The sequence below is a fragment of the Petromyzon marinus genome, chromosome 41 (assembly GCF_048934315.1).
Source record: "Petromyzon marinus isolate PM22_M1 ecotype Great Lakes invasive population chromosome 41, UKy_Petmar_22M1.pri1.0, whole genome shotgun sequence".
Taxonomy (NCBI): Eukaryota; Metazoa; Chordata; class Hyperoartia; order Petromyzontiformes; family Petromyzontidae; genus Petromyzon; species Petromyzon marinus.
Window position 1 is genome coordinate 7,549,656 of NC_133707.1, and position 288,358 is coordinate 7,838,013.

Here is a 288,358-nt window from a genome sequence, read left to right on the forward strand (position 1 = left end):
ACAAGGATTTGCCCCAACGTTGACAACGATTTGGCCCAACGTCGGCTCAACGTTGACAAGGATTTACCCCAACTTTGACCCAACGTTGACAAAGATTTGGCCCAACGTTGACACGCGGTTGGTCCAACGTTGACCCAACGTTGACAAGGATTTGGCCCAACGTTGACCCAACGTTGGCATGCGGTTGATTTTCCAAACGTTGATCCAACGTAGGGAATTGCGTTTGTAGCCCAACGTCCCACGTTTGTGCTGGCTACAATCCTCGTGTCAGACAGAGACAGAGAGAGGGAGCGAGCAACACGTTCTATTATTTTATTTTTTTACTTGCTAATGTTTGACGGGACACGCCCTGCCGACCCCGGCCAATATAAACCCCCACAAAGGCAGGCCCCACAGCATCCTGCCACGGCCCTCGGTACTTTTTGACTTGTTAAGAAGTGCGTGGTTTTAATCTCGGGGTGAAGAAGGCAAAATCTAGAAGTTTATTTTCTTCATCGCAGGTGAGAGAGACGGCGTCATTGTCGTGTGTGTTGTATGTGTGCCCGATTGTGTGTTGTGTGAGCGCCCGATTGTGTGTGGTTTTTTTGTTAAATTAATATTTAATAGTTTGTCGCGCGTTAAAAATGCTTTTGTCGCGCGTCTGTTTTCGGTTACGGAATGTTTGTCTGTGTATTTATTTAAACGAATTGTGTTGATTAAATTCCCACATAGTGAGTTTGACGAGACGAGGGGGGGGGGGGGGTTTGCGGGGAGCGGTGGCGCAGTGGTTAGCTCGCTGCGAGTTCCACGCCAAGCCACGCGGCTGACATCAGTGGCGAGCGATCCCTTCGCCGGGTCCTCACCGTGCGTGACCAACACGCTCCGTGACCAGCCTGATATGAAGTATGATCGGCCTGGCCTGGTGGTGGTGGTGGTGATGGGGAAGGCCTTCAACCAGCGGTGGAGCGACGGCGAGAAAAGGATTTATAATAATCGCGGTATTTTACTCGCATCGCACGAGGTTTTGTCAGCGTAAAATGGAGGCGTTTGTTACGGTCGTGTTTGGCTTGTGGCCAACAGGCGATTAGTTGACAACTTGTGCTCGGTGTTTTTAAAAATGCGTTCATTGTTGGGGAGGTTTTGTTGTTGTTGCTGCCGCCTCGAGGTGTACCTAGCCTGGCACACGCACCGCGGTGACGTCACCCCCCCCCCCACATACCGAGTGTTATTATTTATAGGTGTTCGCTAACAAGGCAACATCGTTAAAGATTAACTGTGTCCTTTAATTGTCTCGTCTTAGATCATTCATCGACAACAACTCACCTCGAACATGGCAGTAAGTCCAGCATCTCAAGGTCTACATACTGACACGCAAGGAGGGGAAGGGGGGAAAGAGCTTTATAGCTCATCGGATTTCTCCGGTGTAAATACATATTCTGAGATGAGAGACGATTTCAACATTATTTTGTACGGTATTCTCCCGATTATGTGGTCACACACACGCACAGCTGCCGAATTATATACGACGAACCCACAGTAAATGGTTTCTGCGTGGTTTAATAAATACGTAATTACGAACCACAAACATAAATTTATTTTTTACACATTCTCCATTCTGCCCGATGTACCAAATTACCTGGAATGTATCGAATCTCGGACGCTAAGCACGACGTTTCGAACCCCTTGCATTGCGATCGAAACGTGATATTTTTATTCACTTTATTTCTTCTATCAATGTGATTTTTTTACCGAAAGAACCATACAATGTTAATTCCTGCAGTCACGAAAGTTTAAAGTCAACATTTTATGGATTCGCTGTTGTACCTTCATGCAATCGCCCTTGCGGGCTTCGCGGACTTAAAGCGACAACGATGAGAAACCAGTTTGACAAGTCAAACCTGTTAATTCATAAACAATATACAGAATGCAGTGGCCACCGATGCATTCTACATCCTTCCACTGAATGGGGTGGGCTGTTTTATGATGTTGGTTGACCATGCATGCAGCATGCCTCTTGCCACTGATGTTGGCCATGCTCGGGTATTTAACTCAGCCCTCTAGGTTCATAGCCAGTGCACTATCTCACCATTGATTGGTTCCACTCTTAATTACATATCTACCTTTGGGTATTAACCATTGCATGTTAACTTACCTTTCTTGCCGTCTAATTTGCACATTGCCTTCTTGAGTAGTCCACTATTCAGCAGGTTATGTTTTTAATGCAGCCAATTATTTCATAGTTTTGTATTGCTTTTCGGTTCTTTCGGTAAAGTCACGTAAAAGGGAAATAATAAAAGAAATAAAATAAAACAATAAAATGATCGCGACGTTTCGATTGCAACACAAGCAATCATCATCATGTGTGAAAACCACAACAATACATTTTTTGAAAAAAAGTGGCGTTTTTTTCTTAATTTTTATTTTTATATACTATTTTTATTTCCCTTCAACGTGACTTTACCGAAAGAACCAATAATATGAATCCCTGCAGTCACGAAAGCTTTAAAACGAAATCTTATATTTTGTGCTTGTGTACCACTCACAACACGGCATTTACCAAATAATTGGTATCACATTTTTAAATCTGACATGCTAGCTGCGTGGTATATGGGAAGGTATCGGCCCCGTTTGTTGACCCGTGGCTAACTGGGCAGCAGCAGGGGTTATTCTGGCCTCCACGTGTCATCCTTTATTCATCTCTTTGCTCTGCTGCCCTTTTCTGGCTTAGATCGGAACGAGATTCTCCTCCGAATCCACGCACTTGCACTGCGCACAGTGGCGATCTAGACCAGTGTGTGTGTCCTGGTTCTGTTTTCTCGATGCTGGCTTTGTTGAGTATTAAAAGTTAAATAATAAATAGCTATCCTGTTGGCAAAGCAAAGGCCTAGATTTTTTTTTCAAGTAACTACTGCTTATCCAGTAAAGTTTTCCTGGATGGATAATTACAAATCTACTGTATACCGTAAAACTACATATCTGGTGATTCTGCTGCTGCGTTAGCAGTGGTGCATAATTAGCAAATAGAGTGATCTCGGCACGTTCGTCTATAACACCGAGGCCTTAATAGGAAATCTAATAGGTGATTTCACATAATGGCCAATTGCATCTTGCATTCTTATATACAATACCGGATGAGTTACTTGAAGCAAGCTCATCGGTCAATGTAGGTGCTTCTCCCACAATATTAAAATATAGTTTAAAAGTCCGTGAAATTACTGCCCATTTAAATACTGTAGTCATGCCCGATTGCATTGGCATCGGGTTAGGTTTGGCAGTACAGTAAATCTTCTCAAGACAGTTGTTTATGATTTATAAATATAATATTAACACAGACCATATGCTGAGGGATAATGATGATGATTGCTTGTGTTGCAGTCGAAACGTCGTGAGAATTTTATTGTTTTATATTTTTATTATTTTATTGTTTCCCTTCTACGTGACTTTACCGAAAGAACCAAGAATATGAATCCTTGCAGTCACGAAAGCTTTAAATCAAAATGATCCCTGAGTTGAGGCTAATTTTGTAAAATTATGGAATAGCTTTGAAATCAAATGTCCTTGGTGTATACGTTTCCTATTTTCTTTTGACCTTAAAGGTGCTCTCTTAAGTTACACTACATTAAAACGTAAATATACATAACTCCATTCTACTTCTCCACATATCATCACGAATATGTTTTAGTCCATCTGTCTGTTGGCTTTCCCCAGACCCTTGCTATCAAGAAGCGTCAATTTAAGCAAGCGAACTCTGGACTAGTTTTACCTCTTGGGTTTCGTCAGCAGAGTCTGCCTTGTTGAGCAAATGCTGCTGGATTATTAGATGTTGTTGGGTAAGAGTACTCGGTTTAAATATGGGAATCCATTGAACGCATTCACCTTCGGAAATTGTGCTGCCATAGACAAAGCATAAATAGTTAATGAGTAACCCACGGTAATGAGTTAACAACGCTGCTCCAGGGCAATGCTAATGAGTTCGTGTCCAGTCACATGGGTTGTTAAGGCACAGCTGATCAAATATTTTGTGAGTGGTAAATACAAGCTGGTGTGCCATTGGGAAATTTGATCTAGGGAGCAGTGGTGCCAGTGTTCCGAGTGATAAAATAGGGTTCACAGAACACTAATTGAGGTGACCATGCACCTGGCTCCGTTGTCCGTTTACCCTACCACCGGACCTCGTGAGTGCGATGCAGTCAAATTGCATTTTCTGGCTTGTTGCGCTTTCTTAGCACTGCACCACATGTAGGTTGCAAGCGGCAGTTTTGTGTAATATTCAACCACGTGTTCCTCTTTTATTTGCTATAGCTATATTTATAGCGTAACTGTGTGCGCTTTGCATCTGCTGTTAATGTTGTCGAGTTGGCTTCTTTTGTGGGTTTTTTGTGCCAAACATTCCAGGCGATTAGCCAGAATTAGCGTTTGCGTGCTGAGGATGTATGCCAGGACATAGATTATGCAACTTTGTTAGTACTTTAATAAACAATGGGTCTCGAGCGATGGAGCATGAGAGAAGCAGCTGATAATTGAGCCCAGCGTCTGTAAAAGCCAGTATGGATTTTCTACTTTTACTATTCCTTCATTTCACAAGCACGGTTAATCCACTACCCGACTAATCGCCCATAGACACTAAATTGTTAACTGTACATTATTTGTTAATATTATACAGGGCAATCCATGTAAATATACAGTGAGGGAAAAAAGTAATTGATCCCCTGCTGATTTTGTACGTTTGCCCACTGACAAAGAAATTATCAGTCTATATTTTTTATTGTAGGTTTATTTGAATAGTGAGAGACAGAATAACAACAATAAAATCCAGAAAAGCACATGTCAAAAATGTTATAAATTGATTTGCATTTTAATGAGGGAAATAAGTATTTGACCTCTCAATCAGAAAGATTTCTGGCTCCCAGGTGTCTTTTATACAGGTAACGAGCTGCGATTAGGAGCACACTCTTAAAGGGAGTGCTTCTAATCTCAGATTGTTACCTGTATAAAAGACACCTGTCCACAGAAGCAATCAATCAATCAGATTCCAAACTCTCCACCATGGCCAAGACCAAAGAGCTCTCCAAGGATGTCAGGGACAAGATTGTAGACCTACACAAGGCTGGAATGGGCTACAAGACCATTGCCAAGCAGCTTGGTGAGAAGGTGACAACATTTGGTGCGATTATTCGCAAATGGAAGAAACACAAAAAACTGTCAATCTCCCTCGGCGTGGGGCTCCATGCAAGATCTCACCTCGTGGAGTTGCAATGATCATGAGAATGGTGATGAATCAGCCCAGAACTACACGGGAGGATCTTGTCAATGATCTCAAGGCAGCTGGGACCATAGTCACCAAGAAAACAATTGGTAACACACTACGCCGTGAAGGACTGAAATCCTGCAGCGCCCGCAAGGTCCCCCTGCTCAAGAAAGCACATATACATGCCCGTCTGAAGTTTGCCAATAAACATCTGAATGAATCGGAGCACAACTGGGTGAAAGTGTTGTGGTCAGATGAGACCAAAATGGAGCTCTTTGGCATCAACTCAACTCGCCGTGTTTGGAGGAGGAGGAATGCTGCCTATGCCCCCAAGAACACCATCCCCACCATCAAACATGGAGGTGGAAACATGCTTTGGGGGTGTTTTTCTGCTAAGGGGACAGGACAACTTCACTGCATCAATGGGACGATGGACGGGGCCATGTACCGTGAAATCTTGGGTGAGAACCTCCTTCCCTCAGCCAGGGCATTGAAAATGGGTCGTGGATGGGTATTCCAGCATGACAATGACCCAAAACACACGGCCAAGGCAACAAAGGAGTGGCTCAAGAAAAAGCACATTAAGGTCCTTCAGTGGCATAGCCAGTCTCCAGACCTTAATCCCATAGAAAATCTGTGGAGGGAGCTGAAGGTTCGAGTTGCCAAACGTCAGCCTCGAAACCTTAATGACTTGGCGAAGATCTGCAAAGAGGAGTGGGACAAAATCCCTCCTGAGATGTGTGCAAACCTGGTGGCCATCTACAAGAAACGTCTGAACTCTGTGATTGCCAACAAGGGTTTTGCCACCAAGTACTAAGTCATGTTTTGCAGAGGGGTCAAATACTTATTTCCCTCATTAAAATGCACATCAATTTATAACATTTTTAACATGCGTTATTCTGGATTTTGTTGTTATTCTGTTTCTCACTGTTCAAATAAGCCTACCATTAAAATTATAGACTGATCATTTCTTTGTCAGTGGGCAAACGTACAAAATCAGCAGGGGATCAAATACTTTTTTCCCTCACTATATCCAACGAACGAATGACCCCCTTTGCTTTGCACTCAATAGGTGATGTGAATCTTATGTCATCAAAGTGATAACAACCATCAATTACAGAGAAGGGAAGTGTTAATTCATTTGATTCATGTGTATTGAGATGGCTGGGAGTCGGAAGGACTATTTGTTGGTTTGTCTATAATTTCCACCCCATATTTAAATTTCCACCCCTATTACTGTTTATGCATGACCTTGTATATGGTTTCCCCATAGTACGTGGCTGGTCATGTGCTGCTTGCTGATGAGCCTCGGGAGAGCACAGCTAATCTGTCACCGAGTTTATAATGAGCTATTTTAAATTTAAATCAAGAAACATATTCTTGGTTCTTTTGGTAAAGTCACGTAGATGGGAAACAAAATAATAAAAATATAAAACGATAAAATTCTCACGACGTTTCGACTGCAACACAAGCAATCATCATCAGATGTCAAAACCACAGCAAGAAAATTTTAAAAAAGTGGCGGTTTTTTTAACGTTAGCACCACGGAGAGCGATTTGACAGTTTGTTCAGATGGACGAATCCATCTATGTTCGGAAAAGAGGAGGGGGGAGACGAAAATAATGGATGCGGTCTGAAAGCCACCTTACGTGCGATCAATCAAGACCCGAAATGGTTATTGTTTTATATTTTTATTCTTTTATTGTTTCCCTTCTACGTGACTTTACCGAAAGAACCAAGAATATGAATCCCTGCAGTCACGAAAGCTTTAAATCAAAATTGAAGAAACATTGTTTTGCTCTGCTCCGAAGAAGGGCTGTTGTTTGTACGTTGAACTTCTTTCGCACCGTACGTAGCCAACCGTGCCAATCGGAGGTGCCTGAAACGTCGGCATATTACATGTGTAGATATGTAGGGAGGCTTTGAAATAAAATGTAGTTTTCTCTATAATTTATCTCTATTTAGTGTGGTGTCTATAAACGGAACCACCCTATAGAACGGTCAATTATTTGGTGCTGCTGTGTTGGCAGTGGTGCAGAAGCATAATTAACAAACATAAACCCCAACAAATTTGTCAATAACACTGGCCTTAAAAGGGGAAAATATACAATGGGTGACGTTTCGGTCAATGGCCCTTCGTCATCGCACATAGAGAGGCCGTAGAGATAGGGTGGATAATCCAGAAGATTTGGAGACGAACTTTATGTCATAGTTTATTTATTTATTTTTCAGTTGATTTGTTTTGGTATAGCCCTGTGAGCCATTCGGCTCTTGAATCGGGTGCAACCACAACAAAAAAAAAACACGAACAAGAAAACATCTTAAAGTGACTATGTGACTGCGCAAACAGAAAATCCATGAAAAAACCCAGCAAAATATTCCTGAAAAAAGCACCGGACACCAACGCTGTGTGCAAAAAAAAAATCCCAGTGGGATGCAAGTCAAACAACAACAACAAAAACCACAAGAAAACTTCGATTAAGGTCATCAGTCTAACTCCGTACTACAACAAAACAAACATGTCCAAACCAAAAAACGTTTTCGAAATCACCAAAAAAGAAAGCCATAATTGCAACGTAACAGTGATCATAGGGACGAGATTAAAGTACAGTGGTACCTCGGTATACGTCGTTAATTCGTTCCACAAGGTAGGAGGACTTACACCGAAAACGACGTTTACCAAACGAATTTTTCCCATAAGAAATGAAGGGAAAGGAAATAATCCGTTCCAGAGTATAAGAAATGATATTTTATATGGCATATTATACATTAATGTGGTTGTGTAACATAATGTAGACACTACTTAGTACTAAAATGCATACATACATTAAAATAAATGCATAAATAAAAATAAAATGTAACATCACTTAACCTTGCTGAGAGGAGTTGATAGCCTACGAGGATGGTGGCGAGGAAGAGGAGGAGGAGACTGAGGAGCGGCGCTTTGTTTCAGTCGTGAACGGGGGTACACGCGGGTACGCGGCGACTCATCCCGACCCATACAAGTTCTAGCAAGCGCGTCCTATCCCAAGCAAGACGTCGTATCCCAACACATTTTTTTTCCCTCGTCAAAACACGACATACCAAATTCGACGTTTTCCAAAGCGGTCGTATACCGAGGTATGACTGTATTAAAATGTTTGATTTAAAGCTTTCGTGACTGCAGGGATTCATATTCATGGTTCTTTCGGTAAAGTCACATGTCTTTACCGAAACAAGCAATAATATGTATTAAAAATGTTTTCCCGGTGACAGTTTTTTAAACTGACGAATGCGCCCAGTCTTCATTAATAACGGTGGAAAGGTACGTTCAGCGGTGCCGTTCTGAGCTGTGTTCACGGTGTGGCGATCAGGCAAGGGGCACTGTGCGCGAGGCGTCTGGCTTCAATGCCCTGCAAGACGCGGAAAAGCTTCGCAAGGCCATGAAGGGCATTGGTAAGTAATTCTACGCCTTGCACACTTCAGCGATGCTATGCTTGTCGCAAGGTGGAGGGGAGGGTGCACTCATTTCAGCCAGTGTTTTGGAGAAGAGATTGGTGGCTGGTAGAGTAAGTACATCTACAAGTCGATGTACGTGTGTTTACGATAGGCTCACACTGATGATATTACCTCGACGACTGTATTTAAGGCTGGAACAGAAAGACTTCTTTGGTTCTTTCGGTAAAGTCACGTAGAATGAGAATAAAATAATAAATTGATAAAATAAAATAACACAATAATAATTATTTTATCAATTTATTATTTTATTCTCATTCTACGTAACTTTACCGAAAGAACCAAAGAAGATGAATCCTTGCAGTCACGAAAGCTTTAAATCGAAACGGAAAGACTTCTTCACAGTTCTGGCTAATCGCCTGATGAAGCTAGTTGTAATCACCAGCGACACGTCGTACTCGAATCGTAAATGTAGTGGCTTTACTCTCCAGCACACCAGTGTGCTGAAGTATATAACAAACCTTACTAACTAGCGTTCTGCCCGTCCTAGGACGGAAGCTGTAATATTTACAAAAAGAAATGAGCAGAGTAATAATTGTATCTCGTGTAAATTTAATGGCAGTGACTCTTGCACGAAAGTATGTCATCAAACACTTCACTGAATTTAATTGTACTGTATTAATGGCAGTGATGCACAAACTACGTCATGAAACACCTAACTTAATGTCACTGTAGCACTGTTTAACTGACCTTCAGTTAGCCTTTTGCCCATCCTAGAACGGAAGCTGTAACATTCAAGATGAACATTTACGTTTTCTTGTGTGATTGTATATTCTTTTAGGAATTGTTGCACGTAAATACATTTTTCTTAACTTCCGGAACGAATTATGCTCAAAATCCAAGGTTTTACTGTATTTGATTAACTTTAAATAAAGAAACGTCGAATTGAAAGTGGATTTTGCTCCACTGCCTTCTGATGCCAACCACATAGCCCTGAGAGGAGGATTATAAAGTGCCCAGTAAATGTAAGTAAAGCTCGTATGTTGCTGATCTACATGTATCGATTTTTGTTCGTTATCCCAACTTTGCTTCAGGTTTTCTCAGGAAATGTCGTATCCTCTCACGTGCGAGAAGCTCGTTGATTAATTTACAAATCATCTCCAGCTCATGGTTGGGTGTTTGTCTCCTTAATATGGTCTTAAAGATTCTCTGGGCAAATTAACTTTTCAGTCGTTCCATCCCCGGGACCCTTTGATCAGCGCCGACATGGTTGCTTCGCTTTGAATTTGACTGAGTGATTGGTTGTATTTTTAACCAAATGAAAGCGTTGACTTAAAAAAATTCGAACAGGGTTGCTCTATGTTCAGTTGGCAAGCAGAGATCGTTGCAATGTGACACCAGTGGCTGTAGGGAAGTCTACAAGTTACAAGTGGGACATCTGTGTTGCTGCTAGGAGGGGCAGCGGTAGTGTTGCAAGCTGTGGTTGGCAGAGCGATGGCAGATGTGGGAGCAGCCAGTAGGTTGAATTGAGCAAGGGCTGTGTTTTGTTTCAAAAGTCTTTTGTATACTGTAGTTGTACACGCATGGACATGGCATACACTTGAATCGCACTGACCATAGGGAATTTCTACTATCGGCATTTACAGTTTTGTTGTATAGCTGTGTACAGCTCTGTGTTGTATGTTTGGCACGATGTCCAATGATTTGCTGCACCTTGCTGGGAGCTTCTGCAGGAACTGAATTCAGGATCTGACAGTGGCAGACTTCTTCATTTGTAATCTTCCCTACAGCCCATGTCACATTGCAACACCTTCCTTGACAAATAGAGAGAACTTTACTAGATCTTTCAAGTAAATGTTTTCAGCTGATTTAAAAACAAGTTAAAATCTGAATCGTGAATTTATGATTTGGTATAGGAGATGAATTTCATTCCTGGAGAAGTTCCCGGCATGTGTCGGGAACTGTGTCGCGAAACGTCGGACATCAGGGAGAACAATCTGCAGTACAACTCGAAAATGCATCAGAGAGTCATACAGCACAACCCTGAACCTCCACAGTAGAACCCCTCCTAACGTCCAGCGTGATTCATGCCATTTGCACGCGCATTTGTGTGCGTGTATATAAATACACACAAGACTGTTACGTGTGAAGGTGTGTCCTGCACAGAGTGATCATGCCTCCAGGCTCGGACTCCCATGAGAATCTCGTCTGAGCAACGAGTCCAACTGGATATACAGCCTGAAACGGATGTGGTTACCCACATAGTTTGCCAGTGAGTAGATGGAAATGTGTCCAAAATAATCAATTACTATGGCTAATAGGATTCTAACTTGAGCTGCCAAATATGAGTGTATCTGTTTAATCCCTGAAATGAAATAACAACAACCAGATTATGGGCATTTCATGCTATTTAGGCACGTAACAAGGCATCGATTAATTTAATATTAATGAAGACAATATGGCATCGGATCGCATGTGTGTCTATATATTTATGTTGTTTGACCATACTTCACCAGCATGGTGGTTTATGGTCAAACAACCCCCATGACCAACATGGCATTGGGAGACTTGCATTCTTCGGGGGATGCCGGAGGGCTGTGATGGTAGAGCCTGTGCTCCATTTATTGCACACCCATTGCGAGCTTGTTTCTTGAGAGCGGTAATCGCGATGGATGCTCTCTGTGCGCGTGTGAGCGCAGGCACGGACGAGCAGGCCGTTATCGACGTGCTGGCCTGTCGCAGCAACGCTCAGCGCCAGCAGATCGCCCTCAACTTCAAGTCGGCGTATGGGAAGGTGCATACCCCACCCCCCCACCTCCTTTAGTCCTCTACCGGGTGGCAACCTCTATCCCCTCCCGATTTTTTTGAATTTCACTTCTTCATTTCACTCATTCGTTCTATTTAAACTAAAACTATTGAAACTATTTTTTATTTTACCAGGTAAGGCCCACTGAGCTATAAAGCTCTCGGACGCGACCTGGCCACAAGTGATATCTTTACGAAGTGGCCTATCGTGTGGAAGTTTATGACAGGCAAATACTCTTAAACGCATGTTTCTAAAGTCGTCAAGCAGCATCTTAATTGTTATGCCCCTTAGCTGCTTGCCCAACGTCCTTCCAGAACTTACTCTTGGGCTCTCTTATAAAATCCTTCCTTCCAGAACTTCATTCATCAAGCAGTCGCCTCTAAGAATATTCCTAATTCACATCTATTATCCAATTACGAATTGTTATAATAAGGTTTGTCTCAACCTTAACCTGATCGAGGACTTCCTTCACACTGATTTTCTCTATTTAACGCCATACCCACATCTCAAGACTCTCAAGTCTTCTTACGTCACACCACATGGGTTTACATGGAAATACATACATTAAAGGATTGCATTGTCATTGGTTGCACAAGCACATCTCAAGAAAGATGTGCCGTGTTTGTCATGATCACCACCTTAAAACCGAAAACCCTTCAAACCCACATTTACCAGCGTGGTGAAGTATGGTCAAACAACTCTCATGACCTGCATTGCGTGGGGGGGGGGGGTCCTTCATCAAACAGAGGATTAATAAATGGCTACAAATAATTAATGGTACGCGCAGCCCTGCTTTCTTATGCCACTGCTGGCAGCCTTCACTGGGGGGTATTTGGCCTACTCTTCCACACTGGCCAGACATGTTGGAAGAGCTGGGAGTGCCCACACCCTGCCCCACCGCACACAACCTGCCGCTATACGAACGGTATTGTACCCATTTACACTGCTGAGTGGACAGCGGTGGGTGATCGTTAAGGAGAGAGCCCATCGTTTCGACTGCCGTACCAAGAGATCGAACCAAGGACCTCTGGATCGCACGTCCAGCGTGCTCACTGTTACACTGCGGCAGCATCCCCGCTTGTTATTGAACTGTTCAGTCTCAAATCGACTGGACAGGATCGGTGTGGTCGCATTGACAGGTGGGCGATGTCAGACGCCCAGTTTGGCGTCGGAAACTTTGCCTACCTTCGCCATCACGCGCTTCAATTTGCGCAATGCGCGACGCGTAGCCACCACTACTCACCCGCACTTCCCGGGTCCCCTCCGCAGGACTTGACCGACGAACTCAAGTCCGAGCTGTCGGGAAAGTTCGAGACGGTCATCCTGGGTCTGCTCATGCCGCCCATCAAGTACGACGTGACTCAGCTGAGAGAAGCCATCCAGGTATGGGTGCGGGGGGGGGGGGGCCACTGGGCAACCCCAGAGGCTGGGGTTGGTGGGTCATGCAGAGGTTGTGCGGGGCCGATGAACATGGTACAGACTTAATATAGGGGGGGGGTTTTTGGGATGGATCGCGTAGATATAGAAAGTCCTATTTCAGGAAGACTTCACAATTCTGGCTATCGCCTGATGAAGCTGGTTGTTGTAATCCCCAGGGAAACGAATTGTAAATGTTGTGGGTTTACTCTTCCAACACACCGGTGTGCTGAAGTAGTAACTAATTGACACATTTTGTTTACGTGACAAACCTTACTAATTGGCTGTGCCGCGTGGTGGCAGGTTTAACGGCACGCTTATATTTATGCGATTTGGCCCAAAAAAAACTTTATGGATGATATTGGTCGCGAAAGCCTACGTGTTCAATAGTACAGACTCCTGTTAACCCTCTATTTTTACAGTTGGGACGATAAGTCGGCTGATTATTCAGGTGATTACTTTTCTTGTGGTCTCTTACTCTTGACCGTCAAAAGTGGTAGTCACTCCTCCGCGTCCTGCCCCTCCTGAAGGCGAGAAACCTCCTCCTACAAGCCCCTCCCAGTGTGATGCCGCCGATGACGACGCTCAGCCCCCCCCATGACCTCTCGTCCAGTGGAAACACGTTTCATATTTTGGGAGATTGGTTTACCCTGAATCTGGCATTTGTGAGAACCGCCGGTTTTGGAGCTCGCGTCTGTTCATGTTTTCCACCCTTTGGTCTGATGGCTAGCGCCAGGGCACGCAGTGTGAATGCCCGGAGCCATTCACCAACAATTTTTTAAGAATGAGCGCATCGCGGAAATCGCATTAAACACGCTCTCTGTTTTTAACATGCAGTTCTGTACAGCTAGCTCGAACTCCTCGTAAACAAACTATTGGCAACATAGTACTGCTGTTTCAGTACAAAAGGAACCAAAGACATTTTAATTTACAAAATGTAATAGATAACGTGTGTCGAAATAGATTGTTGGGGACTGTCTATGTACTGGTGTTTTCTGAAACAGAAAAATATTTTACCAACATTTTCTTGAATTAAGCACTGGGTTTAAAATAAACTTTGTTCCAATGAAATTGCATTGTTCTTCTAATCAAGTTGATAGCAAAATTGCCAGATCAAATGTGTAAAATCTTTCAAAAAAAAGGAATCCTCATGCAAACAAGATAAAAAAATGTGTCTTTTATATTTTTTTCAAAGAAATACATTTCAAGTTTATTTTTTTGTTTAACCAGGTGAGACAACAGCTGGTTTGGGGGGGGTGATGCTGTGTCGCAGTGGTTCGCACACACTTCGCTATGAACCCAGCGACCAGAGTTCGATTCCCGGCCACGGCTGATATCTGAACTTGTCCTGACCCTTCCTGTCACCAACCCGCACTGTCCCACATGGAGTACTATGTTCTTTGGGTCTTTCGGTAAAGTCACGTAGATAGGTTCAAAGAAAATAACAAAAACTACGACGTTTCGATCGCAACACAAGCGGTCGTCTTCAGGAAAAGGAGGGTTGGCTTCCAAAGGCAAACTATTTATAAGGGTTTGAAATGGGCGTAGCCCAAATGTCAGCAGCCAATGTTAATGCAAGTGGTGGGCAGCCAACCCGACGGTGGTTGGTTTTCCACCAATCAAAGGGCTACCCGGATTTACCATTACATGCTGATCTCTCATTAACATGCTAATTTTCACCTGGCAGCCCTTTGATTGGTGGAAATGCAGACGTAATGCCTTGCAAAAGGTATCTATTTGGTTTTTGAACATCGTAACGCCTATTTTATTTCCAGAAAGTTTGAAGTCTATTATTTATTTCTTATCGCGATCCATTTTTGTTAATTGTGTTTGTGCACCGCTGCTAACGCAGAATGACAAATAGTTGCTACAATCGATTTCCAAATCCACAAATCTTCCCGTGCCTGCCTTTCCCCCCACCCCACCTCTTCCTGGAACGATCGATGCAGGGTGCTGGCACGAATGAGCGATGCATCATCGAGATCATGGCATCACGTGGAAACCGAGACATTCTAGAGATCGTAAAGCTCTACAAAACCCGTGAGTGCCGACCTCGCGACCAGCCAGCACGCTACCACCATCGGAAGCAAAAAAATCCGTTCAAGTTGCTCGACAATAAAATACTTATCCGTGACCCCCAACCCACCTCAATTGATCTGCAGAAACTATTCCCAGGAACTCTTATGAACAAACGGATTTGTATCATTGTTGAGTGATCTCCCAGTAGTGCCAAATTCGCCCTATCTTGCGAGTCTTTTGTGCAGATAAGAGGAAGCAAATACATTTTGTTATCTACAGATAACCGCACAGATAAGAGCGATTTCCTTGGATAATAGAATCTCCAGATAGTTCTACTCAAATCAGAACCTGTGGTGCAGCCAAAGACAAATGATCATGAAAACAAACAAGTGTGCAAAAATAATCAAGCACGGGGGAAAAAATCATCTCTCAGCAAAATGAATATGCGGTTCCTTTTGTAGTCTTTGAGCCGATGAAGGAAATGTTTTGTGTGTGTGTGTGTTCATGTGTACACTGCGTGCTATGAGGGAGCTATAGCGCAGCGATTTGTGCACTCGCTGCTAAGAAAAAGGCAACTTGAGTTCGATTGCCAACCACGGCTAACATCAGTGGCAAGCAATATTAGAACTGGTCCTGGGTCGACCTGGCCTTAAATGAGTGTCTTATGCAGTGTTTTAAGCATGAGCACTTGGAAGACAACAGTGGCAGTGCTGGCACGCAACACCTCCTTCATCGGTGCCCGCTAACAGCACTCACTCCCAACGGCCTTTGTGAGGATTGCACCGTGGGTGTTTATTTGCCATCCTCTGTGCGCTCTGCGCAGAGTACCATCGCTCTCTGGAGGATGACCTCGTGTCGGATACTTCGGGATACTTTGAGCGAGTCCTCGTTTCATTGTCAACAGTAAGTGCACACCACGTGTACTCGGAGCGTTGCCCCCTCGTGCACTTGTGGGTTTACTCCGGGTGCTGCGGTTTCCTCCCACTCATTAATTGACTGAAAACTTTTTTAAAGAAATGTAAAAAAAACCCAATATAGGACACTCCTTCAAGTATATTTTTTTATTTGATTACACATTTACCAAGGAACGCCTCATTTGAGTCTGAAGAATATTTTATCGGGAGGGTCCTGATATGTTGTAACGTGGTCTGATCCAAATTCCATGCCTCGGGTACTGTATTTTCAAGATCATAAGGCACACTTTTTCCCTGTCGTTTAAAGCAAAGTTGGGCGTTCGTCTTATCATCCCGTGTATGTGTGTGTGATTGACCAGATTTGTTTAAGTTTATTGACACTGGGCACCAGTTTGGAGCGCATCCTCTTTTAATCCGCGGTGGTGAGATGTTAACTACCTTGCCTGGTATACAGAAGGTCGTGGATTCGATTCCGACCCTGACGTCTGTATATTTGGAGTTTGCGTTTCTCTCTACCCATGGTCGTGTGGATTTTTCTCCGGGTCCTCTGGTTTTTCCCTTCACATTTAAAATCGATATCACGTGTGTAAATATTTGGCCGCTATAAATGTCCACACGATGATAAGCCACTTCGTTGAGCTATCATTTGTGGCCAGTTCGGTCCTGATAAAGAGCTCAGTGGGCCTTACCTGATAAAATACTAAAATAGTTCATAGTTTAGCTTAATTCTGGAGACTCCCATGAACAGTGACAAAGGATGTTCTCTTTCTCGACTCGCCAAGGGCAACCGTGACGAGGGGACGTCCATTGACGACGCTCTTGTGAAGAAGGACGCGGAGGTGAGCGGTCCCGCACCGGCACCAGGGCTTTATCTCTCGAGGTTTTTGTTGCAATGGAAGTGGCCGGGTGTCTCGGGGGTTCGCAGCGCAGAGACGGCAGCGCCGAATCCCTTGGTTGGGGATACGAGTTTCAAGCCGCCTGTGGTTTAAGACCTTGTTACCAACGTTTTGTTTATTTTTGTGAAAATGCATCCCTGCGAATTAACAATATCAGTTTCTATTTATTAGTACAGTAGCGGAACATTTCTCAGTAGCAGCTCACGTGGGAGAGTTCTCTTCTCGTGTGGTTGAGAGGTCACTTGAAGGCGTCTCAGAAGTAGTTTTGTGATGTCTCCTTCTGCGAGCCTTGCTAAAACAAATGGGGTGGACTGGTTTTGCAAGAGATACAAACGGTAAACTTAGTCTCATGGCGCCACGTTGATATCACAGTCGGAGTAAAATTGTCGGAAAACCTCTTTTCGATGCAAACAAGACCATCCCCCCCCACCCTAACACCCGCGGGTCACCCACCTTCTATATGTCCCCTACCACCACGGTGGCTGGTGTTCCGTGCGGCCTCCAGACGCTCTACCAGGCCGGCGAGAAGAAGACCGGGACGGACGAGACGGCGTTCGTGATGATCCTGTGCAGCCGCAGTGTGCCCCACCTTCACAAAGGTCCGTCGCGCACGGAGAGTGAGGCCCTCTAACACTTAGTCCTGCTGCTTCCAGGCCAGGTAATGAGGCCGGTAACTTCGATTTGTACCGCCCACGACCACTTTGAATCGGCCTGCACACGTGTATCCGTCGCTGCAAGCTTCTTAGCTGCAGTCGTTGGGTACTAGAGGGGGCAATATTTTTGGCCCGACAACAACACTTTGTATCTAATGTTAGTGTGCTCGGTCACTTCCATGACTGAATGAGCCTTTTGTAGTGACTGAGGTGGGTGGGTGTGTTTTTAATGTGTGACCTGCCAAGGGTAAAGTCCAATTCGGCCCTCGATAAGAAGAAAAATAATACCACACCGCTGTTATAGACTCAATGTAATCGCATGCAGATTATGTATACATATGATTGCTTTGTATTGTTCTTGACCATTGCAACTGGCTGCTTAACGGAGTGACTTTTTGTGAACATTTTCAGAATGGGGCATGACCCTGGTTCCCTGTATTCGGTATCTTTCGTCTCCGGATTTTGCCACTTGGTGGCAGCAGACGCATCATGTGCGTGATCCCAAACAAATCCTAAATTCGCTCGCGTGAAATATTGTAACTGGTTGAGAATAGATGGAACCGGCTGTAAGAACTATGATACACTAGGGCCGAGATGTACATGTAAAACCCCGTTGACAATCTACTGCTGGGCGAGGGGTCTCCCCTGCACACAAGAAGGTGTCTGGTACGGAGCTGCAGAGATGAGATAGGCTCGTGTGCAGGGCCTGGGTGGATTTTTTTTTGTATCGTGGGACCATGAGAGATACTGACTGCTTGGTGGAGGACTTCATCCATCAGCGGATTCATCATGGCCGGTGATGATTATGATGAGTGATTGATGATCATTACGATTAATCGGTGGTGTTGTGATGTTTACGGGACAGTGTTTGAGGAATACCAGCGAATTTCCGGCAAGGACATTGAGCAGAGCATTAAGAGCGAGATGTCTGGAAGCGTGGAGGATGCGCTGCTGGCTGTGGGTAAGTCGCACCGTGCACACGGCACACTGTGCCATGTGTGTGTGTCACACCACAAGACGTCACAACGAGGTCAACAACACTATCCACACCAAGCTACAACACCACAATGTTGTGCTTGCATGACACCTCTTTTGCACCACACAACATTATCCCAAACCACGTTGTGCTCTGCGCCACACCATATCCAAGGCACTCTGCGCCCATACCAAGGCATGCCATGTCATACCACAGCATCTATGCCACGTCATATCATACCAACACCAACCTGCACTGTCATCAATGCTCTTCATTCCACCCAACAAACACGGCGCCACACTGTCACACTGTATACAATGCCCTGGTTTTATTTTTTTAACACTTTCCTACGAAGATTGATAACGTAAACACATGAGCTCTGTCTGTCCGTCCTTATGTCTGCCATATGGAGGCAGGATGACTCTGGTGAAGTTGATCCAATATGAATACAACTTTTGTGTAAAGTTCTGTTGCTATTAGGGACTTTCCCGATATAAAACATACTCAATCGATCAAAGGCTTGTCTAAATTTTGAAGACAAAAACCAGAACTAAAAGGGCTCTCTATTCCCCGGCCTTACCGGCTATGGCACGCCTCCCTGGCACAGCTGCTAAGCGAACCCCGAGGCCTCGCTGTGGCCTACAGACATACTACTTCCTGCATGCCTGGCGCTAGCGTAACTGTTATAACTGCTGATTAAATACCTGCTAATGACGAACACATGTTGCAAAGTGTTATATAATCCATGCATGCGCATGGTGTTGCTTCTCTTGTTGTTGTAGATGTGTCTCGTTAATGGGTTTGTTTGTCCCCACCATAGTGAAGTGCGTGAAAAACAAGCCTGCTTTCTTTGCCGAGAGCCTCTATAAATCTATGAAGGTGAAGAGTCCTACACGCTGCCTTTCACTCCCTAGCCTCATGCACACAATCCATATACATTGTCCTTTGGTGAGACTGGTCTCTGCCAAAAAGAACGCGGAATTTCCACGTTAACACCAACCTACGTCCTAGCCATTCGAGTTTACTTTCTTTCATGGGTACGTATCTTGCCTTTTTCGTTGCCTCTTCATTTTTAATCCTATCCCTGATAATTGGTTAGCAGTTTTATTCTAATTATTATTATTCAAGTAGTGGCACTTTGTTGATTTGCGCAACCGTTTCTGATGCAGGGCGCCGGCACGGATGACGCAACGCTAATGCGCATCATGGTGTCGCGCTGCGAGGTGGACATGCTGGACATCCGAGCCGAGTTCAAGCGCCTCTACGGGAAGTCCCTCTACTCCTTCATCAAGGTTTGCTGGAGCGAGGTGGCGCGTGGGGGGCGGGTGCGAGTGTGGGTGCTGTGAGGGGACATAAAGGGGTGCGAGGAGGGGGGGGTGGGATGGTGTGCGAAAATGGGTGGCGAGATGTTATCTGCCTCGCCTGATATACACGAGGTCGTGGGTTCGATCCCGACCCTGACACCTGTACATTTAATTTTTTACGCGTTTCTCTCTCCCCCTGGTCGTATGGATTTTTATCCCGGGTCCCTCGGTTTTTTCCCCTCAAATTGAGAATCAACATCGTTGCGTTTAGAGTATTTTGCTGCTATACATTTCCACACGATAAGCCACTTCGTTGAGCTATCATTTGTGGCCAGGTTGCCTCTGAAAAAGAGCTAATACCTCGGTGAGCTTTACCTGGTCAAATAAAATAGTTTGTTGTTGGGTGCTGTGGAAGCCAAGTGCTGACTCGTAAAAACGCTCCCAACGTTCGTCGGGAAATCGTTGAAACGATTATATTGGTGAACTTGGCGGTTCCTTTTATTCACGCAGGGTGACTCATCGGGTGACTACAGGAAGGTGCTGCTGCAGCTGTGCGGAGGGGATGACTGAGCGTCACTCCAATCCGAGACGACGCCAAACAACACGGGGAGCCAACTAGGGAACCACTGTTCGCGAGTGCCTTATTGTGCAACGTGCTGACATTGTCGTGATGCTTCCACGGTCACTGTTTAGCCATTAATTGCATTTGATTCGCAGTTCTAAAATAATAGGGATGTAACGATTCCACATGTTGATCATTTGTTATGTTTTTATAAACCGATAGATTACATTTTTCAAGCACCTACAGTGAGTTTCAATATTCGAAATTTGTTGGGAGATTTAAAGTGTTTTTAATCAAATTGTGCCATGGCAATGCTATCTTGATTTGGCCTGTGCACGGTTTTCCCCACTCATTGATGATACTCGTCACTGACTGGGACTGGACTGAAGGTTTTCAGCCTGTGATGAAATGGTGTCAAGTCTATAGAGAGTGTCAGTGCAACATGTACAGATTCATCTCCACCTGCGCAACATGGGGCGTACCTTTTGACATCTCATTATCGTGTTACTCGGTGCTTATATTGTACGTTGCAACATTTCTTTTATCTGCTCTATCGTACTTGTAGGAAAAAAAACAGTAAAGTAAAATTATCGTTATGCCTTGGTCTATTAAATGATTTCAATTGGAGACTAACGTTTGCTCCAATTTTTTTGCTTGCTGCATCTTATTAAAACCACTCATGTTCATCCCCATAACCTTCAGAACACTGCACCACCACATCGCACCACCCCACACATAAACCCACCAAACGCCCTAGTTTGGCCAGCATGGTTCCAGGTGCGTTGTTTGGCCCTGAACAGGACCGTTTGTCGTGGCTTGTGTTGCTCTGGATGATGACATTTCGTCGCGATTTCTGACTTAGAAGCCTTCACATCTTCCACTCCACCTACCAAACATCCTAGGTTTGGCCAGAATGATAACTTTTCACGACCACCTGAAAAAGGTAGCTGCCAAGACCAAACGGGTGAACATGGTCCAGAAACTGGGAAGCATCAGCACCCACAGTGCTGCGGACATCAGCGATGGTCCATGTGTACTCTGTAGCCGAGTGAACCAGAAGTAGTCGCCATTTGACTTGTTGATATCCAACTGAACACTGCAATGCGGCGTATCACTGGAACCCTCAAGTCGACCCCAGCACCCTGGCTGCCCGTACTATCACATATCTCCCCCCACCCATTCGCCACAACGCTGCAACCCTCCGGGAATTCGTGTGAATCCAGTAATAGGGTCTCTTTCCCATTCACCAGGACCTCAATAACGTCCTTCGAACATCCCTTGAAGCCGCGCAAGATCCATGCACTTAACCTTAAGAAATGCGAGTTCAACCCCAATGAGGTTTGGAGAGCCGAATGGAGTTAAAACCAACTCGCAAAACAAACACTGCCTTGTGAAAGACCCAATGCATAAAATCCATTGTTTTTGATCTACCAAGAAGCTCATGGTCCACCATAAACCGTATCCACTGCACAAACCATGGCAGCAGATGTGGATACCTGATGCACAAATGGAAAGTGAAAAACTTTCCATTAGTGTGCGACTGTGGTCATCAAGGGTGGGAAAAACCCGATTTTTTTTGCCCGACAAATCGGGTTATTGGTTTTAATGGAATTAAACCCGATTTTGCCGATTAAAACCTGGCTTTATTATCGGCGTCTCGTGCACACTTCAATCCTGCTCGTCGTCTTCGTCGTCGCTCTCGCTGCTGGACTCGGCGTTGTTTGTCGCCGGCGTCGGGTAGTCGTAGAACGCGTTGAGGTTCCACTTAACGAAGACGAGCTTCTCGACTGTGTTGGGCGCCAGGCTGTTCCTCAACTTGGAATGGATAAATCCCATCGTCGAGAGGTTTCGCTCGGACGCAGCAGCAGCGGTCCACGTGGCCATGCCGCCGTGCGCGTGACCCACGCGCACGTCGGCTGAGCCCTGGCCCCGGCCAGAACGCCGCCAATGGGTGGGTGCATGCGACTGAAATCCCGACTTCACTTTAATAAAACCGGATTTGTGCAGGGTCCAGGTGCTCCGGTTTTATATAAAAACCGATTAAAACCCGAATGAATAAAACCGGGCCGTGCCAGCCTTGGCGGTCATCCAGAACAGACCGTAACAACGTATAACGACGCAATGCCCTATCAACAAACATACGAAGGAGACATCAGCGATGCAGTTCGGTGCTTCTGATGCGATTGTCTGGCTTGGCCACCTGGACGTGAAATTGTAATCGTTGGTCTCCATCGACATCAGCAGCCATACGACAGAAGAAGAAGCGAGGTGATTTTATGATCGCTGTCTCGGCTATACCGTAGACATCGTGTCAATCGGGACTTTGTCCCCACTAGAATATGTTCTGCCTCTTCATACTCTCTTTCTACTCGTGGTACCAGCACTGTATCAAGTATACGTCCTTGTATATTATTCGCCTATTGACGTCCTGGAGTCTTTAAAATCGTACCAATAAAATTACGTTATTGTTTTATTCTCAAAACATTGTAACAATTGAACGTGATGTAATTTTTTATGGAATGTATTTGCACACGCTGTAACGGGCAATAAAACATTTTAGTATCTCAGTGTAAGCATAAGAGCTGAACACTGGCTCATTCATGGTTTGGGGCCACGTAATGGCCCGTAGGGCTCCATTGATTCGAGCATCAATTTCGTATGTAAAGCTGATTGCAAACTATATAAGAATTCAAGAAAAGTTTAACTTTTATATTTGGAGCGTGGTGCGATGATGGGTGGTAACACTGGCAGGAGTTCGGTCTATCGGCTTGGCAGGTGAAACTCTGGCGAAAGTGTCCTTAAAATTCGCGTCGCAAAATACAATACCGTACAACAAAAATCGATTCTTGAACCGAATACAAAAACCCTGATTGGTGACGGTGAACTCATCTGCAGCGGTAGCAGCCAATGTTCTCACAACTTCCAGAAGATTAAGACATCCCCTTTGCAAGGGGCCGTCCTTAAATGACGTCACGCGATTTTGGACGATTTTTGACCCCCCCCCCTCATCACAGACCCCCCTCAGACCCCCCCTCAAATATGACGTCACAAAGCTCTGCCCCCCCCCCCCAAAATATATATAAAACATGCTTCAAATCGCTTTAAACTATTGTGATTGTAGTGCGTATTTAATGTGGCGCTGCACACTGATGTTGTAGGAGAAAACATTTATTAAAACGTCTATTTAAGTAAGTAGAACGTGTTGTCCATATTTATTTAAAGTTGCGCGTTTTGATGTGACGTCACATTTCTCAAACTCCCCCCCCCCCCCCTCCTCGTCACAAATGTCTGACCCCCCCCGCCCCACCGTCATTTATGGACGACTCCAACGCTGGCGAAAGTATCCTTAAAATTCGCGTCGCAAAACGCAATACCGTACAACAACAAAATCGATCCTTGAACCGAATATAAAAAAAACCCTGATTGGTGATGGTGAACTCATCTGCAGCGGTAGCAGCCAATGTTCTCACAACTTCCAGAAGATGAAGACATCCCCGTTGCAAGTCGCCCATTCGTAATAGAACGCATCATTTTTTCCCGTCCAGCTGATGTCGCTGTTTAATCAAAAAGACCTGCGCCGCAACGTCTCTCGCCTCTTCAGTTGGAAGAGGTGGCGGGTGGGGGGGAGTCAGACGACCGGCCATGAGCAAGTGTTGGAAATTCCACGTTACTATGGCCGGAGGACTACATAGCTCCGAGAACTCGCGCCGCATGTTTTAGAGGCATCAGTTTTACTGTGAATGAAAGGGGCCGTTCATAAATTACGTCACGCACCTAGGGGGGGGGAGGGGGTCAGACATTTGTGACGATGTGTGACGATGAGGGGGGGGGGTTTGAGAAATGTGACGTCACATAAAAATGCGCAACTTTAAATAAATATAGACAACACGTTCTACTTAATTTTAATGTTTTCTCCTACAACATCAGAGTGCAGCGCCACATTAAATACGCACTACAATGACAATAGTTTAAAGCGATTTGAAGCATGTTTTTTTTGGGGGGGGGGGCAGAGCTTTGTGACGTCATATTTGAGGGGGGGTCTGACTTTTTGTGACGTCGTGTGACTAGGGGGGGGGGGGGATAAAAAATCGTCCAAAATCGCGTGACGTCATTTATGGACGGCCCCTAAGACGCAGTTCCCGGCAGCCACGATGAGCGCGGTTGGCTTCGTACGAAATAAGTTCAACACACATACCGTACGTACAAACATTAATATAGTGATTTGGTTATATGAAAAACATACATTTGTATACAATTTACATGGGTTTTAAAATCATGAATTCTTAATCTGTGTGGTTGTTAAACGCAGTAACCGGAGAAACCCCACCACGCATGAGAATGTCACAATACTCCGCACAGATGGATTTAATAATTAATTCAAGAATGGATTGAGGTGGGTGAGCGGGGGTTAGGAGACAGGAGAGAGAGGGAGGGACGAGAGTGAGGGAGTGGAAGTTGTAGACACACGAAACGCCGCACAGATGGGTTTAATCATCCATCCAATACAGGATTGATGGCATGGTGGAGGTGAGGGAGAGACGACAAAGGGAGTGGAGAGACGTGGGAGGAGGGACACGTGGGAGGGTGGAGACGTGGGGTGGTGGGGAGACGTGGGGTGGGGGGGGAGACGTGGGGTGGGGGGGAGACGTGGGGTGGGGGGCTCTGCCACAGATGGATGGAGGAGGGGTTGGTGGAGTTGAGGATGGAGGAGGGAGGGGGGGTGACAAGGCGAGATATGCAGGGAGGAGAGTGAGGTGGGGGTATAGGGCAGGTAGGATATGAAGGTGTGGTTGAAGGAAGGCTGTCCAGAGGACCAGGTGGGTGGGTTGCCACGTACATAAGCGAGGGCGGGTGGAAGCTGAAGTGAGCTGCTCTCTACCTGGAGTCGCCTTCACGTCCACTGAAATCGACTTCGTCCCGAACCTTTAACGGGAAGACTGTTGCCGAGGCTCGAAGGGAATTTTCACCAGGTACGCAGCACACGCAGAGCACGCCCGTGTGTGTGTGTTGGTGGGTTCGTGTTGCATGTTGTTGTTGTTGTCGCTGAGAGGTTGTTGTTGTTGTTGTCGTTTTGTGTCCCGGCGTTTGTGTGCGCGCTTGTGGCGCGGTATTTCGTGCGGTGCGCTGCCGCGGTCCCGGCAATAATCGCGAGTTCTGTTCCAGACCGAGTGGTATCTGAACCGGTCCTGCGCGGCCACCTTAGGTCAACTCGACCTTAAACGAGTACCGTCAGTGATGCACTATGAGAACGTCAGCGCTGGCCAGAATATTTTTTTTTGTATTTTATTTTACCAGGTATGGTGCACTGAGCTATAGAGCTATTTTTTTTGTAAAGCGATCTGGCCACAAAAGATGACTCAACGAAGTGGCTTGTAATGTGTGAGATTTATAGCAGTCGCCAAATACTCTGAACGCGTGATGTTGATTCTAAATGATGTGGAGGGAAAACCCGGAGGACTTCGGGGGGGGGGGGGGGGATCCACGCGTCCACGTGGAGAGAAAGAACACGAAAATTCCAAATATACATGCATCAAGATCGGAATCGAGCCCACGACCTCTTGTAAACTTGGCGAGGTAGTTAACATCTTGGCACCGAGGCGCGCCCAACAAAGACTTGCCACAGGCGCAGTGGCGTCTACAAACCAACTTGCCCCTACCGTGTGGCGTGCGGGGCTTTACAACATTATGTGTAGCCTCTACGGGAGATCCTTGTCTTAAAGGCGTTCAACGCTTTTAACGCGTGGGATTCAAGCGAACGTATGGGGGGTGTTTTTTTTGTAATGTGGTGGGCACATTTTCATCGAGAGGAGGACGAGCATGACACTGTGTGTGAATCTTGGCAACCCAGTTTTTTTAGCGAGTGTAAAAAAAAATAGACTGGCTCGTTTAGCCGCCAGACAACTAGCCTAGCCTGTTTGTCAGCGTCATTTAATGTTGTCGACGATTATTCCGTCTGCCCCTTACGAACTTTTTCCGCCATATCGTGCAACCGTGCCTCCCCACCTGGGCCTTCACATCTATTCCGAGGTCCTCTTTTTTTGTTTTCCGTTTGCCGGTTTCCGTTGCATCAGTTTTTTTGTGTGGATAACCCCTTTGCGTTTTCCATCCTTCGTCGATGTCAAGGCCATTGCAGGCTCTTCATCTTGTTCTTCCTGATTTAAAATGCCGACCGTCTCTTATCCAATTCTCGTTCTGACTTCTGCATTGCCCGTCTTAATTTGCCACTTTGTTCACAGGATGTTGTATAAGGCGATGCCGATCTAACGCATTTTCATATCGGACGATCTCCCGTAGAGTCTTCGGTTGTTAAGCGTGACAATTTTTTGCTCGTGGTTATCCTGAGCTCAGTTTTGCAGCCTCCTTGATTCAATTCTAACCTCCCCTGCAGGTCACATGTTCATTGGACGTCATCAAAACTGTGGTGTTGGCAAAAACAAGTTTTTACCATTATGTATCCGATCATGTTTTCGGGAAAAAACTTCTAATTTTCCTGCGAAAAACCTTGGCAAAAGTGTGTCCGCCACGTACGTTGGCACCTTCATGTGATCTTCTTTACGCCCGCTTCCTTTTTGTAAATATATTGTATTACTTCTAAATATACTTCAGTTACACCTCCAATTTGTGGGAGCTTGGATGACAGGATTAACTTCAATCGAGTCGAAAAGCTTTTCACGCTCCACAAAGGCCAGGCACAATGTTAATCGAGTATAATGGGTCCTTTCAAGCACCTGAATCACAGTATAAATGTAGATACAACTTTCCTAAACCCTGCTCTAATTGTATAAAAATGATATTCCCAATGATCCTTGCGAACAAGTTGTATTATATTTGAGCCATGAGGGGCTCACGGATCTGTCGTTTTTTTCCCCCCCTTTTTGAATGTAAGAAAGATTGAGGAATTTATTGTTTTTGTAAACATAATCAAGTAAATGTCTTTTAATTTCACAACTTCGCCTCGTCAGTGGCGTAGTAAGGACATTATTAGCTCAGGGGGTGCGGCAATCCGTCGTGTGGAGTCACAATATGCGGTTTATCTCCAACGGCCGCACCTAGGCTGCATTATAAATCGCGGCTCCTCTTGCCCGAACACATCGTTACGCTCTCGGTCTCGAATATTTAATGCTGTAGGGGTGCTCTGTTTTAAATAAGTTGTTGTTCTTTTTACACTCTAGTTGAAAACAAATCTCATGGTGGTTGTCAATGAGGGCCCCAACTCGTAAATTTAGCCACCAGGGGGGTGGCGGGGGGGGCGCGACAAGGCACCCCCCTGTGTGCTCCACGCTCGTTACGCTTCTGACCCTCGTGTATCCCAAAACGAGGCGATGCCACGGTGAACACGTTACAGTTCCGAGGGGGTGAGATGGGCACGATGAAATATGTTCACGCTATCAAGCGTGTGTGCAGCTCTTGCAGCCTTTTCTCACTTTGTAAATGTTCTTACAGAACAGGTTGGGTGCGCACACGTGATCCATAAACGAGGCCATTTCATCCGCCGCATCTTGTTTGCACGCATTGATTTTTAAATTCCATTACATACTTAAACATTTGAAGTTGTACTATGTATGTATGTTAAAATTATTTCGCACTATACGAAGCCAACCGCACTAATAGGAGGTGCGGGGGAAGGACAAGTGTAATGCTTAAAACAATTAGTTATTGTTCTTTTTTGTAATACACAAACGAAGGCAATGGTGTACCATGGTCGACATGGACACTGGTACAGGGAATGATGGGAGCCCCCCCTCCCCTGTCCAGTTTTCCTCCCTCATACTGTGGCGCCTCCACCCCTGCGGCCCGTGGGCCCTTGTGCAGCTGCACTCCCTGCACACTCCCCGTAGCTATGCCACTGTTTATCGGGTTGTTGTGTAAATATTCGACTGAATCGTCGCACCGCGCTTTGAGGACTCAATTCGAAAGCCGTGAGGCTCAATTCCCGTTGGGATGATTCACTGGGTCACTCATTTTCCTGGGGTCTGTGACCAAAAATGTACAACGGGTTTTGCCCTGTGGACAGACTGACCCTGCCATAGGAATGTGGAATTTTCACCACGAGGCTGATTTGCACGCCCAGTCCATTACTGAATGAGGCGACGATTCGATTCTGCAGTAGCGAACCCGCATCGTGAAGGGCCGAACAAAGCGCACGTGGTCAATGGTTACGTGTGGGGTACATCGTTACATCCGATTATTAACTCTCGCATCAAAACAAGTGTGAAGTGTAGATGTTATCAGTCATGTGGAGGTCACCACTCCCAACGTTGTGCAATCCGAGGAAGCCTCAACTGCTCGCCGACAACCTTAAGTGCCCTGCATCGTAGGTCCCGTGACTTGGACGAGCACGGGCGTCGTGACTTGGACGAGCACGGGCGTGTTGTGAGGAAGCTCCCCTTGAGCGGTTGCCCTCCACAGAGGGCTTCAACTCAGCCGGAACAGTCCGGAAAGCTGTTCCAAATAATTATTATGGCACATCACATCCATCTTGCCGTATTTCGTCCTGATTTTACGTACATAAAATCCTCTTCAGAAGAATATGGGGTCCAATAACATAGGTTTATTATGGACAGGTGTACTTTGCACTTGAGTGGTAGTGCCTTGCGCCGATAGTCCCACTCAAAGGCGGACTAGAAACGTTCCAGAAAATATCAGGGGAGATATTCAGTCCTGCTTGTACAGTAATCGATAATAATTTACATTACAACCTCTTTGTTAATACACTGCCGAACGAATGGTCCCCCCCCCCACCCCCGCGCAGTGTCAGATGTGCGGGTTCTTTAACCATACTTCACCACACTGGTCGGTGCATCATGAGTCCTCTTTGCCAGTACAAAAATATAATAATAGTTTTTTCTCCCTTTTTTTCTGGCAACAAAACTGAAACCTTTTTCTTTTTACAAGGAATCATGTCTACATTAACCACAATACCTGCGATCAGAATGCAAACAAAAAACACAGATAATAGCAGTTTGGTAAAAGGTGAGGGCCAGGACCAGTTTGGATATCAACCGCCTCTCATGTCAGCCGTGGCCTGCCTCGTCCTCTGGCCTTTTGGGCCACTGCAGCGTGACCTTTTCCTTCACCAATATCTCCTTGCAGTGACCCCTCACCACTTTTATTTCTCTCTCTCTCTCCTCTGTACGTTGCTGCATCTGCCAGCTGAGACGGCTTCCATCCTGTGTAGTGTTCCATGTGTGACGTGGCACAGGTGAAACCCACTGGGCGATTTTAAATTCTCATTTTCGATGGGGCCCTGGTTGCAGAAAACTGGTTACACTAGAAATAAAAATATCAGGGCTGCACCTGTAACCTTCACCTGTAAATAGTTAAGAGTGCAGAGTTGAACCTTCGTTGTTTATAGAAACAGACATGATAAGCTTTATTTTTCTTTTCAATAAACACACGTATGTTGAGTGGCTTTGGAGACAGCTTGAGGGTGTTTTTTGGCAGCCGTGTTTATACCAGTGGTGAAGAACACCTTGGGATCATCATAAGCATCATTCTGTTTCGTAAATATATGAAGGAGGCTCTCCTTCACATATCTGTCCCTCCCAGATAAATAACAAATAATCATACAAGCATTTTGTACACAAGTGCGTAATTAAGCTTCTCGATTCTGTTTCCGTAAGAAGCTGCCAGCCGCGTGGAGCAGAACGTCTGACATCATGTTGCCGAACGACATGTGTTGGTACGACCCGAATGACAAATAAACTAATACAACTAATACTATATTTATTTTACCAGGTAAGGCCGACTGAGAGCTATATAGCTATTTTTCAGAAGCGACCTGGCCACACAAATGATAGCTCAACAAAGTGGCTTATGTGGAATTTTATAGCGGCGTGATGTTCATTCTAATTGTGGAGGGGGGAAAAACCGGAGGACCCGGATAAAGTCCACGTGACCACAGGGAGAACATGCAAACTCCCAATTGTACAGGTATTGCGATCGAACCCACGACCTCTTGTATACCAGGCGAGGTAGTTAACATCTCACCACCGTGGCACCCGAAAACAACATCGCAAAAAGAGCTGTATGGCACAACCGTGAAAAACGTATGCGGTTAATCCAAATTTTACAATTGTTTCTACGTAGGCGTTCGCAGCAAATATTACGTTTCGTCGTACAGTGTATTGTGACTTTTTAACTAGAGCCCTCCACGACCCAGCGACAGAACCAATCAAAGGAAGGTGTGACTTAGTGGTCAATTGATTTGGGTTATCAGCAAGAGGACTGTTGAAAAGTAATACATTTTTTACGAAACTTTGTTCCCTATTTTACTAGTGCAGAGTCGTTAGTTTACTTCTGTAATATTGTTTTGTGCCGATTTAAGTGGATTGCACATTTTTGATTGGGTGCTGTGGTGTGTGTGTGCGCGTGCGCGAGATAAGGTTGTGAGGACGTGCGTATTTGGTGTGAATTTAATTTGGCCGCCTTTGCAAGAGGGAGGTGACCTTGCCGTGAGCGCGGTTAATGCCCCCCAATTTTCTCCATTAATTATCCGAGCGTGTAATGTCCTTAAGCGGGGCTATTATGGAACTCTTTGTAGCGTTTGAGTAATTTTTCTATCGTTTAAAATTTGCACACAAATCCACCTGCTGCTACTTTTTACCTTGCTGTCGCATTTTTGTGTGGGGGTGGTGGTGGTAGGAGGTGAAAGAGTAATTTTTTTTAATGAGTTTAGATTTTCCATCAATTATTTGGCCATTTTGAATGTGCACACTTTTAATTACTTAAGTACGATTCTCTTTCAGGTGTAATTTCTCTGCTTGATGTTTCCCAGCGACAAACAAATCTTCACCATTAACCCAAAAACCAAAGACTTATTTTCAAAGCAACCTAAATCCAACATTCACACCTTTTTTTAAAATATTGATCATTCGCACCTTTTTAAAATATTGATCATTCGCAAAATGGAAGGGGGGGGGGGAAAAACCGCCCCCCATGCCCTTTGGTATTTCACTGTAGCGTCCGTCACGTGATGATTACGTGCGGGCACCGACTGTTTGCCCACCCTTGACCTCGTTGACTCTGCGCTTAGTCGCCCTGTGCGTGATGGCGAAATGGCAGTGGCCAAATTTGTCACGTGGAAAGTAAAGTCGGAGCCCGTGCCTCGTGCGGCGGTGTTAGGAAGCCGCTGCACGTTAATTCCGGTTTGAAAACTAACTTCTTTCGAACTGCTCTTTGTGTTTAGTTTGCTGTCTTTCACTCGCACCTCCCAATCTTACCATGGTTGTCTATGTACGGTGCGAAAAAAGTTCAACATACTCTTTGGTTCTTTCGGTAAAGTCACGGAGAACCAAAGAGTATGGATCATTGCAGTCACGAAAACTTCAAATCTAGAAGTTCAACATACATATACGTACATTTGTGCATAGCGTAACTGCCATTGTCTGCAGTTTCGTTTATCCGAGCGTTTCACGCATCTGCTTTTCTTTGTAGTCCAACGAGTCGGGCGTGCAATGCAACCTGTGCCATCGAATGGCTCTATCTTGTCCTTCCTCATTCCCGTGAAGTAAACAACAAAAAAACCCAACTCTGAAGGGCGATGACATGACGCAACGCGATAAATGACTTCGGCTTTTGTACGGCTGATGATATAGATGCAGTGCAACGAGGACAATCTCACGTTAAGGTGGTCAAGCCAGACAACCGTCCTCGGTAGCAGCGGAGTTGTATCGCTGTCAATGATCAACATTAGCTCGCCCATGTCGGTATTGCCATTATAATCAGGGGGTGCATTTGTACGCGCGCACACACACACACGTATATATTATAATCCCACCGGAGCATCGCTGTCTGCGCCACTCAGTAATGAGGGATGCAAATGAAGATGCACTGTAAGGATCTCATAGATTACAGCTCATTAAGGCCCCTCTCTACATTGTCATATTTCAGTCTTGTCAGCCGGGGGGGGGGGGTGATACTTCCGCCGCTTGTGGTGTAATGCTTAACAGCAGTGGTGTGATGCTTAACAGCAGTGGTGTGATGCTTAACGGGTGTGATGGCAAATGGCACCGCTGGACTTGCCATCAAGAGGTCACCGGTTCAATCCACTTTTTCCAGCGCGGCAGTTGAAACAACGGCGTGTAGCGGTAGCGTAGAGGTTAGCGCGCCGTACTACGAACCTCGCCACCCGAGTTAGTTTCCCGCTCACGGCCACCGACACCAGTAACGATTATCTGAACCGGTCCCCAGCCTCCCCTAGGTCAACTCCGCCTGAAATGAGTACCTGGTGCGGTGCGTAAACATTGCCACTAGGGAGACAAAGACGTCTGGGCGTGGTGCTGGCCAACCAAACCCCTCGTGTGCCGTTCCCAGCCTTCATGGGTGCTCTCTAACAGCACTTGCCCCAACGGTATGTTAAGGCTATATGGGGGATCTTTGTTCTTTGTTTGCTTACGTGAGTGTGGGGAGTGGTGGTGCGGCGGTTAGCGTCCTGCGCAACGAACCCGGCAACCCGAATTCGATTCGCGCTCCTGACCACCATGATTAGATCTGAACCTGTCCTGGTCCTCCCCTAGGTCGACTCGGCCATCTAGTGTAAATGGGTTCTTCGCCACAGTTGGCTGATCGGCAGGTGACGTGCGGCAGAGTAAATTGGGGGCAACTCCCACCTCGTCCAGTATGGATGAGGAGGTCAAAACGTTCTCAAGAATGGCTCAAGAAATCTCTCCTGGTGGAGGTCCTTCTGTCAGCAGTTGCAGGGCTGCTCCTTTACCTTTAGGGGGAAATCGGTAATATTTAGAAGCAACAGTTATGCCCTTTGCCAAAATGCCAAATGTTTTGTATATTATATACGGGCGTTCTTAAGAGTTTCTTTGTGTGAGTGTGTGTAAATAGGTATAACAATATTTTCAAGGAGATCTGAACACCTGGCCAGGTAGAGGCGGCTTAGGACACCAAGAACAAAGGGAAGTAAAGTAGCGACACTCATCACAACCGGCCGAGTGCTAGGTGGCTGTCACAGGTGAGGGCTGCAGGTGGTGCATTTGCCAGCAACCCGGGTCACTTGATCCATTCGTTGCTCATCATCACGTCAATGTTAAATCGAAATGCATATCAGCCTTGGCAAATAAACTAAACTATAAACAATTTTTATTTTACCCGGTAAGGCCCACTGAGCTATATAGATCTTTTTCAGAAGCAAACTGGCCACACGATAGCTCAACAAAGTGGCTTATCGCGTGGAAATTTATAGCAGCAAAATACTCTAAACACATGTTTCTAAATGTGGAGGGAAAAACCGAATGACCTGGAGAAAAATCCACGCGGCCACGGGGAGAGAGAGACACGCAAACTCCAAATATACAGCGGGCGTCAGGGTCGAGAACGAACCCACGACCTCCTGCATACCAGGCGAGGTAGTTAACACCTCGCAAGATATTCACGACACGAGCACGGTCAATGGTGCTGCTGTGTGACGGTCAGCCAGATGGACTTGCCATCCATAGGGGCAGTTGGAAACGTGGGGCAAGTTTCTGAAATAATGCCCCACACTTCCTACCCCGCCCACCTCTCTACAGAATAAGTATACACACGCGTCCATGTTGTACAAAAAGCGTCCTCCCCACGGCCGCCTTGGAGTGCATCATTTCAGCAGCAACCGGTTTGGAGAGTTTTGCTTTGACTGAAGCAGTTCTGCTGAAAATATCCACGAGGTAGTCCTACTCCTGCACGCAGTCTGCGCAATGCAGTGCTCTCCCAAGAGGTGTATATGGGAGTTTTGTTCTGACCACCGTTTGCGCTGGCTTTTACCCAAGCACTTTATTTGTGGTTATAGCCGCATATTTTTTTTCGAAGGGCAGCTCACCGGCCCTTCTCTAATGGCTTCTTTGTCATCTTAGCGCTCGCTAGTAACGCATGAATAATCGTTTTTTTCCCCTCCAAGAAACGATGGACTTTGAGGCCATGCCTTCATTTTGCATGACCCATTTATGCGCACAATACACAGGGCGCCTGACAATTTGTCGACAAACAAATATTGCAAACACTCATGATGTTTGCACAACCGACCTGGGCCTGGCACCAGTTGCAACAAAAAAATTTAAACAGCTGCCGAGCACAGCTCCACCGGCCAGCCCCGAGGGCCCACAATATCAAACTGCCAGCAACAAACAGCACCACCAGAAGTTTGTAAAGGACAAGTGCGAACACGTTTCTTGATTGAGCAAGGTCATTGTAAAGAGCTTGAGGGGGAAGAGATGATGATGATGATGATGGGAGGAGGGAATTATAAAGCGGAGCAGTTGCGAGGGAAGAAGCGGAATGAGAAGTGGTGTGACCTCTAGTGTGGTTGAGTGGATGAGTGGACGACTCAGTCGGAGAGGTGAGCGAGTGGATGAATGTTTTGTGACCTGCGGTGAGCGAGTTGGTGAAGTTTGTGAGCGAATGAGTGGGTGACTGGGCATGTTGTGACATGCAAGTGTGGTTTTCGAACACGGTGTGATGGGTGTGATGAAATAGCCAGTGTCCGGTGATAGACAGTCCTCAACATGTGAAGAGGAACCAACGAGTGAAGGTCACCGCAACAGAAACCATGGCAGTCGTGATCGACGAGTGATGTGGAGGCGTGTGACCACCATTTTGAGTGAGTGACCTGAAGTGAATCGGTGAAGCATGTGTTGGCCTTATGGAGAGAGAAATATGGGGAGGAGGCATTGTCTGCTTATTGATTCAACTGCTTATATTCTCAACAGCGGCGTTCAATTAATGTCACGTGTCATGTACGTATTTGATCATTTTGTGTCAAACTGCGACCATTTTTTAAAATAGAAAGTGGCCATGTCCTTTAAAGATTAAGCAGTTCAGCAGCCATTTGTTTAAACAAGCCTGACTGCTTATGACAAATTGAAGATGTGGAACCGGACCAGAGTTTTATTTTTTTTTAAGAACACCAATGCCGCCGAAAATATGCGCTGCCAGAAATCTCGTGTGTGGCTGATTGAATGTGTCAAAAAACATGTATATGATTTTTTTTTGGAGAGAACATTTTGAGGAGATGGAAGCGTTATGCCATCTTGATAATTATGTTGGACTCCCCTTCTGTGCTGCCCCCCTCTGACCCACTGTCTCCCCATAGCCACCAAAAGCGGGTTTGCTGCGCACGACCTGCTGCGTACGGCTTTTAAAAGAGAACCAAGATTCATATTTACATAATCCTCGTATAATATTAACCTGGCAGCCCCATTCAGTGGCAAAGCCGGGTCTGTTCTTGCTTTTAAAACAACATTTTCTTTTCCGCACCGTGATTTAAAGCGGCCACGAAAGAACGGGCGTTGCGTAAAGGCGCAGCCACGCAATTTCTTTCCCACGCCACTGCTGGCAGAAGGGCCTACTTCTCTCGAGGCTATTTTTGGTCTACGCTTGCATGCTGGCCAGACGTATCTCATGCGAGTAGCCACGCTTTATCCCACCACACGTGTGACGGACATGTCGATCCACAAAATGTGCCATACCCATTTATGCAGCTCGGTACGCACAGGTGGGATGATATAAGAAACTTGCCTCATTGCGTCAATTGCCGCGTGAGGCAATTGAACCGAGGCTGCGACCTCGGGTGTGCTGACCATTGACACTGCGAGAGAATCGGCCACCCATTGTCGCATACGTAAACGCTCTGCACAGAGAAAGTTTAAAAAAATCTCACCGATTCGCGCAATTAGACTGCCAGAGTAAGCCCTGTTCTTCCGTTGGATTTCATTTGCCGAAGGGCAGGTCCCTGGCTCTCAAACTCTGTGCCACGGTGGTGAGATGTTAACTACCTCACCTGGTATTCATGAGGTCGTGGGTTCGATCCCGAACCGACGGTGTATTTAGAGTTTGCATGCTCTCCCCATAGTCTTGTGGATTTTTCTTCCGGTCCTCCGGTCCCACCCCCCCCCCCCATTTAGAGTATTTGGCTGCGATACATTTCCACATGATGATAAGCAACTTCGTTGAGCTATTATTTGTGGCCAGGTCGCTTCTGAAAAAAAGAGCTTTACAGCTCAGTGGGCCCTACCTGGTAATAATAAAATAAAAATAGGTTTGTTTAGAGTTTTTATTCCATTCTATCTCACTAGCCCTGTTTACCTCCCATCATCACGCGCTGCTGTGGTGTAATTGGTTACACTGGACTCGTAATCTCCTTGTGGTTGCCGGTTTTATCTCCACGCATGTCAGTTGAAATAATGTGGTGGGTTTCGCAAATGAAACGGGAGCATAACGACAGTGGACCGCGTTTAGTTTGATTGGCAGGTCGCGTATGGTGGGGGTGAAGTGTGGGTACTTCCACCTCCTTCCATCGCACTCGCCCGTGTAACAAAGACAACGATCCACGGTAAAGCCTTAACAGACTGTTGGGGCAAGTGCTGTTCGCGAGCACCTTATGAAGGTAGTAGGCACGGTACACGAGGGGGTGGGTGGCCAGCACCACGCCCCGGGGCGCCTGTGTCTTTCCCTCGTAGCGATGTTTACACACCCGCACCAGGGTACTCATTTGAGGCTGAGTCAACCTAGGGAAAGCCCAGGACCGGTTCAGATAATCGTTGCTGGTGTTGGTGGCCATGGGTGGGAATCGAACCTGGTTGTACGGGTTTGCTGCGCGGCGCTAACTGCACCGCACGTCAACGCACTCGCAAAGCATTTCCAGCCGGAGCCGACTTCCCCGAAACACTTGCATAACGGCCCATACATATCAAGTCACTTTGAAAACGTACACCCCCACCCCCGCCTGTCTCATTAACATTTAGATTTTTTCCATTGGCCTCCCAACAACTTAATTGGCAAGAGGGGCGGGAGGCGAAAACTGGAGATCGTTTCTTCTGAACCCTTGAGAGCGTGGAGCGTGACCAGATGTAGCTGCAGGGAAATTACACTGGCACACCTTTTTAATGGCGAAACCAAATACGAGGTAGAAAAACCCCCTCTTATCTTGCCTCCACACACGAGTAACAAACATTATGGTGTAGCTCGTCAGTCTCTTGGCTTTCCACAACTAAATTATCCGGCAACATTTTTTTTGTTTGCGGGCCAGTTCTCATCTAAATTGAAAACGAATTTCTTTAGAACTGCGTCTTGTGTTTAGTTTGGCCTTCCCCCCCCCCCCAATGCCGCCCGCTCCCACGATTTAGCACGGTTGGCTACGTACGGTGTGAAAGAAGTTCAACATGTACACACACGTGATGAACTGCCTCTTGCGAGGGTTTCGAACGGTCTCTTGACACGACAGCGATAGCCAAGATCACGGGTGAGGAATTACTAATATAATGAGCCAAGAATGCGTGTGTCCCGCGCGTGACGGCACTCCACATGAGGCCCCCCCCCCACCCCCCCTCATTAATATTCATGCCCGCGTGGAAATTTACACGAACGCACAAGAAGGTCGCGCACTCCACAAGCCGCACCCCCTCCCCTCATTAATAATCATGAGCGGGTGACGTCACTCCACATGCCGCACCCCCTCCACAATAACCATGAGCGGGCGACGTCACTCCACATGCCGCACCCCTCCACAATAACCATGAGCGGGTGACGTCACTCCACATGCCGCACCCCTCCACAATAACCATGAGCGGGCGACGTCACTCCACATGCCGCACCCCCTCCACAATAACCATGAGCGGGTGACGTCACTCCACATGCCGCACCCCTCCACAATAACCATGAGCGGGTGACGTCACTCCACATGCCGCACCCCTCCACAATAACCATGAGCGGGCGACATCACTCCACATGCCGCACCCCTCCACAATAACCATGAGCGGGTGACATCACTCCACATGCCGCACCCCTCCACAATAACCATGAGCGGGTGACGTCACTCCACATGCCGCACCCCTCCACAATAACCATGAGCGGGTGACGTCACTCCACATGGGGCAACAACCTCCCGCTCATTAATAATCATGAACTGAACAATTTTTCTATTGACTATTTAAGATTTACTGCAGTATACACCAGTCCTCGGACGGGAAAACAAGCTCGTGATAAATAATAATGTCTCCAGCTCGGCAAGCGAGAGGTGGCTTATTTGCGCCGTTACGGACGCTTCTGCCGAGCCCAGGTTGTGTGAAGGTCAATGAACTCTGAGCATGTTTTATTGATAGTGTGCCGTCATAAACGAGAGTAAAATAGCAAAGGTTGCTCTGTCAATGTGGTGGCCGTGGTGCAAGGAGGAGATGTATCTTGCCGGTTGTATATATTTTTTTACGACCCATGTAATATTTGTGTTTATGCTTTGGTTGCACCGAAGATGATTGGTAATGTAGCGATTAGCACGCTGCGCTACCAACCTAGCTGCCCGAGTTTGATTCACGCTCACAGCCACCAACACCAGTGATGATTATTTGAAACGGTCCTGGTCGACTCGGTCTCAAATTAGTTACTTGGAGCGAAGTTTAAAACATCCCTACGAGGTAGGCGAAGGCAGTCGGGCGTGGTGCTGGCCACCCACCCACTCATGCGTAGTGCCGGCCACCCACCCACTCGTGTGTAGTGCCGGCCACCCACCCACCCACCCACTCGTGTGTCGTGCCGGCCACCCACCCACCCACCCACTCGTGTGCCGTGCCGGCCTTCACAGGTGCTGCTGCTCCCAAGCAGCACCCGCCCCAACAGTCTCAAGACTATACGGGGGATCTTTATCCTGGTCACACTTCTCCGGGTGTGTGGCAAGCTTGTGTGTTTGGCCACAAACATGCCACTTAAGAAAGGAATCACCTTGATGTTAAGAATGCAACTCAAACGATTTTCCGCTATTTTGTCAATAAACAGGATGGTACGGCCGTTTGGTTTAAAACGTCCCTTCGGCTGGTCACCTGTTTGTTTTTCCTTTGCCGTTCATTAGACTGGCAACACGAATTGCAATTGTCAAAATACACATACCGTGTGTTTACTTAAAACAAAATTATAATGTTCAGCATTTTGTCAACGCAGTGCTGGATGAAGTCCTTCCCACGTCACGTCGGTCAAGGGGTGGGGGGGGGGGGTGCCCATACTTCACGCTGGTTGTTGAAGAAGTGGAACCCAGGACCGTGTGGGCACTGCGGTAGTGAGATGTTAACTACCCCGCCTAGTATACAGGAGGTCGTGGATTCAATTCTGACGCCGACGCCTGCTGTGTCTCTCCCCGTGGTCACGTGGATTTTTCTCCAGGTCCTCAGATTTTTGCCTCCACGTAGAAACAGTCGTTTAGAGTATTTGTTGCTGCTATACATTTCCATATGTTAAGCCATTTAATTGGGTTATCATTTTTGGCCAGGTCACTTCTTAAAAAGAGCTAATGTAGCTCAGTGGGCCTTACTTGGTATGAATGAAACTCGTTTAGGATGGGGTCGCCATCTCTGATGGACTAAAAATCGGGACGAATTATGAGAAGAAGAAATTCAATCTCACGAGACTAGAAAGTCAGCATCCTAAATGCATCGTCTTGAGTGATGTATTACATCTTGACTAAAAGCTTTCGTGACTGCAGGAATTCATATTCTTTGGGTCTTTCAGTAAAGTCACGTAGATAGGTTCAAAGACTTTACCAAAAGACCCAAAGAATACGGTGTATGTATTCATACTCTTTGGTTCTCTCGGTAAAATCACGTCGGTATAAAATAAAATAAATCACGACGTTTCGGGCGCAACACAAGCGTCCATCATCAGGTGGACGCTTGTGTTGCACCAGAAACGTCGCGATTCCTGCAGTCACGAAAGCTTCAAATCAAGATTAATGTATGTATTGTTATTATCTCGCAACAAACACAATCCGGGGCCATGAATGTCTCTGGAAGACTTGCAGATATCCCAAGCAAGTTGCCTGGGATATTAAATCGTGAAGTGATCTTCACGATTTAAAATCTACAAGAAAGGTGCCAACCCTAGATATTTATTTTTTTACCTCCCGCTGGTGTTAGACATCGTCAGGAATGAAACCCAGGTAGGCTAGGTTAATGTCCACCGCTGCTACCCCCTGTGCCACCAACCGTCCCTGTTTATAATCGATATCCGTGGAAAAATACACTGATAAGAACTCCGTTACTTTTACAAAAACGCAACCTTTAACCCCAAAAAAGTTGACATACTCTTAACGTGTACTTCCAAAGATGAACTGTAAAGCCCCGGTTGTAAATCAACTACATTATAAAGTCCATGTTTTGCTACATTCACTCCAGAGTTAAATTGAGAATATGTGGCCTTAGGTGGACACGCAATCCTGCATGTAGGTGATTCGTGAAATTTCCCGGGATTGTGGGGGTATGAATAAGTCAACGCTGTTACACGTGATCGTCAGCTGAGGTGAAATCTAACTTGCTCACAGCGACTGTGGATTGTTATAAGTACAGTGGTCGTAATTTAAGGGTTATTTTATAACTGCGCCTGCTCTAAATATAATGACGTGACGTAACCCCCCCCCCCCATTTCGTTTCGGGCTTGTAGTGGAGAAGGCAATACCACGGTTATTTGTCTGCACGACCGTCGGTTTAACACGTAGGCTTTCGCGACCAATATTATCCATATTCTTGGTTCTTTCGGGAAAAGTCACGTAGAAGGGAAACAATAAAATAATAAAAATATAAAACAATATATTTATTATAATTTTATTGTTTCCCTTCTATGTGACTTTACCGAAAGCACCAAGAATATGAATCCCTGCAGTCACGAAAGCTTTAAATCAAAAATATTCTTCATGAATGAAGAGGTTTTTTTCTGGCTGCCTGTACTCACTCCGTGTCCTGTGAACCGGTCTTGGGCAGTGCTCGCCTGGTCTCTAGCGGGAGCGATCCCCGCTCGTTGCAGAGGTTCACGGTACCATTCGAGCGTCCACTCTGGTTGGTACAGGAATCCCACCCCCCCCGCCCCGCTATAGGTAGCAGCATTGCACGTTGTTTGGCATATACGTTGCTGATTAATCGGATAACATATATCCTTCATAAGTGTAATATTTTGGCATTTGCGTTTATTTTAAGCAAATTGCGGCAAAAAAAATGTTTGCGCAACTTTTTTTTAAATTCGGAACGCACTGTTAAAATGGACTTTTTTTTTGCAATATATAATCCAGTACCGTGCGTGCATGGCGAGTGCCAGCGAAAATCGCTCCACCACGCGTCCAGCCTCCATCGGCCAGCCCGCAGTCTCTTGTGGTCATTGCACACATGTTCGATAGAAACATCACATTCGGTGATGGTTTAAAAACGAAAGAGTACAAATGGCTTAGAGGCGTAAAAAAATCCATAGTGAATGATGATTGTGCCTCTGCCAAGAAAAGGCAGAGTAAGTATTACTCTAGTACAGGGGTCGGCAACCAAAACAATCAACATTTGATCAAATAAACTTAATATTTCAAGAACCACAATGTACGTGATTACGAGACGGTGGTCCTTAATAAATGAAGTTACGAAGCGGTCCTTGAATGAGCTGCATGCGGCTCTGTAGCCGCAGGTTTTTGACCCCTGATCAAGAGTTTAAATTCGAGGTTTTGAAAAGTTTTGAAGCCGGTGATTAGGCAGTACATTATTTACAGAATGCATGGTTTACCGACGACCTCGGTAACAACCATTTTAGTCGATGCGGAATAAATTTTACAATGTGCTCAAAGTGTGGCACCCTTAACGTCCACTAAAATAACGTGGAGTAGTTGTGGAATTATAGAAAATATGGAAAGATCATCTTTTTTTTTAAGTAAAAAAATCCGCATAGCTCTTCAACTATCTCTAGCAAGTAAAGAAAACAATTATATATTTATTTACTACATTTATACACTTCATGACTTTTAGTCATGCTTTTCTTTTCCAGAAATGTCGACTAAGAACGCAACCCCTGAATGGAAATCAGAGTTTGCTTTTTTGTAATTCCGAGTTAAGTAGCATTTCCCAGGAACGCATCCCTCGCGTATAGCGGGGGATTTCTGCACGACGGGTGTAAGAACAGTGACATGACTATCACGGTGGAGATTAAAGATCCCCGTGACGTCCTTCGCAAGAGTAGGCCATTGTGTACCGGCGTCAGGGTCCAAATCTGCAAAAAAATTACACCGCAAATGACCCAATTGGGATTGCACACAGCGGCAGTCACCCCCCCCTCCCACACACAGTCACCGCCCCCCCCCCCACACAGACTAATGCCCAAGGTCACTCCAGCTAATGAGACTTTTTTTTGGAGTGGTGAGAGGGCGCTGCGGTGGCGAGATGTCAACTCCCTCGCCTGGTATACAGGAGATTTGTGGGTTCAATCCCGACCCTGACGCCTGCTGCTGCTGCTGTATATTTGGAGTCTGCGTGCCTCTCTCCCCGTGGTCGCGTGGAGTTTTCTTCAGGTCCTCCGGTCCCCCCCCCACCCCACATTTAGAAACATGCATGTAGAGTATTTGCCTGCTATACATTTCCACGTCATGACGATAAGCCACTTTGTTGAGCTATCATTGGTGGCCAGGTCAATGTATAGCTCGGTGGGCCTTACGTGGTGAAAAAAAAATATTTAAGTTTTAAACAAAACCATCGTAAGACTTTAAACTCCCCCCTCCCCCCCCACTCTCTCCTTCACCAGCCCACACTGGGCCAGCTGAGAGACGTTTGGTCAAACAACCACGACAAGGGTGGTGGCCTAACAAAGGGCTTTAACTGCCTCCATTATTAGCACCGCTATTCATTTTGTTTGTTGTCTTTTTAAAGTTGGTGCCATGGCCAGGCCCAAGAGGCGTCGCAAAACCATCGTAAGACTTTAAACTCCCCCCTCCCCCCCCACTCTCTCCTTCACCAGCCCACACTGGGCCAGCTGAGAGACGTTTGGTCAAACAACCACGACAAGGGTGGTGGCCTAACAAAGGGCTTTAACTGCCTCCATTATTAGCACCGCTATTCATTTTGTTTGCTGTCTTTTTAAAGTTGGTGCCATGGCCAGGCCCAAGAGGCGTCGCAACAACGGAGGCACTGCAGAGAAGCACCTGGGCTCTTGCGACCTTAGAACACGGCTCGTGTTTAACCTCATCTCACCACCGCGCATTCCTCACTGCCCAAAAGAGCCGAAAGAACGCGACATACGCAGCGCCTCTGGCTATCACGGCACATTTGCTTCGCCCGCTCCCTTTCTTGAAATGCAGCTTTGCTGGCGGGCGAGGGCAATTTGGGCGTTTGGGATATTTTTGTTCAACTCGTACCGCACCTACCACCCCCGTACGTAGAAGGTACAGGGTACGGCGTCTTGTGCTGCGGGAGAAAGAAGGAATTGGATTAGTGTGTGTGGTTTTTTTTGGGGGAGGGAGGAAAGAGTTGCAGGGCAAGAGAATCGTGGAGTGAATGAGACGAAGATGTCTGGCCAGAATAGGCGCACACAGTACACGGTTATTTAACTCGGTCGGTGTCTGTATAGCGAATTTCAAAATACCTTTTGGTGGTGAGCCACACGTTAACACGCCTTGTCGTTACCCAACTATCAAGCGAAAACATACTTTACGTGTCGACCAAAGTATAAAGGGCCCATGCAGTGACAGAAGTGACTTGGGCGGTATTTAACATCTCACCTTGGTGGTGAGATGTTAAATACCTTGTCTGGTATACAGGAGGCCATGGGTTCAATCCCGACCTTGATGTTTGTACATTTGGAGTTTACGTCTCTCTCCCGATGGTCGTGCAGATTTTTCTGTATGCCCTCCGAATTTTCCCTCCTACATTTAGAAACATGCGTTTCGAGTACTGTATTTGGCTGCTATACATGTGCACACGATAAGCCACTTCGTTGAGCTTTCCTGTTAAAATAAAAAAATAGCTGTAATAGTAGTTTGAGAATTGGCGTGCTAACATCAAACACCGCATTATTGCCAGGTTAAAATACCCCCTCCCCCCCTCTCTCTCTGGTACATGATTAGTGCGGCTACGATGGTTAGGAGTGACGGACAACTCCTTTTGTGTGCGGCCGTGGACCTTTCAGCCACCCTCATTAATTGCCTACATTGTAAACCACAATATCATGAGATGTCAGTGGGTAAAGCACCGTATGGTTTCCATGTATCAGTTGAAGGCGGAGCCAGTGGGGGGGGGTGGCACGTCCCTAATTTCGATCCGATCATTGGGGTTTATTAGTAACTAGCTTTACCACGCCCGGCCGCCTTTGTCTCCCCAGTGGCGATGTTCACACACCGCAGCAGTTACTCGTTTGAGGCTGAGTGGACCTAGGGGAGGCCCAGGAGCGATTGAAATAATCGTCACCGGTGGTGGCGGTGAGCGGGAATCGAACTCGGGTCGCCGGGTTCGTAGCGCAACGTAGCGCTAACCACTACACTACAATGCGTTACGCTGCACACACACACAGACACACACAGACAGACAAACACACACAGACACATACACAGCGCGCTAACCACTACACTACAATGCGTTACGCTTCCACATGCGCGGGTCACGTGACAGATTTGACGTCACAGCTCATTTGCATTGCAAAAAATAAATACATTGTTGAGCTCCCCCCCCCCCCCCAAAAAAAGTGTATTTTAATATTTTTTCATGGTGTACAGTCTGGAAAGTACCCACAAGGCAAATTTAAAGTTTGTTGCATGTCGGGAAGTACGCTAAACATTTTGAACAGACACACAATCACAACTTTGCCTTTTATATATATGGAGAAGATAAATCGGCATTTTGCGACCCCCCCCCCACTGCCACTGTGTAGCATATTATCACGTGCCATATAATGATAACAGGACAATAGTCCGAGTCCATAATTGGCGATAAGTAACGACAAAGCAGTTATGAGTGACTCGCATAATTGTGCGCAGATGCGTATACAGAGTCCACGACTTCCCTGAAGGCATCAACACCTTGAGCGAGCGCGATTCCGATCACACAACGCGGTTCGAACTCGACCCTCGATCGATGGCTGTGCCATCGCCGCACACGCGTCGGATAAAAGGCAAGGGACAAGTCCCTGCTTACTGACAACTCCTCTATCATTTTTTTTTATCTGACACGCTTTCTATTAACTCACTCTGTCTGTTGTTGTAATTGTATCCTCAAATCTTGTAACTCAATTTTAACCCACTTCCCAATGTGGTATCGACTGCAAACTTGGTATACTTATGTCAAACTGATGACAATAATATATTCTATCATAAAAAAATATTTTAAACAATCTTTTTTTATATGTTATGTTTCGTTTTGGGTCTAATTGTCCACGGTCAACCTCGTTATGGCAAGCTTCGGGGCCACTTCCTGGAGTCGTGGAGTTCTGCCATTAACTAGTAGGGTACATTTTGATTTAAAGCTTTCGTGACTGCAGTAATTCATATTCTTAGCTCTTTCGGTAAAGTCACGTTGAAGGGAAACAATAAAATAATAAAATATATTGCTTTAAAATAAAATATTGTTTTATATATTGTATTATTTTATTGTTTCCTTTCAACGTGACTTTACCGAAAGAGCTAAGAATATAGTAGGGTACATTTCATTAAAGCGTGTTTTTTAAAAAGTTTTTTAAAAAATATTACTTTCATTGCTGGAGGGGTTGCCCCCACCTGAAAATCCTGGCTCCGCCATTGCGTGCATATAAATGTGTTCCTAGTTTGCCTACAAAGATGACCAAACAACCTGTGTAATACGGAGAAGAGAGGACAGCATGTTTAAACAAGATTTAAATACTGTAAGTCTATTTGACGATGCACGTATATGTTTATCCGTCGACCTGTGTGTTTGTGTGTGTAAAATGTATAGTGGTTGGCACAGTCATTCCAGCTCCGCGCACACTGCCAATCCTGTGAACTCGAGATCGATTCCCGGCCACGGCACTAAGGGGAAGTCCATAAATGACGTCACGCACCTAGAGGGGGGGGGGGGTCAGACATTTGTGACGATTTGTGACGATGTGTGACGAGGAGGGGGGGGTTGAGAAATGTGACGTCACATCAAAATGCGCAACTTTAAAAAAATAGACAACACGTTCTACTTAATTAAATATACTTTTTAATAAATGTTTTCTCCTACAACATCAGAGTGCAGGGGCCCATTAAATACGCACTACTACAATGACAAAAGTTTAAAGCGATTTGAAACATGTTTTATTTTCAAAATGGAAATATGGTTTTGGGGGGGGGAGAGCTTTGTGACATCATATTTGAAGGGGGGGGATCTGACTTTTTGTGACGCCATGTGACGAGGGGGGGGGGTCAAAAATCGTCCAAAATCGCGTGACGTCATTTATGGACGGCCCCTAATCAAAAACCCGGTGCGAGGTGTGATTGGGTGCCACGGTGCCGCCCGTAATCGGTGCTCGCTAAAAGTCCACACATTCAACGTCTGCACCCCCATTCTATGCCGGTAAACAACAAATACATCTTCTTTGGTTCTTTCGGTAAAGTCACGTAGAATGAGAATAAAATAATAAAATAAGACAATAAAATTCTCACTATAGTGAGAATAAAATAGTGAGAATTTTATTGTCTTATTTTATTTTATTATTTTATTCTCATTCTACGTGACTTTACCGAAAGAACCAAAGAAGATGAATCCTTGCAGTCACGAAAGCTTTAAAATCGAAAGAAATACATGTTTATTGCCTAGTTTATATGTTTTGCGTTACGGTACCCTCATTCGTGTTTTATGCGGGTCGCTCCTCCATTCCCTTGGATAATTGACAGGGAAAGAGCAGTGCTTTTCATACGGCGATCCACCCCTTACCACGTGCCGTGAGACGATGCCGTGGCTCCATCTCGCCAGTGGATCTTGTCTTGGCAAAGTGACGATTCTAAACCGTCCATAATACAGGGTTTTTTTTGTTAAATGGCGTAAATATAAAAGTGTCCATACTCTTTTTGGTTCTTTCGGTAAAGGCACGTAGGTAGAAAAAAAAAATAGATCTATTTTTTCTTTACCTACGTGACTTTACCGAAGTAACCAAAGAGTATGGATTCCTGCATGCATGAAAGCTTCAAATCCAGATATAAAAGTGTCGTTAGACCCGCCACCATCCGACACAGGCAATGAGGTAAGGTTTGTCACGTAAAGAGAACGTGCCAATTCGTTACGCGTACAGCACACCGGTGTGTTGGAGAGCAAATCCACAACATTTACAATCTGAGTACGACGTTTCGCCAGTAATCGGATTGGGCTCTCCGCCTGATGATGCTAGTTGTAGAGGGGAAACCTGTACAGTAAATTCATCCAGCACATGTGCCACATAAGAGACGTACGTGTAGTACATGTTTACACACCGTGACCTTTATAACCGGGTGAGATTTCGATTTAAAGCTTTCGTGACTGCAGGGATTCATCTTCTTGGTTATTTCGGTAAAGTCACCACGTAGAAGGGAAATAATAAAAATAAGACGTAATAAAATAAAATTATCACGACGTTTTGGCCACAACGCAAGCAGCCGTCCTCAGGTAAAGAACACAGAGCTGTCATTTGTAGCGCTGTCCTTCCGACAGTTCTGTTTCTTCACCTGATGACGGCTGCTTGCGTTGTGGCCGAAACGTCGTGAGAATTATATTATGTTTTATTTTTATTATTTTACTATTTCCCTTCTACGTGACTTTACCGAAAGAACCAAGAATATGAACCAGGTGAGAGTTTACTGCAGTCAAGGTCTCTCTGTTACTCAGAGAGACTTGGAGTGCAATTAAAGGAAATACCATACAGAAATATTTCATTGGCGAAAAGTACCCCAAAACAAATGTCATAAATACAAGGATTAGACGCAAAACGAATGTATGAATGGCACACAAAACCGTACCAACTACCATCAGTGGTATTTGGTGGTTTCATTTGAGAGACTTGGACTTGAGTTATAGCTCATTCAGTCGCCCAAATTGGACCATTGGCTCATGGTGGGAAGTGAAGGGCATTTAAGACGGGGGGGGGGGCCGTGACATGAACGCTGAAGCCAATGCCCCCACCCACTTGTGGTATATGAACTCATCGCGAGACGACGGACAATACTGGCGAGATGTTATTATTTGTTTATTGTCGCTTGGCATGCAGGAGGTCGTGGGTTTGATTCCGACCGTGACGACTGTATATTTGGAATTTGCACATCTCTCTCCCTGCGGTCGTGTGGATTTTTATCTGGGCCCTCCAGTTTTTCACTCCACATTGAAAAACATCACGCGCTTAGAGTAATTTGTCTGCCATAAATTTCCACGTTTATACGCCACTTCGTTGGGCTATCGTTTGTGGCCAGGTCGCTTCTGAAAAAGAGCTTTATAGCTCAGTGGGCCTTACCTTACGTTTTTTTTTGTTTTGGCCATGTTATTTGTTTATTGTAGTACGGAGTTAGACTGATGGCCTTAATCTTAGTTGTCTTGTGGGTGTTGTTGTTATTTGACTTGCATCCCACTGGGATTTTTGCACTCAGCGTTGGTGTACGGTGCTATTTCAGGAATATTTTGATATTTTTTTCCTGTATTTTCTGTTTGCACAGTCACATAATCACTTGAAGATGTTTTCTTGTTCATGTTTTTTGTTTGTTGCGGTTGCACCCGATTCAAGAGCCGAATGGCTCACAGGGCTATACCAAATAAATGAACTATGAACTATGAACGTGGTGAAATAAAAAATAATTGTTCAGTTTAGTAGTTATAGTAATTATTACTGGCAAAGACTAATTAGAGAATCCATTGAAATTGAGAGGAATAGAAATAACTTTAATCACTCTGACAGCTACAGGCTTAGTGCGGCTTGGAAGCGTATTATTAAATGATACATATTACAATTCCTTATAGGGGAAACACAGACTAATTAACGGATTACTAACGTAGCATAAAATCACAATAACACACATTACAACTAATTACTAATCTACAACTCATTACTAATCATAACCATTGACTGATTACCAATCGATTATATAATTACAATACCTCCCCCTCCGCCTCATATCACGGCACCTGAAATGAGTTAAATGATGACGTCACCCTGCTACTATATTTAAGACCGGGAGCAAGTGAGGGCTTTACCATTCTGGCGAATTGCCCGATGATGCTGGATGTAATTACCAGCGAAACGGTGTACTCAAACTGTAAATGTTGTGGATTCACTCTTCAACACACCGGTGGGCTAAAGTAGTGAACTATTTGTCTTTTGTCAACGTGACACTTTTTTTGCTGATTGGCCGTGTCGGGTGGTGGAGGGTTACGACACATTTATAAATAACGCGATCTAACCCAAAAACCTTTTTATAATGAATAATATTGGTCGCGAAAGCCTACTACGTGTTAAACTGATGGATAAAGGGAGACGATGAAGCATGAGTGCCAAGGACAAGATGGAGATGAGACGGATTAATTGCCTTCCATAACCATTGGTTTGCAATGTATATCAGAATCTGAATATGAAACGATAATTAGTGGATAGCTTATTTAAACTCTGGTCATCATTGCAGCATTTGGCTAACCATCGAACAAAGAAGCATCGTGCACTTTCAGCTGCACTTATGTGGCCGTCTGGAACGCTCTTCCTTTCGATATTAGAAAGCCGCTGGAGCTATACACTTTCAAATCTAGAACTGCGTTTTGTGTTTAGTTTGTCCTTCCTCCACACCTGATGAGTATGGTCAAATACGTACATGCAATGCATCTCTGCACATTGCATTTACTATGTAGATTTCCCTTGCTTGATGCAACAGTAATAGTAGATGCATTCCTAAATAAGGAGCACACAAAGCAAAACCGCATGAGGATATAGCTACCTGCCAAGTACAGTGAGGGAAAATAAATACACACAAGACTGTTACGTGTTAAGGTGTGTCCTGCACAGAGTGATCATGCCTCCAGGCTCGGACTCCCATGAGAATCTCGTCTGAGCAACGAGTCCAACTGGATATACAGCCTGAAACGGATGTGGTTACCCACATATGTAGCTCACACATACACGGTACACACACAACGTTGTCCCACGTCCGATTGCATAGCTGCATGTAGAGTGAATTCAAACCACCTCGATGAGCGAATTTTGGGTAGAAATCGTTTAGCAGTGTATACAGTGCGAAATCGCATAAAATGAACTCCCATCTAGCCAGGGAGGCCTGTAATCATTCGTCTCATAAATCCGGGTCCCCTCGATCTGAGCACTAACCATCTCCGTCGTCCGCTCTGCTGCCCTTCCCAACCCGCGCAGGAACGACAGCCGACGATGACGACGATGACGAAGCACGCGGGAGCCGTCCGCTTTCCTCCGCTGTCCCTCCTGCTGCCCGCGCTGCTGCTGCTGCTGCTGCCGTTGTCACCGGGACGGGGGGGCGCTGCGACGGCGGCGAAGGTTGCCGTCATCCCACCCATCATGTTCGAGAGCCACCTGTACATCTTCCAGCGGCTGGCAGGCGAGCTGCACGCGCGCGGCCACGACGTCGTCTTTGTGGTCTCGGAGGGCCGCGAGCTGCCGCCCTCCCCGCACGTGCGGCTCCACCGCTACCGGGGCCTCTTCTCGTCGCGCCAAGCCGACGAATTCCTCCAGGAGAAGGTCGGCTTCTGCCCTCTCTGCCCTCTGCTGCCCCCTAACAATAACCCCTAGCCACCCTTACCCCCCCCCCCCCCTCTTCCCCCCACCTCCCTCCCTCTCCCTCTTGTGTTAATGTCTTTCAAAGTAACTTCTCAAATGTGCATCGAGGCATTTGCTCATCTCCGTTTCACAGCTCTGAGCCAGTGTTGCCGAGTCGCACGTATATGGCCAAGTCATAATTCAGGTGGTGATGGCTCGTCCGTGCGGTTCTACCCATGGATGTGGTAGCGACTGCCATGTAGGGCATCCAAGACGTGAGTTTCTTGGATCGTCGGGACATCAAGGTTATGGGTTTTTAAGTGGTGCCATGTTCCGCTTGCTTACGGTCGGGTGCAAGTGTGACCATAGGATAGCCGCTGTTAAAGTGGTCCTGGTTATATCGACCCATGGGGTGAGGGGGGGAGGGATTATTGGCTTAGTTGAACCCCCTCCCCCAACCAGGATTTGAACTCTGGTAACATTGCCATTGTGAGCCGCTCCCTCTACCACTGGGTCACCTGAACGTGAGACATCAGAGGGGCAAAACGATTTTAAGCTCAGGGTTAAAACGTTCAGGGGCTACCCTGAAATTTCAGGCAACAGCTGGTGGAAGGGCCTCCACCAGAGGGAGTTCTAGAGAGCGCCTCCCCAGATGGTACTTGGCCTACTCTTACACGCTGGCTGGACGCCTTGGAAGAGGTTGGAGTAGCCACACAATTTACCCCGTCATATCGGACAGATCGATCGATTTTATGCTGCTAGGTGAACAGAGGTGTAGAGGAATTTGTTCATTCTTTTCACCGTCATGCTGGGAGAATCAATTGCAGTGGCTTTTGGCAGCTGTCTGGAATGCTCTTCCTTCCGATATTAGGAAGCCATTTCTTCAGAACTGCTTTTTGTGTTTAGTTTGTCCTTCCCCACACCTCCGATGAGCATGGTTTGCTACATACAGTGCGACAAGAAGCTCAACATGCGTATGTACATACAGTTAAAACTGGCAACCTTTTTAGGTTTGAGTTAAAATCTATTTGTAACTCTCCACCACGAATTTTTCAATGAGGGCTGATCATGGGCCGTGGTTGAGATGCACAGCGGAATGGCAGCCAAAGCAGGGCACACGCCCTTGAAGACTGAGCAATGAAATCTGCTCCTGTGGATTGTGACATCGCAATACCACGAGAGATGGTGACGGTTTTGGGAGGCCTTCATCCAGGAGTGGTTTGATGAAGTCTACCGCTGATAAACTAAACTATTTTTTTTATTTTACCAGCTAAGGTCGGCCCACTGAGCTATGTAGCTCTTTTTCAGATGCGACCTGGCCACAAATGATCGCTCAACGAAGCGGCCTATCACGTGGAAATCTATAGCAGCCGAATTACCCTAAACACATGTTTTTAAAATGTAGAGGGAAAAACTGGAGGACCCGGTGAATAATCCACACGACTATTGGGAGAAAAAGAGAGACGCAAACTCCAAATATAAAGGCATCAGGCTTGGGATCAAACCTTACTACCTCATGCATATCAGGCGAGTTAGTTAACATCTCGCAAAATACCAACTGGGGGGAATCCGTTTTTTGTGGGTTTGAATCGAGCCTTAGTGTTGGCAGTAAAGCGATCCCTTAACTCGAGCCTAGTAGTAGCGGCGGCGTTAAGATTTCGGCGTGTCTTGTCTTTGTCCAACACAATATCTTCGTTGGGCGAGGGAAAGTGAGGATTTTGAACAGAATGATGCGGTGCCAAGGCTTAGAGAGAGTTATTATCAATGGCTCTTAAGTGTCACATTGTGGAGATGTTTGGGTTGATAGCTGGGTTATTTGCACAGGAGCTGTCAATAAAAAAATAACGTATTGGTGGTGGTACACCAGTGGTGCGCGGTATAAAAAAAAGCTAATTTTTCACTATACTGTAATGAATTTTCCCACGATTCGCAAACAGGGGCGGAGCCAGGGGGGATGACAGGGGTGACATTCTGCGTAAAAGTGTACGACACTCGGTCTGGCGGACTCCGTGCAACTGCATTGTCAGAGTGTGTCGCCAACCGATGGCGTCTAGTTCAACAGCCTGACTCTCTAATCATTCTTGAAATTAAAATTTGTTGAATTCACCCCGGCCTGAAATCCTGGCTCCGCCCCTGTTCGCAACCCCGGTCAGAAAATATTGTGGGGTGCGTCAAAATCGGTTCTCGTGATGTCGAAGCAGTCGGAAGACAAACGTTACGAGCGGCTGAACAACAAGAAGAAGCTTCAGTCTGTTGCCGTATAGCAGCACCCAGCCCGATGACGATCGGTTGCTCCGTGTTCCAAAGACGGATTTGACTCCTTGTGCCCTAGACTTGGTCGGACGGTTCCTCGATTAATTTCCGGTCAGATACGTACAGTTTTATTTTTTTTTAGTGGACAGTGGCATCAAAAGATTATGACTCGTGTCGCATGTTGAATCTAGGGCAACTTGTGATGGAGAGTCTGCAGCTCACTCAAGGGCAACAGCGACATTGTCAGTTCGGGCCTCATCTTTACCTGGGTAATGTACTGTATACGTACAATCTGCTGCTGTATGAAGGCCTCCCCACACCGCACTGGCTGAGCGCGGTTATTTTACCATATTTCACCTTGCTGCTTAGTCTGGGTTAGCGATGACGGGGAGCGTGGAGAGTACAATAAGATTGCATTTTTCTGCACTTCCTGTATTCATGGTGGTCACCAATCAAGGCACCATCCATTCTGCAAGCCTGCCGAGTTTCTGAGATCTGACCTTGATCGGTGGTGATGGTGTTGTCGTGAGGTCATTGTTTAATTTGCCCATTGTTTACATTGTTAATCGACCGTATCGTGGACCATATCTGTCCCACTCGTATATTTCTCCAGTCCAGCCGGCGTAATGCAGTCGGCAAGTCAAACGAGAACCGGTCTCATTCCTTAAACACAAAAAGTACTCGCCACAAATGAACCACAATACCTTGCTGATCTCGTCAAGGAGCATAAACCATCACTACGTGAACTCCGGCCATCCTTGCAGTAGCGCTTTTTGGCTAACCATCGAACAAAAGATGCACTTCTGTTGCCGTCTGGAACGCTCTTCCTGCCGACATTATGAAGCCACTGTAGCTGTGCACTTTTAAATCTAGATTGAAAACTAATTTCTTGAACCACTTTTCGTGTTTAGTTTGCCCCCCCCCCCCCACACCTCCGATTAGCATGGTCAGCAACGACCTATGCGAAATAAATTCTGCATACGTGCGGCAAAACCGACGCAACACGGGCAACGAACAAAAAAACGATGACGCCGACCGGCCCGGTTTTGCCGCGCAGGTGCAGAACATCTTCTCCGGCCGGCTGACGTCGCTGCAGCTGCTCTCCATCCTGGAGCAGTACGAGCGCAACTGTGACGTCATGGTGGGCGACCGTGACCTGCGGCGGCGCCTCGAGGCCGAGCGCTTCGACCTGCTGCTCATTGACCCCAACGAGATGTGCGGCTTCGTGTGGGCCCACCTGCTGGGCGTGCGCTACGCCGTCCTCTCCACGGGACTCTGGTTCCCGGCCGAGATCGGCGCGCCGGCCCCGCTCGCGTACGTCCCCGAGTTCAACTCGGAGCTCACCGACGACATGGGCCCGCTGGAGCGGGCTCGCAACGCCGTCGTCTACGCCATGAGCCGCTTGGGCACGCACTGGCTCATCCTGCCGCGCTTCGACGCCGTCATCCGCAGGCACTGGCGAAGCGGCGGCGAGCGGAGGCCGGAGAAGGGGGAGGCGGCGGCGGCGGTGGCGCCGATGCCGATGGCGCAGATTATCGCCGGGACGGACTTCTGGATGCTGTGCACGGACGCGGCGCTGGAGTTCCCGAGGCCGACGCTCCCGCACGTGGCCTATGTCGGGGGAGTGCTCACGAAACCTGCGGGGCCGCTGCCCACGGTGAGCCGTCGGTTGAAGTTTTTTTTGTATGGGTGACAGCCGATTTTGAGAGGCGGCGTCGCTTTTTTGTGTGCAAGGGGAGGAAGCTGCTGGGTGAGTTTGAGAGTCGTCGCACGCATGTGTGCGTGTTATTGTGGGTGGTGCAGCGGATAGCACACTCCGCTACGAACCCGGTGACCGGCGTTTGTTTCCCCGTCATGGGCAACAACGGTGACGATCATCTGAACCGGTCCTGGGCCTCCCCTAAGTTGACTCGGCCTCAAACGCGTACCTGGTATGGTGTGTAGACATCACCACTCTGGAGACAAAGGTGAAATGGCGTGGTGCTGGCCACCCACCCCCTCGTGTACCATGCCAGCCTTCATAGGTGCTCGCTAACAGCACTTGCCCCAACAGTCTGTTAAGACTACAGTGGTGGGGGATATTCGATGTCTCTTTGTGCATGTGCACACATGTGGACACGTGTGTACCTGTGTGCACACATGTGCCTAATGTGCACGTGTCTTGCAAATGTGTGCTTATATCTGTATGTGTGTGCGTGTGCGCATTCAGGACCTGGCGAGCTGGGCAGACGCCGCAGGTGACGTGGGATTCGTGATCGTCTCGTTCGGAGCGGGAGTCAAGTACCTGTCGGAGGAGCTGTCGCTCAAGCTGGCCGGAGCTTTCGCTCGCCTGCCCCACAAGGTGCTCTGGAGGTAAATTCCATCCCCTCCCCCACCGAGACCACTACCAACATCTCTACCGCTATCACCGTCACTTCCTCCGGTATCACGACTGACACTACCATAATTTCTACTGCTATCACCATCACTACCATCAGTATCACTATCGATGCTACTTTTGTCTCTACCATTGTCACTAAGACTGCCACCACCACAACCAGCGCCACTACCAACACTAACATCGTTTTATTTGTTTTATGAATATGTACTGCTGTGTGCTACATGAATACGTGGCTTAGTTCATTATTAATGCATTCGTAGAGTGATATTTTATTGCATATTCTGGACCCAACTGGATATCGTTACGGAGGATGTGTGTGTGTGTGTCTAAGCAAGCGATTGAAGGTCGACCAGAATTAAAATTGTAAGCTAAAAATGCGGACGAAAGTAGGTTGGAATGTCTTCTTGGTTCTTTCGGTAAAGTCACGTAGAAGGGAAATAATAAAATGATGAAAATAAAATTCTCACGACGTTTCGGCCACAACACAAGCAGCCGTCCTCAGGTGAAGAAACAAAGCTGTCGGAAAGACAGCGCTCCAATGAACACTCCTAAGCTTGGCAGCGTATTTTAAGCTGGATGGGAGGAGCAGAGCGCCTTGACAAAGGAGTTTACATATCAATATGTAAATGATCTAAGCGTGGCTTCTTCCACTCCAGCGCTGTCCTCCAGACAGTCTCGTCCCTTCACCTGATGAAGGCCGCTTGTGTTGTGGCCAAAACCTCGTGATTTTTTGTTATTTTATTTTCACCTTCGTGACTTTACCCAATAGAACCAAAGAGTATGTAAACTCCTTTTATTATTTCCCTTCTACGTGACTTTACCGAAAGAACCAAGAAGATGAATCCCTGCAGTCACGAAAGCTTTAAAATCGAAATTTAGGTTGGAGTGTTTGTGGAAATCTGAATTTAATATTGAAGAGCAACTTGCCAATGTGCCTAAAGCCAAATTTAATTATCAATGTGTACTCCCTGCCATGACACGAATCAGAAAACCCGGTAATTGACAACAACATTGAAAAGTGAGCAATGGAGGATGGCGAAATGCATGCTCGGCGTTGCATTTGAGAGACGGAAAGACTTAATTCAAACCGTGAAGAGAAGTAAAGTGTACTTGGCAGTACACATCCTTAGAAAGAACGATTTTGTTTAACTGGTTGAGAACTCAAGAGATCAGGAGAGCAACTTGCGTTCGTCTGTTAGTTGCTATGTGTATAATCCCAGTGGAGTAATTTGCGGTGTACTCTAATTATCGTATTTGTTTAATTTGGCCTCTGATGCCAGCTCGCAAAATTCCCCACTCTTGCAAAAGACATGACACAGATCAGAGTTCCCCACTCTTGCAAAAGACATCGGTAGATCTTTAATGGCCACTGAAGCAGACTGTGTGCGGCATTATGATGGTTATTACTCCCGCAGTAATAACCAAGACAGGAATACATCTTTTTGGTTCTTTCGGTAAAGTCACGTTATCTCCATTCTACGTGACTTTACCGAAACAAACCAAGAAGATGAATCCCCGCAGTCACGAAAGCTTTAAATCGACATTTAAGACAGAAATAATTACCAAGTGGAAGCCAAGAAATAGAATGCGTTAGGGAGGATGTCTACCGAGTAAATGGCGCAATGGAATTGGCTCTCGTGTGCAGGTGCTTGGTGGATTATTACATCGCAGGATCGTGAGAGGTGGCATCAGCCTAGAGAAGCATTTATTCAGCAGTGGATTGACCATGGCTGCTGGTGTTGATGATGATGAAGAGCCGTAAAATTGACTGCGTGGCCAAAAACCGTTCGAATAAATGCTGCGAATTAGAAACCGATGCAGTGTTATTGTGTTTTAAGGCTGCAATGTGTCAAAGCGGTGGGCGCATGTGTGACTGTTCGTTCGTGCGTGTTCGTGCAGATATTTTGGGGAGAAGCCGCACAACCTGGGCAACAACACGCGCCTTGTGGAGTGGCTGCCGCAGAACGACTTGCTCGGTGAGTCGCGTATCGAGGCTGTGTTTGTGGACTGGCTGGCGACGGTTCGCATTTAAAAAACCCAACGTGTTTTACGTTGCTCCGTGTGCTGCTTCTTTTCCTTCAAGCGCAGGGGTCGGCAACCTTTCGAAGAAGAAGAAGAGACATTTTTTTTGTTTGTCTTTGACCAAAATAGTTCGAGACCCACATCACACGCACAGCTACTAGTACAGTCACAGCAGGTATACAACAGATGACAAATTCTGACATAGATGAACAAAATAGTTGATGGAATAAACTGCGTCTTTAGTTTTTGCCCCCAACTAGTTATTCTTCAACAATGCTGTTTGACTGTTTCTACATTTTGTCATCACCAAGGCATTCTATAGTAACCCATTCCCTGCCATATTCAATACATTGCTAATTATCTTTAGGTTTAAAATAATGTTTAAGATTTAAGGTTTCTTTTAAAAAAAAAAACGGCTGCCCACAATGGGGCAGCCAAAGAGGGCACCGCGCGCGGCTCCAGAGCCGAAGTTTGCCGACCCCTGCTCTAGCGTGTGGCAGCTACGTGTGATTTTTATGTCCCAGGTTTAATTTTGTGAGCCATGCGACGATGGCTTTGGGAGGAGCGAGACTAACGCTATTCGGTCCGCCGTCGAGCAGGCCCAGTAGAACGATGTGGCCCATCGCGTGGTTCGGGTGGCCGCAGTCGCCGGTCTGTGGGTCTCCCATCTCTAACGTCCCACATGTGGGAGAGCTGCGCCACCCTATAGCGAGCGGTCAATGGAGGAGCCGCCACAGTGGCGAGAAGTGTTAACTGCATCGCCCGCTGTACAGAATGTCGTGGGTTCTGTCCTGTATATTTGGAGTTGGCATGTTCTCTCTGTGGTCGCGTGGATTTTTCCACTGGGTCTTCCGGTTTTCCCCTCCATTTAGAAACAAGCGTTTAGGGTATTTGGCTGATATAAATGTCCACCTGATAAGCCAATTCACTGAGCCATTATTTGTGGTCAGGTAGCTACTGAAAAAGGGCTATATAGTTTAGTGAGCTTTGCCTGGTAAAATAAAAAAAATGTTTGGTCAGTTTTCTTGGAAGAACAGAGCCATACGGCGCAGTGGTGGGGCCCTCAATGAGACTTTGACGAGGAGCCTTGGCAGAACTCCATGGTAGAGTTTACCAGCGGACTTCAGTTGACCCCGGATGCTGTCACGGTCTGTGACAGTGAAGTGGCATTGCCATCTTTGATCTGATGCAAACATTTACACATCTCATTACAGGAAGATGGCCTATACACGTGTTTAAGATGTAGATTTATTTTTTTACAAACAGAACTATTTGTGGCATTACAATTTGTTTGAATCTTCATTCTGTACACAACATCATATCATGTGGCCGTCAGAAAACTGGTTGTACGTTTTGAGTGCTAGATTCCTGTTTTTTTAAAATATATCAGTTGCCAGGCCCAGAATGCCAAACGGCACAATTTGAAGAAGTAATAATAGTCGTTGATAGGTGTCTTGCATTGAGCGAGGGTTATAAAAAAACGTTGCATGGTCACCGTACGTAGGACAGTGAACTAAACACAAAGAGCAGTTCTAAATAAACGAGTTTTCAATCAAGATTTAAAAGTGCATAGCGTGGGTGGGTCGCTAGGACTGGAGTTTGGGCAACCCTGCTAGAGTCATCCCTGCTAGAGTCATCCCATGTAATCTGTTACCCTGGCGCTGCATTCCTATGAATAAACACCACAGCCAACATATTTATTTTTTAGGAGGAAGATGGCATTTGCTGCTGCCTCTCCCATTGTATCTCAGCAGAGTGTACACCTCTCGTGCAGTACGTGTGTGTGTTCCCAGGTTGTTTTTAGGCATAATTCAGTAAAAGCATTAGTGTTGCAACTGAGCAGCATCGTGAGAAACGGGTGTTTACGGGCTTGCGTTTTGTTTGTCCGTATAAACTCCACGCGCACACCACGACAACCATGTGTCGTGCGTGCCCTGGTGCAACAGCGCCGCTCAAATAGGCGGCCCAAAAAAGCTGGCAGTTATGTCACCGAGTAAACCATGCATCACCACTTGTTGACTTGTTACTGCAAGGGATAGAATTCTGCAAACATTTGCTTCATTCACGTTTACAACGTACGTTAAAAGTTCCAACAATAAGCATGCGGTCCGGCGGCGTAGGTTGGGGCTGATCTCCCCCTCCCCACTCCCCGCGAGCCGGTGGGGTGTAACGTCTGCCCCCTCCACCCCCACTCGCGCGTCCTAACCGCGCGGATTACGTAATATTGTTTGACTCACCGTTGTGTGGGGTTTAATTAATAATTTCCACTAAGCCCTTGTGTCAACAAGGCGACCACTCCCGCGCGGTCTGGATATTAATAAATAAATCGTCGCTCGCGCGGCCCCCCCCACACCCAACCACGTGTGTCTCACCGTTAACACCGCGGTGCACACACAGACACTAGTGACACTCACGTGTGTCTCACCGTGAACACTGTGGTGCACACACAGACACAAGTGACACTCACGTGTGTCTCACCGTGAACACTGTGGTGCACGCACAGACACTAGTGACACTCACGTGTGTCTCACCGTTAACACTGTGGTGCACACACAGACACTAGTGACACTCGTGTGTGTCTCACCGTTAACACTGTGGTGCACACATAGACACTAGTGACACTCGTGTGTGTCTCACCGTTAAAACTGCGGTGCACACACAGACACTAGTGACACTCACGTGTGTCTCACCGTTAACACTGTGGTGCACGCACAGACACTAGTGACACTCACGTGTGTCTCACCGTTAACACTGTGGTGCACGCATAGACACTAGTGACACTCGTGTGTGTCTCACCGTTAACACTGTGGTGCACACACAGACACTAGTGACACTCACGTGTGTCTCACCGTTAACACTGTGGTGCACGCATAGACACTAGTGACACTCACGTGTGTCTCACCGTTAACACTGTGGTGCACGCATAGACACTAGTGACACTCGTGTGTGTCTCACCGTTAAAACTGCGGTGCACACACAGACACTAGTGACACTCACGTGTGTCTCACCGTTAACACTGCGGTGCACGCATAGACACTAGTGACACTCACGTGTGTCTCACCGTTAACACTGCGGTGCACACACAGACACTAGTGACACGTGTGTCTCACCGTTAACACTGCGGTGCACGCACAGACACGCGCGACACTCATTTTTTTCATTTATTTGGTATAGCCCTGTGAGCCATTCGGCTCTTGAATCGGGTGCAACCGCAACAAACAAAAAAAACAAAAACATGAACAAGAAAACATCTTAAAGTGACTTTGTGCATGTGCAAACAAAAAATCCAGGAAAAAACATGAACATATTCCTGAAATAGCACCGTACACCAACGCTGTGTGCAAAAATCCCAGTCAAACAACAACAACAACAAGAAAACTTAGATTATGGCCATCAGTCTAACTCCGTACTACAATAAACAAAAACATAGCCAAAACAACATTTTTTTAAAAATCACCAAAATAGTGCCATAAATGCAATGTAACAGTGATCATTGGAACTGTGACCGAATTTTTAACAATAAACTACATAAATAACATGTAACACCAAACCCTAGAGCCACAGCTGGCTGCATGAGTCACGCCACAAACAACAGGAGCATCAGTCGGAGTATCACATTTTTCAATGCACCTTTTAAGATCTGCACACTAAATCAAAATACAGATAATACTCTGGAGCGGTCATCCAGAGCGAAACATTTTATTTTATTTTAGGCCACTGAATAGCAGTGGCAGCTAGGGGTGTACAACTCCTCTAGGGCAGTTTTGAGTGAAGATCTCATAGGTAGTGATTCAAGTTGCAGTTTATTGGCAATAGCATTCCAGACGCTGGGGGCATCAATAGCAAAGGCCCTTCCGGTTTTTGTACGGCAATAGGGAATGTGAAGCTGGTAGATGAGCGAAGACCTGAGGTCAAATTTGTTCTTTGAAACAGAGAGGATATCCAGCAGGTAGTCTGCGGATTTTTTTGTAAGTACATCGTGAATAAATAAGATCTGGTGTACAAGCCGTCGAACATGAAGAGATGTTAAGTTTGACCCAATGTAGAGATCACACTGGTGAGTCCTATATGGGCAGTTCAATGCAAATTTTAAGGCCGAGTGATAGATGGAATCAAGCTTCTTCAGTACAGTACTTGGGGCTGATTTATACACGATATCACAGTAATCAAGTAGAGGCAGTATGGTAGCTTTTATCAATTCCAAACGGAACATAGGGGGGAAGCAGTGCTTGTGTCGATACAGAAAACCAATTTTTATTTTTGTCTTTTTACCAATATAATCAATGTGATCTTCAAAATTCAGTTTTGAATCCAGGATGACCCCAAGATACTTATAGAACTTGACTTGCTCTATTTGATAATTATTTAAGGAATGTAACACTCGCGCGTGTCTCACCGTTAACACTGCGGTGCGCACACAGACACTAGTTAGTTCATAGTTCATTTATTTGGTATAGCCCTGTGAGCCATTCGGCTCTTGAATCGGGTGCAACCGCAACAAACAAAAAACATGAACAAGAAAACATCTTCAAGTGATTATGTGACTGTGCAAACAGAAAATACAGGAAAAAAATATCAAAATATTCCTGAAATAGCACCGTACACCAACGCTGTGTGCAAAAATCCCAGTGGGATGCAAGTCAAAATAACAACAACCACAAGACAACTAAGATTAAGGCCATCAGTCAACTCCGTACTACAATAAACAAAAACATGACCAAAACAAAAAAACTTTTCGAAATCACCAAGATAAAAGCCATAAATCCAATGTAACAGTGATCATAGGGACTGTGACCGAATTTTTTACAATAAACTACATAAATGAATTATAACACCAAAATCTAGAGCCATATTTTAGGCCACTGAATAGCAGTGGCAGCTAGGGTTGTACAACTCCTCTAGAGCAGTTTTGAGTGAAGATCTCATAGGTAGTGACACTCGCGCGTGTCTCACCGTTAACACCGCGGTGCGCCCATAGACACGCGCCGGCGCGGGCAACCGTTGATATTTTAATATGCGCGCGCGTCACACCCACGCTGATTTATAGTCACCCACACACCGTCGCACGCCAATCACTGTCCCACCGCTCTTCACACACACACACACATGCACCACGTGTCAGGATTTTTTTGTAGTTTCTCATTAGGAATTCCCCCCCTTTCTCTTTGTGTTGGGTTTATTACTTTTTATTGCTTATCTCCGGCGGCCTGTTGTGTGTGAGGAGAGGGGGGCTGTATCACCCCCCCCCCCTTTGCCCCAAGTGACTCCACGATTGATAAAAAAATATATATCGTCAAAATCATTATTTATATCAATTTTGGAAAAAGGCCTATATATACAACACCCCCTCCAGCCAGCACCCTTCGGACAGCGCCTGCCCTCCTATCACCTGGCCGTCGCAGAGTGCGTCTATCCCCCAAGCTCCAGCTGACTGTGAGCTGGACTGAATTGGCCCCCCTTCCCGTACCTACTCACTTCTTCAGCTGCCCGATGGGGCTGGGGAAGATGCTCGCCTTGGGGACTTTTTCTGGCCAAACGTTTCCAGCTCCACCCTGCAGGCGTCGCGCGGACGCTGAGGACGGCTGGTCTCTTCCGCTGCTCCAGAAGAACTCTGATTCAATCCGCCCCTCCGCCCCCTTATGTCCTCAAAGCCCCTTAACCCCCGGGTCATATGACGTCATCCTGCGCATCCAATGAATCCTCTTTTCGGCCGTTTTGAGTGCTCTGGCCGTTGGGGGAGGGGGGTCGCGTCATCCCCCCCTTCCCATTGTCTCTGTATCTGCGTTCCTCGCCGTTGACTCATCGATAATCCCCTCGCTCCCTCCAACTTAAATCAACTCTTATCTGCCTAGGGGCTTTTCCCTCCCACCCCACTGTTTACCCTGCTGCTGGGTACTGGCTGAAGGTCCCATCCCCCCGTGTTGTGTATGCTTCATCGCGGCCGGCCTGTAAAGCTCTATACCCCCTTTTTGGGGGGGGCCGCCATGTAATCCGGTCTGGGGGGCTCAGCCAATTTCCTGGTCCGGGGAAAACCATGAACCGTCCCTGCTAGTGGGGTCCTCGGGTGAAAACCCATCGTACCAGGTGATCCCTCCTCCAGACCCTACGGGGGTGCATGTGAGTGTTTAGTGGGGCGTGTGTTCGTGGGGGGGGGGGGGTGCAAGGAGAGGGTAGCGTTGGCCGAGCTGCTCCGCTGCGGTGGCACCACACACGTCCTTATTTACCGAGCCTATTGTTGGGATTTTTCTGGGTTGCCCATTCTTTTCTTAAAATAAACTTGCGATTGTGGGGGGGGGGGGAGAGGATTGCACGTAGCTTCCCACGCACCTCTCATAAGCATGGTTGGCTATGTACGGTGCGAAAGAAGTTCTACATACATATGGTCGTAGGCCCGAACGCCATCACGAAACCCTGCAAGCACTCGCACTGCATCTTTGCTTGCGCCGTCTGACCGTGACTAGCGTCTCGTCGCTGTTCCCCTCTCGCTTGCGCTCTCTCTCTCTCGCTTCCAGGCCACGTGGGCGTACGAGCCTTCGTGACCCATGGCGGCCTGAACGGCGTGTACGAGGCGGTGTACCACGGCGTGCCCGTCGTCGGCATGCCGCTGTTCGGCGACCACTACGACACCATGACACGTGTGCACGCCAAGGGAATGGGGCTCAAGATGCACTGGGACCGCATGACGCAGGACGACCTCTACAACGCGATCGTTGACGTCACCTCGGTGCCCAGGTGAGGGTGGAATCTGAGTTTTTGAGCGAGGGGGCAGGAAGTAGGGAGGGAAGGAGGGACAGGAGAGAGGTTGACGACCGGGGCAAGTTCGCTCAACTGTGGCAAACCCATGCGTTGCCTTTCGGGGGGGGGGGAGGGGGGTGCAAGCTGTGGCTTTGATACCATGCTGGAAGAAAAACTAAAATTAAAAGTTGTTTTTATCGGTACTGAGACGTGTGGCACAGAATGGCGCCAGCTATCATAGTACAGTCGTGTCGCTATAGTTCTCTGAGGTAAGTACATTGCCTTTTAAAACAACGGTGCTACTACACCTCTCTAAATAAAATTAACACTGATCCGCTTGCGTGTTCCGAGATTCAGCGATGAATGGGACACCCACCCTGCAACTTGCAGTTGTCTTGGAATGGGAAGGTGTCTTGATTCGTGGCTCCCTGTACCAAAGATCTTGAGAACCACCAGATTGGCCAGGAGTTTTTCATCAGTGCATATTGAGAATGGCTGCAATTTGTTTTGGCTTTGTGTTTTGAATTCCGTGTGATTTGCTCATTCAAACAAAAACACGGCTCGATAACGAACATATGAACATCATCGTAACGCAGTTTGAGCCCAGCGGCTGCCCTGATTTAATACTGCTGGTGTATTAACCTTACAATGGGCGCTGTCTGCTTCAGAGTAGGGACGTTAAAATTGTGTTATATTATTCGAAGATGAGTAAGCCATGTCTGCCGTGTCGCGGTCCAAATTTGGCTAATTACTTAATCGTGAAGCCGTGGAGCAATGTCGCCTCCTTCTGGCAGAGCGATGCCCACTCACATGCCGGGGCTGACTTTGCCTTGTGTGTCACCTAGGACAGCTGTCACTTTGGGGCGGGGGGGTGGGGTTCCCCTGCTGCAGAGCGCCACGAAATACACTGACATGGGTAGTGTGGTATCAAGATTAAGCGGCGGTGATGATGTAGCTTACATCTCTCTCTCTCTCCCTCCCACACCGCCGCAGTTACCGTGAGCGTGCACAGGTGCTCTCCCACATCCACCGCGACTACCCGGAGCACCCGGTGAACCGCACAGTCTACTGGGTGGAGTATGTGATCCGGCACGGCGGGGCGCCGCACCTGCGCGCGCGCCTCTACGCGTTCTCGACGCCCACCTACTGGCTGCTGGACGTCGCGCTGCTGTTTGCCGTCGCCGTCTACGCCTGCTACCGTCTCGGCTCGTGGGCCCTCTCCGTTTGCTGTCGGCGGCGGTGGCGGCAGCAGGCACAGCGGTCGCACGCGGCGCCTGGACAACGTGCGGCCAACGGGGCGCGTCACACTAACGGCGTCGCCTACACCAACGGAGTCCCGGCCAACGGGGTCTGTGGGCCCGCCGCCTCCTCCTCGTCGCGGTGCAAGAAGGCGGACTAAGGCAGCGGAGGGCCCGCCGGGCGGGGCTCTGCGTCCCGGCAAAGGGCTTAATTTCTTCCAACTGTTATTGTCGAGCAGGCGGCGCGTGGCTATACGCAGTGTAGCCACGGCCATGGCGAGAGATGTTACTGGATGTTGTCGTTGCCGGCCGCGGAAATATTTTCCAGGTCACCGATAGACTTTGACGGACCCGGCTGAAATGAAGCCCTGGGGCTGTGCGAGCCCTCTGTGTCACCAGAGTCGGAACGATGTGGTAAATGAAATTGAAGGGGGAGGTGTCGGAACGAACGTCGTTCGCTCTGGACTGACCGCGGGTTGTGGAGACCGAGCAGCGAATTAAAGTTGGGTTACCGGAGTGTGATGGGCATTAAGTTTTTATTTACTCGGCAGACTTCAATTCAGAATGAGCACGCCTTGAAATGTTGGTGGCAATTTCCTTCTTCCACCGCAGGCCCCCTTCCACCCAGCAGTAGACGTAAGCACACATAGATACCACTTTTTGTGGGGTAAATTGTAGGTTACTTATCACCTACAAACTCCTCTTGCCAGCGAGTGCGAAAGCTTTTCTTCAGTAATAATAATGTCGTATTATTCGTATTGTAAGATTCACACCCAACTCTTGTTTTTTTAGTATTCAGGTGAAATGCACGCATCTTATAATCTAGAGCAGAGGTGGGGAACCTTTATTCTGCCAAGGGCCATTTGGACATTTATAACATCATTCGTGGGTCATACGAAATTATCAGCTTAAAAATGAGTGTTATATTTGGTCAAACATTGAATTAACTCACCCCTAATGCGATTGCTGGAACTGCTTCTCTTTGGTGAGGCCTGTGATGTTAGCTGGTATTGAAGATGTTGCTACTCGCAACTGCTTTTCCAGGTTTGTTCCTAGATTTTTTTGAATTTCGAGTCACGCCTCTGCGGTTGCCTTGGCAGGGCCAGAGATCAAATAATTTCGCGGGCCTCATACGGCCCGCGGGCCGGATGTTCCCCACCCCTGATCTAGAGGATACGGTTTGAATGCCCTTTAATGAACGAGGAAAGCCTTGCTAAGTCTCTTTTTCGGCGGGGTCCAACTTTAGGATGTTTGGCCAATTTCATCATTCAGCGTTTAGCATTCATTTGATTTTTTTTTGCGTGGAATCACTGATGAAGGCACTCGTGGCAGGGACAGATGGATAATCTGTATTATAAATTTACATACTTATTTGAATTGGGTTTTTTTTAAACGCCACATTCGGGTGCATGTACTGCTCGAATGCAACATTTAAAAGAGACGTGGTGTGGAAAACTAACTTCTATTTCAGATTCTTTCCAAAATACCTTTACAAAAATATCACCTATGCAAACCATTTAAAGTTCGTCATCAAAGACTGATCAACTGGCAGTATTAACATCAAAACCATTTGACATTTAAACGTGATGCCTTACAGTGTTGATATCCCTGCTCCTGAGTTGTCTGATGGGTCGCGTGTGGTTCAATCACCTTTCACACCTCGTTTACTGCATGGTGATGGTATACACCTGTGATCCAGTGACTTGGGGGGGTTGGTGGATCAAGCATAGATCATTAAGTGTGTGGTGCCTGTAAGAGGAAGGACATCAAGTATGTTTTGACAGGATGATGTATGTAGAGAGGAGGGGTTTTTTTTAATTTTGTCTCACTCATTATACACGGCATTTCTTAGGGTATTGCAGGTTCTTCCCATCACCTGATGAAGCATGTGAATAATACTGAAAAACATTTAACATTTTAAACTTGGGTGTGATATTGATTTTTAAACAATTACTGTATATAGTGATTCAACGTATGTATTTTGAACTTCTTTCGCACCGTACGTAGCCAACCGTGCTCATCGGAGGTGTGGGGAAAGGACAACGAATTAATTCCTTAATTATAGCTGTCAATGCAACGTTCCCAAAATCGGTGTACGGATGTGACATGCATTTTATTGCACGCCGAATTGACCTAGGAATGTAACGATTCACTACCCCCTAGGAATTTGACGACTCGTCATGATTCGGGGTAAAGCTTCAGGAAACCATTCTCTCTCTTTTTCAACATCGTGTTGAATGCAGCAGCCATCCGTGGCTAGACAAGCCGCGTCAACTCGTGACGTGATCGTATACGCGTCGACAGCCAAGGGGCCGTCCATAAATGACGTCACGCACCTGGGGGGGGGGGGGTCAGACATTTGTGACGATGTGTGACGAGGAGGGGGGGGTTGAGAAATGTGACGTCACTTCAAAATGCGCAACTTTAAATAAATATAAACACGTTCTACTTAAATAGACTTTTTAATAAATGTTTTCTCCTACAACATCAGAGTGCAGCGCCACATTAAATCCGCACTGGCAATAGTTTAAAGCGATTTGAAACATGTTTTATATATTTTTTTTGGGGGGGGGGAGGGGGGCAGAGTTTTGACGTCATATTTGAGAGGGTGTCTGACTTTTTGTGATGCTGTGTGACGAGGGGGGGGGGGTCAAAAATTGTCCAAAATCGCGTGACGTCATTTATGGACGGCCCCCAACGATTCCTACTGCCGCCGAAGTTTTGCTCCCTCCTGCTGTACGGCACTCTGATGCATTCGCCGATTGTACGACCGCGCGTTGTTCAGCACGACCTCCGACGTTTCGCCCCACGTGCTGGGAGAAGCTCCCAAACGCATCGGGAGGGCGAGAACAACATCGATTACTCTCGACGGTGATTCGATACACGTAAGTGCGTGTTTTAAGCATCGCTGTAAATCGATGCATCGTGTTATGCCTCCAGCTGTAACCCCAAATGGCTCGACCACTGTGAATGTTCCCAAGTGTTAATGCCCCCCCTCCCTCCCCCTTGGATCATCGTCGCTCCGTCATGAATGCCCGATGTGCCATTCCGCACACTTCGGCATGATATGGAGTCGACCGTCTTCCCATGCAACTCTCTCGCTCGAATGCTGTGCTTTTGAATGCACAAAAAGCAATGATCGTTTTAGCCACACTCCTGAATTCCCTGAGTATTGCATGGGTCGGTTATAAACGCACAGTGTGGAATTATCTAGTGGTGGTTTTTTTTTGTACTTGTATCGCACATTGTCGACCTGCATACCGAATGCATTGAGCAATGGAAACGCCACCTAACCTGTACTGCAGCATTTGTGAGCTGGGGCAGTTTCCCAGAATGGAAGTGGTGGCGAGGTGGTGGGTGGGGGCAGTAAAAGGGGAGATTTTCCCCAAGCCTCACAACAAAACCTGGATGATTACCTCCGTTCGTGAAGACAAATCATATGTCGGTCTGCAAAAAAAAAGACCCGGCGATGTTACAATCGCAAGTTAAAGATCACTTTGCCACCACCGCCACTGTCATTTAACAATAACCAACGCTTTGTAACTGGAACGTGAAATAGAGAGGTCCGGTTTTAGGACGAGGGTGGATAAACCCTCATCCTCAACGGAGCGTACCAAATACGACAAACACACGCGGACACTTACGCCGATCACGAATGTCGCTGCAAGAGGCCCTCGCAGTGACGGAAGGGACTGTGCACGTAAAAAAATACCAAATTAATTTGCCAGGTCGAACAATTTCCATTTGTGCCTCCACCACCTCCCTCTAATACCCGATTAGAGTGGTGTCTAAGACGGTTGCAGTGGTGGATAAGTGTTTGCTAGCAGTTCTGCAGTGGTTCGCCTAATTTAGCCACTAGCCATATGAAATGAAATGGCAGGCTCTATATTACAGTGATACCCAGATTTACCTATCTCCCCCCCCCCCCTCCTTTTACGTCGTATTGCAAAAACGTTATCCCTTTAATAATAGCACTACCTGATTTGAACCCACACTCACGTTGACTTTTCGATATTCGTCGTCGCACCTTTCAGGAACGCATCTCCGATGTAAACCGGGGTTGCTACTCTATCTGCAGGCCATACACATCCCGTCCTTGGCATATGGTAACCATCGAGTTGAATAAGTGTTTGTTGTTAATGCAAACACCAGAGCATTTAACTCCCAGAGCATTGTCCCGCGTTGATGCAACTGTTTTAAGGTCATGTTAGGATTTGTTCAAGGTGTGTGGTGGGGGTTTCTATTTAGCGATAGCCGTCTTAAAACAATAAAGTATATATAATGTTTTTTTTTATGTATTTAAGAAATGTAAAGCAAACGTTTCAAAATCTGATGCTATTTTAAAGTGGTTGTAAAATGTTCCAATATTGGCAAGATACGTTCACACTTTTTAATCCTCTTTTACCAATTGAGTACAACAAAAGCGCTCACTCTCTCACCATGGAGATGACGATCAGGTTAAAAATGCCACATTTTATCTTGAGTTTTTTTCACTTTTTCCTTAATTCCTCACACATACTTTGCTTTTAAAGTGTGCAATGATGGCTGACAATCTATTTTTGGTCGGTCGGTAAAACCTATCCATGCCTGAGTACACATTTATGTAGACACTTTTCTGGTTTTTAGCTGTGGCCTGTTGTAAATGTGGCGTTATGTGCCAGCTCCATATCGCTGTGGCTAGAGGAGGCTGTTTTTTACAATACAGTACATACATTTTGAGGGTAAGAACTCAATGGACGATTGACAAATGTAAGTCAAATCGTTGTTCACCTTGGTTGAGCGATTAACATTTGTTGACGTTTATGTTTTGCATTGACTGTGTTGTGCTCACCGCCCCTCCCTGAGTGTTTTTATAGCCCCCCGCCCTCTCGACAAGGTCACGGTGCAGGGCTTTTATCGGCTCATGCCACTGGCGCTGCAAAGCCGACACCTGTGAAACCATGCCACGGAGTCTTTCAATGTCCACTACTCTACAGGGTGGTCCAGGTGCCTTGTCATTTCATTCTCTAAAGCGTCATTTCTGTATTACCAATGGGTGTGGAAACTAAACAATAAATGAGCGAAGGGGAAAAAAAGTTAGGGGCCAATTTAATTTGGGGGGGGGGGGTCAAAAGACATTTGGACCACGCTCTACCGCAATGCATCGATGATTTCCGAGTTGTGTACGAATCAAAGCATTGCGCTTTGTCATTGAAGAGGACTGCATTTCACCAGTTGAGGCCTCATTTCATGTTTTAATGTAAAGACATTTTTTTTCCATTGCAAAATATTGGATCCATGAACCCAGATGAAATATTGTACGTATTGGTATAACCTGAGATGGCAAAGTTTGAGTTGTACCGATACCTTTTAAATTGCCACTAAAGTTAAGTACGTGAATCTTATACTCTTTTGTTTTTTCGGTAAAGTTACGTAGGTAAAATAATATAAAAACAATTAAATCACGACGTTTCGGAGGCAACACAAGCTTCCGTCTTCAGGTGGAACAGTCACAGCAAGATCGCTGCATCAAGTGATGCACCGATCTTGCATCAAGTGATGCAGCGATCTTGCTGTGACTGTTCCACCTGAAGACGGAAGCTTGTGTTGCCTCCGAAACGTCGTGATTTAATTGTTTTATTTTATTTTACCTACGTGACTTTACCGAAAAAACCAAAGAGTATGAATCCTTGCAGTCACGAAAGCTTCAAATCTAGAATACGTGACTCTTATTTAATAAGCACGTTATCACAATCGTCTTTTTATGAGCCCTGTACGGAAATTGGTATCACCGCATTGTGTCACCACTTGTGGCACAACATCCTCCTCTGCCCCACCACGGATGTTAAAGGCAGATTCTGCTGTGCTGTTTTACAAGAAGTGCTTTTGCAAATTGTACAAAATGTGACTCGAAATAAATAAAGTCAGATACGGAATGTCAAAGACGGTGCTTGTTGGAATCGCGCAGCAATTTACTTTGCGTAAGAGTCCACGGGAAAATAAATATATTAAAAGAGTGAGACCATTTTCCCAGCAGCGAGGGTTGGGGATTGTGTTTGTGTATTTTTCTGTATAAGTGGGGAGCGGTTGTGTAGCGGTTAGCGCGCTGCGCTACGAACCCGACATCCCGAGTTCGATTCCTGTTCGGGGCCACCAACACCAGGTGATAATTATCTGAACCGGTCCTGGGCTTCCCCTAGGTCGACTCCGCCTCAAATGAGTACCTGGTGCGGTGTGTAGTCAACATCGCCACTGGGCAGACAAAGGCGGCCGGGTGTGGTGCTGGCCACCCACCCCCTCGTGTACCGTGCCGACCTTCAAAGGTGCTCGCTAACAGCACTTGCCCTAAAGTCTGTTAAGGCTATGTGGGGGATCTTTGTATAAAGGGAAGGGTTGGGGAGGGAATGCGTTCCTGGACGTACATCGACACGACTCAAATCAAGACGATTGACAGGGTAGATGAAGGCGAAGGCTGATTCGACGGATACAAGAATGCACGGATGCTATCGGCGACGTCGGTGTGGGTTGAGGCAACGAAAATCGGGTCGTGGCATTAATAAAGTGACGATGTATTTGCGAATCGACGTAAAAACGTGACGCATGCACCGACACACAGTGTGTTGGTCACCAGACGGCTGTGAAAAAAGCCATCTGTGCTTTCCATTGGATTCCGTTTTCTTTTGGGGGTGAATTCAAATTCATTTGTAAATTTTTTTAAAAAAATCAACACGTTCATCATTGCCCGAGGACGGGGGCGCCCAAAATAACAAGAAGAGCAATTTGTTTCGAATTCGATAAGCAAAGATTCGATATTTACCGAGCCGCAATGAACCTGAACACGAGACGGTGGTCCTGAATAAATAACGTCACGAAGCGGTCCCTTTGAAGAGCCGCATGCGGGTACATTATAGCAGTTAAACTAGCGTTGCAGGCGATGGTCTTCCTGCAACGTTCCTTTTGAAGCCTGTCCGACAGAGCTCCTCTGTTGCGTCATTGCTTGATAACATCAGCACGGTGACCTGGTCGCCTCGAGCACCGACATCAAGGCGCGGCCCTCCGCATGTTTGCGGTGTCCGACCCATCTACGTGACAATTACATGTCAATCTTGATCGGAAGCTTTCGTGACTGCAGGAATCCATACTCTCTGTTTCTTTCGGTAAAGTCACTTAGGTAGCAGAAAAATAATAATAAAAGTAATTTAAAAAAAGAACACGACGTTTCGGTCGCAACACAAGCGGTCCGTCAACTCCTCCTCGGTTCGTGTTCACCAATTGTCTCACACGCAACCAGTTCTGCAGCCGTAGACGCTCCCAGTTTATTCGCACGTGTAAAAGGGTTTGTATTTTTACCCAAGTCAGCACGTGTGTGTGTGTGCTTTGGTAATAATTACAAAGTGTGGACGTTCGTGTTGAGGACGTTGAAACGTTGTCAAATCGTGTGCACGTCTTGAGTTTTGGTTAGGGCTCGCTTAATATTTTAGACAGTTTTGAAGGTTGGCTTTGTGCGTTGTGTTAAACTTTAAACCATAGAAAAACCAGTTAGGTTTGTTTCTAGAGAAAAAAATCTACGCAGGAGATTTATTTCTATTGTTATGAAGATTAGACGTCACGTGCATGTAAAAATGTTTTTTTAAGCACAGTTGAAGAGCATTAAGACTTGTTTTATTGTGAAGAGGGAGATTATTACGTGGTCCGAATAGGGTATGCTTTCATAAGCACACCAGTATCCAAAACTAGAGGTCAATTAAATACATTTAAATACTGTGTTCAGTTATAATCTACGCAATGGTATAGAAACAAATTAAGTACGTTCACAATGCACACTGTCACACTGATGTTTAATTTGATAATTGCAATGGCTTTGGATTGTTTCAGTTTAATCTGGCTACACAATAATTTGTAAACAAGTGATATCACAATCATAAATCTACATAATATTAAATGTCATATAACCATCAAGTTAATACAGTACCTGTATACGTCTATCATATATACATACTCCATCATTGTGCGTGTACGAGGTACGTGGGCGCATATTTAGTGCGATTGTGCATTTGTATGTATGTGTGGTCGGGGTGTGTGATTGTGTGGTTACTGCCGATCCAGTGAAACGGGAGCTGTTCATCCCTTGAAGCGGCTCGTCTCTCAGCGCTCGGCTACAGTGGCTCTCACAGTTTCTTTGGCCGAGGACGAGCGGCTTCCATTGTTGCAGTCACGTGTACATAATGGATGAACCCAATTCTCACTCTCCACGTCAATGCCTCCTCCTCATCCTCGCAGCATCAGACCAACCTGCAGGGCTTTCTTAACATTACAACTCAAGACATTCATCGATAAAACTGCCGCCAAATAAATAATAGGCGAAAACTGAATCGGCCAATGAACTTTCATTAAAAAACAGTTAAGGGTTAATTGCTAACTTTTCCTGTGCACCACTGCCAACGCATTATCACCAAGTACTTTGTGTTTATCAACATCGGCCAAATGCTAGGGTGCTTAAAATCCTCGACAACTAATATCGCATTACATCACATATCCTAACCATTTTAATGCCCTGCTGTAGTCTAGCTAAGGAGATGTCCAGTGGCAGCAGTCCTTGTGTGACACGTGGTGAACTCAGCACCTTCCTGAAAATTGTCATGTCTGCCAGCATGGGGCAATATTGCCATGTCTTTTCCCAATTGATTAACTTGTGAATGTGAGTACTTTATAAATGTTGTACCAAAGCCAACATCGATGATAAAATGTCTCCACTGAAATGAGCATGAAGGCCGAGCTAATATTCATTGGTGGTCCTCAGTAGCGAAAATTCCACATTACCTCTGGCATCAGCTCGTTTGATATACCTGAATACACGTAGCATTCATGCATGGCCACTTGCATACATAATGCTTACCATTTTCCACCTGCCCTCGTTTCCCCAGTCAACCTTTTTTTATGTCATTGTCCTCGGAAATGTGTAAATCTTCCATTCCGAGTTGTTGTTAGTTGTGCAATAATAGCCCATTCAAGACAATTCATTTCCATGGTCGTTCTCTCCTCTCAAGTATTGTGAAATATTCTTCTCCCCATTATATAGTCCAGTTTTTTGTACCACGAGGTGGTAACCCTAATACATACGTGGAATGCACATTCCTAGCATAGCAGGTTCAATCAATGCATTGTGCAACTGTCTAAGCAGACGTTTGTGCATGTGCTCCTAGTTATTTCTTGTTCAATGAAAGAGGATCCTGCCGCGACTGTGTGGGAGTGTAATCAAGAAAGGGCCCCCGGTAACACAAAAAACTCCCACCAGTCAGCCCTGGTAACCCGAACTTTTGGAAGGGATTGCAAGTTTAAATAGAACAAGCAGTATGCCGTTATATGCCCGTGCATAATTCATGACATCTGTTGCGATGGAAGTTGCAATTTCAGCCCTGAGATGTAGAGAAGCTTACGAAAAAATACACCTTCAGTGATAATGTCCCTTTAACTTATACCGACGTTCATGGGATACGGAGGAACAAAACAATTGTAGGCTCATGACTTTTTATACAAGGCGGTAATTATAATATATATGGGGGGGGGGGGGCATATTCCGCCCCAATATATATCCCCCCCAATATTCAAATATGCTAAAATAGATTTCTGTTTATATGATTGTGGTTATGGTAGTACTTTATTAATCCCGAGTCTCTGCCATTACATACAATGAAACAAGGTAAAAACAAAACAGAGCAATGGAATACGATACACTAGGAGACATTATTGTAAAACATAAATAAAAAGTCCATCCTTTGTGTTAGTGATTTTTTTAAAATATATATTTTAGGCAGGAAATGGCAGGAAATTCCTTTTCAAATTTAGATTTTTTTCGGGGGGGGGGACTCCCAGACCCCCTGGAAGATTTGGTCCCCCCCAATGTTGACTGGATGGCTACGGGCTTGCTTTTATACCAGAGCCCATTACGGTAATGCCACCGCTGGATGCTGTTGTCTTGTTGCGTCATGATTGCAACACCGGACGAAGTCCAAGGCAGGAGGACGCCAGTCCTGGTTCTGTTGTGTTACATTAATCCTCCCACCCTCCCATTGTTTCTATTTCCCTATAGAGAACGGAATGGGCGGGGCAGGAATGCTCTATCCACTGCTGACCTAGACTCTTGTGCCCCGCCCACTCCGTTCTGACACTTGGGGGCTACGCCCACTTTTAAATCTTTATAAACAGTTGCATATTAAAGGCTTACCCCCCTTTTCCCTACGCCTGATGACGACCGCTTGTTTTGTGATCGAAACGTAGTTTTTGGTTTATTTTGATTAATTTGAACCTATGTACGTAACTTTACCGAAAGACCCAATGAATATTACATAGCTATACCGTTTCATCACTGATCTTTATGGCAATTCATTGTTAAAAGTTGTACCCAAATGTAACACTTTAAGCCGTGACATTAATAGGGATGATGACCCGGAGTAAATGGTATTTAAATTTTAAAGCACTGAACTGCCGTTGGGTTTACGACAGTTGTGCAACCTTCACATTTTACGACAGTGCCGTCGATACGGAGTTGCCGTACATGAGAGTTTCATGGAGGCTTGTGCTCGTGTTTTTTTGTGTCACATTGTCGTACAGTGCTGGAGTTACTGTTATTTATTCTTTTTTCTGTTGTTTGTTGCTGCTGTTTATTTTTAGGTTTCTTTTTCGTATTCGGAAGTTCACGAGTGAATTGGAATTGCTTGTTTAGAGTGTGCATTTTGAATCAATTAAAAACTCAATTTTGCTTGTGTGTAATGCTCTCGGCCACTCTTACAAACGAGACTTATCCACGTTTCTTGAGTTATAACCTCGTTAAACAATATAAACGTGACCTAATACCATTCTATTCAACCCGTCTTTAACAATTGTTTTGGCTTTTTTATTTAACAATTCCATTAATTTTACCTTGTTTATGCAATCCCAACTTCTGCACTGCTTTTTTCCAATTCTATTAACTATTGATCTTTAATAATTTCCCTTTTTAAACATTCCCCGTAAATAACAGTTGTCTTGATAGAATCGTTATCCTCTTTGGGCAATGGGATTTATTTGGTAATCCATAAAGTCTATAGATAGATAGACTACTAAATAAATCTCACAACCACCAGCCACTGAGCTCAACATGGAATCATCATTGGTCGAGGGATTTCTTGCCTGGACGAAACCCTCAAAGCAAATGAACGGCGTGTACTGGGACAGCTGTCAACAATAACTTTTAGAGTCAGATTCCCCCAGCATAAATCAATATTCTGACTCTTAACGAACAATCGATGATGAGATTAAACGTTTCGCAAGCCCTGTGTTAGAACGGGTACAGCAAATGTCAATTGTAGCAAGCAATACTAAAAATACAATGCATTTAATAAACGCTGAAAATACAAGCACGGTTAAAACAAACGTCCGTATATCGTCGGAATTACTGCTAAAATAGCTCAGTTCTTAGAAACGCAACAAATTAAGGTGAGATTTGGAGCTAAATAAAATATACTTTGCGTGAACGTCAAGGAAACATAAATGACCGAACTTATGATCAGAAGGTGTATATCACATTGTGTACATGCGGTAAATGTTACATTTGCCAAACATGTTGCAAAATTAATGTACACGACATAAAGTAGAGGAAAGAAATGTTAAATCTAAACAGTTATCTGCGGTAGAAAAACGCGCGTTAGGAAGTAAAATCAATAGACTTGGTGAGAAAATACAAAATAACTTCAACCGAGCCGATAGCTATAAAATGAGTGCGGCCTGGAAACGATTAATAAATAATGATTTTTAATGATGCTATATTTTGATTGTATTAAATAACCACCAACTTATGCAATCAACTCCTATGATTAAAATCTGCACGTTAACGCTGAACGAGAAGCAGTGGCATTAACATTTCTTCAATCCTAACACAATACACCTGAACAATCAACTCGTAATCAACTAATTATTGTGCCGGTGACGTTATATCTACCTGACCCAGATCAGGAAGCGGCTTCATTCGAGATCCGAGCTCCTGTAAACAATCTCACGATGCTGGAGGTACCCTCCAGCGAAACGTCGTTGCCCGTTTAAATGTCCTGAGATGAGACGACTCCAACAAAACCCGGCGGTGCGACGAAACTTGTAGGCCAAGGTAAGGTAAAAGGTAAAAACGAGCTTACTTTTACCCTACCTTTTGCCGTACCACAATACAACCACTCTACCCTTGCCTTTTACCCTTAGGCAAGGTAAGGTAAAAGGTCAAAAGCAACGAGCCTACCTTTATCCTACCTTTTACCCTTACCCCATACAAATTACCAGATTATAGGGTAATTACTGGGGGTACTACACATGAAGAATGTTTATGACAGGTAAATGCTAGGCAGAGCGCTTTATTCATATAGAATACTCCCGATTATTCCAATTTTAAATGGAGGCCACAGACTGCGCCACGGAGCTTTTAGCGAGCGGTAAACAAGGTATTTACCGGGTAATACTTCGTGCAACCTTTACCCTACCCTTTACCTTAACCTTACCCCTTCGCATGTCGACACCTTTACACTTTTACCCGGTAAAAAGGGTAAATTACCTTACCTTGCCGAGGCCTAGGCGAAAGCAGTAATACATTTGGTACGTTTGATTCACGTGACATTTGTATACATTGGCTGTGTTGGGTGGAGGGTTTACGATACATTTTTTTACACGACTAAACCAAAAATAGACCAATTATGAATAAACCTGTTTTTATGTTGATTTATACTTAATTGCCCTAATTTATTTTTCTTAGGTCATTGTGGTGACCCAGGGTCACCTTAACAAATGAGACTATCCTGGTCTCTTTGAGTCTTCATCTGGTTAAACAAAATAAAACTCGAATCCACGAGTGGGTGACCTCCTCCCCACACTCTCCGTTGTCGCCCAATAGAATAGTATTTGCAGCACCAATCGACTAAAGCGTTGACAAACTCCAGTCCTCGCGACCCACCACCGCACGACGTCTTTCCGCGATTACTATTTGGCTCCCCACTCAAATTAAATCGTTACACACTGCACGCGCCCGATGATAATTAAACTACTCCGTGCGTGCACACGGACGATGTTAGGTATTGATTATTATACTAGTTTACATTATTATATTATTTTAGATTGTTATATGTTTTTAGATTATTATATGCTTCGAGTATTTATGCGTAATTGAGTGAATCCTTTTAGATTATGGAATTACACGTTATCAAATTCCATTCTTCGTATAAGGTACAACGTATGGGTTGTAGAATTATAAATACTATTTTGAACATGTAGAGTTCTATTTGGTAATCGACTGCTGGGGTGAGGTTTCCCCGAGTTATTTGACCGTACTTCACCACCCTGGTCAGTGCGGGGATGGATACGATGGGGAGTGCATATTGGAGCATCGCACATCGAACAATTACTTTCTCTGCACTGCCATCTGCTGACAAACTCGCCTTGGTAATTTTTGTTACCTACATTATTTGAATTACTTGTGCTGGATTTTTTTTTATTTCAATGCAAAGTTAATTAATGTGTTTGGACCAAATGAGACCCACTGTGATGGCGTGGACATTTGATGCAATATCAGGCACGTGCGTGAGGATCTCTAAATACTGTACTGCATGTCCGAATGCCTGTGTGCAGGAATTGTTTATATAATTTACACCCCTCTGTAAAGAGTCACTTTTTTTATAACAAGCATTCTTTCATGCGACTTTGGTCAAAACAACGCACCACAATATTCTGAAAATGTTTAGTCATTTATTGACAACACTCCGATATCGTGAACTTTAGTTGGCACTGAGCTCCCACTAGGTGACTAGGCGAACATCCTCTTGAATCCCCGAGCTCCGCTTTACCACGTGTTTCTGCCCTCGTCTATCATAATATTCCCACCTCCGATCAGCATGGCTGGCTACGTAGGGCGCGAAAGAAGTTGAACATGCATACATATGGTGACGTCCTATGCTGAGGTTTACACGCGCTATGTTAATTATGAAGTAAATGTGGCGAAGCAGCAATCTCTTGATGTTCTGATGCGGTCGATGGTTCCACAAGTGTCTTCGAGGAATGTTTGGGTCTCGAATGATGAGGTGTTTGTATTCTGGAAATCCCATGTTGAGCCACTCTGTTCACCAGCGGTCTGTCAGATCTGGGTGAGATTCTCGGATGGCGAGAGCACGATCCTAGAAAGGGGATCGGGACTTGAGGTTTTGGTTGATGGTTAGTAGGTTGTCGTTGGCAAGAAAACGTGTCCACTCCCTTGCAGTTTGCATGTCTCTGCAGATGGTGGCAAAATGTTCGCCAGAACGGAGCCAGAGGGATTGGTGTCTGTTTAGGTTATGACGCACAATGCATTACACTCCGTAACATAATTTTTGTTCCTTGGTAGTAAGTGTTATTTCGTAATTGCTTATGCTTAAAAAAGTATAGAAAATGGCTATTATTCCCCACAAACTTTGCTTTTGTGACCAGGACAGTGATATTTTGAAATGTATCTATTTTCAATGAGAAAACGGGCAAATGTGTCTTTTAGTTAACATAAAGTCAGAAAAAAACAACATGAATCAAAATTAACATGTATTTATACTAAAATAATACAAAAAATACTACAAAAATTTTAGAAGTGAGTAGATTTTCGAGATTTACGATTATACTGTAAATCACTTTCACGAATCAGCCCCCAAATGCCTCCCATCATGTTTTCGTTGTACTGTCCTTGGTATCGGCGTTCAAAGTCCAGTATATCCTGGTGGAAGCGCTCGCCTTGCTCCTCCGAGTATGCTCCCATGTTCTCCTTGAATTTATCAAGATGAGCATCAAGGATATGGTCTTTGAGGGACACCCTACAGCCCATTGTGCTGTAGTTCTTGACCAGAGTCTCAACCAGCTCCACATAGTTTTAGACCTTGTGATTGCCCAGGAAGCCACGAACCACTGCGACAAAGCTGTCCCAAGCCACTTTCTCCTTCCTAGTGAGCGTCTTGGGGAATTCACTGCACTCCAGGATCTTCTTTATCTGTGGTTCGACGAAGACACCGGCTTTTACCTTTGCCTCAGACAGCTTAGGTAAGAAGTCTTGAAGGTACTTGAAGGCTGCCGACTCCTTATCTACAGCTCTGACAAATTGTTTAATAAGGCCCAATTTTACGTGCAGTGGTGGCATCAGCACCTTCCGGCGGTCCACCAGTGGCTCCCACTTGACGTTGTTCCTCCTCACAGAGAACTCGGTCCGCATGTGGCCAGCCCCACCTGTGGTAGTGCGCCTTGGTGTCCCTGCTATCCCAAAGGCAAAGATGGCAGGGAAACTTGGTAAAACCGCCTTGGAGACCCATCAGGAATGACACCATTTTAAAGTCTCCGATTACCTCTCAGCCGTACTCATTATACTTTAAGGCGTTCAGCGAGGTCTTGATGCTGTTGTAATCCTCTTTGAGGTGCACCGAGTGAGCCAGGGGAAGAGACGGGTACTTGTTACCATTATGGAGCAGCATGGCTTTGAGGCTCCTGGATGAGCTGTCAATGAAGAGGCGCCACTCATTCTGGTTACAGGCGATTTCGATTGCCTTGAACAGACTGGTCACATTGTGGCAGAAGCAGAACCCAGAAGCTGCAAAAAGATTGGTGACGCTTCCTCTGATCTGCGACTTGCACACATTCATCCAACAAGTTCCACTGCTTGAGCCTAGACGTCAAAAGCTCGGCATTGGACTTGGTGGGACCAAGATCTCTGATCAAGTCGTTGAGGTTTTTTTGGTTGGGGTAGTATGGGTTTCTCTCCTCAGCTCCACCTCTTAAATTGTCATCTGGATCTACAACGTCTTCCTTGCTCTCTGACTTGCTGCTCTCTTCTAAAGACGGCTGCTCTCCGGAGGAGTGGGTACGGGGAGCTCATGGCAGTGTGGCACCGGGGTGATGGATGGAGGAAGGTCCGGATAGGTGATAGCAGGTGCATTCTTGCCAGTCCGACGTTTGGAAGGGTCCACCATGCAGAAGTATAAGTTGCTTGAGTGGTCAGTGGGTTCCCACCAAATTTTTGAGATAGCGAACTTCATGGCTCCCTTTTCCCCTCTGTACCATCCTACAAAAATACATTAATTTCACCCAAGAATGTAAGAGATTATTGCAACATTTTTCATATATGATATATATTTTTTCAATAACATTGAAAATTGTCAAACATTTAAAAATAAAAACACTTTTACAATTTTTTATATTTTAAATTTTATAACGTAAAATTCTGAGCAACAATTGTCCATCTTACCTTCCAGAGTTTTTTTTTATCATTGCTCGCAGGTGAAATGAGGTGCCCAGGGTTTGTCTTGATCCCCGACAGGCATGCCGAAATATGTCTTGTTGTAGGCCTCGCACATCTTAGCAGATGCTTCTGCAGAGTACTTTTTCACTTTTGTCTTGATAAATTGGCCGCAGACATAGCAAAATGCGTCTGCCGGATGCTTGCAGCCTCTTGATGCCATCTCAGAAAAATGCAGATATGTATCCACTTAGGCAGCTGGAACTAAACTGAACTGGTGGGCTTAAGGCCCCTGTATTTATACTACTATTTACATTACTGGAAAGTTCTAGAATGTTCTAGAAGTTACTCCAAGTTTACTCGGCAACTGAATCTACCTGGAATATACTCTTTGGTTCTATTCGGTAAAGTCACGTAGGTAAAAAAATAAAACAACAAAAATCACGACGTTTCGGCCACAACACAAGCGGCCTTCATCAGGTGAAGGGATCAGGCTGTCTCGAGGACAGCGCTGGAGTGAAACACAGCCATGCTCAGACCGCGACCTTTAAGCTGTGTGCGAGGAAACAAGGTGCCTTGACAAAGGAATTAGCATAAAAATAGCATTTGATTGGCCGACTTAGCATAGAGGTGGTGTACTTGCGGGTGCACTTTCCGTTTGGCGCTGGGGGGGTGGGGGAGTTTACCTATTGATGGTGTGAAAAGGGAATTTTTAAGAGCTGCGAAAGTTTGGGGTACCACTACTTGAAAAATATACTGTACCATTGAAAATTAGTATAATGACTGGTTCGATTTAGAACATCTTTCCAATGGTTGCTTAATTTGAAACAACCTTCTCGGTTGAAATTGTGTCTGTGTTTGTAGATCTCAATTGCCTCGTGAACAAATCTCTGATAAAAACCCGTGGGTTTGCAAAGAACCTTGGTATCGGAGAAAATTATATCGTGATCACCCACAGCGTTGTAACAGTGATCAGCTACGGCAGAAGAATTCGTTTTGCCGTGTTTCAAATCTGATTTGTGCTCGCGAATTCGGTCAGAGACATGTCGCTTTGTCTTTTTGATATAGCAATCACCGCAGGTACAACTCAATTTGTAAACCCCGGGGTACTGTAAGTCAGGAATGACATCCTTCACGGATGGGATCAGATCACGAATTTTGTGTACTGTATTGAACCGGACCTGGATCTTGTGTTTGTTTAGAATTTTGGAAATCTTTTTAGTAACGCCTGCTATATATGGTAGTGTGATGGTTTTGACCGGAGTATCAAGTGGTTGTTTCTGTATGGAGGGAGAAACAGCTTGGCGGATGGTACGGTCAGAGTATCCATTCCTTTTGAGGGCCAGGTGTACATGTTTTAATTCACTGGTCAGGTGGTGTTGGTCCGAAATGCAATGAGCCCTATGGTGTAAAGTTTTGATGAGATAATTCTTTTGGGCTGGGTGGTGGTGGGAATCAGGTTTCAAGTAGGAATCTGTGTGGGTGGGTTTCCTGTAGACAGAATGCCCCAATGAGCCATCAGGTCTCCTCTCAAACAGAACTTCTAAGAATGGTAGCTTGCCATCTTTCTCCACTTCCATGGTGAAATTGATGGCGGGATGTCTGGAATTGATGTGGTGTAGGAAAAGGTTCAGAGCTGGGAGGCCATGTGGCCAAATGACGAAAGTGTCATCCATATATCTCTTCCACAGGGAAGGACTGAGGATGGAAGTCGGGATGGCGTCTGATTCAAATTTTCCATGAAAATATTGGCTAAACTCCCCCCCCCCCCCCCCCGCGCCAACCGGCATGTGCACCCGCAAGTACACCACCTTTACGCTAAGTCGGCCAATCAAATGCTATTTTTTATGCTAATTCATTTGTCAAGGCACCTTGTTTCCTCGCACACAGCTTAAAGGTCGCGAACTGAGCGTGGCTGTGTTTCACTCCAGCGCTGTCCTCGAGACAGCCTGATCCCTTCACCTGATGAAGGCCGCTTGTGTTGTGGCCGAAACGTCGTGATTTTTGTTGTTTTATTTTTTTACCTACGTGACTTTACCGAATAGAACCAAAGAGTATGGATCCTTGCAGTCACGAAAGCTTTAAATCTAGAATTTATAACCTCTACGGGGAGGGCTTTCACCTATCTTTTAGAGCTTTTAACAGACAACGGGACAAGAAGTCACAGCTCATCGAGACGCTGACCTTCCTCAAAAGATGCTGCGATCACAAGTTAATACCCATCGCTTTCACACTCACTTCTGCTGCTGTATCTTCTCCGAATTCTAAACAGATTCTGTTTAAGGCCAGCCTATCTTTAATCTCAGAGAGGATAAGGCTACTCCGATTTGAACTCGATACTTTAGACAGGACTCTCCTACAAGCTCATTTAATGTTAACACAAAAAATGTCACCTTCTGATTGGAATCACGTAGACAACATGACTGCTTCTTATGCTGATTCACTGTCAGTCAAATGTACAGTTAACCTGATTTCTAAATTCAACCACCTATCAAAGAAGAACCCAGTTCCATATATAACAAAACTAGACGTTAACAAAATCGTCATTAACCAGAGTAGCACCCCAATTTCGGACAATCTGAAAACAGTACTGGCTAGGGGACTGAATTTTGCTGTCACCCCAAAACACATACCAGTAGATGATATCATCTCTCAGGTCGATGTAGACCTCAAAGGCGTAGGCCACATCCAAGCAGACATTGCGAGAGCTGAAATAGCCACTATTCTTAAGAATGCTAAGAAACCCATTAGTAACATCAGCAAAAATGAACGCTCTGAACTCGCGAATTAAAAAAAAAACAAGTCATCCTCTCAGCCGATAAAGGCAACGCTACTGTAATTATGGATAAAGATTCATACAACAACAAAATCCAGAATCTGCTCAACGATGGAAGTTACTCAAACATTAAAAATGACCCTACCAATAGCCTAGCGATAAAAACCAACAAGATCATCACAAGTTCGACCTCCCTAATCGACCCAACTAAACGTCCCTCCCTAAAACCTTCTGCTGCAAGACCCCCTAGATTCTATGGTCTTCCCAAGATTCATAAAGAAGGCACCCCACTACGACCCATCGTATCCACGACCAACTCCCCTACCTATTGACTAGCCCGTTTTCTGTCAGATACCTTGCTGCCTTTCACTGGCAAGACCGCCTCAGCAGTACTTAACTCAGCCCAATTGGTCTCTTGGTCAAAGACGTTGTACTGTCCCCTGACGATATCCTTGTCAGCTTCGATGTGGTCTCTTTGTTCACCAAGGTCCCAGTACCTGATACCATTGAAATAATTGAAAATTTGGTCCAACATGGACTAGACCCCGATACACCTGCACTGGTTAGGCACTGCCACAACAATACCTACTTTACTTGGAATGGCTCCTTCTATAAACAAAATGATACCCCCATGGGATCCCGCTTGTCACCAGTGATAGCCAATATTTTCATGGAGAAATTTGAATCAGACGCCATCCAGACTTCCACCCTCAGACCTTCCCTGTGGAAGAGATATGTGGATGACACTTTCGTCATTTGGCCACATGGCCTCCCAGCTCTGAACCTTTTCCTACACCACATCAATTCCAGACATCCCGCGATCAAATTCACCATGGAAGTGGATAAAGATGGCAAGCTACCATTCTTAGATGTTCTGTTTGAGAGGAGACCTGATGGCTCATTGGGGCATTCTGTCTACAGGAAACCCACCCACACAGATTCCTACTTGAAACCTGATTCCCACCACCAACCAGCCCAAAATAATTCTCTCATCAAAACTTTATACCATAGGGCTCATTGCATTTCGGACCAACACCACCTGACCAGTGAATTAAAACATGTACACCTGGCCCTCAAAAGGAATGGATACTCTGACCGTACCATCCGCCAAGCTGTTTCTCCCTCCATACAGAAACAACCACTTGATACTCCGGTCAAAACCATCACACTACCATATATAGCAGGCGTTACTAAAAAGATTTCCAAAATTCTAAACAAACACAAGATCCAGGTCTGGTTCAATACAGTACACAAAATTCGTGATCTGATCCCATCCGTGAAGGATGTCATTCCTGACTTACAGTACCCCGGGGTTTACAAATTGAGTTGTACCTGCGGTTATTGCTATATCGGGGAGACAAAGCGACATGTCTCTGACCGAATTCGCGAGCACAAATCAGATTTGAAACACGGCAAAACGAATTCTTCTGCCGTAGCTGATCACTGTTACAACGCTGTGGGTGATCACGATATAATTTTCTCCGATACCAAGGTTCTTTGCAAACCCACGGGTTTTTATCAGAGATTTGTTCACGAGGCAATTCAGATCTACAAACACAGACACAATTTCAACCGAGAAGATGGTTTCAAATTAAGCAACCATTGGAAAGATGTTCTAAATCGAACCAAACATTAAACTAATTTTCAATGGTGGTACCCCAAACTTTCGCAGCTCTTAAAAATTCCCCTTTCACACCACCAATAGGTAAACTCCCCCCCCCCCGCGCCAACCGGCATGTGCACCCGCACGTACACCACCTCTATGCTAAGTCGGCCAATTAAATGCTAATTTTTATGCTAATTCCTTTGTCAAGGCACCTTGTTTCCTCGCACACAGCTTAAAGGTCCGCGGTCTGAGCGTGCCTGTGTTTCACTCCAGCGCTGTCCTCGAGACAGCCTGATCCCTTCACCTGATGAAGGCCGCTTGTGTTGTGGCCGAAACGTCGTGATTTTTGTTGTTTTATTTTTTTACCTACGTGACTTTACCGAATAGAACCAAAGAGTATGGATCCTTGCAGTCACGAAAGCTTTAAATCTATAATCTATCTGGAATGTTCTGGAAAATAGGTAAATGTCAAAATATTACTGTCCTGGTCACAAAAGCAAAGTTTGTGGGGAATAATAGCCATTTACTCTACTTTCAAGGCATAAGCAATTAGGAAATAACACTTACTACCCAGGAACAAAATAGAAAAAAATGTTACACAGTGTTATTTGTGCATCTTGCGGTTTGGTGTACAAGCTCCCATACCAGGCTGGAGCGCAGCAACTGTGCCACACAGTAGATCCGTGAGAGGGAGGCAGTTGGCGGCACTCAGTTTTTTGCAGCGGACGATTCATGATTTGATCTTTTAATAGATCTGTAACCTGTATAAATAATAATCGATGCCTCGGATTTCATGGCTGCTGGCTGGGCTCCTGTCCACCCCAACAGTGCAACTCTGTTATTCGTGGTTGCGAGCCGTTGCCACTGCAACTTGCTGTATAACTGGCGACACGGGATTTTCCGTGCAATGAACATACATTGAATTGAGACGGCAGAAGAAATTCGCAATACATTACTGTACTTTGATAGCGACACCTGAAGAGGGGGTGGGAGTAATGAATGAAAACTGACGAGGTTAATATCAAAGTGGCTAACATTTCAATTTGCGCTGTTGGAATTCTTTTGCCAGAATATTATTGTCAGAAGAGTGTGACAATTACAGCTGCCTCATTTTGCGTTGCAGAGCAACGGGTTCGCTGCTACTGTAATTAAAACTGTTTCTTCTTTTAAGGATAGCATTTTGGCTCGGGGAGGACTGAACCGTGACATTTCCTGAGCGATGTGAATGTCGTCACTTAATGACGGACACTGGACGCCCTTGAGTTATTCAATTTCAAGGTTTTAACCCAGAAATACTGTACTGTATAATAATGCGATCAAGTAATGACACATACTGAGCTCTTGTGGGTTTCTTTTCCATCACGTTTTATTTGTTTGCGTACACTGGCTTTAATAACATTCAGTGCCGACGCTCACTGCACAGCATGGTGGGGGGGGGGTCTTATTTTGTTTTTATACCTAACACCTGATTGGCCTCGTGCAGTCAAACTCATGGCACGTACACACATACACACAAACATACACACACACACGGTGATGTGTGCGACTTTTTGCATCATCGCACTTCTGGCAACGTGTGGTGGGAAAATCGAATTCCCGGACACAATTTTCATGCAAACCACCAACCTGCAGCTCAATGAACGAATGGGATGATGTTAATGATCCCCCCCCCCCCCTCCAAAATCAAATTTAAATTATTATCGTAATTGCCATCAATGGCCTGACATCCTCCCCCCACCCGACACTTCCTCTGGATGGATCGCGTTACATGGGGCTTTATTGACGTTTTCAAGCACTTAATGAGTGAATGCAGGAAGGACATTTAATATTTTACAAAAGAGATCATGACATGCTGAGATAATGTGCACTACAACTACATACTCAATCTGCATACGTTTTTTAAAGTTTAAGTCTTAGAAGGTACGCTAGTGAAGTCCGTTTCCTTTATGCCCCTCGCGATAAAATATCCTTTGTTTGCGTGTCGTTTCTTTTTTAAATGAGCAGTGTATGGGGGCAGAAACATTAGGAATCGTAACACGCCACTAAATCCTTTAAAATGTGGTCACACATCAATCCTATAAAATGTTACTCAGTGTCTTGACTTGTTGTGTTATCCTAAGTTTCAACTTTGTTTACTTTGTTTCAAAACCACAAATGGAGTTGTTCACCTCATTAAATTATTCTGTCGAAGCAGTCGGCCACTTGTGGCATATACATGATTAGCACATTTGTTCGCATACATATAATAGTTAATAACAGTTACATCAGTAGTCTTAATATATATTAGTGCCTTTTGAACATTCCATACATTAGTACCTTAGCTTACACACACTACACGAAGGCTATGTCTTGTCATTTCTCCTGCTCTCGCTCTAATCTTTGCTCGAGTGACTGTTGGCATTTTCTGCTGCTGTAATTGTGGCTACCACCTGAGGTACAAAACAAAATTCTGGACAGGTAATCGGCATCATAAAAAAACTCCACAAAGCATACGGACACAGCTGTCACTTTTGCGGTTCAACTTTTGTGGAGCAACAATTCCACCATAAGTTTTTTTTTTTAATCAGCCTCGGGTCATGTGTACAGGTGGATTGAGTAACTGGAATATGGAGGCAGTGGCTCCATCAGAGCATCCTTTGCCAGACGACAAAATTGTAGTCTATGCAGCACTGATGCATTCGTAATGCATTTCCTGCACTATTGACACATGGTCACATAATTCCACTTAATCCCCTGCACGTCACCTGGAGCTGGGAAAGATTTAGGTGGCATCATTTGCTTATCACAAATTAGAGCCGCAAGTCGCACAAATAAATTAACAGTAATGTGATTATTATTTTTGTTTAAGCAAGAACCATTTCACAGGAATAAGCTTAATTCCGGGAATGGCCGATTTTTAAAACAAACAAAACAGGATGGTCGGTGGGAAAACTTGGGACAGGTGGCCACCCCTGGTGACCATGGTCATCCATCGTTCAATCGTGTGAGACCTGGCTATTGAGGGTTCAGCAATTTTAGTAACAGCTCACGCTAGCAATTGGGGCCGCGCGTTTTGTCTTTGGTGGCTAGAGTGAATGAATCGCAAGCCTTGCTTGTAACCGCAGCTCACCCGGACATGTGTCAACTGCGCAAAGAAAATATATAGGCAGAAAAGTAAACGTGACAAGTTATGAGACTGCGCGCATGCGCACGTAATCTGGTGTCGATGACAACGACAACATACACCTTGCAGTAAAGTGTTTTCGAACGCCGTGGCAGCCAAAAGACCTACGAGACAGATGGGTGGGTAGGCTCGTGTTAGTGGTGCACCATAGGCTGGCCTCGCAGTGTTCAGACATGGGCACACACATAGGGTGGACTTCCAAAAACAGTTTTTGGTCAAGAATGGTGGGGCCACGTGATTTCACAATGCGCCCCCCTGGTAGGTAAAGGTGGCGTAGTCAATGTTTAACGTCCCCTTTCTCTGACACGGGCACCTACGCGCACACGTGTGTAGAGTAGAGTCGGGTTCAGTAGTGCATCGTTTGTCAGTTCTGATTGACTTGGGTAAGAGTCTTATGTTGAGTAATTTCCCATAGAATGGAGTAAGGTCAAAGTTGGTTTGCATTGGATCAGGCCTAAGTAAGGCCAGACAAAGATGCGCCGGGTGACACAGCACACTTTGAGTTTAGGTAAGCTCTGGTCTGGTTGAGTTGGATTAGGTCAGTCAGGCCAATATAGGTCAGCTAGGGGTTGTGCAAGGCTGTGGTAAGGTTAGTAGGGTTAGTATGGACATGAGCACAAAGTGGGATCAGGTAGGGTTGAGTTGGGTAATGTGAGGGTTAGATAATGTGAGGGTTGGATAAGGTGAGAGACAATGTTACACTGGAGTTGGTGGGGTAGTATATTGGTAGCATCGGGGAGTTGTTGGCCTTTGTTTTGGAAGTTCATGTTGAGGTTGTGGTGACGGTGGTAGAGGAGTGGAGTTTGAAGGTCAGCGTTGCTCCCTGCGTGCCTCGACCCGGGTGGGGCAATCACATCCCTGTACACAGACATGTTCTCCGTTAAGTGCCTGTCCCTGAAAGTGTGCATTTAAACCAAGTTCACAACCCAAGTAATTACGATGCATGTGACTTGGTTGTACCCGACTGAATTGCTTAAGATGTTGGTGGTCTCTGCAACGAGTTGAGCAGTTGCACATCCGGTTTCTCGCAGTAGAGACCAACTCAATGGATTTCCTCAACGATTTGTAGCAACGCATCTCGTTGCGCGCTGGACATTTGCGACATACAGTTCGTTCTTATAATCCTGAATATGCTGTTTAATTTCCTTGCTGTGCAACTACGAACTCGGATGTAGGCAAAGCATTTGCAGGCGATTTTTTTTTTTTAATTTCGCGAATTCGAGGGAGAATTGATTTCACAACTGATTGCTCAGGTATGGACTTAACTATATATTCGGAATAGGTTTTACCCTTTTAACTGGCACAAAAACTGACACCTTCACTCAAGGCATCATGTTTGCAATAACCACAACACAAGCAGTCAAAATGCAAACAAAGAAGACAACTCTCATAATATATATATTCGTTTCGCAATTGGCCTGGTCTGTCACACCGCCGGCAAACTAAGAACACAGCTCACGCCCGTGCCACTCGTAAATCGCCGAAAGGCATCGCACCTCCCTGCGCCCCATCAGAGCCGTCGTGGGAGCCACCGCGAGAGCCACCGCTTGACCCTGCTGGCTCCGAGGGCGGCTCAGCAGGCCGATCCTCCACCCGGCTCCATCCCGAGCCAATCCACTCCTCCACTTTGTCCTGCTCCCGCCAGAGATGGCACAGCTGTTTATTTTCGCTCTCGCACAAAGGACTACATTGTTTCGATCACTATCTTCCAGGTCACTTGTACAATGAAGCAGGCACTCGAATAGTAGCCACGTAGAGGGGGTATACTGGAGATGGCGTGCCAGGTGCTGAAATAATTACCAGGGAACAAACTCGCACCCAGCTGAACTTAAGCCTCGGGTGTATAGCAAGCAAATTTTTACAGGTTATCTATACAACGGAGTGATTTCCCCTGATATGTGGCTCTGGTCACTTTAAATCCATTATGGATTTAGCCTATGACCAGATGACCCGAAAATGTACCTGACTTCGTAACATTTCAAACACTATAAGCAGGTTTAAGCCTGGTTAGTACTTGGATGGGAGACTGCCTGGGAATCGCAGGGGCTGTAGGCTGGCGCTGTGAGGCATCATCAGGGTGACGGCAGTACAAGCATTAATTATTGAATCCATCTGTACAGTGCTTTGAGAGTTAGCATATTGCTTAGGTGTTCTCTGGGTACTCTGGTTTCCTCCCACGTACCGAAAAATCATGAATGGGAATTGGCCAAACATCCCTTTGCAGGGCCCACCAGATGAATTGTCTTGGCTGTATAAATAAACGGCATGATTATTATAAAATAAGTACCTACATAAATAAGCCTCCTTCACACATCTGTCTCTCCACATGCAAATTAAAGGTATTTCTTCCAAACCTGACACTGCTGATGAGATACTGTCGAAACCAGTCCAGAGTTTGCTTGTCTTGAAACAACGCTGCTGAAATATGCACCTTCAGAAATATTTGCGGTCGATAGTTTGTGTAAGAAATACTTGTGTTTATGTGGAGATATGGATTTGTAAAGGAGATCTATCTGCTTAGTTTGTTATTTATATTCTCATTTTGAGTTATTTAAAATAATAATTGTCTTAAATCTGTCGAAGCATTGTTGGCGTTGTATAAACAGCTCATGTTTGCGAGTTGTGTTGTAATGGCAGCGTGCTCGGCTGTCAGAAGGGTCGGGGTGAGGGGGTTACCTCATCGCCCTGGCCCGCCCGTGCCTGATCCACCTCTTCAGGTGACAGTACGCGGTGGATGATTTTGCGTGTCACCTGAAACGACAAGATAAATCGTTTTTTAAAACCACGTTGCCAGGTTTATTGATCTCGCAGTTTTTTTACAGACTTAAACATTTATCACAAATTTGGGGTAAAAAAACAACAACTTTTTTTACAAGACACCATTAGTGCATGTCAAGACATGTTAATTGGAAGAAGTTCATCAAACCGCATAGTTAGCTGCCATGTGAATGACAGAAGAGATGTGATGTCATAATGATGATGAACTCATAACGTTGATGACATTGTAAGTATAGTGACGATGCCACTGAAGAGGGCTCATCCAGTGCGACTCGTGAGGCAAACAGAAGGGAAAGTAAGAAATGTCCCCGTAGCACCTGTCTACCTGAGCATCTCTCATACTCTAGTCCTGGCGACTCTTGTGTGTGAAAATGTGGTAATCGGAGAAGGCTGTGTGAATACTCTTTGGTTCTTTCGGTAAAGTCACGTAGGTGAAAAAAAAAGAAAAAAACATTTATTTCTATTTTGTTATTTGTATTTTTTTTCACCTACGTGACTTTACCGAAAGAACCAAAGAGTATGGATCCTTGCAGTCACGAAAACTTAATCTAGAATGAAGGCTGTGTGACGTATAAAAAACCCCCAGTAAATTGGGGTTTTGAAAGTACTGGCCCACATCAACTATTTCATTCAATGAGAGTATTATATATTAAGTTATTGATACTTAAATAAACCACAGTCAGTCCATACACATTCTAATTTCTGGAATGCACTCGTAGGTTTTAACGCGAATGACTGCACCGCAATTAGTCCAACACCTAACATCACTCGCCACCAAACCTCACCGGACTATTTAACCTCTATTTCCTGAAGATCACCAGACGGACAAAACATCAAGATCTTCGTTTCTGTTCAACGACTGTACAACAGCGAAAACACCTGCTCTTTTTAATTGACCAGTCCTAATATTAATTGATCACATTGTAGCAAATTACAACTTGTATATAACTTTTTTTTTAACCACTCACCCGACCTGCAAGTCAAAATATCGCGACTACTGCCGGCAGATAAATTGTCAGTCCTCTACGACAGTGCGTGAAACTCGAACACGAACTAATTCCCGCGGCAGATGCGGCTCGCCACGACCCGGCGTGAAGCCGAGGCGAGAGACTTGCCCCTTACCTTTCGAGTGACAAGGTTTCCGAACTCGTCCGTGTACTGGTCCTCATGCACAGTCTCCCCGCCCAGCTGCTGCAAGTCTCCTCCCTGCAACCGCACGCACGCAAGGGTGCTGTTAGGTAGCGCTAGGGTAGGCAGTCACATGGCAATAATACGTCATAAGATCCACGAAAGTTGCACAATATATCCACGATGATTGTGTATTCTCTTTTGGAAATATATGTTAACGTCTTGATTAGCATTGCTTATATTATATTCATTGGTGTTTTTGTTTCCTACCAAAAACATTTTAAAAAATAAAGCACAATAATTTATGTTCTAGATAAACAGCTATAACCCGTTTTAAAATTGGTGCTTTGCAAAATGTTCTCTGGAGTAATTGATGGCATGGTGGTTATATGACATCCTAATTTGTGGAGTGCGTGTAATCATTTGTTTGTGTGTACTTGACACCATGTGCTTCATAAGCATTACAAAATGTAATTCGTAATGATTAGAAAAAGCGTATGGTGGGCTTGTTGGGTGAACAGTATCGGGAGGCCTTCATCCATAAGGAAATCGGCACAGGGCTGCAAAAAACACTTTGAATTTACGAGGAATTGGCAAGTGCCACACTTGCTCATAATTAATCTCAAATGCAATATTATAGACGAGATTTACAGACTGCTGAAGGGAATCCAGTAAGCATAGGGGCATGCATGTACACGCACACACAAAACCCACACACGATTTAACGGCAGGTCCTGCAACTTCTGGCTTGGGTTAGCTGCCAGTGGAAGGGCCTCCATTAGAGGGAGCTCTTGCGAGCCCTACGAGAGGATATTTGTTTTTCTTTACCTGTATTATGACTCTGCGACGAATCACTCGTGTAGTCACCTTCTCCCCCCCTTCATCATCATCATCATCATCATATTCATCATCATCATCACCATCATCATCACCAACATCCTCTTCATCAACAGCACTGCCAAATTCATCTGTTTCTTTTAAGACCTGTAAGTATAATTATAACACTATTTAACAAACATTTAAGATGCCACAATTCTCCATAATAGTAATTCACATGATCGATCAATTTGCACAGCAATGTAGTTTAAACAGAAACATGCTAGAAATAAAATAAAACAAATCACGATGTTTCGATCGCAACACAAGCGGTGTTTTGTTAGCTAGCGCTAGGGTAGGCAGTCACATGGCAATAATACGTCATAAGATGATTTTATTTTATTTCTAACTACGTGACTTTCCCTAAAGAACCAAAGAGTATGGATTCCTGCAGTCACGAAAGCTTCAAATCAAGATAGAAACATGCTAGTTATAGACTTTCGTTGTAGTGTTGTTGGACAACTAAAAATGTAAGGATGTAATATTTCCTAGGCACAGCAAAACATAGCCTATTGGCTGTCTTTAAAAATTAAACTTCTGAATATTTTTTTTTTAAATCTCAAAACCACCTTTTTGTTGTCAAGCCTTTTATCAATCCACTGTCGAATGGTCTCCCCATGCCTTGTGGTCAAGGGGGTTGTTTCACAATACTTTCCCAAGCTGGTCAAGTTTAGCTCTGTGTGGATATCACTCCGCACTGACGTTAGGCCTAGCCAGGAATGAAACTCGGGTCGCAGGGTTAATAGCGCATTGCACATATCACTGCTCCCACCACTGCTTCCAAAAACAACTTTTAAGTATTTTTTGCCCCATAACTTAAATTGATTTATTACAGCCAAGATGATTGTATACAGCCAGCTATATGTGCTTCAGTTTAAAATTAGACCAGAGTGGCACTTATAGCTCTGAGCTAGCCACATTCACTCAAAGTGCTTGCACATAATAATTGCTTTAGCTCACCTCTTCCGCGAGGTCAGTTTCACTCTTTGCCTTTGCTACGTCCTCTTCCTCCACCAGCTCCTCCTCCCTCTCCTCCTCTTCTGGCATCATCTTCTCTAGTTCAGTTTGCACATCTGACAGTCCCCACTGCGCGAATCCGACCTCTTGCATGACTTCAAGTCGTTCTGTCTCGAGTCGTCCATTTTTGGTGGTAGTGCTGTGAGAACTGGGTTGCATCAGGTCGTCGCCTGTGGCAGTGACTGTTTCATCATGAGAGCCATCGAGAATCAGGAATGTCTGTTCCATCTCTGTGCTGGTGGTGGAGCTATGGTGCTTGGTGGTGGTATGCTGCCGCCTCTCCATCCTGCTCTCCGACTTGCTGTGAAAGTAGCGATTTTCCAGAACGAGCCAACCTTCATCATCGTCCCATTGTCCACGTCGCTCTTTGTCCAGGCTTGCTGTCGCTCTACCACATTCCTCCTCCCTTCCTGCACCTGAAAATCCATTGCCACCATCAGCTGCCTGGGCGCGTTCCTTCGGAGACATGGGCGACTGCGCTTCCTTTCCCACATTTGGCAGCTCACCACCTGTATCATCGTCTGACAACGCTGGCTGTCCACGACCATCCGATTCCACTGGTGAATAGACATCATATGGCGGCCGTGTCTCCAGTCCGTGAGATGATGAGGCATGGTGTTCAACCTCAAGTTCCCCAGCAGCGCTATCCGGAGTCTCGGTCTTTGCTTGCAAATCTTCACCCTGTGGCGGCAGCAGCTGCTTATCCGGTGACTTCAAAGTGGGTGACGACTTTGGGATTCCCACCAACGCAAGGGCATGTTCCTCAAGCTTTTCCGCGTCCACCGTGGGTGGAGCACGATGCTGGTGGATGACCTCGTGCGCGAGGATGTCTTCTTCCACGAGCTGTTCTTCATCATCGCTGGCTATTACCGCCGCCTCCTCAGGCATGGATTCGGGTGAGGAGGCAACTTGTAGTGGAGCTGCATACGAGTGTGGGGAAGGCAGGCACTCCGTAGAAGGAGATTCCTCAGAGTGGCCGATGGATGAGAAGTCGGGTGCTTGCTCCGTCGCTTCAGGCTGAGGTTGCATCTTATGTGTTAGAGAATATTCGGAGTCCAAGGCCAAAGTGTCGACTTCAAGTCGATGCTTGTCAGGTGATGCAACCTCCTCCAGCTGTGGTGACGCAACCTCCTCCAGCTGGGGTGATGCAACCTCCTCCAGCTGTGGTGATGCAACCTCTAGCTGTGGTGACGCAACCTCCTCCAGCTGCGGTGACGCAACCTCCTCCAGCTGTGGTGACGCAACCTCCTCCAGCTGTGGTGACGCAACCTCCAGCTGTGGTGACACAACCTCTAGCTGTGGTGACGCAACCTCCTCCAGCTGCGGTGACGCAACCTCCTCCAGCTGTGGTGACGCAACCTCCTCCAGCTGTGGTGACGCAACCTCCTCCAGCTGTGGTGACGCAACCTCCTCCAGCTGTGGTGACGCAACCTCCTCCAGCTGTGGTGACGCAACCTCCAGCTGTGGTGACGCAACCTCCTCTAGCTGTGGTGACGCAACCTCCTCCAGCTGGGGTGACGCAACCTCCAGCTGTGGTGACGCAACCTCCTCTAGCTGTGGTGACGCAACCTCCTCCAGCTGGGGTGACGCAACCTCCTCCAGCTGTGGTGACGCAACCTCCAGCTGTGGTGACGCAACCTCCAGCTGTGGTGACGCAACCTCCTCCAGCTGTGGTGACGCAACCTTCTCCAGCTGGGGTGACGCAACCTCCAGCTGCGGTGATGCAACCTCCTCCAGCTGCGGTGACGCAACCTCCTCCAGCTGGGGTGATGCAACCTCCTCCAGCTGCGGTGACGCAACCTCCTCCAGCTGCGGTGATGCAACCTCCTCCAGCTGCGGTGATGCAACCTCCTCCAGCTGCGGTGATGCAACCTCCTCCAGCTGCGGTGATGCAACCTCCTCCAGCTGCGGTGATGCAACCTCCTCCAGCTGTGGTGATGCAACCTCCTCCAGCTGTGGTGATGCAACCTGTGGTGACGCAACCTCCTCCAGCTGTGGTGATGCAACCTCCAGCTGTGGTGACGCAACCTCCTCCAGCTGTGGTGATGCAACCTCCTCCAGCTGTGGTGACACAACCTCCAGCTGCGGTGACGCAACCTCCAGCTGCGGTGACGCAACCTCCAGCTGCGGTGACGCAACCTCCTCCAGCTGTGGTGATGCAACCTCCTCCAGCTGTGGTGACGCAACCTCCTCCAGGTGTGGTGACGCAACCTCCTGCTGTGGTGACGCAACCTCCTCCAGCTGTGGTGACGCAACCTCCTCCAGCTGTGGTGACGCAACCTCCAGCTGTGGTGACGCAACCTCCTCCAGCTGTGGTGACGCAACCTCCAGCTGTGGTGACGCAACCTCCAGCTGCGGTGATGCAACCTCCTCCAGCTGCGGTGATGCAACCTCCTCCAGCTGTGGTGATGCAACCTCCTCCAGCTGTGGTGATGCAACCTCCTCCAGCTGTGGTGGTGACGCAACCTCCAGCTGCGGTGATGCAACCTCCTCCAGCTGCGGTGACGCAACATCCTCCAGCTGCGGTGACGCAACCTCCTCCAGCTGTGGTGACGCAACCTCCAGCTGTGGTGACGCAACCTCCTCCAGCTGTGGTGACGCAACCTCCTCCAGCTGTGGTGACGCAACCTCCAGCTGTGGTGACGCAACCTCCAGCTGCGGTGATGCAACCTCCTCCAGCTGCGGTGATGCAACCTCCTCCAGCTGTGGTGATGCAACCTCCTCCAGCTGTGGTGGTGACGCAACCTCCAGCTGCGGTGATGCAACCTCCTCCAGCTGCGGTGACGCAACATCCTCCAGCTGCGGTGACGCAACCTCCTCCAGCTGTGGTGACGCAACCTCCAGCTGTGGTGACGCAACCTCCTCCAGCTGTGGTGACGCAACCTCCTCCAGCTGTGGTGACGCAACCTCCAGCTGTGGTGACGCAACCTCCAGCTGCGGTGATGCAACCTCCTCCAGCTGCGGTGATGCAACCTCCTCCAGCTGTGGTGATGCAACCTCCTCCAGCTGTGGTGGTGACGCAACCTCCAGCTGCGGTGATGCAACCTCCTCCAGCTGCGGTGACGCAACATCCTCCAGCTGCGGTGACGCAACCTCCTCCAGCTGCGGTGACGCAACCTCCTCCAGCTGTGGTGACGCAACCTCCTCCAGCTGTGGTGACGCAACCTCCTCCAGCTGTGGTGACGCAACCTCCTCCAGCTGTGGTGACGCAACCTCCTCCAGCTGGGGTGACGCAACCTCCTCCAGCTGTGGTGACGCAACCTCCTCCAGCTGTGGTGACGCAACCTCCTCCAGCTGTGGTGACGCAACCTCCAGCTGTGGTGACGCAACCTCCAGCTGTGGTGACGCAACCTCCTCCAGCTGTGGTGATGCAACCTCCTCCAGCTGTGGTGACGCAACCTCCTCCAGCTGTGGTGATGCAAACTTCTCGAACGGTGGTGATGCAACCTTCTCCAGATGTGGTGATTTGTCCTCGACTGGAGACTCGGTCGCTCGGTCGAACTGTGATGACAGTTTCGCCTCTTCGGCTCCGTCGCTGGGCGTGGGGCTCGTGAAGCCAGGCGGCTCCAGCGGAGACTCCACTTCCTCCTCATGCGTTGAAGCAGCGGCCGCCTCGGTTTCCTGCCTGTGCCGTGGTGGAGCGGTCCACAGCTCCTCAAAAGTGCGAGAGGACGAAGATGATTCGATCACAACCCCCTCCGTCACCTCTTGGCGGCGATGCTGCTGCTGCCGCAGCACGAAGCCGCCTCCGCCCCTCATCAGCTCGGGTTCCTCATCCTCGCCTTCGTCGCTGCTGGCCTGGAAACCGTTATCGTGGAGACCCTGGCTCAGCTCGCTGTAGAACGTGGTCTCCGTGCGGCTCTGTTGCTCGTGGTGCTCAAAGCGTTGGTGCTGGGCGGCAAGCGCGTGGGCCGCCTCGCCGAGGTGCGGCCGCCCGTGCACGAGACTGTCCAGATCTACGCTCTCCCGTGGCTCCTCCACATCCGCCAGGTCCGAGCCGGTCTCGCACTCATCTCGCTGGACGCTGCTGCTCGACAGCCACTCCTCGGACGTCTCCGACGTACCGAAGGCAACCTGCTGCGCGCCGTCATCGCCCTCGCTTGCCGCACGCTCCCGTGACGTTGCCGCCACCGATTCGTCTTGGATGATGACCTCCACTGACCTCACCTCCGAGGTTGGTGATACTGCATCGGTCTCGCTCGTGATGTCGCAATGTTGCTGTGAATTGTCCAGCGATGCCGGTGAAATGGGCGAGTGTTGCTGGTCCGAGACGGGTGACTCCTCTGCTGGATTGTCCTCATCCTCGTCCTCCTCGAACACGGGCGACTCGGCATCCAAGCTGTCGTCCGGGTCAGGAGTAACCGCATCTCGGTCCGCCTCGTCGCCAGCACCACCATCGACATTGAGAGAGCGGCCACGTGGGCTAATGTCCACAGGGGAGCCCAGGTCTGTCGAGTCGAGATGACTCGACCGGAAGGGTGTCTCCGCCTGGGCCATGCCGGCACACTGGACGAGTGACGGTGGGGTGTGGCCAGAGGGCATAGGGCTCTCACGGCCCCCAACATCATCATCATCATCGCCGCCCGGTGACATCGGGGAGATTTCCTCCAGGAATTCGGTGAAACCTGTGGCGGAGCGGGGGCCAGCGCGTGTTTCCGGGCGGAAGGGAGCGCGGTGGGGGGTTGGGGTGGGAGGGATGCGGCGAGACGTGTGGGCGTTGGAACAACTACTACACGGACAGGTGAGGCTGAGAGCGTTTCTGAAAGTCGATAATCCCCTCCCCGAGGTACGTCAGTTTAACGGAACGCCAGCAGTGAGAGCCGTGCGCGCCATTCGTACGGCTTGTTGCAAGATTCCACATTTGCTTATCGGGGGAGGGTCATTCTTTTTCAGAAACCTTCTCGGGAATGTAACCACCGTGGCACCAGCACCAAGGAGCAAATACAAGGCACAGCACTGACACTTATACGATCACTACTGCACGGGATGGACGCCGTGGAGACAGAGGTTCAGGGTCAAGCGAGAAAACGTCGGTGATACGACACCACCACCACCACTTGACACCACCACCACACCGTGTCGTACCCCTTCACTGGAGCACAGTGGCTGCTGACGGGTCTTTTAAAAGTATTACCCCATTGATGTGGGATGTCTTGGAGGTACTGGTTGGCATGTACGACCAATTCAAGTGAATTTGCCCAATCCAGATTATAGATGCTAAAGCAGAGCTGAGCCTGGTGAGTAGTTGAATGGGAGACTGTGGAAATGCTCAAGCTGCGATTTGACCAGGAAATGGCAGTACAGCAATGGGTTCCTGAATCTATACAAGGAAGCTTTTGAGGGCTGCCCCCTGGTATCTTTTTGGAACTGGACAAAAAATACAATGCAGAGGGCCCATCTGAAAATGAAGTAGTGAGATTCAATTAGGTGTTTCTTGAGTAAATAAAGGTAATTATCACGTGTGTGTGTATATATATATAAACTTGCCTGCAATTAATTAACATTCTAGTTCAAACGTGCAATGTCAATCAGTGGGTGAAATGTGGATAAGTCACTTGCACTGCCACATGAAAGAGTTTGCTAATCTTCCCTTACACCTGTAGTCATGGTCTGCTATCAGACCGCACACTCATGGCTGAGTGTGCGGTCCCATGTCATTCATGAGCTACGTTTTTGTGTTGGCCCAATGATGCACCCTGCATTTCAGGAAAGGCTGCGGTCTATGGTGCTGAACCAGGTAATAACTTAAATCCATGGATAGAATATATAGCCATAAATTAACTTGTAATTTTAATACATGTATTTCAATGTTATTAAGCATTCTTATTTTCATAATCACGTTTGTCATGACTTATCTTTTCTTAAAATGTTACCTGTTTGTCAGAATATTAATTGATCATTATTTAAAGTGGTATTCGAATTATAGGAATTTGTATTTTGAGGAATTTAATACCTAATTTTTTACTTGTAAAACATTATTTTAATTGTTGATAAAAGCTAAGGTATTTAGATTAGAATAGTAATGTTCTGATGCGGGGTGCTTCTGTGGGTACTCCCGCCACTTGAAAGATGCTGCCAGGTGTGAAAGAGTATCCCAGATACCCTCTATAGAGTGCTCGCGTACTCCCTCTAGTGGAGGCCCTTCCACCAGACCTGCAATGGCAGGTCTGCATCTTCACCACCTATTAATTATTATTGCACTGACTCGTGGATTGTGCTTCTCATGGCAGCTTTCCTCTGGCCTCACGCACTCCTGTCCCATGAGCGCATGTGGTTTTCGATGGGGTCTGCTTTACAAGAGGCCGAACCGAGCAACGGGTGACCGAGTTGGCAGGAGGCCTAGGGGGGTGTTGTTGGATGATGGAGAGAGGATAGGAAGGGAATGAGGGAAGGAGATAAAGGGAGGAGGAGGGGGGGGGATGTGGCGCACTGGTGTGGGGAAAGGCAGGAGGGAGGCCTGGAAGCAGCCCTCCTTATGAAACGCAACTTCCTCTCCCCCTGCAGTGTGCCACGGTAATCTCTACACCGCACCGCACGACGTGTGGGGGCAGTGACTTATACCAGTGATAGGGGTCTGGTGTGAACACACACTACGCACTCACACACACACACACACCCGCACGCTCCTAGATCATTACCAGGTTTCCCGGCAACCAGAAATGTAACCCCAGAGTCTTGGAGCAGTTATCTACACTTTTGCATATTCGCATATTTTGTTTTTATTTATGTATATCTATGGTTTGCTTTGGATGGGGGGGGGGGGGTTAATGTTATCAAGTTGCCTGGGGTGAGCTTTCTATGGAAACCGGAATCCCTGCAACGTCAAGGAGGCACGGAACTCGCAACGAGGGACCGAGCCGCGCATCAAAAGACGCACGGCCCTAATTTTGCATATTTGAATTTAAAACACATTATTACTATTACAGTACGGTGTTATGTTTTAAATCAATAGAAGATTAGTGAAATGCTACGTTGCCATAGAAAGAACGTTTAAAAAATATAGCGTAAAATTATTAAAAAATAAAAGTGACTCGTAAGGGAGACGGGAATGTAAGTTCAAAGCAACCGACTTACATTTTTGCTTTGCATGCACTGTGCTCTTAAAATAAAAATACTTTTAAAAATAAATGCCACCGTTACATTTGCCAAGCCGTTAAATAGCAAACGCAAATAATTTGTTTTTGTCATTTTTAAGCAAAAAACAAAAATTTGGGAAACGAAACATTAGTCGTTATTATTAGTCGTAATTATTAGTCATAATTCACGGGAGCCAAAGAAACCAAAGAGGAGGCGACTCAAACACAAAACGGACACCGAGGGTGGAGACATAGGCATGGCGCCGGGCGTGAAACATGAGAGAAGCAACATCGATGCGGTGCAGGATGGCGTGCGCTGTTAATGTGGCCCGACTGAGGGTTCCCGTCGGAAGGAAGGAAGCAGGAAGGAAAACAGAAAAGAAAACAAACAACAGTAAGGTTAATAATCAAAGTGAACAAGTGAGAGAAGGCTTTTTCTAACCAAGGATCTTTTTTTTTATATATACCGTAACCTTTTCCTTTGATGCTTCCGCCAAAAATAACGAATTGCCAGGTGAGGCAGTGGTCGTAGGTGTTGTACGATTAGGATTATTACCGTTGTCTGCATTGCTACAATTTCAGGGGGTTACGCAGTACTTGTCTGTGGCCCCCTCGTCCATGCGGCATGGCTCCATAACTCTAAAAGGTGTTTTGCCTGTTGTACTGCGGTGTTTTGCCTGTTGTACTGCGGTGGTTTGCCTGTTGTACTGCGGTGTTTTGCCTGTTGTCCCAAATTGCGCTCCCACGTGAAAAAGCGACGTGGTACATCGTGCTGAACAAACGCACCGTACAATTAGAAATCGCGTTGGGAGAGCTATGCTCACTCGATGGCAGTCGTATAGCTGACCATGGTTCACTGGTTTAGACCCTAGTGGTGATGATGAGTTGCTTCGTGATCCAGAGCTTTGAAAGCGAGGGTTGGGTTGGTGGATCACGTGAAACTCCCAAACTCGCTGGGGCTGCTAGATGGCCAGGAGACACGGGTTCAGAATGTGGGTTCATGAACACATCTGTGTGGCTACTTTTCATATGCCTACTGGCTTTTCTTTGGGTTTTCAGGTTTTTTTCTTACATGCAAAATGTGATTTCAAAAGGAATTAGCCATATATACCAATTGGCCACTTATCTAAATTCTCCTGAAGAAGTGACAGTACCTAGGATAAATGATACAAATATATTATATATTTGGAAGTCAGTAGTTGGGCTGATGAACCATTAAAAGGGTAAAACGTTCAGCACCTCCAACATTAAAAACTGTTAACACCTTTCCAGAAGGCCTGGTAGTTGAAATGCGGAGTTATATTTGTTATCAAGTAACACTTACCTTTCTCACTCTATAAAACAATTTGTTTTTTTTAACTTGGCAGTAATGTCAATTCAGGTTGGTGGTTTATACGCGGATGATGATCCATATTACTCCCAAATCAAAATACCATACTACAAAAACATGGATCAACCACTCCAAATCAGGGCTCTCCTGATGTCAACCTGGAGCTGAGCAAACTTGCGCCAGGTCATACCAGCAATGTCAGCATCAGCCTGTGTGTGGAAGTGGCTCGTGAACGAAGTGACTGGGCGGCTGAGAGCACTCCCTTCAACAGCAACATGAGAGTGACATTCACAATAACATGGCATTGTTTAGTGGTTATACAAGGGGGTCTTGTGAGGATACAGAGAAGCTCTGCTAACAACATTGTTCCATCACTCAAGCAAGCTTCCCAAAATCATCTTGACCTTCAATAAAAAATAGAAAATACTGTCAAAGTGCACCTAGAGTGGTAGAGACATCACTGTGACATTATCACCACTAATTATTTAAAGACGTTTTCACTGTCTGTGGTTGTTAGTGCTCGTGTGTGTGTTTTTGCTCGGTGCTTTTAATGTCGTGCAGATTGGATGGTGTGGGGGTGTGGAGTGATGCAGTGTGTGTGGCATGATCTGTTTGTTCTGGTCTGTATAGTGCAATGTAATGTGTTACGCAGTTGTGTGGTGTGCGTGAATTAGTGTGGTTTTTTATGTTATGCTGCGTACGATTAGCTATTTGTGTTACCCTCCGAGATGTGTAGTCTGTACATTCGAGTCATCCGTGTTACACTTTGCGTTGTTCCGAGTTGTGTGGCCCGTACGACGGAGTCTTGTTTTCTGTGTGGTTGTGTGGTTTCTACAGTCGGAGTCATCCATGGTGCAACCCTGTGCGCGTGTGGCTCTGTGCCCCCACCGGCGGATGTGTCGAGCTGCATGGTCTGCTCGAGCTCGCCGTAGGAGAAGGATGCCTCGGCAGCGCTCTCGCGCTGCCCGCTCTGTCCGCTCTGCACCAACCCCACGAGGTCAGCGCGGTTCACGCGCACCAGCGCCGGGATGAGTCTCCCCGCTGAGTGCACAATACACACGGGGGGGGGGGATACACGCGTTGGTACGGCCTTGCAGCTTACCCCGTGTGTAAGGCGGTGCAACTGTGCCAGGGCCCATGGGTTGTGGGGAGGGGGGGCAGGCACAGCAGGTTATGAGTAGGATGCAATAATATGGACCAGTGGCACAGCACGGCTGGCGTGGGTCCTGGTGTAAGAAGTTTCTTTGTGTTTATAGTTGTGGTGAGCTTGTTGGCCCAAAAATATTTTATGGGTACGACCCAGAGTGGCTAATGGTACCGATGATTTTCTTTCAAGGAACATTTTTCTCGATTACAAATATGTATGATAACAAGGTCAGCGTAGTACCATTTTAAAAAAAATGGCATTAGATTATGGCAAAGGTGCATTTGGTAGAGAGAAAAAAAAACCTGAAATGAAACATCTACAGAATACGAAAAATACTGGTGTGCGTGTATATATTAAGCCTTCTGTAGATGGTGGATACTGCCCATAGCATTTGCCATCCCAGGTGTTACCAGACAACCTCTCCCCCTTTGGCTCATGGGCTATTATAATAAACAGCCCCTATCGCCAAGATGTGACCAGGACGGTTGTGCACATTAGTCGATCACGTGGAGGGGGTTTAGTAGCGCGGGAGAGGACGGACGTACGTGTGGCGGTGGTGCCCTCCCTCTCGGCCCACAGCTTGAGGAGGCTCGCCGCCTGGTCCACCAGAGACTCGGGGTTGTCCTCACGAAGCTGTCGGATCTGCTCGGCCGAGAAGCCCAGCTCCCTTGCCAGCTCTGCTTGGCACAGCGGATTTATTGTTTGTTTGATGTGGTTATTTAATCTGCGATCAGAATCTCTTTATTTATCCTGGAGGAATCCAATGGACTATGAAACTCTTTTTCACGGATGTCCAGTAGGGGCGGGTCGGCGAGTTACAACTCAGGCCAGTGTTTTGCAGGTCGTTTTTTCACGATACTTTTGTGTAATGCATAAAAAATTCGGATATAAGCATGTACACTGTTCTATGCCTCCCACACGTAAATGTTTTTAGCCCATCGGCCTATTTATTTGGCTGTTCAGACCAATATTATCAAGCAATATTTGTTTAAGCAAATAAACTCTGGATCGGTCTCAATGTCCTGGGTCTCCTAAACAGAGTCGAGTTTTGTTCAATGTTGCTGGGTTGCATATATAGTTTGGTGGTCAGATATGTTGATCTGTTAATAGCATTCTTTTGCCGTTTTAGCGTGACCTAAGTAATTTGTTATTACCTCAACTGCCGTGGGCTCTACCTGTGGATTCACCAGCTTGGCGTTCCAGGGTAGGCTATAGACCTGTTCAAGTAAACATGCCAATGCTGGGTTAACGTTGGCATATTGGTTAGCCAATTGTTCCATGTTTGCTGGGATAGCTACGAGGTGACCATCAGAGGGTATGTATGATAATCAGGTGTCCCTAGCAAAGCAATTACCAGTCACTCCATTAAATGGTTTGTACTCCCTCTGCAGGTCTGGTAATGCCTTCTCTGCAGTAGACTTAAGTTGTAAAATGTCCTGTAGAATTTCCAAGACAATCATTGTTCCTTCATCGAATTTGTGCTACAAGAATGGTGCCATATCGACATCGTACTTAATTAACTTGCAGATTGTTGGTGCATTGCTCGCCCTTTTTTAACGAATTTTGGTTTTCCAGTTATACGTGAAAAAATAAAATGTATACTTCAATAAATCCGTCGCACTATGACGATGACCATGAGGTACTATCAGCCTGTACCTCATCACGTAACCCTCATCACCTCCTCACTTCATCCCAAAACAACTTACCCTCTCAACCTCATCTCACTCTCACCATCTGACCCCCCCCATCAACCTTCACAGTCCCTCATCCACCGCCACTGCCGCCAATGTGCGGGATGGTGCCAGTGACCCCTTGTGGGAAAATTCAGCACTGACCTTGCCAGCTGAGGCCAAGGCTCTCGGCGAGCGCTGGAACTCCGCCATCACCGCTTGGACCTGCACGACCAGCGGCCATCGTGAGTGGCATTGACACTACTGCCGCCACTGTCGTCATTTCAGTGGGCACTAAACGGCAGCACCATTTCCAAATTCATAAACAGCAGCAGCAACACTTGCATCGACATAATTCTTATTATAATCATAATTGTAAGCAATATTATTAGTGCCACCACATCACAACATTCACAAACAGCATCATCATCAGCAGCAGCACCACCACCACTGCCATCATTATTGCAAAAGTGATCAACCAGCAGGAAACACCACCAAAGGTCATGATGATCGTCATCATCATTAACGACAATGGAATGACGCATGCAGCACATGGGACGTGAGACACGGGTACACATGGGGAGGGTCAATTTGAAGGCAGAAAAACACGGGACAAGACGCACAAGGCATGGGGATGCAGTGGGAAGCACACGACACATTTGCTACGGCCTACCATACATTAGCTTTGCAAAGCCTACATTCAAGTTCTGTGTATTAAAAAAAAAGATTGAATGAAAATAGTGCATCTAATTATATTCGTTATTGCGTTTTTTTTTAAGCTCTGGGGTTTCTGTGCATACTCGTAAAACCTCGTTATTTTTCACCCACCGTACCACCAAGTTGCACGTGACAGGACAAGTCGGTCCGGTCGGGCACGGGACAACCGCTCGTGACAACAACAACAACATGACAGGCACGGGTAGAGCGGTAGGCGGAAGGCACACGACGTGACGACGTCACACATCACGCACACAAACACACAGGATGTGAACAAGAGGACGCCGCTGGACGTTGTATGAAAGCCAATCAAGGCACAACATGGTGCCAGAGAGGGCATGATCAGGTGTGAGGTTGGGAAAAGGGCAGGACATCAAGGAATGAGCACAGTACGACTACGTCATTGGCAGGACAAGACGGCACAGGGGAGGCGAATGATTGCGTTTTGAGAACAGAGCATCCAGGACTCCCGTTTCAGAAACGTGCTGCTCAAATTAAGACGTGTAATTGGGGGTGGGGGGGGGGACGGGGGGGTTTGGGGGCACTTGCGTACCCACATTTGGTGCCATAACCCCCAGGGGTGGTGCCTAATTGCGCCGAGGGTCATTTTTTTAAGGTAAATGCAGTGTGCAGATGTGCCCGTGGCAGACTTAACACGGTTATCTTGATTAATGTTTCAGTTTCAAGAGCGGGATAATTTTATCAGCACAGTGCTCGTGATTGCATTCACGAAGTAAATTAAGCAAAGGCCGTAACATGGCCAAAAGGGAATTGAAATCGAGCTAATTTAATTAACCTTTAGTTTCTTGTGAAATGATTAGCAGCTTGTTTCATTTACATATCACTGTTTAAAAAGGCATTCTGCTCAAGTGCTGATTATTTTAAGAATATATAAATAGGCGAGTGACGTTTATTTCAAATATTTGTTTATTTCCCCAGTAAGGAGACTAAGATGCCTGTCTAAGGCATGCCAGATCAGTATAGATCAGAATTGATCTCATGGCAAAGATTTGTTTTAATTATGCTGTTACGCCTGTTATCTCTTGTCATAAAGGCCACGTAACCCCCCCCTCCCCATCTCCAATGGGCTCCAGTAACGGAACTTAATCGAATTCTTGTGGCTGTCACCTGCTTATTATAATTACTTTTGAATATAGGCAGACAGGAGCAGCACCCTGTGCAAGTGGCAACTGTTGTTATCTGCCAGCACTGGATGCGCTGCCCTGACACACAATAATTCGCTGCTGCGGATGGGGGGAGAGAGAGAGGGCTGTACAAACTAGGCTCATGTGTGGTGACGGGAGCGATGGACTGGGTATCGCCAGGCTCCCCGGCTCCATAAATCCTCTGCATCTGCGTCTCGACGGCCTCCTCCCACACGGGTCGCGTTTCTGCTCGCTCCCCGGCCTCGTGGGCCTGAGTGACCACTGATGGTGGTGGTGGGAAGGCAGCGCCCCCTCCTCCTCCCACTGCCGGGATCTCTTCCCTCACTGTGCGGTCATCGTCGTCGTCGTCGTCGTCATCGTCGTCGGTGCCGGCCGAGTCGTCCTCGCAGCCGTCGTCTTCCGTGAGCCGCTCGGCGAGCTTCTGCGCTTCGTCGCTGATCTCCTCGAAGTACTCGAGCGAGTGCTGGTACAGGTCGTGGAAGCGGGGATCTCCGCCGCCAAACATAAATCCTCCTGCGGCCGCTCCCACTCCTCCTCCCGGCTGCTGGGATGCCGGCGCTCCCCTCGTCGTGCCTGCCGCTGCTTTCACCGGGATCCTCGACTGCGGTTTGGTCACCTTGGACGCACTCTCCGTCAGCTCAAAGTTCAACTCCTGTTCCGTTAACTCCCTGAGGAGGTCCCGCTCCGCGTATCCTCGCTGCTCGGGAACCACCGGCTGTGTCGGCCTGCTGTGACCGAGCTGCTGCTGCTGTTGCTGTTCAAATATCTCTTGGTCCCTGGACGCTGCGCTGTCTTCGTGTTTCTTTGGAAATTTCAACGTCCTCGTCACTCGCTGCTGTTGTTGCTGTGGCTCATCTTTCTGCTTGTCGGCCCGTTCGTCGTGCGCGTCCCTCGGCATGGCACTCACCACGGCGGTGCTGCGCACAGGGATCTTGGAGCGGTGGTCGATGGGAGCGGCCTCCGCCGTTGGGATTTCCACGATCAGCTGAGAATCAACTTCGTGGTCTTCGTGATAAACAGACCCCGCTACTGCCGCCTCTCTGTGCCTTGGCGACAAAGGGAGGACGTCCTGTTGCTTGACGATCTCCGAGAGCTCCGCCCAGGATTCTCGCACGTACGGCTTCACCTCGGCAACCTCGGGAGCTGGCGCCTCCTTGCGTGTGGTCTTCGCTGAGGCAGAGACGCCCATTTTGATGGGGATTCTGGACTTGGGCTCCGTCTTGGCCACCGTGGCCCCAGATCCATTGTCGTCGAGCGACTCCGAGAACATTCCGTGGTGAGTGTCGCGTACGGGCGACAGATCGTCCGCCTGCTCCGACGCCGACTCTCCTCCGAACTCCTGCACGGGTTTGTTGAGGTCACCCGGGCACAGCTCCATATTTCCACCGTCGGCAGCCGATTCCTCGTCCGACTTCCTCCTGTTTCCTCCATCCTGCTCGCCCAGCTGCAAGAACTGCACGCCCTCCTCTCCAAACTCCCGCTTGCTCATGTCGATGGCGCCGCCACGCGTCATCTCGAACATCTTCCCTTCGCAGAACGGGAAGGGGACGATCTCCTCGGTGGGGGACACCTCGACGCCGGTTGGGGTTCTAGCCGGCGATCCTTCCTTGTGGTCACTCCGTGAAGCGGTGGCAGATTCCTCCATCAGCCGTACAACTTTCTGCTCCTCTTCACTGAGCCGTTCCTCGAAGGCCAAGTCGTCATCTCTGACGCTCGCCCACGACCTAAAGTCAGCTGCCGCCGCCCCCTCCTCCTCCTCTTCCTCTGCTGTTGTCATGCCAGTTGAGCTGAACATAACTGACGTCTGAGCCTGGGAGAAGTGGGCGGCCTCACTTACGCTGGCCGAAGTCATCATGGACCTTTCTGTGGAGTAATGTCCCTCAGCTTGGTAGGCGGAGGAGGTTTCAACCATCTGCCGCATGCACGTCATTACTTTGGTGCTGCTCATCGTGGAGGTCTCGCTTGATGTCCTTTGCTGCTCTGTCCACGCAAACGTTTCCTCTCCGTGGCCCGCAGCGTCACTCGCTTGCTCGCGTGTCAACTCTGACTTGCCATCCAGTCGTTGGTGCTCTGCTGCAGATGTTACGAAGGAGTGGCGATCACCCGACATATCCTTGAGGCTGTCCTCTTCCTCAGGGCTCGATGGGCTGTCGTCGTCTTTGGCTCCGGGCGGGAGAGGTGACGGTGGCTCAACGCGAATCGCCGGTTCCTCCAGAAGTCCGCTCTCGTGGCTCTGCCGCAGCTCCCCGAGCTCTGGCTCACTTTCTGGAGAGGAAGTCGCTCCAAATTCTTCTTGTTCTCGTTCTGCGCCCTTTGTCATCGTCGCATGATGATCAGTGGAAGAGTCATGTCGTGAAAAGCTCTGGTGGGATGAGTATTCGTATGAAAAGGTCGATCCAGTGACTCCGGTCTTAGTTTCGTGAGTAACAATCGTCTTGAATCCCCTGCTAAGATTCATGTTATCGTCATCGTCATCATGTATGTTGTCATCATAGTAGTACGTTTCGGGCTTCTTCCTGGCCTTGGCTTCCTCCTCAAGAACGCCAAATGTCTTTATCTTAGCCGCCATTTTGAACATGTATTCCTCTGGCGTCGGGGGTTTTGCGATATTCGATTCTTGCTGCTGCTCCTCTTCACTCGCTGTCATCATTGAGAGGAACTCGTCGGTTGCATTTTCAACTTGTGCGTTCTCAGTCCCCGAGATATCTTCATCCTCTTGCTCTTCCAGAATAACGCTGGGCTTTTGCGGAGGTGCCTTGAGGTCGATGACAGCACCTGGGGTCACCTCGTAACTCACCTCCTCCGAGCTGGGTGTCTCAGGAGTGGCTGGACTCTTCCCTGAACTCTCCATGAGGGACGTTTGCTCCAGGCTGTCTTCATCCGGGCTTCCCTGCGGCGACATCATGGCTCTGAGTGATCGTCCGATGGCCGATTCAGCTTTGCCCTTTGAGTCGATCGCCCTCTTCAGTTTGTCCGGCAGCTCTTGGGAAGCCCCACGTCTTGACGTCCCGTGCACGCCCGCAAACTCCGGCAGCTGCTCGGACGCTCTGAGTTTGACGGGACTTGTCTCGAGGGAGTCGGGCAGCGGGTATTCCTTCAGCGGGCTCGGCTCCAGCGAGTCGGGAGACTCCTGCGAAGACGCTCCGGCCTCCTCCTGGTCGGGGCTGCCCTCCAGGGAGTCTTTCTGCGCAATCATGGAATCGTCGAGTGACGGGCTGTTTGCGTTGGGTGACACCAGGCCGGAGAGGTCCATGCTGGGTCGCCCCGCCTCCATTTTGCCGTCCTCTTCAAGCTGTGTCCACTGAGAGTCCATCTCGTGGGTGTCCACCACGTCTTGAGCCAGCTTCTCCTCAGACTCCACCAGGTCCTCGGCTTCGATGGGAGACAGGGCTTCTTTTTCTTCCACAAAGGAGCTCTCTTTGACCGAGAGGTCGCGCTCCGTGTCCTGGTCTGATCCGGTAGGGGATGTGATGGCGTCGGGGTCCACAGGTCCCAGGAGGTCGCTCATGAGTTCAGTTTCGGACGCGATAACATTCCTTGCCAGTGACGGGGGGCTCTCGTCATCGGTCACGGCGCCCTCCTTCGGGTACGACGAGTACAGCTCGCGCTCGATCTTGTGCTCGGCCTCCGTTGGGGACACGGCGTGCTCTAGTTCGCTCAACTGCTCCATCCGTGTCATCTTCTGCCAGGTGTACTCACCGCCGCCCACCATAAGCAGCCCCTCATCCTCCTCCTCCTCCTGCTGTTGCAGCCTCTCGGAGAGGTGTCGGTCTTCTAGTGTGTCGTAACCGTCTGCTGCCGCAGGGTGTGGGACTGCTGCAGCTGCAGCTCCGACTTCATCTTCTTCAAGAGGTGGCATCTCATCACTGCCTGCGACACAAACCTCCACAACTCCTCTGTGGCTGTACTCCTCCTCCTCCTCTTCTTCCTCCACAAAAGCATCGTGCGAGATGTTGGTTGACTTCACGATGGTCTTGGAAGATGTCTTTGAGTCGACGATGGTTTGTCCCATGGACACCTCCGTGTCCTTTTGGGTGCCTTTCTGCGGGGATGTGGAGAGGCTGACATCCTCGGGACTCGTCTCCAGGGTCTCAGCCAGCCCCTCGTGCTTGAGGCTTTCCTCGGAGCTGATGTGCGACGTTCCATCTCCCAGGCTGACGCTCGACAATTCTGCGATCCCCTCGTGCTTTTGGCTGTCGGAGCTGCCATTTTCAAGTGCCGGCACGACAACTTCTTTTTGGGAAGGCTCTTCCGGTGTGTCTGCCTCCTGTTGAGTGGCGCTCTCCCGCTCCTGCTCCCGCTCCTGCTCCCGCTCCTGCTCCCGCTCCTGCTCCCGCTCTTGCTCCCGCTCCCTCTCGGTTGGGAACGGGCTGGATATCATGTCGCCAAAGTGGAACTCGCTCAGCGTCTGTCGGTCTGTGCTCTTCTTGTACTGCTGGTAGCGGTCGCTCTCCTCCAGTTCATTGCGCAGGTCTTCTGAGAAATCCGTCGATGTCCGCCGGTCGGGGCTGATCTGGCAGTCCGAGAAACGACGGTCATCCGAGACCACGTTTGCCGACAGGCTGCTCCCCGGCTCCTTGAACCCGGACTCGGTGACGTCGGAGCCCTCCTCCATCGTCTGCTGCCCCAACTTCTCGGGTAAAGCGTCGCGAGCTTCGTTGATGATGACCTGGGAGCACTGAGCGACGATGCTGACTTCGCTAAAGTTGTCGATGTCAGCGCTGTCTGCCTCTTCTTCTGTGAAGCTCGTGGTGGCTTTAGTTGCATCATCTGTGGTTGCTTCTGAGATGATAGTGGGGGCTTCTACGTCTGGTTCACCGTCCTCTTTCGCGAGCACCTCGCGGTGTTCACGCTCGTGCTCGATGTCATCGTGTTTCAGTTCGGTCGATGCTTCCCAGCTGCCTGCGTTTGACTCTGTCTCGACCTTTGTCATCGCCTGCTTGCCTTTTTCCTCGCCGGACACAGATTTGAACTCAAAGAGTCCCATGGCGACTTTTGAAGGATCTTTGCCAGATTGGAATGCTCTCATCAGGTCTTTTACTGACATTGTCTCCTCCAGGTTCTCTGAACTCTCCCTGCCTTTGTCTTCGAGCTGCACGATTTTCGTCACCTTGTTCACTGTCGTGGAGGTCACGGTCGTTTTGGCCCCTCCGTGTTCCTCAAACGTGTGCACCTCTTTGGTGATGGATGCACGCTTGTGTTGTTGCCCCTTCTCCGCCTCCACCTTCATCTGAATCGCCCTAACCCGATCTTTGATGGATCCAATTGGAGTCTCCTCCACACCTGGAGACTTTGGCGCTGGCTCTGAATCTGCGGTCGACAAAAACGAGATGGGCTGCTGCGGCTGAGATGATGCCTCTGCTAAAACTTGCTCCTCAGGCTGATGTAGGTGGCTCAGCTCCTGGGTCGACTGTTTGATTGTTTTCGAAAGGGTTCGTACTCTGACAGGAGGGATTGGGGGGCTCACAATCGGCATTTCGTTTCCTTGTGGTGCCTCCATTTCTGAAGAACTCGTTCTCTTAGCTGGCTGAGATTCTCCACCTGCCGCTTTTTCCACTGGCACGTCGACCTCATCGTAATCCGTATCTGACAATCCTGCGGTCGCAGACTCTCGGGCGACGAACACCTGCACGATGTCCTCGCTAACGATTTTGCGGCCCTGAATCTCGTCCCTCTTCTCCTCTTCGCGTTTCTGGCTCTGCTCTTGCACCACTTCCATATCCCATGTGAGCAGCTCCATGATGCCGGCATCATCCTTCGCACGAGCGGCGAACGTCTCCACAGGGCGCACCGTTTGCAGCACGACCTTCTCTTCCTCCCAAACGTCTTCCTCGTCCAGAGCCACGCCCCTCGCGGCTTCCTCGACCTCTTCCTCGTCGATGACGGACCAGTCTTCTTCGTCTTCCTTCTCCTCCTCCTCGCGCGCCAATGCCACGGCCGCCCGCTTGTTTCCATGCACTCCGTCGTGGCCCCGCTGAAGGATGACGCTGACCCGCTCCAGGTCCTCCTTGACCATCCCTACCAGCTCCATGGGCTCCTCCTCATCGTGGAGGCCCTGCGCCCTTCCTTGGTAGTGCAGCCTGGAGGAGGCCACCTTGCCGAGGGTGTCCGAGTCAGTGCCGAGGAGGGCTGTGACCTTGAGGAGGTCTTCCTTCATCTCGGCCACTTCGAGGAGGAGGGCGTGCCTCTGTGGAGACTTTACCTCCCTTTCTCCTCCTGGCGCCCCAGCTTTGTGTTTGCCAGCAGAGAGCAAATTAACGGAAAAATTTGCAAAGCAAGAACGGGAAATAAATACGAACGGGAGGAAAAACAAACAGAACGAGGAAGGTAAAGAAAAAAATGACAAAGAAAGAAATTTGAGAAGTTGGTTTTTTTGGTTAAGGTAAGCACAGAGCACAAGGGCAGCTTTGTCAACAAGTGAAAAAAATAAAGGCACACTACAAAGTGAAAAATTCATGACCTGAGAATGAGGAGGTGGTGACGAGGTGAGGGACGCATGGCTAACGTAAAAACACGTGTGTGTGAAGCGTTACACTGGCATCATGCAGCACGAGCCTCCAGTCGCAGAACATGCAGACAAACACTAACTACACTTCTGACACCCATGTGTGCGCTCAATTAAATGTATGCTATACTACAAGCATTGTCTTTAAGGACACAAAGATTTGAATTGTTTTTACTAAACTCACTGATTCTCCTCCTGATTGTAAATTGGCAACACTAGCGGGCCAAGGCTAACATCAAATGTTCAGCCCCGCGATAATATGTATAGTTATACATATATATCGAACTAAAACAGCAAGATCGAAATTTTGCTGGTATTAAAAACAAATGTAATAAACCATTCGTGCAGTGGCACTAGCATCATAAAAATACTCGTACGTGATAAAAAAAAAATCAAAAATGGATGGAGAACAGAAGAAAATCAATTCCGAGTGGCGGTACAAGACAGGCAGCATGCAGGCACACGAGCAGGGTGAGCCCCGACAAGTAAAATGGCTTTTTCCAGCCAGCAATTCGAGGCCAGGTGGTGATGAAAAGCAAGAGGAGGGCCATCTGAATTGGATTGTCATGGAACTAATTAGGACAAATCCATGAGGTTCAAGAACGAACGTCATGCTATTTTTTTTTCCCCCAAAATATTTTTTCTGATATTCAAAAGGCCGGGCGATCATAAAGTTCCTCGCAAGTTGTGATGTTCTATTATTTAGAAACAAATGCTTACGTTTGTACTGTACTTTCTGTCAATTAAAAAGTTACAATGCATTCTAAAACATAAACTTTTTTGTTAGCTGGTTGGAAGTGAATTGTTTGCTCCAGTAGTAGTAGCCCTGTAGCCCGTTAATGCACTCCAGGCACGCTCACAGTCAATCACTTTATTGTTACTATTATCGTTAATAGCAATGGAATTATTCTCGTCAACTTCATGCCATGAGACCTCCACTAATATCAAGGGCTCTGTCTACCAGTTTGACTGTGGGTTATATGGCGGGTTAAGGTCATCTGGACTACGAGTGGTAGAGGGCATTGGAGCTAGGGTTTACGGAGCTGAGACACTGTCTGAGAAGCCACTGAGCCATGGATGATTGCGATTAAATAAACCGGCTGCATTTGTGATGCAAAGCATTCTGGTCAGCCTTCACCGTCACGAAACGTTTGACAAAGCTTTCAAAATGGACTACAAGTTGAAGTGGAAGAGGCAGGATAGCACGAATATAAATTCCTAAATGTTAAGGCGTATTGCAAACCTGTAGAAGTATTGTGAAGATGAATTACTTTAAACATGGGAGGGCACTATATGATCACCCTGTCTATATCACTGTGCATTATTTAAGATAAATTTATAATAAAAAACAGTTCTGTAATTGAGGCCCATTTCAACCGTTGGAAGTTTTTCTCTTTAATTACTGCACAGATTTTATGGATTACATATTAATACATAGTTGTATCTTTATAAACTCTTACTTTCATGCGTTCGCAGCTGCATGAAGCTGCTTGCACCTGAACAGATCCATTCCATTATCAACCATGGCCAGCGCTGCACTGAACGACTGGAGGAGATTGGTAAATGGGTAAAGGGCGAGCCTGTGGGTGGACTGCGAGGTCTGGCGTTTTGACGGATTGCGCGTCTCTTTCTTCCCACGCCTTGTGTCAGCAGCTTCCGCGATGCCATGGGAAACTCTTTTCTTTCCCCTCCCAATTGAAATTTGGGAGGGGAAAGAAGAAAAGTGGCGTTTTAAACACTAAATGCAAATCCTTGGCAGATCCTCAGCTCTTTAGCACGATATAGAACATACACCATCGTAAAATGGTGTAAAAGTTTTCAAAGACCGCGATAACCTCAAGCTCATGGATTCACAAAGCCAGATTTCACGTACCTCCTGGCATAAAATCTTGAGTGCAGAATTTTAAATACACTTATGTCAGCGTCCCAGCGTACTGATATGCATGATCGTTTAGTGGATGTTAAGCAAGGATATTGTTTACCATTTGCAGCCGACATTGCTTCTTTTTAGGTGGCCTATTCTGTTTTTTTTTATTCCAAGTAAAATGTTCAGTTATATTTTTAAAATGCCCTTCATGCATTAGCATTTGGCCTAGTTCATAAGACAAATGCATGGCATGAGGCGAAAGCAGTGAAGTGTACGTCAAGGCAGCATGATTTCGGCTTGTTAGTTTTTAGATGACAGCGCTCAGCTCTGATCACTGTGGGGAAGGTAACCGAATCCGCCTTGAGTATTCCCAATGTTATTTATGCACAGGTGGTTCATGACGCTCACAGGTGAATAGTTGTTCACATGAACCCGATCGCCATTTTCTCCACGTGATCACCCTCTATAGATTGGCGCCTGTGCCAATGTCCCACAAGCAGTGGCACAGGAGTCTTGCGGTTGTGGTTTCTATGCCATGGCTGCACCAACTACCTCCCAGGTTATACACTGTTATTCCAGAGGTCTCAACAGATGCAAGTCTACAGGGTCTAGGTCTGCACTGTTAACCGAATGTTCCATGGCATCCCATCTCAGCTTTTCCAAGCGTTCCATGATTGCGTGTGGTCGGTGTAGGAGTGCTTTATTGTGCAAAAAATGTTGCTATTATGTGACGCTTCATATTTTGATAGATTTCACTTGCCGTTGCATCCTCTGATGACAATAACGGTAGTTTAACACGTAGGCTTAACGTTAATTTACTCAATATATTTTTGAAACTTGCCAATCTTAATTCATATTAATTGGGTTATTTCGCCAACATAGTCGAAACTCGGGATGGAATGATTGACATATCTAATCTTGACAATCTGACATTGCGGTGATTTAAGAATATTTTTTATAACACTGGTGCATGACACTGCCTCTGGTGACCCGCAACGGTCATGTGAACCAATGACATCCAACACATACAAACTGGAAAAACACATCAATTGTTACACGCATTGAGCAGTGCGCACTGCACAATGCGGTGTATCATAAACCAAACGAAAAAATCACCATTCCATTGCTAACGGAAACCCAGCGACCGTTACATCTTTCGGCTGGCCACGGTTATCTCTCGAATGCGGAAGTACGGCACAGTGAGGCGGCGCAGTGTTCACCGCGAGTGCCGCATGTCACCGGTGCCCTCGGCCCGCCGTTGATGTTGGCGAGGCCACGGGCACGTCGCCTGGGTAAGCCTTGGCACGCCGCCCGGGAGGAGGGCTTTAGCAAGGGACTCACCTGTACCGTCGCGCGGACGCTTGCGCATCTGGACACCCAGCGTGGAGTACGTCTGTTGTTGCTGCGGCTTCTCGCTTTCCACGTCCGCCTGTGGTGCCAAGCGTGCGCACACAGCAATAACAAGCCACAATTTGCCAATAACTGCCGGTGACGTCGCCACAGCCGTTCGCTAGGTGTGCCCTCGGACCACGTGAAGTGTCTGAGGCTCGCTATACAAGTCACTGGACAGGCTCTCAGGTGTTGTGGGTTAACTGTCTGAGATGATCAACATGCACACATTCATTCATTACTGTTATTTAAGGCCAGGTAAGGGCCCATTGGGCTGTACCGTGGGTAGCAGAGGGTGGTGCAAAACTCCTTTTGTTGTACTATACACTACTTCTATGCTCCCATTCCGATGTTCCCCCACATTCACCAGCCCAAACTGTTTTCATTGACGATTATTGAACTAATTTTAAGGGACTCTCCATCTAGGTGTATTAGCTGCAACATGAGAGCTGTGGTGGGAATTTTTATGGATCTGCGTCTTCACGCACCACCCATGGCCAAATGACCCAGAATGCACCCGATCTCGTCAGACATCGAAACCCTAGCCGAGTTGAGCCTGGATTGTGCTTGGATGGGTGACCCACCAAGTACAAATAGGTTGTCATAGGTGGCTGAGGGGGGCTAGGTGGTGGGGAGGAGGGAGAAGTATGACAAAATGCAGTTGTACTGTACTTCTATGCTCCCGCATCTATCAGCCGCACTGATGAGCGTGGTGAATTATGGTCAATCTATAATCCTGATAACTGATTGTAATGCATATTGTGAAATATCAACGTAATTTTTATTTTATTTACTATTTTTTACCAGGTAAGGCCCATTGAGCTCTATAGCTCTTTTTTCAGAAGCGACCTAGCCACAGATGATAGCTATCACGTGGAAATTTATAGCACCCAAATACTCGAAATGCATGTCTTTTCATGTGAAGGGAAAAATAGCAGGCCCCAGATAAAAAATCATGCGACCACGGGGAGAACGTGCAAACTCCAAATATGAAGACGCCAGGGTCGGGATCGAACCCACAACCTCATATACTAGGCGAGGTACTATTGTACCTTGATACACAGTATTGTATATGGAATGGTATTCTGGTATTGCCAAATTTAAAATTATTAACACCGTGGCACAAAAGGGTTAGAATGTGATATGCCTTGGGGCTGCCTATATTAATGTAGGCAGCAGCTTGGTAATGGGGAATGCAATTGTTTGGTGATTATGTGCAAATTTAGAAATCTGGCCACAGTCACAGGTTGTCCAATTCACGTTTTAGTTTTAGATATGGTCCATTTTACATTTTCGAAAACTGTAAAATCTATAGGAAATATGTACGAATATTTTACACGTAGGCTTTCACAACCAATTTTATCCGTAACGTTTTTTTATTTAGATCGCATACATAGTTCGGAATCCACATGAATGAGCTGGTAATAGAGGCCCATTTGAGACGATTTTTAGGCCCAAGAATTGGTAATGTACATACATAATGTGCATTATGTTTGTTAATTAACTGTGCATAACCCAACTAATAACAGATATCCATTGTAATTTATATGGACTACATTAACCCCCCTCTGGCTTTCACCTAATTGGCTCAAGTGACGACATCACGTTTATCCCTATGTTTAGGACTGAAACGGGAGGATTTATCCATAATTCTGGCTGTCGCCTGTATTGTATATGGAATGGTATTCTCGAATTATAAATGTTGTGGGTTTACTCTCCAACACACCGGTGTGCTGAACTAGTAACGAATTGGCACGTTTTGTTTGTGACAAACCTTAAAAATTGGCCCTGTCGGGTGGTGGTGGGTTTAACAACACATTTATAATTACGCAATTTAACCCAAAACAAACCTACGGCTATACGAGTGTTTTTGTAAGGACATACATCCTACTCATTAACAGAATAAAAAATCCAAATAAGCTGCACTTGATGGATTGTATCCAATTACAGGCAGTCGTTATCACAACGGTACTGTCATGCATTTAATCGGAGTGAATAACACCAAGTATAGTGGCTCTTAAATAACAACAATGCCATATTGTAAAACGTCGAGTTATTCAAGATTAGAGTAATCCAAATATATTCCAAGTTATTTCTCCCACTGGTGCCAAACGTTCTCTGGATGTGTCCTGAATCTGCTTCAAACACAACACTTGCACACCTCCTAATAAGCAGGGTTTAAATTCAGCTGGGACCAGCTGGGTTTTCTGGCGACTGCTAAAATATTTACAGACCCAGCTCACCACATGCAGTATACCTCAAGTTAAGGATGCTCTGGCTACAACTAGAGTCAGGTGCCATGCACTCCAGTCTACCAGCAACCTACAAAATATATCTGCACCTGGCACACCAAATCCAGTATACGTCTCTGTGGTTACTCAAGAAAAGATCCTGCTTTGTTACCTCTTCCTCTGGCTCTGGGTCCGAGTCAGTTTCCTGAAGTCCGTGCCGGCAGGGGTTTTGGTGACGGGGACAGGGTGGGTGGAGTTGAGGAGCGAGGAATACACGGAGGAAAGCTCACTGTGCAGCAGTCACCAGTTACAGAACCCCTACACACAGGCCTCGCCAACAAGGTCTCAAGGCAAATGAGATGATGGTGCGGGCTTAATGGCTACACAAAAAAAAGTATTCAATGTTTGCGTCCGGTAACCCGACGCTTACTTGCTCAGATGATCTCTAATCGTAAAATATTAACGATCGTTACAGTCTCGTTGTCCCCACCATTGTGACACAGGTTTCAGATGAGGGCAGTCTTTAGGTTGCGAACTTCATATTGTGTACAGCCATTGCACCGCACACATCTTTTCATTTATGAGTCTGAAAATAAATTGCAGGCCTCGGGGGATATGTTTAAGTGGCTCAGGGATCAGAGCAAAAAGCCTGCACCGCTGAATTCCAGGGCTTGAATCTGGGTTTCAGTCGCCAGCGATTAAACCATATTTTCAATAACTGCACAAACCCATCATTGTTATATTGAAAACTAATTTGTTTTAGAACTGCTTTTTGTGTTTAGTTTGTCCTTCCCCGCACCTACATACGGTGCGGAAGACGTTCTACATACGTTTTAAATCAGGTTTTCACTTAATTTGGCTAAACTCCAGCTCTCCGCAGGACATATAAAAGACCTCGAGTGACATCGGAAGCAGTTCTGCGGCGCCACTCTCTCGCACAGGCTGCTGCTGCACCAATAGGTGTGGGAGCTCCAAGTGGACACTATACCAATTTGATGTAACACCAACGGCATAATTGTGAAAACCTACAATTTTAAGGGACAAATAATTATCGCTAAAATTATGTGTTTTTTATTCTCAGAGCCAAGTGTTAGGAGAAACAACCATTTTTACAATGCGATGTTTTTTTCTTAAGCTCCGTACATTGAACAGACAGACACGCACCTTCTTGTACGGTGGCAGCATGATGTTGAGGTTGCACACGGCCGCCTGTGGGAGGCCCCGTGCCGTCTTGGCGTCCTTCATGAAGCAGAGGCGTCCGCAAGCCTCCTGGTTGCTGTCTCGTATCTGGTCGCGGGCAAGCATCCATTCAAGCAGCACTGACTCGTAAAAACAAAGACCAAGGTATGCAGCCTTGCAGTCGCTTGGGTACCACTGCTGCTGCCAGAAGAGCTACCACAAGAGGGAGCTCGCATCGGAGTATTACTCGAAACACTTTGTATGTGCATATGCCATTCTGTAAGCTGATGGCGTGTAGCCAGGCTGGCGATTCAGTGTGTGTTGGTGCCTGTGCCCCAGCGGTGCACCTTGACCATGAAGGGCAGCCTGTTCTCGCGGAACGCGTAGAAGGAGAGGGCGTGCTGCTGCCCCGCCTTGGTGAGAGGGACCAGGTTGCCGAAGCACTCCACATAGATGGGTTTACCCTCCAGCACCTACAAACAAAAAAAACATTCATGCGTGCGGACACAGACAAAAGAAAATGTCGTTGGCCGTTCGGCGGTGATGTCACCACTACGTTTGTGCCGGACTGCGCACTGTGAAGTGCCGAAGATTTGCAGGAGGACATGGGACTGGACCAAAATACGAGTTGACCGATTGAGATGAAGGGAAGATGCACTGCTTTTACACCCCACTGCACAAACTTCGAGTGTTTTTAGCAGCCCGGTGCTCTGCACGTTGTTGGGAATATCGCTCCTCTGACATCAAAAGTTTCTAGAGGGCGATTGTCCCCAACTTACGAGTAGCATCCTTCGTGAGCCTCCTCCACAGATATTGATTTTGACACCACAGGTACCAATCATTGGGAAAGTATCCCTGCACTCTAAATCCTTCCATAGCATATCAGCCCATCTCTTCTCTATCCTGTGCTGCACTCATGTCGCTGCTGATAACCAGTCAGACAGAAGCTCCCTTGGCATGCACACTGCCAATGCAACCTTCCCTGCTCGAGAATCTCAGATAGGTGGACAATCAGATCTTTCAAGAATTTGTGAGCTCCTTGCCCAATCCATCCTGGTTAAACCCTGGTTAAACCCAGGATTGACCGTGGGCAGGCCAGCCTGAGGTGTTCCACGTTTCGCAAGCAAAGGGAAGGAAGGCCGTGATTACGGCCGTGATTATGGCCAAGGAAGACCTGGAGCTTCGTGTGGAGCGACAGGCCAGTGTTCAGCAGTGTATCGTGCCACGGTGGCGAGATGTTAACTACCTCGCCTGATGTACAGGAGGTCGTGGATTCGATCTCGACACTGACACCTGTATATTTGGAGTTTGCGTGTCTCTGTCCCCGTGGTGGTGTGGAGTTTTCTCCGCGCCCTCCGGTTTTTCCCTCCATTTAAAAACATGCCTTTTAAGAGTATTTGGCTGCTATAAATTTCCAAATGATAAGCCACTTCGTTGAGCTATCACTTGTGGCCAGGTCGCTTTTGAAAATAGCTACAAAGCTCAGTGGACCTTGCCTGGTAAAATAAAAATAGTTTACAGTTTATTTTTTTTTTCATAGTTTTATGCACCTCGACATCGCGGCTGCGTGCCATCTCGCTGAAGTTCTCCTGTTGCTCCAGAGTCTTGTCCACTTTGTCGTCCGTCATGCAGAAGCAGCGCAGCCGCGCCTCCACGGGGTCGTGCGTCTTGGCGAACACCACAAACTTGGCCATGTATGGCACGCACACAAGCTCGCGGTACATCTGCGTCGTGAAGTTCACCGCCTCGTGCGTCTGCCGGCAGTCGATGAGCCAGAACCTGTCGGACACGCGTGTGCATGCGTGCACGCACGTACGTACACGTTCGCGTGTGGTCACATGTACAATTAAAACATGCACACAAGACAAAGATCCTCCATACAGCCTTAATACACTGTTGGGACAAGTGCTGTTAGCTGGTAGCACATATGAAGGCTGCCACAGCACACCAAAGGGTGGGTGACCAGCACCACACCTGACTGCATTTGTCTCCCGAGTGGCGATGTTTACACATCGCATCAGCTACTCATTTGAGGCCGAGTTGACCTAGGAGAGGCCCAGGACCGGTTCAGATAATCGTCACCGGTGTTTGCCGTGAGCAGGAATCGAACTTGGGTCACCAGGTTCGTAGCGCAGCGCGCTAACCGCTCCACAACATGCACACGCATCCAATGACAACTCCAGAAGGGACCAAGTCAGTCGGTGCCTCTCGTGGTTCGGTCTGAGCAACTGACCTGGCAGAAACGTTGGTGGTGAAGGAGACACACTGCTTGGTGAAGGTGAGCGGCGTGGTCCCTGTGATATCTTCCCACTGCGCGGGCGCCGTGCCACCTGTGAGCGTCATCAATGTCAGCATTATCTCCACAGCGCACTTTTCACAACACTCGACGGGTTGTGCAAGTTCATAGAAAGTATTTAAGGATTCCCATGCATCGCCCTGTTTCGACCATAGTGATGATATTTTTAATCCTGATTTTGTTGACAGGGGGAACTGCTTTTTGTGTTAAGTTTGTTACCCTTCGCCCGTACCTCCGATTTAGCATGGTTGGCTACGTACGGTTTTAAGGAAGTTCAACATACCAATTATGAAAGTCTTAAAACGCAGATGTGAAGATGACTTTATAATGATGGGTATGGTAATATTGATTATAATATTGATAAAATGGCAATGATGACATTGATAACTGTTATGATATTGATAACGAAAGGCAATGATGGTAACGTTGATTACAAGGATATTGATATTGACAAGCATGGTGATATTCATTTTAACGATAATGATGTTGATAATGTTGGTACGTTAATTATAACTGATGATACTGATTATGATGGCAATGAGCAGGATCGCGATGATTACAGCAAGCATGGCAAGAGCACCCGCTGCACCTGTGATGCTGCACAGGAGGCGCAGCGTGGGCATCTCTCCTCCCGCGGTGCCCAAACCGTCGCTGGCGGAGCGCGGCACGGGGATCGTCATGGTGATGGGCTTGTGGAACTTGCGTCGGCGCGGCTCCAGCGTCACGATGGGGCTGAACGCCGCCTTGTTCCCCAGCACCTTCTGGACCAGCGCCTCGGGGATCGGCTGTGACTGCACGCGGCGCACAAGCAAGCGAAAGAGTGCGCAAGGACAGCGAAGGTGAAGCTAGATGTAAAAGGGGCAGCCCTGCAGTGATTCGCTAATGCTACTGCTGGCGTATGGACCTCGCCTAAAGAGATGGAGGCCCTCTCCATTGTATTTGGCCTACTCCTCTACGCTGGCCAGCTGGCTTGAGCGAGTTGGGAATGCTCACATTCCACCACGCGCAACCTGCCGATCGACTAACGATGATCTACCCCCTATATTGTATTCCACTGCCCCTCCAACAGACAGAAGATGACCGTTGGATTGCAAGTCCAAAGTGTTGACCGTGCCACTATAGCAGCATGCATGTACGTTGAACTTCTTTCGCACTGTATGTAGCCAACCACGCTAAACGAAGGTGCAGAATGAAGCTCAGTGGTGCTGTGTAAAGTACAGTGAGCCTCGACCTAACAAGGGCGGATATTGTTTAAAAAATTAAAAGTCGCGCGCACTCCAAGTTAAAAAATTAAAGCGTTTCAGAGCCAACTTGTTATCTAAGTCTCACACATTGCGTAGACCCAGGGGGTAGTCCTGGACTCGATAGGGCGACGAGGTGGCAACCCCCAGAGCGAGAGCGCGGACCGGCGTTCTTTTACGGAAGCAACTCGACCTGCGACCTCTCACCTGCAGGCCGACCTTGATGCGCTTGGTGAGGGAGCCCTCGGGGAAGACGGCCTGCACCTGGGGCGTGATGGCGCTGCTTAGGACACCGCCCTCGGGCCCCACGAGGCTGCTCTCCTGGCGCACGCGCGACACCACCGCAAAGTACTGCGGGAAATCGCGCGTCACGATGCGACAGATGCGCTTGCGCTCCAGCTCCTCGGCCGTGTCCAGCTCTGAGCGGAGTAGGGGGAGACCGGGGCATGAGGACCGTACCAAACAAAAAAAACTTTTTTTTTTAAACCAAGGGCCTATTCTTAGCTCTTTCGGTAAAGTCACGTTGAAGGGAAATAATAAAATATATATAAAACAATACAAATTCTCACGACGTTTCGACCATAACGCAAACGGTCGTCATCAGGTGTGAAAAAACCAACGGCAAGAAACACCTGATGACGACCGTTTGTGTTATGGTCGAAACGTCGTGAGAATTTTTATTGTTTTATATATATTTTTTTATTTTGTTGTTTCCCTTCAACGTGACTTTACCGAAAGAGCTAAGAATATGAATTACTGCAGTCACGAAAGCTTTAAATCAAAATTCAAGTAAGGGCCACTGAGCTATATAGCTCCTTTTTCAGAAGCGACCTGGCTCTCCCAAATGATAGCTCAACGAAGTGGCTTATCGTGTGGAAACGTATAGCAGCCAAATAATATGAACGCGTGTTGATTCCCAAGAAAAAAATCACCCAGATAACAAAGACTACAATACACACGCATCTGTATACCGCCAGCGACACACATGTATGCACCTACAAAAACAAACACCTCCCCTCTATAGCCATACAGACTGTTGGGGGTAAGTGCTGTTAGCGAGCAGCTATGAAGGCTGGCCAACACCACACCCGACCGCCTTTGTCTCCACAGTGGCGACGTTTACACATCACACCAGGTATTCATTCAAGGCTGAGTAGACCTTGGGGAGGCACACGACGCGTTAAGATCAATTGTCGCCGACGCAGGTTGGGTGTAATTGACGCAGGGTTCGCCAGGTTCGTAGTGCAGCGCGCTAACCACGCACGCTACCGCTGCCCACACGCCAGCACGCGAGTCCGCACCCTCGTCCATGCCGTTGATGATCTGGTTGAGCTCCTCCTCGGAGCACTCCGACTGGTGCTCGCGCCACGTCTCTCCGTTCTCGCTGCGCAGCACCACCAGCTCGCGCTCCTTCCCACGCAGGGACGCAAAGTGAGGGATCTCCACGATCACCGGCCTGGAGAATCGGTGGGAGAACGGGGGGGGGGGGGGGGTTGGAGAGCAGCAGCAGTTATGGAGAGGAATGGGTGAGAAGAAGAAGCCAAATCCCTATCCGGATGCAGCCCAACCAGGAGATTTACTGTAATAATACAAATCCCATCTACTTCTGTCAACAAGCTACTTTCTGTACTGCTTGTTTTAAAAGACACACATTGGTTAACATGCAGCAGCATCGCTACCAGAACGTACAACTTCCCAGAAAATGTAAACATAAAAAAACGGCTTCTTTACTTCATGTTTATTTTGTTTACCAAGTATATTTTTTAGAGTAGCTGGCCTGGGGATACCTGGTGAGTCCCTTCGGTAAATTTAAACTCCAGTTTATTGGCAGTTGCCTAATAATATCCCAGTCAAGACAACTTATGCACGTATAGTTCCCCCCCCCGCCCAGTAATGAGAGATACTCCTCTCCTTCCCACGACATGTCCCTTTGTGTATCTCGCAGGTGATGAGGGAAGGAGATGTGGGGGAAAGGATGACGTATGTATGTTGAACTTATTTCGCACCGCACGTAGTCAACCATACTAATCAGAGGTGCGGGGAAAGACAAACTAAACACAAAAAGCAGTTCTAAAGAAATTCGTTTTCGACCTAGACTTAAAAGTGCATAGCTCCAGTGCCTTCCTAACATCTGAAGAGCGTTCCAAACGATCGCAGAAGCACATGTGAATGCGCACTATGCAGTGACCGCCTTCGTCCGATAGCTAGCCAAAACCGCTGCTGCAAGGATGACCAGAGTTTGCGTGATGGTTTATGCTCCTTGGCGAGATCAGCGAGGCGTTGTGTTGTGATGTTCGCGGGAGGAAGGGGTCAGTGGGAATGGGTTTCCTACCCGAGGAAGGTGGTGCCGGGTGGGCCCAGCTGCAGGATTCGACTAACGAGGCTCTCCCCGTCATTGAGCGGGGGAGGGGTGTTAGGCAAGTGCAGTTTACTGAGCACAGCCCAAGTGGTCCCCCCGCACGCGTGCAGTGGGAGACAAAAAGAAGACAGCGGGGTAGGTGGACACAGGGAGAGGAGGGAACAGAGGGCGGAAAGAGGGCGAAACAAAGGGTGGAGGAGAGGCATTGAAGGGGAAAGAGGCAAGGGTCATAAGAAAGGAGGTAGAAGGCAGACGATGAGTGGGGTACAGGCAGAGGAAGGTGGAGATGTTGGGAAGGTAGAGGAATGGTATAGATGGGAGGGGAGTAGAGATTAAAACATGGGGGGAGCGAGACAGAAATGGATGGAAGAGGAGGGGCAGAGGACAGGGGAGAAGATGATATGGAGAGAGATAAGCAAGGATGGGGAGAAGGAGATGCAAAGGCACAGGGTGGGACATAGATGGAGAGGTCGATTGGGAAGGAATGGTACAGGTGAGGGTAGAGGGAAGAAGAAAGTGGGAGAGAAAATAGTAGAGGTAGGTGGAGAAGAAAGTAGAGATTACAACACAGGTGGAGGGAGAAGGACAGGCACGTGGGGAATACAAATAAAAAGAGACACCGTGATCCAACATCCGTTAGTTAGCACATGACACAGGAGAGAAATGTTAGAAAGGTTCACGCAAAAAGCATGACTTGCGGTGAACTTTGCTCTAAAGCCGCGGAAGCATTTGAAAGGGTTGAGTAGCGAAATGCGGAAATTAGACAGGCAGCAGGCTCTACGTGAAAACTGTTTAGGATGGCCAAGAAGCAATTTTACCAGATCTCAGTTATTGAAACCTCCACCAATGGGTAAAGTACACAGACAAACTAAATCAGAGTTTAATAACAAATAAGTATTCAATAATCGGCAGCCTGAAAAAATATATCGTTTAAACATTAATTTCCAGCCACGTAAAACAAGACCTGACCCTCTAAAGACACAACAAACCCATCTATAATCTCAACATCCCACAATGCACCATGGTGGCGAGGTGTTAAATACCTCGCCTGGTATACAGGAGGTTGTGGGTTCGATTCTGACTGACGCCTGTGTATTTAGAGTTTGCGTGTCTCTGTCCCGTGGTCGTGTGTTTTTCACGGGGTCCTCTGATTTTTTTTCTCCACATTTAGAATCAATGTGTAATGAGAGTATTTGGCTGCTACAATACATTTCCACATGATGATAAACAACTTCGTTGAGCTTTTATCCGTGGCCAGGCTGCTACTGAAAAGATAGCCCAAACAGCTCAGTGGGCATTAACCTGGTAAAATAAAAAGTTTAGTTTAGTCACGCAAACAAAGCTCGGATCTGGCAGTGCTGCTAGCCCACAACGGGAGGCGGCAGGGGTTGGCACTGAGTGGCGCCACTCACCCGAGGAACTGGCCCCCAGACGGCCCGACCTCAACCACGCGGCTCGCCAGGCCCTCGCCCTCCAGCACGGGCGGCAGCGCGGCCAGCCGGTGGCGCTTGACGAGGCGGCAGGTGACGCGCGTGGGAGCCATGCACTTGCGCGGCGGGATGACGATGCGGAGGCCGTGGTGGCGGCAGCCGCGCATCGACCCTCCTCGCGCGTCCACCATGAAGCTCACCAGGAAGCTGCGCGCCGGTCGCGTTTGCGTCATCGTTATCATCGTTGTATTCACAGCTTGGTTTTGATACTTTACATGAGGTGCGATATCTATAAATGACGCTATTTTATCCACTACTGGATGAAGGCTTCGCTAAGCCGCCGCTGTCTATCATGGCATGGTGATGCAATGATTATTCATCTAGCTCTTGCATGCAAGCAGGATTTCATCATACACTCTCTGTGATCGATGTCCTCTTGGGCAGGTTCCCTCCTTTTGCTGCCAGTCGGTAGTTAAGTATCTCCCACCCGACATCATCCCTTCTAGCTTAGAATAGAACCCAGTCTCTCCATCGTTTTCCCAAGCATTCATTTGCGTGTGCTTCTTTATGTAATTCCAGATTTTGTTTGACTTTGTCAATGGCTACGTTTCTGATCCATGTCGAAGCAGGTGATGTACACTGATTTAAGACATTCTTCCCAAGGTGCCCCAAACTCATTATCATTCAAATGCCATTCTATTTATTAATTAGATTAATTATAGAAACGCTGCTACTCTTGTCGTGTACCTCTGATAGATATCTTCTACTGTTTGATTCCTCACCACGGGTAACATTTATGGCGTGCGACATCTTAACTGGCACCGGGCAACCCCCCTTCATCAACATGCACTGCCCAACGTGGTGAAGAACAGTAAAACAATCGCCCAAGCCAACACGGCAGTGGGGCGGGAAGGCCCTACGTTACAATACGTGTGGGCGCGTGTGTGTAGTATGCGTTGGGTTTCCGAGGAACAATGTGACCCACCCGGAGTGGATGGGGCTGGACGACAGCGCCACGTTGTCCAGGATTTCAATGGGTGCCCAACTGGTTGGCATCCCTCCCACGCCTTTTTCCTCCTCCTCCTCCTTGGGTGCGGCCAGCTAGACGAAGCGGCACAGCGCATTTCCCGAATCGGCGACACCGCTCGACCCGACCTCCCGCCCACGTCCCGGTGCAGCGCCACCGTTCGTCTCCGCAAACCACTCCACCCCCCAACGCTGCCCACCCCGCTCCACCGCACCCTTCACCGCACGCTCCCCAGTACGTTCCTCACCTGTGTGATGGTGGTGGCTGCGGTGAACTCTTCGATGAGCGTGGCCTCGCGCGAGTAGGGGCCCCGTCCGAGCGAGTACGACCTGTCGGAACTGAACGAGCGGAGGCTGAGCAGTTTGTATTTTTGTGCGTGTGACCGCCCATCCATCGACACCGGCCGGGAGGAAAAAATAAAATAAACCCATAAAGCACGTGAGCGTTGGTCACCATTGTGGGGATGGATGGGAGCGGATTGCAGGAGTGGAGGAGCCAAGGGGTTTTTTTTTTGTATCCATGGGTCAGGGTAGGGAAATGGAGAGATGGGATGGAGATGAGAGGGGATGTTGTCACGGTAACCAGGATGAGGATGGAGGGTGCAGGAAGGACCAGGTTTCCATGGTGGGCCGGGGCGAGGGATGCGAGGACAGGGGTCGTTTCCACAGCAACCGGGTGCACGGAGGAAGAAGCGGGAATGTTGGCGTTTCCATGGAAACCAAGCAGGTGCGGCGGCACCGGCGAGACGATGGAACGAGCACGGTAATGGGGGATGGATAAACAAAAACAAACAAACAAACAAAAAATGATAGCGTTAGCAAAAAAAAAAAATGGGCATGGCAAGTGGCACAAACAACATTCCCGCCTCTCAACAAGACTCGACAAAATGAAATCGAGGCATGGCATGTCATGAGAGGGGAGGCTGGGGCAAGCGGTAGGGGAAGCTGTGGTAACGGCTGGTGCGGTGCAGGAGCGAGCAGAATGGTGAAGCGAGCGCTGGCTTACCTGGTGATGGTGCTGCATGAGGCAAGGGAATGGAAAACGTCGGAGATAAATGGCGCACGTGGAAAGAGGGCTTTGCAGCGTGAGAGTGAATGCGAAGACGCGCGTGGTGAATTTTCCGCTCATTGATTTTGGCGCAAATTGTTTTCTGGGAAAGCTGTTACCGGGGCTGGCCACGAACAAAAGCAGAAAGTGCCGTCTCAGACGATGTAACGTTCTTTTCACAGATGCTTCAACTGCCTGGCTGCAGAATAAATGCTTACACAGGCTTCATCCGGGGGGAGGGGTTCTCTTAGTTTCGTTCGTATGCACTGCCCAATGGGGTCAAGTATGGTCAAACATCACCCATGACATCACAGCAGTGGGGAAGGCCTTCATCCAGCACTGGATTTATGAAGGGCCGAACATTACTCCAGTCACATTTCTTGTTAGGCTCACTGCGGTGAGCTATCATTGCCTACAATGGCCAATCGCAGGGAGCCACAATTATCGTTTTAAATTACTTTTAAATATTTAAGTTACAGATACAAAAGCGCTTTGATGATGACCACTCCTTTCTTATTGTTTTTACCTTTCGCATGCCTTATTTTACTCGTGGCAATGTGGAGGCCAGATAATTTACGTCACAGGCCCAATGCTATTAGCCACGCAGTCAAGATGACTGGCGCAACGTGGTTCTGGTCACATGACAGCGACAATTATGACAATTGAAATAATTAGCGGTGGTGGCTGCATTGTATGCGTCGACGGTGGCGTAAGTGATATATCATTATATTTATTTATATACGTCACCTGGACAATCCCTTAACATCTCGTCGATTGACACTCGCGTAGCAAGCGCGTAGCATGCGCGTAGCAATGACACGTGTACAAACATTTGAAATCGACAGGGAAATAATAGTGGCAATGGCAGCGAAAGTACAATAAGACATCAAGTGCAGCTTGAAAGACAATTGTGAAATGCTCACAAGCAACGTTGAAACAGAAGTGCTGGTCTCGGACGGTGTATGGGGACGGCGGTGGCGTTGGTGGAGTTTGTAAGCAGCGAGAGGGGGTGGCAGCCGTACCTTCCGGAGCGTGTGGCCCAGTTGCCGAAGCCCATGCTGTAGCCCGTGCTGCCCTCCAAGAAGTGGCTCGAGGGCAGGGAATCGTCTCCCAGCTCACGCAGATCCTCGGCCCTCAGGTACTCCATGCCATCGCCCGTCATCGTGTCCTCACCTAGCAACCAGGGAGCCACAGAAACACGATTGCCGCGGCAAAACCATCATTATCGCCAAGGCAATAACGTCGCCGCAGCAATGTTGACACCGCCACGGCAGCACCACGGCAACATTGTCAGTGCAACGCCGCCACTGCCAGGGCGACGTGACCGTTGCCAAGGCAAAAGTACCATCACCATAGCAACATTATACCTTGATGGCAACATCAGCATTGCCATGGAAAACACCACCATTGCCATGGCAACATCACCACCTCGACAGCAACATCATGGTCATGGCAACACCATCACCACGTAGAATACGGGTTTTCCGTGCAAGATGTTTCAAAGTCAGAATGCAACAGCGCCAAATCTAATGATGTTAAATTTATGGTATGATGCTTGCAGCTGTGTGCACTAGCAAGTCTCTAACAATGGATCGGAGCTAGTTTGGTTGATCTGGTGGGCTGGAAGCAAAGAAGTGTGGCATGGAGTGCTCCCATCCTCACGTGATGATGTGAGGATGGGAGTGGGGAGGGGGGGTGTGATTCATGAATTGCTTAAAAGCTCATGATGTACGATTGTGACGATGTTGTATAATCATGAGCAGCTGATTTCACCCCTGAGGATTTTGAGGATGTCCTGAAGATTTTCTGTTGGACGCTCTGCTTTGTCGTTTTAGTGATGGTTAGTTGATCACTGCTTGTTGTTCTCGCATCCCCTCCGCCAAGCAAGTTCGTAAAGCACTGGCCCCAAGAGAAGCACAACCGGTTCGCGCCGCGATAGACCAGGGCAATTTTATGGAAATTGTTAATCATTGCCAGCAACTGTCAACCAGTGCGCAACTACGGCAACTTGGTGTGGAAACCGTTTTAAAGAGCACGGATTCTTCAGATGTAATATCCCGGTGGGACATGCAGTTAAATTAACGAGTGCCATATGTAGTCACGTCACGCGTACACGTGTTATGATGTCACACGGCGTTGTGACATCGTAAAGTCTGTAGGTGTGACCACTTATCTGTGCCCCTTATCTCCATTTCTCTCCTTAATTTTGCCTCGCTCATCTGTATCTCTTCATGTCTCGACAAGCCACGTCTCTTGGAGAGCCATCGCTAGGCCCGATTACTCCGGGAGCCTTGCGGTCTGCAGACTGCAAGTTTATGAATAACCAATGCAAAGTGTTTGTTGGAAAATCGTCTGATGAACCCTGATTGGTCTCCAGAGCACACAAGTGGAGTAAGTCACATGACCTCTGTGTGTGAATTGATTAAAAGTTGCATATCCCAGTTGCCTACTCAATGGGGTAGTGGACCAGATTTGTCCAGATTTGGGCGACGGAGTTTTTTTTTACGACAGAAAATGATGCTAAAACTATTAAACTAAACCTTTTTTTTTATTTTACCAGGTAAAGCCCACTGAGCTATATAGCTCTTTTTTCAGAAGCGACCTGGCCATAAATATATAGCTCAACGAAGTGGCTTATCACATGGAAATTTATAGCAGCCAAATACTCGAAAACACATGTTTCTAAATGTGGAGATAAAAACCGGAGGACCCGGAGAAAAATCCACGTAGAGACATCGACTCCATATATATAGCAGACGTCAGGATCGGGATCGAACCCACAACCTCCTGTATACTAGGCGAGACAGTTAACATCTAGCCACCTGTTTGGCGCAACTGTTGCCGGCAAACAATTTCCCTAAAGTTGCCCTCGTGCGTCGCGGTCTTAGGGGCAGCTCAGGAGCAGAGAGAGCCAAGAGAAACCTTTGCAAGCCGGAGCGAGAAACCGTGCAGCAGTGGTGGCGTAGCGCTCCAAACGTCAACTTCGCTTCCAGACGGCATCATCCGGGACAAAGAAATTCCCATTCAGGACTCTCGCTGAAATAACTGCGTCATCGACCATTACATAACGGCCAGCGGTATTGTTATAAACATTACAGGAGTGCATACTCTTTGGTTCTACCGGTAAAGTCACGTAGGTGGAAAAGTAAAACAAAATGAAAATAATATATCAAGACGTTTCGATCACAACACAAGTGGTCGTCCTCGGGTGGAAAAAGTAATAATCCAGCAGTGGAACTGCTGAACCAGCGAGAGAGCCGTTACAACAAGACCTTATTTATTTTGTTTTACTTTCAACCTACGTCACTTCACCGAAAGAACCAAAGAGTATTACAGGAGTGATCGCAATGGCACTCCATTCTTTTGTCGCACATCAAAGAACTACTTCAGATATCACTTGAAATGTCGCTCGTACACGGTAACTGCTGCAATTGTTGACACTGCCCCTGCTAAACGTGTGTACGGCGCATGGTAATGGAATTATTATTTCTTGTAATCGTCAGAATCGGATTTTTTTTCTGAATTGACAATCAAATTTAATATGAAAATGGCCAAATATGCTAGTGCAGGAACCTACAAAAAGACGCGAGACTCTGTGAGGCCTTTCTGAGTAAATAACAATGGTATTGTTATAAACATTATAGCAGTGATGGAAATGTCACTTCATTATTTTGTCGCACAGCCTGGGACACACAGCCTAGGTGCTCGCCTACAATATCAGAGCTGTTCGTTTCTGTGGGTTGCGTCTTAAATTGAATTCACAGCTGACGCTCTGAGATCACCGCCAGGGAAGGGGTAGCCTTTTCCACGGAGCTTGTTGCTCAATAATAAAGCCCAGTGCCATTTTGGCCACAGCCTTCCAGCCATGTGTTTCTGGAAAATGGCGAGTCCTAGTGTGGAATTTCGTGGCATTCTGAAACTGAGAGTTATGAGACGCCACAGGTTACAACACCACTGCTGAAGAGAGAGAGAGAAAGAGATCCCGCGCCAAACCCCCAACAACCAAGTACCTTCTTCAGGCTCTGAAATATACTCCCCATCACTGACCCTCTCTGGCACAGAGATTTTACGCTCTAAACAGCAACAAGAACAGGGCGTTACCAACACAAATAAATTACATTGTTTAAATAATAATCAAGAATATCACTTGCAAAAAAAGAATCGTTGAAAACTGAAGCAAATAAAGTTTCACGTTCATTCAAAAGGCATCAAATAAAAATGAGTGCAACAAAATTAACGTGAACTGAAAATAACGCGATGTGTGTGGCGGTGCGTGTGCGTGTGCGCGCACTTATGGATCAATCGTACTGCGTGAATGCAGTACCTTCATCGTCGGACACCTCCAGGACTTCTGTCATCGTCTCTGGCACGTTCAGTTTGTGTTTCTCTGTGATTGTCTATACGCACACATACACAGACGCACACACACAAACACAAACGCATACAGATATACAACAAAGACAAAGATCCCCCGTATAGCCTTAACAGACTGTAGGGGCAAGTGCTGTTAGCGAGCACCTATGAAAGCCGGAACGGCACACGAGGGGGTGGGTGGCCAGCACCACGCCCGACCGCCTTTGTCTCCCCAGTGGCGATGTATACACACCACACCAGGTACTCATTTCAGGCTAAGTCGACCTAGGGGATGCCCAGGACCGGTTCAGATAATCGTCACTGGTGTTGGCCGTGAGCGGGAATCGAACCCGGGTCGCCAGGTTCAGTGCGCAGCGTAGCGCTAACCACTACACCACCGCTCCCCACAGATATACACAGAGACGCACGCACACAGACACGCGCACACAGACACGCGCACACAGACACGCACACACGTACACACACAGGTATACACACAGACGCACACGTACTCAGGGAGGCATGCACGACACACGAAGTGTTAAACGTTAAACCCTCAGCATAAGAAAGAGTAATCATACGAGCTGATTATGTCTTTCTTGCATTCTACATTTGATTACATCACTGTATGAATGTAGCACGCCGGCTGAGCCTTCAACTGTGGTGGGAGGGGGGGGGGGTACTCAGCCCCCCTGCTAAATTCCAGCTCCCCCCTCCACCACCACCACCCCCACTTTCCCTCCCCGTGACGCTGCAGGGGGAGGGCACACACAATCGCCCCGACTGGAGGGGTTGCTCACAGTTGTGGAGGTGATGGTCTCCTCTGTCACGACCTTGAGGGTGTCCACCACCGAGATGTAGCCCAGGCGACGGGCGATGGCCAGCGCTGTGTTCCCGTTCTGGGCAGCGAAGGGGGAAAAATCGGAACAGACGACACACGACTCCGTCACATTATGTTCAAGTGGACGTTCGCGATTTGCTTCGTATTTTTTTCCAGACTGTGTTGCGGCTGTCCCGCTGGCGTCACGCGGCAGGACGGAGGCGATTCCGAACCGGTGAGAAGCGCATCACCTTGCGTCACCACCTGTGTGTTTGTGCGGTATTACGCTGTTATCCACGTGACAATGTATTGATGCCTGTATATTTGGAGTTTGCATGTTCTCCCTGTGGTCGCGTGGATTTTTCTCCGGGACCCCCGTTTTTTTTCCGACCACATTTATAAACACGCATTCAGAGTATTGGGCTGCTATCAATATCCACGTGATAAGCCACTTCGTTGAGCTATCATTTGTGGCCAGGTCACTTCTGAAAAAAAGCTATGTAGCTCAGTGGGCCTTACCTGGGAAAATAAAAATAGAAAATAATACCGAACTACTGACAGCCACCAGGAGGCGCTACTCACTGCGACCAAAGACTAATTCAGCACCACGGACAGCGCCCATTTCGCACCCACTCCCGGCCAGTGAGAGAAATACGCAATTATTGTGCGTCAACTCCAAATATCGACGTATGTTATTTATTTAAAAAGATAACAGCGCATTAAGATTGACTGCCAGATTAACGTAACAATCACAGCAAAAATAGTCACTGCTAAATAGTCACTGCTAACATATTCTTGGGGGTAGATTTAAAATGTAGTGTTGCGGTGCATGATGATGTCTTGGGGGAAGGCTTAAGGGAGGGATTTTTTTAGATTCACCATCAGTTTTACAATTGAAGCAAATATTGTTTGCAGATAGTATTCAAACATGAGATTTTGAACTCTTCTATTCTTACGTTTAGCAATATGTCCACGAGGTCTGCTAGCCACGTGAGGGATTCAGGAGAGAGTTCATGTCGTTAGCTTTGAACTATGACCTTGTTGGACGGAGGCTTACTGATTTCAATTATATTTCATAGCCCTGCACACGTACCTTGCAGCAGATGGCGCACTTCTGGCAATTCCTTTTAATAAATAGTTTGGCACATGTCGCGGGATTTGGACCTTCGACCCCGTGCTAATGGGCTTTGTGTCATGCGTGCCGGCTGACCTTTGGGTCAAACCCGACTGACCAACGCGACAGAGTGGCCAGGGAGCGATGTAAACACACGTTCAATCACAACCTTGCTCATGAGTCACAGGCGATCCGTCGAGCTTAAATGAGGGCATGATTGATAACCCATGCCTCTAAAGCGGTAATGAGCACAGACTATACATGCCCAAGGTTCTTAGGTCACTGTAATGCTATTATAATGTACATTTAGCCCACTATGCAGATTAATTTGAAAATTGGGTGATACAATTTACTCCACCACAAGCAATACAAATTTTGACATATCTGTTTCTTTGATTTTTGCTGACGGAGCCAATGATGAATAAAGAACAGCCCAAACAATACTTGCCACATTCACAATTAGCATCACAATATAACAATAATAAATTACAGCCCATTGTCAACCCATTCTTGGATGAAGGTCTTCCCATGCTGTGCTGGTCATGCTTGTGTCTTCAGCCAAAACAAATCACGCTGAACATACCCAATCTGGTAGCATGAATGTGATGTCAGCCACAGCTAACATTAGGTCTCCCTATACGTTGACTCGGCCCTAAATGAGTACCTGGTTGCTGTCTTTTCCACATCAACAAGAGGCAGCTGGACATGGTCCTTGGCTACTTCGCCCTCCTGTGCAACCTGTCTGCCTTATTAGGTTCTAAATAACAATCACTTGCCCCAAACAGCCTGTGCAGGCTGCATGGGGGATCTTTGTCTGTGTGTGTGGGTGGGTGGGAGCATCGCCGCGTCACGCACCACGGTGACGTCATTGGGGCGCGCGCCGCACTTGAGCAGCAGATTTACAATGTGCGTGTGTCCCTGCTGCGCGGCCTGGTGCAGTGGGGTGTATCCATTCTGCAGCGTCGCCAGGGGGTACGCGGAAGGCAGAGGGAGAGAGAGAAAACGGAAATTAAATACATGGCTCTGCAACCTCATTACACATTCCCTTGTTGACCGCTTATTTCATTCAATCATTTACTGCGAGGTTTATTTTTATTATTCTTATTCACTACTGGGTGAGCAATGATTGACCCATCAGCAATTCAATTAATTATCCTCATTTCAGGAACCGATTTGATTCATTAATCAATTCTGTTTTGCGTTGCGGTGAACGGTGGTGTCTACAGTATTCGGAGGGGTTAGGAGAACCCATTACGTACAACATCGCTCACTGTCCAGAGGTTGGTTTTCTACCATTAAGTGATGACCTCTGGCATTCATGTATATACATAAAGACTAGAGAAATCTTTAAAAAAGGTCAAGGTGCAGCCCTGCGATTGCTTGCTCACGCCACCGCTGGCAGAAGGGCCTCCACTAGAGGGAGCAGCTCTTGAGAGACCCTCTAGTAGAGGGTATTTGGCCTACTCTTCCACGCTGACGAGACATCTTGGAAGAGGTGGAAGTCCCCACAATTTACCCCACAGCACGTGACCTGCCAATTAACTGTGGCGTCCCCATTTAGACTGCTGGGAGTACAAAAGCGGGAGGGATTTAAGAAGCTTACCCCATTATTTAAATTTAATTGCGACCTCTGTATTGCAAGTCCGAAGGTGCTAACCATTTCACCACGGCGGAAATACAAAAGCTTTGACGATAACGTGCACGGTTCGATGCATCAATAACAATAATAACCGATGGATTGATGCGTTGTTCCACCATTACTCATGACGCGTTTTATAAAAACCCACAAAACCATTCCTGGGTTTATGCATCAGAGCCACTCCCGCGACAACACAGCCCGGCTCCCGCGTAGCGTCCAGCATACCGCACAGCCCACACTCTCATTAAAGCAGCTTTGACCCACTTAATACTGAGCCAGCTTTAAGCGCGTCCCATCTGGGACTCGAACACAGGGCTTCGAAACTGCTGGCACTGTGCTGTGACATAGGCCTGGCTTCACAAAAGATACACAACCACCTTCCACAAATCGTGGGCATTTTAAAAATAAATTAGGTGGAACATGACAAGAATTTCGTGCTATACAGTTGACCGTGCACAGGTGTGTGCGCGCGACCTTGAAAGCAGGTAGTCGCTAAGCGCAATGGTGCTAATTGTTGCCGGACACTCAGTGAAAACCATCGCGCACGCCATCGTGAACTCTATCGCGGAAGCGCTTAAAGGTGCAACCCAAAGTATAAAGAGCTTCCGTCTTAAATTTTGATTTATTATTTTATTGTTTCCCTTTAACGTGACTTTACCGAAAGAGCTAAGAATATAGCTTCCGTCTTGTAAATACCGGGCAATGTAAGAAACTTTGTCCCTCACGATTCGATCAGTAGTCACGATTCAGGGTAACCAATCAAGCATTGGTGAATTTTTAACATCGTGGTATAAATCAGCGCCCCCTACTGGCACACTAACGGCCCGTTTGCGGGCCGTGTGCCAAAGTAGCTTGGTGCCGCACGCTAACAGCTGCCACTGGGGGTACCCTTTCAAACGTGGTGAGATGAGACGTGAGATGAAAAGTGCTCTGAGATGCCCCGGCGTATAGAAGGGCACTTTGTCCTCCAAAGCGCCCCTATCTGTGCCTCCCTTACCCTGCGCCGAATCTCGCTCTCTCGCTCCTTCTCCCTTCTCGCTCCCCTTCACTGGAACCAACTTCCACTGCAGCATGCAGAGCAACCATCTTCACTGTCCTGCTTCCGAGTCTCCCTTAAAACAACCCCCATCTCTTCTCCCCAAGCACATACTACTGCTGCTCCCTGCCCCGGCCTGCCAGCTATGACCAGACTTACCTCTACCACTACCCCTACCCATATCACTACCCCAACTGCTACCACTACCGCTACACCAACTCCTCCTAAACCAATGCCACCTGTCCACCGCTCACCCAAAACTACACTACAACTTTGAATAACCCCACTCTTTGTTTCAACTACTATCATCTGAAGTACATTTTTAATAAATGTTGTGAAGCGCCTTGGATTAAGGCGCGATATAAACCTATATAGGATAAGAAAAAATCGTTATTAATACAGCACGTAGGGTGCCTGTGCGGGGTTACACAGCCCCGCTACACACAATATGTCCTTCTAGAGAGGACAGAACAACTTAGAGAGCAGCGGGGGGGGGGTTCCCAGTGTCAGCAACCACGGGAGAGAGAATTCCAGACCTTCAGGGGCATCAGAGGAGAGAGAGTGACCATCCACAGTTGAGGGTCTTCCCCACACCGTGCACGCAGTGAGGGTTATTTGACCATACTTCACCACCCTGGTCAGTGCGGGTTGGTACAGGCAGGTAGGAGAAGCAATATCCAGGCTCAAATCCTGCGTAGCTCCTGAGTTCTCATGGGATCAGGTGCATCCTGGGTGATTTGGTCACAGGCTCCCTGCCGTACAGTTTACCGAGTAAACAATGAACGTTGTTCTAACGTTGGGCCAACAATGTTGGTTCAATGGTTCCAACCACATGACAACGTTGGCCCAACATTGGCCCAACATTGGCCCAACATTGGCCCAACATTGGCCCAACATTGGCCCAAAATTGGCCCAACATTGGCATATTAAACTAAAACTAAACTATTTGTATTTTACCAGGTAAGGCCCACCGAGCGATATAGCTCTTTTTAAGAAGTGACCTCGCCACAAATGATAACTCAACGAAGTGGCTTATCATTTGGAAATTTATAGCAGCCAAATATTCTAAACGCACGTTTCTAAACATGGAGGACACGAGAAAAAAATCTACGTGACCACAGGGAGAACGTGCAAACTCCATATATACAGGCATCAGGGTCGGGATCGAACCCACTACCTCCTGTATACCAGTCGAAGGAGTTAACATCTCGCCACCATGGTGCTGGGTAGCCAGTTCAGCGGATGATGGAATTGAATCATGCTACAGCACACAGGACTGTACAAATCTGCGATCAACACGTCCATCACCTTGGTCTTGCTGTTCACATCTGCGCCGTGCTGAAGCAGGAAATTCACCATTTTGATGTTTCCATAGTGGCAGGCCACGATCAGGGGCGTGTAGCCCAACTGCCAAGAGAGAGAATGGAGATTGGGGGGGAGAATACAAATATATACACCACCGTGATCAGACGCTAATGGGGGTCCGTAGTTCTTCACGCCAGTTTTATCAGATTGTTTCAATATGAGAATAATTGAGGCATCCCTATTCTGCATTCCATTTCTATGTAAACAGTTTGCGAACGACTCTGCTAATCTTTCCCCATCTGTTGGCTCCGCTTAATTTTAGCGACGTTCACGGTTATACCAGCTCGGCCAGGGATTCTCGCCTTTTCACACTGTGAAGGGCAGATTTACTTCAATGATTATGATTATTAAACAAAAGCTATCTTGGGAGTACGGTATGAAATTGACATGCATATCAAATAAATGTTGACGTGTTTATTTAATTTGCGGCCGAAGAGCAAAAAAAACTACTTTTCGCTTCACAATCGGGACACCATATATTGGTTTATTTCATCGCGGTAAATGGTATGTGAAATCTCAGCATGAGTGAAGACACCCAACTTTAAAGGCTCCATCGATTGAACAGCTTTGATGGAAAGGACCCATTTCGTCATAAGCAAGCCTCACATCTCAAGTTAAAAGGGAAGGGTCCAAAGGGCCAGAACCGATGCTGGTACCCACTTAAAGTAGCACATTTTAAGTTGCACCGAATTACGTGGTTTAATACGAGTGAATTACTCCATAACCCCACTCAATCCACATGGTTAGCACACATTTTTATGTAATCCACCATGTATCTGGCCTGGGCTCATGGACTAGCAGGGAAGTTGCTGCTGCAGAATTAATATTTTTATTTTACCAGGCAAGACCCACTAGCTATATAGGGCTTTTTCAGAACAACCTGGCCACAAATGATAGGTCGACAAAGTGGATTATCATGTGGATATTTGTAGCAGCCAAATACTCTAAACGCATGTTTCTAAATGTAGAGCGAAAAACTGGGGGACTCAGAGAAAAATCTACGTGGACCACGGGGAGAATATGCAAACTGCAAATATACAGGCATGAGGGTCAGGATCGAACCCACGATCTCCAACATACCAGGCGAGGTAGTATTATAACAAAACACAAATAAAATTCTGATATACAACGTCCAATGTAAATTGAAACTATTTGGTTTAAAAAATATAAATATATATCTTTTTTCACAATCGAAGGGGTTGCTTTTGCGTAAAGCTTGGGTGACGTTGGGACGCGATGCCTCACCTTGGTGGTGGCGTTGACGTGGGCCCCGTGTTTAACCAGGATCTCAGCCACATTCACTTTGTCCTCCTGCGCTGCGAGGTGCAGGGGAGAGAGGCCACTCTGCACACGCACACACAACCGCAGGAGCACCTCTGTCAAGCGCCATGCTCACGTAGAGGCCTCCAGGGGGCCAGCGCCGACGACACACTCGCTGCACGCGACGTTGATCAGCGCGCCGTGAGGACGCAGCGTAAATGCATTTCCGCTCGTTGCGTGCGACACTTCAGCGGCTCGTCTCGGCTTCTGCAGTGGAAAAATAACCTGGGCCCTCCAGAGCCGATCCGGGTTGGCCCGGCACGACCCCAGTGCGGCACAATGGCACAATGGAAATGATGCACGAGATGGCTGGCGGCAGATACACCACCTGCACTTAACAGTGTGCCAACTTTCTGTGTATTAGCCGCCCGATGCTCGACTCATCGTTTGTGAGCATCGGTCCTCCACCCTTTTTTGTTCTTGCTGGAGGCAGGTTGTCTCCCCGTCTGCCCAGTTGTAGCAGCAACAATAACACCTGCCATTCACCAAGTGGCGTCACCACAGAGATTGTGCCAGGCTAAGTGCACTTTGAGGCCACGTGAAGTCTTGAAAGCTCGCTGACAAAGGTCAAGGGACAGACCCAAGTGCCATAGGTTAACTGAACTCACCTTGGTGATTCAATGCGAGCGAGCGCTCACCTTGGTGATTCGGTGCGAGTGAGCGCTCACCCTGGTGATTCGGTGCGAGCGAGCGCTCACCTTGGTGATTCGGTGCGAGCGCTCACCTTGGTGATTCGGTGCGAGCGAGCGCATGCTCACCTTGGTGGCATGGTTGACGTCGGCGTATCGCGCCAGAAGCAGCGACGCGACATCGGCGTGGCCCTCCTGGGCCCCCAGGTGCAGCGGCGCCACTCCCTGCCGCGTGATGGCGTTGGTCTCGGCGCCGTACTCCAGCAGCGTCGTCGCGATCTCCAGCTGGTCCTTCTTGGCGGCGATGTGCAGCGGCGTGTAGCCGTTCTGGATCGCGCAAGTGCGACGTGTAGACAGACGGGTGGGCACGGCGAATGGGACTTGTGCAGTTTTTACCACCCGGTTATACAAGTGGCGCACCCACCTAAGATTTTGCTTCCCTGCCCCAACAGCCGGGGAAAGGAGTGAGTAGATAGGGATGCCATGGTGGCTAGATTGTTAACTACCTCGCCTGGTAAACAGAAGATCGTGGGTTCAATCCCCATCCTGACAATGCCTGTATATTTGGAGTTTGCATGGTGGCATGGATTTTTCTACAGGTCCACCGGTTTTTCCCTCCAGATTTAGAATCAACAAGCGTTTGGATTATTTGGCTGCTATAAATATCTACATGATAATTTGTGGCCAGGTCGCTTCTGAAAAAAAGCTACATAGCTCGGTGGGCCTTACCTGGTAAGATAAAAAATAAAAATAGTTTAGTTTTAGTTTAGATACGTGCATGGTCCTAGAATTTTGCTAGTAATCGGGTACTTACCTTGGCTGTCGCGTGGGGAGAAGCCCCCTGGTCCAGCAGTAGAAGAGCCACTTTCTGATTGTCATAGTGTGAAGCCACGTGCAGTGGTGTCAGCCCATTCTGTGTTGGGTGGAAAAGACAACGAAGGACAGTGAAAATAAGGGTAGAGAGGCATAGTGTGGCTGGCATGGACTCCGGTGCAACTAGTTAAAGGGGCACCACCCCCTGTGTCTAATTTCCTCCCCTTTTCATAGTCCAGTACCCTGGGCCCGACCTCCTGCCCGCGAGCTCCGGTTCTGTTTCACCGCCCGCACACTCGACAGCTACTCGCTACGCCGCTGATTTTGGAGCAGAATTCAAGGCGCTTTGAGGTGCCAACAATTGCTCAGATACGGAAGTATGCACTGATTCACCGATTACAATCCATTCTTACCCTCATAACGTATGCATGGGATTGTACGCGGGAGAACCAAATATTTACAACCACAGGGAGGCTAACGGGAGGCTCTCATGGATAAATGAATTACTACTTTTTTTTACGATTGCACACAGCAAACACTTAAGGGTTAACGAGTGAATTTCCGCACGTAGAATCAGGTATGATCCCACTGGAGATCTCAAATGTCTCGGAGCATCGTGACACCAACAGCTGTGCCTTCACACCGAGGCAGAAGTCCTTGGAGACACGGGATTGTAAACAGGGCAGCCATGCACATCGGCTTGGGATGTGTCTCCCGCCTCCCTTAGATATCCTCGATAAGTTATTTTCGTTTTGTATTTACAATGAATAATAATAATAATCCTAAGAGCGGTCTGGTGTTAATTGAGCAACTTGCAGTTACGTACAGTTACGAAATATATTGGTTGCAGTTACATTTTGTTGTAAAAGTTACAAATCAAGTTTGCAAACGAGGCTGCTTGTATCTGGCACCAATCTTCTGCTTCAAAATTTTTTTTTCGAGGAAGATTTACGATGCAAAGGGAGGCAAACAAGGTCGTAACGGACAACAGGAAGTTTCTCTTCCCTGCGAGACACACCGAAGGATGGGCAGGGCGCTACCTTTCCGGCAGCGTCCGGGGAAGCGAAACGCTGCAGCAGGAGGCTGGCCACCTCCATCTTGCCGTACTTGGATGCGACGTGGAGCGGTGTGAATCCCTTCTGTGGTGGAGAGAGACAGACGGCGCAGCGCGTTCAAGGAACTGGGGGGGTCACGGCGACTGCGTGCGCTAGGAGAAATCAATGAGGGTGGTGGATTCGGTGGTTTTGGGCAGGGATGGTCTGACCTTTTGGTAGAGGTAGCAAGCGAACATGGGTAAAGGTATCTGACCCTGGTTGAAGAGGCACAAAAGATTTGAAATAACCAGAGAGTACCTGATCTTGGCAATGAGTACCGGTGAAGACGTAACACCTCTGGCGACGACCAAGACAGGATCTAACCTTGGTGATGACTACTTAGAGAAATTCCAACTTTGCTGGTGACTACCAGAGGATCTGACATAGGTGGTGGCAACTACCAGCAAGAACCTGACATAGGTGGTAACCAGAGAGGACGTGACCTTGGTGGTAATGGGCACAACCCTGGTGGTGACCAGAGCAGACCTTACAATACGGTGGTGATATGTTAACTACCTCGTCTGGTATGCAAGAGGTTGTGGGTTTAAAACCCGACCCTGATGCCTGTATATTTGGAGTTTGCATGTCTCTCTTCCCGTGGTCACGTGGATTTTTCTCCGGGTTCCCCAGTTTTCCATCCACGTTTAGAATCAACATCACGTATTCAGAGTATTTGGCTGCTACTAATTTCTACATGGTAAGCCACTTCGTCGAGCTATCATCTGTGGCCAGGTCACTTCTGAAAGAGTTCTATAGCTCAACGGGCCTTACCTAGTAAATAATTTTATATATAGTTTAGTTTTAGTTGACAATACCAGTGATTAACACAGGATTTGACCTTGCGGTGATGACCCTGCGGGTGGTGAAAACCAAAACACAAACTAACTTTGCTGGCGACTACCAAGAAGCGACCCCGAACCCTGCCAATGATGAACAGCGAATACGGCGACGCCCGCAGACAGCCCGAACGTGGTGGTGGTGTTGGTGTTGGTGGCGGCGGCTGTGGTGACGAGCACGGTGCGGCGCGGTCCTCGAGCCAAGGCCTGACCTTGGTGGTGACGGCGAGCGAGGCGCCGTGCTCCAGCAGGATGGCGGTGACGTCCTCGTGACCCTCGCGTGCCGCCACGTGCAGTGGCGTGTACCCGTTGGAGGTGGCCGCGTCGGGCGAGGCCATGTGCTGCAGCAGCAGCTGCACGATCTCCAGTTTCCCCAGCCGTGCGGCGATGTGCAGCGGCGTCTGCTCCTCCTGAGCGTCGCGAAACGCGCGTCACGGATTTTTGCAATCGTTAAAAAGCGTCCGAGAGTAAATCGCTGGACAATACCGGGCCCCCGCGAGACTTCATTTCTCCCCATGGCCACGCGAGAAGCCTCGCAAGAATGAATTCTCTCTCGGGTCACACGCTCCGAGGAATGCCTGTCTATGCAGCCACAGCACGCGGGGAGGTGCTTGAGCCAGCCAATGTTGACCGTGCCGTGGCAGTTAATCATTTTAGGCTAAGTGAACTTCATTTTGCACGGCCCTCATATCATACGGCCCACGGCCACCTCGACACCTGCCGCTTCCAAACAGCATGTCAACAATATTGATCCACCGCTTCAAGCATCTCAGCCGCACTAATCGGGTACTAGAGGGGAATATTTTAGAGCTGGCAAACTACGACTGCTGCGTTTATAATTTTTAGCAACCACGCTCGGTCACCTTTTCATACTGCGAAGCTATCTTTTCACGTCTTCATACTGTGCTCACTGCTCTGACAGGGCTTTATAGCCACCTGCATTTGGAAGACAGTAAATGAGCTGATCTGATTCTAAGTAACCCCTATAAGTGTAAAAAAGGCAGAGGCTAAATATCGTAGAAGGGATTCGGGTGGAGTTGTGGTGGCGTTGGGGGGGCAGGGGGGTGAAGGGTGGATGGGGATTTTATGTAAATCAGTGGCAATGCGGCACAGCGCAGCAATCAATGTCAATGTAAACCAATTTTAAATCACAAAATAATAAGCAAACACGGACCACCGCGTGGGCTACCTGCATCTCTAATCAAAGCAGAGGGAATTGAGCAGGGCTGCGTTTGCGTGTGTGTGTATTCATGTAATTTCAATTTTAAATATAACCCAATTTTCCTCTTCACTCTGCCAGGTTATTGATTGTGGCAGGAGGAGCAAGCCTTCCAAGCAACCATCAGCCATGGTAGCACAAGCAACCAGATGGTTCATGCAGGGCATTGTTTGTTGCTGGCTCTGTCCGGGGTCGACAACCCGGAAATAATTTTCGCACCCGGCACACCACATCCAGTTTGCGTCTCACTATGGCTGTTGCCACTCTGAACGTACATGTGTATGTTGAAACTTATTTTGCACCCTACGTAGCCAACCGCGCCAAACAGAGGTGCGGGGGAAGGACAACAATCTAAGCACAAAAAGCCTGTCTACCAGTGACCCGGAAAATATCCATCGAGGCCTCACCACAACTGAGTGAATTCACTGTCCGTGGTCAAACGCAACACACATTCACGAATAAGAATTGGCCCAAACATCGCGATGCAGGAGGTATAACCATGGGCGGTTGATGATCCATTTTTGAATCCAGGATCTCAGCGGTGCCGACTCGGCGCTCCGATCTCTGAACCACCCTAAGCATAAACCATTACCTAAACTCCGGTCGGCAGCGGCTTTCGGCGAGCCATTGAACAAAGACGGTAACCACATCGCGCGCTTTCACATGCGCTTCTGCGGCCATCTGGAACGTTCTTCCTTCCGATATGAGGAAGCCAATGGAGCAATGCTCTTTTAAATCTAGATTGGAAACTCATTTCTTTAGCACTGCTTTTTGTGTTTAGTTTGTCGTCCTTCCCCTGCACCTCTGATTTTCACGGTTGGCTAAGTACGGTGCGAAAGAAGTTCAACATACATACCTATGTTTCTGATTGACGACTAACCGTGTCACGGCATGCCCTTACCCTGGCCTTGGCGTCCACTTGAGCGCCGTTCCGAAGGAGGCTGCGCACAACTTCCGTCTGCCCGGCGCGCGCGGCCATGTGCAGAGCAGTCTCCCCGCGCTGTGCACGCAAGCACGGCGACACGGACCAGACGCTCGTCACCGCTCGCCGCCGATCACGGGGGACGCCGCCACGTTGCAAACTCGCACACTTCCCAGGGGACATTTTCCCATGCGCATGCCGATGCTCAGCACACGCCAATAGCACTGGTCGCGAATGTACGAGCGGTTGGGGGGGGAGGGGGATGCACCACGGGCGATTTGAACCCTTTCCCATTCCGATGCCGTTTGCCGTACGTCATCAGTTTTTCGGTATCGAGGCACCCACAAGGCCCTATTGGTGGCCAAGTGTCAGTGTGTCTATGGGTGATGCATGGGGGCCACAATTAGTGCCCACGCACGATGTCGAGATTGCGGACCGCTCGTAAGGCCCGCCAACTCGCCTAGCTTGTCCATCACTGCGATGGGCAAGCTAGACGAGTAGCAAACTAAACTATTTTTTGTTTTCCAGGTAAAGCCCACTGAGCTGTACAGTTGTTTTTCAAAAATCACCTGGCCACAAATGGTAGCTTAACGAAGTGGCTTATCATCACGTGGACATTTATAGCAGCCAAATACTACCCTAAATACGTGATGTTGTTTCTAAATTTGGAGGGGAAAACCAGAGTACCTGGAGAAAAATCTACGCGATCATGGGGAGAGAGAACATGCAAACTATAAATATACTGGCGTCAGGGTCGGGATCGAACCTACGACCTCGTTTTTACCAGGCGAGGTAGTTATGAACTCGCCACCATGGCGGAATGAGAGTGAAGGTGTCGAGAGGGAAGGCTGGACTCACCACGTTGGTGGCGTTGGGAGAGGCCCCCCCTTGCAGAAGAATCAGCACGATGTTGAGGTTTCCCATGAAGGCAGACACGTGCATGGGCGTCAGCCCAGACTGCGTGCACACACACAAAAACAAATATCCTTGAACGACTGTTGGGGCAAGGGGGTGGGTGGCCAGCACTACGCCCGACCGCCTTTGTCTCCCCAATGGCAATGTTCACACGACCCAGGGGAGGCCCAGGATTGTTTCAGATGTCACCGATGTTGGTCATGAGCAGGAATTGAACTTGGGGTCGCCGGGTTCATAGCCCAGCGCGCTAACCACTACACTTCCGCGCACACACACGTTTCCATGTACACATGCACACACGCACGTGTATTCACACACGCTGACGTGTCAGCCTACGTGCGAACTGTGTACCCCAATGGGCGCGCGATGCGACCGCCAGCTTGCTTCAATGTGTGGTGTTCCCACAGAGGGGATTTCTTTAAACAAAAGGAAGGAGCAGCAATGGGCTCTCCTTTTTCTCCTGCTATAGCAAATTTGTACATGGAAAACTTTGAAATAAGAGCACTTGCCTCGAGCACATGAAAACCATCTTTTTGGTTTAGATATGTGGATGACACTTTGGTTGTCTGGCCACATGGTATAGATACACTTAATGATTTTCTAAATAATCTCAATGCACAAAACCCGGCCATCCAGTTTACCATGGAAATGAAGGTGAATAACACACTCCCGTTCCTAGATATTTTGCTTGGACATGGCCTAAATGGTAAAATAACACACAGCGTTTACAGAAAGCAAACGCACACTGGTGCCTATCTGAATGCAGATTCGCATCATCATCCAGCTCAGAAATCCTCTCTTATCAAGACGCTCATACATCGGGCTAAAACAGTGTCAGATGGTGAAAGTCTAGTGAGAGAGATCAAACATGTTAAAGAAGCACTACGACAGAATGGCTACAATAATGCTCAAATTAACAGAGCACTGAATGCCAAATCACGATCGCAAAGCAATACTGCTGAAAGCGATCAGATTGTTAAATCAATTAAGATTCCATATATCTCAGGAGTAACTGACAAATTAGCCCGTGTTTTGCAAAAGCAAAACCTTACAGTAAGATTTGGTACAGTGGACACAATTTAAAAACTAGTATCTTGCACTAAAGACGCATTACCTAAATTATCAACAGAAGGTGTATATCAGATTAATTGTTTATGTGGCAAATGCTATATTGGACAGACGGGACGTAACATCAGCATAAGACTAAAAGAACATCAAAGAAATATTAAATTATCTCAAACACAACTGTCGGCAGTGGCAGAACATGCTTGTCAACAAGGACACTCAATTGATTTTGATAACGTTGAAGTGTTGTGTAAAACTAATAATTACTGGCAAAGACTAATTAGAGAATCCATTTAAATTGAGAGAAATAGAAATAACTTTAATCGCTCTGACAGCTACATGCTTAGTGCGGCTTTGAAGCGTATTATTAAATAATACATATTACAATTCCTTATAGGGGAAACACATACTAATTAATGGATTACTAACGTAGCATATAATCACAATAACACACATTACAACTAATTACTAATCTACAACTCATTATTAATCACAACCATTGACTGATTACCAATCGATTATATAATTACAATACCCCCCCCCCCCCCCCCGCCTCAAATCACTGCACCTGAATGAGTGAAATGATGACGTCACCTGCTGCTCTATTTAAGACCGGGAGCAAGCGAGGGCTTTACCATTCTGGCGAATTGCCCGATGATGGTGGATGTAATTACCAGCGAAACGTCGTACTCAAACTGTAAATGTTGTGGATTCACTCTTCAACACACCGGTGGGCTAAAGTAGTGAACTATTTGTCTTTTGTAAACGTGACACTTTTTTACTAATTGGCCGTGTCGGGTGGTGGAGGGTTACGACACATTTATAAATAACGCGATCTAACCCAAAATCTTTATTATGAATAATATTGGTCGCGAAAGCCTACGTGTTAAACCGCAATGCAAACCCTTCACACACGGAGTGGATATCACAGAACTGCCTCTGACAATCCTTCAAGTGATCTCTGGTGCACACAGTGAGTGAACTCTGGTCCACACAGTGAGTGATCTCTGGTCCACACAGTGAGTGAACTCTGGTCCACACAGTGAGTGAACTCTGGTCCACACAGTGAGTGAACTCTGGTGCACACAGTGAGTGAACTCTGGTCCACACAGTGAGTGAACTCTGGGCCACACAGTGAGTGATCTCTGGTCCACACAGTGAGTGATCTCTGGTCCACACAGTCAGTGAACTCTGGTCCACACAGTGAGTGAACTCTGGTGCACACAGTGAGTGAACTCTGGTCCACACAGTGAGTGAACTCTGGTCCACACAGTGAGTGATCTCTGGTGCACACAGTGAGTGAACTCTGGTCCACACAGTGAGTGATCTCTGGTCCACACAGTGAGTGAACTCTGGTCCACACAGTGAGTGAACTCTGGTCCACACAGTGAGTGAACTCTGGTGCACACAGTGAGTGAACTCTGGTCCACACAGTGAGTGAACTCTGGGCCACACAGTGAGTGATCTCTGGTCCACACAGTGAGTGATCTCTGGTCCACACAGTCAGTGAACTCTGGTCCACACAGTGAGTGAACTCTGGTGCACACAGTGAGTGAACTCTGGTCCACACAGTGAGTGAACTCTGGTCCACACAGTGAGTGATCTCTGGTCCACACAGTGAGTGAACTCTGGGCCACACAGTGAGTGATCTCTGGTCCACACAGTGAGTGAACTCTGGTCCACACAGTGAGTGAACTCTGGGCCACACAGTGAGTGAACTCTGGTCCACACAGTGAGTGAACTCTGGTGCACACAGTGAGTGAACTCTGGGCCACACAGTGAGTGAACTCTGGGCCACACAGTGAGTGAACTCTGGGCCACACAGTGAGTGAACTCTGGGCCACACAGTGAGTGAACTCTGGTGCACACAGTGAGTGAACTCTGGGCCACACAGTGAGTGAACTCTGGTGCACACAGTGAGTGAACTCTGGGCCACACAGTGAGTGAACTCTAGTCCACACAGTGAGTGAACTCTGGGCCACACAGTGAGTGAACTCTGGTCCACACAGTGAGTGAACTCTGGTGCACACAGTGAGTGAACTCTGGTCCACACAGTGAGTGAACTCTGGTGCACACAGTGAGTGATCTCTGGTCCACACAGTGAGTGAACTCTGGGCCACACAGTGAGTGAACTCTGGGTCACACAGTGAGTGAACTCTGGGTCACACAGTGAGTGAACTCTGGGTCACACAGTGAGTGAACTCTGGTCCACACAGTGAGTGAACTCTGGTGCACACAGTGAGTGAACTCTGGGCCACACAGTGAGTGAACTCTGGGCCACACAGTGAGTGAACTCTGGGCCACACAGTGAGTGAACTATGGGCCACAAAGTGAGGGGGAGCACTTTTCCCTCTCGCTCTGCACGCGGGATTCAACGAATGCGACGAAGCAAACACAACACGGATGAAGCTCAAATCAGCACACAGAGGCATGGGTATGGGAGGTGCGGGTATGGTGATGGCAGGGTCACAGTAAATGAGGTCAGAGGTCACGGATAAGGGCTCAGGGGTCGTATTTGGGGGGGGGGGGGGAGTAGGGGGGATGTTGGAGAGCGGCGAACCTCGGTCACGGCCTCGATGGACGCTCCGTATTTGAGCAGAAGCTCCATGACGCGAATCCGGTTCTTCTTGCAGGCGATGTGCAGCGGCGTGAAGCCGTTCTGTCCCGGGTGTGCGAGCCGGATGACAGAACCACGGGGCAGAGGGGAGAGGAGACACACGGGGAAGAGACACAAAAGGAGAGTCAATGAGAGAGGCAACGTCAGACATGATTGCACGGCTGGGGAAGAGGGGAATGACGACAGGGAGAGCGTGACGTCCGACAGATGAGATGCGCAGTTTAAGAAACACATGGGTGAAACGAAATTGGGAAGACGCAACAGTGAAGAAGGCTTGTACGCAAAGAATATCAAGCAGGATGGAAAACGGAAATGTCAAGGCAATTCGGCACGGAGGCTCACGCAGACACTCGTAATCCAGGCGTGGTCTTCCCCGTCAGGCTGTACGTTGAGCATTCCTTCTCTCAAGCTTTCGCCATGCACTACTGCGGGCACCTTCCAGGATCTCTGGAGCTGAAGATGCCGCCGCAGCCGTGCGTTGAGAAAGCTCGTGAGAATAAACACTCGACAACACGTGGCCTAACCCGGAAGACTGTACGCACACTTGGAACATCAAGTCCATCAAGAACAAATGGTAAACAAAGCCCAGCACGCAACACATCGTACAGCAGTGCTTCTCAACCGTTTTCTCACACTCTCGAAGCTCGCTCCATCTTCGCGAAACACGGTTTGCCCAACTGCGCGTGCCCGACTGAGGGAGTTGAGGAGGGCCGAGGGGGGTGGGGGGCCGACGGCTGTCTTGCTGCTACCACACTGCGCCGCGACCAATGGAGAGGGGAGGGCGGGAGGAGGTTGGGGGAGGGGGGTGCTGGATTGGCCACTAAACGGCTAAACAGGAGGAGTAGGAGAGTTCGTCTGTCCCAGCGTGCCAACGAGGTTCTTTCCTTTTCCTATTATTCCGAAAATACCGCCACAGCACAGCCGCTGGGACTCTCACCGCGCGTCGCCGACGTGCTGCAGCACGCCCGTTGTGAAGCAATGCTGTGTGGAGGACGGGATGGACCGACACGGTGGTGTAAAAGCGGCGCGCTTCTCAAACTCCAGGCGTTCTGACCGCCGGGCGTGCGGATTTCCGCAATTACCGCCAGTCCGGTACGCACGTCGGTGGCGTGACCCACGTAAGCACGGCGGTGGCATGGCCCACGTACGCATGGCGATGGCGTGACCTGCGTATGCACGGCAGCGTGACCCGCGTACGCACGGCGGTGGCGTGACCCACATATACACAGCGGCGAGAATTCGTAGGAAAAAAAAATATGGGAAGGCGTTGCCACTGGAGGTAGTCGCGAGTTCTGGAGTTTGAGAAACTGTGGCCGACATGAAGACGCAACGCAAACATAAATGATCGGCTCTTATTTTGCAGAACCGTACCCTGGATTGTTTTCCAGGCTGTGTGACTTCAGTGTGAAGGTTCATTCGTGCAAAACAACTTTAAAAGTTCAGGTCACCCACTCCATTGTAGCTCTCTCGTGATGTGCCTGTTTTCACAGTTTATATAAAGCTAAATTGTAAGCGCAGAAAGTAGGGTACGCGAGTACATAAGACTGTAGCATCTGGAGGGGTTTTGTGGGAAGAGCTTTCGACTTGTGGTCCAAAACTGTGACAAACGGAGGCACTGGGGTGCCCATTGTGTTTATTAGCACGGGACAGCCCAAGTACTGAGTTCTAAGTTACATTGTAGTGACACCACTGAAGTGCAATAATTTCGACACTTAAAGAATGCCCTTCATCATATCGTCCTCTATTTATCTAAGTTGAGCCATGCTGAGTTTCAAGACTTTTTTGTTCAAGAGGGTCTTGCATCGAGATGTACAGATGTCAGGAGAAAACACGAGTAATTGGAAACAACTCGCACATACAAGGAGGTAATACTCAAAAGCTCCTTATAGATGGATACAAGAATGCTTTACTGCACTGCCGCTTCCTGGCCACTCCGCGGCCCAAGCCTGCATCGCCTGCTGGGTCCCAGGCCGACACCCACGGAAGAACTAACCACGCTCGAAGCCTGCTTAGCTTCTGAGATCTGACAAGGCCGGTGCTGCATTGAGGTTGAGTTGGCCGACGGCGGTCTACAGAATAAGAGCAATTCATTTCCTATTGGTTGCATCTTCCTGCAATGTGGGGAACACGGACAGGAGCACGATAGTGAAAACACGACTCGTGCACACGGGAGGTACAGTGAGACACACACGCGCGTATGCGCGCACGCATGCACGTGCGTGTGGGTAAAGAGCAATCGAGTGTGCAGGTGGTGTAACTGCACCGGAACCCCATGGCCTTGAGGGGCCCGGGTGCCAGGCTACAAAGAGGGGGGAGGGGGGGAGGGGTGGAGAGATGTGGGAGAATCGGACAGAGTGGAGGCCTCCCACGTTTCATTCCTTGCGCCACCGGTGCGTGCACGCGTGTGTGTGTGCGCGTGTGTGTGTGCGTGCGTGCGACACGAGAATCTGACGTACCAGCGCTCGCACGTTGGGGTTGGCGCCCTTGTCCAGGAGCACCTTGGCGGTGCGGTAGTGGCCGCAGTGCGCCGCCACGTGCAACGCCGTCAGGTAGTCCAGGGTGATGTCGTCGACGGGTGCGCGGTACTGCATGAGGACCTGCACGCACTCCACGTGGTCGCCCTGCGTCGCCATGTGCAGCGGGGAGAGCCCGTTCTGTGGGGGGGGGGGGGGGGGCGCACACACACGGAGGCAGGGGTCACCCGTGTAGCCGTGCACACGGTTGGTAGCGAGAGCTGTGTGCGAGCGCACTATTCACCCTTTTTCCCTTCCCAGACGTCTGCAATTTGCAGGGTGGGTGTCCCGTTCGCCTCTGAATCTTGGAACAGGCAAGCGGCTGAGGGTTTATTTTACTTAGAAAGGCGTAGTAGCGCCATTGTTTTTCACGATATTATACTCACCGCTGAATATAGCAACACAACCGCACTCTATAACAGCGAAACAGGAATCGAACTCGGGTCACCAGGTTTATACTGCAGTGCGCTAACCGCTGCACTACTGCTTCTTTAGGACGCGCACATGCGCGTGCACACACAAAGATCCTCCAGGTAGCCATGAATATTGTTGGTGGCAAGGGCTGTTAGCGAGAGCACCATAAATCATCAATCATGAGTCTGCTGCTTCAAAAAAATGAAGTCTGGAATCAATATGCTTTGTTCGCTGAACAAACAGCTTACAGCAGAGGCATGTAATGATGCATCAATTGGGTGACTATAATCTATTCTTACGTTCCCACTACATGCATCAAACGATGCGTGTACAGTAATAATAAATTATTTATGGTGTATGAAAATTACATGCAAAGGATTAGCACAGTTTACGATTAGGGATCATGTAGTGAACAAAACTGTATGTGAAACAATATGAACGGAACCGAAAAAGATTTTTCAAAAATGTTTATCAAATCTGAACCCCCTTATTGTGACAATTCATCAAATCATTGGGGGAAGTGCATCGTTACACAACACAAGGCTGACAGTAGAACGTGAAAGCCAGAAGTGAGTGTGCAGCACAGGAACAAACGTCGGGATTCAAATGCAGCCAAGTGTTCAGTGGCTTTGCTGCTGGGAAAAGGTGAAGGTGCAGGTCTGCATTTTCTTGCTCACGGCACTGCCGGTGGAAAGGCAGCCACTCGAGAGAGAGAGAGAGTATTTGGCCTACTCTTCTACACTGGCCCTACCACCTTAGAAGAGGTGGGTGAACCACACACTTTAACCCACCGCACGTGACCGACCGATCGCCTAACCGCTGGTTGGACAGGGGGTTTTGAATCGAAGCGGCGTGACCTCCGCGAGATGTCGTAAACTCTCTTACCTTGGTCTTGGCGAGTATCGGGGCGCCCTGCTCCAGAAGAATCTCCACCACCTGCTCGTGGCCGCTCCGGGCCGCGCAATGCAGCGGGGTCAGTCCGTCCTGACGGTGTGCGTAGAGGTGGGGGGGGTGGAGTGTATAGAACATGAGTCCCCAAGGGTGAAGTCCCAAGTAATTTGCTGCTGAAATGAAACTGAACTGTTTTTTTTTTATTTTCGCAGATAAAGCCCACTGAGCTATCTAGCTCTTTTTCAGAAGCGAACTGGCCACAAATGGTAGCTCAACGAAGTGGCTTATCGTTTTGTGGAAATTTACAGCAGTCAAATCGTCTAAACGCATGTTTATAAATGCGGAAGGGAAAAACCGGAGGACCCGGAGAAAAATCCATGCAACCACGTTGAGAGAGACGCGCAAACGCCAAATATACAGGCGTCAGGCTCGGGACCGAACCCATGACCTCCTGCACACCAGGCAAGGGAGATAACATATCGTTACCGCTGCGCTCTCCAGCTCTGAGCCGGTGGAGGAAATTCCACATTCCTATGGCAGGGGTGAGTCTTTATGTAAGACAACCACTTTTGACTATACCCAAAACGTAGGAGTTGTTTCAATCCACCCAAGTGGGATGATAGGCTGAGTCAACCCTCAACCAGGATTTGAACTTCCAAACTTCGAACTGTGAGCCGCTCACTCTGCTTGGCCACCAGGTGGCTGAGTGGTAATGGTGCATCAATATTATGATTATTTCTGCCTTGTTCACTCATCAAAGCATCCCTGACAACTGGTACCATCATTTATATAGAAAGGAGATTCAAAGAAACATTGGGGGACTGCGTTGGCTTTGGCGCAAAAATGTACTGGAAAAAAAATGAAATCACTCTCATGTTGCGAAATTTACCCGACATGTTCACGTACTTTACATCCGTGAGAATAAGTTGAGCCATAGGCGAAGGTTATCATTGTTCACAGGCGAAGGCTGCGATTTTGTCAGGGAGGTCATCACTGGTCATGGCCATTGCAAATTAGAATGAAGTCCAAAGATAAATCTTGGACGTGGCTGGGGGAAACAAACTCCATGGGGCTCTCCCTTTGGTTCCTTTCAACAATGCGGTACACTTGGGGGGTTTGGCGGCAGTGGGGTTAGGATTCATATTGGGGCTACCCCCACCCAACTCTGTGACCTTTCTGATGATAATTATCTGAATTATAGTTTATTTCCTGCACCTCGACCACATCCAGCTTACAGCCTTAGTCATGGCCCATGCCAGAGGGTTTTGTTGTATGTATGTTGTGAACTTCTGTCGCACCATACGTAGCCAACCGTGCTAATTAGAGGTGCGGGAGAAGGACAACAAACTGAAGACAAAAAGTCGTTTGAAAAAACACTAGTTTTCAATTGAGATTAAAAAGTCCAGTGGCTTCCGAGTATCTGAAGTAAGAGCGTTCCAAACGGCCGCAGAGGTGCATCTGAAAGTGCGCAATGCGGTGACTGTCTTTGTCACGATAGTTGGCCAAAAGCCGCTGCTGCGAGGATGACCGGAGTTCACGTGACGGTTCATGCTCATTGCCACGAGATCGGCGAGGTACTGTGGTTCATTTGTGGAAAGCCCTTTGGGTGTAATGAGTGGTTGTGTTTGTTGGTGGTGGGGGGGGGGTAGCGTGACTCTCACCCGGGTCTTGCCGTCGATGTTCGCTCCATGCTCGAGAAGCAGGCGAACCACGTTCCCGTTGCCTCTCTTGGACGACACATGCAGAGGGGTGATTCCGTTCTGCATGGTCACGCACACACGATCACGCACGCACGGTCACACACGGTCACGCACGGTCACGCACGCACAAGCGACGCGAGCACCTTCCAAAGGCAACCGCTATCTCACCGCTCCACCTCCTCCAAAGCGATGACATCCGTGCGAAACGCACACCGAGCCAAGGTCGATCCCTATGTCAACACAGCCACACTGACAGTGTGCAGGCCAGGTATCAAGATGATTGACATCGTCATCAATCATCATTACCACCGCCATCATCATCACCACCACCGTCACCATCATCCTCCTGTCTCCATAAACTGCTGAGTTAAAATTCATCATCCTCAATCAATAAAGGAATTACTGTCATTGTCATCTCTGCTGATGATTCCTTCATGGTGAAGGAATTACCACGGTTGGCCACGTGCGGTACAGAAAAAGTTTGACATGCATACAACCTGACTCACAGTGATGACATCACCTTTACTCTGTATTAGACCAAAACAGGGAGACTTCTTCACAATTCTGGCTATTGCGTGATGAAGCTGGTTGTAATCACCAGCTAAACGTCTTACTCAAATTGTAAATGATGTGGGTTTACTCTCCAACACACCGGTGTGCTGAAGTAGTAACTGCCACGTTTTGTTGACATGACGAACCTTACTAATTGGCTGTGTCGGGTGGTGGCAGGTTAACAATACATTTATATTTACGCGATCTAACCCAAAAAACCTTTATCATGAACAATATCGGTCGCGAAAGCCTACATGTTAAACATACATCCATGACAAGGGCCCTTATCCAGCAAGTGAAATATCAATGACTCTTGAAGCGGATAACAAAAACGAAATCATCATCATCATCAACAACAGCAGCACGGAGAACTAATTTCAAATGCAGTCGGCCAAACATCCCGACGCAGGATCCTGTTGACGAGAAGCCCCCCCCCGCCCCACCCCTCCCCGAGACCGAGCAGCTCACGTTGGCCGCGAAGTTGACGGCGGCTCCGCGGTTCAGCAGCAGCGTGGCCACGTTGATGTTCCCGTAGTGGGCGGCGATGTGAAGGGGCGTGAATCCGCTCTGGAACAAGTTCGGGCGCACGCGCGTGGATCGCCCGTCATCCTCTGGGCAAGAGCGTCCCCACTGCTACACTCCTCGGGCGGCTGCGCCGGTGCCAGGGACTTGCCCGCTTTGCTAAACATTGCTCCCTTTGGCGAAGAAAACACGTCAGCAACTTTGGTGTGAAGGCGGTGGCGTTGGTGGTGATGGTGTTTGGTTTTCGAGTCCGTCTGTACGTATTTGCCTATCTGTGTCTATAATTGTTTCTGTATGTGTGGATATTTCGGGGTTTTAAAAAAAAAAATACTTTGACAAGAGCTGGGTACAAGCTTAAGGCACAGAAATGTCGTGGAGCGGAGCCCGAACTCGGGGATCCTGGGTTCTGGGCACGGGCGAGGATTGCGCCCACGTGTGTGGATATTTCTACATTTCTCTCTCCCTCTCTCTCAGTCACTAGGTTTCCATTAAAAAGATAAATAATTCAGCCTATATTTGAATATAAACATTGGTTGTATACAATTTGAATGTTGTTTAAAGTATTTTTGATTAAAAAAATAAACATTCCAGGTATATTGATGCGTGAGATTGATTGTATATGCGTTTTATTTACAAAATATGTTATCGTTTTGTAATAAGCACAGTTCGCAGCGATAATCCATTACACCAAATCACAGCCCTAGAAATCACAAAATGCTGAAAAATATTAATTGCAGAACTAATCGAGCAAGGCGTTTCATTTTTTATGGAGCTCAAAGCCGTAACTAATCATGCGCGAGCTCACTCATGTGCCAGACGAACGTGCGTGCATGTCTTCATTAGCCATAGCCTCTAAACGGGTCATTCGATCTGCTAAGTCATATTCATTCGTACAATGTTTAACATTGATGGTGTGTGGTGAGTGGGTGGGGTGGTAGGATGGTAGATGAGAAGGTAGGTAGGCAATTTGGTGAGTAGGTATGTGGATGGGTGAGTCGGTAGGTAGCTGATATGGTGAAGAGATATATAAACGGGTGAGTGAGTAGGTGCTTAGGTAGGTGAGCAGGAATGTGGATGAGTAAAAAGGTAGGCGATTTGGTGAACAGGCATGTGGGTGGGTCAGTGGGTAGGTAGGTGATATGGTGAACAGGCATGTGGGTGGGTCAATGGGTAGGTAGGTGATTTGGTGAACAGGCATGTGGGTGGGTCAGTGGGTAGTTAAGTGATTTGGTGAACAGGCATGTGGGTGGGTCAGTGGGTAGGTAGGTGATTTGGTGAACAGGCATGTTGGTGGGTCAGTGGGTAGGTAGGTGATTTGGTGAACAGGCATGTGGGTGGGTCAGTGGGTAGGTAGGCGATTTGGTTAGTAGGTATGTGGATAGGTGAGTGGGTAAGTAATTTGTTTGGTAAGTAGGTATGTGGGTAGGTAGGTATGTGGGTGAGTAGTAATGTAGATGGGTAGGTAGGTATGGAGGTGGGTAGGTAATTGGATGGGTAGGTATGTATGTGGGTGAGTAGGAAGATGGGTGCTTTGGTTGTGGGTGGGTAGGTATGTAGGTAGGTAAATGGGTTAGTAGGTAATTACATGAGTAGATAGGTGGGTGAGTAGTTTCGTGGTATGTAGGTACGTAGAGGTAGGTAGGTGGGTGTTTGAGTAGGTATAAGGGTGGGTGGGTATGTAGGTATGTAGAAGTAGGTAGGTGTTTGAGTAGGTAGAAGGGTGGGTGGGTATGTAGGTATGTAGAGGTAGGTAGGTAGGTGTTTGAGTAGGTAGAAGGGTGGGTGGGTATGTAGGTATGTAGAGGTAGGTAGGTGTTTGAGTAGGTAGAATGGTGGGTGGGTATGTAGGTAGGTAAATGGGTTAGTAGGTAGGTACATGAGTAGATAAGTGGGTGAGTAGTTTCGTGGGTATGTAGGTACATAGAGGTAGGTAGGTGGGTGTTTGAGTAGGTAGAAGGGTGGGTGGGTATGTAGGTATGTAGAGGTAGGTAGGTAGGTGTTTTAGTAGGTAGTAGGGTGGGTGGGTATGTAGGTAGTTGGCTAATGAAAAGAGGGGAAAAATAAAAAATACAACACTGCTAAACTTAAATAAAATAAACACTATAATCTAATTCAGATAACACGCTTCAACAATCATTCTTAAGATCGTGCAACAATGGTTCATCAGCAAAAGCAATATTAATGTTGCTTAATGCAGTTGGCGCATCACTGCCAAACAGCTGATATTCGCAGTCAGCAAAAATAAATAAAGAACATTTCCCTGTCGCAATGGAATAAGACGCATGTAGGATTAAACAAAGCGTTCCCGTACGTTTGCACAAAGGTCTAACGAAACTTTGCAGTCACGCGGTGCACTGGCGGTGCAGAGCGTGCGGGCGGCGTCACGATACAAACGGGGAAACCAGCTCCGTTTCACGAGAAACGCCAAAGCGCGAAACGTTACCTCCGTAGTTCTGTTCACCATCATCTGGGGGTTTGCGTTGCCAAAAAAATTCAAGACAGAAAACACAACAGTCTTTATCCTTTTTCAAAAACAAAATCATTGCAATGCATTTTGCACATTTATATATCATGATTGTACATATCGGGTCAAACACGCAATAGCCGTTGCGGGCATCAAAAATAGATTCCTGCACAACAGTGCATTGCATTATTTAGAATCTCCGTAAAGTGCATCACCAGGCACTAGATCCTCCGTAATCCATGAAATTCCAAGCAAGCATAGCGTGCGAGCGTGCGTACACTCATTAAGGCAATGTGACGCGGCTGTCAGGTCGCAGCCAGTTTCAAATAACTAAGAAATAATCTCGAATATTTTTAACGCTGCGATTGCTCGTGCCTCGAGCGATTAGATGCGCCACAGCGCACGTGTACATCGGCGACGAGGTGGCACGGACAGAAAGAAGGTCAGCACGGCACACGATGGGTGGTGGGGTGGCCAACACCACGTCTGGCCGCCTTTGTCTCCCCACTGCCTGACGTTTACACACTGCACCAGCTCGGTACTCATTTAAGGAGAGGTCCAGGACAGGTTAAAATATTTGCCACTGTTATTCGTCGTGAGCGGACCAATCAAACTCGGGTCGCAGGCTCGTAGCGGAGTCCGCTAAACCCTTTCACTACCGCTCCCGATAAAACATGGTCAAACAGACACACGAGACAAAGATCCCCCATATAGCGTTAACATATAATTAGGGAGTGGTTGGCCCACACCACGCCCGGAAACCTGTCTCTCCCCATTGCCGATGTTTACTACACACACGCACATCAGGTACTCATTTGAGGTTGAGTCGACCTACCGCTCCCCAAAGATCCCCCGTATAGCCTCTACAGATTGTAGGTAGCGAGCACCTATGAAGGCTGGTACGGCACCCAGACGCCTTTTTCTCCCCAGTGACGATGTTTACTACACACCACATCAGGTACTTAATTGAGTCCGAGTCGACCTACCGCTCCCCACATGCGCACACACACGCGTACACACACACACGTACACACACACACGCGTACACACACACACACACGCGTACACACACACACGCGTACACACACACACACGCGTACACACACACACGCACACATGCAGGCAGTGTGGGTGGCACCTTGGACTGCACGTCTGCGTTGTGGTCGTTGTGCAGCAGCAGCGCGGCCGCCTTGGTGTCATCCTTGCGCGCGGCAATGTGCAGCGCCGGCAGCCGAACCTTGCCCTTGGTGTCATTCTCGAGCAGCACGGCCACCACCTGGTCGTGGCCTTGCTGCAGCGCCACGGCCAACGGCGTGAAGCCATCCTGCACCGCGCGAATCCCATGACCGTCATCATCCTTCTGGAGACGTCAACTCTCTCAAGTGCGCAACAAACTTCCCAGCCATTGTTTATTCGCCGAGGCAAGACTTAATTCGCACCGCAATTAAAGATAACGCGTACACATTTTCTGTGAAATTTGCCTCGCAAAGAATTTCAAGGAAATTCTGATTTGCATGGAAATTGACTGCGGTGGGTGGGGGGGGGGGGGGAGCACACTATCAATACGGAACACGCTGCTTGCTGTATTCGAGCTGCGGCAATTTCACTAACCGCGCACCCACAGCCTCCATGATAAATCAGCGCCAGCACGACCGGCAGCAGCAGCAGCAGCAGTCGCGACATCATTCGGTCCGGCAACGTCACCCAAGTCAATGCCAAGTTTGTGCTTTTTAAAAATTATTTCTATTCTTGCACATGATGGCGATATGTTCAGGAGCGAAATGCCACTGTCGCGGTCTCCTGGCCAAGACGAGAGGGCTTCAGGAGAGAGAGAGAGTTCGTGTCGTTGTTCTGCCCCCCTCCTCGTCCGTTGAAGGAGCGCAGACGACGGGGGTTTACGATACGGTCCAACCGTGTGGGGTTGCATGGCCACAGTCACACTCCTGTGGCTTGTCTTTGCTTTATCCTCCATGTGTCTCTGTATTTATCTCTATGAATCTCTATGGCTCTCGATGATTATACAAGTCTGCGTCTCTGTGTGTTTAGTATGTGGTCCACGGTTTGCGTTGCATGGTCACATTTGCACTACTTTGGTTTGTCTATAATGTACCATTCATTATAATCACAGTGTTTGAACACAGATCCCGCCGGCCTCTTAATGCAAAGTAGCCAGCAGCTTTGAGTAGCAACCACAGTTCAGCAGATAGCAACCAATATTAATTGCAGGTTCAGTTGGGGACGAGGGGGGGAAAGGAATCAGGGGTAGGGGGAATTGGGGGGGGCCATTGGGAATTTTGTTCATGGTCTAAAAATCTCTGGAGTGGCCTCTTGAAAAACACATTACAGTTTGTTTCATCTAGAAACGTTGGAAATATTTATTCACGTGTTAGTTTATTTAAATATGAACAAATAAAGGATGCTACCCTTAATCTGATTTTTTCATTGGGTTGTTTTCATTTCGCCCTCCAGTTTTTTTCCCCACTTGACGGAGATTAATCCTCCCGAGTCGTGACAAACCGAATGGGGGGTGGGGAGGGGGAGAGGAGCCGGGGTGGGGTGTGGGCAGGAGCCGGGGTGGGGTGAGGGGGTCAATTCTGCTCTGGCTTCCCAGGGGCAAAGATACCTAAATCTGGCCCTGGTTTCTTGAAATGAACAAGGTTATCAGAGCTTGGGGAAGAGAGACAATAAAATTATCAAATGAGAGTTGCAAAGTTGAGCAGTTTGGGGAAAGGAGGAATAGAATCGTTGAGTTCTATGCAGCTGAACACTCTGTGGGCGAGCGAGTTAATCCAGTACGAGACCCAGACAAGGGTAGAGATGTCACGGCATTGCAACGTCTGGGCTATTAGCAGTAAAAGAGAGACAAATGAATGGGTGCATACCAGGCACAAAAATTGCTGTCACAGGACTGCGCGAGCTACCAAAGTGGGCAGCTGAGGGTAGTGGAGCAAAATCAATGGTTGTACTGTATTTCTATGCACCCGGGGCTATGCTCCCTGCCTTCCCCAGCATTGGTGATGTATGGTCAAATATACCTCCATGACCCGTAGGGGGTGGGAAGCCCTCAGCCAGCAGTGTTGACAACAGAGCTGTACGTGTACCTGTGCAAGCAAATTAAGTGGAAGTCCACTTGGTAGGTGGTCTTACCTCCTCGGTTGACATCTCACCTTGTGCTCAATATTTCACCTCATTCACGGTCTGATGCACGCCTTACCCAATCAATGTCACACGTGGTCAATGACTCACGTGGGTGATTCTTCACCTGGTCTGCGCCTGAATTGATGAGGTCTCTCTCCCCTGGTGAACATATTATCTACTCAGATCTTCACCCGGTTGGCATCTCATCTGGTTGACAATGGCCACATTCATGGTGAATTGGCCCTACGTGTGAATCACCATCATCCATGCAGCCATCATCTATCACCATCACCCATCACCTCCGATGAGCACGGTTGGCTATGTACGGTGCTTATGAAGTTCAACATACATCCAGCCCCCAGTGCCAAATCGATCGTGTCTCACCTCGGTGGCGATGCCCTGGTTGGCTGTGTTCTCCAGCAGATATTTGACGACGTCCAAGTGATTCTCCTGCGCCGCCATGTACAGCGGAGTGAAACCATTCTGTAAGTGCACGCACATCGCGTACACACACGCGCCACACACAAACACGCACGTGTGGACACATTAAGTAAGACACAAGTCAAACTGTCTCCAGGTTTAAACAGGGCGTTTGGTTAGTTCTCATTTCTATTTGCAGCCCTACACCATCATTTTTTTTCACAGCCATGATTCATTCACTGTGGGATGAAGGCCTCCATAAACTGCCACCATCCCTCATGGTTCTGTGATGCACTCATCCCCCCAGCTGCTGCACACGAGCTCATATCGTCGCTCCATGTTGGCGGTAATAGTCATGCTGTCCCAATGGACTCTCCCGAGGTAAAAGACATTCCACAGATATAACTACGGCCTACAGATAGTCAATCTTATATTTTTAGCTAGGTACACACACACCTCGATAGTGATACACATCGACACACTCTTACTCATCGTGTTGTTGGATCTTTATTATTTTTTATTCCATTTCTGTCCACACCGTGCAGTGCACCACCTCATCTCATATAAGATGGCATCACAGCTGCTCCTTCGATTGCCTCCTACCCACACTATATGCTGCTTCTTTGTAAAGCTGGAAATTTCAAAATCATCAGGCTGTATTATAATAAAAAAAAGTTTTGCTGGCTGGCTGGATAGCTGGAGGGAGGGCTGCTAGTTAAGTGAAACTTTTTAAAATGAAATTATTGATAGTTTGGCTGAGACCATTAACTCTCGAAAACCCAATTTAATGAAAGTTGCTTGCCGAGTGTAGGATGTCAGTGTTGTTAGCTCAGTGCTTACACAGGGCATTATCTCCCTGAGCCACCTGGCCATTTCGATGTCACAGATTTTTTAACAACTCTGATGCTGATAGCAAAACCCAAATTAACTCTTCGTGAAGATTACTGGTGAAGTTACACTGCCCTTTATTAATCCACTGGATTACTGGATTAATGCCACCCCACTCCGTGTCAGTCATGAGGGTTGTTTGACCATACTTCACCATATTTTGTTGGTGCGGGTAGGTGAAGGGCGGGCGGCCAAGACCGGTTTAGTTATCACTCGCAAGCGATATTAGCCAGAGAGCCGAGAATCCAAGTCAGGGTGCCGGGTTCATAGCGGAGTTGGCCTCACCAGTGAGGATAAAACACGGAGGCACAGTCAAGCAACTCGGCCGAGGGTACTGCATCACGTAAATATACACAGCAATACCTTCGGTGTACGTCGGGGATGCGTTCCTGAAAGGTGCGACGAATATTGAAACGGCGTCAATAAAAGCGATTTACAGGGTGGGTCGAGGCGAAGGCTATTCTTACATACCTAGGAAATAAAACAAAACAAAAATCACAAAACCACGACCCCACCGGCTCATCAGCAACACCTGATGGTGATGATGATGAGCACCGCTCACGGCGGTAGTTGCCCTCGTCGGTCCGTCTTTGCGAATCGAAATGGGCCGCAAATCGTGCTCCTGATATGGGGCATGAGCCACGAGCTATTTTAAAACATTGCCCCCCTCGACCCCCGGCGTCCTCATTACCAGGCCTCGCGCTCACATCATTCGGGACACGGGGACTGTGAGACAACGACAAGTAGGGTGGGGGGAAATCGGAAATCGATGGATGGGGCCGGGGGTTTGGAAGGCGATTATCTAAAAACAGCACCGTGGGGCCGGCCGGTAAACGCCCGGGGCAAACTGGCACCTCGCCTACATCATGATGATGTTCGTTATTGTGTTTCCACACCGCCGTCACCACTGCCCTATTTTATTATCGTTTAATGTGCTGTCAAATATACAGGGGCGTGTTGTGTGCACGTTTGTGCCCTTGTCCGTTTGCCTTTGTGCATGTGGATACGCTTGTGTGTAAATGTGTGCCTTAATAGATTCTCACCAACAACAGTTTAAGGTCATATGGGAGGATATTTGTCTTTCATTTTTAAATGTGGGCGTGCATGAATACATGGGTGTTATGGGAAATGGTGTAATAGTAGTTAACGCATAATGCTTCGAACTTCACTTCCAAAGTTCGAGCCCTGGCTGTGGCAAACATCGGTGGTAAATGTCTGAACTGGTTCTGGGCATTCCCTAGGTCAACTCAGCCTTAAACGAGTACCTGGTGTGGTGTGTAAACATCAGCACTCGGGAGACAAAGGCAGCTGGGCATGTTTACTGGCCATACCACCCTTTATTGCACCGCCCTGGCCTTAATAGGTCCTCGCTAACAGCACTTGCCCTCAGTCTGTTAAGGCTATAAGGGGGATCTTTGTCTGTCTATATATGTGCACTTGGGATAATTCTCTCAACGATCATCTCAGCCTAGAGCGTACCTTTCGGAGTATGAAAGTATGGAATGTGCTTTTATGAATGCAGACCATTTTCCCGTGTCAGTGAAATGTGTTCGACGTCACTTCAATCGGCCAATCAAATCATAGACGAGCCTACGGCTAGAAGCTGGGCTCTCCAATTCTTTACGTAATTGATTAACACACTGGTTATCAGCAAATCGGAACAGCACGAAAATAGTTTGGAGGGATAAAGTGTCGCGTCACCACACGTGGCCACTCGCTGGGAGCAAATGGCTTGGTGATGTCAGTGGCGTCATCCACACACGTTACGCTGGGCATTGTGAGGGCTTCCCTGCTTCTCATGGTGAGGGCACTGTCGATTTTTTTAAAGAGCCGGAGTAATCAACCACAAAACTAGCAACAACAGAAAAACGTCAACTGAAACTATAAAAACGAAACTATTTTTATTTTACCAGATAAGGCCCACTGAGCTGTATAGCTCTCTTTCAGAAGCGACCTGGCGACATCAAAAATGATAGCTCAACGAAGTGGCTTACCATGTGGAAATGTATAGCAGCCAAATACTCTAAACGTGTGATGTTGATTCTAAATGTGGAGGGAAAAACCGGAGGACCCGGATAAAAATCCACACGACCACGAGGAGGTAAGAGGCAAACTCCATGGGTTAAGGATCAACACATTGGTCAATAATGCTGTGGCCTTAAACGAAAAATAGATATTATAGGCGATGTGTTGAGCATTGGGCCCTTCTTTATGGCACATCGAGGCCTGCTGAGAATTGATCATTAGAGTTGGAGACTGAACTTATATTGTTTGAAATGTTTCCCGATGAACAGTTTTTTTCGGAATATGAATGTCTGCATTTCTAGCTCACGAGCAACGGGCATAAATAGTTGACTATACAGTTGAGACAATTGATCGACTATTCCAATGATCGTCCCATCTGTAAATGACAACACAATGTATATGTATATGCATGTGTGTTTGTTGAACTTCTGTCGCACCGTACATAAGCCAACCGTGCAAATCGGAGGTACCTTGCTGCATATAAATAATTTTCATTATATTTCGATTTAAAGCTTTCGTGACTGCAAAGATTCATCTTCTTTGGTTCTTTCGGTAAAGTCACGTAGAATGAGAATAAAATAATAAAATAAAACAATACAATTCTCACTGTTTCGGCCACAACACAAGCGGCCTTCTTCAGGTGAAGGAACAATTGACGACAGTTTTTTGAAAGAACCAAAGAAGATGAATTTTCATTATTTTAAAAGGTTAGGCCTCAGTAACGACTTTCCATTACACAACGGATGTTTTTTTTTGCCCATGAATTATCGACCAGACTGCTACCACCAACTCATTAGTTTAATGGTTTAATAACCGGCGGCGAGAAAAATTAAACCCCAGAACTCAGCGGTGCTGGCTCTCAGGGCTTGAACGCGGCCATTACGAACCACGAGCATTTGGCCAGCATGCACTCTTGCCATGTACGTACAAGTCGTTTCGTCAATCCACTGCTGGATAAAAACGCATGTACATGTTGAACTGATTTTGCACCGTACATAACCAACCGTGCTAATCGGAGGTGCGGGGGAAGGACGACAAACTACACACACTAAAACTGTTCTAAAGAAATTCGTTTCCAATCTAGATGCGGGTTGTGGAACTTACTTCACCATACTAGACTCGGTATCACAGACGCACCGTACAATATGTTCTGCTCTACTCCCCTCCCAACAATAGTTCGTGATAGTCACCCATCCAAGCACTATCCAGGCTCAATCCCCGCTTTAGGCTACCAAGATCTAATAGGATCTGGACGCGCACTCGCGTTACGTTATAGCCGTGTCGCACAGATATACACACACGCTCCCTGGCGCGCACGACCGTAAATCCAATCCTCACACGAAGGAGCTGATTCCTTCCAGGGGAACGCCAGACGGGGGAGGGTGGGGTCTTCCTCTTGACAAATTTACTGCGTCATTTTCTCATGAGCCAGCCCTACCTTGGCAAGCCAATTGGAATTTCGACTGGGTGGGAAAAATAAAAAATAAACCTCACAACCAACTACAAGTCATACTGTGTCAGCCGATCATAAATATTGAAATGTGGTGAGATACGACGGTCTGTGACTCCGCCGGCAAGTCGCACTTAAGTTTAAATTTCGGAGGATGGCGGCGTGGCGTTCAAGGGTTAAATAAATTTCCTGTCCCGGATTCGGCATGAGGCCAGCCCCGGCACATGCCTCTCCCATCCCTCTCCCACCTCCCACCTTCTGCACCCACCACCTCCCCTCCCACCTTATCCCCACACCGGGAGCGCTCCCGACTGACACAAAGGAGAATGTTAATCTCCTGGAATGGATAGGAGATGACGCTAAGGTATTTCGGACGACTTGCTCGTGCAACCTGGCACCCGCCCAGAAGCTCCGATATCGTGTCGTCCCTTACGCCATGACGGATACCAAGCTACAAAAATAATAAAAGGTAATTGCAAAGGGGGAGCACGAGAATACGTGGGCTGTACCCACACTCTACCGCACCACGTTGCGGCCTGCTGATTGACTAACTGCGGTTAAATGTTTTTTTTATATATATTGCAAGTCCAGAGCGTGCTAAGCATTGCCCGGCGGTAGCATCCCCTGTGATAGTAAAAACGGCCTCCGTTTGCTCGGCAAAGACTCGATGAGTCCGAAGGCTTCCTGTCAAGAGGGTCTTGCTGCTGCTGCTGCTACGTCAGGACATTGGGTAGATTCATGAACGAGGGTTTTGGCTTCATGTGGGGAGAAAGCCCAAGTCTCCGGAGAGCACGCACACTGTTGGTTACAATTATGCATTGCTCTCACAGCCCAACCCTAAAACACATGGTATTCCTCAGCAGTCACACATCAGAAGTACTGGTTTGGAGTACTAACCGGGCTCAACATGGTTTCGGTACTGCTATACTTGGATTTGTGTGCAAGCAACGTGCAACATTCAACCGGTACAAACGCTCAAATAGCCCTCATCTACAAAGCATTATTTTCCTTTCAAGGAAAATGTTATTGACGTGCTGATTTTTCACTTGCAATTTGTGCTTTTGCACCACTGCCAAAGCAATATCACAAAAAGTAACGATCATGTAACAGCAAAAGAAAAGTTGCAGGAGTTTAGTCGATGGAATAGACATGAGGGATTGTTTCATTACCTAAAAATAAAGGAACATTTTGCCCAACAGTCCTCGGGTACAATTTTCACGTCTTTCTATGTGTATGACTGAATACAATAGTTACGAGTGAACTGCATCGATGTTTAATGACTTTGATTTCTTGTCTTGGTCCGTTTTATGTCTATTTAGCCGCATCGCACTGTCTGATTACTGCCGATCGTTTCTGCTCATCAGTTAGTTTGTTTACGTTTGTCACGTTCTCTGCAATTGATTTCCGTAAATAGATTTTGTTCCTTTGCCTCTGTAAAACATCACCACAGGTTTCCCATGCAAACAACATACTTTCACCCCAATGGGCTCTCAACTGCCTATGATATATACATCACTGAATGAACGACTCGTTGATTTAATAACTGATCAATTGAGCCATCGATTTAGTTAGTCGATCGGTATGTAGGTCGCGGTGTTGGTGGGGTAAAGTGTGGGGAGCGATGGTGTAATCGTCACTGGCCAACACCAGTGACGATTATCTGAACCGGTACTGGGCCTCCCCTAGGTCGACTCAGCCTCACATTAGTACCTGGTGCCAGTGTATAAACATCGCTACTGGAGAGGCAAAAAGGCGGCCGCGTGGTGCTGGCCACCTACCCCCTCGTGTGCTGTTCCGGCCTTCATAGGTGCTCGCTAACAGCACTTGCTCCGACAGTCTGTTAAGGCTAAACGGGGGATCTTTGTCTTGGGCTAAAGTGTGGGGTTTTCCACCCATTCAAGACATCTGTTCAGCATGGAAGAGTAGGCCAGCCCAACGCTCTAAAGTGACTTTCGATACTTCTCCCTCATTGTGCGGCTAAGCAGTTGCAGGGTCTGCACCTTTTGCCTTTTATTATCTGTAACAACCCCAGGGGTTTCCTTTGCAAATACAGCAACCCACCTGGTTCTGAACAAACATCACTGACAAGACGAATGGGCTGACTGATCGACCGCGTGAGTCGTCGTTTCATTGCAATATGAGCGCGGCACGCCGAGTCAGAGGCGCAAAAGGATTCGCCGCCGCAGAAAAACATTTACGCCCACCAACAAGCAAAAACAAAGATCCCCCGTACAGCCTTTAACAGACTGTTGGGGCAAGTGCTGTTTGCGAGTAGCACCTGTGAAGGTCCGAACGGCACACGAGGGGGTGGTGTAGCCAGCACCACGCCCGACCGCCTTTGTCTCCCCAGTGGCGATGTTTACACACCGCACCAAGTACTCATTTGAGGCTGAGTCGACCGAGGGGATGCCCAGGACGGGTTAAAATAATCGTCACCGGGTGTTGGCCGTGAGCGGGAAGCGAACTCGGGCCGCTGGGTTCGTAGCGCAGTGCGCTAACCGCTACACCACCGCTCCCCCTTTGCGCTCACCATCCACTACCCTGACATGCGCGCGCCACAATAAAAGCCGCAAAACCACATCCGCGCGGCGGGGTTGGTGGAAAATGCTCGACAGATGGAGCAGCGAGCGCTCGGCCACTTTCAAGGCCGGGGTGGGGAATGAGAGAGGGGTGGGGGTGGCGGGGAGGGATTGTGGAGCAGATCAACATTGGGGCGTGGGCTCTGCGGCAAGTGGAGCGAGTGGCCGCTGCGTATGTATGGGATCTGCTCGAGAGGCGGTGAGCCTTGTCCAATGCAGGCGCGCGGGAGACGCGTGCGTGCAGATGCGTGCGTGCGTGCGTGTAGGTCCGTGCAAGATGCGTACGCGCGCTCATCTCTCTGTGCGTGACGTCTGACTCGCTGCCGAAGATTTGTGACCTCGATAACGAATACAATAGACTCCACGATTCGGGGCTCCTCTATAGCGTCCCGTGGCCGGTTTGGCCGTTACGACTGGTGGGGCCGATAGGGGCTAGTATAGTGTCGGTAGGACTGGTGTGGCGAGGGTGGTGTCGGTAGGACTGGTGTGGCGAGGGTGGTGTCGGTAGGACTGGTGTGGCGAGGGTGGTGTCGGTAGGACTGGTGTGGCGAGGGTGGTGTCTGTAGGACTGGTGTGGCGAGGGTGGTGTCGGTAGGACTGGTGTGGCGAGGGTGGTGTCGGTAGGACTGGTGTGGCGAGGGTGGTGTCGGTAGGACTGGTGTGGCGAGGGTGGTGTCGGTAGGACTGGTGGGGCGAGGGTGGTGTCGGTAGAACTGGTGGGGCGAGGGTGGTGTCGGTAGGACTGGTGGGGCGAGGGTGGTGTCTGTAGGACTGGTGGGGCGAGGGTGGTGTCGGTAGGACTGGTGGGGCGAGGGTGGTGTCTGTAGGACTGGTGGGGCGAGGGTGGTGTCTGTAGGACTGGTGGGGCGAGGGTGGTGTCTGTAGGACTGGTGGGGCGAGGGTGGTGTCGGTAGGACTGGTGGGGCGAGGGTGGTGTCGGTAGGACTGGTGTGGCGAGGGTGGTGTCTGTAGGACTGGTGTGGCGAGGGTGGTGTCGGTAGGACTGGTGGGGCGAGGGTGGTGTCGGTAGGACTGGTGGGGCGAGGGTGGTGTCGGTAGGACTGGTGGGCCGTTATGGCGGGGCCCGACTCGTGATAAAAAGAAAACCCTAAATAATATTTTTTTCTGCTCATCAAATTATTCAGTGATGTTTGCTGCTGATGCTGCAGCATTGGCAATGGTGTACAAGCACGAAAACACAACACAAACTCAACACGTTCATCAATAATCGACATTCCCCCCCCTCCCAGCTCCTTCCTCCACCTCTGCAAGCTCCCATAACCAGGCAGACGCCACTGATACTAAACATTGTCTCTACAAACTCCAACGGCTTCTACAGGCGTTGCGCAGTACACGCGCACACGTACTCACACGCTCACTGCTTCTTCATCCACTCGTTCGCTCACTCACACTCGCTCATTTTCTCACTTACCCATCCATTCACTCATTCGCTCACACGCTCTTCTCTCTGTTAGCCATTACCACTTATTGCTGAACATTCATGACCTTGGTATACTATCTGTCTGGTTAGATTTACGATATTATTTGTCCGTCTTAGTCTCTGACTACCTCTGCTCCTATTTTCATCAATCAACTTTACCAAATCACCCCCAGTTTGCCCATATTTTTCCTGTCGCACCTCTAGCTGCGACGATTATCTGAACCGGTTCTGGGCCTCCCCTGGGTCGACTCAGCATCAAATATGCACTTGGTGGTGTGTGTCAACATCACCAATAGGGAGACAAAGGCAGCCAAGCGTGGTACTGGCCACCCACCCCCTCAAGCGCCGTGCTGGACTTAATCGGTGCTTGCTAACAGCTCCTAGAGCTTGTTATGTCTATAAGGGGGATCTTTGTCTTTGTGTCCGTCCCAAACATGTTAGTTTCTGTATACTGTACCATATATATGATGGGATATCGCCAATATTTGTCATGCAATCTATTGTCGTGACTGGGTGTGTGTGAACATCTTTCTCTCTGTTCTACTCGTTACGAAAATTGTGTCACCCCGATAATCAAAACCCTTTGCAATTTGGGGCTTTGTTATAACATTGGTACGCTATCCTCATAACATTTACAATACTACCCCGTCCATAATGGTCTCCATCTACCTCTTTTCCTTTTTTTACATTCATCCCACTTCATCAAACATCAGCAGTGTGTACAGATTCACCTCATCACGCCTATAGCGACACGTTACAAATGCTTTCGTTTTCATCTTTCCGTTATGGTCCGCAGTCTAGCCTTTCCACCAATCGCTTGGTTCTTATTGCTGTCCCTGGGATATGATATGATCTTCACCACCACCGAATTAAAACAAATCTGTCATCTGCATCATGTGACCTCCTTTGCCAGTACCAAAATATGATAAAAAGGTTTTTCCACCTTTTTTCTGGCAACAAAACACGGTTGTTAAGTTGTTAAAACACCAAACTGAAACCTTTTACAAGGAATCATGTCTGCATTAACCACAATACTTGTGGTCAGAATGCAAACAAAAAACACACTCTGATAATATATGCATTGTCTTTGAAACTGATTGCTCCACACCAGAGGCAGCTTTCTTTTGAGCCTAATCTCAAACGATGTTAGACCAGAGGACGCCAAAAGGCCAATTAAGTAAACGTTTATAAAATTGGCAGTCCACATTTGTTGTAATTTCTTCTGGTGGGCCAGGTTACGGCACCTCGATGCCCCAGGAAGGGAATTTCACAACATCCATGTGATCCTCCAACCGGCACCACCTCCACAGTGCTGGAGGATTACAGGCAAGCACATGTAATTTGCACAAGTTGTAGATAACCGTTTCTAAACCGTGTGATTTGATGCATATATCACGAGCTTAATAATCAATTTTAATTGATCAACTGATGCATTTGCACATGTCCAGTGTGTAGCGAATTTGTATGTGTGTGTACGCATGTGGTGCATGGACATCTGCATGAGTGCAAGCATACACACACACAATACAGTAAGTGTTCATGTGTGTGTGTGTGGAGGAAGCTCATGAAGGATGCGAGTGGACAACTTCAGACCATCACGATCTGGCAAAAACGGAGGGCGCTCACAACAATGAACAGAGCGCTACAACGCAGCAAGGTGGCATAGTGGGCAGCACGAGCTGCCCACATCTGCCAGCCATCTAGCCCATAACACCTGTGTCTGTGAGCTCCTGCCAGCGAGCCTCTTTGGATGCTTTCCCACTACACCAAAGTGCACCTAGCCTGGTACGAACGCTGCGGCGACGTCACTGTCACCACTAAGTGACGAACGGTGGCCGGTTGCTGTTGCTGTACTGCACGCGCGTTTGTCGCGAGCGTGCGCGCGTATGTACATGTGCGCGTGTACGTGCGCGCGCGTGTGTACGTACGTGCACGCGTAAGTGCGAGCTCACCTGCGACTGCGCATTCACGTCGGCGCTGTGCAGCACGAGGATGGCCACGGTGCTCGCCTGTCCAGCGAGCGACGCGATATGCAGTGCCGTGTTCCCCTTCTGCACCGCCGAGGGGTCACAACAAATGCGGAGTTCACGCCGAGCGGACGCCGACCCTCATTACACCGGTAACCGCAAAACATAACCGACTTAAGACGAGAGAATCATGATTACATTTTCTTAATTTAAGGAATGTAATTTAGTTGTGCCGGGTTTTGGACCTTGGTAGCTGCGTCGACGCTGGCCCCTCGAGACAGCAGCTCCTTGACCACGCCCACGTGGCCTTCCTTAGATGCCAGGTGCAGCGCATTGAGACCATTCTGCAGTGGAACGATGGATGGACACAGAAACAGACAGATGGATGGAGATTAATGGACACGCATACAGGCAGATGAATGGATGGATAGGTGGATGGAAGGATGAATGGACACACATACACACACAGAGAAACAGACAGATGGATGAACAGGCAGAGAGGCACGGAAGGCGAATGGATGGATGGATGAACAAAAGAATGGATGGACCAAGAGGCAGCAAGTTAAGCAGACAGGTAAGCAGATATACACAAATACAGTCCAAGCAGACATAACCAACCACATTGACACATGGTGGGTGGAAAAGTGGATGCACAGACAGAAGGACAGAGAGGGTGACAGACATGACAGGCAGGAAAGCAAGCAGGCAGAAAAATACGTAGGAAGCTAAGTAGGTGGGCGGGCAGGCAATACAGATAGCGAGGCCAGTAGGCAGACAGATGACCGGATAAATAGATGGACAAAAACACAAACAGAAAGAGAGTACAATATAAATGTACAGTTATAATTTTTGTTTAGAATCAACATGTTGGACGCAACTAAATCACAACACACTGACACAAAGACAAACACCCCGTCAAACCACGGTCGTAATGAGCACAAGGTGACCTCACCTACACTGTCCTGCCCGCAAGGCATTCCAGGGCCTAATTAAAAATTCATAACAATTATAATAATCCAGTACATGTGGTATTCGCATCATTTGTACAACACAGGGCAATCATGAGGGTGCTGTGTTTCACAGACAATTATAGTTCGCCTGTAGGGAGCCCTGTTGCCATCATTCAATATACTCTCACGGGATCTTTAATCCATAAAATAGGTTTTTGGATAAGATCGCATAAATATAAATGTGTCGTTAAACCTGCATCCACCCGACAGCCAACCAGTAAGGCTTGTCACATAAACAAAACGTGCCAATTAGTTACTAGTTGAGCACACCGGTGTGTTGGAGAGTAAACCCACAATATTTATATTTATGCCATCTAACCCAAAAAACGTCTAATAGATAATATTGGTCGCGAAAGCTGACGGGATCTTTATTGTCCACTGTGATGCAGACGGCCGTGGATTTCTTGGTTGATACGGCCACAGAATTAGCCACTCGCTCCACCGCTGACAGTTGGAAAGGAGTGCCTCTGGCATTATCGGTGCGTGCCTGATGAGTGCAGTAGTGGTCGCAAGCAATTATATATATTTTTTTATTTTACAAAGTGTAGCCCACTGAGCTACAGTGAGGGAAAAAAGTATTTGATCCCCTGCTGATTTTGTACGTTTGCCCACTGACAAAGAAATGATCAGTCTATAATTTTAATGGTAGGTTTATTTGAACAGTGAGACACAGAATAACAACAAAATCCAGAAAAACGCATGTCAGAAATGTTATAAATTGATTTGCATTTTAATGAGGGAAATAAGTATTTGACCCCTCTGCAAAACATGTCTTAGTACTTGGTGGCAAAACCCTTGTTGCCAATCACAGAGGTCAGACGTTTCTTGTAGTTGGCCACCAGATTTGCACACATCTCAGGAGGGATTTTGTCCCACTCCTCTTTGCAGATCTTCTCCAAGTCATTAAGGTTTCGAGGCTGACGTTTGGCAACTCGAACCTTCAGCTCCCTCCACAGATTTTTCTATGGGATTAAGGTCTGGAAACTGGCTAGGCCACTCCAGGACCTTAATGTTCTTCTTCTTGAGCCACTCCTTTGTTGCCTTGGCCGTGTGTTTTGGGTCATTGTCATGCTGGAATACCCATCCACGACCCATTTTCAATGCCCTGGCTGAGGGAAGGAGGTTCTCACCCAAGATTTGACGGTACATGGCCCCGTCCATCGTCCCTTTGATGTGGTGAAGTTGTCCTGTCCCCTTAGCAGAAAAACACCCCCAAAGCATAATGTTTCCACCTCCATGTTTGACGGTGGGGATGGTGTTCTTGGGGTCATAGGCAGCATTCTTCCTCCTCCAACCACGGCGAGTTGTGTTGATGCCAAAGAGCTCCATTTTGGTCTCATCTGACCACAACACTTTCACCCAGTTGTCCTCTGAATCATTCAGATGTTCATTGGCAAACTTCAGACGGGCATGTATATGTTCTTTCTTGAGCAGGGGGACCTTGCGGGCGCTGCAGGATTTCAGTCCTTCACGGCGTAATGTGTTACCAATTGTTTTCTTGGTAACTATGGTCCCAGCTGCCTTGAGATCATTGACAAGATCCTCCCGTGTAGTTCTGGGCTGATTCCTCACCATTCTCATGATCATTGCAACTCCACAAGGTGAGATCTTGCATGGAGCCCCAGGCCGAGGGAGATTGACAGTTCTTTTGTGTTTCTTCCATTTGCGAATAATCACACCAACTGTTGTCACCTTCTCACCAAGCTGCTTGGCCATGGTCTTGTAGCCCATTCCAGCCTTGTGTAGGTCTACAATCTTGTCCCTGACATCCTTGGAGAGCTCTTTGGTCTTTGCCATGGTGGAGAGTTTGGAATCTGATTGATTGCTTTTGTGGACAGGTGTCTTTTATACAGGTAACAAGCTGAAATTAGGAGCACTCCCTTTAAGAGTGTGCTCCTAATCTCAGCTCGTTACCTGTATAAAAGACACCTGGAAACCATAAGTCTTTCTGATTGAGAGGGGGTCAAATACTTATATCCCTCATTAAAATGAAAATCAATTTATAACATTATTGACATGCCTTTTCTGGATTTTGTTGTTGTTATTCTGTCTCTCACTGTTCAAATAAACCTACCATTAAAATTATAGACTGATCATTTCTTTGTCAGTGGGCAAACGTACAAAATCAGCAGGGGATCAAATACTTTTTTCCCTAACTGTATATAGCTATTTTTTAGACTCGACCTGGCCACAAATGATAGCTTAACAAAATGGCTTATCACGTGGACATTTATAGCAGCGAAATTATTAAAATGCATGTTTCTAAATGTGGAGGGAAAAACTGGAAGACCCGGAGAAAAATCCACGCAACCATATGGATCGGACCCACGACTTCCTCCATACCAGGCGAGTTACTGTATGTATGAACTTCTTTCACACTGTATGGAGCCAACTGTGCTAATCGGAGGTGCTGCTGCTGCTTGCTGCTTGCTCCTCGTGTCCGCTCTCTTTGCTGTCGGCAATCATTGCCCGATGAACAGAGCGCTTCCTTCAATGTCTAATCGTTGCCTGGTGCGAGGACGGCACAGTCGTCCCCGCAGGAGCGAATCGTTTTTGATTGTCCATCGAACTGATGGCTCGTCCGGCTCAGAATTGACAGTGGGGCAAAGGAGGTGGCATAGACGTATGGTTTAAGGAAGGAGGTTCTTCTGCTGTCGTCGAGGTCAACTTCTGCTTCATCAACATCTCACCTCCTTGGGGTCTCACTTCGTTGGCATCTCACCTGGTCAATTCCTCTCGGTCCACATTTAATACTACGAATAACAATTACCTGCGTTTACCCAGGGAAGCCTCGTGGAGTCTCAAGGCTCTTTTAAAGGACAATGTTGCATTTATGATGTTTCGCTATGCCATTAAGGATTGCTTAGCATGTGGGAGGGAACCAGGGTACCCGAGGGAAAACCCACAACTTCAATAGGGGGAACACTCAAAACTCCGCAGGCATTAAATGATTCATTGCTGTACTGAAATCTACTGGCCATCTCACAGCTCAATCCTAAACTGCCTGCATATCCCAGGAAGGCTCTAATGTAAGTATTAGCCAGGTTTTTCCTGCTGAGCTTCTGATCCCTGGTGAGATAGGGTATATGCAGGGTTATTTAGTGGTATTCAATGTTTCCCCTGGTCAATGTCTCATCTGATTTTACCTGTTGAGCATCTTACTTGGTAGACATCTCATCTGGTCGACATACCATCCATTTAATATCCCACCTGATCAATTCCTTACCTGGCTCAGTGCACCACTTAATGAGTTCTCAGGTGGTCAACATCCTCATCTGGTTGACATCTGACTAATTCTACACCTCATCTGGTTGCAATCTGACTAATTCTACACATCTGGTTGTCATCTGACTAATTCTACACTTCATCTGGTTGATGTCTGACTAATTCTACACTTCATCTGGTTGACATCTGACTTATTCTACACCTCATCTGGTTGACATCTCACCGGTTTGACCTCTTGCTCAGCCAACATGACATCTTAACCTGGCTAAGAGTAGACGAAGTGAAGTCTCAGCATCACCTGGTTGCTGGTGTTGATGTCGATGCCATTGTTCAGACAGTCGAGGACCTTGTCCAGATTCCCAGCCCTCGCGGCGCGAAGGAAGCTCGCGCTGCTGTCCGCCTGCAGCGATTGGCACACAAACACACAAAGACAAAGACGCCCCGTTTAGCTCTCAACAAACTGTTTGGGCAATTGCTGTTAGCGACCACTTAGAAAGGCCGGAACGGCACACGAAGGAGTGGGTGGCCACCACCACACCCGGCGGCCTTTATCCACCGAGTGGCGATGTTTACACACCACACCAGGTACGCATTTGAGGATGAGTCGACCTTGGGAAGGCCCAGGACCGGTTCAGATAATCATCACGCAGACACGCGCACACACATGGCATTTGGACATTATACGAGCGCCGGCTGTCATGCTCACACATTCAAGCGATGGATACAAGGACGTCATTACACCGACTGTAAGTACCCACGCTCAACTATACACACACGGAGGCAAAGATCTCCCCTTTCGCCAGAATGTTGGGACAAGCGATGTTATCGAGCGCCTATTAAAGCCGGTGCAGCCCACGAGGAAAGTGGTGTGGTTAGTATTATGCCCAGATACTTTCTTTATTTACCCGAGTGCTGATGAGACACTGTATGTTGAAACTTGTCCATAGTCTGTCTGGTGGATTGTGTAGGATGCATTTTTTGGATTAAATATCGAAATGAGTCCTAGTACTGTACGTGGAGACCTGGTCTGCTTATTTAGTCTACCCAGGGCAGATGTTAACAAGCCGCACCAGGTACTCATTGAACAGCATAAATAAGCAGAACATTGTTCTGTATCTCCACATGAAAGTAACAAATTGTTTTCGGCTACCAGCGTCTTTGCTTTCCAGACCAATATTATCCAGCAGCATTTGTTTAAGCAAGCATAATGACACAGTCCTCATTCAAGACCGAGTTTACTTAGGATAGCCCCAGAACCAGTTCAGACACTATCCACCACTGTTAGCCAAGGGTTGGAATTGAATTCGGTCGTATGTATGTTGAACTTCCGTCGCACCGTACGTAACCAGCCGTGCAGTTCGTTGGGTTCGCAGCACAGAGTGTGAACGACTGCGCCAATGTTCCCCACAACAAAAACAACCGCCATCCACCATTGTGTGGTGGTAGTGATGCCACCATCCAACCCAGTGAAGAGATGGGGGGTTATTTTGCCAGTCTCCACAATACATAACAAAGTAAGGACAGTCGCCCTGCAGCATCAACACCAGCCACTGGGGCGACACTATCAATGAGCAGAGCGCTGGCTGGCTAAAAGCAAGCTGGCATGGCGGGGAGCGCAGGTGGTGCATCTGGCATTCACCTTGGTCTATTAACCCTTCATTTATATCTGCGTCTGTCCCATGACCTCCTTTATTGTATGACTGAGCTGCGAAGTGACTAGAATAACTAGCGTGGTACAAGTGCTGTGGATGATGTCACCACCTGCTTGTGATTCATGGCTGTTACGTCTGCTTATTGACAGGTACAATACGAGCCGCGCGCAATAACTTTCAAAATAGAAAGGTTACAACTCTTTCATGATACCGATGTTGCTCTGTTAAGTTCTAACCTTTGGAAGTTCGGAATGGAACTTGGCAATGAAGCGTTGCAGATTCAATCAGGATGAGGAGGTTGCGATGGGTGGGACACGTGTGCAGGATGGAGGAGGGCAGATCAATGAGGCAGGCTTTGGGGAGTGGCACCCAGAGATCGGCAACCAAGGGAAAGATCTAAAGGCAAATGATGGTGATGAGATTCTTAAGAGCGGCCCTTGAAGAATGTGTCAATCTGCAATGACTATTTGACCTTGCAAAAGGAAGTTATGCTGAGATGTGGCGAAATCATCGGCACTGGCCGTAATGTCTTGACACGGACCTTGAAAGTGGAAGATACTTTAACAAGCGAGGAATAATTGACTTTATTTAAAGTGGGTAGGAGGCAATGAGCCAGCACTGCTCACATGTAAGAAGTACATGTAAGAAAAAACATTAAATTAATAAAAATATACAATTTTCATATGGGGGTTTTAGGTGCCAGTATCGTGTGGAGAAGTGCTTTGTGGGAGATGAGCTCTTCTCAGAGGAAGGTGGAGTGGCTGAGTCACGCATCTTCCAAAGTCTTCGCAGTAGGTGCCCATTTACATGGGTGCCCGTGTCTGTCGTAAAATCGCGAATGTGGATCATTTAATACTCCAGTGGGCACCAATAATGATAAAAACCGGGGTTTTAATCTGGGCGGCCACTGATGATTAAACCTAGTTTTGGAGGTGTTTGGCCAATTCAATTCGCGAGTTACTTTTCATGTGAGGGGAAAACGGTCGTCCCCAGAGACCTACATCAAAGAGGAGCTAGTTTCAGTTAAAACTGACTCAATGAGAACCTGATATGAGGACATTCTACAGTTTCTCTACAGCAAACATTCACAGGACCTTGAGTACTGTATATCCACGTGTGTCCGCTTCATACTGCAATGCAGTCCAGCCTGTGTGTCAAGAGCATTGGGGCTCTATTTTTAACCGCTCTTATCGTCGGCGTGTGTTTCGGACCTACACTTGGGAATTCTTATAATTATTTTGAAGTGGTTTCGAAATGATTAGAGCTTCAAGAGCTTTAACACGGGCTAGTGGTCATCGTCCGGACGGCATAAGTCAAATAAAAGACATATAAGTGAAGTTTGCGTGATGCTGGTGAGAGCACTGGTCACGAACAGGGGTGACCTGAATTTGCTTCCCAGGAATGGCCAACCTTGGTGGCGATTGATATTTGAACCGGTCCCGAGCCCCCCGAATTCACCGACGCACACTGGCTAGCGCGGTGAAGTGTGGTCGATAAACTCCCCATGACCAACACGGCATTGGGGAGGCCTTCATCCAGCAGTGGATTGATAAAGGGCTGTAAATAATAACTAGTTTATATATTTCAGTTCATAAATCCTGCATGGAAGAATTATGTGGGTATTACACACATACCACCACGCATTTAAACATGACTGCTAACTGAGCCCACAATAGCAAGTATCTCAGGATGATTCTCATGTTATAGCTGATGAGAGTATAGAAATTGTGTGCAATCAACACGGCTTCAGCACTTAAAAGGCCTTTATCACGCGACTATTGATTTACTCTAAGATGTCATTCTGCTTATAACTTATGAAATTAACAAACTACAAGGACAAGCAACGACAAACAAATTCAAATCTTCCCGAAAAATGCAAGTTTTTTTTCCATAGGGCATCACCGATTAAAATAAATAAATTCTTGTCCAATTGCTGCAGGGAAAATTAAGATCAAAAGAAGCGAATGCAGGGAACCGAAAGCATGAGAGAATAAATGTATCCTGAGCAGACAAAAACATTTAATGGAGTGATTGTTTCCGATACCGAGTTAGGGGCCGTCCATAAATGACGTCACGCGATTTTGGACGATTTTTGACCCCCCACCCCGACGTCACACGGTGTCACACAAAGTCAGACCCCCCCTCAAAAAGGACGTCACAAAGCTCTGCCCCCCTCCCCCCCTCCCAAATATATATAAAACATGCTTCAAATCGCTTTAAACTATTAACTATTGCCATTGTAGTGCGTATTTAATGTGCCGCTACACTCTGATGTTATAGGAGAAAACATTTATCAAAAAGTCTATTTCATTAAGTAGAACGTGCTGTCTATATTTATTTAAAGTTGCGCATTTTGATGTGACGTCACATTTCTCACCCCCCCCCCCCCTCGTCACACATCGTCACAAATGTCTGACCCCCCCCCCCCCCCCCCCCAGGTGCGAGACGTCATTTATGGATGGCCCCTTAGAGACACCCACTGCAGTTCTCTGAATTATCTTAATATCCCAATCACCCACCACAAGGACTCTCCCACATAATGAGTAGGTTTTCGTGGAAGTGTTGTGTTGTACATCTCTTCAACGTGTTTCTGGGTTACATCGCGTGCTGTGCACACAACATGAGGTGTTGCATGGACATGATGAGGTGTTGTACGGACATCATGAGGTGTTGAACAGACATCATGTCGTCCTGTACGGACATCATGGCCAACAACACACGGTACAACCTGAAAACCCAGTAGACAGCTGAACCCATGTTCATCAATCATTTAGCTTCGAACTTGAGAACTAAAAGATATATGCAAGCCCATATATTGTAGTAGTTGTAGCAGCCTTCCTGACCACACAGGCATGGTCGCTAGATGCTTCCAAAAGCTCTGCAAGAAGCTGGTCAAGCCAGCGAGTGAATGCATGATAATACAATCACTGGAAAAAGAATTACACCATTTGCACTACGCATTATGATTTCAACTGGTGGCGTAGCCATCGAGTGCGGAGATGGTGTAACTGCACCGGCGGCCTATGGCTCAAAGGGGGGCCGATGAGCTGGGCTCTGAAGAGAGGGAACCTGGTCACGGATGAGGAGGTCCCCATTTTATTCCTCAAAGCAGGGTCCGTGCCAACCAGGTGATACCTCCCACTGATGTCAACATAAAGAGGACCTAGGTACTTTTGACGAACAACATCACAGAGGGCCTTTAGACATCCACGTCGCAGACAATGGCATGCTTGGCTTGAATCCCCACACACAGAAAAGTTGGCTAACTCTACGGACGCAGCAGAAGTCAAACAATTGGCTCTTTGAGATCACAAGCTGGGCCTGCGTCCGATGTAAACACGCGGCCAGCCGCGCGGGCGATACGAAGACATGGCGTGTGCCTGGCGGGCCCTGTGTTCCCGAAGGCTGGGTGCGATATCGATCGTCCTGGCCGTCCGTGTGAGAACCCAGTAATAATTGCACGAGCACAGGAAGAGCGGCCCCCCACTTGTCCTTCCGACAACTGAGAAGAACCGCGCAAAGCAATAGCTGCTGCTGGGAAACACGTGGTTGTGTTTTCCCAGAACCCGGGATAACAGGCAGACCCAGAGGTTAGATTATTATGGGATTTCTTTCTGCAGCATAAGCTATGCATTTGAGTTAAGGGTTAGCCTGGTTAATGTTATACGGCGTAGACACCGAGAGTTAGTGTGAGGGATTGTGCTGTGGTTAGTTTTAGAGGTACTACCAGGGTTATAGTGGTAAAGAATGGATATAGGGTTTATGGGTACATCTTCTTTGGTTCTTTCGGTAAAGTCACGTAGAATGAGAATAAATTAATAAATTAATAAAATAACACAATAAAATTCTCACGACGTTTCGGCCACAACACTTGTGTTGTGGCCGAAACGTCGTAAGAATTTTGTGTTATTTTATTTGATTATTTTATTCTCATTCTATGTGACTTTACCGAAAGAACCAAAGAAGATGCATCCTTGCAGTCACGAAAGCTTTAAATCAAGGTTTATGGGTAGTGATAGGGTTAATGTTAGGCATATCACTTGGGATGTGAAAGGTTATGCTATGGTTAATGGTCATGATCGAGTTAATTCTATAATAATTCAGCATTGCAATGTTATAGTTAGGAATATTGATATCATTAATGTTATGGGTTTGGGCTAGAGTTAAGATGGGGTAGAGTTATAATGGGGTACCTGGTGCGGGGTGCAAACATTGCCACTGGGGGGACAAAGGCGGTCGGGCATGGTGCTGGCCACCCACCCCCTCGTGTGCCACAGTGCTGGCCTTCATAGGTGCTCGCTAACAGCACTTGCCTCAACAGTCTGTGAAGGCTATAGAGGGGATCGTTGTGTCTTTGTGCGTGTGTGTGCGTTTGTGCGTGTGTGCTAGCATGAGCATGCGAGCGAACACAAGCCAGAGCGATGGGGCGGAACGGAAGGAAGCTCACTCAACCATCCTTCCATCTCCATCATCATCCCCTCGGCCAAGGGCTGCTCGCCAGAACCTATACAAGGCCTGCGCAATGCACGATGAGGTCACTGACCATCACGGCCCTACAGCCTTTTTATTCCTGCGTGATGAAGTTTGTGTCCCGTACCTGCTAAACAATGTAGCAGATGCTCATTTATGAGTCAATCTAAGGGAGGGCCCAGCACAGTTTCAGATATCACTTGCAAGTGATATTAGCCGTGGCCAGGAATTTAACCCAAGGTGATCAGGGTCGAAGCACAGTGGACTAAACACTGCACCCAATAGTGTCCCGAGGAATTTAAGGCTGAGTCGAACGAGGGGAGGCACAGATTATGTGCAAATGTATTTTACCTGCCTAACCAGAGTCCATCACCGTCATCGCTATCATCATGAGCACCATCAGCACGTCATTGTCAGTCCAACTACCACTTGGTAATAAATCAACAGCGGAGAGCATAGAAGTGGGAACACAGTGCAGGCGAACATCTCCAGAACATAGGCAGCCAGATATAGCCCAAAGCGCAGCTATGTTTAAAGGTGAATAAAATTTGGAATCGAATACCATTTTAAATTTGATGTAGATATTGTATACATGTGAAACGTGTGAACGGCAATAGCTTTGAGTGTATAAGTTAAACTGAAGGTAGAATTATCCTGACGAGTCAAATGCATTGTGTTAATTACAAAACAATGCACATTTGACGAAACATTTATTTCCCATTTGCTAGCACAAACGTATGGAAACACACACTATTATAATAATAATATACACCCAATGTCAGTTCACTGCTGAATGAATGCCTCTTCCACTCCGTTTCGGTCAAAGGGGCAGGTTGTTTAAACCATACTTCACCACGCTGGTCAGTGCATGTTGCTGAAGATGAGACTTGGGACCAGTTTATAGTTCACTCACCACTGATGTTAGATCGTGAACGGGAATCAATCAAACTCCGCACTAAGGATGTAACATTTACCTAACCTTTACTCAAACCCTAGTCGTGACATTCAACAATATCACTCAAAATTGGTCACTGCAGTATATATAACACTACACAGTATCAAGAAGAGCTATGTATTTGCTTATAAAGTTCCCCGACATAATCACGTGTTTTAAACAACACAAACAACATGTAAAAAGCACAGCAAAACTTTGTGCATTATGCAACAACCATCGGCATATCCTGCAGAACTGCATTGTAGTCCCCTTAATGCCTCTGGGAACCATAAATGTGGAGTCTCCACTTGCACACTATTGGGGCCATTTGCTTGGCTAATGCCAACAATAATCAAATCTGCAAATGATGGCAAAAAACCCCATCAATACAATCTTCTATAATGGTTCAGGCTGAGGCAGAACTTTCAGCAGTGAGTATTTGGTGACTCGACTGTGCTGATGAGGCCATAAATGAACACAAAACCGGCCCACAGTTGTCGATTACAGCGTGACTGCTGCTGTCACTTTTGGCTCAACTTTATTTTGATGATGGCCAAAGACAGGAGGAGCACAATGCACTTCAGGAATTGCTAATGGTCGTTGCATAGGCACAGAGACTATATACATTATACATTTCCGTCTTATTTTAAAGTCAGGGTGTTCCAGGCTGCACTGTCGTTATGTTTTATGACGGGGGGGGGGGGGGGCTTCTCATTAACAGCTTTGATTATAATGACCATAGATTATAATTACATTATTATATTCATATTCTTGGTTCTTTCGGTAAAGTCACGTAGCAGGGAAACAATAAAATAATAACAAATACATAACAATAAAATTATACTTACATGATTATAATTACATTAGATTCTAATTACATTATTATACTTACATGATTATAATTACATATGATTATACTTCCATGATTATAATTACATTAGATTATAATTACATTATGATACTTACATGATTATAATTACATTAGATTACAATTACATGATTATACTTAGATTTGATTATAGTTACATTATTACAATTCCATATGATTATAATTACATATTATTCTAATTACATTTGATTTTAATTACGTATGCTGCCCAGGTGCATATCTTGGCAATGAGGCAATGGGTCTCAATGCGCTCTCATTTGGTTCAATGAGCAGTCCGCCTTGATGTGGTTCACACGAAAGTTGGCTACAATTAAGCGTCTCAAGCGCTATTGATCAAAGTCGTACATACTATCCCATATATTGAGTACAACAACATATGTACTTTACTATAGCATGCTATGTATTCTTGGTTCTTTCGGTATTGTTTCCCTTCAACGTGACTTTACCGAAAGAACCAAGAATATGAATCACTGCAGTCACGAAAGCTTTAAATCAAAATTTATAGCATACTATTTACGGATGAACAGACTTTGCTCAGTTTTAAAGGCACGAATATTCTGTACACACACAAAGACTCCCCCCCCACCCCCCAAGCCTTAACAGACTATTGAGATAAGTGCTGTTCGCGAGAACCTATTAAGGCTGGTACGGCACACGAGGATATGGATGACTAGAACCATGCCCGACCGCCTTTGTCCTGCTCGTGGTGATGTTTACACATCGCACCAGGTACTCATTTGAGACTGAGTCAACCTAGGGGAGACCACACACCTACACCCCTCCGACTACCGTTGTTTCTCCACACCTCGTCTGGGAGTAAATAGTGCAAGGTGCTATGGGTCTGCATCAACATAAGTGTGACATAGTATCATTGAACTGGGTATCGAACTTACGTTCACGGTACTCGGATGGTAGCGCAGTGACATTATTATAAACGCCACAGTGACGCACACAGACGAAAGGATAGCTGGTGTATGGGGCAAAAAACCCCTGTATAGCCTGAATATACGTTTCGAGCAAGTGCTGTTAGCAAGCGCCTATTGGGGCCAGCACAGCACGCCAGGGGTATAGTGTGACCAGCGACATGTCCGGGGCTGCCTTTGACTTCTCTGCTGATCTTTTTTGCACCACACCGCACAAAATTTGCATTAGTATAATGCCGAGTCGACCTAGAGGATGCCCATACCAGGTTTAAATACGACTCGGCACCGACGTTAGCCGCGATTGGGAATCGAACCCAGATGGCTGGCTTCTAGCGCAGTCAGTGTGCGAGGCACATGGAGACGCCAACGCATAAATACGCCTACACATGCACACCAGACTGCAAATGTTCTCGAATATTGAATCAAGACATCATTTTAATAAATATATTTCAAAGAGAGCTTTTTTTAATGAGCGAATTATGTGGCTTGCCGTCAACGTGTGAATATTTTCTCAAATCTACATTTTGTCCGGCTGATTATTTTTTATGCCATCATCATCGTCCTCAGCCATGATCGATCCACTGCTGGATGAAGGCCTCCCCAAGTCATCGCCATATTCGCAGCTTGTGACAATCCACACATTTCAATCCTAAAAATGTAGATGTTTTCATTGTATTATCTCCATAATTGTTATCCCTGTTAAAACCAGACGATATTTATAATATTATATTGTTTATTTTCTCAAGGACAAAGTCTACACTTGTGGCAGAAATGTGAACCCTAACAATGAATGGTCATCAACATCAACTTGCTGCGTTTACAAAGTTTTCACGTGAAATTCACTGCGGCGTTTACGTATACAGTGGCCTGTTCCACGAAGTCAGACTTAAGTCACCCAACGCTGAGTTGAAAAAGGGCAATTTTAAACATTTATGTCCCTGTGTACATTTGTCTGCATCGTTGCGGTGAATTCTACAACGGTATTATTTATATCGTAAATCTGTATTCTATAATAACTGACATTTATGATTTTGCGATCTCAAGCATGTCCATGAACACAATTAATCTGTAATTTTGTCCCGCGCTAATTCGGCAGAATATTGTAAAAATGTAAGCATTACAACGATAAAAATCCAGGCATTAAATATACATTTTTAAATAATATATTGCTTCGAAAACTCCCAGACCACTCCTGCCTTATAAAGATACACTGCATGACCTGTTTTCACAATAGATTAAAATATTAATATGCTGCATTTATTCATACGTAGAACACAGTGCAATCATTATAAGCGCACAATGTATTCGGTAATTCTATAGAAGACAAACATTTGGATCAGTTTCAGTTCCTTTATTTTGGTATAGCCCTGTGAGCCATTCGGCTCTTGAGTCGGGTGCAACCACAACAAAAAAACAAAAACACGAACAAGAAAAACATCTTAAAGTGACTATGTGGCTGTGCAAACAGAAAATCCATGAAAAAAGAACAGCAAAATATTCCTGAAAAAAGCACCGTACACCAACGCTGTGTGCAAAAAATCCCAGTGGGATGCAAGTCAAACAACAACAACCACAAGAAACTTATATTAAGGCCATCAGTCTAATTCCGTACTACAACAAAACAAACATGTCCAAACCAAAAAACGTTTTCGAAATCACCAAAAAATAAAGCCATAAATGCAACGTAACAGTGATCATAGGGACTGTGACCGAATTTTTACAATAAACCACATAAATAACATGTAACACCAAATCCTAGAGCCATAGCTGGCTGCATGAGTTATTCCACAACAACAGACTCATCTGATGCAATCGTTGTTCGCGAGCACCTGTTATTGCCATCACGGCACACAGCCAAGGGTAGCCACCACCAGCACCACCATCACCCTCGGTCTCTTTTTTATCCCCAGGACTGATATTTACACCGCTCCATGAACACAACGACAACGATCCCTCTCGTAGCAAAAAAAAAACCTATTAAGGCAGTGCACGGCAACACGACGAGGTGGTGTGGTCGGAACCACGCCCAGCCGTCTTTGTCTCCCCAATGCTGATGTTTACACACTGCACCAGAGGCCAAGTCGGAGGCCTGAGACCGGTTCAGATTTCACCCACCACTAATGTTAGCCGTGTCTGGGAATCAAACCCAGGGTTAACAGATTAATAGCGCGCATTGCGCAAACCACGACGCTACCGCTCCACCCACATCACCATCCATTAACGCACACAGACACGCGCGTGCACACACACGTGTAGACACACGCGCTGCATTTGTTGCGGTCCGTTCTAATTAATTGGTGGCAGTGTGGCCAGCAGCCCTGACCTTACGCCTCCGTTCAGTCTTCTCTCGCGACAGCCTCCTCTGCTCCCTCCTCTGCTCCTTCTCCTCCCTCTCCCTGTCCGCCTGCTCCTTCTCTTTGTCCTTCGGTGTCGGCACCGACACCTCCTGGATCTGGTCACGAACCTTCTTCAGCTTCGAGGCCGCGTGCGCCATTCCTGGAGCGCCTCCTCCACCGTAAACTATTAATTCGTATCGCTACTCTTGCGTTACGTCGTCGCTGTTGTTGTAATGTTCCTACGATCCTTTTTTTTTGCAAAAGCAGGCTTCCTCCGAGCATGCACAGAAACAAATCCCCGTGCAGGGATGGTGTTTAATTGCTTTGCAGTGGACGTGTGGCCTCTGTCTTGTAAGCCCTCCCCCGTTTGCAGAGTCCACGGATGTCGTCTCCTCTCTTCCCTGGTCCTCTCTCCCTCCCTCCTGGTCCTCCCCTCTCTACCAGTCTCCCCACATCCCCTTCCCTCCCATCCTCACTCCCTCCCCACCACTCTCTCCTCTTCCTTTCTCGCTCGTTGAGTTGCTCCGCCTAATGTGTATTTTTTCATTTTGAAAAGATGAGATGCATGACATCACGCAGAAAATTATTCAGCTCACCGCCGCTGCTGCTGATGATATTTATATCATAGCATCCTAATGATACTGTAATTCAGATTATTATTATCATAATCACTGTATTGTATTGATAATAATACTTACATGACAGCATTGACCATAACATTCTATATGATAATGTTCGTAATATTAACTGTGATAAAGTTTTTTTTATGATTGTAATGATGTCCGTGATAATGGATTATTTTATGATGATGATTATAGATTTAACTATGAATAAAACGTCGACTCAGAATTACGTTCGTCATCAAGATATATTATTAAATTAATAATGATTCCTATATTCATTGATGATAACGTTCATGAACATGTATTGATGATGCGCTAATAATGACGAAACAGGTGATATTGCTGTTATGACGCGTACAATCATTAATGCTTTTTATTATATCCTGAGGATTATAACGTTCATCAATAATCATGCCATATCGATGAAAACTGCTGCTGATGACAATGACGACCATACACTAAGCTGAGTTGCTGCTGATAAATTTACTGCTGATAACGATGAGAATTTTGCACACACAAACCATTGCTTATAACAAAATTACATCTGATCATTAAAACAACACTTTAAAAATGCATCAATTATGCAGGTACACCATTTGAAATACTGCACGCCTTCACTTCCAGTCGCTGTGTATATGATGTGCATATGTCCCTATACTGTACGTGTATATACAAATGTTGCCGCTACATATATGCTATGAATGAATTACAGCTTATAATGTGTATTTGGTACGTACAATGCCATGTGTGCGTGCATGCTTGTATATGTGATATGCATATATGATACGTATAGCAGTCGTGTACTTATGCTGTGTACATATATACTTCATAACACAGTATATCTGCTACAGTATGTATTCCTATTGCACTATACAGTATATGCTGAGTGATTGTATTGATGTATTTATGCCTATTGCTACAGCACATATGCTCTTGCAAATATACTGAACGGGGTACAGTATATGCAAAATACATCATATGCAGAATGCATAGGCGATGCAATATATCATACGCGTTATATGTACAGATATCCATTACATGGCGTGTATCTGCGTGCAAATAGAGTAATGACAATGTGTAACGCAGTACGGTATATAATAAGCACGTGTGCATAGGAGACAAAGAAATGACGGAACGCCGGGGGAGATGGAGCACGTGAATTGATCTCGTGCGCAGGTGGATTGTTGCAACGTGGGATTTTGGGCGAAAATTTTCATCTCGTAGTGGATGCATTTGCTCATGGCTGATAATGATGATCATCGAGGAACGTGTGCATATATAATGTGTTTGTATGCGCGCGTGTAGATATGAGTGGGGAGAGGCAGCTGCAGCGGTGAGCGCACCTCGCTACGAAGCCGGCGACGCGAGTTCGATTCCCGCTCACGAACCAACACCAGTGACGATTATCCAAAACCTGGTCCTGGGACTTCCCTAGGTCGATCCAGCCTCAAATGAGTACATTATTGCTGTAAACATCGCCTATGGCAGTCGGCTGGGCGTGGTGCTGGCCATCCCCACCGCCTCGTGTGCCGTTCCATGTCTCAATAAGGTGCTCGCAAACACGCACACACTTGCCCTCCCAAGTCTCTTTGGGTTTTAGGAGCGGCGGCGGGGGGGTGTGGTGGTGGTATATGTACATATGAGTGAATGGTAATGTGCTTGGTGGAGTCAATATACAAGGGAGGAGGAGGAGTGTGTGAGGCTGGTTGTTCGCTTGGAGCGCAGTGTGCAAATGAGTAATTGGGCATTGTGCGCCTGCATTGGAACTTGCGGAATGCGCCAAGCGGGCTGCGCGCCTGTGTGCGAGTGGGCGGCGTCACTGCGCTACGGACCCGGCGATCACGAACCAGTCGGATTCCCCCGCTCACCAACAATCAAGAGTGACGATTTTTTTGTTTTACCACCAGGTCCTGGGCTTCCGCCTAGGCTGACTCAGCCTTAAATGAGCACCCCGGGTGCGTTGCGTAACACAAATACCCGTGTAGACAAAGGGGGCCCGGGCGTGGTGCTGAACACCCACCACCACATCTTAGGAGTGCCGTTCCGGCCTCAATAGGTGCTCGCAAACAGAAATTGTCGCAGCAATCTGTGAAAGGTTATGGGGGGGGGGGGGGGTTGCATCTGTGTGGATGCGTGTAGTACGTGTGTGTGTGGGGGGGCGGTAGTTGTAGTGGTTAGCACGCTGCGCTACAATTCTGGCCTGCCCGGGTTGGAATTCCGCTCACGGCCACCAACGCCAGTGACGATGGTATGAACGGGTCCTGGGCCTCATCTAGGTAGACTCAGCCTCAAATGAGCACCTGGTGCGGTGTGTACACATCGCTACTGGGAGAGACAAATGCGGCCGGGCGTTGTGCTGGCCACCCACCTCCTCGTGTGCCGTGCCGGCCTTCATAGGTGCTAATCGCTAACATAATTTCCCCGCAAGTCTGTTTAGGCTATACGGGGGATCTGTGTCTTTATCGGGGAATGAGGGTGGGCAGTGGTGGGGGAGGGGAGGCGAGTAAAGCAGTTTCTTTTTTTTTTCAAAACCCAGGGCTAGCCGCTAATGGCTTCAAAATAAATGGAAAGAGAGAGTAAGGAGAGCGCACGAGAGAGTGTTTGATGTGATGGCGGTGGTTGGAGTGTGTTGCCCATGCCTGCTTGCTATTCCCATGCAATGACAGCAGATGTACAATGTTCCAATGTAGTTGTTGCAGGATGTTTGTATGACGCGTGGTGCAGCGTGGTTCATGGGGAGCGGTGGCGCAGTGCGCTACGATCCCGGGTTCGATTCCCGCTCACGATTATCTGAACTGGTGCTGGGCATCCCCTAGATCGACTAAGCCTCAAATCAGTACCTGGTGCGGTGTGTAAACATCGACACATCGGAGGCAAAGGCCAAACAAAGGCGGCTAGGCGTGGTGCTGCCCCCCACCCCCCCCCCCCCTCGTGTGCCGTGCCGGCCTTCATAGGTGCTCGCTAACAGCACTTGCCCCAACAGTCTGTAAAGGCTATACGGGGGATATTTGTCTTAGCTGCCTGGATCTTCCACCGTCTGGTACCACCATGGTCTAACGCTGCGATGACTGAGAGTCGCGGTGCATGGGCCACCCTCCTCGTCACTGGCGTCGTTCATGCGACATTCATGAATCCCACACGAGAGCGATGGCAGGGAGACTCGGCAGGTGAGTACTTGGACATCACAAGTGGCAGCCATCGCTTAAATCACAGGGAATCCGATTACAACAGCAGCACCGCAGCAAGGCCGCTGCAATCAATATAAAGCCAGTGGGCGTCAGTCATTACTCTATCCACTCCTGCATCGTCATCACCCATGATCAATCCACTGGTGGATGAAGGCCTCCCCAAGCCGCCGTAATATCTCATGATCTTGCGACGTAATAATGTACCCAAGCATCTGCACACGTTCCACTGGTGGATGGAGACCTATGAATGCCGACGCATTCGCTCGCATTGTTGTGTAGCTCTGTCGCATCTCTCACCTACGCAATTAGTGGAACTGCGGCTAGGCTCACGGCTGGTGATGAGGATAATGTCCTTAAGCCAGCAAAGCCTCGCCGAGTCCCATGACTCTTTTTCAGGAGGGCCCTGCTGCATTTGGATGTTTGGCCAATTCTATTGAACGAGGGTTTGGCTTCGTGTGTGGGGGAAACTGGAGTAACCACTGAAAACCCACGCATACGAAGGGGGATCCACAGTTCGTGGACCAAATCTGTCTGTGGACCGCGCCAATTGCTGTACTGCCATCTACTGCCACCCCGCATCCTTCGCAGCCGTACCACGCCTGCAACGCCTCGTATGTACTTGTTAACACACATCCACATAGAACCAGACTCAATTCCTGCTTAGCTTCTGAGATCTGATAAGATTGGGTACATGCAAGGTGAGTGGGCCATCGACAGAACATTTCACAGTTTTAATTCCTCCCCTCCCCCCATCCTTCCCAAGAGTCTCCACATGTTAGCCAGATATTTCAAAAAAAATATTCAACTCTCAACTAAAATATATATAGGAATGAGAAGAGAGCTTAGATACTTCTAAAACACTGTCAGATTAGCTCATCTTCAATAGCATAGGTCCCTGGTTTCTTGTAATTATAAACGTGGGTGGTGGCTTCGACACAGAGAAATAGCCTTTACTTATCGCTGTTCAGTGAAACAAAACTCACGTGAAATAACAAGTTGTTATTGTAAGTGATAGGCCAATGGACGGACACACGAGGCATCTGCGTGGATTTTTTACAGTTGTGCCGTACAACTCTCCAAACTGAATTCGGTTCCCGAAGTAGCTCCTGGCACTTGGAGTAAAACATCGGACACTTGGAGTAAAACATCGGACATGACGCCAGACAACCTGCAGTACAACCCAAAATCAAAGTACACCTTGGCTTGGTGGGCAGCAATGTTGCCTCTTTAAAATGACATTGGATTCTACCTTGAACAATATCAATAAATCATATAAAATCCATATTCTTGTGGATAATTAAAACGTAAAAAAATTATTGTGAATAATTAAAGTAAAGTCGTACATTTCAGACGTGGCTTTTTATGGCTTCAAATGGGCGAAATGCGCACACACACGCACAAAGATAAAGATGCCCTGTGTAGCCATACAGAGTGGAAGGTCAAGTCCTGTTCGTGAGCACCGATAAAGGCTGAGTTGTGTGGTTAGCACTACGTACAATCAGTCGCCTCTGTTTCCCAACCCTGGTATTCACACAGCACAGAGCAGAGGCTGAGTCAAGGTTCAGCTACCACTTGCTTATGATTTTAGCCATGGCCAGGAATCAGAACTCAGGTCACAAGGTTTGTCACGCATTGCGCTAGCCACTGCACCACCACTCCTCACGAGATAAACATAGGGCAAAAATAAACTTCCACATATGGTAATATACTGTTGGGGCAAGTGCTGTTAGCGAGCACCTATTAAGGATAATAAAGTATTAAAGCTTTCGTGACTGCATAAAATTACTCATTGTTTTTTTCGGTAAAGTCACGTATGTAGAAATACAATAAAATTATATTAAAACAAAAAAACAATCACGACGTTTTGATCACAACGCAAGCGATCTTCATCAGGTGTCAAGAACAAATCACGGAGGTAAATACAACAAAAAGATGAGAGACGACAATTCAACAAACCTGAAGGACTTGACAGCACACGAGCGGGTGGTGTGGCTGGGGCCATGCCCGGCTGACTTTGTCTCCTCAGTACTTATGTTTAGAGGAATTAATTTAAGGCTGAGCCGACCTAGAGCATGCCCCCAGAACTGGTTCAGATGTTTGGCATGACCACAGGGAATTGAACACAGTCTACCGGGTTCGTAGCGCAGTGAGCTAACCACTCGCCGCAGCCACATAGGCAACACACACATCCACAAACAACTAATATAAATAAATACGTGTGAGGGCAAGAAAACAAATAGTAATTGAATTAGTGATCATTTAGATTGTCAAGATAGATGCACGCGCTTTTGCTTGCACAAAACATCGAACAAACGATCCAGCAAATGACCGAACGAATTACTGAATGAATGAATACGCAATCTTTCTCCCAGGCAAAGCCAAAGATCGCCCATATAGCCATTAACAGACTATTGGGATAAATGCTGTTAGCGAGCACCTATGAAGGCCGGCATGGCACACGAGTGGGTGGGTGGCCAGCACCACACGCGGCCGCTTTTGTCTCGCTAGTCGAAATGTTTACACACCATACCAGGTGCTCATTGGAGGCTGAATCGATCTAGGGGAGGCCCAGGACCGATTCAGATAATTATCGAACTCAGCTCGCCGGCAGCATAGCACAGACACAAAACCAACACCACCCGTACAGCCTTAACAGATTTTGGGGCAAGTGCTGACAGATCACCTGTGAATGTCAGCATGGCACACGAGTGCAGACACAAAGAGACACATGCACGCAGGAACGTTAGTCCTGTGGATGAGTGAGGCAGGGATGTGCAGGTAGACCGCTGCCACGCCAGGTGATTGCCAGGTGATTGTCAGGTGATTGCCAGTTGATTGTCAGGTGATTGCCAGGTGATTTCCCCGTGGTTTGTCTGCTTTGCACGACGGTCGTTTCATTACGCACTGCAAAAACGACGTGGGGTGGCTGGTGGGGGGTCGGGGTGCAGGGAGCTGGAATTATCGTGAGTGGGGGTCCCAGCTGTGAGTGGAGTTGCTTTAATAATGCAGAGCGATTTGAAAGGTGGCAACACGCCACCGTCTGGGTTTTAGTCCCCGATGGTCGCGATGCCCCGAGCCCAGGCCTCCCTGCATCCCGCCAACCCCCCTCTCCTCCTCCACCTCCTCCCCCCCCAGCTCCTGGTCTGACCCTGAAACAAATTCCCCAGCCTCTTGCCGGTACAATCCGCCTGAACATCAAAGCTGCCACAGAGCACAACGATAGCAACCGCCTGACGATGCTGGTTGTTGTAACGACCTGCGAAACGTCGTAGCCAATCGTCAAGTTCTGTAGATTCCCCTCCAATGTGCCAGTGCACTGAAGCGGTAATACATTGGCCACGTGTGTTCCACGTGACAACTTTATGCACGACACACATTTCCCTTCACGTAATCCGACCCCAAAAAATATCTATTATGATTTTTATTGGTACTCTAGTCTCCATCGTCTAAAATAAAAACCTGCATTCAGTGGCGCAGCGGGATGGGTAAGGGCCCTGGTGCAAGAAATGAAAAGGGGGGGGGCCCCCTCCTTGTCAAAATGTTCTTCCTTTGTTGTCCGGCATCTGAGCCCCTCTGACCTACGGGCCCCGTTGCCTGTGCATCGCCTGCACACTCAATAACTACGCCGACGCCTTCACCGCAACCTATTTGGAATATATGAGCAGCTGTTTTAAAGCACCTTACATTTTAAATCGCCAATTTTATTATATCCAGGTTGTACATCTGCATGCGCAGAGCCTCTTTGTCAATGCACAGCATACTTCACCACTCTTATTAGTGTGGCTTGATGAAGGCAGGGAGTGTAGATGTGAAAGCATAGAAGTACAGTACAACTTTATGTGCTACTATCTACTACTCCATAAAGTCAACCCTGAAAGCCCTATAACAAAAAGACAAAGATCCCCCGTATAGCTTTAACAGGCTGTTGGGGAAAGTGCTGTTAGCGAGCACCTATGCACGAACACACACACAGGCGTTCACTTGCAGGTCTGTCTGGTCCTGTGGATGAGGCAGGGATGTGCAGGTGGACTGCTGCCATGTTAGGTGATTGCTCCATGTTTCATCTGCTTTGCACGGTGATCACTCAAGGCTAAACAACCTCAACCAAATCCGCAATGACCAGCATCGTAAAGTGTGGCCAAATAACTCCTGTGACCTGCCCAGCTTGGGGATGAGTTCTCTTTCACAGCAGTGGATTGACAAAAGTGCTGTGCACTTGCAAGTGTACACGAGACATGCAGACGCATCAGCGGTGCCCCCCCCCCCCCCCCCCCCCAATTTGGCAGATACAGCTGCGATTGCATTTAGAGACATCTGTAAAATGACTCGGGGAAGTCTTTCCGCCTCGCTCTTGTACAATTACCCAACGGTTATATCCTTCTGCAGCATTCATTGCACGTTATCTTGCCAATAAGTGGATCAGTCGTGATTGCTGTGGCCAGCAACAGAGCGAGGATATATATAATAGATTTAAATATGGCAGTTAAGTGGTTGATGGAGAATAAAAATGCATTTTTTTAAAAACCTCCCCCGGGACTCTATTTACAAACAAAAAATTGGAAAGTGGCTTTTAGATTTCAAACCAATAAAAATAAATGCCATAGGTATTTTATCTTATGATTTCCCAAAATTCCCTGTTTCACAGACATCCTAGGAATACGTGCGGTCGCCCGTTCTGCCAACCGCCGTCCGACCGAGCGGTCAGTCTCTCCTTGGCAAGCACTCATCCAATCACGGTCGCTCATGAAATATTGAGAACGGTCAGAAATACTTTTCTGATTAGCAGTCAAAATGAGGACCCATTAAAGCCGCGTGAGTGCATCTGTGAGTGCGTGCGTAGGGTGCGTGCGCCTGGTTTTGCAACCGTCCGAAAAAATCCGCGTGTGCAACAATTCGTTAAAAAAAAACACGTCTCTAAAATTGAGTTGCTTCCTTGTACACCAGATTTTTCCCAACAATCAACGAGCAAAAAATGTAAAATGATTCCGTTTTATAAATACACACACAGCGAATTGTTACATTCAAGCAGGCATCTGGCCACATTTTTTTATAATCCATATATTGACCAGCATGGTATTCTCTCATGTGCTGTTACTAAAATATGGAGGCATTCACTCAGGCATTTTACGTTTTTCTGCAAGGGTCAGGGCACAGTTCACGTTTGTGGCTTTCTAGAACTCATAATTGCACGCGGGTAAGTGAGTGGTGGAACAGGCAGACACACAGAGAGACCTCGTCGGACGCCCAAGCCCAAAATGTGCGCAAGGTTACAGGGTCGCCGAGGACCCGGAGGCTCATCCATCACGGGGGGGGGGGGGGGCGAGAAATACAGATGCGGTGTCTACGCATCAAACGTGCGTGCTGTCTGTATACAATTCGCTACATTTCATCGGTTGAGATGGCAACTGCCCCTTTCCAACGATAACAAATTACAAGACACTACAAGACTGATGGGGTATAAATATATTTAAGTTCATGTGGTTTTTTTCTTTTGGTCATAATGCAATTGCGAAATCCACGTCGTGGTTTCAAGGCGAAATTTCCATTCAAAACTCTTGCAGCTAACAGCACACCTCCCTGTGTCGTAGAACGGGGCCCCGGAAGATGATATCAGAGAACAACTTCCGACGGCACCTCAAAAGGTCTATCTCCACTCGGACCACACATTGTATGTGCCCCCTCTAAAAGCGTTCAGTGCATGGCAATGAATCCTTTAAAAAAAATTCACCAAATTTCGTGGGCCACAATTAGGAACTAGAGAAAGCAAGACCCATAATAACCACGGGTGGTTGAGACCCATTATTCGAAGGCAGGATCTGAGCAGGGCGAACTCATTGCTGTTTTAAAGTAGCACCAATCTCATTGCTGTCCCTGATTAAACCTCACAGTGAGAGTCCACCATGAGGAGACCTCTTGAACAGCTTTACTATGCAGCTTTACCAAGCATAGACATTTATTGACCTTGAGGTATTTATAAACGTCCGTTCTTTTCTTTCCACCCATAATATTCTCCAATGTGCTTGGTGTTTCCTCAACGTGCAGTACCGTATTGCACATTGACCACGCGCTGGATGTAATGCCGCACTTTACCTCACGTCACTGCGAAATAAACGCCAACTATTCCCTTCACCGGCCATCTTCAAACCCGGCATCCATTTCCCTGATCGTGCAGCCTCTTAACTCGCAGCTGCGTCTACACGAAGCAAGTAACGAATCACCCCGTCCCAAATGTATGACACCTTCAGTAGTGCTGTTTGTTACTGGCCCCTTGGCGCTTTCGGCCTTTGTGGCTGGGCTCAGCACGAGAGAATTGTCAACGATTACGGTCCATGGGTTTTTTTGTTTTACATTGTGGTAAATGTAATGCCTCGAGTGGCTGCTGGAGTCACGCGGTACCATCACTTACAACGCAATAATCAAATGGTAATCAAATCTTACACGCACGTGAGCATACACAACCAGGACAGATACCTCAACAACAGGATGTCCTGGGGAAAACGAGGACAGGTGGCAGGTCTAGCCAGACGGTAAACCACACGGCCAAACTGAAGCCAAGCCCAGGGGGGTTGTAGGCCGAGGTCAGAGTATCTGGGCCGAGGTCGTTGCCTCTGAGCCAAGTCCTCGGAGTGAGGCCGCGCTCCCTTGGCCAAGCCCAACAACAAGAGCCGAGGCAATTTATAATAATGGTCTTTTTTGGGTTAGATCTGGTAAATTGAAATGTGTCGTTAAACCCGCCACCGCCCAACACGGCCAATAAGGTTTGTTACTTAAACAAAACGTGCTAATTATTTCCGATTTCAGCACATCGGTGTGTTGGGAGAGTAATCCCACAACATTTACAATTCGACTATGACGTTTCGCTGGTAATTACAACCAGCTTCATCAAGCGATTAGCCAGAATTGGCTACTAGCCTCACCCAAAAAAACTTTATTGTGGATAATATTGGTCACAAAAGCCTACTTGTTAAACCGCGGAACTTTCCTTGCGCCGAGCAGGTTTTCCAGCTGTCCCGATTTTCCCAAAATCGATCTAATTTTGAGGCGACTATCTTGGGAAGCATATAAGTCTGCCTGGGATATTACAAGTCCCGTTTTTTTGTGATTTGCTTAATACAGTAATACGCCACTTAATACGACGCTTTTACGTGCAGCTCTCCACCCTTCTGGAATTGCGAGGAATTCTTCATCCCATGATGTGTCCTAGTTTCTTTTTTTTGTTTAGCTCAGAGGGGAAACTCGACCGAGGACCGGACTCGAGGGACACAAGACCGCCAAATCGTGACAATCCATCAAAATCACCAGACAGGTGAGAGGGATTGTAACATGGCGAGTTATCACTCGACTACATTCATTGTCATAGCTAAAAAGTCCTCGCGTTTCACACACGTAGCATTGTTAAAGAACACCGGCTGTATTTTCACCTGCTGCATGAGCACATTTCGTAAGGAGCAATTAATACAGTGCTAACTATTTAAAAAGGGGGGAGGGGGGGGGCTCTCACAGTGGCAGGGTGGGAAGGTGGGTGTGTGAGGGGGTGGGTGTGTGAGGGGGTGGGAGTGTGAGGGGGTGGGTGTGTGAGGGGGTGGGTGTGTGAGGGGGTGGGTGTGTGAGGGGGTGGGTGTGTGAGGGGGTGGGTGTGTGAGGGGGTGGGTGTGTGAGGGGGTGGGTGTGTGAGGGGGTGGGAGGTGCGCGGTTGGTGAGAACCGGCGAGGTGAATCAGCGAGGGAGCAAAGCGCGCGCGCGACTCACGCCACGCTCCAATTAGCACAAAAGACAAAGATCCCCCGTGCAGCCTTAACAGACTGTTGGGGCAAGTGCTGTTAGCGAGTAACGCATATGAAGGCCGAAACGGCACACGAGGGGGTGGGTGGCCAGTACCACGTCCGGCTGCCTTCGTCTCCCCAGTGGCTACGATTGCACACCGCACCAGGTACTCACTAGAGGCTGAGTCGACCTAGCGGAGGCCCATTACAGATTCGGATAATCGTCACTGGCGTTGGTGGCCGTGAGCAGGAATCGAACTCGGGTCACCGTATGCTACTGCTCTCCATATCGCAGAGGTAGTCCCACCTGCCGCCTGCTCAGCCTCCTTGCCCAATTCGATGCCCGCCCCAACCGCCCCCTTGCCATGGTGAGAATAATCGAGATGCAGTTTCGTAGAGTCCACCCCTTACGCTACACGATGGAATGGGCTGCCCCGAATTCAACTAGAAGTTCCTATTGATTTAGCACTGTGTAGGTGTTCGCGGTTGTGCCGTACGGCTCTCCAGTGAACTGTCGGTTTGTACCGCGCACTGTCCGGCACGACGTCTGACGTTTCGTGCCACGTGCCGGCAGCTTGTCTCGTGAGTTGAGTAGTACTAGACCGAAACGTCGGACATCGTACCAAACAACACGCAATACAATCCACCAAGCGCATCCGATGGCTTCCCTTTTGAGTTTTTGATTTGTTTTGATGAAATTAAATCATGAACCATAATCATAATTGTCATCATATTTTGTCTATCCACTGCTGAATGAAAGCCGCCATCCCCATGCCGTTACCATCTCTCACAGTCCCACAGTGCCAAAATCCCAAATCGCTCCTGCACAATCCATCTCGCTCCTGAACCAATTTCAATGCTCCATCTCCGTGGAGATCTATCCTTGAGTGCATTTTCACCTCTAGCTGCCATCACCATCACCAATTTTGTCCATCAGCCATTAGCCTTTCGAGTGATGCATCTAAGCCCACTGAATTTTCTTAACAGTCAATATAATGTCTCTTGGTTTGTGTTTCCTGCTTGATCCCATGTGTTCCATTTTCTGTCCCTAAGTGGAATTTCAAGCATACAACTCTCCGTGCTTTTTTGCACACCATACGGCGTTTCTGTTTTCTTTGTCGGCATAGGTAGATATAAGTGTAGGAAGATAGCCAGGTAGGTAGGTGAGTAGAACGGTATGTAGGTAGATATGTAGGTGGGTAGGCAGGTAGCCTGGTATGTAGGTGTGTAGGAAGGTAAGCAGGTAAATAGGTATGTAAGGATGTAGGTAGATGTGTGGGTAGGCTGATCGTTATGTGTGTAGAAAAGGATGCAGGTAAGTTGGAATTCAGGTAGGTACATGGGTGTGTAGGTAGCCAAGTATGTTTGTGTATAGGAAGGAAGGTAGGCAGGTAGACAGTATGTATTGTATATTGAACTTTTTTTCTTCCGTACATAGCCAACCTTGCTTAATCGGTAAGACTGCATGTGTCTATAAGGTCGGTAGTATTGATATAGACTGTTCAGAGTGCTCACTGAAAAACAATTATTGTTCAAGGGGAAAAAAATTAAATTCAGCAATAATTTTGTACGGCTCAGAGCCTGTTAGAATTGCACTATGCATTATTAACAGCAACGTTCATTTATATATGAATACCATTACGGAGGTCTCATCGTACATTGCATGCATCCGTTCTGCCCCACAACATGTGTGCTCAAATGCGTTGACTTATCAAGAATAAATCCGGAACACAAATTGTGAAAGCGCATTGGCAGTGGTGCACAAAGCACGCAGGACACGATCGTCCATAGCGCCGTGCTAAAAGGAACAAAATATAATCGGACACGTTTATGGACATGGCCTTACATCACAGCAGAGCCCTCTCAGGAAGAAATGACATTGCCTGAAATGTAACCTGTGATTGTATTTATTTGTTTTTCTTTCTGGGGAGCGTTATTGATGTGAAGTGATTTTTGCCTGACCAAAGTCGTTTTATGCTCTCCTGGTATTTTAAAATAGCTAAATCATTTGTAGAGTAAGCAGTCCAGCACCTTAACCCCCTTCTGCTCCTCTCTTAACGCCACACCTCTTCTCCATTGTCTCTTCCCTCCCCTCGCACTCCTTCCCGTCCCTCCCCTACCCTCTCATGATCCCTAAGCACCCCTCTATTGCTGTCACTCATTCCTCAATCCATGTAGCACACCCCTGCCATCTAAATCATTGTGTCACCGTTGTGTAAGCTGTGTCATCGACCGCCTTGAGTGAAGGTGCTGAATATGAATATAAATGAGATCAGATCTCATTCAAGGCGATTGGATCGAACAAGAAGCTATGGTATGGAACCGTGGCATTGAGCTGGTTAATGGACACATGTGAAAAAGCGCTAGAGAGCTCATCGAATTCCTCCAGTATAAATATTCTGAATCTGAACCTGAATGTTCCTCCGTGATGTAAAACGCTCGAGAGATCTGTCCGATGGAGGCAGAGCTGGCTCGGCAGCGATGCTCTGCACGTTTGCAGCAGCCAACACCCGCGAGGGAGGAGAGGTCCCCCCCCCTCTGTATCGGCTCAGTTCAGCACCACGATTTCAATGGTGTTAGAGCGCCACCTGCCGTCAGAATTTCTCTTTCAGCAACGCAAGCAATAGATGCTCCACGCCTCCGCCCCACATAAATGAACAGGCAATGCATATTCTACGCCTCCTTCCCATATAAATAAGCAGACAATACTACACGCCTCCATCCCATATAAATAAGCAGACACTACTATACGCCTTCATCAAATATAAATAAGTAGACAATACTACACGCCTCCATCCCATATAAATAAGCAGACAATACTACACGCCACCATCCCATATAAATAAGTAGACAATACTACATGCCTCCATCCCATATAAATAAGCAGACAATACTACACGCCACCATCCCATATAAATAAGCAGACAATACTACACGCCTCCATCCCATATAAGCAGACAATAATACACGCCTCCATCCCATACCTGTCTCCACTTGTTTTTTTACACATCCCATCGGCTACATGACCTCGGGAATATTAGTTTTCGAAGCATTGGTTTAATTCGAGCAAACACTGGGCTGGCATCGACATTCAGTGTCTCATCAGCAGAGCGAGACTTGCTGAAACCAATACTGTCGAACTGCTCGATGTTTATAAGGACCCCCCTTTCTGTTAGACATGGGTCCTAGTAGGATGCAACACTATTTAATACACAGAAGCCACTGTGAGATGCGGGCTCTGAGACCTAAAGCAATTTACAAATGGGTTGCCCCTTTCTGCAGGACACTCATGACTGACTCCAGATGTATAACACAGCTTCGTTTTTAAGAGGCTTACACGCTGGACTGCTTGCGATGTCATGGAGCAGTAGGCAGTCTTGCTAGGATCCATTTCTGTTCTTTAGAACATCCCTTGCAATCGGAGCTCTCAGCTCTTATTCCACCCTCCCTTTTACCTATCTTCCTAGATTATTTCATGCTGTGGATATAACAAGAATGCTTTCATTTGAGTGTTTCCGCTCAGCAGCCTAAGTGTAGTAATAAACAAATCAATATATAGTTACTCCCTTTGTCCAGGAAAGCCTCACAAGAGCCTCAATACTCTTTTTCAGGAGGGTCCTGCATTGGGATGTTTGGCCAAACATATTGATGAGTCTGTGGTTTAATGTGGGAGGAAACTGGAATACGCAGAGACATCACACATATGAGGAGGTACACTTAAAGCTCTGCACAGATTCAAGAATACATTTACATACTTCCATCTTATGGCCACTTCAAGACGAGTGATTTGCCTACGAGACTGCAGGCAGAGCTGTTGTTATACTGAATAGTTTCATTTAGAGGACCCTGAAATGAGAAAAATCTCTGAAAACCATGCAGCAGATCTGGCTGTGAGGCTTTAGTCATGAACGTTTTAACTATTTGATACATAGCAGGCACTCTGAGATGCCTGCTCTGACACCCAATGCAATTTACAAATGGGTTTCTCCTTTATCCAGATCTGTAATCGAATACAACAATCCTGACTGTAACCAGGAAAACAATAATTCTAGCAGCCGCATCTTGATATGCAGATTTTTTTGTTATCTGACATATAGGTATATTTCCCCCCAGGTTTATTCTAATTGTGTTCCTGGCGACCTATCATGAAACAAAATACCCAACTGGAGCTCGTGCAGAGCGACCCTGTGCGACAGCGAACGGCCCACGAAGTGTATTCCGTGGCGAATCCTTCAAATGACCTCTGGTCTATGCAGCAGAGGGCAGCACTTTCCCATCCACTTAGCCACGGAGAGTTTTGTTCACGGGCAGGGGTCGGCAACCTGCGGCACCGGAGCCGCATGCAGCTCTTCAAGGACTGCTTCGTGGCGTCATTTATTGAGGATCGTCTCGTATTCCCATGCATTGTGGCTCTTGAAATACTGAGTTTTTCTTTTACATAATTCTAAAAAAAGTTGCACTTCTTGTTATTTTGGATGCCGAACCCTGTTCATGGGTCACAGTCAGCCAAATATTTTTTTTTTATCCACATAACTGGAATACCAAGCTAGAAGCAGAAGCAAATGAATGTGGTGGCGGAGTCGTTGGTGATTGGGCTGAGATCATTAACTCATCACACTCAATTAAGAACTTGTTTTTATCACGGACAACAGCTAAATTGCCTGGATTTGAACACAGAATCTCGGCAGTGCTAGCTCCGCTCTCTGCCAATGGAAGTCACCCAGGCCACCTCCCGAAATGCAGATGTTAGAGGTAATTTCTGGAGAGCGTCCTCTCACATATGGAGACACTGCAACTGAGAGGGTGGGCGGGAAGCGCTTCGAGTGTTCAGGATGTGCGGTTGTAAAATGACTCTTGGTGTTTCAGACTCAGTGACCCATGTCCCTTGCACTCAGACCCGCTGATAGAACCCCCCCGCCCCCACCCCCTCCATCTCCCCCCCTCCCACCCCCATTCCCTCCTCCTCCCACCCCGCCCCTTAAAACTCTCGCTTGTGTCAAAGTAAAAATAATAATAATAAAAATCAGTTAGCTGTAAATATTAATTCAAGTAAATAACACCATGGCTTGGCTCTTTAAACCTTCTACTTGCCTATCGATTATTGAAACTAGTTAAGATTTACCATACCAATGAAATAATAATTTAGATTTCTGGTAAATTTCGCTCCTAATTTACCCACTCAATGAGGACATGAAAAAAATAACAATATACAGCCCTTCCCCATGCGGCATCGATCATGACCATACTTTACCAAGCAGGGCAGCGGGATTCAACAGTGAATCAGAAACTCTTTGGTTTTTTCGGTAAAGTCACATAGGTAAAAAATAAAATAAATGAAAACAACTAAATTAAATCACGACGTTTCGGGCGCTTTACCGAAAAAAACAAAGCGTATGAACCCTTGCAGTCACGAAAGCTTCAAATCTAGAGTGAATCAGATGTCACGCCATACGCTAATGTTTTCATTCACCCAAGCAAGTGGACAAGACATCGCTTATATTTGAACACACGACTGTATATACACTGTACGTGCATCGGATCGCACACTGGCCTACAATTCTGACAGAACTAGTTTGATTCCTACATAATTAAATAGGCAGGCAAATTGAAGAGAACATCACTGTACAATCAACACAGAAAAAAAACGTTTGAAAACGCAAAGGAGGTGGTAAAAAAGAGACAGAAAGAATCGAATTTTAGCACTGAATAGTTGCCCTAAATCGTGGAAAGTCAACGGGAGTAAATAAACACGTAACTTCTGAATATGTCCTTCCAGTGTACACTGTTAGAGAGTGGAGTTCTGAGTTTGTATTTACTGTAGGTATGTTGTGTCCAAGTCCCAAGGAAACCTGAGATTACCTCTAATCACAAGGGGCATTTCAGGGCAGACTCGAAAGCCAGACACCCAATCCACTGCATCTCCATCTGATGTGACCCAGACACAACCCACACTAAACTGGCACAACTTCCTATTCATATCTAACACTAACATCAACTAACCCGACACACCAACCCCACACACCTTACACTCGTTCCATGCACATCAAATACTATTCCCATACACTAACCACATCCACAACCGAGTGCTAACCCTGTAGAATATATCCCATCTCACTACACACTAAACTCGCACACCACCCACGCATACCACACACTCACCCTCCACTGCAACCACACTCACCCCACACGCTAAACACATACACTAACCTCGCTTGTCTCACATTGACCCCACATAGCAGCCACACACATTGCACACTAACCCACCAACATCACCCACATACACACCACCTAATAACCCATAACTCCACCCACACACACAATCTACTAACCCACCACACCACACAGACATACCACCTAATAACACACCAACTACTAAACCACCACTCACACACAGCACCGACTAGCCCTGCAGACCACCCACACACACCGCCTACTAACCCAAATCTCCACCCACACACACCGTCGACTAACCCACACACACCACCTACTAAACCACCACACCACACCGCCTTCTAACCCTGCACACTACCCACATACACCACCTACTAACCATGCACACCACCCACACACAGCACCTACTAGCCCTGCACACCACCCACACACACCACCTACTAAACCACCACACCACACCGCCTTCTAACCCTGCACACTACCCACATACACCAGCTACTAACCCTGCACACCACCCACATACACCACCTACTAACCCTGCACACCACCCACACACCCACCTACTAAACCACCACACCGCCTTCTAACCCTGCACACTACCCACATACACCACTTACTAACCCTGCACACCACCCACATACACCACCTACTAACCCTGCACACCAACCCACACACACCACCTACTAAACCACCACACCACACACACCACCTTCTAACCCTGCACATTACCCACACACAGCACCTACTTACCCTGCACACCACCCACCCACACACACCACCTACTTGCCCTGCACACCACCCACACACACTGCCTGCTAACCCCAGACACTAACCCCGCACACCACCCCTGCCACTCCCTGCTTCCAAAGATCCTTGCTACCGTTCCTAGCATTGCATTTTAATCGACCGTGCAGCGGAAAACCAGATTACAGGTCCATTTATCATCGCTCAAACGAAGATGCGCTTCTGACATCCGCTCCCCATCTCCATGCCGCACTACGAATACATTAGATTGCAAAGGTCAGCCGCGTGATTAATTATTTAGGAATATTGAAGAGTGCATGTCGGCCGCTCGTATTGATTGGCTCCTAGTTACAAAAACAAGACTGTATTGCTCTTCTGTTATAATTCATTAACTTATCAAACTCAATTTGATCAAATCAAATTTAGACCCTGCCATGCAGTCAAATATATACATATATAACTTGTTTAATGCAACAAGAGAATTAGATTCCTGTTTTTTTTCTTGTATCATGGAAATGTGCAACATTTTGTGTTCATTTACAACATTAAATCATCATCGACGTCACCAGCCAGGGTTAATCCACTGCTGGATGAAGGCCTCCGCGAGCTGCAGCCCCCTCCCACAATAATCAATATAATCATCCACCCAGCACCTGCAACATGAGCTCATTATTTATTACATTATTACAGCATATATTTTTTTATTTCTTTTAAAAATGTGATCTTACAACCATTTAGGATATTTTAAAAAGTATATATATCTAAAGATACAATGAGGCTGTCCTCTGTAAGCATCTAACTTTCAAATGTTTTTAACCATAGTCTAATGAAATGCAACAGAGAAAGAAAGGGGCAAGGTACGAAGGGAAGGGCGTTTGGTTAACACGAGATTTACATTTCAATAGGACACGAGCATCAGAAGACAAGCACTAGCATGCATTCCTGGAGATTAAAGCTAAAACCATTAAACTTTTTTTTATTTTACCAGCTAAGGCCCACCTAGCTAAAGCGACCTGACCACAAATGATAGCTAAATGTGGAGGGAAAACCCGGAGGACCCAAAGAAACAGCCACACAACCACGGGGAGAGAGACACGCAAACTCCAAATATACAGGCGTCAGGGTCGGGATCGAACCCACGACCTCGTGTATACCAGGCGAGGTAGTTAACACCTCGTCACCGTAGCGCCCCCTACAACATAAGAGTGCACGGACATCAGAAGATGAGCATTAGCATGCATTCCTAGAGATTAGACGTGAAGGGAAGGGATGAACATGTCTGACAGGTAGCTGTGAATACAATTCACGTCAAACAGTATGATTACTGCGTGTGTCAATATACGGGCTGGATGGCACAGTGGTTTGCAAATCGGAACGGTCACGGGTTCAAATCCCAGATGAGGATAGAGTCAATCCCCTCCATCTTTGGGGTCAGTAAACATATCGACTACTGTACCACTTTTGTGGGGAAGTCAATAGTGGTTGTTACTGTATAGAAATACTTGGTCACACCATGGGAAAGTGGAATTTCTACCACTGATTCGGGACTGTGAAAACATTGGGATGAATGTTGTCACATGCTCATTGAGTGGGATATATAGTCATACCAGTTTATTCAATTATATACAAACACTAAAGCTTGCTTTTTAATGGGCATTTTTACAAAACGCTCGACTTTAAAATATCGCACATGCAAACAAAACAAGATTATAAATTCAAACCAAACCCGTTCATGTAAGCTAGATAATGAATGTGCGAGTGCGGTTTTATCCACAGCTGGAAAGCCCAGATCACCCATCCCCAATGCACATACAATGTGCAATTTTCTCTAATTTTTTTGTAAAAGGATTTCCATGAATCTTTAATTAGGATATTTATTCTTGGTATTCTTCTGACCCTGAGTTATGAGAACATCACTGCCACCACTAGCTTAGAGACTTCACATACGTAACGCTTTTAAAGGTCAAATACGACGCGTGAAATCGTTCCGTGGCCTTGACCACAAATTTTGTGTCCGTAGTTTGTAACGCATCGTAAAAATAATAATTTGTGACTTCAACCGTGCACGCATAAATATCCACAATGCTTATTAATGTCCTGAAGCTGGCAATTGCATTCTAGGAATAAATAAAACTAAATGCTCGGAAATACATTGTTTCAAAGGTTTTTGAGGTTGTACAGTACGGTCCTCTGGACAGCTTGTTTTCTGGTAGTACGATATTCGACGTTTCGCTCCACGTCCTGGGAGCTTCTTCAGGAAGCGATTTCAGTTCCTGAAGTGCATTCGGAACGTCGGACATTTCCCCTCCCCCTTCTTCCCCTCCCTTTTAAATCGACTGCTCCCGATGAGCAGCGAGCCCGGACGCCCCCTATCGAAACCCGAATCTTGAGGGTGTATTGCCCCAAGTTTATTCCACGTTACCTTGTTGGGGGGGGGGGGTCCTCCTTTTTGAAATCTACTTTGTATTCTGGATTCTTGGATGACAATTAAAGACGTTTTTTTTTTAAACCGTCGCACAAAGTGCGGAACAAACACGTGGCACAAGCCAGAAAAGACGTCGCTCGAGTCCGTCAAAGCTCTGTTTGCGTTTCGCTTTGTTTGTAGTGTCCTGTTTGCTTCATCTTTTTAATTGGGATCATGTGCACGCGTGCCCGGTAACTTACCCGTGCATATAATGAGACTTTATTTTATTAGAATCTGCAAACGGTATGCACGTGCAGCGCTGTCTGAGCTTGCTAGGGTGAGAAGGCAACACTCCTGTGTCAATTTGCCCTCGTGTATAATATGCGTTTTGTGTGTGTGGGTGCGTGGGTGCGGGGTACGTGCGTATGTATGTGTGGACAGAAAATGTACCATGATCTACAGCCAGAACGGCTTTGCTACTTCACATGGCCTGAATGTACTGGACACCTATTGTTTTTTTTCCCCACCTAGCGCCCTTGCACACCGGGGCATTTCAGAGCACTTTACATTACAATGAACCTGAGCACCCCCAGGAGCAGCTCTCCCTGTGGGCACAGTGTAAATCAGCACTTGGCCTGGAAAAGGACATTAGTCTGCCAGTAGAGGGCGATCATTGCTAGAATTTTCGGTGTACGGTACTTTAACTTTATAATTTGGCAAATTTTGATCCTAATAGTAGAAAATGATGGTTGTTGTAATTTGTGTTGTGTGTGCGCGCACATGTGTAGCGGTTAGCGCGCTGTGCCACAAATCTGGCGACCCGAGTTCGATTCATGCTCACGGCCAACACCAGTGATGATTATCTGAACCGGTCCTGGGCTTCCCCGAGGTCAACTCAGCCTCAAATGAGTACCTGGTGCGATGTGTCAGCATCGCCACTTGGGAGACAAAGGCGGCCGGGTGTGGTGCTGGCCACCCACCTCCTCGTATGCACTTTGCTGGCCTTTATAGGTGCACGTTTCCAGTACTTACCGCAAAAGTCTGTGAAAGCTAAATGGGGGACATTTGTCTGTGTGCACATGTTACAGCATTTACTGTGTGGGGAGTGACAGCATAGTAGTTAGGATTGCATTGCACCACGATCCCAATAGCTTGAGTTAAATGCCTGTCCATGGCCGAAAGCAGTGGCGAGTGATATCTCAACCGGTTCTGGACATCCCCTGTGTCAACTCGTCCTTAAATGAGTTCCTGGTATCGTATGTAAATATCACCACTGGGAACACAAAGGCGGCTGGGTGTGTTGCTTGCTCACGACACTTCCTCGTGCGCCGTGTGAGTCTTAATAGATAGTCTTTGACAACACTTGCCCCAGCAGTCTGTATGGTTATACTGGAGTGGGGGGGGGGACTTTGTTTTATTATACTTGCAGTGCTGCAATTCTACCAATACGTGTTCAATTCCTAGAACAAGCATGCAGGTCGCCCGCAATTGGAACCAGTTTGGACCTCCTCCTCGGGCAACTCAAGCGAGAACCCGGTATTACTTCTGTAATGAGCCAAGAATGTCTGTGTGTAACGCGCGTGACGTCACTCCACATGCCCCACCCCCGTCATTAATATTCATGAGCGGGTGGATTTTTACACTCACGCAGAAGGTCGAGCGGAAATCTTTTTTTGCACAAATTCGCTTTAAGTTTGACGTTTCTTTATTGAAAGTGAATCTAAAAAAATAATTATACGCAGCAACAAAGTGGATTTGGTGTCTTTATTTATTTCTTCAGCACTTGAGACAAAAGGTAAGTGTAATTTATGCTTCTACATTACGGTAAAATAGACACTTCTCAGTGATTTTACAGATATTGTATCGAATTCCAATTTGAAACCCAGCGACCGAAAGCAGAAGAGAATAAAGTATCAGAGCAGTGAATTTGAACACATTGAAGGTCAGTTATACTGGTAGGAACGAAGTTGTAAACTGAGTGTACCAGCCTGCAATAGATTAATGTGTCCGTCCGTCCATCCCCTTTCAATACTTTAACGAAGTGAAATCTCGTTGCTGTTGGGGTGTAAAAATAAAATTGCGCAAAATTCCAATGATCCTACCAGCCCACCCTGCAGGGACCTGTTATAGTGCTACAGTGACATCAAGTGAGGTGCTTTATGACATAGTTTCGTGCAAGAATCACTGCCATTAATACAGTGCTACAGTGAAATGCAGTGAAGTGTTTGATGACTTCGTTTTGTGTCAGATTCACTGCCATTAATAGTCCTACAGTGAAATGCAGTGAAGTGTTTGATGACATACTTTCGTGCAAGATTCACTGCCATTAAATGTACACGAGATACAATTATACTCCGCTAAATCTTTTCGTAAACATTACAGCTTCCGTCCTAGGACGGGCAAACAAGCTAGTTGAGATACAGAAGTAAAAAGGACGTCATGATGAACAAGGGATTGTAACCTTTTAAATGAAATAAATCTGTCACCGCGGCCTTACAAATTGCTCACGAATTGATGCAATGAATATCACGTCGAGGTTTGCTTTTCGCTTGCAAGTTTCATATTTGCTGAAATACACCCGGTGCTTGGACGGGCAAAAGGCTAGTAATGATGTAACAATCGTCCCCGTGTTGCAAGACGCACCGTTGTGTGATAATAACAACGTCCGCTGCTGAACACCCACGGCCCCATTTCCACCACACCCTCTCGTGTGTCACGTAGCCTTAATAGGTGCTCGCTAACGGTAATTCAACAGCATCGACTCCCGTTTCTCCAAGGCTAAATGGTTTGTCGGGGGAGTTGAGAGGGTTTGGTGGGGACTCTTTGTTATTGTGGGGAGCGGTAGTGTAGCGGTTAACGCGCTGCGCTACAAACCCGGCGAACAGAGTTCGATTTTTCGCTCACGGTCAACACCGGTGACGGATTATCTGAACTGGTCCTGGGCATCCCCTAGGTCGACTCAGACTCAAATGAGTACCTGGTGCGGTGTGTAAAAAAAAAACACAGTCTGTCAAGGCTAAACGGGGCTTCTTTGTCTTTTGTTTTCACGACGCCCACTGTTCGCACGCGTTCTTTCATTCCGCGTGCACCTGCCATTACCGTTATCAGCTCTCACAATGGAACACAAAGGGCCCCCCCCCCGTGCGTGTCGGTGTTATGATGTGCGTGGGTGTGCACGTGTGTGTGTGTGTGTCTGTGTGTGTGTGCACGTGTGTGTGTGTGCGCACGCGTGTGTGTGTGCGTGTCCTTGTGTGTGTGTGCGCACGCGTGTGTGTGTCTGTGTGTGTGTCTGTGTGTGTGCACACGTGTGTGTGTGCGTGTCCTTGTGTGTGTGTGTGCGCACGTGTGTGTGTGTACGTGTGTGTGTGTGTACGTGTGTATGTGTGTGCACGTGTGTGCGCACATACGAAATGCGGCGGTGAAAGCGGAGGTAGGGGAGGTCATGGTGGGAGGCAGTAGTGGTAGGGGGGATGCATACAGGAGGGGGGGAGAAAATTGGGGGGTAGAGTGGTGGGGGGGGGGGTAGAGTGGTGGGGGGGGGGGTCGAGGGATGCGGGGGGGGGAGGGATGGGGGGGGGGCTGCACTCAGCAACCGATAAGGAGCGGCTCCCAGATGTCTAATGCGGATTGGCCGTAATCCTGGCCTCGCCATGGCAACCGAAGCGTTGCCTAGCAACAGCAGCAATGTTAGCAGCCTTGAGTCCCTTGTGAGAACGAATGGTGGTGGTGGGTGGAGAGGGGGAGGAGGATTTGGGCGTTGGCTGCCCAGAGTGGCCGACTAAAATCTCGTTTAACCAACATATCTGAAAACATTTTATCGTTGTAATTTTGTGTTAACCAAAATATAAAATGTACACGTGCGTGATGAAAAAAAACCCGACTGTAATTCAAAAGAATGGTTCGTAGTCTGATGTGAATCTCTGAGCACTTGTCGAAAATTTGTATTGATGGAATTCATATCACGTGCAATATTCATGTCAGTGTCTACACAGTGGTCCGAGTGTGACGCCGAAAAAAAAGATTCGGGTTATCTTTGAAAGTCCGCGCTTACGATTCGCACGGTTGGCCTACCGTTATACGGTGCGAAATAAGTTCAACACGTACACACACACACAAAATGACATTCGCATGGCCCGGAATCCCCGTTCAGTCTGGTCTGTCAAGAGTAAAAGTGCTCTTAGCGAACACCGATCTGCTCGGCAGGCAGAGTGGCAGCGCACTGCGCTCTGAACCCAGTGACCCGAGTTCAATTCCCGACCACTGATCTACAGGAGGGTCGTGGTAGATGTTGACTACCTCGCCTGCTTACGCACCATCAGCGAAGCATAATATCGGAGCCAGTGCTGGGCCCTGCCACCTTGAATCAACCCACACTTAGGGGCCATCCATTTAGTACGTACGTATGGGGGGGGGGTCTATTGACAATGATACGCATAGGAAACGGGGGGGGGGGGGGGGGTGAAGCCTCGATAATAATTTGTCTACATTGGCCTTCAAATGAGTTAGGTAGTCCGGCGGTGGGCTGTTTGCTTAAACACGTTAATAGTATCCGTCCTTTACCGTTTCTGCGTGGATTAAATATCGGCCGTTCTATAGGATTCGGGGGGGGGGGGGGGTGTAAAAAGTCCGCCTGCCTACAGGGAAGAGGGTTGGGGTCAAGTTTTGACAGATTTTTGCGTTCCTACTCAATGGATGATGGCCCCTTACCAGTGTGGTGAAGTATGGCCAAATAACCTCCCCCCCCCCCCAAACGATCCGTGGATTGGCAAAGGGCTTCTACATATTAATTACAACATTGAGGCTAGCATGGTACGTGAGGCGATAGTCAGTCGACCCGTGGCACCTGGGTCTGCCCCGTGACCCCCTGCCAGCGGGCGTTCGACACACTTCACGTGGCCTCAAGGTGCACATGGCCTGGCACAAGCGTCGTGGTGACGTCAACGCACACTTAATGGAAAATCGCGATTGTTGTTGTTGTTGTTGTTGAGGCGATAGTGGTGCGGCCAGACAACACTCGCACGCGGCCGCATTTGTGGTGTTTGCGACAAAACCAAAGATAAAGATTCCCGGTATAGCCTTTAGCAGTCTGTTGCGGCATAGTGCCATCAGTGAGCAGCCACGGGCACACGAGGTTGGTGGTTGGGTGGGTGGGTGGCCAACACCACGCCCGGCCGCCTTTGTCTCCACAGTGCTTACGTTTTACACACTGCACCAGTTACTGTCGACCTAGCCGGAGGAGGGTGGTCCACGACCCGTTCAAAATATTCCCCACCGTTATTATTATTATTGGTCGTGAATGGGGCCCATTGGTTAGCGCCGTGCGTTAACCAAATACACTGTCACGCTCACACCGGACACTCGGTCTAGTAGCCACGCGCAGTGCTCAATGTCCCGTCACGGGAGCAATGAACTAAAACAACAAAAATGACAATTTTCGAACGGATTCAACATTTGGGGAGCGGCGTTTTTTTTGGTGCACGGCTGCCCCCCGCCCAGCCTCCCTAAACGATGGCTAATGTGACAATGTGACGACGCGTTTACAATGCGGCCTAAGGCAAGTTAGTTGTGCCTTCCCTTTTTTGTTTGCGGTTGCATACAGTAATAATAATTTTGTTATTATTTACTTATTTTTTTTATTTAAATCCTCTTTTTTTTATTCCCAGTGGCAAACAGATGGGGTCCCCAGTGAGATGTTCCCTCCAACAACCTCTCCATCGCAGTGGCACATGGTTGGTCGTCATGCCAACTGGTCTGCGCAGTCGAGCTACAATATTCATACAAATACAGTAATAATGACGCTACAATAGTATTATTCGCCGCAATGAAGCCACGCGCTCTCTCTCTCTCTCAAATTCTGGCACCCAATTTCAACGCCGTGTCGCTAATCACAATCACGTTCCCACACAGTACGCAAATAGAAGTAGGGTGCTATCTTTCAGTACAAAAACACTCAGCACATTCGTCAATAACACTGTGGCCTTCAAAAGAAAAACTATATAATTGGCGACGTTTTAGGCAATGGCCCTTCTTCGTAAAACAGCATCACCAAATAATGAGTTTAACTCGACAGTGCGGCACAGATTATGAAAATGCCTTGCGTCCTCAGCATAAGCGGAGGAGGCCCTCTACCCACTAAATATGCAACGTTGGGCGAACGTTCGAATGTGGCTGGAACCCTTGGCACAACGTTGGTCCACCTTTCGCATGTAGCAGGAACCGTAGGCCCAACGTTCCGTGTTTACTAGGTAGGTGTCACTAATTAATCTCCCAGCACATGTCTAGTCATGCCCAAAGCCTTTCTGTGTCGCTCTAATACCGTACATTACGATTTCAACCTTTATTTGTTCATTTCCTTATTCATCACGAGTGGCAGTGGGGAGTGGATTTATTTCAAATTGGGTTCTTAGTTGCATTGAAATGGCAAACTAAAATAATTTAAATAATTACTCTAATATTGCATAAAACATTTTTGTACTTTCAAATTAAGTAATTTTTTACGCAATTATTTTGTAATATACTTCGAAAATGATATATATGGGAAGGATGGACTTAGTTTGATGCCCCCAATGGCTAACATTGTTTGATGCTGATACTGCGTTGGCAGTCGATGCACAAGCACACAAAAAAACTCATACATTTGTTAACACTGCCGTGTATAAAAAGTTTCAGAATCTACCTCTCTGGCTTCTCTATGCGCGGTAAAGAAGAGCTATTGCCCGAAACGTCGCTATTGTATACTATTTCTGAAGGCATTGTTATTAACGAATGTGTTGTTTTTATGTACGTTGTCAAATGTTCATATGACCCCTGCAGCCACTAGAGGCGCTACAACACACTCGAATGTAAAACTTAACTATTAAGAGGGGATAATTATTATAGCATCATTAAATACGCTTTGACGTGATACATGAGTAAACCACTATTATAACTAAAACGGAACATCATTCGGCACATAATTTATCACAACAGTGACGATATCAGCATGAATCATTGCCATCAGCTTATCATTTTAATCGTCATGACATAATAATTCTATTGACATCACTGTCATCCATAAGCATTCCGTATGAGAGAGATAACGAATCTCGATGGGCACTCACCTTGATAAATAAAGGACGTTCGGAGTAATGGATTGATTTATGTGAACAACACAACAGCCTGAACAAGTAGGGGTGGATACTGTTAGAGATAAGGGGCACGCTTGCAGGAAGACCTACAAATCATGACCATTACGACTGCAATAAAATGAACAATCCCTCCGAAATTTACTGCACTTAAAAAATGAATATATCCGTATAGCGGAGATTTACAATTCGCTCGTAAACGAGGCAAGCCGTCATATGGATTACGATGTTTTTCTTTCGTTGGCATGCGTATGCCATGGTGGTTGAACTGAACAGGGGGGGGGGGGGGGCATGTTTCTGCTCAAGGGTAAACGCCCTCCCAGTCAATCTGGAGGATAAGTGCTTCATATTCACTAATTGCTGGATAATGTTTATGACAACAACAAACATTAGAACCTTGCAAACGCCGTAGCAAGTAGGAATGCCAAAACTGATAACAGCGCAGAGTTGACACTAATCTGGCTTGATGAGGCATAGCATCAACTTCCCCGATAACCTATCTTTAGGCAACAGTAAAAAAACATCCGTGTTTGTAAACTGCAGTTCTAGTTAGTATTTTGATGCTGTTATAAGATCAGATTGTGTTGTACACTAAGAAAACAACGGTGTCATGTTTTCAATGAAATACGATTCGGTTTAAATTACTGGAACTGCCCCCCCCCTCTTTGACTCCTATGTATTATACACGAGAGATGTTTACTCTTACTAAACTATGCAATGTCCTTTACTTAACAAAATTACAGTCCAATGAAAGTGTTCATCCCTTTCGCAAAGCAGCCGCTGCAGCCTGGCACACTCATAGTGCATTAGCCATGTAACTAATCATACACCCCACACACCCACACTACGCCAGCAATTCGTCTGTCACAAATTGACATCCGGATTTGATTTTAGAATAAATTTCTCGTCTAGTTTTTACAAACTCATTTGTATTGTTTCTTGTCTTCTCTGCATCGTTTGTGCAGTTTTGTGTTTCCTCCATTAGCCTAGATGTGACATTAAAATGCCAATTTTACCATTACTTACATTTAATGAATACGACGGAACAAACAAGATGGAACGTGAAAGAGAGAATACAAACGAGAAGGTACCAGCTAGACAAAAACCCCATCAATTCTTGAATCAATTAATGGCTGAATTATAACAACTGATTGCATTGAACGGTAGGTAAATCAACCCATGCCTGGTATTTAATGCTCAGTATTTAGCACACCTGCAGTGCTAATTTTCCAGTGAAAACATTATTTGGTGACCAAACCAACTGAGCCATTGACGCCAATCAAACCGACTCAAGTGTCACAAGAGCACCAACCACTCAGCCACCCAGGGCAGGATGCGGATATAAAGTGGTGTCTTGGGCAGGAATAGGGACGGGCTGGAAAACAAGTCACAGGGGCGTCAGGATGGAGGATGGGAAACGCAAGGGGCAAGTTCTCACCCTGAGCATCGCTGGGTTTGTAGTTGGAGAAAAGTTTGAGGGTGCCTTGCCAATGAGCTCAAGGGCCATGCAAAGGGCAGCATAGGGAAGGGGGCTCTTGAAAACAAAAATCCTGCTTCAAGGGGACTTGATGTCGCCGAGTTGGCTTACGTCATTCCCAGGGCTCTGTCCTGCGCAACTGATACGGCTATTGACATTGCATTTAAGAAACAAAGTTCATCAACGTTCAGTAACGCCGATTAACCTTTTCACTAAGTTACTGTAGCATATTATACATTCTGACGTTGAATTAACCGAGTGAATGATGTAAATTCTGGAGATGTTCGAGAGGGACTATGGAAGTGAAATATGTCTAGTCTAAGCTCATACTTAGGAAATGTGGAAAAATCTTAGTTGAATATGGGTTTCCGGATATCATGGTCCAGAGTTTGGTTTTACTCATAGGGCAGGCTTCAACTTAAAGTTCTACGTTGCATTAATTGTCGCACAAAAAACTTAGCAATGTACAGTACCCATCATTAGTAAACCAAGTCATTCTCCTTTCTTGGAGTGTGACACCAAGGTTAATAAAACGTGGGTAAAGCCCGTCTTACAACATTTTTAGATACAACTTACAAGTTATCAGGTCCTATCAGTGTCGGGGTGGGTTCATTTACATTGGAGATCTGACTTAAACCGAACTTCAAGTCGTATGTATGGGGGTTTATCGTCAATCTCTCCCCCCAAACATCAACTATTTTCGATTTTGTCTTAAACTGTATAACATTACTGCCTTTATTTATTATTTCTGATGCACGTTTGCACATGATCTCTTAAGAGGTATAACTATTCGCAACACTTCTCCTCCGAGGTGGTTTGATGAATTGCTGAGCATCAAGATCTCAATGTGATATCAGGATTTCTGCGGTAAATATTGTAGCCACTCATGCACTGGTGTCCCCCAATTAAGACCTCTCGTACCCAGGACCCATCCCACCAAATTTACCAAACCCTGTTACACAAAGGCCACAATACACAGGGGAAACGCATGTCCAGCAGGGTGCTCATACGGCATTTGCTTGTTGTAGTGTTCATTTGCTACATATGAGCAATGTTTTGTTGGCACAGCATTTCGCCGACATTCCCTGTGCAGTTAAATTTCGATTTAAAGCTTTCGTGACTGCAAGGATTCATCTTCTTTGGTTCTTTCGGTAAAGTCACGTAGAATGAGAATAAAATAATAAATTGATAAAATAAAATAACACAATAATATTCTCACGACGTTTCGGCCACAACACAAACGGCCTTCATCAGGTGAAGGGACGAGACTGTCTGGAGGACAGCGCGGTTTATTTTATTATTTTTATTTATTATTTTATTCTCATTCTACGTGACTTTACCGAAAGAACCAAATAAGATTCCCTGTGCACATTCAATAATTCTCCTGCACGGTATCCATGTCGCAGCCTTATGCCTCCCACACCTCGCTGAAAGGGCTACAGAGGTGCAAGCGACGGGTCGAGAACGTCTGTACTCGTGGTTGCAAGGGGTCACGTGAACCTATTTCATGCATCATACACCGATTGGTAGCATTGTTCATTGGTTGTCCTGTCTCATTCGTCCATTCTCTTTCCTCCATTATCCTATGCGCGACATCGTCACGCGATTTGCGGACGTCGTGCGAACGCAATTGGCCCTTGTGCGTGTGATCCAATGCGTGTAACGCGAGCTTAGGTATCGACGTTCATCGACTAATCGATGGCTTCGTCGTACGCATTCATTAATAATGAAACCATGCACCGAGGACCCCGGATGAGGTTGGCATGAGCGCAGTGGATATTGAAAATGTCAGCTCTGACACTAATGACCTCCGCTGTCTCTGGGGGTGTCGGCCGAGCAGCGGCAGAATGGAGGAGGGTCCCGCAGAAGCCGTGGGCTCCGTCGCATTTGCAGGAGTACAAAAGGACAGAACGGTGAGTACAGTAAATACGAAACACTAACAAATTTGAAATTTACAGCGACTGAATGTCATGCTTCTGTTCAAATAGTGAGAACGTGCACGTGTAGAGAGAGTTTGAACAAGTTTTTTTTTTACAACAGGGAATGATGGGCGGAATTTTAGGGGCCAGGGAGAGTAAATTGAGGTGACGTGATGGGGAGAAGCTCAGATGAAATTGGACAGAGGCTGGGGCCTGAGCTGTTATTCTTACTGCCGAGAACAATAGGTGCCATTTAAAATCAGGCCACTGACCCTATGTGGTAATACAAAATATTTTTTTTAAAAGATTCACTATTATGTGTGTGCTCTGAGCTAGTATAGCAGACCCCTTTGAGCTAAAATATCTTATAGGCTACATTATTCCAGATGAAGACTGCCATGCTGTGGACAAAATTGATATATTCTCTATCAATATCTGTGTGTTACTGCTACTAAAGCAGCAACAGTTTGATTACAGTACAGTATGTATAGATTTACACACACGTACGCACACTGAATTCGGGGTGTATTTTCAGCCGAGATTCTCTGGTTGGCAACCTGCAGATATTGGCGCCCTGCAGATATTGGCGCCCTGCAGATATTGGCGCACCCGGCACACCACATTTTGTGTACCTCTCGCTATGACTGCGTCTGCTACTCGTCACGTGCGACCCGGAGAATAATCCGTAGATAAATTAAGCCCGCGACTATAGCTTCACTATTAAGTCTCTGCTATCTCTCACCCTGCGACATCGTTCCGTGTTTACCAACATTTTCTCACCGAAATATAAATCACGGTTTTGCGATAGACCACACGCATCAGTGGACTGCCAACCATGGGAAATCCACAGGCCACGAGCAGATGTGTGGGTGCTGCTTTAAACCAATTCTAACGCTACCTGTGAACGATGCTACAGACACTGGCCATTGGCTCAGCTCTTTTAAGGAAGGGCCTCTCTGTATTTAAGGTTATGTGAGAAGGATTGTATAGAGAAAGAGAGAATGTGTGGGACGCAGAGGAGGGCAAGGGGCAGGGGAGCAGTGGTGTAGAATGTTTGGCATGGGCTCTGTTGCAAGAAAGTTATATGGGGGGGGGGAAGGGGGGCCCTATCCAATTCTTCCCCCCCCCCCAAATCTCTCTGGCTCATTTGAGCCAGCGCAGTTGCACCGCCTACACACTCGATAGCTAGGCCACTTTGAGACAACAGAGGTACCAGGAAAATGAGAGGCGGGAGGGAAGGGGGGTAGAGTAAGGGGGGGGGTAAAGGAGGAATGCAGAGTAGGGAGCGATAGCGATGGAAGCATTCATAGAAATGACGGCAAAGGAAGATAGCCGTGACAGCTTTGTTCAACTCAAGCCAGCCAGCCACTAACTCAGTCGCCGCCTTGTCAGCCAGCCACATAGCCATCAACCTAATTAGCTAACGAGCTTACTGTTATTCCCAGACGATTCACCAGCCTCACCCAGCACCAAAACACATGGGGCAACGCAGTGCAGAATAAGGAAAACAACCATGTATTAAATTTAACACGTAGGCTTTCGCGACCAATATTATTCATAATAAAGGTTTTTGGGTTAGATCGCGTTATTTATAAATGTGTCGTAACCCTCCACCACCCGACACGGCCAATCAGCAAAAAAAGTGTCACGTTGACAAAAGACAAATTATTCACTACTTTAGCCCACCGGTGTGTTGTGAATTATTTGTCTTTTGTCAACGTGACACTTTTTTGCTGATTGGCCGTGTCGGGTGGTGGAGGGTTACGACACATTTATAAATAACGCGATCTAACCCAAAAACCTTTATTATGAATGTATTAAATTACTCTGATTATTAACAACAGAAAAGTGATAAAGATATCAACGAACATCATCGAACGGCGAACAAATCAGTCCAGAACAACGCCAATCCACCATCACATTAGTCGACAACTCAGCACGGGCAGGTGAACCAACAACTCAGCACGTCGCATGCCACCTGTCAAACAAACCGGCCAGGGCCCCCTCTGTTGTGGAGAAGTAAACAACCTGAGAGGAGGGAGTCACGCTCACACGCCACCAAGCCTCTCCTCATTGTATCCTCCTCGCCTCTAAAAGCTCTCGCACGTACTCGCACACCACAGTGACAACACTCACCATGCCGTCTATCAAGTGCAGGGCATAGCTGGCGGAACCAAGACACCAAGCTTGCTGTACCTTTCGGCCTAATGCACGGAGCACGCGCCGGAAAAGTGAGTTCGAACGTGTGTGTGTGTGTACGTACGAGAGAGCAAGGCGATTGAGCTTAGCAGAGAGAGAGAGAGAGGCGAGAGAGAGCGACTCCCTCTCGACAGATCGATCTTGCACTTTACCCGGAGCAGGCAGGGGGCAGGGCACACTCATGGGGGCGGTCGCTAGCAAAAGCACCGCCCACTTCGTACCACCCGTGCCATCGGATTGGCCGGCGAGCATGTCAATCAAATCTGGGGGTGGGGGTGGGAAGGAACCGCCCCCCACATTGCTTCTCACAATCACCCACACAACACACCACCCACATACACACACAAAGACAAAGCTCACACACCCTAACCACCCCCCTACCCACCATCATATAGTCTATAGAGATTGGGGCAAGTGTCGTGCTGTTAGTGAGCACCTATGAAGACACTGGTCTCCGCAACCTCACCATCACGCAATCACCCTGCCATCAACATATCTCTACCACTCACACACTCCCAAACACACACACACACAAAGACTCCCCCCTCCTCCCACCCCTGTAGAGAGATGCTGCTAGCGAGCCCCCTATTAAACAAGCATCAAGGAGTGGTGTGGTCTGTACCACACCCGATCACCTGCGTCTCCGCTGATGTTTACGAATTGCAACGGGTTCTCATTTAAGGCCCAGTCAATTTAAAGGGGTGACCTCGAGTGCGGTTTCAGATGTCACTAATGTCAGCCGTGGCCGGGAATCCAACTCAGGCCACCGGGTTTGTAGTGCGCTTCGACGCCGCTCCCCAGAAAAGTCACATACAAAGACAAAGATCCCCGTATAGCCTTAACACACTGTTGGGGCAAGTGCTGTAAGCGAACACCTATGAAGGCCGGCACGGTACACGAGAGGGTGGGTGGCCAGCACCACGCCCGACCGCCTTTGTCTCCCCAGTGGCGATGTTTACACACCGCACCAGGGTACTCATTTGAGGCTGAGTCTACCTAGGGGAGGCCTAGGTACCGGTTCCGATAATCGTCGCTGGTGTTAGCCATGAGCGGGAATCGAACCCGGGTCGCCGGGTTCATAGTGCAGCGCGATAACGACTACACGATCGCTCCCCATAACACACAGACAGACACACACACGAACACACACGAGCACACACACACGAGCACACACACACAGACAGACACACACACACGAACACACACGAGCGCACACACACACACGAGCGCCCTCACCAACCCACTCCCATTTGTACAAAAACAAATTGGTGTGAATCTAAATTGGCTGGATGCAATTTTAAGAGCATGGCTGTTGCCGGCCCTAATGGCGTGGTGTGGTTATTTATTGTTGTTATCGATATGGCCAGCAAAAAAAATTATGCACGTGTATTTTCTATGAAATACATACATTACAATTCCGAACCTTGCTGAACAGGTCCCTGCAGGGTGGGTTGGTAGGACAAGTCTCTGCGCTGTCTATTGCTGATTTTACACCCCAACAGCACGAGATTTCACTTCGTTAAAGCATTGAAAGGGGACGGACGGACGGATACATTAATCTATTGCAGGCTGGTACACTCAGTTTACAACTTCGTTCCTACCAGTATAAGACTTGAATTGTCATGTTCAACCCAATTCCAACCACGAAACACCAGAGAGAATGCATCTGCTGAAGGAAGTAAAACGGTAATGTTTGCTTCCTTTAACATACCCACTTGGTCTATTTATTTGTGTATACAAACGTATGCATTGTGTTCAATCAGCAAAACTAAGTTATTGCGGTAATTATGACCTGTAATAATTTTCACTGCCGATTTCATACATGTCCATGGAAACACACTGAGAAACACATTTTCCACTTCGTCACACAATTAAGGCCTGCACAGCACACAGACACTGCGTTGGCAGGGGCGCATCAGGGAGTAGTTGGTCCACTCCTTGATGCGCCGTGCCCGCTTGATAAAGGTGACCGGGCATGTTTGGTCACCTTTATCTCTCCAGGTGCTCCATTTAAGGCCAAGTTAACTGAGGGAAGGCCCAGGCCAGCTTCAAATACCGGATGGCAAATGAGCATTAATGGTTGGTTCGGGAATTCAAATTCACCACCATCGCAATTCAGTGAATTGTCACAATTCAGGAATGGATTATGTTTGTATATAACTGTGCTAAATGTAGCGGCCTCTAGTAGCTGGAAGGGCCACAAGTAACCATAACATACAGCAAATATTATTTTAAATAACACCTATACTTAAATTCAATATTCAATTAATCGATGCGTTGTGTGGACCCGTCATGGTTAGGAATCAACCCTGGGTCACTGGGTTCATCGCACAGAGCAAAGCAGCCGTGCGTTGGCTCATTCCTCTATAAACCCGGTTCTTGCGTTCGATTCCTGGCCATGGCTAACATGTAGGTATGTTGAACTTCTTTCGCAATGTACGTAGCCAACAGTGGTGAGTGAAAACCGCATTGACCAACCCGGTGAAACAATCAAAGCAACCTCCATGACCGATACGGCTTGGGTAATGTCTTCATCCAGCAGTGAAAGATGTTCATTATGTAACTCGGCACACGGCTCCTCCACGCAACGTGCTCAAGAAACCACGTTTTGTGAGTTTGTAGAAATGGGTAAAAACAACCATTCCAATATACACACACGCGCGCGCAAAGATGTCATTGTTGGAAAGGGAATGTCTGTGCGTGTGTACGTGCGTGCGTGAGTCAAAGGTCCACCCCTATAGCCTTAGCATACTTGTGAGTGTGTTTAATCCCTTTCACCACACGGTGACGCTGCTCTCCTTCGGTCTACAATCCATCCCCTTAGGTTCAGTCTCCAAAAACGCATTGCCCAAATTATACAATTGATACATCCTCTCGTCCCCAACCACCCAGGAAACGATGCACACGCAAGCACACACACACATATATACGTAGGTTGTGTGTTTTTTTGTTCGGAAACATGTGTGCTCGTTTATCGCGACACTTAATGGGTAGATGCACGACCTGGGGTGTTACTGTATATACAGGAAAACCCAGTTTGAACCACAGCCTGGGTGAGCAGTTCAGCGAGCCACGGGCAATGAACATTTTTTTCTTTCGACCTCAGCATCGCTTTCCAGAAATTCAGTTTTTTTCCTTCACCAAACAACGAACATAAATGAGACATACCAACACGTAAAATATATTTGGTCAATCTTCCCCTGATCACGTCCGCTATGGCAGTCATTATTGATCGTTTTGATGATGGCCGGTGATTGTTATCCATTCGAAGATGGAATCCATTCGTGGAGATGGAGCAATGATATATCAGTTTACGTGCAGGAGTTCATCCAGCAGTGAATTTCCCATGGCTAATGATGATGACACTTTTTTTTTATATTGACGCCTTTGCCTTGCAGTTACTCAAGACTGCTACATTGAGTCTCAAGGCTCTTTTGGGGCCGTTGTGCTGCACATGGAGATGTTCAGCCAATTCCATTAGTTATAGTTGTGTGTTCTTGTGAATGTAAATGGTCGTTTGAGAAACACAAAAATTGTGCTAAAAGGATCTCTCTTGATTGTGTTCAACCACAGACTATGGTTCCATTTCATGATTAGCATTTATTTTTTTAAGGTTATATCAATGAGAATAATAACTGTCAAAGAGGTACAGTATTATCAATCTATTTGAATGCAACAAAGACAAAAATAATGCAATTCACTAATATTTATGATGCGTGACATGCCTGTTGGAGAAACACATTTTGTGCAGACATTTTCCGATAATCGTACGTTTTTCAGAAGTAAAATGCCACTTTCCAATGAATCAGTAGTTTCTATATAGGCTGTGTATATATACGATACTGTACTGTATAAAAAAAACTGTTGTAGACGGGGCACAGACAAATGACTATTCAATGCACAGGGGAATGATACGATGGATGACCAGTTATCCAGACTACTATGAGGATCATAAAATATTAAAGAATCTATATGCTCACAGAAACATAAACACATTAGTAGATATGAAATATATATGTAACCGGCTGGGCGTGACTCCAGTAAATGCTAATAATATTCCAGACGAACTACAAAGTTGGAATTTGGCCCGGGTGGAGTTGAGTCCATGCGTATAGCTAGAAAAATAACGAAAAAAGCTTCATTTAAAATATTGTAGCCCCACAAAATTTGGGGGCAGAACTTTTGACGTTCATATATTTTTTAACCCAGGCTGATGATGTACGTATGTTGAAATTATTTCGCACCGTGCTCGACTGGGATGCAGGAGAAGGATAACGAACTAAACACAAAAAGCAGTTCTAAAGAAATTAGTTTTCAATTTAGAATCATTTGTAATTGGACAATTTTAAGAGTGTCAAATCCAAATATTACATTTTAAAATGAATGAGTTGAACATGTAATGTTGTGCCTTTTCAAAATTGGAAAGGGTGTGTGGATGTGTTAAATAATTACGGTTTCCAATCTAGCCCGATAAAAGGTATGCATTTGTAGATTTTTTTAATGACGCTGAATCAAATTATGACGTCGGATTTTAAGATCTGAGAGTCATTTTATGAGTTAGCACCCCCATAACCGATGGGGGGAGGGGGCACACACGACCTGGCATCTTGTCGGCTTTCAATGCTGCAAAATCAAATGAGACACTTTTTTTTACTCACCCCATTTTTGGATACTTTTTTTAAAAAAGAATATAAACTTAAAGCCGATAGCAAACCAACGATGCCCACTCCCATCTGCCTATAGTGAAGGCATTACACAGACGGGAATCAACGTGCATCGTGCATACACTACAAGAAATCAGACAAATTAGTGGTGGATCATATGCCTTGTAGAAATTACGTCAATTTCTCGCTTCCCTATCGAACATGACTCTATGAACTCGGCAACCTGAGTTTGATTCCTGGCCACAGCTAACATCAATGGTGAGTGAACCTGCACACAAACTTTACCAACCCACACCGACAAGCATGGTGAAGTATGGTCAAACGGGTTGTTGTTACAAAAACTAGGTAAATTGTTATGTAGTTACATCACAGCGTGACTTTACATCAGTCGCTGAGGAACGCTCCGTTGGCTCATCTCTTTGTTTTCAATGGACTCTTTTTTTTCTCTCCGCCACCCCCACCACCCTTTCTCCTATCCCTTCCATCAAACTGATGCTGCAGATGTGCCATCACACGTTATGGGATGAAGCCCGAGGCTCTGAACGCCCTCCTAGGGGTGTTTTTTTCACTAGGTAATTTCGTTCGCCTCTCGAGCGACGACAAATGGGCGTTCGCGTATGGCGAGAATGCTCTCGCTGGAGGAGTTGTGATCCCCCGCACCTTCGATTAGCACGGTTGGCTACGTACGGTGCGAAAGAAGTGCAACACACATACAGAATCGGGTTGTTAAAACGACAGTTTCATAAATCGATTACCGGTTCGGCAAGTCTCTCGGCTTAAATACACCGCCCACACACATCGCCTTTGTCCACCCATCATTAGAATTGGGTGCACAGCAGCTCGTTACATCGGCAGGTTGGGTTTTGTTGGCCAAAGTGTGCCCACGGGTTACCGCCGCTGAGTTTCAAAAAAACCCGCGTCATGCCGCAGAAATAGGAAATATTTAAAAATATATATATTTTTTAAAACACGCTTTAATGAAATGTACCGTACTAGTAATGGCAGAACTCCACGACTCGAGGAAGTGGCCCCGAAGCTTGCCATAGCGTAAGGGGGCCGTGGGAAATTACAGCCAACGTGAGTTGAGCGTGGAAAATTAGACCCAAGCCGAAACATAACATATATATAAAAAAAAGATGTTTAAAAATATATATTTTTTATTTTTAATGATAGAATATAGTATTGTCATCAGTAAGACATAAGTATACCAAGTTTGCAGTCGATACCACATTGGGAAGTGGGTTCAAATTGAGTTACAAGATTTGAGGATACGACAACAACAACAACAACAACAGGCAAAGTTAGTTAAATAAAAGCGTGTAATAATAATACAAATAAGATACCGCATCTCACAATACAAATACACCCGACCAATGCACCTCTACCTCCGAGCCATTACATTTACATCAACAGAGCACCATCGCAAGCCAATGCTAATGTGGCAAGGGCTTGTCATATCTGTGGAGCAGGTACCTTTACACATGTACACAAAGACAAAGATCCCCCGTCTAGCCTGAATAGACTATAGGGACAAGCGCTGCTAGTAAGCATCTATGATTAAGGCCGGCGAAGTACATGACGGGGTGTTGTGATCAACACCATGCCCGGAAATTATTGTCTCCCTCATGCTATTGTTTTAACACCACATCAGGTACTCATTAAAGACGTAGTTGATCTAGGCGAGTCTCACTACCGGTTCAGATATTGCTCTGCCACTGATGTGAGCAATGTCCGGGGACTCGAACCCGGTTGTCAGCGTCTAAGTGCGGTGCGTCAACCACTGTGCCACCACTCCCTATGGCAAACCACAAACACCAAGCGAACATTCAGACACGAGACACAACCACACAAAAGACGAACACACAGCCCTACTCTACCACACCCCATCAGCACCTGGCATGAGGCTGTCACGCCGCCCGCGTCCACTCTCAATGAAAGGCCCCACATAATCGTCTGTTGCAGGTTTTAAATACTATTAAATTATAACTCTCCGTTGACATTTGAGTTTCAGTCGACAGTGGGGATGGGTGCATGTATGTGGAATTTCTTTCACACCGTACGTAGCCAACCGTGCTAAGCCGCGGTGCGGGAGGGAGGACAACAAACTAAACTCAAAAGCAGTTCTACAGAAATTATATTTCAATCTAGATTTATTTAAAAGTGCATAGCTTCAGTGGCTTCCTAATATCGGATGGAAGAGCGGTCCAGACGGCCGCAGAAGCGAACCTGAAAGTGCGTGACGTGGTGACCGTCTTTGTTCGATGGTTAGCCAAACGCCAAAATAGAAGCAGCTTCTGCCCAATGATGGAGCTGTCGAGTGTACAGGCGGTGCAACTGCACCGGGGCTTGTGGGCTAAGACGCGTCCAGCCAGGCGCAGCGCTCTGAAGAGGCGGGGTTAATTTTACTCGGCACCACGGTGGCGAGATGTTAACTCCCTCGCCTTGTATACAGGAGGTCGTGGATCCGATCCCGTGTTCCCCCCGTGGTCGCGTGGATTTTTCTCCGAATATTCCGGTTTTTCCCTCCGCATTCAGAAACATGCGTGTAGAGTATTTGGCTGCTGTCAATTACCACACGATAAGCCACTTCATTGAGGTATCATATGTGGCCAGGTCGCTTCTGAAAAAGAGCTATATGGGCCTTACCTAGTAAAAAATATATAATATTGTAACTTGGGTGGGGGGGGGGCTATTTATTTAATTGCACCATGGCCTGTGCCAAGCATGCCACACACTATTGTGGGGACCTTGAATTTAAAAGCACGTGCGTGTGTTTTAAACCATTATGATGATGTTTGTCAGATCCTGCACCTCTGCCGCTTACGTTTTACTGTGATGGGCCTGAATCGAAGCAGCGACTGTCAACAGTTATTTAATATCAGTAGTTCGGGATATATGCACTCAGTGGCAAATTTAATTTGCTCTTATTTTTTTTTACTCGCAGTAGCGATACGCCAAGCGCGCGAGGGAACTGATGGATTTTTTCTTTGCTTATTTTGCAACGTTTCAAGTGTCAACTGACACAGCACCGTAGAAATTTCAACTGCGTTTGACGAATGGATGACGTTGCACCACTTTGTGATCGTGTAAAACTCTTGCCATGGCTCCCGTCTCAGCCTCCGCTCACGCGTATCCAACCACGTAGACATCTCTTAACTTCACCACACGCCTTGTTGGACTGAGTCGTTGAGCTGGAGTGAACCAATGATGATACCGATTCGATGTACTCGTGTCTGATATGGCTGTTCACAATTGCACGCAATAAAAAAAACGTATCCAAGTGTTCAAAGACTATACTCTACAGCTCCACATTTACAACCACTGCCTCTACACACAATCTCTATCCCCAGTTGTTTCACACTACCCCATAGTGCAACATCTGTATAACGACTGCCTTTTCACGAGCTCTACCCAGGTAATGTCTAACCGCACATCTCTAAAACGATCATCAGGAATGTATGTACTTGTGCAATTTATACGTCTATAATTTACGTATATTTATTTATTTTTAGCGGCTTGTTTACCTTTCTATCTTGCTCTTATATTGTGTTTGTATTGTTTGTCACGAAGGAATCATCACCATGCAGTCTTAGTCCCCTGTTCGAAATGCATTCCATCGTCTCCGTCATCAGCTTAGAGTGGGATAAAGATCCGTTGTGGTGATTCATCTCTCAGAGCAATGTGTGGCTGAATTCCATAACAATCCCACTTATGTTCAGATGGATACCATCACTTATGACAGAGAGTCCCTTTTGCACTCCCGACCGAGCTGTATACCAGCAGTGATATTTACGCGCAAATCGCATAATACAATAAGTGCATTGATGTCAGGGGTGACATGGCCCTGCCGTTACAAAAGGGAGCAAAAGACACGAGGCCATCCATTTGTACATTTAATATTCATCTCGCAAAATGTAATCAGTCAAATCATTCAATTACACACCTCATGTAATTCCTGGCAGAAGGTCTTTTGAGACACGTCTCTTTGGCGAGGGACACCTGTGATGAAATTGTAGGGAACTGATTTTAATTGGATAATTCAATTGTATGGATGTTTTTTTTTTATCAAAGATATAAACACATTGTGTAACACAGTTTAATACAAACTCGATTAATCAGAATAGTAAAGGCAGGTAGGGAGCCAAAGGGTGGTTAAAGTCTCCTACAATTTCTAATAAACTGGACGGACCAGCAAGGAGGCAGTAATCAATTTAAATTGATTAAAAATCTGAGAGAGCTTTCTTAATTAAGAATGAATGAATCACATGGGAAGGATGGACAGAAGGGCTGAGAGCAGGAATGGTATGCCTTAAAAGTATAAATTGTAGTGTTGGGTGGAGACCACGAAAGGACAAGACGCTGCTTAGAGAACTCCATGAGAAAGACTGGGAACTGGGGTTAGAGCAGCTGGAGATGTCAGAATTTAGAATCTTTATTGATTTTTTATATTAGAGGAATCCAATGAACTATAAAGCGCTTTTGCACAGATGCCCTGTAGAGGCAGGTCAGCGAGTTACATCATGTGAAGCGAATGCTGCAACAATTGGAAGAGAGCAGGGTGTTGAAGCGGTAGGGTACGAGCGGATATACAGCGTGATGGTCCAGTTGTGACCCCAAATTAATTGACCACGAAGGGTTTTTTTCCTTTGCATATGTATGTCTTTTAAATAAACCTTACATTAAAATATTAAGTTTTAAATAATTAAATGACGGGTCACAAGCCATCTGGACCACCCTGTAAATGGTCGTTAACATTGAATTAAGATGTAACATAATTAATATAAATAATTATTTAATTAATGACTACTGTGTCGACAAAGACTCATTCAGGTCAACCTGAATGTTTAAAACCAGCCAAAATGTTCCTTCCAGAAGGGTTCCACTTTCTCAAGCAAAGAGAAGGGATGGTATAACTGTGGCAAAGAAGACCTGGAGCTTCGTATGGAGCGACAGGCTAGGTATCCTCTCCACACAGCGTTACGCAGCTGATGAAAATAATCCCGCTCGATTGATTCGGAGTGAAACCTCTTCTGCAAAACCGGAACTAGTCATAAGCACACTGGCCAGGTATGGGAACTCCTCCACTCTCTCCACAACTGCCCCATTCATTATGGGGAGTTGAGGGAGTGGAGTTTTTGATGGCACAACATGCCCAGACACGTGCTTTGTTTTGGTGTGGCTCATGGTAAGGCTCCACCCCTCTTTAAGTGCCATGTTCCAGGTGTCATAGCAGAGTCTCCAGCTCCATCTCAGAGTGAGCTGCAATTACCAGATCATCACCGTACATAAATTGTGTGCACCACACAAACGTACACACATGTAGGCATATATATGATACACACACAGACCAGGAGCAGAGCATGAAACTCAACCGCAGACGCACTTAGTAATCGCACTCAACCATCAAATCCCGTTTATTGCCGAGGAGAGAGAATTGTGCGGCAATAACGCGCGGACTATTACCGGAGCCGCCAGTGGAGGGACACGCGGCTGATGCAGTCTGACGACGTCAAGTGGACCTCCTGCATTAAATGGATGTGGCGATTGTTTTATCGGCGTAATGTCTTTGTTGGTATCGCGCCGCAGGCTCTCACTGAGAGCATCTTGCACAACTCACATTTCCTGCGTGGTGTCCCGTAGAGGTCAAAATTACACGACGTGCATGTGAGTGTCCGTCAATGCGTCTGTGTGTGTGTTGAGACTGTGTGTGTGTGTGGCATTGTATCTGTGTGTCTTCAACAATGTGTCTCTGTGTGTGAGACCACTGGGGGATACAAAGCCGGGCGCGCGTGGTGCCGGCCTTCATATGTACTCGCTAACAGCACTTGCGCCAATCGTCTGTTTAGGCTACACGGGGGGATGTGTGTCTTTATGTATACAAATGTCAGTGTCTTTCTAACGGGCATCCAACAACAGAGGGCATGGGAGCGATGCTCACACAAATGAGCGGAGTGCGGGGCAGATACAACAACATTCAGTTGGCAAGGTGGGGAGCACAGGTGGTGCATCTGCCAGTCATCTCAGTCAGGCAACACATGGATATACGGAGGAGCTTCGTCTTTGTACGAACACCTCGTGTGGTGTGTAAAAAATGCAGCATTTGGGAGACAAACGCGGCCGGGCGTGATGCTGTCCAGACCACTCCCTCGCGTGACCTGCGAATCCTTAACAGGTGGTCGCGAACAGCACGCACTTGCCCCAACAGCTTTATGTGGGCTAGACGGGATAACTTTTCGCATATACAGTACAAATACTTATCTCCGCAAGTATGCATGAATGCGTGTTGTTGGCCACCCACCCACTCGTGTGCCGTGCGGGCCTTCAAATGTGCTCGCTAACCGGCTATGCGGCGTAACCGTGTCTTTATTTGACTATGCACACTTCATTGGGATGCAGCCGTCCACCCTGTACGAACGCAATTGCGCGTAAATCCATTTGCTGCGCGCTTGCTTCGAGCCTGTGGTTGATCACGTGTATCCACCATTCATGTCATCGTGTTTTTGAAAAATACCATTTGTCTGAACGACACGTGCAGATTTCTGGCAAATTCTGCTCCAAACCCCCACCACAACTCACTGAGAATCCTGCAATAATATCGGTAATGATACAGCCCTTTGAAAATCCACTCCTGGGGTGAAGGATGATGATGATCCTTTGACCATACTTCACCACGCTTAAAGGATCGAGCTGGTTAAAAATATAAATCGACAATGATGTGAGCCGCGTACGGAGATTCGAATTCGGGACCAGTTCAGATGTCCATAATCACACACGCCATAGACAAATACACGTTGACAAAGGGCCCACGTGAGATGTTAGGGTATGGGGCCATCCGTTTAGTAGGAACGCAAAAATCTGTCAAAACTTGACCCCTACCCCCCTCCCTGTACGCACGCGGACTTTTTACACCCCCCCCCCAACACCTGCGTACGTACGCCTGACGCAACCCCCCCTCCTCCCGAATACTATAGAACGGCCGATATTTGATCCACGCAATAACGATCAAGGATTAATAATATTAACGTGTTTAAGCAAACAGATAGTCCACCGCCGGCTGCATTAAATAATGAAGTTGTGTACCTTGGCCACTTATTTTTGCCGAGCTGCGTGATGGCGAGCAGTCAGGGGCACGGTGGCACACAAGTGACACCTCTCCCACAGTCCCACTTCTCCCGATAGTACTTGTTGTCTCACAGCTGAAGTCACTGAACTGTGGCTCATCTGAAGGCCAATTTAGACGGATTATTATCGAGACTTCACCCCCCCATACCCGTTTCCTATGCGTAAATTGTCAATAGACCCCCCCCCCATACGCAAGCGTGCGCATTTGGGTTAACCCCCCCTCCATGCGTACGTACTAAATGGATGGCCCCGTACTTGCTGTTAACGAACATCTATCGAAGACAAGTATTGGGCATGAGAGATATATGGCCAGGACCACACCCAACCAGCTGCCTGTCTCCCCAATATTTAACCTGTATGCCAGGCGGTGAATTAAGGCTGAGTCGACTTAGGGGAGGCCCAGGGCAGGTTCTGACATCACGCACAAACTAACGTGAGTCTTGGCTGGGAATCGAAATCAGGTGGGCGGGTTCATAGCGCAGTGCGCAAACCAATCCGCCACAGCCCCACATCTTGTTACTCATAAGTGCACAGTGTGTATGATTATCTCCATATATATAAAAGGCAAAGTTGTGAATGTGTGTCTGTTCAAAATGTGTATCGTACTTCCTGACATGGAACAAACTTGAAATTTGCCATGTGGGTACTTTCCAGACTGTACACCATGCAATTATTAAAATACACTTTTGTGGGTTTTTTTTTGGGGGGGGGGGGGGTGGAGCTCAATAATGTATTTATTTTTATTGCACGGCAAGTGAGCTGTGACGTCAAATCTGTCACGTAACCCGCGCGTGTGGAAGCGTAACGCATTGTAGTGGTTAGCGCGCTGTCTGTGTGTGTCTGTGTGTGTCTGTGTGTCTGTCTGTGTGTGTCTGTCTGTTTGTGTCTGTCTGTGTGTGTGTCTGTGTGTGTGTCTGTCTGTGTGTGTCTGTCTGTGTGTGTGTGTCTGTCTGTGTGTGTGTGCAAGCGTAACGCATTGTAGTGTAGTGGTTAACGCGCTGCGCTACGAACCTGGCGACCCGAGTTCGATTCCCGCTCACGGCCACCACCGGTGACGATTCATTTCAACCGCTCCTGGGCCTCCCCTAGGTCGACTCAGCCTCAAACGAGTAACTGCTGTGGTGTGTGAACATTGCCACTGAGGAGACAAAGGCGGCCGGGCGTGCTGCTGGCCACCTACCCCCTCGTACTCTATATAGTATAATAATGCTGCGTGTGAGTCGAATAAGCATTGCCATTTTCAAATTTGCATAATTGCGTCTCATTATGTAACAATGAGAATCGTTTGGAGCCAATTAAATACCTTCACGCTCATTTTAAAAGGGGTTTTATATACATTCCTCAATGAAACGGAGTCATTTATCCGGGCCAGGAGAGGAAATAGAAGCTCTATATACGTATACTAATTAAACGGAACACCTTATTTAGCCAAGAGAGAAATCGTGTTTCGCTTTATATTTTACACCGGAGAATTTATGTCCAGTCAATAAATGGTAAGACTTTTTTGTTCACCCTTTTCAAATCCACTTCATCGTCCTGGACCGGGGTTCCCATGTCTCGTTCAGATATCATTCACCACGTGATGTTATCCATGGCCAGGAATGGAACTCAGGTCGCCAAGTTCATCGGGCATTGTACCATAACCGATGCGCCACTTTCTACCGCGACCCACCTTAAATGGATATAGACAGTCAATAATGCAAGATGCAAAGCACAAAAGTATAGTACGAATACATGTCAAATACATACATGATAAGCATGTGCAAAACGTGTGTAAATATTTAGAGGAGCGTGTGTTTTAAACACGTGACGACTAATTGATTCGTTAATCAAAATCCATTCTCATGTTCATTATACACGCAACCAATCTATGTGTATGAATCAATTATTTATAATGCATGCAAATTATATGCAAATCGGACATTGACAAATAAAATGGGGCTGAAGCTGGACAATGGCGGGGAGGTGCATGCTTGCAGAATTATATACGATCCGGTCATAAATCACTCCTAGGTCGACTCAGCCTTAAATTAATGCCTGGGGCGATGTGTAGAATCATTAACACTCGGGAAAATCGAAGGGAGTGGTGGTGACCACGCCACGCCCTCGTGCAGTGTGCCAGCCTTAATAGGTGCTCGCTAACAGTCATTTCTCTTCATAGGAATGCAGAATCTAGCAAGGGGGGGTGCCACTGGTCATGAGCACAACATTCTTGTCAAATTGGATCAGAAGACCCATCGCTTGGTAAATACCAAAATAGGAATCTGCGGATCCCAAATCAAAATCTGTCGAGGTGTTTGTTTACAGCGGCTCATGAAACACGGTAGCACGAGGAACGGATGAATATGGATTTTAAATTTATTTTAATTTGAAGATGCCCCTCCTTGCTCAGTTTGCTTCACCGAACACGCTGAAGGATGGAAGTGCAATTTGTTGTCAACATCTTCCACCAAGCACCCAGAAATTCACAAAATAGATGAGATTTTTGTTTAAATATCTGAGTGGTGATTTAATTTCACAGCGCATAGTTTCCCATTTAAACGAGTCATTAAAATGTTTAATTTATTTTTGTCTGGATTTCAGAAGAGCTGGATTGTTGGCCCAAACACACAATAGCTGCGCTGTCACTAATGGAAAAAAGCTCAGCGTGAATAAATGGTTTTGTCTTTTTTTTACATTAAATATTCTGACCTTTTTTCTGAGTTATGTCACCAGTATTCCCTTTTTGCTGCTGAGAAAATAAGAATTACGTAAACAGTGGGTGCCGTCCTTCAGACAGCACGATATAGTGTTGCTGATTCACGGAGGTAGCTGCTATATTTGTGTGCTGTAAGGTCAGTGTGTACTATCCCTGGCAGAATGTGGAAAAAATGAACAATAACAATTCTCAATCCTTTGCCAATCCACTGCTGGATGAAGGCCTCCCCACGCCTTATCTTGTCTGTTATTGGGGGTTGTTTCACCATACTTCACTACGCTGGTCAGAGTTGGTTGGCGACCCAAAAGCGGTTGAGATATCGCTCACCACCAATGTTAGCTGTGGCCAGGTACCTAACTCATGGAGCTGAGTTCATAGAATCATAGTGGCAGTGGGGAGATTTTACAGGCATGGGATTCCCCTGAAAGTTATGTTTGTTTTGTCTACTTGTTTATTCAGGCCCTCTTTATAATGCACTTATCGGTCCAGCTATGTGCACATACCTCTGGATACTCATTTAGGGTTAGGTCAATCTAGGGGAGCCCCAGAACCGTTTCTGATATTACTCGCCGCTGAAGTTTGCCGTGGTCGAGAATCAAGTGAACCCAAGTCAGCAGATGCACAGCGCATTGCACTAGCCAACTACGCCATCGCTCCACTATGTACAGTGAGGAAAAAAAGTATTTGATCCCCTGCTGATTTTGTACCTTTGCCCACTGACAAAGAAATGATCAGTCTATAATTTAATGGTAGGTTTATTTGAACATTGAGAGACAGAATAACAACAAAATCCAGAAAAACGCATGTCAAAAATGTTATAAATTGATTTGCATTTTAATGAGGGAAATAAGTATTTGACCCCTCTGCAAAACATGACTTAGAACTTGGTGGCAAAAACCCTTGTTGCCAATCACAGAGGTCAGACGTTTCTTGTAGTTGGCCACCAAGTTTGCACACATCTCAGGAGGGATTTTGTCCCACTCCTCTTTGCAGATCTTCTCCAAGTCATTAAGGTTTCGAGGCTGACGTTTGGCAACTCGAACCTTCAGCTCCCTCCACAGATTTTCTATGGGATTAAGGTCTGGAGACTGGCTAGGCCACTCCAGGACCTTAATGTGCTTCTTCTTGAGCCACTCCTTTGTTGCCTTGGCCGTGTGTTTTGGGTCATTGTCATACTGGAATACCCATCGACGACCCATTTTCAATGCCCTGGCTAAGGGAAGGAGGTTATCACCCAAGATTTGACGGTACATGGCCCCGTCCATCGTCCCTTTGATGTTGTCCTGTCCCCTTAGCAGAAAAACACCCCCAAAGCATGTTTCCACCTCCATGTTTGACGGTGGGGATGATGTTCTTGGGGTCATAGGCAGCATTCCTCCTCCTCCAAACACGGCGAGTTGAGTTGATGCCAAAGAGCTCTATTTTGGTCTCATCTAACCACAACACTTTCACCCAGTTATCCTCTGAATCATTCAGATGTTCATTGGCAAACTTCAGACGGGCATGTATATGTGCTTTCTTGAGCAGGGGGACCTTGCGGGCGCTGCAGGATTTCAGTCCTTCACGGCGTAGTGTGTTACCATTTTTTTCTTGGTGACTATGGTCCCAGCTGCCTTGAGATCATTGACAAGATCCTCCCGTGTAGTTCTGGGCTGATTCCTCACTGTTCTCATGATCATTGCAACTCCACAAGGTGAGATCTTGCATGGAGCCCCAGGCCGAGGGAGATTGACAGTTCTTTTGTGTTTCTTTCATTTGCGAATAATCGCACCAACTGTTGTCACCTTCTCACCAAGCTGCTTGGCAATGGTCTTGTAGCCCATTCCAGCCTTGTGTAGGTCTACAATCTTATCCCTGACATCCTTGGAGAGCTCTTTGGTCTAAGCCATGGTGGAGAGTTTAGAATATGATTGATTGATTGCTTCTGTGGACAGGTGTCTTTTATACAGGTAACAAGCTGAGATTAGGAGCACTCCCTTTAAGAGTGTGTCTTTTATACAGGTAACAAGATGAGATTAGGAGCACTCCCTTTAAGAGTGTGCTCCTAATCTCAGCTCGTTACCTGTATAAAAGACACCTGGGAGCCAGGAATCTTTCTGATTGAGAGGGGGTCAAATACTTATTTCCCTCAATAAAATGCAAAACAATTTATAACATTTTTGACATGCGTTTTTCTGGATTTTGTTGTTGTTATTCTGTCTCTCACCGTTCAAATAAACCTACCATTAAAATTATAGATTGATCATGTCTTTGTCAGTGGGCAAACGTACAAAATCAGCAGGGGATCAAATACTTTTTTCCCTCACTGTATATTTATTTTTAAATTCCTACGTTTTTATGTTTGCTTGGTGGAAATATCTACAACCAGGCAAGGGGCATTCTTTAAAACGAGACCCAATGGAGCTGTAGTTTATCAGACATGATCAATGTTTTCTGGAGTCGGCCTTGTAAGCAAGACAAGGACACACGGAGACCTTGAAAATAATTAAGAGCTGCTTTTCTTCCACCAGCAAACATCTTATGCTTAATTCAAGCAGCACCTTAGCAGAACCATATACAGGGTGTCCATAAAGTCACCCATTTATTTTATTAAACCAATGGTGTGTGTATATATAGGGACTTTATGGACACTCTGTGTGTTTTGCACTGTGATAGTACCGGAGTACAGTGCAGCATCGCATATCCGACTTGTCACATAATCGCCCTGACCAATTAAGCACGCACAGTGTGCATAATTATCAGTGCATCCTGTAACTGTCATTTTGCTATAGGTGTTCATATATCCGCGAGGTGGATATGCAACATTGTACTGCACTGCCCTTACACAAGCAGGCGGGAGCCCAGTAGGTCACTGAGTTGTCTTATGCGAGGGCAACCTCGGTTGGTTACAAGGAAAACGCCGTGAAAGAGTGTACGGGATGAACGCAGAACGCAAACAATTCTATGAGTAAAACATATAAATTGTAGAAGCAAACGTGTAACGATTCACCATCGCAGACAAACCTTTACATTTTCACAAGTAATTGCCACGATGTGATCTTCATGGTCCGTAATCATGCATTCTCATTTATTGCACTCGACCATTTAGGCGATTATATAACGCAATAATGGTTTACCCATGTCTCCCTTTAAAAAGAGACTTCCGCTATCAACAGGTTCTTATCGTTCCTTAGCGAAATGAATTGACCGTATTGCACCACGGTCGTGTGCCATCATCACGCCTTAAAGCCGTCTACGTTCATGATAAGCAGTGACGCGTGATCTGCAAACCAAGCGTGGAGCCGAGCGTCCTGAGCAAAGCCGGCTAGGCACGGTGACTCCGTGATAAATAACAAACGCATTGCGGTCTCGCTCGCCGAGGCATTTCTTTCTGGTTTTGCCGAGTCTTGGTCCGCAACGTCCGACGTTTCGCCGCATGCGCTGGGAGCCTTTTCAGGAGCGAAACGTCAGACGTCCTGCCGACCCAACGCGCGGATGCAAAGGCAAGACAAAGTCCAACGGGGAGCCACGCAGCACAAGCGCGAAAACCCGTCGGTGGTGGCATAACAATCCATAAAATTCGCCGTGCCTCTTTGTGGCTTTTATTGTCTGTTTGCAGCGATGCATCACCCTGCAGGGGCTTGGAGAGATGGGGCGATAAGGAGCGCCAAATAAAAAAAAACGGAGATGGCGATGCGCGATGTATTGTCACCGCAAGATGATGCTCAATGAGGTGGTGGGGGGGGGGGGGCTTGGTTCACTATCACGTCGTTTTAATGGCGAGGCGAGGATTTTGTTTTTAACAGTGAACTTTTTGGGGGGCTCGGCAGTTACGCACGGGAGGCCACACCGCGTCCAAGCGGTTATTGGTGCGGTCGAGGATGACGGCAGGAAGTTTCACCTGCACTTAATCATCTGCCCCTGTTTGGTCATCCGTGCCCTCCTACATCCTTACCCGCCGAGGGCTGGAGCTGGCCCCTTTTAATATACACGACAGAATAGATGTGAAGACAATAGAGAGAGATGGAGTGAGAGGAGCGGAGACAAAAATAGAGTTTTAGTAATACAACGGAATAGGGATGCAGACAAGATTAAAAAAAGCGAGATTAATTGGCTTTGTTAATATAAATACGCTCGTCGTGTTTATAAGAATGTGAGTTGGTTCGTGATGCACTCGCATTCTACATTAATCCGGCCCTTGAGCTCCATGGGGCCGTAAGCTTTTGCTTGGTTCTCCCCCCACTACTCCCCTCCCTCCGAGGCACAGGCGTTGTCAGGACTCATGACCCTGCTGCATCAGCCGGAAGAGCAAATAATGAATAAATAAAACACCAACAATCCGCCCATTTTGCGAGACCCCGCATCGTGTGGTCCTTGCCAAGGGCGGACTGTGTGGGCGTTTGTGCCCAGCGGGGTTTGGTGGGGGGGGGGGTTTGGGAAGGGCAAATTGTCAGCCCAGTTTTTTGTGTGTGCGTAACGAGGTCTGGAATTTGATGTAAAATGTAGTACAATAATAATACATTCATTTTACATAGCGTCATTCATTCGAATTGCATCCCATAAGGCTGTGCCTTAATAAAAAAATGAATAAGCAAATAAAGAAATGGCACCACAACAAAAGGCAAAAACAACAATTTTTCACAAAAGGTGAATTCGTCCATTCGATCACAACGCAAACCACAATCCCAACTTCTCAATGTTCATGATTTGTTTATTTCACCGATACCCTTCATTCAAAGCAGGTGACAGACCGATGATACCACGAATATTGCTCAGAAAAACGACTCATTATGGGGGTTTCTTTCTTTATAGATATTGATCATGATTTTGTTGTGAAATATGGAACAAAAATGCCCATACAACTGAGATGTTAGAATCGTGTTTCTTCCATTCACGCGAACATCGGTCAACATCGATTTCCACTGGCAACTCCGAGCCAGCTGGGGAAAATTCTACATTCTTACGTCAGTGACCAGTTTATCCGTTACAAAACATATCCTTAATGTGTCTTCTTCTTCCACGCCAGGAGTCCTACCTACTCTTGCGAGGAGGGCGGCTGCTCGGATTTTCTATCTCATGGTGCTTCTACTCTGTGCCTATCCTCTCGCTACATCGGCCGCTCATTTTATTTCTTAATTTGGGAACCTCGCAAAAAAATTGCATTACCATGATTAAGTCCATAGGGGCGCCACGGTGGCGAGATGTTAACTACCTCGCCTGGTATGAAGGACGTAGTGGGTTTAATTCCAACCTTGATGTCTGTTAATTTGGAGTTTGCATGTTCTTCCCGTAGTCGCGTGGATTTTTCTCCAAGCCCTCCGGGTTTCCCCTCCACATTAAGAAACACGCGTTTAGAGTATTTGGTTGCTAGAAATTTCCACGTGATACGCCACTTCGTTGAGTTATCATTTGTGGCCAGGTCGCTTAAAAAAAAAAGCTATGTAGCTCAGTGGGGCCCTTATCTGATGAAATAAATTTAAACATTTAAATTAGTTTCATAGAACAACCGCTGTTCACGAGGCATTTTTATAATCTCATTTGTATTGTTTTTTTTACTCATCTTATCTGTACAGTTATAGTCGCTCCATTAGTCTAATAAAGAAATTAGCATGAAATTTGCACACATTGCAAGTAACTCGTTTTCATAAAACATGACCCGATACACGCATGGCGAGTGCCAGAAGCTATTCTCACTGATTAATTGAAGCATCGTCATATACGCTTATCGTTTACGCACCCACGAACGCACCGCTAAATATTTTTGGCACTTACGCAAATGAAGCAATTAGACTTTGATTAACTACTCATTAGCTAAGGTGACCCTGTTAATTAGGTAAAACGAAGTTCATCCGAGGATTGGCTCTCATCGGTCGGGGGAGAGGTCATCCCATTCCGAATGTTCCCTTGTGGGGTGACGACTCCATCGAAGAGCAATGCATATCCCCTTCTAAACGAGTTATGGTCGCTGTCTTTAGCCGTCCACCTATCAATTGGAGAGGCCCTACGCTCCCCAAGCAATCTCGACTACAAACGCTGTGTTGCTAATTTTGTGTCGGCATGCATAGACACACGTAAAGACAAAGATCCCCGAATAGTTTGGACAGGCTTTTGGGGCAAGTGCTGTTCGCCATATGAAGGCTTGCATGACACACTCAGGGATGAAGGGAAAGCAATGCGCCCGGCCGCCTTTGTCTCCTTTGTCTCCTTTGTCTCCTTTGTGCCATTGTTTACATCTTACACACAGTACTCATTTGATGCTGAGTCGACCTAGGGGAGGCCCAGGACCAGTTCAGATAATCGTCGCTGGTGTTGACCGCGAGCAGGAATTGAACTCGGGTCGCTGGGTTCGTAGCATAGCGCGCTAACCGCTACACCACTGCTCCGCACACTTAGGACACATATATAAACATAAGACATACACACAGAGACACACACATATACACAAAGACGAATATAGTGTTAGGGAAAGTGCTATTAGAGAGCACCTATTTAGGTCAGCACACTATTCATGAGTTTCATGTAGCGAACATCTCGCCCTGCCGCCTTTGTCTTTCCAGTGCTGATGTGTATACACTGTACCAAGTACCCATTTAAGGCTGAGTCGACCTAGGCAAGGACCAGTTCATATATCACTCACCACTGATGTTAGCTATGGCTGGGAATGCATTCTTAATTCTCCTTAACCAGGTGTGCAGACACGCACACACACGTAGACACACACGTAGACACACACGTAGACACACACGTAGACACAGAGTCGCACACAACGAAGCACCTCATGCACACACACGTAGACACACACGTAGACACAGAGTCGCACACAAAGAAGCACCTCATGCACACACGTGCACCACAATCGCACCTCGAGCAGGCATCCCCAAGCTAAACTCAGCGTTAAAATGTGGCACCTTCTGCACGTGCGAATAGCAGCAATTGACAGTGCTGAGAGATGAACGCCTACGATATAGATCGCGCTAAATGCACCCAATTTCATCAGACCTCGAAAGCTAAGCAGGACTTGAGCCCGTATCGTGATTGGATGGGCAACCACCGTGCACAAATAGCAGGTGTTGTAGGCTGCTGCTGAACCACATTGTCAGCAGAGGGCAATGCAGACAGATCCGTTGTTGTCATGTACTGCGCTATGCTCCAACCTCAGTCGTGTTTCAGTTAGGCTCAGTATTGTACCGATTATTTCTTTATTTGCACTATAATGCACATGCGGACGGCACGTGATACTGGTCCTTAATAGGTGCTCGCTAACAATTCCTGCCCCGCACAGACGAACGAGGAGGATGCTGCCAGGGTTATATTTGTTTTCATTCTCGGCGAACCTGGGGGTAATTGACGGTGACATCTGGCGCGTTTATTTATCTTATCATTAACGCATCCATTTATTGTTCTTTACGGCCCTGAAAGCGTCACATAAATGTGAGTCTTAATGAGAATGCACCAATTAGGTAACCGGCTTTTCAATGGACAATTTCGACTGATCCCTGGCGTTATGGAACATTTGCGTCACCGCGTGAACGCGCAATGGGAATGGTAGGCATTCTGAGATGACTGTACATCGCACGACAGCCTTGCTTCTCTGTCTCGTCTCTCTCTTACGCTCCCGAATTCACTGTTGCGTCTCATATCTTGGGCCGCGAGGCGTGGGTCTTAGTCTAACGGGCCAAATTCACAGCCTAAGGGGCCAGACAAAGTGGTAAACGCACGGCACCTTGGCGATTTGCCCCCCGCCCCCAAACCCCGTCATCGTTGTCATCGCTGGCGCCGTTTTGCCAAAGCATTGGACGGAAAGGAACATTTGTCAACACGCAAAGGACTAGCCAATTACTCAGTTTGTCTTCAATTACTTTTTTTTAAACTAAAGGGAAATGCACAGCAGTAGCTGCAGCTGCTGAATAGTCGAGCAGCCGGCATGTATGTAAACTAAAACAGTGCATAGCTCCAGCGACTTATTAATATTGGAAGGAAGAGCGTTCTAGACGGCCGCAGAAGCGCATCTTAAAGCGCGCGATGCGGTGGCCGTTTTTGTTCGATGCTTACACAGCCGCTGGTTCGATCTCTATCGTGCGCGAGTAATTTTAATAGGGCACGTATCGGTATCGCGGTTCGATTTTTTTTTAAAAAATCGATTCTTGAATGGCAACACCTCTAGTGGCTGCTGGGGTCACGTGAAGCCATTATTTATAACCAGGGCTTAATTTCTCACTGGAGAAAGTAAGCCCTGGTCATTTTCTCCATTGAAAAATTAGACTGGGAGACTGGAATAGGCACGTGACTTCGTAGCCAGAGCTAGGTATCCTGGATGTTGTGTGCCGTACTGTCTGTCCACCCAGACAGACCCACCCGGCTGAAACGAAGCTCTGCATATTAAACGCATATATATGTATAATATGTTTGCATAAAAATATTAAATCTTACACTGGCGATTTGCCACACGTATTGTACGCTAAAGAATCGATCTTAAATCAATGAACCGATGGACCATTGCACAGATCTATCGTAGCTACGATCGGGTCTTAGTGTTGCGATACATTATCTCCATGCCGTGTTCCTGCCGCAAAGTCGTTATGTGTCCTGATTTATGTTTACAACTTCGGAGGTGACGAGACGCTGCATGAAAACTGGCACCGGGCAGACCTGCTACTAAGTGGATGGAAGATGCATCATGGAATTAAAATGTTCAATACCGGTAATAACTACGACGATGACGGCGATCAAAATGGTTCTTCCCTCGCACATTGGCGAGGGGGAAAAGCCAATTGACTGGCCGCTTTCAAATCCCCATCGGGCCCCAGCGCTGAAATGGGTAACCGAGAAGGCACGGCACGCACGATGCCCTATTGGTCGGGACGCGATCCACTAAATCTGATAACAAGGATTAGTGATTTGAGTGGTGCGTTATCAATACTGTCAACCAAATGTGCCATTTGTTGTGCAGTAGATGCATATATTCTGATTCTTGCCCTGAAAATTCGCATCGATTCTCAAAACTCTGATTGCCATGCCTGGGAACGTTTGACCAATTCCTTTCATGAGAGTCATGGCTTCGTGTGGGAGGAAACCAGAGTGCCCGGAGAAATCCCACGGCTACAGACACGAGTGGGTCGTGCTCAAATATCCACCCAGACAGATTTAATTAGAATCAAAATATGTATTTATACTGGAGGAATCCGATGAGCTGTCAAGCTATTTCTCTGCTGTCTTCTCGCCACCTCGCAGATTAAGCCTCCGTCCCCAGGTATTCTATCCCAGGCAGTCTTCCCATACCAGTACGAACCAAGTTAAACCTTGCTTAGTGTCAAAGATCTGACAAGATTTGCCACAATCAGCACGAGTAGGTTGTAGGGCACACCAATGTGTTGGCATCAGAATTCAACATTTAAAACATATTTCCTCGCAAAAACATTAGTGAACATGCAATAGAAATAAAATCACCTACAAAGTACGAGGGCTCAGGTCTCGTGGGAGAGGGGATGCATGGGGAGAGGGAGAGAGGGAGCTGGGTTTGAGGCTTAGGAAGGAGGAATAGGAGGTGGTCATTAATTTTTTATTTCCTCAAAAATCAATCGCGCAAGCCCAGGGAAAATGGACACCGCAACGCGACGCAGCCTCAGCGAATTTAAAACGTGCACCTACCTCCTTCTCCTCTTCCTTCTGTCACCCGACAACCTAATTGCTGTCAACACCATCAAAATCACCACCACCATCTACTTTCCATCCACTACTTAATAGAGATGACATCAATATCTTCTTGATTATCATCATCATATACGAGTCCACTGATTTATGAAAACATTATCATATCCATCATCATTTCCTTGCGTTATATTGACATCATATGCAATAAGGAGGCCAAACTAGCTAGGACACATATTCATTGTATCAATGACGACAGCGATGAAGACGATGATGATGATGATGGTAACAATGATGACGATGGTCATGATGATCACGACAATCACAATGAAAATGATGATGTTGACGATAATGACGATGTTGACGACGACGACGATGATGATGACCTCTGGATGCCTGCGTTCCCCTTGCAGCGCGAGTGAAGGGCACCAGCGCTGCGTGTGGCCACCGGCTTCTGATGTCGCCGCGTTAAAGGTCACGCCAGATTATTGTCGGGGCCTCCGCGCAACGAGGAGCGGAACCACTCGCAGCCATCACCGCAGTCGCGATGGTCAACATTTGCCCCGTGCTGTTATACGACAATAAATCCGCCATCGTCGTCATCATCAGCATCATCATCGTGGAGTCTGTATAAATTCAATTGACGACCGCATGTTTTGCCTTCAGGGTAATGCAATGCGATTGAAACGGTACATGATGCTGAATTGTGTGTGTATATATATATTTTTTAATTGTCGGTAGAGGGGAGAATAATTACAGTCATCTTCATCATCAGGCATTGCCAAGCTGTAGTGCATTTTCCGCTTGTTTCAGGGGCACTAACCATCAATGCAGCACATACCGTCTGCTTTACAGCAGACGCTCAAGATCTCGTCACGACATAGGCCACATGCGTTGGCGTCTCGATCCAAATGTTTTAAAATTAGCCGCAAATTACTCAGCTGCAAAATAAACATCGCAATCGCCGCCCCCTGAAAAAAACGTACCCAGCGAATATTTCCTGGGAAAATAAATGTTATTATAACAATGCGCTAAGGCAAACGTGCGCACATGGAAGCCAGGGTGCCAAACCGATGGCATCGCTGCATTTGAACGGACCGCAGATTTTTGACGGTTGTGGATGGTGGTCGCTCTCTTTGCCTCCTCCCTGTGTCTGATCGCACTTCTAAGCGCCCCGTCGTTCGCGAGATAAGGCGTCCTCATTCAGCGTGGCAGCTCAGTCGATACGAAATCCAACGCTCTCTGCTGAATATGTTACAGCCTTTTTATAGTGGCGGCACCGAAGCAGAAATTATTTTAGGGGAGGCCCCCCCCCCCCCACTTTCGTTTTGTGAACATCCTAGCGGGGTTGACAGTAGAGATGTAGGCAAGAGATAAGCGGTGTGGCGAGGCAACTAAAGAGAGATAGAGATGATACGGATATGTTGGCGAAATGAGTGATGAGAGAGAGAGAGACAAAGATGGCGTTTAGATGAGCTGTAATGAGATGAGAGAAGCGACATACCGAAGAAACTGAGATTAAGCGAAACGAAAGAGATGTAAATGGATTTAGATCAGAGAACTGAGACACATACAAGATATGGATGAGAGGTTAATTCCCTCTTAATGTTAAGTCGCATTTTCTATTCATTCGAATTTGAATGCGAGTTGATATTTAGTTCATCCATAATTTTCTTTTCAAATTCGATGTCCTTTGAGCCTCTTGAAGCCCCGAGACATTTCCTTATTTTGCTGCTCATGCCCCTTCCTTCCCTGCTCCCTGACTTCCCTCCTCACTCTCCGCCCGCCTTTAAAGCATCCGCAGCTCCGATTGGCACGGTTGGCTACGTACGGTGCGAAAGAAGTTCAACATACAGTACATACATCGCCCACCACGGCTCCCTCCCCCCAAACCTCCCCCCCACCACCCAAATTTTTCTCCAAATCTTTGCCCCCATGCCCTCTTCGGATGCCTTGGATTGGCACCAAGAAGGAAGTGAAAACTCGGTGTAAAATTCACCTCGGCGAGCTTCAAGTTTCATTAGGCATAGCCCTGTGAGCCATGCGGCTCTTGAGTCGGGTGCAACCGCAACAAACAAAACATGAACACAGGACATCTTAAAGCGACGACGCGCAACAGAAACATCCTGGATAAACCAGCAAATCTTCCATAAAAAACCCCACCGAATTACAACGCTGTGTGCAATAATCCCAGTGTGATGCAAGTCAAACAATAACAACCATAAGACAATTTAGATTCAAGTTATCAGGCAAACTCCGCACTTCCGCAAGAAACATAGCTTAACCATATGTTTTCGGAATCACCAAAATAAAGCTATAAAAACAATGTAACAACAGTAATCATAGGAACTGTGATTCAAATTTAACAATAAACGATATACGTAACATGTACGACCAAACTTGCAGCCATAGCTGGCAGCATGCCACTCCCAGTGTATGATGTGTGAGTGAGTCAGTGGTAGTGTGAGCGAGTGTATGATGTGTGAATGAGTCAGCGTATGATGAGTGAGTCAGCGTATGATGAGTGAGTCAGTGTATGATGTGTGAGTGAGTCGGTGTATGATGTGTGAGTCAGTGTAAGATGAGTGAGTGTATCACGGCCTCCTCCACGCCATCACGGCCTCCTCCATGGCCTCCTCCACGGCATCACGGCCTCCTCCACGGCCTCCTCCAAGGCATCACGGCCTCCTCCACGGCCTCCTCCACGGCATCACGGCCTCCTCCCCGAGTGAGCGGTGTTTTAAAGGCTCTTAGGCAAGCAAAAAAAAATATCTTCTCTTCATTCAATATTTAATTACACTTTTGCATGTCTTTGCACTAAGTTAAAGTTGCCGTAGGTAAACTTGCTGGCACATCACAAAACATGTCTTTCCTATCTAACCGTTGGAAACAGACATGCAGATAATCATGGGTCATCGTCACCATCACTCGGGGATCATTAAAATGAGCAACACCGGGTGAAGCTGCAACTACTCAGCCTAAAAATCAAACCGCAGTTGACCTATAAACAGACGAGGCATTATTCACCATTACGATCATCATCGGTCATGGTTTAGCCACTGCTGGATGAAGGCTTCCCTGCACCTTCGCTAACCCTCACGGTCTCACGATCCATATCACTGCTACGATTATTTCACCAGTATTGTCCATCCCTCCTTTCTCGTGACGTGCAAAGCCCACTTACTTTTCTCAACAGCCACTACGATGTTTCCGATTTGCTATTGTATCCTAATCCATGCACTCCTCCTCCTCCTGTCTGTCAGTGTAAGTCATGCATCTCTCCAATATTATTTTGCACAGTTTTTCGCTTTCCGTTCTATGTTCTTTACCATTCCATGTTTCTGATCATCCACGTGACTATGTACCGATTGAAAACTTTCCTTTCCATACACATTGGTGTTGTGTCCCTTTTCATGACCAAATCCAGTTGTCCAAAGGCACTCCTATCCGGTTTCTTATTTAACCTATAATCTCGATTTGTTTATTTAACCGTGGCCCGTGCCATAGTAATATGGAACTTCCACCAGTGGCTCAAAACAAACGGGTTCGTGTTGTGAAGGGGGTCTTTTGATTCTAAGTTATTTAGACAGTTCTAGTAGGGTTGTTTTTGCCATATAGCCTGCTCTGTTGTGTTATTGCAGTAGTGCTATTTATTTAAAATGACAGACCAGTATCCCGTGCCAAGAATTAATTTGTACGTAGTCAATTAAGAAGTGCGCTTGCTGGCAAATGACGGCGTGAGTGAAAGGGCTGATGAACAATGGGGGGGGGGCAGAGTGGGGGGCGCGTGGGGGTTGGAATCTGATCGTTACATGAGCGATAAGTGTTGCTCGTCTTCATGCATCGTGTTGAAGCCTCTCTTCTGTTCTCAATAGCCGAAGAGGGAAACTAAATAAATAAATACACGATAATTTTGAATGTTAATGCAAATGGGATTAATAAATGCCAGCGACATTATGAGCAAAGCTCGAAGCAACAAATGTGGCTTTGTGTTTGTGCGCGCGCAGACACACGCGCGAACGTGCATGCATGCGTGTGTCTGTGTGCACATGCAATCATTTTAAATCTTTCGTCAGGGAGAACTCACTGAGCCTCAAGACACATTTTGCAGGAGGGTGCTCGCTTGGCCTGTTTGGCCAGTTTCTATACGAGTTATATTTGTTTAAGTGTGTTGTGTGGTTAGGGTTTGGAGCGTACGGGGAAACATCGTGCGTTTAGGAGTAGAACGTTTAAACGCCAATTGTACCCACTTGCTATACTGCCCGCTACATTTACCAACAACACTGCTCACACAAGATGGGTGCCAATTACACGTGATCATCATCGTCATGGTCCTTACGTAATTAAGATATCGCTTTCCTGAGCGATCCACCAATCAGAGCTCTGAGCGATTGCATAAAGATTGCCACAATGCCAGTCACATATACAGAAGCTGTGACACCACAACTCTGGTTACATTTACGCTATGTAGAACAGACACAGACATGAAAACAGACGAAAGTCATGTGGAGAGATGGACGAACAGATTTAAAGACACACGGTCAGATAGACGAATGGATGGACGGACGGCCAGAGATACAAACAGACAGATATTTGTGTAATAAAGGTTTTTGGGTTAGATCGCGTTTATTTATAAATGTGTCGTAACCCTCCACCACCCGACACGGCCAATCAGCAAAAAAGTGTCACGTTGACAAAAGACAAATAATTCACTACTTCAGCCCACCGGTGTGTTGAAGAGTTAATCCACATTTACAGTTTGAGTACGACGTTTCGCTGGTAAATACTTCCAGCATCATCGAATTGCCCGATGATGCTGGAAGTATTTACCAGCGAAACGTCGTACTCAAACTGTAAATGTGGATTAACTCTTCAACACACCGGTGGGCTGAAGTAGTGAATTATTTGTCTTTTGTCAACGTGACACTTTTTTGCTGATTGGCCGTGTCGGGTGGTGGAGGGTTACGACACATTTATAAATAAACGCGATCTAACCCAAAAACCTTTATTATGAATAATATTGGTCGCGAAAGCCTACGTGTTAAACAGATATTTGTGTGTTAGGAGATCGCAAATGTCCCCATCTGGCCCTGCTAATCAACACCATGTTCATCGATGACCCAAGAGGTCATCCGAGCCATTAGCATCATAGCCCCTGCTTTAGTTTTGAAAGAAACGTGGCCTTACATTACACGCGTTATTCACACTCGAGTTGACGATCTGGAGCAAATAAAGGGATACGTTGAATTGGACCCACAACATAATGGGTGGCAGAATGGTCCATCCACTGCGCTCCGAACCCAGCAACCCGAGTTTGATTCCTGGCCACAGTGAACATCACTGGATATTGACATCTGAACCGGTCCTGGGGCCCTCCCCCTTCACCAACCCGCACTGGCCAGCTTGTTTACACAACAACAACAACAAGCACTGGCTGGCGTGTTCACACAGCAACAACAACCCGTACGAATGGTCGGCGTATTTACACAACAACAACCCGCACTGGACTGCGTGTTTAAACAACAACAACCCGCACAAATGGCCGGCGTGTTTACACACCAAAAACCAGCACTGGTCGGCGTGTTAACACAACAACAACAACCAGTACTGGCCGGCGTGTTAACACAACAACAACAACCAGCACTGGCCAGCGTGTTAACACAACAACATCAACAACCAGCACTGGCCGACGTGTTTACACAACAACAACCTCCACTGGCCGGCGTGTTTACACAACAACAGCCTGCACGAATGACGCAGCAGTGGATAAGTAAATTAATTGCTCATTTTTATTATTATTTTATTAAACAAATTAAAATAGAAATTAATTTCAAAAAGTGAAATTTCTGTCATTTTCATTTATTATTTACAATATCATTATTCATTTTCACATTCAATTTGGGGGCATACAATTTAGCTGAATAACTCTCCCTCCACCCCCAGCCCCCTCTCTCCCCCCACCCTTTCCCCCCTCCCCTGCCACAATAATATAAAATATTTTTTTTTCCATGTTGCCTAAAAGTTTTTATTGCTTGCTTTCAAGGCGCATTACGTTCATCTCACAAAACGATGTCTCAGCGCTGATGTCTCAACTGAGCGAAGTGAAAACTAAGTCAGTCACTAGCTGAGCCTCTGACTTGCTGACTCACCAGTTTACTGGCTGCTTGAGAGACTGCGGACAAGAATTTGATCTAATAAGTATTGGTCTTGTATCAGAATTTATTGTAAATCAACCAGATATTCTCGGGTGTTTTTATTTTTATTTTGAGCAGAGATGCTGGGGTTCAAATAACCAATCCAGTTTCTAAGGATAGACATTGAATGAGCTGCATCAAAACTGGCTTCAAAGCCATGTTTATTAAGCGAGCAATGTGTCAAATAATTTATACAATCGCCCAAAGAATCCTTTGATATGTGCTTTTACACACACACACAAATAAATAAATGAAAGAATGCAAATAAGAATGCAAATGTGCACAATGTTGGTGGACTTTTAATGGTGATATTTGGAAACGGAATGATATACACACACGACACTTTTGAATGAAAATATGCATCCGTATATTCAAGCCATTGAACAAAAGATAACATTATTTTTGAAAGCAACATTTTATTTAATTGAAAGCAAAAGTAGTAACACTGAGAATGCTGAAAAGTATTTGTTTGCATTTCAAAGTGGGCACACTCACTTCCACACAGACGACACTGAAACTAAATACGATGGTCATGGCCTCGTCACGTTGGCCTTGCACTGTCGCCAGCAGCAACGCAAGCACCGGTCCCAGCATCATTGAGCGTCAACCCCAACGCAGAACCAGCGCTGTAAATTACTCCGGAGCCATCGCCACCATCAGGAAGAGCCTCAGCACCGACTTGAGCACCAGCGTCAAACGCACCAGCGTCAAACGCGGCCAAAGTATCGGCCCCAACTCCAGTATCAAGAGCAGAATTGGCAGCGCCAGCCCGCTACCTGGCACCTGGCACCGATACCAGCACCAGCAACCTTAGCACCAAACATTTCATAACCAAGAGCAGCAACTGTAGCAGCAACTTTAGCACCAGCAACCCTAGCAGCAGCTCTTGCACCGGCAACCCTAGCAGTAACCTTTGCACAAGCAGCACCAGCAAGCTCTGTACCAGCAACCAAACCCGAGCACTGGCCATTTGCCTACAGCAACATTATTACTATCCCTTGCACAAGCACCAGCGACCCGAGTGCCACTGGCAAGCAACGGCCCCAGCACAGGCACTCGGCTAGATGCTTCACCTCCCTCCGCTGGCTTCCCATCACCAGCAGGGTCAGCTACAAGATCGTCTGTCTGTGCCACCGCGTCTCTTCGTTAAGTCGCCTACCGTAGCGCCCTCCGCTCTCCTGTCTCGTCTTCTGTCCCTTCTCCCGTGTTCCTGCACTACAGCTCACGGTCGATCTCTCCTCCTCCGCAGTAGCATCAGCAGCAGTGCGACTCACAACCTCCCCCCTTCTCTCTACACCAAGGACCAGAACCATGGTCACTGCTGGCCGTCGTTTCTCCGTGGCAACCCCTGCTGTCTGAAATGCCACCCCGCTTCACATTATCAGGAACAGCAGCGGCATTCAATTTGCAGCAACTTTTTAAGAGGCACTTAAAGGCCCCACCACCATTCTCACCTGGCATTCGAGCGACAGTGAGCTTGGCGCGGCACCTCCCAGTCACGGTCATTTATATCCGTGAAATATTGTGCACGCTATAAAATTGCATTATTATTATTAGCATTCTGAGTTCGATCCCTTGCCCCAGCCAGAAACGTAGGCACAAGCGGCAACATTAAAATTGTCCCTTGCGTTCGCGACAGCCAAACCGCAGAGCGGCAGTAAGAGTGCCCCTAGAACCAGCTCTCGCACTAGCCGTGTCTCGCTACACATGGTGATGGTTGAAGTGAGAGTGTATACATTGTGCGGATGTTTTTTGCAGCCTCTGCTGCTTTACCCACAATACTGCAACAGCATCAGAGGACGACGGAACTCTGCCATCGCCCGTGGCACCAAACATTCATCTTCATTACTGTGTACGATGGATGGGCAAACAAGACCAAACTGTATTGCACATAAGAATTTAAAAGTACATAATTTGCATGGTCATAATAAAGATTTTTGGGTTAGATCGCGTTATTTATAAATGTGTCGTAACCCTCCACCACCCGACACGGACAATCAGCAAAATAAAGTGTCACGTTGACAAAAGACAATTAGTTCACTACTTAAGCCCACCGGTGTGTTGAAGAGTGAATCCACAACATTTACAGTTTGAATACGACGTTTCGCTGGTAATTATTTTGCTGATTGGCCGTGTCGGGTGGTGGAGGGTTACGACACATTTATAAATAACGCGATCTAACCCAAAAACCTTTATTATGAATAATATTGGTCGCGAAAGCCTACGTGTTAAACGAATTTGCATGGTCTTATACACGACCAAATAAAAGGCACTTATAAAAACACAAGGGGTGATTTAGCAGGACCGATGTTTATATCCGAAACATATGATGCTAGACGTTTTGGTGCTGATATAGACGTAACTTTTAATGTAATTACATTTATACCTGTGAAAGCATAGTACGATAATGTAATTTACATACAATAGGTGGACACATTACCGTCACTGCACCAAATGAGCGCATTCACACACACATTTTCACACAAAAACACAACAGTCAGTTACATACGAGACCGTAAATTCGTCAACAAATTATTTTTTTAGACCACTGCTTTTCAATTACTATGTTTTGGTATCCTCCCCCACACCTTCCATTAGCACGTTTGTCTACATACCTTGCGAAAGAAGTTCAACATACGTACAGCATACATTATTATACACAACATTTTGGACCACACAAAATCACGGATTGAAAGTTGAATAGTTTCACTCACAGGGCAGCCTCAATATAAAGTTCTACGTGTCGTGCCGAGCGCTCACAGGGGGGCACCGTGTCTATCACCGTGTGCATCACCGTGTCTATCGCCGTGTCTATCACCGTGTGTATCACCGTGTCTATCGCCGTGTCTATCACCGTGTGTATCACCAGTGAACCAAGTAACGCGATTCCCATGGAGGTGAGTGAGATGCCAATCCCGTCAGAAAAGGCTAAAACGCCTGATATCGGTTACAACATATTAACAATTCTAAACCTATAGACGACCCTTTGATAAATTTCTTTGTCAAAATATTGACTACAAACTACATGTATATGCACGGTAATTGTATTCGGGCACTCATTGAAAATAAACGTTTTTCCACAATCATGTTGACCACCACCACCACCACCATCTCCTCCACCGCCGTCACCACCACCTCCTTGAACAGCACCACACCACAACCACGATCATCACGACTAACAATCCCACCACCATGGCCAGGAATTGAACAGCTGATGCTTTGTTCGGAGCACAGTGACCACAGCACTGCGCCACTACTTCCCGTACATTAAGACAAAAATCACCCGTTATAACCTTAACAAACTGTGGGGGCAAGTGTTGTTATCGCGCACCTATGAAGGCTGGCACGGCACACGAGGGGGTGGATTGCCAGCACAACGCCTTTGTCTCCCCAGTGGCGACGTTAACACACCGCACCAGGTACTCATTTGAGGATGACAGGACCTAGGAGGGGGCCCAGAACCGATTCAGATAATTGTCACTGCTATTGACGACGCGTCAACCACTGCGCCACCACTCCCCTCCACCGCCACAACCACGCACCACACAAGACCGCACGCATCTCACTTTGTACCTTTCTAATGCGCTTCTTCTTTGTACCGTTGCCCGGCTTCTGCCCGTTGGGTTGCCTCTCTTCGCTCATCCCAGCCCTTTTCTCTTTTTAAAGGATTGTCACGGCCCTCTATTCAGGAGCTACAGCTACGGACGCAACAGCAGCAGTAGCATTAGCAGCAGCAGCAGCAGCAATGGAATTGTTGACCTCGGCGCGCACGCACCGGTGCACAAGCCACAGCGCTGCGAAGCTTCGCTGTGCAATCTCTGACTGCGCCCACCCCCTCTCCATCCTCCCCCCCCCTCCGCCACCCTCCTCCTCCTCTCTCTCCTACCCAGGGTTGCTGGAATCAGGGAGGATTCCATCCCCGTTGTCCTAGCAACGGCCATCAGCCCTCCAGTGATTGGTCTTGGGATGCGTAGGAAGTCAACCGCTCAGAAGGCCACGCATGCACACACGCAGCACCCTACCACATGCGCGTAGATAGACACATGCATGGTATACACACACACACACGCATTATTGCATGCATACATGTAGTCTGTGTCGTATATATACACACACATTAATGACATGTATAGTAACAGACATGATGCACACAGTACTGCATACATACGTTCAGATGCATTTGCATGCTGACATACATTCATGTTTGTTTGCATATTCGTCATTGAGTCACCGTATATCTTGATGAATGTTTCCGCAACTTAATTGTTTTTATTGCACTACGATCAATATAATAATGATAAGCTGTCAATATAAAAAAAGAACTCGCCCGAGCTGACTTACGCTACAGAGAGAGATCTTATGATTTAACACTGATTTACATTTGTGCGACATTTTCGATTTCTCGTGTGGTTGTCTTTGTTCTGATTTCTGTTTGTTCCATTGCCGAACTTTATTTGTTTTGGGTTTATAATTTTGGTGATCCGGGTCAATGTTTCAAATGGGACTCCTATCTTGGTCTCTTGAGTTCTCACCTGGTTCAACAAAATCAACTTGACACCTGAACATGACGCATCCACAGAGTATTGCATACACATACACATACAAAGATCCCCCGCATAGCCTTCAATAGGCCGTTGGAGCAAGTGCTGTTTAGCGAGCCCCTATCAAGGCCAGCACGACACACGAGAGTGTGGGTGTTACACACCCCACCAGGTACTCACCTGAGGCTGAGTCGACCGAGGGGATGGCCAGGACCGGTTCAGATAATCGGCACTGGTGTTGGCTGTGAGCGGGAATCAAACGTTGGTCGCCAGGTTCGTAGCGCAGCGTGCTAATCGCTACACTACCACTCCCCATACATAGGTCACACACATGTAGTCACACATACACGCTGATGCTAAATCAGCCGGAATGTGCCCAATCTCATCAGATCAGACGGGCAAAACAAAACTGATACTGGATAGTCCTTGGATGGGTGTCCACCATGCACACCATGATGATACAAGGCTGCTGGACTCCGATAGTGGGATGTACAGCAACAATCAGTGTGGTACTATCCTTGTATTCCCACGTCTATGTTCCCCGTCTTCATCAACCTGCACTGTCCCAGCGTGGAGAAGTATGGTCAAATAAGCCCCACAGCCCGTACGGCATAATGAGGTTATCAGCCTATTTGCTGACTCCGATTGGAACTTCTTGCTGCAAAATCATCACCATTGTCACAGCTGCGATAAGAGCACACGTCCCGTGATCTGAAGGCTGCGTCAGTAGGTGACAGGGACACAGACACTCTGTATGTACGTGTGTTGCACTTCTTTCGCACCGTACGTAGCCAACCGGTACTAGTCGGAGGTGCGGGGAAGGACAACAAACCAAACACAAACATTCATAATATGGGTTAGATCGCGTAAATATAAATGTGTCATTGGGTGGTGGCGGGTTTAAGGAGTGTCTGTGTCCCTGTCACCTACTGACACACATCACCATGTTCACAGCTGCTGCTCTTGCCTGCAGTGCAAGACCATTTGGGGTGGTCGCGGGCCAAGCTGGGAGGTTCTGCGTTCGACCCGATAAACAATCACCCCCATGTGTGTCCCCCCCCACCCCCTAACTCAAATGCAACCCCGCAAATAAAGAGGAAGGATCAATAACTGTGGATCTGTTCGCCGAGTGGATAATTGGAGGAACGAGGGCGGGTGATGTGGACACACATGCCCATCAATCAGCAGTTGCCGTTTACTTAACCACATTAGAGGGCACAGAGATTCATTAGAATGTGTTGCCGCTATCGTCGATGTCCCCGGGATGCCTTGCTTTATTCGTGTATTTGCAGAGATTACATTGCTTTATTCATCCGACCTCACGGTAGCAGACTCAGACCAAGTCATATCACACTCCACTCATTTCACGCACACAAAGATCCCCGTTTAGCCTTAAACAGACTGTTGGGGCAAGTGCTGTTAGCGAACACCTATGAAGGCCGGAACGGCACACGAGCAGGTGGGTGGCCAGCACCACGCCTGGCCGCCTTTGTCTCCCGAGTGGCAATGTTGCCACAGCGCATCAGGTACTCATTTGAAGCAGAGTCTACCTAGGGAGAAATCTAGGACCGGTTCGGATAGTAAACCACTAATAATGGTCGTGAGCGGGGATTCAATTTTAGTCGCTGGGTTCATAGCGCAGTGCGCTAACCACTCCGCATATCGCTCCCCGCTCCACTCACTTCACACACACACGCGCTACCGTGGCTCTGTTTAAAATCAATAATTATTCACAGCCTGTCGTCCGGATCACTGCTGGACGAATGCGTCTGTACGCCGCGTCTGTCATGGGGGTTGTTTGACTATACTTCACCACGCTGGTCAGTGAGGGTTGTCTGTGTGTACATGCACGTCCTATACATTCTTGTTTTAAGTGTCGTATTTGTCATTTACGTGCCCTGTCACGTTTCGATAATACCCGATGGATCACTTCTGCCCAGGGAGCGTCAGCTCTTTGCTGGGGCTTAGCTTCACCGCACGTGAGCATAAATATTCATTTTTCCATATGGCCGAGCTTTGCACTGCACTCCGATCCCATAAAGCTGGCCTTCATTCCAGCCAGTGGCTATGCGCAACATCGCCCGAAATTGGTATCTGAACCTGCCCTGGACCGCCCCCTATATAGGTCGACTGAGTTTAAAATTAGTTCCTGGCGCGACTGTATCGCCATTCGGGAGACAAAGACGGCCGGGCGTGGCGCTGGCCACCCGCTATCTCCTCGTGCGCCGTACTTGCCTTCATAGGTGCGGAGTGCCGCACATTGCGTGTAGAGCACAGAGTGGTGTGGAGACGATTCTACAGCTCTACAGGCTAACAGCACTTGCCCCAACATCATGTTAACCAAGGCCGTAGCCATGGAGTCAACATTGGGGGGGGGGGGGCAAATCTCCCCAGGGGGTCTGGGGGTCACCCCCAGAAAAAAATCTAAATTTCATAACTAATTTCCTGCCATTTCCTGCCTAAAATATAAAAAAAAATTCACGAACATATGGGATGGATTTTTTTTTGTACAATAATGTCTCATAGTGTATTGTATTAAATTACTCTGTTTTTCTTTTTTACCTTTTCTTGTTTCATTGTATGTAATGGCAGAGATTAGGGATTAATAAAGTACAACCATAACCACAATCCACACTCTTTGGTTCTTTCGGTAAAGTCACGTAGGTATAAAATAAAATAAATTACGACGTTTCGGGAGCGACACAAGCGTCCGTCATCAGGTGGGAAAGCGTGGTCTGCTGCTGAGGCAGTCTGCCAGTCTACCTCAGCAGCCTCAGTCTGCCTCAGCAGCAGACCATGCTTTCCCACCTGATGACGGACGCTTGTGTTGCGCCCGAAACGTCGTAATTTATTTTATTTTATACCTACGTGACTTCACCAAAAGAACCAAAGAGTATGGATTCCTTCAGTCACGACAGCTTCAAATCAAGATTATAACCACAATCATATAAACATAAATATATGCATTGTTATATGAAGACAAGTCCAGATATTGTGGCCAAGATTTCACAAATTGTTATTTTTATTTACATAGCATCGCAATTATAACTTCAAAAACATGTTTTTATAGCAATATATTGGGGGAAGACAATATATTATAATTACTGCCTCGATGTTAACTCTATATGGGGAACTTTTGTCTTTGTAGCTGTATGTAGAACTTCTTTCGCACCGTACGTGGCCAACCGTGGTAAACGGAGGTGTAGGTTTGACGGGGAAACCCGGAGCTGGTAACCCTCTCTGTTTATTCAATTGGTGCCCTTGACTGTTTTATCACCACCCATGCCTGATGATGCCAAACACATTGTGGTTATACCAGTTGTCGTGTTTTTTAATGCCATATATGAACTGCAAAGCTAAATCAAAGTTATCAGGAACACAACTTTTCATTTCGGCGCACAACTGATAGTAATATACATAGTGATACGGTGACTTTACTTAGCAAATTACACCATAGACTTTATCACAGTGCTTCAACAGTACAGTATAGTATTGCATTTCAACCATGAGAAAGTAGGATATATTTTTTGATGGGACCGGGTGGGTTCCTTAAAGTCCAAGGCCCCAAGCCGCAGCCCCTATAGCCCCTATAGCCCCTATACCCCCTATATGTTAATGCATCCCTGTCTGGTAGGGGAAGATGAATCAGTAGTGTGGAGATCAAGGTGGCCAGGTGGCCAGGCGTGTGTCGTACTGCCTGGACCCATTCCCTGATGTGTCGCGCTCGTATAAATAGGAACTTGCAAAGAACCATTGCCCCTTGAGTTTAAAGCGGCGTGGGAGATATTTTCTTACCATGCACGTGTATACACTTATTTGTACGTGTTACTTAATTGCTATTCAGGGTACACAAATCAATGTTTAATCAGAAAGAGTGCAAAGAGTGGAGATATAAGAAGCGTAATTATGTATTGATTCACCGATTCATATCTACTATAAGCTCTTGACACATGCATCGATTAACATTTGTAAGAATCGATGTTTTCCATTCGTATATATTGTATTCTCTGGGTTCATGTGGACCCTGCAGCCAATCTGTTGTTTCATGAAAACAACAGATTTTTTTAATCGAATCGCATGCTTTATTGCAATAATTCGAAGGCTAACCGCGTGCATGTGCGGTAACGAGAAACATCCCATTAACAATATAAATTAATTTGGACCCCAAATATTTGAGCGTAGAGCTTGGCTGAATTCACTCATGGGGCAGGGTTACTTTAATGTTCTACATAATGTTAAGTCTGACCGTGCTAAATACTTCCAACTATAGTCTATCATCAGTGAGCCAAGTACCTGCCCTCCGTGGTGTGTGCTGCTATTAGAAAAAGGACAATCTGCTGTCCGTTAGTAGTATTATATAAATGCTGTACAAGCACCAAATCTCGCCCATGTAGCCTTTTACAGACTTTTGGGGCAAGTGCTGTTAGCGAGCACCTCTGCAGGCAGGCACGGCACACGGAGGGGGGTGGGTGGCCAGCACCACGCCCAGCCGACTGTCTCCCCAGTGGCGATGTTTACACACCGCACCATTTGCTCATTTGAGACCGAGTCTACCTACGGGAGACCCAGGACTGGTTCAGAAAATCGTAGCTGGTGTTGGCTGTGAGTGGGAATTGAGCTCTGGACGCCAGTTTCGTAGCAAAACGCGAAACCACGACACGACATTATTCAATACAAAGATCCTCCTTAAAGCCTCAAGAGACTTTTGAGACAATTGCTGTTAGCGAGCACCTATGGAGGCCGGCATGACAAACGAGGGGTGGGTGGCCAACACCACGCCTGGCCGCCTTTGTCTCCCCAGTGGCGATGTTTACGCACCACACCAGGTACTCATTTCGAGGTTGAGTCGACCTAGAGGAGGCCCAGGACCTGTTCAGATAATTGTCACCGGTGTTGGCTGTAAGCGGAAATCGAACTCGGGTCGCCCAGTTTGTAGCGCAGCGTGCGAACCACTACATGCACACACTCGAAGACAAATTTTCAAATTAAGTCAATGGATCTGGATCAATTATCATGTTATAAATTATTCAAAGTGCATCTGTTTTCAAGCCAAGGATGAGGCATTGCGATCTTAACAAATATATTGTTTGTATGAATGATCATTGATTGGCATTGTGCATTAATGCAGTGGAACACATAGCATTGTGTTTACAGTGAATGGACTTTAAAAATGTTCCATAGCATTGTATGGTCTCGCACAATGCACACACGGCCACGATTGTCTCTCCAGCTCCAATGATCACAAAGTGCTCCAGGTGTTTCTCGCTATTGTAGACTGCCAGCCGACCTTCAAGGGCAGTGACGCAATGCATCAAGTAGGTCTGATATGGTTTACCTCCCACGTGACATAAGTACTCAAAAAAGACTTGGCCACACATCTCACACAGGACCTTCTTAAAAATGAGTCTTGAAACTCAGTGAGGACTTCCTGGATATATTTGTGACATTTTAACATAAAATAATAAAAAGCACCACTGCTACTGCTGAGACATGCATCAGAAAGGTGGCCATTGACAAAGAAAATGGAATAAATGCTGAAAGGTGCATGGAAAGGAGCATGTTTGGAACTACACCGAGAGGTGGGAAGAGGAACACGTGGACTCGAGAAGAATTTGGAAGTCGGAGACGTCGAATTGACTGTTAAGAATAGCAAGTGCAAGATCTGACCATATCTGCCCAGTGCTCGCTGAGCTGCATTGGCTTCTGGTTGCCGAATTATTATATTACTCGGGGTTCATATTCTTGGTTCTTTCTTTTTATATAAAACAATTATTGTTTTATATTTTTATTATTTTATTGTTTCCCTTCTACGTGACTTTACCGAAAGAACCAAGAATATGAATTCCTGCAGTCACGAGAGCTTTAAATCAAAATTTACTCGGGGTTGTTCGGGGGCGCCTATGGCGCCCATCACAACCATTTAGGGCTTTGGTCAGGAAAGTCACGAAAAAATGTACACACGAACGACGCATTCACGCAAGCACCCGATGCTCCGTTTTGAAGTTTTAAAATGAAACATCTTTGAATTGTATTATGTTTTGAACTATATAATTGTATTTCTTCATTAAAAGCTTATATAATTTTACATCTGGAAGACTTCATTGAAAACGACATTTCGTGTGAATTTTCTCTCGCCGTGAAGTAGATGTCCTTGCTGGGGGTTCGGTTCGATGCGGACTTTCACCTGTTTGGGATTGCGGGATCGAGATAAGGCGACATAGAGCTGGCCGTGCGAGAAGACCGCCGTCTGCAGATCGATTCCAACGTAATCGAACGTCTGTCCATGCGCCTCCGTCGTTCATGATGGAAAGTGCAGCGTTCATCACAGATAAAGTTGTGCGCTTGTATGAAAGTATAAGGTCTCACTCATTACACACAAAGCGCTTGCCACAATTGAACCACAATACCTTGCTAATCTCGTCAAGGGGCGTAAACCATCACGCAAAGACTGACACTGCATCGCGCGCTTGCAGATGCGCTTCTGCGGCCGTCTGGAACGCTCTTCCTTCCGATATTAGGAAACCACTGGAGCTATCCACTTTTAATTCGTCTGGATTGAAAACTAATGTATTTAGAAATTATTTTTGTATTTAGTTTGTTGTCCTTTCCCCGCACCTCCGATTAGCGCGGTTGACTATGTACGGTGCGAAAGAAATTCGCACCGTACCTAAATACATATACATACAAATGTGCTTGCACTGGACGTTGTTACAGTGATCGCCCCATTCGCGGATGTCCAAACGTGGAGATGTAGCGATGATTTCGGCTCAGTGTGCAAGGAGTTGAATGGCACCACAAGACTGTGAGAGATGGCGATGGCTCAATGATCATGGTTGATGATCATCATTATCTTTAACGAGCTTGTTTGCCCGTCCTAGGACGGAAGCTGTAATATTTACGAAAAAATTGAGCGGAGTATAATTGCATCTTGGTTAAATTTAATGGCAGTGAATTTTGCACTAAACTATGTAATTAAACACCTCACTTGATGTCACTGTAGCACTGTATAGAACTGACCTTTAATTTGTTCAAATTCACTGCTCTGATACTTTATTCTCTTCTGCTTTCGGTCGCTGGGGTCGAAATAAATTGGAAATCGATACAATATCTGGAAAATCACCGATAAATGTCTATTTTAACATAATGTAGAAGCATAAATTAGACTTACCTCTTGTCTGAAGTGCTGAAGAAATAAAGACACCAAATCCACTTTGTTGGTGGGTAGAATTATTTATAAAATTCACTTTCAATAAAGAAACGTCAAACTTGAAGCGAATTTGTAAAAAAATAAAAAAAAATGTCTTTCCGCTCTACCTTCTTCTGCGTGAGTGTAAAAATTCACCCGCTCATGAATATTCATGACGGGGGGGAGGGGCATGTGGAGTGACGTCACGCGCGTTACACACAGACAGACGTTCTTGGCGCATTATAGTAGTAACGTCACTGACGTCGTAATGTAAATAACCTTCATGATAGGCATGCGTTAAAATTTAATGTTAGTTTGTGGTGGAAATCACAATATATTTTTACGCATTGTTTTTACGCAGGCCATTTCCATTCGCAAAGATATACATTACAATTGTATTATATTTTAACTTTTAAAATGTAAGTACATATACACATCCATATCCCGAATGATACAAAATGTATTGTGTCGCAACAAAGGGGATCCTTCAAATGCCAGCACGTTGACTTCTCATCCGAGGCAAGCACGCATGGGCCTTTGTTACATCTGCACTGTGTATATACTGCATTAAACATATTAAGGCACATATTAGATATGACAGTTACGCATTCCAACCAATTGATTTAATTGCAGCATTACGTGCTGCCATAATGAGCAATAGTGGAGATTTGCGGCTGTGATAAGCCCTAACAAGAGGGGAATTGAAGCGTGTATCCACGTTAAAGCCCCGTCCCCCCCCCCCCCCTATGGAATCTGCCCTGTTCACCCACCCACTAATGCTGACATTAACCCAACCACTTTCAAGCCCTGTCTAGTCATTCTCATCCTTCTCTGCTATCGCATCCCATTCTCCTCCACCCTGTCCCATTCTCTTCCACTCTCTGTTATCCTCTTCCACTCTCTGTTATCCTCCTCGACTCTCTCCTATTCTCCTCCACTCTCGCATTCTCTTCCACTCTCTGTTATCCTCTTACACTCTGTTATCCTCTTCCACTCTCTCCTATTCTCCTCCACTCTCGCATTCTCTTCCACTCTCTCCCATCTCCCTCCAGCCTCCACCAGCCCTTCTCAGCCACTCTCTCGCCCCGCCACCGCTGTCCGCTGACTGAGGCTGCTCCGTCTCCATGGCAACGTGGCTGTCATGCTTCAGGGGATGTGGTTGCCAGGGGGCCCAGCCTGGTTGCCATGATGCTGCGTTTCCATGGAAACCCGGTTCTCATTTACGCACGAGACATGCAAGCGATGCAGTGTGGGGGATACAAACCTTCAGCAATAATTATGATGATCGTGATGTGGTTTTCATGTAAACGTGACGGCGATCATGACAATTCTTCCATCAGTAATGTGTTAACCGACTGATGGTGACGATGGCGATGATGATACATCCACCATCCACCCTGTAAGGCTCAGTCCGATTAAAGGGACGTTGCGATGCAGTGGCTCAGTGGGAGCGCCACGGATCAGTGACTTGTCAGGACGATTGTACTTCAGTTTCGCTGCAAATCACTGCATCTCCGCATAGAAGGAGAGACGGCGTCCACAATTCAAGAGCTACCCCCCCCCACCCCCCCCCCTTTTCCACATTAAACTAAGTGCAGCTATGGCATCGAATTTCAGCCCCACGCCAGAGCCCCACGTTTGGCGCGGCATCAGAAACAGAATATGTATTTATACCCGGAGGAATCTGATGAGCTACAAAGCTCTTTTTCTACAGATGTCCAGTAGCGAGCCAGCCGTCTAAGGAGATGTTAAGTCATTCTCTTGTCAGCCTCTTCGCTGCTACTGAGATCCACATCTACGTGCATGGCAGTGTGCTTTGTGTGCGTGACAGCGAGTGTGTAACCAAAAGGGAGCGGTGGCGCAGTAGTTAGCGCGCTACACTACGAACCGAGCGACCCGAGTTCGATTCCAGCTCACAACCAATAGCAGTGACGATTATCTGAACCGGTCCTGGGCATCACCTAGGTCGACTCAGCCTCAAATAAGTATCTGGTGCAGTGTGTAAACTTCGCCACCAGGGGGACAAAGGGCGTGGTTCTGGCCACCCAGCCCTCGTGTGCCGTGCCGGCCTTCATAGGTGCTCGCTAACAGCTATAGGGGGGATCTTTGTCTTTGTAGTGTGTGTGGAAAGCGTACGCATACTGTGTTATGCGTATGTTCATTGCATGTGAGTGTACTGAATCTGTGCCCTTTACCAATAACAAAGCCACGTAACATAATTATCTGTAAACAGTACAAACGCCGATATGCATTAAAGGCTAAAAGAACGACACACTTTTATATTACTACTCAGTAAAAGCTTGCGTAAGCGTTTGCACGAATTGTATTATTTTATTTATTTACTGCGTGTCGAGTGTTGTTCCCCGGCAGTTTGGCTCAAGGTCATACTTTCAATGTCACATGCACAAACATGGAACACTTTGAACACGCATCATCTCTGTACCTTGTTTGTATTTTATTTTTCAACACAAGTTACTCTACAAATTGTCAACTACCAATATTGTAACTGCGGATAAATAAAAAAAATCACTAAGCAAGATGACGCTTTAAAGAGATTTACTGGTATCCAAAAAGGAACTTAAATCAAGTGTAACTGTGGTGCATCATGTTGTGAACCTACCTACTTAGGGGTGGGGTTGATGGAACAGAAGAAGATGAGCAATCATTTGCATTCACATCCACAGACAAGACAATGAGGTGGTGTCAGCATGAGGAAGTACAGCACGTAGGTGTCGAGGAGTTTTATACTTCTTCATTGATATGCAGAGTTTTCATGCAACCAACCCTATAGGCTTGTCATTTTTTTGGCGCCCAACTTTAAAAATATCATTATAATTACTAGCCCTTCTATAACACCATTATAATTTTCATCAGCCACAACCGTCTATGTGCATGCCCTATCGTGGCATTCTATGGTAATCTGCGCTGCGCTTTGAATGTAGCGACCCCAGTTTAAATCCCGGTAGCGTACGTTGAACTTCTTTCGCACCGTACATGGCCAACCGTGTTAATCGGAGGTGCGGATGAAGGACAAACAACAATCGGCTAACATCAGTGGCGCGTGACATTTGAACTGGTCCTGGGATCCGTCTCTCCTTCTCGCCAAGCCGTACTGACCAATGTGGTGAAGTATGGCCTAATAACTCCCACATGAGAGAGAGCGTGAAAGATTTCATTTAAAAGGGCGGGGGGGGGGGTGTTAACATAAAGCAAAGCATTAAAAACTAAAAAAAGAAATGATGAACGATGCAAAGTGCCGACTACACCGAGAGAAAATGCTATACGGGGAGGAGGGAACGTGCATGCAGAGCGGCGGATTGACAAAGACAGCACGGCACACGAGGGGGTGGGTGGCCAGCAAGCATATCCGGTCGCCTTTGACTCCCAAGTGGCGATGTTTACACATCGCACCAGATACTCATTCGAAGGCGCGGTACGACCTAGAGGAGGCCCAAGACCGGTTCAGATATTTGTCACTGGCATTGGTGGCCATGAGCGGAAATTGACCTCGGGGGCGTCGAGCTTGAAGCGCAGCGCGCTATCCACTGCGCCACCGCTCCCCCATAAGCACGTGGAAGTCGACGCACACGCACCTCGCTACCACAAACCCCACCAGCGCCCTGCACCACCAGGGCTGGCCACGAGGGGGAGATGTATCCCATGGGGAGCAGGAGGAATGGGCCTCCTGCAATGTGGAGACAGAGCCACCGTGGCTGCGAGCTGCCCCCTGCCGTTGATTTAATTCATTAGCTCGTACAAATGTTTACCTTTAATTGAGAAAGCGCCAAATTCAGTCAACGCGTCCGCCCATTCAGCCGAGAAATCACTAATGAATGCATTCTGTATGTTGGTCACGAGTCAATTTAGCATGCGTACGATTACACTGCTAATTATCTATGAATCCCAGCTCAGTAATTACCACCACCCACCAATTTCAACCATCATCATCATCCCTCTCGGGTCGTTAAAATTAGTACCACCTGGTGGCAAGTCGATTGTGGTTGTCTGATGTGTATATTGACCAAGACGCCATCAGAGGAATGTAGAATGTCCACCTCTGCATTAGAACTAATAGGGAAGAAGAGTACCGAGGTGATCACAATTTTTACAGCCCTTTGTCAATCCACTGCTGGATCAATGCCTCTCCATGCCGTGTAAGTCGTGGGCGTTGTTTGTCAATGCAAGTTGGTTAAGGAGGTCGGATTAAAGGGTGAGTTCAGATATCGCTTACCAATTGTGTTAACCATGGCCGGGAATTGAACTCAGGTTTCTACGTTCATAGAGTAGCGCATTGACCACTGCCCCAATTTAACAATAATGTTTTGTGACCCAGGAAAACCTCTCAAGAGGGTCCTGCACTGGGAAGTTTGGCCACTTCCATGAACGATGTCTTGGCTTCCAGTGGGAGGACAGAGAAAACCCAGCACGCATGCCAGGGGGCAACACTCAAAAGATCCGCACAAATCGACTCAAGAAATCAATTGATATGCTGCAATATCGTGCTCACTTAGAAGTCCCTGTGACATTGGTTATGGAAATAGCAATTTATTGTTGTATCTACCGTACTCCCATATGGATATGCGTGCATTCTCATATAAATATTGGCTTCTCGTATGAAGATTGCATCGTGTTGTGTGTTTTGTGTATATCCAGACAAATATTGTATATTTTCAATGCACCCTCACTTGATTAATGGATGAATTTACAAAGAACATTAAATCATGCTGGCGTATTTAGTAACTCGCACACAAACATGTATAGCGTTTTGGCATATGTCCATTTAACCATCCGAATGAATTACAATATTATAATGTTATTTATGGTTACGACGATTATTATAGATGTAGACCAAACGAGTCTACGGGGAAAGAGGAATGTCAGTCGAAATGCAGGAGCGATATTAATAAACCCACGGACGTCCAAAATAAAAACAAAAATACTTCCGCAGATCCGAATAAAACGCTGGGGGCTAAATATTGAGCCTGACTGCCTGGATCAACCACGCGTTATTACGGACGCTTAAAAAGGTCACCACTCCACCGATAGAACAATACATGCCGCGTAGCGGATGTGATCTTTGATGCACGAGTTGAAATCCAGGCCAGGTGTGATTCAGCCCCGCCATTTTCCATCAACAACACTGTCCGATCTCGTTTCATTGCTTAATTGAGAAACTATTAACAACATCACGCGTTCACAGTTATGTGCTTAAATAAGAAACAATAATAATCTTCTTCCGTTTTAATGAAATGTTTTATGAGGAAATCACTAATATTATATCAACAATATGACCATAATCCATTTAAAGTCAATGTTTAATTAATAAGAATCATGAACACAGTCTCATGGAGGCAGATAATAATGTAGCACGGAGAGAAGATGCCCTATCCAGTGCATGATAGTCAACAATAGAGTACTGTCGTTATATATGACTGGCACTCGCCATATGACTGTGGAATTTACATATTGGTATCTGTATACATTTGCAATGCTTCATCAGATACACACAGGTGCAAAAACATAGACCCCTCATTTATCCTTGACAGAATGCCGGGGAAAGTGCTGTTAGGGAGCACCTACGAAGGCCAGCAAGGCACACGAGGGGGTGGGTGGGTGGCCAGCAACCATACCCGGACGCCTTTGACTCATTTGAAGGCCGAGTCCACCTAGGGAAGGCCCAAGACCGGTTCAGATATTCGTCACTGGCATTGGTGGCCATGAGCGGGAATTGAACTCGGGAGTCGCCGGGTTTGTAGCGCAGCGCGCTAACCACTGCGCCACCGCTCCCCATACACAAGTGCAAGTGGACACACACACACGCGCACCCTGTATGCCACGACCACAACCCCACCAGCGCTCCCCACCACCACCGCTGGCTCTCATGCACGAGCGCACACAAATACAGACCCCCCCTCTTTAGCCTTATAGACTCCTACTTACTTGTTCTGTTAGTGAGCACATATTAAACGTCAGCACGGCGTACAATGAGCTGGCGTGACCAACGTCACGCATGCCCAGCCGCCTTTGTCTCTCTATTGCCGATGCTGATGACACAGTATAATTTAGTCCGAGTCGGCATAGGTCAGGTTCGGATTTCATGTGCCACTGGTGTTGTGTGTTAACAGCGAGGAATCGAACCTGTGCTTCACAGTTCACCAACATCGCTATAACATCACTTCTCTTACGCACACACACACACGCAAATAATGTGCATATAAACCCCGTCTAACCATATAGAGTGTGCTGTTGGGGCAAGTGCTGTTAGCGAGCCACTATTAAGGTCTGCGTGGCACACGCAAGGAGGTAGCGTGGCCAGCACCTTTCCCAGCCGCCTTTATCTCCCCCTAACGCTGATGTCCACAGCACGAGGTACTACACTGGGGGGGGGAGGGTGGAATGCACAGGATGGGTTCAGATTCCACTCTCCACTGACGGTGTCCATGGCTAGGAATTGAACCCGGGCAGCTGGATCAGTAGGGCAATGCAGGCACACAACACACAAGACGCTCGCATGAAGTAAAACAACAACGGAAAACTCTCGAGGGCACAAAGACGAAGGAATTTTTTCCCCTTCAGTCTCGTTGCTCGGCAACCCTAAGCATCTGCATAACAAAAGCGGCAGGCAGGGGTGGTTGGTGGAGGTGGTTGGTGGTGGAGGAGGAGGAGGTGGTGGTGGTGGTGGTTGGTAGAGGAGGTGGGCTGTGGTAAAAGGCAACGAGGTTGGTGTTGTTGCTGAAGGGTGTGGAAGAATACAGAGGCGGGCGGGGGGGGGGGGAGGATGTTGGTGAGATTGGGGTCGCTTGGGGGGTATGGGCCGTGAGACAGAAGGGGGTAAGAAGGGGATGATGAGAGGGGGGGGGTCCTTGGGAAGTTATGGCTGCGGGAAAGGGTGGAAAACGCCGCCGTGAGAGAGCGAGAGCTCTTGACTGCTCAGAGTCGTTAAGCTCCCGACGCAAGTGGGCCCTCACTGCGCGTCACAGTCATTACGAGTTCATGTTCTCACCCGTCCGCCTTCGTCTCCCCAGTGCTGACATTTACGAACACGCCGCGCCAGGCACACTCTAAAAACGGAACACTTTTGTATAATGATTTTACTAGGTAATCATCATCGTCATATTCTTCCAATGACAAGGAGATTGTTGATGCAATGGTGATCTGGGAAGATGTGTGTGAAGCTATTTAAAATATATATTTTACCCGGTAAGGCCCACTGAGCTATAGAGCTCTTTTTCAGAAGCAACCTGGCCACAAATGATAGTCTAACGAAGTAGCTTATCATCATGGGGAAATTTATAGCAGCCAAACAGTTTAAACGTATGTTGATTCTAAATGTGGAGGGAAAACCCGGAGGACCCGGAGAAAAAGCCAAGAGAGAGACACGCAAACTCCAAATACACAGCAGGCGTCAGGGGTCGGGATCGGGATCGAACCAATCCTGCATACCAGGCGAGGCAGTTAACACCTTGCCACCACGGCGTCCACTCACTCACGACGATGCCCGAAACATTGCTGAGATACCCGCGTGTGATACCGGACACCAACACAGGCTGAGACGCAACGGATACCGACGATTCGATATGGGTGCCAAGGAATCAAACCAAAGTTAATGAGATCATCACACGTTTCACAAACCGTTGTCCTAAGGTGGCAGCAAACCACTCTCGTATACTAACTAATACGTATGGACTCCAGGGGTATGTGCTGTTAGCGAGCATCTATTATGGTGGTGGTGCTGCGGCAAGCACTATGCCAGGCCGCCCAACCTCTGATGGACATCTATGAAAAAGAGCGTTATAGCTCATCAGGCTCCTCCCGTATACATACATATTCTGATTCTGATATAGACTGTTGGAGTAAATGCTGATGTTAACTCCACGCAAGATACTCAATTATGGCTGAGTCGATCTCGGGGAATTCCCAGGTCCAGTTCAGACATCACCACCGATGTTAGCTACGGCCATGAATCGAACTCAGGTAGCCGGCTTCGTATCAATGGTACGATAACCACTCCACCCCACAACTTCACACAAGAAGTGCATGACCAAGAGTTTGTGCCACCACAGTGTAGCTGATCCAGTCGGCGGTGAATGGAGATGTGTGGCGCACACGCCTAAAGCTTTGCTCCTCGTGTGTGTGTGGGAATATTATTGTGGGGACCGGTTAGCCTGTTGCTCCATGAACCTGGCGATCAGAGTTCGATTCCCGTTGATAGCCACGAACTCCGGTGACGGTTTATCTGAACAGGTCCTGGGCCTCCCCTCGGTCGACTCAGCCTCAAATGAGTACCTGATGTGGTGTGAAAACATCACCCCTCTAGAGACAAAGGGGGACAGGCGTGGTGCTGACCACCCACCCCCACGTGTGCCGTGCTCGCTAACCGCACTTGTCCCAAAAAAGTATGTTATGTCTATAGCAGGGTATCTTTGAATATATATGTACACACACAAGCTGGCTTTGGGAGCTGTGGAGGTCACGACTGTTGGCTTTGTGTCAAAACCCGCCCAGACTTGAAGCTCTGGGAACAGTAGCCAACTCAAGCTTAGGACGAAATACCTGAAGCTCGTTTGAGCATGCTAAGGGCCTCATTCCGTTTATGAGCTGGCAGATACAAAAATATGTTATTAATCTGCAGAGCTGCTATATTGATTATTATTGTGTGCTAAACGATATCCATTCGCGTCCATGGAGGCCAATGGATATTGTTTCGGAGATCAGAATGCTGCATTGGGTTGCTTGGTCAATGCAATAACTGTTTGTCTTTTACGAGGAACCTGCAGTGAGTACCTGGAGGAAACCCATGCCTACAGCGCAAGGAGAATGGCACTCAAATGCTGCGCAGATGACAAAACCTACTTGCTGTACTGCATGACAACCCTGAAGGTGAGTGCCAACCTTAAATGAGTACAGCCTCGTGCTCGTGCCCAACAGTGTCCTCGTGACGTGCGGCCTTTAATAGGCGCTTGCTAACAGCACTGCCCCGAAGAGCTCTACGGGTATACATAGGGTACATGTATGCGTGTGCATGCTTGTATGTTATCTTGTCAAGAGCATAATTTGCCAAAAAAATCCCAAACAAATTGCATCATCTTTTTTGTATATATAAAGTTTTTTTTTATTATTATATTTCAAAAGGAGCCTGGTACAGAGCACCAAACTGTGACACGGGGCGGGCGGGGGGGGGACTTTCATCATCTTCTAAAACTCAAATGGATCGCGATCATTCTCTGAAGTAGTTTGTCAATTCATTGCCGTGTGAAACGGCCTTCCCACATCATGTCAGTCATGGGAGTTGTTTGACCATACTTCGCTATGCTGGCCAATGCGGGATGGTGGGGGGGGGATCGACAGGGCGGTGGCAGATAAACGAGTGAAGGTTCGGCCCTGCAATTCCCTGCTTATGCCACTGCTGGCGGAAGGGCCTTGACTCGAGGGCACCCTATCGTTCTCATCTGGAGAGTATTTTCCGCCTATTCTTCCATGCCCACCTGACGCCGATAAAGAGTTCGGAGTATCCACAATTTATTCCACCACACGCGAGCTGCCATTCCACTGCACGTGGTGTACCCATGCAGGTGCACGAAGGCCTCCACCGCATGTTGGTTAGACCGGTTGATTGACTATACTTCACCTTGCTGGTCAGCGCGGGTTGCTGAGGAAGTAAGGGAGCAACGGAAACCCGGTGCAGATATCACTGATGGTAGCCATCTCCGTGAAGTGGACTCGGGTCACCGGGTTCACAGGAGAGAAAGTTCGTGAATCACGGCACCCGTCATTTGCACCACACGGGCGGCTCGTGTGTGCGGCGATAACGGTGAAGAGTCAACGTTGAGTCTCTTAAGCAATAAACCGGCGCGAGAACAAGGCCAGACGCTTGGGGTGTTTGTTATGATTCAGTGAAGGCGGTGATTCCAGCGTGGCGAGACAAAACAAGGGGAAAATACGGGGGGGGGGGGGGGGGGGAAACATTTTGTTTGCACAGTGGCACAGAGTGGAGTGCGGACGCCGATGCCAGAAGCTGTGAGACTTAGCGGTCACATTCGGAACCCGAGCTACGAAGACGTTTATTTAAAGTGTCAACGTTTTTATTTTCAGTTGAGATCCCCATGAAGATTTAGTATTTCATATGCTTGGTTCTTTCGGTAAAGTCACGTAGAAGGCTCACATGACATTGACTTCTCCAAGACAGAGGTTATTTGCAAGCCATCTGACTACCATGAGAGATTCGTTCATGAGGCTATCCACATGTACAAACACAGAGAGACAGTTTCAACCGAGAAGATGTATTCTGGCTTAGCAATCATTGGAAGGATTTGATAAACCATTTCGGGTCTTAATTGATTGTTCACGCTTACGGTGGCTTTCAGACCGCATCCATTATTTTCGTCTCCCCCCTCCTCTTTTTCAAACATAGATGGACTTGTCCATGGACTTGTCCATCTGAAAAAAACTGTCAAATCGCTCTCCGTGGTGCTAACGTCAAAAAACCGCCACTTTTTTCAAATTTTCTTGCTGTGGTTTTCACACCTGATGATGATTGCTTGTGTTGCAGTCGAAACGTCGTGATAATTTTATTGTTTTGTATTTTTATTATTTTATTGTTTCCCTTCTACGTGACTTTACCGAAAGAACCAAGAATATGAATCCCTGCAGTCACGAAAGCTTTAAATCAAGATTTAGTATTTATTTATGAAGTGCAATTTCTGCCGTGTAGTGGATAATAAGGAACTTTGAAGTCCAGTAAAATAAGAAACCTCCCCTCTGCAGCCTCTGACACACAGGCTACAGAGCTCTGTAAGATTTTCGAATGGATTCTCCATCTCATGCCTGGACGCAGAAGATGACGCAATTGGAATAAAGTGGAAGAAAAAGATGGTTAGAAAGTGTGTTGGTTTTTTGTACGTGAATAAAGTCTTCAGATTCTTGACATTGATCATTATTTTGATTATCATCATCATCACCATCCTATTTGTGAAACTGACTGTCATTAATGGGAAACAAATTAAGTGTTGATCATGATGATGCAGCGTTGGCAATGTTACGCCGCCACGAGTAACAGCTCGTAAGCCAAAAAATGGACATTGCCAAAAAACATCGCTGATGGGTTTTGTTTTTCCTTCAAGGTACGCAGTGTTACTGACAAATGTGTTGCGATTTTTATCATCAAGCATAGTTGTGAATACATAAGCATCGCCATTCTCACACTGTGTTTTCATGTAAATTATATCATCAATCGTTTAAGAGACAGATACAACGGGTCCCATCTGGTGAGATGCACTCACCACTCAGTGGAAAGTCAACCGTCATTGTTTGTTCACGGGTTGATGTTTTCTCAACATCATAAAATTGAATTTCCACACTTTCGAGTCAAACCGAGATGGCTACGCGAGTCGGTTCAATGACGACCGCGTGACCGCTAGGCTATCAGAACGTCCTCGATCGCGCTATTGCAAGACAGCAAATTGAAATGCGATTCTTTGCATTTCAGTGCGGCTGAACCAATGGGCGTCCGGACACAACGATTGATGCAAGGCTTACAAAGGTCCCTTAATAGGCGGGGGCGAGGGGGAGTAAAGAGGGAGGGATGGAGGGAAGCACAGGGGATGGGTATGGGACAGTGTTTGCTGCTGCTGCTGCTATGCAGCACGAGTGTGTTGTGGGGGAACGCATCTTGCTCTGGATCACAGTCTCCCTGTGTGCTCAGGGTCAGTATCGTGAGAGCGACGCACAGGGACACACCCAGGAAACATGAAACGTTGCGCCAACGTTGGCGCAATCATCCTCTGTTTACTGCTCAATGTAAATTAAAACAAAATTCTATCGCTTGGTGCATGGGCTGACTTGGCGATGATGATGATGCTATTTACAATGATAATTAATAATGGTTGGTTGTGATGATGATGATTGAATATTCACAACTATCAGTTAATATGATGATATGCATCGTGGATTTTTGAAACATTCAGATGATAATGATGATAACATTTACAGAGATGACTGCTGATATATTCACAAGTATTGTTTGTGATGATGATGATGATAATAATAATGTATTCGCAGCAATAGTTTATGTTGATGATTGATGATGCCGATGATTGTGAACACGACCATGATGATTCTGATCACAATCATGATAATGATGATGGAAACTATGATCACAATAATGATGACAATATTCACATCTTCACAATCACCACAGATTGGGATTGCGATGCTCATATAAGTGACGATCGTGACAATGTGTTTTTATGAAGATAAAAATGTCAATGATATGAACAACTTGAACTTAACAATCACGCCCTCCAACACGTATATAAATGAAGACAATTATGATGCAATTCATCAAGTTTTCAAGTTTCATTTATTAGGTATAGCCCTGTGAGCCTAACACTGATTATAATGACAATGCTTCTGCGACTGGCTGATGGGCTTGGCCGGGTATAAAAACAAAGCACATGAAAGCCAGCACACTTTCGAGAGCCTGACATCATTGGAAACTGATATGAACCCAGTAATTGACACACACATACACACTTATACGCGCACACACATAAACTTACGCACACAGCGGGAAGCCTCAATTCCTTTAAGCTCTGCTCCACCGCAGCACGAGAGCCCTGTAATCTGGGAGGGAGCCATCTCACCTAATTGCCCAAATGGACAGAATGCATCCAGGGCTATTGATCAGCTGTGCCCGTGACGCAGACCAAATGAACCAACCGTCGAACGCCGTTGGCCAGTCGTCCACCGACCTCGCCTTACCCTCACCAGCACCGTCTTCATCATGCGTCTCACCTGCCCAGCCACTACTGTCCCTAGACTCATAGCCACGGTGGCAACTGTTAACTACCTCCACTGGTATACAGGAGGTCGTGGGTTCGATCCCGACCCTGACGCCTATACATTTTGTGTCTGCATGTTTTCCCTGTGGTCGTGTGGATTTTTCCTCTGGGTCCTCCAGTTTTTCCCCCCAAGTGTACAGTACAAACACGCGTTTACAGCATTCGGCTGCTATATATATATTCCACGTGATAAGCCACGTCGTTGAGTTATCATGTGTGGCCAGGTCGCTTCTAAAAGAAATATATTTAGCTCAGTGGGACTTACCTGCTAAAAAATAGTTGAATAATTTTACACGTATCCTCCCAGATCACCATTGCATAAACAGTTTCCATATCAATGGAAGAATGACGACCATTACCCGATATTTACTATGATGATAGTAGTGGTGGTAGGGATGTATCGGTGGTTTACACACTGCACGCTTATGATCGTGTGGCGACCTGGGTGCAATACTTCGCACATTGAGGATGTAGCAATGCATTGAATAATTACATTTAATACATTATTGTGCTTACAATAACAATAATACTGTACAACCGTTGTCAATTAATTGCTGAATTATGTTCTGCCCACACCGTGTCAGTCATGGGGGTTGTTTGACCATACTCTAAAACGCTGGTCTATCCAGGCTGGAGAATGGGGGAGTGGCCGGGGAATGTTTGGTGGGGGGCATGCCCCGGTTTATAAAACACATTCCTGCGGAGGGAGCTGGTAGGAACGTTGGGTTGCTCGGTCAATGGCCAGGGTCAACGGCGGCACCACGTGGTGTATTCCGCAAATATGCCCGACTGTGAGGGCGGGCACAAGCCGGCGTGAGTAGGTGAAACGTTGAGTTTTATAAGGGCACCACGGGGTGAGCAGCCCTTCCCCACCAAGCCCCACCCCTCCCTCCCACCCCCCACCCAGCCCCACCCTTCCCCTCCCCACCCTCCCCACCCAGCGCCACCCTCCCCACCCAGCCCCTCCCCACCCAGCCCCTCCCCACCCAGCCCCTCCCCACCCAGCCCCTCCCCACCCAGCCCCTCCCCACCCAGCCCCTCTCCACCCAGCCCCACCCCTCCCATTTTTGGATGCACGACGGACGGACGGACACAATAATCTCCTGTGGGCTGGTGTAACCAGGAGGTTCCTACCAGTATCACTCGCCACTGATGTTAGCCGGAGCTGGGACTTGAACTCAGGTCGCCTGCTTCAGAGAGCAATGCGCCAACGACTACACCACCCCCTCCATCCTGCCCTCACGCGACATGGAGAGACAACAACGAAACGTACCTTTCGTGCCGTGCCAGCCTTGACAGGCGCTCGCGAACAGAATGTGCTCTGGCAGTCCGTACGGCGAATGTGGACGAATTCGCTCTGCGAGGCATTTGCGCCACATGTACAGGGCGTCCACAAGTGAATATACCAAAAAGAACGTTGAATCGTGTTATTGTTAATTCAGATACTGACGTGAATTTATTATGAATGGATATAATTATTATGAACGTATAGGATTTCGTGTATTAATATTTGGTATGGTATTGATTATATATTCTCGAATTATGAATAAACGTCTACATGTCGTCCATCATTCACTATAATCAATCTAATTCGGCACTCAAACTCTGAGATTAACATTTCCCAACACGGTTGTGGATGATGACACAGCAGCATCAACGACAACACGATATTGAAGTTCTTCAAGGTCCCTTGGTTTACGAGTGTAGACTTTACTTTTTTTATCTCAGGGATGCAAATGTAATGGTGGTAAGTTGGGTGAACGGGTAGACTTGTCATTATATCAGAGAATGGGGTTTCTTCTGAAACAGAAATAACGTATTAATCAATGTTCACAACAAAGTAAAACTTATCAGTCTAATGCATGTATTCATATCGAATATATATCAGTATCTCCAATAACAATAAAAAATTCAATTTTCTTGTTGCTATTATCATTTTCGGACACCCTCTGTTAAAACCCCCCTCTCACGAGGGAGATCTGTGAAAGTAAATATCGGGGTTTCCCTTTGTTCTGGCAACAGAACAGCTGTGTTAAGATGTTAAAACACCAAACTGAAACCTTTTACAAGGAATCATGTCTACATTAACCACAATGTTTGTGTTCAGAATGCGTCCTCTGGTCTAACACCGTTTGAGACGAGGCTCAAAAGAAATCTGTCTCTGGTGTGGACCAATCAGTTTCAACGGACAATGCATATATTATCAGAGTAGGTTTTTTGCATTCTGACCACAAGTATTGTGATTAAGGCAGACGTGATTCCTTGTCAAAGGTTTCAGTTTGATCTTTCAACATCTTAACACCTTTGATTTAAAGCTTTCGTGACTGCAGTAATTCATATTCTTAATTCTTTCGGTAAAGTCACGTTGAAGGGAAACAACAAAATAATAAAATATATATAAAACAATAAAAATTCTCACGACGTTTCGACCATAACACAAACGGTCGTCTTCAGGTGTGTTGGTTTGCATACATTTATTTTTAAACGGTGCATTTATTTATTTATTTATAAAAAAAAAACCCGTTAGCGCCACGCGCAGCGATTTGCCAGTTTATTTAAGACTAGTCCATCTATATTCTGAAAAGAGGAAGGGGGAGACGATTTTTTTTTATGCTGTCTGAAAGCCACTGTAAGCGTGAACAATCAATTAAGACCTGAAATGGTTTATCAAATCTTTCCAATGATTGCTAAGATAGAATCCATCTTCTCGGTTGAAATTGTCTCTGTGCTTGTATATGTGGATAGCCTCATGAACGAATCTCTCATGGTAGCCAGATGGCTTACAAAGAACCTCTGTCTTGAAAAAGTCAATGGCATGTGAGCCTACTGAATTATAACAATGATCTGCCACGGCAGAGGTGTTGGTCCTACCGTGTTTAAGGTCTGCTTTGTGTTCACGAATGCGGTCCGAGACATGTCGTTTGGTTTCTCCAATGTAACTACTACCACAGAGGCAACTTAGTTTGTAGACACCAGGGTATTGTATGTCCGGAATCACATCTTTTACAGACGGAACCAGATCACAGATTTTATGTAATGTGTTAAAACAGACCTGGATCTTGTGTTTATTCAAGATTTTGGAGATCTGTCTACAGGAAAGCTACCCATACGGATGCTTATCTGAAACCGGATTCCCACCACCATCCATCACAGAAGAATTCTCTCATCAAGACTCTGTATCATAGAGCCCAATGCATATCCGACCAGGAACACATAGGCAGTGAACTCAAGCACGTACACCAAGCTCTTAAGGCTAATGGTTACTCCGACTATACAATCCGCAAAGCTATCACTCAAACCATGAAGAAGGACCCTCTTGAGGAGCCTTTCAAAACCATCACTTTACCCTACATTGCGGGGATCACAAAAAAGATCTCCCAAATCTTGAATAAACACAAGATCCAGGTCCGTTTGAACACATTACATAAAATCCTTGATCTGGTTCCGTCTGTTAAAGATGTGATTCAGGACATACAATACCCTGGTGTCTACAAACTAAGTTGCCTCTGTGGTAGTAGTTACATTGGAGAAACCAAACGCCATGTCTCGGACCGCATTCGTGAACACAAAGCAGACCTTAAACACGGTAGGACCAACACCTCGGCCGTGGCAGATCATTGTTATAATTCAGTAGGCTCACATGCTATTGACTTTTCCAAGACAGAGGTTCTTTGTAAGCCATCTGGCTACCATGAGAGATTCGTTCATGAGGCTATCCACATATACAAGCACAGAGACAATTTCAACCGAGAAGATGGATTCTATCTTAGCAATCATTGGAAAGATTTGATAAACCATTTCAGGTCTTAATTGATTGTTCGTGCTTACAGTGGCTTTCAGACAGCATACATTAAAAAAAAAATTCGTCTCTCCCTTCCTCTTTTCAGAATATAGATGGACTAGTCCTAAATAAACTGCCAAATCGCTGCGCGTGGCGCTAACGTTTTTTTATAAATAAGTAAATGCACCGTTTAAAAATAAATTTATGCAAACCAACACAACTGAAGACGACCGTTTGTGTTATGGTCGAAACGTCGTGAGAATTGTTATTGTTTTATATATTTTATTATTTTGTTGTTTCCCTTCAACGTGACTTTACCGAAAGAACTAAGAATATCTTAACACCTGTTATTTTTGACCGAAAAAAGGGGAAAAACCTATTATCATATTTTGGCACTGGCAAAGGAGGTCTCATGATGTAAAGTAAATATAATTGAGGCGCCAAACAGCAAATAATTATTAATAGAATAATTCGCATTCAAACAAATGTGTGGAAATTAAATGAAACGGAGAGAACGGAAGGAGATGCAAATACATCTGAGAATAATGGATGATAAAATTAGCGGCTGCGATGGCGGTGATGATGACGCAGCTCAAGGTTGGAGAGTGGTGGCTGCATTGGCGAGCGATCGATCCACGTCCATCGGCGCATCCTCTTTCACGATTGAGAGGGATGTTTATTTATTTAGTTTAGGATCCTCTCGGGGCCTGGGGTCAAACTCATCCTTCTGTTTGCACGGGTCCCTCTGTCCCGTTGAGTGTGTGTGTGCTGTGTGAGCGCTGTGTGTGTGGGGAGAGCGGCAGTGTGTAGTGGTTAGTTGCGCTGGGCGCCACGAAACCTTGCTACGACCCGACCTCGATTCCCGCTCACGGACACCAACACTAGTGATGATAATTATCTGAACCGTTCCTGTGCCTCCCCCTAGGTCGATTCAGCCTCAAATTAGTAGCTGGTGCGGTGTGTAAACATCGCCACTGGAATGACAAAAACGGCCGGGCGTGATTGATGGCCAACCCACCCCCTCCGTGTGCCGTTGTCGGCATTCATAGGCGCTCGCTACCTGCATTTGGCCCAAAAAGCCTGCGAAGGCTATATGAGGGCTCTTTGTCTCTGTGTGTGACTCTTCTGCATCTCTGGCAAACCTCAACCCGTTCATCCCCTTCACTTCACGTGTCTCCATCAATTACACAGCACCCGCCAACGGGGATTCGGCCACGCTTGGTAAGTTGGGGATGTCCCCACCAGTGCAGGGGTCGGCAATCTGCGGCTCCGGAGCCGCATGTGGCTCTTTAAGGGCTGCTCCGTGACCGTGATTTATTAAGTACCCACCGTCTCGTATTCACGTTCACTGCAGATTTTGAAATATTGAGCCTTTGTTTGCCGAATTCGAAAAAAATGGCTCTTTTTTGTTATTTCGGTTGCAGGAATGAGAGCTTCCTGGTGGTTGTAGTTTAGATTACAAACAGGATTTGAGAATTTCGGCTCCCCCCACCCTTTGTATTGGATAAGAGGAGTTCTACTATAACTATAATCATATTAAATCTACGCAAAGTCCCGCGACTGACTCGGTGCTCAGTGGACTGTTTCTGTGCTACTTTGCGTTTAGAGATTCCGTCACCAGTGTGTAATGACCATTTATGTGGCCTTTTTGTCTCAACTGTTATCGGTTTCTCTTAGCCATATACACCCAGGGCACCCAGTTGCTGTGCATTATCATCACCAACTACTACCACCACCACGTAACATTCGGATACATTCAGTCTCCATCTCACAACTCTGTGAGAAGTTCGAACGGCTCCAATGCACGCTAGCAGTAATGCCAAGTGGGTTCGTGAACCCATCCGTGAGGAACTTTGAGCGTTATCCCCTTGTATGCGAGGTGGGTTTTCTCCAGGGATTCCGGTTTTCTTCCGCACGGTGCTGCCAGAACACTCATTAAATGCGCCTTAGCACAATGTCTCAATGCAGGACTCCACCTGAAAAAGGGTTTTCAGACTCAGTGACGCTTTTACTGGATGTATAAATGGCATTATTTATATCCTCGGATATCTGCTACGCCAATCTGGTAGTTTAAACTTGACCTTTTCGCGCTGGGAGGTCATTCCCAGGAAGGCGATGCGCTCGTAAATTGTGAGAGGGCGTCTCGAGATCGCTTGAACTGCTCCGTACCGTGACATCAAGGCTGAATTAGAAAATGACCCCAATGTTGGCGAGAGGGTGCGGCGGCGCTCGCTTGCGCTTCGGCAACTTGGAGGTGGGGTCGGTGGATCGTGCAAAGACACGGGTGCGTGCCATTGTGTGATGCGCGTGCGAGGCTCCAACTTGCAAGTGTGGCGCCTGGAAGAGGCAGTACAGCAAGTAGGTAGTATGTTTCATATCTATCTGCATCCATTGTTTCTGTTTATAAATGAGAATTGATATGGGAATTTCCTGCCACTTGCAAAATATAAACGTAAAATTTACGAATCGTCCTCATGCCCATCTGAAAAAGCCACGTGACGCTTTCCTGGGTAAATACATAATTCGGAATGATCTCAACTTGTAACACGGCGCACGGAATTCACTCGGAGAGAGACAACGACTCCGAGGCCCGATGAACCACAGGCAACCATAGGCAAGCCACGCATGAGCCGGCATCAACAATTACCCAAGCCCTGCGGTCCTCTATGTATTAAGGTGGTATCGGCCAATTAATGAGTGCTTACGTGTGGGCAGAAACCTGAGCACCCAGAGAAAACCCACGCGTGCAAGCGGAAAACACGCTCACCCACACAGACGGAAAAGGTGGAGTACACATTGTTGCTCCAATGCCTTCTCCTGGCGGGCTAGAGTATGTGTGTATGTTGAACTTATTTCGCACCATACGTAGCCAACTGTGCTAATCGGAAGTGCGGAGAAGGACAACGCATTGCACACAAAAAGCAGTTCTAAATAAATTAGTGTTTAATCTAGATGATTTAAAAGCGCATAACTCCAATGGCTTCCTAATATCGGAAGGAAGAACATGCCAGACGGTCGCAGCGGCGCATCTGAAAACGCGCGATGCGGTGCCAGTCTTTGTGCGATGACCAACCAAAAGCCGCCGCCGCGAGGATGACCGGAGTTCACGTGATGGCTTATGCTCCTTGACGAGATCAGCGAGGTATTGGTGGTTCATTTGTGGCGAGCACTTTGTATGACACCTTCGTACAAAACGTGTGCGATCCACTAACCCTCACCTCCACAGTGCTGGATTGCAGGCGTGCTCAGCCACCACCGCTTGCTGAAGACTGACACTGATCTGTCTCCGTAGCTTAGCTCTCAGTAGCAAATTGCTGCATTACAATAGCTGGCATAGAGATGACGAATTAAAACAAGAATGAATAACAAATTGAATATGAAGGATTGTGCAAGCGGCAAAAAACTTTACGTATAAAAGCCAAGCATCAGTTGGACACACGTTTACATTCAAAGACAAAGATTCCCCATATAATCTTAAAAGACAACACGAGGGGGTGGGTGGCCAGCACCACGCCCGGCCGCCTTTGTCTCCATAGTGGCGATGTTTAAACACCGCACAAGATACTTATTTGAGGCTGAGTCCACCTAGGGAAGGCCCAGGACTGGTTCAGATAATTATCGTTACGGATTTTGGCCGTGAGCTACTGGTTCATAGCGCAGCGCACTAACCACTACACTACCGCATGCATACACACACACAGTCGTAATGCGATTGTGGATCCTAAATCACCTTGACAGAGGATGAACGAAAAAATAATGCAATTGTGATATTGGTTCTGTCAAATATTTCCGGTCAGCTGGGCGAGCGTGGCCCCGGGAATGGAAACCAGTCCCGAGCACCGCCTCCCACTCCCGGATCTTTACCGAAGCTGACGCGCGGATGTCTGCACTGAACGATACGCCCAATCAGGGCAATCACATTATTGGTTCTTTCGGGAAAATCACGTAAAGAGAAAAAAAATAAGTTAAAATAAAATAAAAAATATTTTTTTAAATAAAAATAAAACATTTTCTTTTCATTTTTCTATTTACGTGACTTTACCGAAAGAACCAAGAAGATAAATTCCTGCAGTCACGAACGTTTTAAGTCAGGGCATTCACAGTTCACGAAAATGTGTGATCCAGTTCATGCATCACCACCAGCAGTAATCAACATCACTACGGCCACCATGGACGTCACTACCAACGACGCTCAGCATCACGCCGAACGCAACCACCACCCCGCCGTCTTCACAGCACTGCCACTGTTTATGCCACCAGCACCACCATTGCCATTACCACTTATGTCACTACCGTTACCATCATCATCACCACAACCGCCAACATAATCACCAAAACCACCACCACTATCATCATCACCATAACAATTAATACCGCCATCATGATGAACAAAATTACCACCCAGCCCGACAAACAGAATGACAACCACCATGACTACTATTAAAATCATCAAAACCACTGTTAGTACCACCTCCATCACGACAATCACTACCATTGGCGAGACAAATTTGATGCCCATATATTCCTCCTTCCCCACAAGCACCACCATCATCACTACCATGACGACCACCATCATCAAAAAAACACCACCACTGTCGCTGCCACCTCCATCACGACCATCAACTACCACCATCAAGGCCTCCATGATGCCCTTGCATACGCCCTCATCACAACCACCATCATTGCCACACCTTCGAATCTCCACCACCACACAGGTTGAATTGACCGAGGGGAGTTCCCAGAATGAAATGCGCAGGGCATTCCGCCAACACACGGGGAGCATTTACGTATCCCTCCACTCGCGTTCCGCGACCGTGAAATCCTAGCGCGCCACTCCACATCGCTGTGAACTCCTGGATACGAGCCTGATGGATCGGCATTGGGCTGGGTGAGGAGGGAGGGAGTGGGGAGATGTTTCCACTGGGTGTGACCGAGTCTGGATCGCTAGTGAAAGGGCTCTTTCTCTCGCTCCTCTCTCTCTCTCCCTCCCACTTTCCCCCGCCGCTCCCTCTCTCTCTCTCCGAGCTAGCCCCCTCCAAAGACAAAGATTCCCCGTGTAGCCTGTAACGGACTGTAGGGGGCAAGTGCTGTTAGCGAGCGCCTATGAAGGCCGGCACGGCACACGAGGGGGTGGGTGGCCAACACCACGCCCGGCCGCCTTTGTCTCCCCAGTAGCGACGTTTACACACCGCACCAGCTACTAAATTAAGGCACATGACCGGTTCAGATAATCGTCACTGGCGTTTTTTCCGTGACGGGGAATCGAACGGGGGTCTCCTACACACACCCTGCGTTTGCACAAGCACTCCTCCAGCTCCACCCATCCATCCCGACTGGTAGGTGGGGGGATACGAAGGCAACAGGCAGAGGGAGAGGGAGGAAAGAAAGAATGGAAGAGTGAAAGACGAAATGTATTCAATAAT

General features: G+C 46.9%; 3 protein-coding genes and 1 long non-coding RNA gene across 55 annotated transcripts; 3 read left to right on the plus strand and 1 right to left on the minus strand.

Moving 5' to 3' along the window:
• The first annotated feature begins 342 nt into the window (after window positions 1-342).
• On the plus strand, window positions 343-20,835 carry LOC116951073 (annexin A4-like). 2 transcript variants are annotated; one of them, XM_032969448.2, is made up of 13 exons: window positions 343-500; window positions 1,280-1,315; window positions 8,581-8,662; window positions 11,362-11,456; window positions 12,738-12,851; window positions 14,834-14,924; window positions 15,727-15,806; window positions 16,600-16,656; window positions 17,219-17,312; window positions 18,232-18,327; window positions 19,163-19,221; window positions 19,512-19,634; window positions 20,157-20,835. In XM_032969448.2, exons 2-13 carry the CDS (start codon window positions 1,310-1,312, stop codon window positions 20,214-20,216), a joined length of 957 nt encoding a protein of 318 aa, XP_032825339.1. In that variant the 5' UTR covers window positions 343-500; window positions 1,280-1,309; the 3' UTR covers window positions 20,217-20,835. The 2 variants fall into 2 exon arrangements, with proteins under 2 accessions (XP_032825339.1, XP_032825340.1); XM_032969449.2 differs by lacking the exon at window positions 343-500 and adding an exon at window positions 846-977.
• A 4,125-nt stretch (window positions 20,836-24,960) lies between these two features.
• UGT8 (UDP glycosyltransferase 8) lies at window positions 24,961-71,181 on the plus strand. Of its 2 annotated transcripts, none has more exons than XM_032969146.2 (7): window positions 24,961-25,178; window positions 50,272-50,613; window positions 53,942-54,541; window positions 55,094-55,236; window positions 57,164-57,240; window positions 63,799-64,018; window positions 65,015-71,181. In XM_032969146.2, the coding sequence occupies exons 2-7, from the start codon at window positions 50,287-50,289 to the stop codon at window positions 65,418-65,420; spliced, it is 1,773 nt and encodes a 590-aa protein (XP_032825037.2). In that variant the 5' UTR covers window positions 24,961-25,178; window positions 50,272-50,286; the 3' UTR covers window positions 65,421-71,181. The 2 variants fall into 2 exon arrangements, with proteins under 2 accessions (XP_032825037.2, XP_032825036.2); XM_032969145.2 differs by lacking the exon at window positions 24,961-25,178 and adding an exon at window positions 25,334-26,235.
• A 16,032-nt stretch (window positions 71,182-87,213) lies between these two features.
• On the minus strand, window positions 87,214-224,478 carry LOC116951038 (uncharacterized). 50 transcript variants are annotated; one of them, XM_076073316.1, is made up of 51 exons: window positions 224,221-224,477; window positions 179,766-179,867; window positions 175,478-175,576; window positions 175,218-175,316; window positions 164,847-164,945; window positions 162,463-162,648; window positions 161,304-161,327; window positions 158,807-158,905; window positions 157,748-157,846; window positions 156,081-156,179; window positions 154,725-154,922; window positions 152,212-152,310; window positions 148,530-148,628; window positions 147,651-147,749; window positions 145,743-145,940; window positions 144,641-144,739; window positions 143,602-143,700; window positions 142,917-143,114; window positions 142,084-142,182; window positions 140,782-140,880; window positions 137,654-137,752; window positions 135,665-135,763; window positions 134,836-134,908; window positions 134,522-134,584; window positions 131,534-131,684; window positions 129,712-129,817; window positions 129,423-129,538; window positions 128,420-128,644; window positions 126,981-127,079; window positions 125,950-126,104; window positions 124,856-125,067; window positions 123,997-124,198; window positions 123,345-123,441; window positions 122,662-122,890; window positions 121,459-121,584; window positions 121,097-121,219; window positions 120,105-120,137; window positions 117,654-117,741; window positions 108,055-114,168; window positions 106,223-106,282; window positions 104,933-105,064; window positions 104,129-104,281; window positions 97,181-99,459; window positions 97,067-97,093; window positions 96,563-97,021; window positions 94,778-96,517; window positions 93,770-93,925; window positions 92,936-93,019; window positions 91,712-91,786; window positions 90,532-90,667; window positions 87,214-89,893 (listed from the first exon to the last, which is right to left on the minus strand). In XM_076073316.1, exons 1-51 carry the CDS (start codon window positions 224,464-224,466, stop codon window positions 89,886-89,888), a joined length of 16,158 nt encoding a protein of 5,385 aa, XP_075929431.1. In that variant the 5' UTR covers window positions 224,467-224,477; the 3' UTR covers window positions 87,214-89,885. The 50 variants fall into 50 exon arrangements, with proteins under 50 accessions (XP_075929431.1, XP_075929428.1, XP_075929435.1 ...); XM_076073313.1 differs by having other exon boundaries at window positions 96,563-96,778; window positions 96,818-96,862; window positions 96,932-99,459; XM_076073320.1 differs by having other exon boundaries at window positions 94,778-95,962; window positions 96,032-96,055; window positions 96,146-96,517; window positions 96,563-99,459.
• Window positions 124,143-129,901, plus strand: LOC142930555 (uncharacterized). Its single transcript, XR_012946511.1, has 2 exons — window positions 124,143-124,246; window positions 124,477-129,901. It is a non-coding gene; the product is annotated as an uncharacterized LOC142930555 (long non-coding RNA).
• Window positions 224,479-288,358: the final 63,880 nt, after the last annotated feature.

What these genes read in the sequence shown, in the direction of transcription:
- UGT8 (XM_032969145.2), top strand. Translation starts at nt 26,140, where the DNA reads ATGTTGTCGACGATTATTCCGTCTGCCCCTTACGAACTTTTTCCGCCA. An exon ending in GCCTTCACATCTATTCCGAG is followed by an intron (nt 26,236 to 50,271) that starts GTCCTCTTTTTT and finishes CAACCCGCGCAG; the next exon opens with GAACGACAGCCGACGATGAC. An exon ending in ACGAATTCCTCCAGGAGAAG is followed by an intron (nt 50,614 to 53,941) that starts GTCGGCTTCTGC and finishes TTTGCCGCGCAG; the next exon opens with GTGCAGAACATCTTCTCCGG.
- LOC116951073 (XM_032969448.2), top strand. An exon ending in TTGTGAAGAAGGACGCGGAG is followed by an intron (nt 16,657 to 17,218) that starts GTGAGCGGTCCC and finishes TGCGGCCTCCAG; the next exon opens with ACGCTCTACCAGGCCGGCGA. An exon ending in GCCTCTATAAATCTATGAAG is followed by an intron (nt 19,222 to 19,511) that starts GTGAAGAGTCCT and finishes TTTCTGATGCAG; the next exon opens with GGCGCCGGCACGGATGACGC.
- LOC116951038 (XM_076073294.1), bottom strand. Translation starts at nt 224,466, where the DNA reads ATGAGTGTGCCCTGCCCCCTGCCTGCTCCGGGTAAAGTGCAAGATCGA. An exon ending in ACCAGGGCATCGCCACCGAG is followed by an intron (nt 162,649 to 164,846) that starts GTGAGACACGAT and finishes CGCGCGGTGCAG; the next exon opens with GATGGCTTCACGCCGTTGGC. An exon ending in CAGCCACCACCATCACACAG is followed by an intron (nt 129,539 to 129,711) that starts GTGAGGAACGTA and finishes CGCTTCGTCTAG; the next exon opens with CTGGCCGCACCCAAGGAGGA.